This window comes from Paralichthys olivaceus, chromosome 17, assembly GCF_024713975.1.
Source record: "Paralichthys olivaceus isolate ysfri-2021 chromosome 17, ASM2471397v2, whole genome shotgun sequence".
Lineage (NCBI taxonomy): Eukaryota > Metazoa > Chordata > Actinopteri > Pleuronectiformes > Paralichthyidae > Paralichthys > Paralichthys olivaceus.
Window position 1 is genome coordinate 3,005,385 of NC_091109.1, and position 288,358 is coordinate 3,293,742.

Here is a 288,358-nt window from a genome sequence, read left to right on the forward strand (position 1 = left end):
TTTCACTGCTTTGGGTTTTCAGTTTTACATATGTTTAAAACCAGAACAAACCCGGCACCATTCCAGCACCAGAACACAGACAATGTCAGCAAGTCACTGGAGAACACTGTGTGCCATTTAACTATTTCCCTCAGGAAGTGGTGGAGACCAAAACAGAGCTTTAGAGGAGAGTGAATATTGAACACAAACTCGATTTAATACTTAGGTTTCTCTACATCTGATGGATGCATGAACAGGCAACTGTTTACAAAGTTCACCATATTAACGTAAATGTTATATTTATACTTCAGCTTTGTTTTGACCACCTCTGTCCACTGCCCCTAAGTGGTCAAAAGTTGCCATGTCATCATGTAAATAGACTACAAGTGGTTCTCTCATAATCGGACTTAAATATTATTAGATCGTGTTCGTATTCACCCTGAACTGAGACAAAGTCTTTTCCCTTGTTCTTTATCTATAATGAGCCAAACTCAAGTTCTGTGCCTTGAGGCCTTTTCAGACAGAAAGTGATTTGCTGACCGGTGGGTTCAATGCAAAATGTTCTGAGTTTTCTGTTTGCACATTTGTGCGACTGTTAAAACACACCTGACGTGCCGACTTGACTCAGAACTGTTTTCCACAATACCGTCTTCTGAACTTCAATGAGAAGTTTGACATTTTTGAAAACAAGCTTGTTCGCTTTCTTGCTGAGAGCTAGATGAGTAAAATGATGCTAATCTGATGTGAGCGTGTTGAGTATTGAACTAGAACCAGCATTCGATTGGCTCAGAAACACTGGAAACTCTGCTTCTGAGGAGACGACAGCTAAGTAACATGTGACACATCTGCACACAAAGAGAAATATAGAAACACATGGTGGTTTTACATGGATCTGTGTGCTTTAACTATGTCTTATACACAGTGGCTGGGAGCAATGACCTTATCCATGCCTAAGGTCGCCCGGCAACTAGCAGACTCCATTCGCTGCTCTCCTTGACCCCGAATCAGCACAGTTCCACATCGCGAGGCAACAACTGAACCAAGATTCAAAAACATTATTATCTCCTCACAAGACAAATGCATGCTGCACATCGTACAATATGTCATCTGGCATGTGACGGGGAACATGCTGTATTTACACGAGTCACGTCTGCAGACTCTGCACCTCTGTCGTCTTTACACGTGTCTGAGCCTTTTTATTCAAATGTAAAGAGTTTACAGCAGCATAATGTCAACGTCGGAGTGCAGCTGCAGCTTTTTGGAGATTAAGTCATCCTCAGAGGCGCTAGTTTTTTTAAGATCTTGTGCAGTGACACCAGCAGTCAGTCATGGTCTAGCACGTCCTATTAAAGTAATTCTCGCCAAGGTGAAATAATTTCCAGATTAGAAAACGTCTCCAAAAATTTGTTCACTGCAGATATTTCACTCGACGAGCGCTATGTGTTTTGTTGATTGTTCCACACCTCGTCAGGCTGGAGGGATTGAACTGTTTAATTTGTTTCACCTCGCGGCAGCTGGTATTATGTGTCTCTGTCATTCACACAGTTCTAATTTATTCAGCGATGCGTCTTTCCCAGTGATGTCAATGCTCAGGCTTTCCAGAGGCCCTGATAGGTGTCTCTCTCTCTCTTTGTATCTCTCTAGCATTATGAAAAGTGTGGAAGCACTGAAGGAAGGACGTGACAGATCTTTGTATAATTACTGGTTCACAAGGAGGAATCTGGAAAATGCTGGCATGCGTCATTAGCTGCAGATATATAGAATATTTTTACTAATTTATGCCTCTTCAAAAATCTAATCAGCCACAGCACATCACTGAATGTCGGAGGTAAAACAAAGCATTGTATGTCAGACCATGTACATGAAAAATGCATGTGACAGCTACTGAGGTTCCTCTAAAGGTTCTGTTTTCGCAGTTTTAACGAAGTAAATCAAATCCAGTTCTCCACATGTATCACTCGGCCTCTCTCAAATCATTTAGCGGAGTAACAAATGTATAGTGTCGATACATTCAGCAGTTTTATTTCATCAAGAGTATTAGCTTTGCAGAGTTTTACAACTCTGCTGGGAAAGATCGTAAATAGGTGTGCGACTTTCTGGCACTGTCGCCGAGAGCAGCCCACGACACCATGGACGCCGGTTGCATGGCTTTAGGAATAGATAGTGGGGACCTTGGTCACCCACAGAGTCCATACATTATGTCTGGACAACACAGATGCACGTGCACATACTGACACAAGGGTTTTTGTGATGTGCTACATTCCAAGCTATCTAATTTAAATCCATCAAGCTAATTAGCACGCAAAGGATCCAAATACTGAGAGGTTCTTACAATATTTGGACAATTATAAATACATAAAGCGCCATCTGCTCGACACTGCCAGGCGACTGGTGGCAGCTGAGATGGAGCAAAAATTTTGCCAATTACCTACTTAGTTCTGAGTTTTCGTCATATGGATTTATAGCCTGCTGCAAAAGACTTGATTTATGTCAGTTCAACTGTGGGAATAACAGCCTCCAGCTTCAGACAGCTGAAATAAGTGCGTGTTATTTCTAGTGGATACTTTATGTATTCAGACAGAATACACACCTCCAATGTTGACCTGTTTATTTAACTGTGGGAATGTATTGTAAATAGACAGCGGGGCGCTCTTTGTGCTTATTAACCATTTCTCTTATAAATAATGAATTAGATGAGTGAGGCAGCAGCGTTTTATATATCAGGAAAATACAATGGAAAAAAGGAGTAGTGTTTTGGTAAAATGATAATTGAGCCGCAGTTGCTCCACAGAAAGTGTGATGACCTGAATTTTATTTAGATCTCCGGTTATGACATGTGTGGTGAAAAATTTGAAAAAAGCAAAACTTGAATCTGCCACTTATTCTGTATATGCAACAACATTTAAAGCTTGGTAGGAAATCGCTCAGCGGTTTTTGTGTCTCCCTCCTGCTGACAAATACACAAAGTAGTAATTATGATGCAATCCTGTTGAAAAACCAACCAAACAAACACACAGGGGTGAAACCATCATTTTCTCAGCGAAGTAAACAAACCAACAAATAAACAAACAGACGCAGCTGCCGATGAAGAAACATGGAGCGTTCATTCAAATCTCCGTCAGCAGGGGGCAGTATGCCGCACAATGACGCAGCTCTGCAACAAGCGAGGAAGAACTGCGTCCAGGTGAACGCGCACCTGTCACGTGCTCACGTTATGGACTCCAAACAATTCTCCCGACAGGAAGTGGCTGCAGCTCGTTTAATGGATCCTGAGCGGCAAAAATGAACCTGCACGTTTCTTCAGTGGATGTTTCAAGAAGGAAACTGACACGAGAGGAACCTGGAGCTGTTTCACTGGAGTCTGCAGCGCCACCATGGACAACAGTAAGTGGAAGTCACTGTTTGCCGAAGCTGTGTGTTGTGTTTGGGGACGCGCTGCGTAATAAACACGGATGGTTGAATGGAGCTGCAGCCTATTTGCCCTGTTGCATATATTAGATAATGTGAAACTGTGCTGTCTGGAGCCTGAGCCATCTGTGACCTCCCCTGTTCCCGTGGAGGTGTTGGATGAATGACACCGTGTAAAGTCTCCAGATGGATGTTTGCATTGTGATCAGCGAGTCTTTGTTTCTGCAGGATCAACCCCCTGCCTCACCTGTTGGGTTTGAGTAGTGATTTTAGGTCATTGCAGCGGAAAAAGACAGATGTGCTTTATTATTTTTCTTCGATTGTAGTTTAACTTCAGGTCCGTCTTGGATGTGACACGGTTGACGCCGGGCTTTGGTGGAGTCACCTGGGATGTGACATCAGTGTGGAGGTTGAAGGAGTTCACTTGTCCACCTCTTTGTTATTTTCAATATCCGCTGGTGGCAGAGCGACTTTATCAGTGCAGAATGAAAAAATATAGATTCTCTGAGGCACCCGGGAGGTCGAGGATTCTGTATTGAAGAAAGGAACAAGGATAGTTTGACCACGATGAGGGCAGTAAAGCAACAACGCTGTGTCAAAGTACAGTAGAGTCAACAGTTCTGACAGGAGAGGCTGCTTTTAGCTTTTTAATTAAGGCTGGGCAATATGGCTGAAAAATTATATCATGATAAATGTCATATTATTATTTCCTTTTTAAATTCAGAGACTGTTTTTTGCTTAGGAATGAGAGTTGTGGTTTTTGTCTCACATCAATGTTACACCTCCTCACTGTGTTTACACAATGCCTTATATGGATAGATATTGATATTTATGATATTTGCTGTTCTATTATTGACCAGCCCTATTCTAAATAGATGAAAACATCTACATGCATCACCTGTGTAACACACTGAATTTGTTTTTGCATGATCTCTCTCATCAAACCTTCAAATAGTAAGTGCAGGTCATTGTATAGCATCTATTTCAGGTCATTGTTACGTTGCACATGTTTTGTTGACCCGGCCGTCACATTGACCTCGCTTGTGGCTGATGAGCTGAAACCTGCAAAGCCTTTTATTAGACCCACTACTCAGTGGGTCACTCTCACAATGTTGCATTGTGTGTTTATTGCATGGTTGGATGAATGAGATTGTCCGGGCTTCTGCGTCTTTACAGGAAGAGCTTGGACTAAATTCATGTTTTTCTTTTGCATACGTTGTGTTGCTGCCATTTTAAATGCTTTTGAATTTGTCTCGGTGGATGGTTGTTGTTGATCTCGGTTGATGCCCAGCCATGTGTAACATATTTTGTATTCTGCTGCAGCCCTTGTTTGCATTATGCTCCTAATATGCAGTATGTTTGTTTTGTATTGGCTGTGGACTGGGCCATTATTTGTGAACCCTCTGTTGCCTGTGGGGCTGTAAACTGCAAATCGTGTTATTAGACTCACTGTATGTTACATTGTTTTATGAAGGATTTAAGTGTGTCAAACAAAATACATTTTATAGGTAATGTGAATTATTGCTGAGGAAATAAAATATTGTTAGACTTTGGATGTGAATTTGTAAAAATAATATTATTATTACTATATTTATTTATGTGTAAATCTGAGTTTCAGTACGTATGGTACTTACCCAGCTGCTGCCTTCACCTCACCTCACTCTAGCTTTATAGTCTCAGCATTATCTCACCTTTATTCTTTGTATTTACTGTGGGAACAGATAATACGTTGGAGGAGTGACTAGAGACACCAGGAGACGTGTCTCTGTACACTGATATAAATCTTCTTTTGCATTTAGAGCATTCTTTAAAGTCTTTTAGGGTATTTTGACGCCTGGAAATCTGGACCATGGTCCAAACCAAATTTGCATGTCTTTATCACATTGTATAAATGTGATCTGATGGGTTTTGGTCTCAAATTGGAATTGAGGGAGCGCACTAAAGATTTACTTAGTACTTCATCACCTACGTGGGCTGTGTCTACCTGTACTTGACATTGATTGGCTTGTAGAGGGGCGTGTGTCTGGTGTTGTCAGTTTATGTTATTCGCTAACTGTCAGTTTGAATTGAGAAAATGAAAGAATCAGTTTGCTGAAACATCTTTATGGTTTTACTGCCAGCAAAATGAACGTCCTCGTTGTTCAAGCATTATCTCGCGCTCTGAGGCACCTGTCACACCTTGTTATTTTGGTTAGGACTGAACAGAAAAGTCTGAACTTCTAGACCAAACAAGGTAGATGTGAAAGCTCTTTAGTATTTCACTGCAAACTTCCCTTTTGCCTGACTCCCACAATGACGACTAGAACATGAGGATGAGTGCCACCTGATATTTTGAAACAATGTAGACGGTGCCAAAATGTCCACGATGGGCCAAACACAGACAAACTGGTTCCAAATGGATTTTTATTTTTGTTTTGTTGAAGAGGTGCCAAAAGCAGACAGCACCACTATTTGGGGATTTCAGGCACGAACACTGTATGTACTGAGAGGTGCATGAATACCAAAGTACACAACTCTGCTACCAGGACCACTTGGTGAGTGTGAGCCAAGTCTTGGTCCATATGCTAACTTATGACGCCCCACAACACTTGACTTGCCTCACTCTAAATATAAGATGTCCCAGAGGCAAGAGTAAGAGGACAAATACATTTTCTGTAAACTAGATTTGAATTGAATTCAACATCCTCTCCATCCTTCACTAGGTATTGCCTTAATTTGTCTCTGTAATTGTATTTGTTTATAAAACTGAAGGCAGCATGGATTATTTAGCCTTTGTGATGTTTTTTCTTCTTCCAAGGTTAAATCGTAGACTTTGGGTTGTAGCAGGTGGAAGTTGGAGGGGGATCTTTTATGAGCGGACGTCAATCAACAAGACACCTGGCAGTTCATTAGTCAACGGCTCTTTCAGTTCTGCCTAAATTTGCATCAACAACTTGAGAGCTCTCCTTTCAACGCGCCCCCCTTGCCGCTCTGCTTGCAAATGTTCACGCTCACCTTCCCACAAGCCTTTGAAAACCTAAGTCTACATGTCCTTGTCCAAATGAATTGGAGTTCTAAGTTTGCATGTGAATTTTGTCGCCGGTGGACTTTCGCTTTCCTTGGGTTTAACCTCTTAAACCCTGTCAGACCCACCGGGGAGAGTGGGGGTCTGGTTATCATTAAAATGCATGTTGCGATGACAGGCACTGTTCAAACCCACAGAAGTGTACTTTAAATTCTAGCCACGACACAAACATTTCCAAAGACACCAAATATGTCAGGCTGCATTACAGGGAAATGGGTATATGACGATGTGCAAAAGGCATCTTGAGTTGAAATGTCACTCGGTGTGAGCATCATGTAGCTTCAGTAAAAATGTGGGAGAGGATTCAGGAATACTCAAACCCACATGGTGTGAAATAACATTAGTTTTTTGTTTTTTACTCTAAAGTCACTTAATGGTGAATTTAAAAGTCAGGGTTTAGGTGCACTTGCATTGTACATTAAACATATGCACAGCTCTTTACTGAAGTTCTCCCTGAATAGCCTGAGTGGAATCTGAGTCAGTCCTTATATTCATATAGATTAATTAGGACATTAGCTGGAGTTACAGTAGCTACATTAACCGTGGCCTTTTTGTTAAAGAACACGGTTTATTGAATATCCATGAAGGTGCAAACAGCCCACAGAAAAACATGCATTCATTTTTTTACAAAACCACTATCTGAAGCTGATCGAAGCTAAACATATCTTAATGCATGAGCTAAAAAAAACCCTAAATGCTGCATCATTAATCTCAAGCCATAAATTTATTCTAAGAATATTGATTATATATGGGCATGCACCTTGAAGCTTGTGCTCTTAAGACATCATAGATGTGGTTTTTTTATTTTTTATTTATTTACTCTCCAGTGCTGTTTAACCAAATTTAGATTTTATATTTCCTCCCCTTGTTTCTGGACAGGAAAAGAAAAACATGATGCATTGCTAAACTTTAAAGTGGAAACTTTCAATTACTGGCTGCTCAGAAAACCACATCTCTTCACAGCTCAAACATTTTAACAGCCGTGTGTGTGTGTGTGTGTGTGTGTGTGTGTGTGTGTGTGTGTGTGTGTGTGTGTGTGTGTGTGTGTGTGTGTGTGTGTGTGTGTGTGTGCGCGTGTGCGTGTGCGTGTGCATAACAAATCAGACCACCACAGCCACACTTTTGGGCAAAGTGACTGTATTGTTTTTCCAGGGGAAAATAATTATTAGGGTTTTCCCCTGCAGATTGTTTTGGAAGGACAGCTCATTATTGGATCAGCTGCTCCAGGACAGTGGAGTCACAGAGCTCGTCTCTCTGATTAATGCAGTGTTTCCCCTTTAATTACCTCGACTATGAAATCCCACCACATTCTAGTCTGTTTCAAAATCCAAACTTTTTTTCACAATTTTATCAAAGATTTTTTTTACTGTTGTTTCATTGTAGAGCTGTTAAATGTGAAGCTCTGTTAGCGCACCTGTCTCTCACTCTTCTTTCTTTCTTTCTCAGTGACCGGTAAAAACATCCATAGAGTTTTTACTGCCCTCTGCAGGCAAGTAGAAGTCGGCATTACAACAGTAGATACTGCTTTCACTGTGCGTGTTTCCGTGACAACCAGCAGAGCATACAATTATACACACAATACAATGTGTTGCAAGATAAAAAAAAAAAGGATTATATGTTGTTTTGCCACCATAATAACAATATTAGCTGTATTCATGGGCCTATCTACTGTGCGGTATATCACTATAGCTATATATATATATATATACTGTAGCACTATATATGTTATATCAGTGCTAAATCTTAGAGGATAATATTGATCAATATCTGTATTTACATTTGCTGATATGTACAATAAGAAGACTTGAATCTGACAGGGTAAACAATACTCAAAACATTTCAAATAATGTCTGTTTCATTTTAAAACGTTTCATTGTATTATTTTAGTACTATATATTCGGTGTTATTTGTAATGAAGTTTACTGTCAAACTGTTAAATATTAAACCTCAGTAATATTTATTTATCGATAATGACATCTTAGGAATCAATGCCAATAAATATATATATATTCGTAGACACATTGGTGCTCTCTAATTTACTCCCTAATATTAGTATTGGCATTGTCTGTCCAAAATCAATTTTAGTCTGGCTCTGCTCTATATTCTATATATTCTATTCATTGATATAAAATTAATTCATATACCTGCAGATAGACTTACAGCAGAATTCCTCAGTGTAAAGGTGCTATCGATTTCATAAAGCAGAGAATTAAATATTTTGTGTATTGTAAGTTAAAGCCGTATTATATCCACTGCAGTGGATCCAGTCTCATTTCTCCAGTCCTCAAGGAAACCCCTGGGATTATGATATTAAAGTTACGAGTATTAAATGTTGCAGCTAAGATAAGCTAAATTGTGGGAATTTAAAAGTTTGAATACACTTTCTATGATAACATGACCTTTTTTTCCCCTTTTTTATTAATTTCATAATCCTGCATAGAGTAGACCCGATTAGTTAATCAGACTGCTATTCAGCTTCAGCCATCTGAAGTGTGTCCTCTTGACAAGCTGACCTTTGTGTAACACTTGAAAATGGCAGTTGTTTCACAACTGTTTTCAGAACATACATAAGTGTGAAAAGCTCTTGAGTGAAAGAAGTGTTGAATAAAAAACTGTGTTATGTTTGAGATATTGGGATTGTTTCTCCACACACATTTCATTGGTGACGGGGTTTAAAGCAGAGAGTTCACTGGCGAGTTACGCTGTATTTATAAGGACATTTTGAGTGTTGTTCATTTCTCTGGCTTGTATTCACCCGCTGCTTCTAACCTTTTTAAAATTTTACACCTTGTAGGAGGCAGACACACACACACACACACACACACACACACACACACACACACACACACACACACAGAAGCTTGCACATTAACTGATTAATTGATGTTAAAGTGATGCCTCTGTCTTGGAAAATTTACACCCTCTCATGTGCATTTGGTCGCTTTGTGAGTTCGCGAGCTGATACTGACAGATGCTGCGTTGACGAGACAGCTGCCAGCACTCAATCCAGAAAGTGGGTCAAGTCCTTGTGACATCCATGACAAGTCCCTGTAGTGAGGGCTGTGCCACTGTCCCCCCTGGCTCTGTGACATACGCACAGTATGTTTCACCTGTGCTCCCTGAAGGCCTGTATGAGAGGACCATAAGAGCCTCGCAGATCCTCGGTTCGGATGTTGGCGCTCGTGGACAGTAGAGGAGGCTTTCTCTTGTAATTAGGCTCCCTGGCATCCAGGGGCAGATAACTTGCGTCTGCCGTTTAGGGATGAAGACGACTGCGCCTCCCCCCCCCCATCCTTGCTGCATTATTAAAGGTGAGAGGACACATTGCAGAGTGTCTCTACCATTCTCTTTGTACTGCTTCCCCTTAACCTGCTAGTACCCCCTCCCCACACACACACACACACACACACACACACACACACACACACACACACACACACTCTCACACTACACCACCCACCCCGGCCCTCCTCGACATCCCACCACCGCATGTGTCCTCTGTGAAATGGAAATGCCGCACCATTAAAAACCGTCAAACCTGCAGCAGATCACTGCCGCACTTATGCTAATGTAGACACAGGGAAATATCACACAAGAAGAAAAAGGGAAGAGGAAAGTTTGAGACGGAAGCAAATCGGATGAAAAAATGACCAGTTTCACTTGAGGATGAAAGAATAGTGCCTCTAATTGGAAATTAATACCATGTGTAGTTAGGAAGGATTCACAATTGTGCGGGAGTTGGGGATGTGTTTAATGTGACAGAGGATGCACTAGAGAGGACGAGAGGGAGAGAGACAACAGCAAACCTGGATTACAGATAATTAGGCGCGCAGTTTGCCTCTGCATCCAACAGCATGCGACATTTGGAGACGGCCACAATGTTGTGCTTAGCGAGCACGCAGGCGTGATTTACAGCTGGTGATACATTTTTATGTTTTCATTTATTTTAAGTTTTCAGGCTAATGTTTATTAAAGCCGCTTCAGTGCAGCGTAGTAAAACATAAAATGTAGCCGCGGCTGCCGGGAAGTAGGCCCTACAATCACTTAACAATTACAATCTAACAAGACTTCAGTGTACAAGTGATGCATAAAATTACAGCAGAAAATAAGGGTCCTCTCACTAATTAGTTTGGCTGCGTTTTTTGGCGGCCCAGGAATCGGCCTCCGTGTCACCGCAGGAGAGTGACAGTAATGATAAACCGTAATCAAATCTGCTCCCCCGAGAGTCCGCCTCATTCCTCGCTGCACATCGTGGGGAGATGGGAGGAAAATTAAGTGTCCCTTTGATCCATGCAGCAGAATACCGAGCATGTAGAAAATTAAAAAGAGAGGCCTGCTGCACCTGCCGGGAGAATCGCTGCCAAACAATACGGTTTTTGTTTTTTCTCAACACTCTGAGGTGCTGGATTGTCAGTGCTCTTTGTTCATTTCTCTAATCGCAGCGGGCGTGTCCCTCATCAGTCTGGAGGGGGATTTATGTCCATTATCGGAAAGATCAATCTGTGTAACTATTTTTGTTCGGACACAACTTTCACACGTTTCATTTAAAACATTGGACAAAAAGCAGTCATGCATTTCTTTTCATTTAATTTGACTGTTTGACCATCAGTGTTTGTGCCAAACTTCCTCTGATTACAAATTCACTCAAATATGCAAAAGGCCGTGGTGGAATTTACATAATACCCTGCAGCTCTGAGATGGAGGGAGAAGCAACTTAAGAGCAGAATTTTACTCTCAGCACTTTACGAGTGCAAACATTTGTGCACCCCCCTTGCAAAGGCAGGACATCCTGATCAAATGTGTACTTTATCTTAGGGGTTGCCTCGGTATTGTGCTCATAAGATTAAGAGATTGCTGTTCGGTGTGTGAAAAATTGTCATGTCAAGCTGGGTGTGGTTTTTCTTCAGGTGAACGTATGTGGACGTTCATGTCTTTTGTTGCTGCATGTGATGATGATGATGATGATGATGATGAAGCAGTGGTGAAGATAATGATAACAATAACAGCTGTTGGTTCCCAGATGCATAATTCTGTGCACTTTAATTAAATTCATGCCATGGCTGCAGAGAATATTCATTTCAGATCTGATCATCATGTTTGTTCACTTTTACAGATACCTCTAATTAAAGGCTAATCACTGTTTCCAATTGAATTAGCAGGGTTTGAACAGGCGGGTGCAAGTTCTTTAATAATTCAACATGCAATGTAGAATCATAATCATTCGTCCCAATTCAGGGGCTGCCTCCGTCATCTTCCAGAGGATGCAGTCTACGAAGGAGGCGGCTTTCGTGGGCTGCGTACAAAGGCCAAACAGAAAAGCTAGATTAGCTACATGGTTGAATTGAAAGCCTTATACATATATTTAAAGTGTAAGCATTGATCATCATCGCTTGCTGGTGGCATTATCTTATTAGATGCTGTAAAAACAGGGATGAAACATCATGATTGACAGCTCAGACGCTATTCGTCGAGCGGATCCAGTTCGTGATCATTCAGCCTCATTTTTGTACAGCAAGAGGAAGTGGAGACACGTCGTCCATCTTTATTTACAGTCTACGTGTAGAATATACAATGTGGCCTGTCGAGATGTGAGTTTACTTAAAAGTACATTTTCAACAAACAAACATTAAACAAACTGTGAATATTATAATTCAATGCATGAAATAATCAGGGTATTTGGTAAACATGATATAACTCGGAGGACGGCTGAATCCCTCAACGTCGTGAGCAGCCAAAGTTGAAAATTTGTGTCGGCGTGAATTATGAAGCTCCTCTGATACCAACTGTACGATACATGCTCACGTTCTGCCGACTTTGAACAGTTTACTTCCTAACTAGACTACTGAGTGATAACATTGTTAAGTATCATGTCCCAGGGTTGACAAGAGGTTAAAGCCTTTAAGGGGAACAAATTACTCAGGGATTCGTGTGTGGCCTGGCCATATTACACATTACTAGGCTGGAAACAAATGTAACACTGCACACGAGAGCCATTGAGGCAGAGTTTTAATTATTGTCAGTGTCAGACTTGAGGGTAGCCTCCACTCAGGGAGGCAAAAAATAGAAAGGGAATTAGCCCCTTTTCACTATCCTTGACAGCTAATTACATATAAAATGGCTAACACCGCAAAACAAAAGCAGCCAGACAATTACACTGGGGTGCAGCTTGAGCTGAGCTCTAAAGACTGTAACACGGATGCTTAAACTTTGATTCTGATGAGGAGTTTACTCTGGGATCTAGCAGGGATTCTGAATGCAGGAGACATCATCTGAATGTTTGCATAATTCTTTTTGAGATCAGTATAAACCTGTGCAGTCTGGCAGCAAATGGGGTGTACACTCAGTTTAGACTTGGCCTTGCATCCTGATGCAGCCTTGGGCAAATATCAAAGCATGTGCTTGTGAAAAGTCAAAAAAGGGATGAATGACTATGAACACTGCTTTATTTGGTCTTTTTCTAAATCAACGATGACTTCATCTGTTTGCCACGTTGCTAACTTCACTCTGAAGAGGTGTGACGACTTCAAGGCGTCGCGAATGAATGATCCCGCCCTGTGCGTCCCGTTCTGGTGTTTTCAATTAATCATTTTCGATATGGTTTAATCAATCTAATCAGGGGTCAGTTACTTTTTCCCTCTGCTCCTGCCCTGGATCTTGGCAGGCTGCTGGCTGAATGGGAGCCGGTTTGAAAGGGGATGAAGGGCTTTGTGGTTGTCAGGGCTGCAGCTTTGTATCCTTTCCCAGCCTGGCACAGCCTCCGTTCTCTCATGTGCTTCAAGTCAAAAGCCACCTCGCCAGCCAGAGACGGGAAGGGCGAGGGCAGAGACACGGAGGGAATCATCCATGCCCAGTTTGGACATTGGGACACTGAGACTATCTTGGGCCTTTTCCTGGACTCTCAAACATTGTGTAAAGATGGATATCGGATTGTTGGATTGCTGTTGTGGGCTGTTTGCAATATGATAACTACCGGTGTCTAATCTACCCATATGTGTTTGCATGTAGCAGCTGTATTCGTGTGTGTGTCAGCGATCTCAGACCAGCTGTATCACCACACCGCTCGTCCGGGCTCTCGTCGCTTGATGTTGGCATAAACAAGCAGGAGCTGGTCCGCGACATCCTCACTTGACAGCTGAACAAAAGGATACACAAAGCGTATGTCAGCCTCGGCGACAGACAGTCGCACACACACCCAACGTGCCGGCTGAATCAATTTTACTCCGCGACAGGAGTTTTCCATAAGCGTCGGCTGTCAGATGGATGGCCTCGCATCATAACATATCCAGCCGACTAATTTCACACTGTTTCAAGACTTGTCACATTCTGGATCTTAAGTTATCAGAGAAAGAAACTGAGCGGAAAGCCTCCTCCTGACGTTCTGCGCCTGCCATGAAGACTTTGAAGACTTATAATGTGAAACACACTCAGAAAACACAATCATGCGTTTGGCCTAAGTTGGTCTGAGTAAAGCCACCCAGCTGTTTACTTAAGCCACATTGCCGCCGTGTAACAGTGACACGGATGCACGATTGAGACCAATGAACAGAAATCACATGGACTGAAAGAGTTGGACTGGCAGTTCATCTGTGGAAACTTGTTTTAAAAGCTATGAAGCATGTTTTGTTTGTGCCTCAGTTCTCTTGCAGAACAATTTACACTTGGACTTAAAAATAGGCAGATTTCACAGACTTTCCCATCATTTTCTATATTGTTTTTAAATTGTATATGATTGGTTGTATTTGTGTTATCTTTTTATGTCCCTGCACTAACAATAACCAGTGTCCAGAGGCCTTATGTGTTTTGGTTATCCGCCTGTCAGTCCGTCCCATTGTTGTGAACACAATGTCTTAACGACTAAAGGGAATATATTAAAATGGGGTTCAGGCGTTTACTTGCACTCATGAATAAACTGGTTAGACTTACTAGTCTAAGGTCAGAGGTCAAAGTCATGGTGACCCAACAAATTCTTTTTTTGCCCTGTCAACATGTTTTCTTGGAAATGCTTTGAGAATCTTTTCAAATTCAGCAAAAAAGATCAAGAACAAAAAATGTATGTGTGATACTGCAATGATGGTGCAGGGAGATAATTCTAGATTTTTATAGTCGATTTAAAAAAGGTTTATGGTTTACTATAAAATATCAAGCCTCGATTATATTTCTTTGTTCAAGAGTTTTATTTCAACATCTTTGGAATCATAGCTGTATTTTTAAAAATGTATATATCAACCAATATATTGGTATTAGAAATTTTTATTCAAAGATATTGGAAACACCATCTTCCCCCCAAAATCAATATTGGTCGAGCTCTCCATGGAACCTGTGACAGCACTTGTAATAAACAGGGGATTATCATTCAGGGAACCTGGACCTCTTGCTGTTGCTAAGGAACCTAGACAATGTCTCCTTCTCTTGGGTTAAAACTGGTGAGACACAGTTACCATGCTGCATCGAGCAATAATGATTGACATCAGTTCCTCATCGCTAACCTAACCTTCCTGTATTCGAGTGAGAAACGGGACAAAGACATAATCATAAAGTTTGTTCAAGTGCCTCCATCCTTCGCCAAATTTTTTTTTTTGAGTCTTCTGGGCTCTATGTAATATTGTAATATAGTTAATGCACAGAGTGAATGTTTCTAACTGATGCAAAGCAGCAATATTATAATGCTTGAAAGCATTGGCAGTGATTGAGGCACAGTAAAGCACTGCTAAAATGTGTTCGGCTGATAGACGTTTAGGGGCCCATTAATTTGAGAAGAAGTAGTTGTGGAGGTGGGAAAATGAATTACACTAAAAGCCCTTTAAAAGTGCGGCTCTATGTGACGTCCAGGAAAAGCAGAATAGTCTCTCTTCTCATGTCTCCCGGGAGAACTCGCACCATACTGGTAACAATACAAGAGAATGCAGTCCAAACACGCAACCCTGTTTTTCCATGAGGTTCGGAGCCGAGATGTCTTGTTACATTAGCATCTGGATGAACGAGCACAACAGGCGATGGGGCTCAAATATCAATCAATGGCAATGTATTCACGGCTGTGCTAAACTTAGTCCGCTCATTTGAAATGTTTCTCCTGGAGAGTGCAGTGCTGTTTCACCGCTGAAAGATTTATGAATGGTAATTATTTAATAGTTGTCACTGTATCCAAAAACATAAACAATCCACACTTTGACCTTTGACTTCTTTGAAATATGTTCAGTGAATAGTCCTTGGCATGATCCGAAGATTGAGACCATAAACCGTTTCTAAATAAAATAACTCAAGAGTGACATCAGCACTGAGTCAGAAGGAATATAAACAATAAGAAGACATCTAATAACTCATGCTACGGAGCGGTTTATGTTTCCAGTAAAGCCTGAACTTGTTGAATCTTTGAAAAAAATACATATTTTTCCATCGTAACAAGAACTGACTGTGCAAGAGCCTCTCTGCTGTTTCTGTGGGAATAAATGTGTTTGGCAGTTCAATACAAGACTCGAATTGTACCTCTTATAAGTAAGTGGGTCAATAAGGTTATTGCAGCATCTTTAGTTGCATCCTGAGTATCAGACCCCGGTTGCTGCGGATGCACTGGCTCCGTCTTAATGGTTTGCGCTCTACAAAGAGATCCTCATTCCGGTGAGTTTATAGGAAAAGATTATCATCCTGGGGAGATGACGCTCAGTAGGTGAGCGGCGGTTGTGTGTGTAGCCAGGTATAACTGATGAGGTTCAATATACATGCTGCCCTCCTGCTGAGTTCACAGGGCTCTGCTCCAGTTTCAGGGTTGCAGCAGCGAGATATGCACCACAACAGCCGCACATACTTACTTCCCCCATAAATCTGTGGGTGTAAGCTAATGGGGGAGCGTAGGCAGCAGACCTTAAATAGAGGTAACTAATTCCTCTGTTGCACTCGGCCTACAACTCTGCTGAGACATTTATAACAGGACGCGGCTGCCAATACCTGAAGAAACAAATGTATTGCTTGTCTTTTGGTCGCCATTTAGCAGGATTAAAGCCCTAAGCCATTATTAGTTTACAGTGTAATATATTAAACTGGACCCCCTTTACGAGAGAGACTCTTGGGCCGAATCAGAAAATACTGCGTACTGGGGCCTTGAGGAATAACTCTTCATTTTTAATATTGTCCATATTTTCAATAATGGAGCGATGCTCGCGAGCTAGTTCAGGCAGCCAACTCGAGCTGCGCTGCTCCAATCACGTGACTTCACTCTCCACCACCATCTATAATACACACCCACCCTATTAGGCGGTCTATTTAAGCAGAGAAAATTTCCCATCAATCCCTTTGCTCGCCCCTGCTGCTGCTGTATCAGTATTGCTGCCAGTTGCTTCAGCCCCTTTACCGCCCCAGCATCCACCTGTAGGCTCTGACAGGGTGTTATAAATATTTGCTCATCACTCCCATGTAATCATGTCTGGGGGAATGATGTTCTACTGTTGCAATAAACATTTGTAAACGCGAGTTGTCTGACTGAAATATACAAAAGCTCGGAGAGTGAAGCCAGTGCAGAAGTATTGACTTCACTTGCTATAATAAGAAGTCCATGAGAAAATCACTTCTCACTTATATGACTTTAACATCAATAAACTGTTTCCTGAGGAGTTTATGTTCTAAATATCTGGTTTCAAGTCTTCCATACAGCATCATGTAAGAGAGTTAAATAAAAGATAAGGCACAGTATGCATTTGGGCGTGGATGCTGTGTGATTGACAGCTAGTACTGTCCAATGGGTGCAGGTTGTAGGTGTAGGAGGACGTGCCGTGAGTCAGCTGATTGGTTGTGCACATGTGGGACCTCGCTTCTGGATTGTGGGAGGAGGTGGAGATGCATTGTTCGTTAATAAATACAATCTAAGGGTTAGACAGGTATACCAAGCGCTAATGTTGATAAATAATATAAATAAAATGTAATTTTTATTTATACAGCACCTTTCATGCATAAAATGCAGCTCAAATATAATATTAATCATAAGCAATAATCATTCTCATTAGCGATGCTATTCAGTCGCAGTTTCTCATTTTTACTTGGTGCTGAGTGTTGCTGTCGCTAGTTAAAATAAGTCTCGGGCTGATGGTGGTTCGCTGTATTTGCTTAAACTATTTAACTTGATGACCAGTTAAAAATAAACTCGGCTGTTGTCAGTTTGTGTCCCTTTCTCTCTCTCTCTCTCTCTCTCTCTCACACATCAGAGATAGTTTGTGAAAGATAAACCACCACTCTGAAAAACCTTTGTGCAACTGTTAATCAACTGCAGTTCCAAAAAATGTGAGAATTGGAAAAGTGAGACATAGCGCAGAGATTGCGTTGTCCAAAGCAAACCGTCCCTTATATGAGACGAATTAGATAAACAGACATATTTTATGTTTTTCCACCTTGAAGAGTAAAGATCGTTAAAATAAGGATCAACATTATGACTGTCACTGACAATAGCACATAGTCTATCATCTCCTCCATATTGTGCAGTAGTTCAAGGTGATTTTTTATGACTGACTGTGTAAAGTTTTCAAAATTTCCCCAGCTTTGTAATTTGCCTCTAAATGTATTCTTATTGACAAAGTTTTGTCTGGATCATCGCTGCAGGTCGCAGAAAGCCCCAAAGCCCATAAGCTTTGGGAAGGAAAAGCCAAAAAGAGATGAGCTAATTGGGCAAAGTTTACTTCAGACGGCTCAAGTGAAGTTTTGTATTCATCAGCCATAGCTGGGAGATGAAAATGTTTATCCAGCTATACCCATATGGAGCAAACCTTTTTTCTATTCTTTAGCCGTCTTCTTACATTTTGAATTCTTGAGAGTTTTAGATCCACATTCCTTTGCAGACCGTGAACCATTACTCCTTGCTAGGGGACTTAAAGTGAGCAAGTCTATATAAATAAGTGTAGCCCAAGGCAGGAGCATACCTATTTGCCACGGCTTGCTTTCTGCATCCCAGGGTACCTCCCTATCTCAGGTCCCCCTCATGCATCATCTCTGGCATTTCTAGTCAAAGCATGCAAAACTATATTTTTGCATATTGTGCCAAGGTCACTCTTATTTCAGATCAATGCAAGTTCAGCCTTTTTAACTTTTTGGATTTACTAACAGTGATTTATTTATTAATTGGTTATTAAGAGAGGGTTTATGGAATAGCAGATTGTGGTCAGTTACATTTGTTCATGCAATGATATAGCACTAAGACTTCATTTCATTTCCTTCAACCCACTCAATGAAAATGCCCATAATTTACATTTTACCTGATTTCTGACATTTCAAAAGTGCAATTCAGATTCACTTGACAGTTGGATGAAAACAGTAATAGAGTTTCCAACAGAGGGCAACATGCAACTTACTGGCTGCTAGAAAGAACATTTAAACCTGTAACAAGTGGAGAAAGGGGGAACAGGCATAAAAATGCATGTACATTTTATGATAAGTTGTTAAGCTTCAGCCTAAGACAGATGAATACTTCTCACAGCTTTGAGCAAGATGGAAAAATGAAACATCAAAGCCCTGTAGGACTTCACCAAATGTTATTACTAAAGACTCGATACTGATGCGAGTGAAATACGTCGTGAACTCAAAGGCAAACTCAGAGTGTCCTGAAGAAATGAGGTTCCACGACAACTCGGAGGAGTCAATTAATCGGCGGGCCTTAGTTCAGGCAGAATGATGAGGTAGGGTTAAGTCCGCTGGGCCGGTAATTAAAAACAAGCAAAGCTCATCCCTCGTCTTTGCAACACAGTTGTAGTTTAGATGGATGCTTGTGCTTGCCAACGCGTGCACGTACGCTCAGGTACATTCACACACACGCAAACAAACACATACACGCATAGAAAATTGAATTCTCATTAGATTACACTGTGGATAGAGTGCTGTTGCACGGCTGTGCAAAGCTTCCCAAAGCAATAGAATTATCCTCACTAGCAGCAGCAGCTCAGAGATGCACTGTGTGGGACGTTAAAAGCATAACTCAGTCTTGCAAAATCTATACGATTATCCCAATCAAAGAGGTGATGGAGAGCCAAGCTGCTGTTGGCTAATCAACTCCATTAGTGCCCAACATTAATTCAGTCGCTGTGCAAAACACAGCAACATGACATTGAGAAAGTAATTATCAGCGAGACAATAATTTGGTTAATAAAGATCCCATTAACTATCATTATGCGACTTTGCTGATTCTTTTATCTTGAGGCGAGCAGGAAGGAAAGAAGACAGATGCCCTAAGTGCTGACAAAGGCCTTATTTCATTCTCTTTGTTGGAGGGAAGAGACTGTTTCAAAGATAGGCCTGGTTTCTCAGCCCTTTATAATGTATCAGTTGTGTTCATTTTCTTCCTGAGTGATAAGGCTTGGAGAAGGACACTGGAAGAATGGCTCACCTCTTCCTCTTCACCTCAATTTACCTTGTCCTCTACAAACCCTGCCTCAGACCGCCAGTGCTTTGATTTGCATTTATGCAGCTAAATAATGAAAGTGGGTGGTGTAGTACATCAGCAGAAAGCCTAAATTGCGTTTAGGCAGGTGGGCCGAAATGCATCCAGGCATTATAATATGCTTGGTTACACAAAATGCAAGCACAGTGCATTCAGTCATATAATGGAGTAAATGAGTGCTTAAAGGCACCATGCAGAGTATCCTGACCACCCTCAGTGCTGTGGAGCAATGTTATGATGTTTTTGTACCACTCAGATACTTAATGCACAAGGACACAGATATATGCACAGAAGCATGTCACTGTCTCGGATGCTGTCATCTTGTGCATTTCGAGCCAAAGTCTGCAGAGTAGTGATCAGGGGATTGAGCTATGGTGTCGAGATCTCGCTGATGCAGGCACTCGACCAATCACAAGTCAGTCTCAGCAGACAATCACGATGTTATCGGCATGAAATTAATGTATAGTCTTTGGTTTCAAACTTTACATGTCTACGGTTTGTTGAGGTAACGTGCCAAGACTTGTGTCAAAGCACCAGCGAAGAGGCGAAGAATCGGGCGACCCCTGGCTAACATACGTGGATGTTTCAGTATGATCAAAAAAGTGCCTCTGCAAATGTTTAATGAAGAATGAAATGCATTCCCTCAAGAGGGTTTGGTGTGAAGCAGAGAACATAAACTAAACTAAAGTAAAAAATAACAGAGCGGGTTTACAAGAAAACTCCACAGGGTCTTTCTAAATGCCAAAAATCCATTTGTCTTTAGGGGCTTTAGGCTCGTGGATCTCTTCATCAGGGACTGGCTCCGCTGATGATGCAATAAGAAAGTATAATGCTTAGGTATAAACACTGATGCTGTTTTGCATATATGTGGTAGAATGATGAAGGCAAGTTGAAAGATTTTTTGACTTCATTTGTTATTCCCTCCTTTCTTTCATCTCTCCACAAGACAAAACAGATTCCATTAGAAAACTTCAGCATAAGCCCGTCCCGCTCAGTCTGAGGAAGACCTCCATCAGTCTTACCTCTCAGGATTTAGGTGTTTGGTTGGTTTTGTGCAAGTGAAACATTGGAGTTAAACCTGTGCAATATACCATCTGACTTTTAAATTATGTTTTTCAAAGCTCCATTGTGGCCCAACTTATTGAGCAGGAGAGATGGGTCACACAGTATATGTTTATTTATCGATTTCTTCCTCTCCTGTAGCAATATAAATTTATTTGTGCAGCAACAACTTTATAGAGGGATTTACAACCCAATCATAGACCAGCATGCAGCGGTGAAAACGGGCTGTGGAGTACAGTAACACAGCAGGTTAAGCTGTGGGCAACTGAAACACAGTGAAGTAAAATAGATTAAAATTGCATTTATAAGGTAAGAAGACACAGGTCTGGAAACATGGTATTACAAAGGTATCGTGATGAATTATTAAAGACCTTGATCTCCGATGCTCTACTCTCAGCATGGAGACATAACAACTATTGTGGATATTTAGCAAATAAACAAAGTTTTACCTCTGAGTTTGGGCCTTTCATCCACACAAATGAAGAAATTTTACGCCATTAAAATGGAGATTTTTACAAACATCTTCCAAAGTGCAGATTTTCCAAAACTCCCTTCTGTTCATGGAAAACACACCTTTTCAGAAAATATGACATCACTTGCTTTGTGTGGTGAGCATGCACCAGAAACATTAATACTACATAACAGTTTCTCTATGTTTGCTTGGCACGGTTTGGTCCAATTCCAAGTTTGCAGCTAATTATAGTATCACTGCTTTTAACAAATTTTAAAATCAGGTAACTGATAAAGTGTCTCTTTATTTGTCCAAGGAGAAAATCATTGCAAGTATATTTAAAAATGACCCCCCCACCTCCTCCACAAACTGGCACCACCATACACAAAAAAATATGCACTCCCACATGCACACAGACCTAGGATAATCCAATTTCCTGTGTCTTCATGGATGAAGGAGAAGAATCAAAGGTACAGTTCCCCACTGGCTCCGCAAGATCGAAATGCATAGAGAGATAGAAAGAGCGCGGTGATGGAATGGGGGGAGTATTATTCTCACAGTTCCGGGAAAGACACTTCATCTGAGCATCATCTGTGGTTTTCCCCTGGGGGCTATAACTGGTTGGCTAACAACAATAACAACACATCTCTCAGGAAGGGAAAGCCAGTGCCTACAGAAACCATTGTCTCACTACACACCAGCCGTCTTCACCGTGTAACTAGAAGGTGCAGTGTGTCGTGTCACACAGCTGTTTCCTTTGTTCTGTCATGTGAGACGGGAGAAAGGTCAGCGTGTTGTAACTGAATAGATGTGATACTTTCCTAAATAAATACTCTGACGTAGTTTAGTGCTGAAACAATAAGTCGCGGAATTGATTAGTAATTTGACGGTGAGGATGTCTCTGAGCTCCAGAAAATGGTAACGAGCCTTATTCAGGTTTCTGATTTTAATTGATGTTAACTGACTTAACAATTAAAGTGGTTCTTGAATACTTAAGAAAACAATAAACAATTAAAAAATCTATTAATTATCAGTCGAATCTACATTTTGGTTACTGCTTGTGCCGATCTATGATTGACGACCCTCCACAATATGCTGACACTCAAGTAGAAAGTAACTTACATCAGCAACCTACACCGACGATGTCACGGCACTAAATTCAACTTGTATTGGTTTATTAATAAGAAATGCAGCAACGTGATTTACATGTTTGTACGGACTAACAAAGCCACTAGTGTGTGACGAGCGATGAGCAATTTACTGCCGAGGTCGACCACATGAAGTAGATTAAATTTCAATAGAGGTCGGAGAGAAGATTTGTTTGGTGAATATTTTCTGTTTACTAGAAATTTAATGTGTTTTTGGGGCCGATGAAAAGAGGCAGAAAATTCATTCTGTACCAACAAGGTAACATTTCAGATTTGAAACAGACAAAGTTTGAACGGTTGTGAGAAATAAAAACACGTCACTCAGTTGTCCTAATGATTGTGGTGCTTCTTGTGTTTATTGGTGGTCAGCAAAACAGTTAGAGGTGAATTACTGCCACCTAATGGACTGGAGTCACCGCCCATATTTACACATATTTTGTTAAATGAAAGTTGTGTGAAAATATTTTTTTTTAACTGAGGGCGCCACCAAAGGGAAGCCAAAGCATCTTGGTCACCATCTTGTGTCTGGCTCCTCCGTGTTAGTGGATGGGACATGGACCAAACTAATAAGTCAAAGTACACGTCAATTAAATTGTTCTGAAAGATGGCGTGTTGGTCGTTTTAGGTAGTTGTTATCACATGGATGTAGCTTATGTTCAAGAGCAACATTTTTTCCAGAAAGCTAAATTGAATTAGTTATTTGATGTTATAAAATTGTGGTCAAATGACATGATTGACAGCTGAGACTGACCTCGCCACCATTACCACGCTCAAAATGTGTTTGAAAAACCAAAGGCAGCGTTTGCTGGGATATTTTTTCTTAGATAATGTATTTATATACAGTCTATGGTCTTATTATGGTTAACTTGGGTCAAGTGTAACAACCAATTTATCTAATCTGTGAATTCATCATAATCGAGTGTCCACAGTTAAGAATTGTAGCTTTGATGGTCTCCGCTGACCCTCTTCTGGCTTTTTATCCGTACAGCGGGAAGTTTCAGTGATGTGGCAGAGCCGCTGACCTAGTTTAAGTTAAAGATCTCAATGTTGTTAAAAACCCTGGGGGGCTGCCTTCCTGCCTCCTAGCTGATGTCTCTCTCACATGGCAGAGCTGTTGCCTCTCAGCAAGAAGGACCTGAGATCAATACCTTGATGACATCTTGCTGTGTTTGCATATGTATCTGTTCTCTAGTTTCTTCCCACAGCAACGTCATGCAACTCGGTTGGATCGGAGTAATTTTTTATATTTATGTAAGTCCTTGATTGCACCTTTAGAACCAAAGAAGTATTTCCTACGGTGCCTTCTTTTCACAAGTCAGGTGCCAATGATTTACTCTGATATCCTCAAACAGAGAGAGATCAACTTATTGCAACTAATATAACTTTATTGTTCCTTTCACGGGTCTCTCCATGTTGATTTACTGTGTCTGTGTTGTGTCTGAAAAAAGCTAAGTTTCACAGCTGTGAGGGGATCTGTGTGGAGCAGTCGATTTAAAATTGCCACTGAGCGGAAGAGTGCAATTGATGTCAAGGCTGCTCAGAAATGAGTTTTCGTGGCTTTTCTGATTGAAAAGACGTGGAGCCATTGTGACTGGAGGCGAAGTGAAGCCAGGAAAGGACCCATTATCGAGTGCTCCCCACGCCAAAGCAAAGCCGTTCAGCTTCAGAATGAACTTCCTCTCCACTCTCCCACTTGTCTATATGCTGCCCCCCTTGCATAGAGGGTAAAGCAACAAGACTTGACGCTGCTCAGTCCCTCATCTGCCTTTTTTGGGGGGCCAGAGTGGGTCAGGGCATCTGCTTTCCAGAGGTGTCCTCGCTGAAGACAGCCAATTAAAATGCTCCCCTGCATCATCCATGGGGATCAGGATGAGGCACCAGCGCGCACCTGTCAATATTTGCTGTTGTAACAAAATACATCATTCATTGCCATCTGCTCTACAGCATCACGCGTAGGGGCGCTGCTGCTGCAAAATTAATAGCACTTCAAATGCTCCTTTGCTAATGGGCCTAATCAATTAATCAGCCCTTCGCAATCTGGAGGCACCATTAACCAGTGTATGGATCCCTGATGCTGTCAAAAGATATGAGTTTGCTCCATGTGCTGTAACCAACTACAAGTGAATGAGTGTTGCGCCATTTAAAGTGATATTGCTTTATTAACGATATAAATATATATAAAAATAAATAAATGTGTAGCCGTAAAGCATTTGTAGATTCATTGCTGCAGTTGATCTTTTTTCACAGCAGCCATTTTGTCATGAAATAGCAGGTAAACATACTGTAGATTTTACCAGTCACTTAAAATGTCCAATATATAACGTCAGCCTCTAGGGGTCTCTCAATCAAAACGATTACAAAAGACGTAGTTTGATGTCATTGCAGATGAAAATCTAATGGATGCAACTCAGATGCAAATCAAAGATGAGGTAATGTATTAAAGTTGTCTTTGCAGTACGCAGCAAAAGGTAATGAATAATCGTTAGTCATTAGAATTGATGAATATAAACAATGGAAGAAAAAAAACTGCAGATTGGCTAGCAACGTCTTTTTCCTTCATCATACTTCATTTGCTCTGGATGTCTAAGCAGAAATGGGCAAAGAGTTCTATTTACTTTTATGAAGAATTGTTGCACATCATATCTTTTAACAAGGATCTGTATCTAAATAGAACAGATCCTTCATTGATGTCATTAGTAACCTCTGTGGTGAGGATTTCTTGTCAGATTTGCTGCTGTGAGAAAAAGCTCTGTGGTTGTCATCAGCATCTTACACATGCAATACAAGTGGAAAGCAAGCAGTCAGAAATATTGCATGACCGGCCTGAAGCTCGGGCTCACAGGCTGGATGTGATCGTGCATTTTGATGTTTTGTTTCTTAGCCCTCTTCAGCAGCAACCATCCTTGAGTCTGTGTTTTTTTTTTCGTCCACAAATGTCTTGCCTGCACCAGCACCTTTGGGCCCGCTCCTTTCTCCTCATTCAAACAATCCCAAGCAAGAGAAGATGGAGACGTGAAATGATGTTTGACAAACATCCTTCTCAGGGGGCAGCTCATTCCGATTTCAGGACCTCAGGCACCTGGAGCAAAAGAGGGTCTATTTCAAAGCTGAACTCTGCATTGGAATTTCACGCACACCTTTTTATTCTAGCATGTAGGACAAACAGTCTGGGGGATTAGTATGAATATCTGAGTGTGTGTCGTGTTAGTAGTGATGGTGGGTGGTGTACTTGTGAATACAAAACTGTCATTTTATCCGTGCACTCTCGAACCATCAGCAGTATGATCACGCATCAAAGTGGCTGCTGTGTCTGACTGCATAATCACCGGTGCAAATCTCACTCCCGTTCAGCCCCGAGTTATCAGACAGGATATTGTTTTAACCCTTTGTTGTGAGGCGCTGGGCGAGGATGCAGAGGCTTCATGACCAGCCGGTTGATACAACTGTATTTGGGCTCTGCCCACATGCCAATAACCTTGTGCATGTTTGAATTGTGGAGTTGGGACTTGAACACACATGCATTCACACAGCATGAGTCTAACATAGGAAAATTAAGCAATTCCCATGGCATAACTTGCACGACATGGATTTTGCATTTGAACATCCCACAGGTCACGTGCAGGCAATAGGCGTAGTTAACTCAATGCGTTGACTTAGCGTGACATGCTGGACTTACTAACAGCATGTTTGTTAGAAATTCTTTCTGACTTTCGCCACCGCTGTGGAATGTCACCACATCACGTGACCTTAAAACCTTGCAGGACCAAGGAGGCTGTCTGAGTCAGACGCTGCAGATGTTCACCTGTGACTGCACCAACTGGGAAGCACCTGTGTGATGACAGAAGTTTGCCTTAATTGGCTGGAGGCTTCACTGACATGCAGGACATGTGGTTTGTCCTATGGTTATCTCTCCCAGAGGGGATGCAATTTATTTCAAATGTTTTATTCCTGGCAGCTCTTTTCTACATATGGGCACCATACTTTTTCTGTTTCTCAGTCGGGTTAAGGTAGGATGGTGGAAAATAAGTAATGCTCTTTTATTTGTAAGTGAAATAATGATTATCTTTTCAGTACTTTCAGTTTGGCTGATATATTTATGGGATGTGAGATCATAAATGATATGAGACCTTTAGTTCAGAGATGAAACAACAATATTAAAAGATATAACTTCATGTAACTTTGAAAAAATAATTAAGGTAGAAAATAGGGAAAAGGATCCCAAACCTTGCAGAAAACACACCGGACACACACACTCACCCATATCTCTCTCATCTACCTTTAGCTCGCTATAGTAATGCTGTACCTCTCGCATAAACACATTTGTGCAGAAAAACGCAGCTGGGTCTCTAACATTTCACACACGGCTTAGTTCACATGTGTGACCATTCAGATATTCCTGTACCACTTATGGCGCTCTCTCACATGCCCACACAGAGACACGCGCTCCCCTCGCCAGGTTATCCATCCCAGGAATAGCATTCAACATCTGGCGGACAGGGCTTTGTCTCCTGCTACATCTCCTGGGTTGCCCTTTACCGGACCCCGGCACATCCTGATGGATCACCTGCTGGCCGGGATGGATGGTGCCTCAGCTCCCTCCTGCACCTTCCATGCCATTTCATCCTCACTGTGGCGCTAATCTGTCATTTTCATAAGCCATTTGTTACTTCGCTTGGCCTGCTGTGCGCTTTACATATATGCAGGTGTTTGCATATGCCCACACAAGTGATTTCCCTGACCCCCCCGCTCGCAGGTTCAGTGGCTGCCACCCCAACGTGCACCCAGGGGACCTGCTCTCTCCTGTAGCGATTTGTCTCATCTTTTGCCATTCTCATATCATATCATAACAGAGTGGCTCTGGTTTTGCAAGGTTTCGCTTTCAAACGAGTTTCCTGCCCTCTGCTCTTCTCCCTCCTCCTTATGAAAGAAATTAAGAGGTAGATAAAAAGGTGAAAATTAGTATTGTTCTGTCGCGCAGTGAGGAGAAAATATACTTGTAGAAACTGCAATTTTTATTTTCTATTTCTGAACAGTGTTACCCATAAGATAACACTCATTTAGATAATCCAAAAGGTGCTGTATCATGTGAGAACTATATAATGCCAAGCCTTGTGTCACTTCCCTGAAAACTGTGACATGCTATTCTCAAAGCACATTGTTGCAAATACATATTTTAATGCTTTCTAAATCGTTTTGCAGTTGTATTGACTGGAACGGACGACATGAAAACCTAAAAAAAGAGCAGATTTCTGAAATAAAATCCCCTTCGTGTTCAGCTTTTTCCAGCTCTCCTCTGATGCTGCAGAAGTGAGTGCTTGTAAGGCAGAAAGGCAGGATACCATGGCCAGAGGGGAACCTGTCCATCAGTCAAAAGCCTCCACTCTGAACCAGGGGACCTCCAGCATCACACCGAGCTCTGCAACACAAACACGTGTTTAGCCCCACAGCTGTGCAGAGAGGAAGCTAAATAGAAAATCAAGGAAACGGTAAACAAAGTTGAGCCGATCTGTGTCAAACAAAAACCACTTGCCCGGGGAAAGACAGCAAGGAGGCAAGGAGCTGTCTCGCTCCTCGGCCTTGAGTGCTAACACATGGAATAGATTGGTTGCCTCGTCCTGTCCGCGTGTTCCCAGGCTGTTTCCATGCAGTAGCACATTACTGAGGGTTCCTGGATGTGATTTTAAGCGTGGGCCTCTTTATCCACTGGAACCTCGGAGAGATGTGAAGCTAAACTGCCCTGGAGGTGCCCGTGAAAAACATGCAGTTGTGTTTACACAAAAGTTCCACAGCTTTTCTCATTTTATGGTTCATGTCGGTCAGCAAGCCCTGTTTCATCCACTTTTGTTATGGTAGCGAGCCTCCAGGCAACGTCCCGGCCACTTATTGGAAGCAGTGGTGGTATAGATTGTCAGAGCACCGAGGTGGTTTGCTTGCGGTGTTTCAAGCTTCTAAATCACACCTCCATTGCTTGTGAGAGGATGGAGGTGGGAGTGTGCTTCCTCCTGCTCAGGTTTTATCAAAGCAGAGGACTGTGTGTTCCGCGGCCTCTCTCAGCAGTCTCTGGCAGTGCGGTACAAATCAGCAGTACACACAGCATTAATCAACAGCCTGGGAGGTCAGCTAAGCATACCTGTCCCCTCACACATCCTTCTGGCGAGTCCTTGAAAATCCAGGCCGCGGCAATCAATCACGGATAATTCCCGCACGAAGCTCAGATGATAAGCCACTTTTGGTCGTGTGGAGGAAAAAGTTTGCAACTGAGTCTCAGACAGGTTTCTTTTGAGCTCTGTCAGCCCCTCACTCCTGCATCGGTACCAGAGAAGAGTCTGAGAGCAGCGGGACCAAAGGTCAAGGAGCAGGGGCTGTTGGAGCTGTTCCAACTCCCATGGAGGGTTTTTCTGCCATTGTTTGACGGTGTAATTAAGCTGTCTGGCTGTATGTTGGACAATGATATGTAAATTATACAGTGACATATCTCAGTTAGAGCTTGTATAATGTATAATGTATGTCTCCACCTCCTCAACACTTTCAGGGTATAATCGGGCCTCACAGTTACGATATAAAATCTTCGACTATGCTCAGGAAACTGTACGGATGAGTTTTGATTGACATCCTGAAACACTCGACATCACACTTTATCTTAAAATTTGGCACTTACACCATAAAATTGCTGCAGTCATAGTGAGTCATTAATTAAATGGGATGTTAAAGACATATTGGAGGAGAGCAGTGTGGAAGCTTAAATGCAGTTTTTCTTAAATATTCAGTTAGATTTTTATCAGCTTCTCTTTCCTTCCCACCTGGAGCAATTCTTCCTTTTTTGATTCTTGATCTCGTGGCCAGATGTTATCACCGGTCTTATCACAGAATTGCACAGCACTTAAGGACAAGAACCAGAGGACACTACCTCATGATAGAAAAAAATGTGGGTGGGTGAAGGAAACAGTTTGTCTCCTTCTTGTTTTAGCACCAAACAAAATGTATCCAAAGGGAGATGAGTACTAGCACCCATGACATTGCTTTTGTGGAAGTGTTTAATATATTGTATCTCATCAAAGTACATCTTATCTGCTCCTTTGCTAAAATATGCTGATTAATGTAATGACTTGCATGCAGCTTTGGGGACAAAGACTATTGAATATCTGCGCTTTATCTCCGTCTTTATTCCAGATCAATTTTCTTGGCTGCTGAATCCTCGAACCGAATTTTGTACCAGCTTTTTTTGAGCTGTCATACTAGAGATGTTCCGATACCGTTTATCCTGATACCGATACCGAGACATTGCATATCGGCTGCTATGAGGAAAAGAAAAAGTAAAACTAATATCAGCTGCTTTAGACATGGAATTAGATCGTACATAGATTTACATACTTGCAGATTCCTGATCCGGTATTTTCAGCGGTATCGGAGGTATTTCCGATACTGGTACCGCAACATCTCTACTTCATACCCTTTCTTGTACCACACCGCTGAATGTATGACTTCAAATGGGGAAAATCAGCCCTGAAACATTATTCTTGTTCTCTTGCGGTAAGATTGTGAAGATGCTTTCCTCCCTTTTCCACAGTTGTTTCCAGTTGTGTGGGGGGATTTGTCGAGTTTGAGGAACAGCTGCATAAACTAAAACAGCAAATTTCCGTTTCCCACTGGAAAAAACCCAGTGGGCGAACAGCCTCAGCTGGAGCCTGGTCTCCTGTCTCACATCACAGAACAACGTCACACTTTTAAAGGCATCAAAAACCGGAATGCAGCCGTGACTGACAGGTGCAAGCTTCCTATCTCCGGGACCACCGAGAGGAGGAAAAAAAAAATGGATGAAATAAAAGCAGATTTCAGCGATTTGAATCTCACTGCTCTGGCTTGTTGGCTGGGGTGGTGGGATTGGATATCGACAACACAATTGGATGAGGCTTGGGCTTCTGCATCAGTGATGTGCTGGATACATCTCTCCCCTTTTCCAATGGCGATGTAGGCGGAGGAAATGGAGAATGCGGTGCTCTACTGCGTTCAGTCATTAATCAGTGTGCTGACCCGCTTATCCTCCACCTCCCACCACTCCTTCAACAGTTTCTCTCAACACTGGCCAGGCATCTAATGCAGATTCAACACATCATACACCCCCTTGGGCTATGACTGATGAGCCGAAATCCTCAGCTTTAACCTAGAGCTGTTGACGTGGACGAGAAGGAGGCGAGGGGAGAGAGGGAGAGAGGCGGTTTCTAGCTGTGATCGTTCATCTGTCCTAGGTATAAGCCTGATGAGGCCGACACCGATGCTGCCACTGCTTAGGTGGTGGTGGTGCTGCTGCTGGACTGATGGGCTCAGCCTAATGTATTCTTACAGGATGCAAGTTTGATGAAGACCAAATGTATAGACCTCACACGGAGCACGATAACACAGATTAGTTTGCCAAAGTGGCGTTCGCCAGAGTGGGGGAATGAAGAAGCTAGGGAATAAGAATGGAGAGGGAAAAAAAACATGGCATCCCTACAAAAATAGCTCTTTCTCTCACATCATCCGTATTTCACAGCTCCTTCCCGAGCAGCTGCTTTGATGGATCATTTTGTCTCCCTAATAGCAGCTCCAAATCCCTGGATGCTCTCCATTTATGTTCTGAGGGAGACTATAACAATTTAGCTGAATCCATCTAAAAGATTAGCACAGGAGCAGAGGAGAAAGTCTAAGCTTTACCCAAGAGGGAATCAACTTGTACTTTATTTAGGTTTTTTTCCTCTGCCTCTGCCTCTAATTTTTTTTCAAGTCGATGCTTTGTCAATATTAACTATAGCTGCAGCTTGCCTCTTGATTTTTGAAGGAGTCTGGTATAAATGATGCAGTCCTCCAAGCTTGCAGAGGCCTTTTAATCATGCATGAGTGGTGGATAAGTGATGGAAGCTGCTGTGCCCTGCCACTCTCTTTTTCTCCCTGTTGGGTTTCTATTCTAACTGCGGGGAAAAGGCTGCGAGAGATTTTCTATCACACCCGCTGCTTGATCGCAAATATCAAGAGTGGAGCAGAAAGCAAGTGGTGTTTTGAACAGTAGTTTCTGCCAAACGCAGTAGATATATTTACAGTTTCAGAGACACATCAGCCAGAGTAGATCATATGCGATCGCTTCTGTCTGTCAATCAGTGGCCGCCTCAAGTCTCTGTTTGCGCTGCACGTTTAATTAAAGGTTGATGACATGATAGATCCCACTTTCACAACATGACAGGTTAACATTTAAAGCTGCCACATACATAATTATAGAGCAATTATTAGACATGGCTTAATATCAGATTTCAAAAATAAATGTATAAAACATTCCTGATGAATCTATCCATCCTTAACATCGCCTCAAACGTCTTGATCATAGCAAACACATTCTTATTCAGCTGCACGTGAATTATTATCAGATTACCATGCAAATAGCAGATAGACCAAACATGTTCGTTCTGGACCCTGTAGAATGGTCCAGATGAGTGTGACCTTATTTGGCTTCAGGTAATCAGAAAAAGTTGTTTACATGGCAGCACCTGATTCTTATTTTCTTCATCGGGTTAATATCAGAATATTGGTGTCCATGTTAATTTAGTCAGTGACTAAAATCTGTCTTGTAAGAGTTAAATTAAATTATACTCGTATATTGCCATTTTTTCAGCTGTGAAACCTCATCACAAAATGACAACTCAGAGGTTAACCTCTGTTTATTGTTGCAGCTCATACCGTCCATGTTTTTCTGCATGTTCTTTATTATCTAGAAAGTGTTCACCCTCCTCTTCCCAATTTAAAATTATATCGTCTCTTGGTGCAGATTCTTTGATCTTAAAAGCCAGGAACGATTAAAATAGGCTCCAAGTTCAGCTTTTCTCTGTCAGCATCAGAGTCAGCATGTTGCAGGTCTCTCTCCTGGACAGCCCGCAACACTTATGTCTCAACTACGTGGACCAGACCCTTAACAGAGATCTGCTGAGACGACTAAAAGGCACCTGAGTCCTGCTGATCTCGCTTTCTCACAGAACCATAAAAATAAAAGATGCAGCATGCATATCAAATATACAACAATATCTTTACAGAGTATTTGTGTCGTACCGTCAGTTCCTGTGAAAGAGAACATGAAAATTTGAGGGAAACACTGAAGGCTACATTTTTGGGGGATATTTTTTTATGAACACACAAACATCTGCGCATCTCTGTGCAAAAACATTTTAAATAGTTCTGGCCCATAGACTCTATGAAGACGCCTCTACACTCCTTCCCACTATCCAGAAATCAGGCCAATATATATTCCGAATGTAAAAGCTGCCTTCTTGTGCCGAAGTCATTTGGACCCAGAGTGTGGGCAGAAGTGATCAGGGGGTTGCAGTCGTTGTAGCAGGGTCCTGTTTTTATAATATCAAATAAGTAATTATATAAAAATTTACTGGAAAAATGTAAAACTTGAACATTCATCAGTGCAAATGTGCTAATTGGTTTTGAGTTTCAATTAGTTTTTGGCTCTCTTGCTTCATTCGTTTTATTCAAAATAACAACTCTGTTTGAGTTTCGTGTGAGTGTCAAACCAAAGCTGACAGTTTCACAATATCAGTGTTAGGTCAAATTAACTTTCATTAAAAAAACAGCAAAGTTCTTTTAAAATGGTATACATTTTCAACCAGCTGATTCACTCAGGTTTGGCCTCTGTTTGGTTTTTGATCCCAGGATACGGTTTGTGTTTGTAGTCATGTAAACATACACATACTCGATACAGAATCTCTTTGCCCTTAAAATATTCAAATAACACCTGGTACAGAAGTGCAAGAGTCTCTCTTTTTTTCTTTCACTTCACACCATCCCCTGACAACAGCTTTGGGTGTTGAAGAACATCACAGCTTGGCTGCGTGGGCGGGTGGAGACACAGGACATTGTCGTGCCTCTCAGAGAGGAGCCTTTTGTGTGGGACACCACATCGTCACATTTTATTGTGGTTTGAAATGACAGGTCAACACCAGCAGGGAAATCTTTCATGCAAAGCGACATCCTGTGCAATGCCAGGAACACCTGATGGACTGAAATTGCAAAGAGAACCAGGAGGCAGAACCCATCACAGAATTCCTGTGTCCAGGGAATAGATTCCAAGTATAAACACCACACACAGTCAGATAACAGGAACCTTTGCTTGGATTCAAAATGATTGACAGCATCAATGGATATGGCAAAGTATAACAATAACCACACAGTTCTTTAATCATCATTATTTTTGCTATAGAAATAAATAAATGCAATGGTTTCTGTGCCTTCGAGACAACAATGCTGAAAATTTGTTTTTATACTTTGTAAATCATTGTACCTGTGCTTGGACAGAGAATTGGTTTCTGGAAACTGTTAAATGTGCAACTGAAAATTCTCCTTGTTAAATATCCTTGTCAAATTACCTCCTCCGGAGACACCCAAGGCACAGAGGTGTAAATTATGCATTTCTTATTGTCTCTTAAACCTCAGAGTTTTCTTTTGTGTGGCAAATTACACAATGTTCCACACGTAAATGAGTAAATACATGTAAAATAGCCCAGATGTATAACATACGGTGATACATATTCTATTTAAGAGGCTATATTTGTAGTCTGCCGTAGGTTCCATGCCCAGATTTGATGCACCTAAAACATAAAAATGAAATGCTCACAAAAATAATATTTTCTCACTTTCCTCCTGTGATATCCAGCCAGCAGACAGTTTTGGTTGTGTGTGTTGAGTTGTGAGGTGTCTGTTCCCTGAGAGTTCTGCTCCACACCTCAATGAAGGTGAAAGGAAGTCGGTTTGTGCTGCTGAAAGGACTAAAAATGATATTTCAAGGAAAAGAATGTCAACAGCACTGTGTTCTTCCAGAAACAATGCTCTGGGCGATTCTGTCTGACTTCTTCTTCAGGAGACAGTTCCCAATGAGAAATTGTTTACAGCAAAGTCTGCGGATTATCCAGAGCAAGCAGGACCCTATTCTGCAGAAGCTTTTCAAATGTCATTTCTAATGCTTTGAGTGGCACAAACAAAATTCAATTCCCCCACCCATTCTACTTAGGCAGCAGCTTAAATCACAAAGTTGTATGTCTGTAAAATGTCTATATTGCCACGAGCCTCTTTGTTGGATAGAAATACAGCAATATTCTTTTTTTATCCTTCAAAAGAAGCATCAAAGACTCGATGAGCAACATAATTTCTCTTCCTGAGCTCTTCCGGGAATACAAGAAAACAAAAGCCAAGCCGATTCAGATGTTCACCCAGTGCAATGACACAAACAAAGCAGGAAGCAAGGGTCACGGGGCCAAATCCCCAGTTTGAAGTCCCAGGTCCTTTTATTCAGTGAGGGACTGCCTTCTCTGCTCCCACAACCTCTTTCAAATAAGGCCATCACCGTGGTAATGCAGGAAAACTGCCAAAACTTGAAGGGGATGGTGGGATGCAGCCTGGCCACATGATTGAGGTCAATGCAAAAGGTCAGCAAGCCATTTCAGAGCAAAGTTCCTGTTACCTTTGGCAAACAATTCTTCAGTCCCTCGGCTACCAATCAAACTGGTTTGTGAGCCTTTTGCTTCCCTCAAAAGTATTTCAGGCTCGTTCAGCGTCAGGCACCTTTAATTAGAGTAGGCGGACTTGCAATATTGACGTGTCCATCACATTTCCCCTTCCTGTTCTTCTATAGGTGTACGTTTTGAAACCTTAGAGACTGAGATTCCCTGGGCCCCGCTCTTGGAAATGGCAGGTTTAAAGACTAAGCGTGTGTTCAGCTGGCCCTCAGTGTTTGAGTGGCCTCATGGGATAGTGACGATATATCTGTGGTTGCAGTTATTAAAAAGCTGGCATTTAAAAATTGACACAGGGTCTTGCCAGTGGTAAGGCCTTGAGCACCTGGCTAGTTATTCGAGCGTGAGATACACTCCCCTGTCTGTCGGCTGAGTGAGTGGGAGCTCGGTGTATAATACGGGAGCAGGAAAAACTTGTTGTAAATATTTCATGGCAATAGGTCAGCAGGATGTTAATGTTGTTTTTCTTTAGTGCGCTGCCCCCCCTGGTGAGGGTTAGTCCGTGACAGATTAAATGTGCTTCATACAGTCACAGTCATGATGCACACCAGTACTACTACGTATTAAATTCTGATGAGACCTCAGTGCAGTGGCTGTTTTGAGTACTGGAACAGACCCGAAGGAAATGTGCATACATATACAGCGTGTCACAGCACTTATACAACAACTGTTTATTAAACATCTGCTAAAGTATGCAAATAAGTATTATGAAGCCCTAGCCTAAGGTCCCATCAGAATGTAATATTCTGAATATAATATTCTGATGAGATCTCTGTGTTCTGGTTGGTTTGAACATCATGACGGACCCGAAGGAACTCTGGAAACACTTAGAGCATGTCATTGCTACGATACTTTATTAAAAATCTACTCAAGCATGCAAGTCAGTGTTATCAGGGCCCCACGATTCCAAAGCTGCTAGTACCGTTTTCATTCTACTTTATCAACGTTTTAATTTGGCTCATTTATAAAATTATTTCGTACTTGTTTGGCCTCAGCAGCTCGACCATGCATCGGTGACACGTAAAGCACATTAATTTGATTGTCACCTCTTGATTATTTGAGTGTGATTGTGGAATGAGGATGGAGGAATTTAAAAAAAAAAAACATTTCATGGAAGGAAACAAGCTTTCAATGTCCAAACCCTTTAATTTTCCGCTTCATTAAGAGCTGCAGTGCTGGTGCGACGAGCCCAAGGCCAGAGGCCGCTGGAGGCAGAGGCAGACCCGTTAATAGCCTGTTTACAACCAGACTCGGGCAGCGTCTGGAGCAAATGGAAGGACCGAGCTTGTTAACAATTTAATGGCTGCAGTGACTGATTTAAGGATTTGCATACACACAAAGGTCATATTTGTTAGGTTCTTCACTGGGCAAGACTTAAACCCACATTCACAGAGGTTTATGATCCGCGCTGATCATTTTCAGGGATGGGTGCTTGTAATGAAGCATAATTGGAAACTGCTTCGCTCCTTTGTGGCCACTTGAAAGGTCAGAAATTAGTGTTCAGTACAGCAAACAAAGACAAGTGTGGTGCCAGTGTTTTACATCACTGCCAAAACTAATCAATTTGTGCATGCTCTAAAATGAAACCACATACAAATCAGGGAATGGCATGGGAATTATTCGACCGTTGTTCGAGAGAGACTCACTCATTCAGTCTTATGGTATGCTCGCTTTACCAGACAGAGTTTGCACCGCACGTCATTTCATCAGAGCTCCATTCACAGTTTTTGACAGCTGTAGTAGTCTCCACCTTGTCATGTTTCTCCTGTTTATACAATAGCTTCTACGATCACATCTCCACATGTTTTACCTTCCTCCGCTCGTATCATGTTCTCCTTAGGTATTTAACGGCTTTTAGGTGCATTGAAGGTAACGATTTCCTCACTCAAGAAAGAGTTACTTTTTTAATACTTAAGATTTATTCAATTGGTTTTGTTTTTGAAAAAAAACAATACAGTACAGCCACAACCAAGGCCATCTATAAACTTAGATCAATATGGTCTAACAGACTCTACACAAAAGGTAGCGTGCACTGTAAGAGGAAGGCAAATGACATTTTAAACTGTGAAAACGGGGAGGGATGTCACCAGCCTTCATTAAGTTTTTAACATTTAGTCCATTCACTATAAATGGTCGTTAATAATGTCTGACTTTAATTTCTAACCATCTGATTCCAGCCAGATATCATCAGCAAGATGTTAATCAATGAACAATTTGAAAAGCCCCTCTGCAGTAGCAGCTGATGATTGTCTTTTTTGGGGAGGGGGGGATTTTATCGACAGTTTTTTACATCGAGTGGAGCTGCAGTATTATCTCATTGCTTTTCAACTCACAGTCCAGGAACGACAGTATAGAAATGTCAATTGACTCCAACTACAGAATAGGAATCTTGTCAGTTAGTTTTCATATAAAGGAAAAGCATGACCTTTTTTAATGTAGATAGTGGACGTACAAAGACCTGATTCTCCATTTTAAGCAAATCCAGAGAACGTGTCATTCTTCAGGTGTCCCTGATTTCTTCAAACCAGCTTCCTTATCTCTCCTCCTCTCCTTTGTGTTCTGCAAAAAAGGAATGGAGATGGTGACATTATGATTTAAGAGTAGCCTGTGTTTTAGCACCTTAGTGACTTTTGACAGCTCTTTCCTTCTCCCTTTTCCTCCTTTTTTTTCTAACTTTAGCCAGAGTCTGTCAGACCATGTAATACATGCAAGGTTACACGTCTGGACAAGGACTACAGGCATACAAAGTAAGTGGACCTTGACTGAAACAAGTGCGAAGTTGCAGCAGAATGGGAAAACCGGAGCGGCAGCTTGGCCAAGGCTGCCGGTGCTGTGATGTGAATTTATGTCCAGCGAACGTGTGGAATGAACCCGCAGACCATAAACAAAGGTGGAAGAGCCGCTGAGTACTAATATGCTTTGACATCCGATTACATACCTGACCCAGGGCACAACTGGACCAGTGGAGGTGTTTGAAGGGTGGGTACACATGCTGCATCGCTTTGCCAGCAACTGCTTCCCCTTCTTTGTCATTCCTGTCCTGTTCTTTTTCTGTTTCCCTCATCTGCCTCCGTATTGTGAATTAAATAGGCCAGCTGCTAACACAGCTCTCGGATGACCGGCAAGAAGAGCAGGTCACCTACACATCCACGCTTTTGGCCTTTTTGTGATGTGCTGGTGTTTGCTCATTTTGTTGCTTCCGAATGGCTGCACGCCTCCACCAACGCAATTCTGCATTGAAAGTCCTTCCAAGCCACTGGTCATGACAGGCTTTCCCTGGACTCTTTCTGCTGCCGGGGGCCTGTGACCCTAATATCCCCACAGACCGCCATGTGTAACTGGGGGCAAGGGCGAGTGTGTTGGCTGCTGGTGGGGAATCTTTTGACTGTTGGTTATAGATGGGCGTTCTTGATGGTGGTGGAAGATAGAAGACATAATAAGACATCTATTAATTTCATGATAAAGCTTGGAGAAAAAAAAGTGATATGAAAAATGTATGGGAGAGTTTAGAGTTATCGTTGGGATAGAAATCATGGAATTGCCAAGAGGTGCGCTGGTGCATTGTGAACTCGGGAAATGGTGCAGAGATATGAAGCAGCTGTACCCTTGGCCCTTGAACCGATCACGCACCGGTGCTCTGTCTGCTGTCTGTCTGCTGCTCTTCTGCCTCCTGTTGGCGCCGTGTGAGGCTGTGGAATCCCATAGGAAAGAAATCCTGACCTCCCCCCAGCTGGCTCGCCTTCCCATGGCCTACTGTCACCAGTCCCATGCACAGCAGCATTGCCATCTGGAGCGTTCTCCCTCCCACTCTTTATTGTTTTTCTCTCGCGTGTCTCACACAGATACCGTCTCTTTGTTTATTGCACACACACACACACACACACACTCATAAGGGTGTGCAGAATGCAGTGACTACTAAGTCTAAACCACAGCGGCAGCAGGTTTTCACTGATGCACACCCAAACAACTGGAAGGCAAGCTCATTTGTTTTTGTCAGGAGATGAAAGCCCTACGTGTGATAGTATAAAATCCGTGCACAGGACAGTACATATTAATAATACATGTTTATTCTGTTTGATATTCTTTTCATGTGCTCAAAGAAATCATCAGGCAGTGGAATCATTTCTGGAGCAGGCTGCGAGGACAACGGCCTTTTACAAGCCAACGGACATTTATTTGGATTCAGCTGAGCCAAGAAAACAAAGCTCGATGTAAATAAAACACAACCATCCTCCTGTCTCTTGTAGGACATCGCTACACATTTCTATTAGCATAGTAAAGGTCATTGTGGCTGCTTTTCATAATTCCCTCATCTCTGTGCTGTGCCTCACTTGTGTTAAGTAGATCTGGACATGTATTTATGCTATAGGGCATTTGCATTCAGTCCAAGGTGAGCCGCAGTCTTTGTCATATTTGACATTTAATTTAGTGTCCTGGATTTTCATATTATGCTTACATTGTCTAATAAAGTGACATCCATAACTCAGAGAAAGATTCAGTGCATAATACCTCACGCACCTGATTGACTCATATCACCTCCATCAGCTGGGAGCCAATATGAAAGCGGTGAATAATCCACTTGCGTTTACATATCAGTCTCTTCATACAGCTTGTCACTTCGTCTATTGACTGCATGATTGAAATTCCAATAATTGCCAATCCCTCAGTGCTGGCTCCAATTTTCAACTGGGCCAGTCCCTTGAACAGGGCGACGACTGCATGACTAGTATGCTAGCTATTGTTGTGCCGGGGGTTTCATCAGGATTCAATAGCCTGCATCTCCAGTGTGTGAGCGATGGTGGGACGCGACAGGAGGGACAAGTGGAGGAAAGAATAATTACTGGCCCTGTTTCCTCCCCAAGTCATTCACGCACCAGCAGGCCCAACAAAAAGGACTGTCCCCCTGCATTGTTATTATGAAATGAAAAATGGGCCACAGATCAGTACAGTGACAGCCCGCTCGCTGTATTTACCTGTCATTTGTCTCTTTTTGGACAGGAGTGGACACGGCACAGTTTGAGGCAGTGCTCGCCCACTGATGATATCCATTGCTGAGCCCCTGCTTTGTGTTGCAGATGGATCTGCAGCACTCTAGGTGTTGTGTGTAATCTAGCCACATGTACGTTGTCAGACAAGTAGAGGAACACGGTGTATTTCAGATGTAATATGTCTGAATGCAGGGCTAATTAAAAAGTGAACAGGCACTTGGCAAGCATTGATTGTTTGTGTACCTGCACATGGAGGATAAGGACGAGACCATTCAACTGCAAGGATACCCGGTATTAATTAGCGGCTGGAAGCAAAGGCCACGTTTTAACATGGAGAAAATGAATTGGCATGTATTGTCACTTCTTCCCCTGCACTTCTGTTTCCTGATCAGCTGGATCCCTGCATGTCTGCTGATATTGGCTGTAAATACCGATGGAATCTTTAGAAGGAAGCTTAATTCGTCACACGTGTCAATACACATCAATACAACTCTTTTAAATGGTAATGATGCTTTGTCTATTATTTACAACCTTTACTTTACAGTTCATGTTCACCCATTCATGCAGCACTCTTGATTTGTCTCTGAGTCACACATTCAGATTTTGCGATTTAGTGTCTCGTCCAAGAAACCAGGAATCGAACCATCGACCTTCATTGTAGTGGACGATCACTTCCTCCTCCTGCCATAGCCGCCCCTGATAAGAGTCCTCCTTTTTGCTAGCATTTAAAAATGGTTAGGTTAAGCCATTTCTGTGTTTACCAGGTCAATTTGTATCAGCTGTCAGGTGTATGAGGACTAATGGAGGGATCACGCTGGGTTTATTCATGAGCTTAGAAATACGTGATTCTATCTGGCTCCAGGATAGTTCTGAGTTACTGAGGTTAAAGGGTTTCAGCATCAACTGGAGTTAAGTGGCCATTAAACAAACATTCTTTCATAAAATAACACAACCTTGACATTAATTGGTATTCATAGCATTGAAATTGTGAGTGGACTCCTCCGGTGAGGCAGAGTCTTGAAGTCACCAGTAAAGTTTAAGCAATAAAAGATTATATGACTAATATTATTTATCCTTTATGCTGGGATGCTGCGTTTCAATTTGTTTACTTCCATAGTCGCACTTTTATTGAGTTGAGTAAATGTGTTAGCACCGACAAGTTTTACAGAAGAAAGTCAAAAGTGTCTCACCTTCACCGGTCGCCATTTGGGCCACGTAGCTGAAAGGGAGGGACCAGCAAAGTATTTTTAAATTTGTGAAAATGGTGGCTAAGATGAGAGGATGCATCGTTGGCCTCATAATTTCCATGTAGCATGACACCACCCTGTCTGACTTTATGCTCTAAACCGGTGTGTATATTGTGTACATGTGAGAAGCAATGACTGTCACTGATTTTTGAGTCTAATAATTGAAATAAACTTTCAAATATTGTACATAGGTTTTCCTGAATACTCACAGTCTGTGTTTATCCTCCCTTATAAAGCTGCCTCCACTTTACGTACCCACAGAGAGACCTTTAAAAAATAACAGTCCAATTTTTTAGTAAAAAATGATAACCTGTAAAAGTTCCTGTGGAACATTTCGTCAGAAAGACAGTTATGTGTAAAATTCAGCCACAATATAAGTCAGTCAAATGGCTGTGGTGACTAGAGAAATAATGGGCTTCTGCAGATTTGACATTCTTTCATTTTTGAGAGGTTGTTATCTGCAGCGTCAGTGTTTCATTGACTGTGTGGCTGCCAATACAATAACAAATGGGGTTTGCTACTTGGGCTGAAGGAATATAACAATCTACATTGATATCATTATGCCACAAATCAAAATCTTTATAGCAGCATTTTTTCAGCGCTTGAATGACTCCAACCAAGACAAAACAAGGCAGTCATGCCTAAAAGAGGAACTACTTCTGTTTGGTTTTGAAATGTCTGGCACAGAGCAGATGACTGTATTTTGCCAAGTATACTGTTGACTGGTCCCCACATCAGACCAGAACACAGCTGACCTGTTTACTACTGACCGATTATTCCAAACAAATCTTAAACCCAGATTCTGCAAGAGACTGTTCATGACCCATCACATGCAGACAGAGACGTAACTGCTGCTGATGCAACATCTGCAAAGACATGGCTGACATTTACATGGTGGAGAAAAGATATGAGTAACAATATACGTATATATTGTTATGAATTTACCTGTATAGGGATCTGAGATTTTTGTCACGTTACAAAGCCTTATTTTCTATGCCAGTATCTACGTACACTATAACCTGCATCTGTCTGCAGAACGTTTGCTGTCAGAGGAGATCGGTCCGTGGTCACACACAGAATGACACACTGCAGTTATTTTCTAGCACTGGTGGGAATTCTGAAAAAGTGCTAAATGCACTGAAAGGAAAGTCAATTTACTCCAGCAATTTGCAGAGACGGATCATGCCAGTACACCTACGTGGCGTTGACTTTGATGTCACCACACGTGCAATGATCTCTGTGCTTGTCATTTGAGGTTTCTGGCTCGCTCCCCTTTACCTTCTCTGTCAATACACACCCCACATGCATCGCTGGCATGCTTTCCCGCAGACAGCCCCTCAAAACACAATCATTAAAAAATAAATACATAATGCCGATGGCAGTGAAGCAGGTGGGAGTGGTAGCGCTGTGAGCCTCCAGACTGACTCAGACTGACTCATACTTCTGCCCACTGACTGAATGCATTTACTCAAAACCACCGCAGACTTTATGGATTCCTTGCATTGATTTTCTTATTTTAAGACTTAATGAACTGTAAAGAAAAAACGAGAAATAATTCCCCTCATCTCGTAGACCATAGCTTTTTCTACGTGGGTCACATTAATAAGTTATTTTTCCATGCATAATTGAGAGCTTTATGATTTCATTAATGGATTGGGTGACTTCACAGAACGCTGTAGACATGATATACAGACGCGCTCTTCCCTTACGAGTGAAGTCAGCATTATGATCGTGTTTTTTTCTGTGTATTTGCTTGTTTAATGGCCAAAAAACCCAATTTTGAACTCTTGAACTCTGTTTGCTTTGGAAGTTTTAAATGTATGCTTTCTGAAATACATCTACTACTCAGTGAAATTGTTTTTATTTATGGATTTTATAATTTTATAGATTTATTACTCTTACATTTACCATCTCGAGGCCTGTTTGGGAGCTGTTCAGGGGCTTTTGAACATGATCCTCACCTGCAGACAAAGATGTTATGGAATAGGGGATGTTGACATTTCCATTGTTTTTGAGCACTACAATTGCTTCTCGCTGATCATGAACATCACCTGATGCTAAACTAACCTGGATTAGAAGTGCCCAACAAAAGGCTGCTGCACTTTAGGGAGATGGCTAAGCTTTTACTTGCAGTGGATTTGCTAAGCTTGTTGTGGATTTGTGATATGACTGTTTCCTTTGACATATCCGGTACTTGGATTTCAGGGGGTCAAATTATTAGATTTAAATCCCCGTGTCAGCACTGGTCACCTTAGACGAGAAGCATGGCACACAAAACAAAAAAATATTTCCTGAGAATAAGAGCGTATCGGTGAATTTCAAACAGCTCCTTCCTGTTTGGAATTGATTCTTTTGTGGCCCATGTCCCATCCTTCCACCAACTTTTGTGACAATCCGATTTGTAGTTTTTGTAAAATCCTGCAGACAGACAAACAAACGAGGGGCGAAAACATGTCGAATTGCTTTGTCAACTGCTGTCTCCTTGGAAATAAAGAAGTGGTCCTGGTTGGATGTAGGTGTTCTGTTCCAGATAAGAGCAAGTACCAGGTATTGGCTGAACGTTGTATACATTGTATTTAGTAGTAGTTCATTAAAATGTTCACATTATGGTGAATCTGAAAGGTTTGCACTTAAATAATGAGAAAACTTTTCAGTTGTTATTAATTATTTGACAGAGTAATGTGGAAAGCAGTTTGTTGGGTGGGATTACAGATGTCAGGCACTAGGCTGTTTTAAAAAAAGAAGAACAGATCGTAACAAAGTGAGTCATTCATTAACAGATGAATAGTTGGTTTGTTCCTGTGGTTTGAAATAAACATCCCTTCTGGACATTCACAATACAAGCCAAATCGACTCGTGATTAACTCTGTTCATCCGCTCTCTGGCAGCGTCACTGGGTTTATTCTTGATTTGCTCAAGCTGGGTCGAAAAATACAAATATTTCTTTTAGTCATACTAAAGTGTTTACCGTGAGTCCATTTTTGTGCTTTGAATGATTGATGTCGTTCAATCTGAAAAGTGGACGAACAGTTGTTTGAGCATTTTATCTCAGCACATATTTAAAGTTTCTCTCTGAGAACAGTGGCCTCAGCGAGGCCTAATTATTGTATTCTGAACTGTGCAGCACAGACAGCCACAGGTTCACTTCTGGTGTTTATGCAGGGCCCTCTAAATGATTCTGTTCTGCTCTGCTGCACTCTTTAATGAAAGTGTAAATGCTTTTCGAATGGTGGAATCAGCTGAGTTGGGCAGATTAGCACTTCCTTTTCCACAGCCTTGATGTTTAATTACCACAAGTTAGTTGTTTTCTTACTCATCTGCTACTTTTTTTTTCTTGCTTCAACTTTTAGACGGCTCACATTTAGCCCAGGACTCGAGTAATGGTGTGTTTGGGTGGGGTGAGGGGAAACGAGGGGGGTCTGCCTGGCTTCTGTCTGCACAGACAGGAGAGGTGTTGACGTGGTTTGGGGGCAGCAAATCATTTTAAAAGTGCAGACATCACGAATGAAAATCCTCTGCAAAAAAACAGCTGGAGTCAGATTCTTAGTGTCTCTATCTCTTTGTCTCGGCTCTCATCACCTCACTCCCATTTTTCCCTCAGACAGTATATAAATATGTCTGGATTACCTCCCACTATCTAGAAATGAAACCAAAAATCTTGGTTATGAACGGTGCCATCTTGCAAAAGTCTGTGCAGTAGTGATCAGAGGATGGAGCCATGGTAGTGATAACAGTGCTTGACCGATCACAAAGTGACGTTTCACCCTGTTTTTATATGTCAATTGACCATCAAAGTGAATAAAACTATGCTCTGAACACGAATGCAGTAAAAGTACATTTATTAACATTTGTTTAAAACAATACTTATCAGAAACATGAACATCAGTGTGATAAGAACTCCCTAAAAACCATCTTTGAAAATAATTTATTCAACGTGTACTTACATTTTTTTAATTGGCCCATGTCCCATCTAATAACATGGAGGAGGTAGGTAGGTACTGCTGCCAGTCACAAGGGGGTGGGTGAAATGCTTCCGCTTCACTCGTCATGTCCATTTTCATATGGAGTCTATGGTCTTACCCATCATGCACCCTTCCCATCCACTCGCATCAACACACACACACACACACACACACACACACACACACACACACACACACACACACACACACACACACACACTCAGTTGGTCTCCTATACTTTTCTCCTGCAACATCACATTCTGGCTCATCACTCCACCCACCCGGTGAGGTATGTTTAGGTCACTGGTTGGATTTGACCTGTGTTTAGCATTTAAATCACACCAGGCTTGCCTTGTGATCTCATTACCAGGCCACCTGACTGTATTTGATGTAGAGCCCGGGCATTAATAAAGATCCATCAAGGGTTTAGGGAGGCGGGGGAAGATGAGGCTCGTCCTGCAGCCCAGGTAATTTACTGCAGCAGAACAAGATGGAGAGGCTGTGTTATTATAGACTTGATCGCTTGGCAAGACTGCCTGTAATTGATCTGAGCTCTGCAGAAATGCTCGGCGGCGATGAAGGGTGTGGTTGTGGAGGAAGAGTTCGATGCAGAATGTAATACATACTGTACAACAGTGAGACGGATCTATAGTTTGAAAACAGAGAGTGCAGGGAGAAGAGGGTTAGACAAGCGAGCATTGATTAAAAAGTCTTCACCGTGCCGCACATTTAGAAAATTATACAAGGGAGAACGTTTTCTCGCAAGTTTGGCACCTGATCAAACCGGCTCATCCAAAGCATCACTCTAATGGAAATACTGGATTTAGTAGTTTTTCTACTGCAGCAGAAGAAAATGAACAAACTATCAAAACAGTTATCCCTCAGCATTTATCTCTCGCCTTTTCCCCGGATCCCAAATGCCATCCCTGTGCGAAGATGAACATCGTAAATTGATACTTTAACCTCATCACCACGAATGGCGATTTTATATTCTACTGTTAAAAGGTTACAAGTCACTATGGGACATAAAAAGCTTCCAATTAAGGGAAAATATGTTTTAAAATAACTATATTATAGCTAATAAAATCTCATTATGGCCCTCTCAGTGAAACCCCCAGGCCCCCTTAGTAATTATGAATCACATTTCCTTGTTTTGATCACTGTTGGTGCACGTGATCAGTGAAATACAACCCAGGTCACCTCTGTCCCAGTGACGTAATTTCTGCTGTTTCAACACTGATCAGACATGAAAACAAAGACAAACTGACAAATATATGATCCACTCAACAGAATTTGCCCACAAATATTACCCCGTCTCTTTCTATTTAACCTCAGTGCATGTTACAAGGCACCGTAACCTATTTTTATCATTCTCATCAGGAAAATGTGGAATGAACACATCTACTCCATCCCTCAAACCACCAGGGTAACAGATGTTGTTCAACAAAGGCACAGATGAATACTAACCCTGAAGAGCCTTGTGCAAAATTACACCTCCAGACCGCAGCCCCTCTCATGCACAATGTTCTTTAAGCATTATCTCCACAAGAGAGGATGGAGAGCGAATGAATCCTCCCTCATCATTTACCAAAACATTGTTTATCGTCTTCATTGAAAAGGGCAAAAATCTCCAAAGCCTGAGGTTGATATCAGAGCGGTGGCGCGGTGTGAGTACAAATCTGGCCACGCTGTCCTTTCTCTCGACATCTGCAACAAGGCACTATTGATCGCCGTGCCCGAGAGAGTCAAACCCGCAACAAATAGAAAACCGTCCAGAGGCTCGTCTGAGCTACTCTTAATAATTTCGGGCTGTCTTCATCATGGCTGCTTACAGCGGGGCCTTTCGGGTACACCACAATCAATCAGACACTGTGGCAGTGTGCTTATTATCTGCCAATAGAGGGTCCAAGAGTTATTCCTGGTGCAGTGGAATACAATGAGGTCATTTGATATCTAGGGGAAGACTTGTGTGTGTATATATGTGTGTGTGGTTTGGTACATATATCTTTGTGAGGACCATTTGGAGCCTATAACCTAGGAAGTGAGGACATTTTGTCCAGTCATTATTTTCTGACCGACATTTAAAGGACTGTTTTAGGGTTAAGACTTGGTTTTAGGTTCAGGTATTTAGTATTTAAAGTTAAGGTAAGGGGCTAGGCAATGCATGATGACAATGCGTGTTCTCACTAAGATAAAAGTACAAACGTGTGTGTGTGTGTGAGAATAAAAATAATGCTCAACCAAAACAGAAGAGGGTTAGACCTTGCAGTCTGCAAGCTGTTGGCAGTGTTCTGGAAACGTGGAACCCTTCCTGCGTGAATCACAGTATTTGGACACAGCGAGCAGCAGCGTTCGGCCGTGATGTGGCAGCAATGTCGCTTTGTGTTTGTCAGCGCAGTTAAAAATGTTTTTGGAAATAAACAGACATGTCTTTTCGCATCAAGTTGCGGCTTTGTCCTTAAATTCACCCCAAACCCCAACTTTTCTTGGTCCACTGGTCCTGCTGGATGTCTGGTGAGGGTGCAAGGAACAGGGTGACATCTAGGTCAGCGCTGGTGACTCAGACCTGTGGCAAGAACACAGGGAGTTGGGGAGGAGGAGGTGAAAAACACAAAAAACATTCTCTGAGCACACAGGCGCTACCACCGTTCTTCAACAAATCCAAATACTAGGCATGAATGTTCTGGGACTAAGGATGAAACACAGCGATGACACATGCCGTAATGTCGACTCTATTTAATCTAGACGATTGGCTTCATACGGGGCCCGTCTGAGGCTGCTGTAGAGAAATCAAACATAACCATTGAATTATTTAATCATTGTTTTTATTGAAAAGGCGGCAGCTTTTTACAGATTCAATTCCATTCCCAGTGGCCTTCCATTATAGTCTGTGTTGACTTCAATTGACAATGAGTCTCACAAGTTACAGTAAGAACAATGTTTTGTCTTATTGTTGCAGAAAATTCATTAGTTATGGGTTTTCTGTTCATCCGCTTCCCTCCTCAGATTGATTATTCTATGACACTCTCCATTAAAGCCCCATTAGCTGCCATTATGCCCCGGCTATGTTCATTGCCAACAATAACACTGAACCAGAATGCAATCGGAAAAGAGCACAGGATGCAGAGCATAGTTTGACAGCTACAGGATTGTTCATCATTAGCCGACATTGTCTGCGCGACACTGGAATATGTCATTCGCTAAAAGGGCCGTGGTACGTCCTTCCCACTCGAATGGCTTTACATGACAGAGGACACTTCTCTCACATTCCTACAGGCTTCTCTTATCAGCGCTGTCAGTCGTGGGGGGAGAAGAACAAAGGCGGACTCACTAATGACAAAAGACGCCATTCATTTAGTTTAAGTGCAAAACATCCATCCTAAATATCCTCTCCCACACCGAGGGCTTTGATTAAGAGATTCAGTGGAATCGCTTTAAAAAGGAGAGTGTCAAGAGGAGAAATATAGGCCGTTTCCCGCAGTGCCTGCAATCCTTCTCTCTCTCATTCCCCAGCTGTATGATAGATTAGCAAAAAAGGTGGATGGATGGTCATTACTCGAAGCAAAAAAAAAAAGAAAAAACTGAAAACAGTTTCTAAAGTTACCAAAGTTGCTAATGATTGTGTGAACCTGCCTATTAGCTGCAGAAGAGGCCACCACTCATACTCTGTGTACATGAATAATTAAGAGAAAAATAATGAAAATTGCCATCGATACCATCCAGGAGATGGGCCTTCAACACATCATGCATTAAAATACAACAACATGATGTGTTGAAGAGGTACTTGTTTTCTCTCGTCTTTATTTTTCTGATGTCCCATTTACACCTCTGCAAACACTTGAACAACAATTTACGGGTCTCTGTCACAATGGAACCTGGATGCTGGTGCGCTCTGTCTTTATTGCAGCTTCAGTTTTGTTTCATTATCCAGAAGACATCATAATTTCAGACGACGTTAAGAATAATAGCAATTAGTGTTTTAAAATCTAGTTGAATTTCTGTCACATCTTCGATAATGTTTACATTGCATCTTAATTTCTAAACTAATCTAAGTCTGCAGTAGAGCACAGCATGTGTTTCCTCATCACACTACTCCAGTCCAGAAGTGTTAAATGAATTCAGTCTTATTTCTACATAGATTAAATGTGAGTAACTGTTCAGGGAGAACAAGTTAAAGTAAATAAAATGGCATAATTCATCTTGCATGCATATCATTGTGTGCAAGTTTATAAAGCTCAAGCCTGCAGCAGACTGATGATAAATAAATAATCTGAGCAGATGTTGTGTGAGTGGTGAATAAATCTGCGATAGCCACAGGTTTCTGGTTGAGTAAGACACAACATGTGATGTGTCTGTGGGTTACTTTGTGTTTATGGGTGGGTTGAGCGCCATCTAGATGGCTCCCGCATCATGTAATCGTGCCACGTGCGTGTCAGTGTTAAATATGCATTTACAATATATTCTGGGAGAATAAATGGGGAATAACAATGTGGAAGTAATTACATGGTGGGTGGCTCCCTCTCAGCATCTGTCATTTCAATCACCCTGTTGAAATATCCTCGTGTCTGTTTCGTTTTTCATGCTGAGCAGAGACTGAGAATTTTAATTTGCATTGTGTCCCGGTCCAGGCGCTTGCGCTCATCGACAATAAGACTGGACTCAGGAAATATGCATAGAAATTAGAGACTATGAGTCCCTTATGATCGAGCATTAATAAGATTCTGAATGAATTTCTCAGTGCAAATGGCAGCAAGTCACTCAGGGAATGGGCTCAGTATAGATATTGACTCAGATCAAAGTGAAATGACAGAGCAAAGATGACAAGCGGAGCTGCCGGAAGAGTGGACAGTGGGATTATACGGGGAAATTAAAGTAACTTCTTATCACTGCTCACGTCCATTGTGGACACAAATGCGGCCGTGTGTCACTCTGGTGTCCGAACTCACAAAGATTCAAGCCGCAGTGAGGTCACGCTTCAAGTAGCTCCACACAAGGAGTAGAGGAAAACTCTGAACTCATTAAAATAATGTCTAACTGCAAATTGTAATAAGCGTTTAGCGTGCTGATTACATGCAATTAGCATGAGAGTGGCATAAGATCTCCATTTACTTTTACAAAGGTTTAAGTGGAGACAATACGTGTTTGATTAGTGCTCTGAGATGATGGAGAGTTTTTTATGCACCATTATGAACCATAAAGGTCTTCCTCTAGCAGATCATCATGAATCTCTGATGGACATTCAGTACTTAAACTAATTGTGTTTCTCTGCGGTGAATGAGATCGAGCCATTTATGTGAAGTGTGTCTGTGGTGCAGCTGAGCACAGGCGAGCCGATAGTGTAACCTGGTGAATTTATCGACGTGGGATACTGACGTCTGCGTTTCCAACGTCGTTGCTACATGGAGAAACTTCAGCGTAAGGCTCATGATTGTAAACAGGCTTTGAATCGTAGGGCACAGCTTCAGATGGTGCAACGATTTTAACCAATTTCTCCTTCTGACTTTTTGATATTCATGTTCCACATGCACGGCTCCTCTTTTGAAAATAATTGATCACTGCTGGCTAAATTATGGCCGCATGCTGTTTAGCACTTTTATTCAGCTCAATGTGAAATGCTCTTTTATGGTTTAACTACGGCGTTTACCTCCATAAACACACTAATCATACACTCTAAGTCTCTGACGTCAGCCAACTAATATCCTAAGCATCTTGGCCGCAGTGTTTTGTTTTCAATTTAATGCTGATGGAAATGTATGAAATGAGAATTAAGATTTCTTGCAGTGAAAGATTCATGTTTCGAGTTTAAGATGCATCAATCATTCACAGGGCTGGACTGGGTTAAACTGGTCTTGAACCTGCTGGGGTTCAAGATGAATATCAATGCGTGAACCACGTCCTTCTGATTTCATCCTTTTATGTTTCTCAGCTACTAATAACCTCACACATTTACATAATTTATCAATGAGTATTTAACAGAATATCACTGACCATAAGTTACTACAAACTTTTTTTTTTCTTTCTCACAACCAAGATGTGACTTTGCAAAAACTCTGATATTCAACAACCATATCACACAACCCACTGGCATCTCTATTAGCAGCCGCTCAGCAGGCTCAGTGGAGCCCTGGCACTCGGTGCCGCTTTTTCTAGGACCCGGACAGTGATGCCAAACTGACTTAATTACACCACAACTGGCTGCTGACGCCCTAAACTGCTCTCCACTTCTTCTCTTTCATTTTCATCCACTTGAATCTGTGCCTCCTGCTCCTTCCAGCCATCGAAGCACTGGCAGCCTTTTTCTGTTTTAAGGCTACATCAAGGGATATTATTGATGTTAACAATACATCAAATGACTCCCTGTAATGTAAAAAGGTTCTTTGCTATTATTGCTGATTCCACTGAGAATAAGCAGTCAGCAGCTTTCCTCCTGCGTGTTCTTGCGTACGTCACTGACACAGTTTATAATGAAAGGAGAACAATGCAATCACATTCTAATACAAACAATTCTATTCTCACACATATAAGTGCCTGAACACATACAGAGGGAAAAACATGAGACATCTGACACTGGCAGAAAATAACACCTACACTAATGATCACATTGGTAACAGAGTGGAACACCATGTAACTGTGCACAGTGCACTTCAGCACACTTGTACTCTCTGCAGTGGTGCCTCAGTGGTTTGAGCTGTGGGCTGATGACATGAATGAGAGTGAAGTGTTCATCTCTTTGGTTAATTGAGGTTATAAAGTGTGTGTATTCTTTATATTTAGAATGCATTATTAGGGAGCTTGAATAAAAGGTAGAGAGAGAGGTGTGAGACACATCAGCACACATCTAATACTAGAGTAAACTCATAATAATGTGATATTTTATACAGTCAGTACTCATTTTATAATATAAAATATCCTATAAATATACTTGAGTATAGTTGTACTATGGATTGTGTGTGAAGTGTATCACAACTTTATACTTTTATAGATTAGGACCATAGAATGTTTATAAAAATTGACAAAGTTTTTCAAAAAAGAAAAGAAAAAAAGCCAAAATATCCCAAATGTGAATCTTGCGCTCGCTGACATCATTTGGAGTCTGCGCAGTACAGCAATCATAGAGAGGAGCTGCAATATCGACCAATCATGGATCACTCTCAAATGTCAATTATGACTTTTCATCAGTTTTTTCATTGCATCAAATAACTAATTAAAAGTAAGAAGAACTATGCTTAAAATCAAGACATTTACTTTTTTACTTTAACTTTTTAGTTTGGACCATGTGCCATCCACAAACATGGAGGAGGACCCATACCTATACTTTATATACAGTCTATTGTTTAGACTTCATTTCTATCATCTATCAATCAAATGACTGCGATCTGGGATTTTTGGTTTGGTGTTGCTACAACGATGTCACTCAAAGCAAGAAACAAAATCATATGAGCAGAGAGATCATTGAAATTATTTCATTGGCTGTTAAAAGTCAAAACGAGGAAATAACATTGACACTTTTTTTCCCCAGATAAGTTTTTCTGGCCTGGGGTTTTGTTTGATAAAACCCCAATTATCTGCCTGTCTCTGTTTCTTGCCCCCATCAGACTTTGTTTGAACATTCACATATTCTTTCAGGAAAAAATGTCCGGAAAGTAAAATATTACCAGTGTAATAGGAGCGATTGCCCAATCATTGTGTTACATGTTGAAACAGACAGAGACAGAGATGGTGAGCAGTCACAGGGGAAATTAGCGAGAGTGTATGTGTTTGTGCATAACTCTGTGTTGTTTTTTGTGTGTCGTGTCAATGACTGAGTGAGTTAACTTGACTAAGAATACAGTTAACACGCTCAGCTGAACCCTAAATACACTCAGGGCCGCGATAAGCAAAGTCACGGGCCATTGACTTTATATGCAGAAAATGAAATCTACATTTAAATCCGACAAGTTGAAAGGTAGCAGTAATCCGACTTGCTGTGTCTATGTAATTGAACAACAGACAGTAGCGCATCTGCTTGCAGAGATATCACAAGATTCCCATATTTAAATTTTTTATCCCTTGCTTTGCACTATGGAATTAATGAGGGAAATTAGGATGTTGCTTGAGGCGGTAAACAAAGAATTACACATCAGAGCCATACAGAGTGTCTGTAAAATGTTGTCAAACCTCTTCTGAGAAAACCGTCGACACAAATTCACTTTGCTTCATCCAAACACTCACACTGTGTGATGCCAAGGCACTATCAGCTTGAATATCATAATTTAGTATTACTATTAATAATATCATTTATTTTCATGTATTATGAAGGAAAATGTCCTCTGGCCAAGGACTGAATGGCATATTAGAATCCAAGGTGTTCTTCTCCTTGCTAAGGCAGTGACCATACTCCCAGAGATTTCTTCATTTCATTTTAAAATAGGGGTGCACCCATCCAATACTGTTATTGGACCATAGACTAAATATAAAGATGAGAGAAGCATCTTCACTTCCTCTTACTATTCAGAAATGAAGCCAAATAGCCCGGATGTGATCACATCTTAAGCGGACGACGTCATTTGGAGACTTTGCAGTATTTAGCAGAGGTATAGAGCCGCAGAATTCAAGTTCCGCCAACATGCTCATCATGCATCTCCATCATACTAGAGCAGTGATGACCTCCATGCAGAAAAGTTCACAAGCAGGGCTCCAAACTGCTGCAGTGATTATACAAAGAAGCTATTTTTGTACTCAGAACTGGCCAAAGCTCATTTATCAGTATCAAGACTGAAAAAGTCGGACCAGTGCATCTCTAATTTAAAGGGGTCGGTTTGAAAGCCATAACATTAAGGTCATTTAGCACAAAAGTGTTCTCCACTTTTGCCCGTAGGTAGAGCTTAGGAGTGATTAGCTTCTCCACTGGCCTCGGGGTGAATTCCACCTGAGCTTACTCTCCTGTGTCTCTCCCCATCACCATCTCAGTTGGCTGATATCACCAGGGGTTCTTTAATTTCTTATAGCTCTGAACAACCAGGGATACTTGGTCAGTGTGGAGCGAATTTAACGAGCAGAAAGTTATATCTGTGGCTTGACTTTTAACTGGCTAATCACATTTGTGTGCTTCTTGCTTTTTATGCCAATGTATTTTATTAATGATGTTCAGAAGTTGGTTTTTGCGATGAATGGAAAACTGACAGCAGCCATGCAAAACCCATCCATCCATTTTCCTTTGCTTATTTCAGATCGTTCACTGAGGCAGCAAAGCAGAGTGTTCCAGGTGACCCTCTCCTCAGCAACGCTTTCCAGCTCTTCTTGAGGGGATCATGAGGCCTCACCTGTCCAGATTGGATGTGTAGTACCTGGGTCTACCTCTGGGTGTCCAGTTGGGTGTGTGAGATCCCCAACCACGTCATCTATCCCCTCTCAAAGTGAAGAAGCAGCAGTTCTACTCCTCACCTCATCTTTCACGGTGAGCACAGCCACTCAACGGTGAAAACAAATTCTGGCTGCTTGTATTTACGATCTTTAAATGTCACGAAAATGGAAAAAAAATAAGCATCTAAGCTGAAATGCAGGAATGTTCTATTATCAAAGATATACATGAATCCTTCTTTCTCACTTTGAGCTTCTGCAAACTATAGCCCACATATGAAGATTTCTCCTGTATAGCAGTGAATACATGACAGTATTTTTTTTTGATGATTACCTGCTCTGTGATCACTTAGTAAGCCTTGTCTAATTTCCTCATTATCTACCTTGTGAGTACAACAGATTTTAAATGACTGATGATGCATTTCACTGCCACAAAACATTCAAAGATTAGACAGAAGCAGCAGATTTATGGCTTGTTGGTTCCCTGGAGTATTTGGCTAATCAAATGTACATAATTTTTCTCCCTCCTACCAGTCAGTGGAAAATTGTGCGAAACAAAGGTCTTATTTCTCAGTACTTGATTTCAGCTCTGACTGTGAATAGCTTCTTTGGGAAAGAGTTGGATTCTGCCCCAATGTTCCCGGGCTTTCATCTGCGAAAATTTGACTTGAGGGACTCATTTCATCCACAGGCTCCACTGTTTCCTCTATCTATATTCTCGACTGACTGGAGTCTTTTTTTGTCCTGGCTGGGAATGAGAGAGCTCTGGCGGAGGTGGCCGCAGGGCTTCTTGATTGATTAGAATTCTTCAGAGGGAAAAGAGCTGAGTAGTTCTGAGGCTTGGAGTTTGTGTGAAATGCGAGGTGACACAGGGCACTAGGTTACAGCCAAAAATGCACACATTGAAGATGTTGTTTACTGCAACAAGCACAAAGTGTGCAGATTTAGGTTTGTGTCGAGGGAAGCGTTTCACAGAAATGCACAGGGGATCTTTTGCAGGTGTCTGTGCAGGTGCTTTTGAATCCAATGACCAGTGCATTCTTATACTGAGCCTTGGGACAGTCTGACATTAAACTATACACTCAGAGCCGGCAAGAGCTTAATATAAACACTGCTGACCCATTATTTTCTTCAGTCTAAGGAATATATATAAATAAATTAATATTTTCTGGGCCACATAGGTTTTCTTTGAATAAATCGGGGACAGACGTGTTCCAAATGATCCCAGCTCCATGAAAGCATGAATCCTTGCTAGTAAAATTGGAAAGTGCACGCAGCTCAGATGGGCTGAATAACCTCTGCAGATGCTGGTTGGAGAAAGCAAACACAAAATACCAAATATGATGAAATGGAGCCATTGACGGCACAGAGCATCAGACCTTGGCTTTTTTTGTGGGACTGGAACGTGATATGTCATTGAGAATCCATAGTCCCATCACTCTATGCAAACGGCGGAGAGCAACCTGTGTGTTTCATAATAGTACATTTAATCTCAATTACAAATATCAAGTAAGAGTGAAATACGACAACCTGAGGTACCTTAAGACTGTATGTAAAGATGGACGACATGACTGCTCCCGAAAAGTGAAGCCAAGCCACCGAATGACTTGCATCATGGCGGCACCCATATACTGAAATTTTAGCGTATTTTTACAATGGGAGAAAGTTAAGAAGTGTCGTCCTTCTGTATATGCTACGGTTTAGTAAGTAAGGATTAAGAAATCTAGGCAGTCAGGAATGCCAGTCAGCTAGTTTCATCCCAATCCAACAAACAGGTTGATCCCAGAGGCAATAATCTGTATCTAAAGGCATTAGCCCAGTGTGGACATTGTGGGGCCAAAGGGTGAAATCCTTGACTACATAAACTGCGACAGCGATTGCGACCGTGTTTACCGATGCTTCTGTGAGCCACCGTTTAAAAGGGTTCACTTAGGGGTGTAGCAGCTGCTCAAACACTTGCTGTTGGTGGTTGGACAAATGACATCATGCCAAATAATGAGGGGGAGCCACTGTACAGGAGAATCCATAGCTAATTAGAGCAGCTGGCTTTTAAGCCCGACAGTTTGACGAGGACATCAAGGAAGCATGTGCGCCGTGCGTCGATACTGTTTATGTTGCTCCCTCTCGCGCAGCGCTCAGCAGTATTGGATGGGTTTCATTGCCTATAAAACAGACTGAGTGGACAATGAATGAACGCCACATTGCGGTGAGGGTTGTCAGCTTCACCTTATCTGTGGCCAAAATGATTTAGGTAAAAGCAACTCACTGTAAAAGATTTCATAGCTGTAACTTCTGCCTCTTACTGAGGAATAATATCAGTATCAGACACCACTTGTCGGGCCTGTCTTTAATTTACTTTCCTCCCCATTTAAGTTGTCATGTAAAGGAATAACCATCGTTACTCCTCCTGATTAAAAAGCATTATTTATTAGCGTCAGCTGGAGTGATGGATGCAGCTGCTGTTAAGTTACAGTGTGCGTCATTATTTTAAGGAATCATTTAATTGGATCTCGCTCTTATAACACTTGTCAATATGTATGTAATGAGCCGCTAACGCGCTCCCTGTAAAATCGCACTGATCAATGCTGACACATTCTCCGCGCTGCTCTGATTAACCTGCAGAGACGGGCTTCACTGCGAACACACCTGAGCATCCCCAGCACGCACAGGTTTTGGGTTTGATTGCTTTAATATGTTTCGAACACTGTCAAATCTTTCTTGAAAGGTCTCAGAACTGTTTTACTGGCCTGTTGCCTGGAGTCAAATTCAGAGGCTGTATAAACCCTACAGTCTACTCGATGAAAAATTAATATTTTCTCACCGGGTCTCTCGCTCTCTCTTCTTCGGCAGCATCGTGCTCATTAACCCCCTCTCATTCTACTCAGCCACGTCCTGTTCGCTGTGTGGTTGCACTTCTCATACAGAAGTATTAATTCTATCTTTGATTAACGATCAGTGTTGTTGTACATTTCAGTTAATTTGGATTAAGCTGGAGACGTACGGAGTGCTCCTGTTCCCAGAATGTTATGTACACCTTAAAAACAGCAGAGATGAAATAGGGAGGAGTTTTGATTAAAAATAATAACTAATGACTAGGTGAAGATGCTGCCTCTAAATGCTTATGAGAAGAAGTGAGAAGTGAGAGGTAAAATCTGTATCATTTCTATATTCCTGTTGTTTGATGTCACTACTTAATTGCAAATATCTTCATTTTCCACAGCGGCACCAGTCACACTGTCTAGATGAGTGTTTTTGCATAACAGAGAGCTCTGGTTGAGATTTTACATGGAATAAAATCAGCATTTAATCATGTTTGAAAGGTTTGTAGCAGCAGGAACACATATGAGCACTTTTGTAAAAAAAATAGAGAGGAATGAAAAAGCAAGCATTAGTGCAAGTGGACCAACCTGGAGCTAATGAGGCTTTTATCTGTGAATGGAATATCTTCCACAGCCTTCCACATCATGGCCAATTCTGTCTGTTGTGCCAGTACATCAGTCTGTTTTTTTTTGTTTTTTTTTTCATGGCCAACAGAGTCAAAAGCTTTGAGCGACGCTGCTGAGAACACAGGCCACAGTGCAAAGAGCTCAAGTCCATCTGCTTCATTTTTCCAGTTGCACACACTAAAGTGGGTTTTCCTTCTCCCTCGTTGGTCTGAGATCCGTAACTATCGATTCTGGCAGCCAGGCAGCTCCCGTAATTAAAAAAAACTTTCTATGTAGAAGATGGTAAACACTGCTCAAAGCCAACTGTTGCAGGGCTCCTCAGCCTTAATGAGATTTCAGTGGAAAAGCGAAGCGACCCGGAGAATCAATAGTTTCTCTCGCTTTCTCTCTCAAATGCTTTTGATGATCTTCTCAGAGGCCCTGATCAGTTTGGGCTGATGAAACTCAATACTTGTTCACGCCCACTCAGATGATGTTTAAGTCTTAGAAAAGGATCAAAAGCCGTAACTTAGTTATAATGCATTATGTAACCGTAGCACTGTTGGGGAACTTTCTATTTTTCTATCACAGTGAAATCCTTCATTTTCAGTCCCTCTATTGGATGGAGATGTAGACAGGATCCGTCTGTGGAGGCTATAGATAAATGCGTCTCCCAGCAGGTGCTTGACAGTGTGGGTGTCACCTCATTAAAGCTTCAGTCTTTATTAACATCTTGTTTTATTCTGCAGTGTTCTGTCTGAGGGAGGGGCGGAATCAATAAAGCATTTACTTCATTTTCCACTTTGCAGCCGCTAATCTGCACACGACTCCCTCAGTTTTAACCTCAAAACCGAACTGTGCCGTTTGCATTCAGGAGGATGTTGTGAAATCAGCGATGAAAAGCACGTTGTCGTTTTCAGGCACATGGATATTTGGCTAAGAAACGATATGGAGGGAAAGGAAGGTGATATGCTGTCTATCCGTTTGCTATCTGTATTACCATCCAGAGCTTACTCTCACCGTAATTTTCTGATCACACTTTTGTCGTCTACCTGCACGGCTGCCATTAGCTCTGCAGGGAGCTCCACATGCACGATAAACAGATCAGTAGTGGAAAACTCAGAATAAAAAGGGTTCTGGACCATTAGCGCTCTCAAGCCTACCCTCTAATAAAGATTGTGACTGTGGGATTGCTTTTCATTATTTCCCCCTCCTTTGTGCGTCAGCTGCATTTCTTTAACAAGGTGATGAACATTTAATCTAAAGTGTCTGTATTTGATTAGCATCTTTACATATCTCGACAACAATGAAAGCAAAACTCACTCATTTTCACGTGTGAGACATAATTTCCCAGAGGTTAATAATGCAGCAGACAGTGATCAACAGAATTACTGTTCTTTTAATTCACACAGCTTAAAATGATTTTCAACCTCACATCCATTATTTACAGCGGAGCACGTGGGGATTTCTGTCTTTTTTCGACAGAAGGATTGAAAGAGTGAGACGTCGCATATTCCTTTCATGCTAAGCCTAAACATGCACAATACATCGAGCAGTATCTGCCTCATTTAATGCCACACACTGCTGAAAGTTGAGGCTGCGTAACCGAGAGGTGCGCAGCACTTTGTTTGTGTGTGTTATGATTATAATTATAGCGTGTGATGTGTTTCTTTTAGTTTAATCCCACTTAGAGCGTCGTGCGATGTATTACCTGCTTTTCAACGCCGCGCATTAATAAGGCACGTGTTGGAACAGTGCTACACCCTAATAAAAACTGTCTGTGTCATTGAAATCTGCTGTAAACAGATGCTGAGAGGGTTTTATTTCCAGTAATTTACTGTAACGTTAATTTCAAGTTAGAACGAAAGCTGAAGAAAAAAACAAAAAACAAAACATCGGTTTGCTTTAGCCAAGTCACAATGATTTGATAAGCCAAGACAGACCATAATTAACATCTCTATAACATATCTATCAATAATGTTTCAAGTAGCAGTAAGCATGATGTGAATCAGATATGTTATTGACATATGGTATAGAAATGAAAGTAATAAAGAAAATGTTCAATAAGCCTTTTCAGTTATCTTCCACTGTAGACTGTGTTTACATAGACGCTGCGTCACTACTATCCCCCTGTACAAAAACGAAACTAATATTGGATACGGATGCTGCCGTCTTTTGCTTTTGGAGCCAGAGTCTTTGCAGTATTGATTGTGGTGTGGAGCCGTGGTATCCAGGGCCTGTCGATACAGGCCCTCGTCCAATCGTGAGTCGGTCTCTGCTGTCAATCATAATGTTTCACCGTTTCTAAACAAACTTACTTAAAAAATGAACCTTTGACCAAACCTCAGTGTGAAAAAATAACAGAAACCATCTTTGAGGAAAATGTATTTAATGTGGCTATGGGTGGGGTTTATGGCATATACTGCATCCAGCCACCAGGGGGCGATCAAGATGATGATTCGGCTTCACACTGTTATATTTCAGACTGACCTTTATATGCTCCGCTCCTGTACTTGTTGCCGACTCTGCCCCTCAGCCCCCTGCTTCCATCTTAAACTCTTCTCATCTGTCTTTCCTCAGCTGTCCACTAGATGTCCTCAGACTTTGATCGTAGAATGTTGCGTTGTCCTTTCCTTGCTTTACATGTCATCTGTCTTCCTTGCTGTCTGCGTGCGGGTCCTCCTGCTTGCGCTTCGTACAGCTGTTTTGATGTTGTCATTATTGCTTCGTACATCTGCTGCGACATTATCATCATCATCATATAAGCATCTAGGGAAACTGAAAAGTAATTGTGTGTAATATGGAAGAGGTGGAAATGTTAAAATGTGCTACAATAATACAGTACAGCCAGTAAACCATTTACCTTATTAATTATTTTTGTTTTACTCAGGTGCATGTTTGACATTGTGGTCGCAATTTCTTTTCACTAACATAACCCAAACATAATTCAGAAATATGCTAGTGAGCTCCATCAAGTTGCACTTATGATTTTTTTTTTTAGGATAATCTCCTGCTCGACACACACTCAGACATATGAGCACGGGCTAAACGAGCATCACTTGGTGCGTGGTGAGAGTTTCATTAGCAACGAGTGAGTGTAATAAATTCTAAGTTTGATGCAAAGAAGTGCTTCACTCGCAGCTTTGCCAAAAACATATGAAAATCGAGCACAGGGATTTACCACAGAGGTCTACTTGACACTGGGCGAGCCAGTGACAGTTAATATAGAAAGGTGGAGAGAGAGAGAGAGAGAGAGGGGAGGGAGCATAATTTGAGACTGATGGAGTGACGGATCTGAATTTGGCCAAGCACCTTTTTTCTGTGTGAAAGTGTGATCCTTTCAAAGATCCCAGCTGCAGCTGCATTATGACTTCATCTGAATCAGAATCGGATGAAAACCCTAATTACCTTTTAACTCACATAATTCTGACACCACGCTGGTGCTTCACTTCTTCTCCTAATGTAGGAGATAATGTAGATTCTAATGATAGCTTGTGGCACATGCATGTACATCATGCCCTCCGTGCTGTCGTTATCCTTTTATTAGCTCCTCTACGCTGCGCTTCGGGCAAGATAAAGCCATTTTTGCATTTTGCTCCATATTTTCTACTGTGGCTTTTTAAGACCCAACTTCAGTCTTCAATCTGCCAGGTGAAAGTGAGGTATTTGTTTTTGGCCGCTAATCTTCATAAGAGGCAATTATTATTCCACAAATGTGTTTATCCATTTGAAACAGCATTTCCTAATTCACAATTTGAAGTGCTGCTTAAAAAAGTGACTGTGCACGGAAGACGACAAACTAATCACTGTCTTTCCACTGTAGCTGAAAACTGTTGTATTGATTTTTCCGGCGTGAAAACAGTTCCTCTGCAGGATTTTCAGAGCGCTGAGGCCTGGAAGAGACGGAGGCAGCGGTGGAGGGAGTCTCCTTGGTATCTTGTTGAGAAGCCTTGTTCCACACATCCTTGACCTTTTTTTCTTCCAGAGCCAAAGTTTCTAGAGTGCTCTCTATCGGATAATTACTCCAGGTTTTAACAGAGGTCCTGCAGCTCATGCCGTCAATACATTAATGGCTACTGGATGATGGAACAGGTGTTATTTTCTCTGCACCCAGCATGGCATATGTACGACATTATATCATTCTAACCAGGTGGCGATATTTGCAATTGTATTGCACCTAATTAGTAATGGATTATTGTGTGTTGCGGAGGGAGGGGGTGATCTAAGGGCTGATTGCATCATCGGGTCGAGCTTGCGAGCGAATCGATGCATCGACATCAGGACTCTTGTGTCATCAGTCACCCATCCCATCTCATCACACTATTTATTCAACCGCAGTAAACAATAACAACCTTCATGCTAGCCTGAGTGTCTTCTTCTAATTACTCGAGCGTATAGCGCTGAGGTATAGGCGCCTCAGAGTGTTTGCACTTGCTCTCCCAGAGGAGCAGAGAGAGATGCTCCTGCGCAGGTACTGTACATGCATCCTCACATAGCAGATAATGGGCTCATATGCATAATACTGACAAGGGGGTGAGATTGTAGTCGTACTGATCGCTGACAGCGTGTTTTGCTCCATTAAGTAGAAGCCTGGATTCAGTGGAAATTAGTCGCTGCTTCTCGTTAAAAGGGCTTGGAGGGCTGATGATATTCAGATTTCCTTTTTCTGTTTTATTAATGTAAAAATGTAAGAATTAATTCAACACTACTGTTAATTCAACATTACTAATTTTCAAAATGATTCATGTTGTTTTTGTTTTACACACAAAGTCAGTGTGAAAACATTTTTGTCTCATTCAAATTAAGGTCGTATTTAAGGCCATCAAGAGCTGAATTGATTCATACTTGGATTTATAAAGATGACATTTGGTCCATAGATTACACCGGCCTGAGCAGACAACATAGCCATTATGGTGACTGTGAGGTATCAAACATGGAACACTGCATCATTACATTGGAAAGGTGAGATTAATACAGACAGTGAGATAGTTTAATGGGTACAGTAGTTTTCCCAAAGGGAGCACATGTGACATAATGTCAAGCAAGTGACATATGAAGACCAATTACGGGGCCTGTACTGCCTGAAACTAACAGTGTTGCACCTCGCAGTGCTTCCCTAATTCTGGTGCAAAAAAATCTGCTGCTATTAATATTCCACTTCCTGCTGAACCGCAAAGGACATCACTGCCTCAAATTGACAGAGGCACACAAAGGCCAGTAATCAAAAGCCCTTATACTGTAATGAGGTAGAAATATTAAACAGTACATCCTTGCCTTTGATCCATGGTACCACCTTTGGGCATGATAATAAGCTGGATGCTAATGTGTGAAGAGCTAACAATAGAGACTAACCGCTCTGGGTAGGGGCTGAATGCTGAATATGAATTTAAGATCTGGTTACACTCACTTGTTGCAGAGCATCCAGTCAGATCTGGGCGACAAGCTAGAGGAGGCAGTCAAAGTGCTGTGACAGTTAGGGACCCCGTGAGTGATTTTACTGATGTGCCGTCTACCGTCGGGGAAGAAAAATAAAAAGAATCATCAAGCCAACAAGGAACTATGAGTAATGAAATGCGCTAGCTCAACTGGGTAAATACACAAACTCAGAGCTGAATCTTGACATACAGGAACAACACTACTAATGAACCAAAGGAAATAATTTGGCTACATGAAAATATCAAAAGACGCCGTTGTCAGCATCCATCGTCTTCTCACCACTCTGAGCACAACAAAACAACAACAAATCATTTGCCACTGTACTGAAAAAGCAAATCGTTTGAAAACAGGGCTGTTTGTTAAGTTTACCAGGTACACATTTCAGTGTTAGGGATTAAAGCCTTTAAATATAAAGCATAATGCAGCAGAGTAAGACAGCCTTGTACTCATTTACATTGATATTCAATGCAATTTGCTGCTAGGATAGAAGGGTAACTGGGCCAACACTGGTTTTCAGTCAAGTGCTTAATCCAGGGGGTATTGCCCAATAAATGTAAAATAATAAAAGGTATTTTTTGCTCTCTGCTACTCATCCGCCATGCTGCTAGCTCATGCTGAACATTTTTCAAACATGTCATATATAGATAGATTCTGTGATATAATTTTGGCCACAAAGCAAAGCCATCCAGTGGGAAATCATTCTGTTGATTTCTATAGGTAGCATAGATCCATGAGTGTAAATATCTTAAAGTGTTACGTTCTTTACGATTCACTTGAAAACTAGATTGTGATTCTTCCAAGATCAATTAAGAGATAAAAATGATCAGATCCTCAACCCCCTATTCAGGATTGTCTGTAAATGGTAATGGCTGAAAGCTGGTGAGTGTGTACAACCTTCAGCTCTTATGGCAGTGTCAGCCATTTGCTGCAACATGGATTAGGCACATCAAGGTCGACTGGGAGCTCTTCAACATCTCTACTTCCAATGTTGCCTTTAGGGTATTAACGTACCTTTGTCTCTCTTCCTGCCTTTGCCTCCTCTGATCCACCCCTGGCTTGGGACCACCACCAGTACAGAGGCTGCTATTCTACACTGTAATCTCTGGTTACTGTGAAATCTCCACCAGACTTCAGGAAGGATCTCTATCCCAGCCTGGGAGCTACAACTAAGCTACCGGTTTACTTTACTCCCTCTGTTTCCTGGTTTGATTTTACTCTGAGTTCTAACGATTCGCCCTGGAAATGGATTCAGTGCTTTAACAGCAGACTGGTGTAGGGGGTTTCACTCCTGTCATTTATGACTTTGGAGCCACATCTTTTCATTCAAACAGTGCCTATATTTCCTGGTAGTTAATTTCCTTCTATTACAAATTCAATGCAAGCAAAAACTGTACAAACTTTAAATCACCTTACCCTTGCGTTTACTCAGTGGTAGAACTGGCATGATTCTGGTGGTAAAACATTGGTTCACAATCCTTTAAAGGTTGTCTGCTCTGTTACAAAAGTTGTCTGTTGCTTTTCTGACAATACCCAAAGGTATTCTTTTCATGTTACTCTAGTGCACCATCTTTTTCTCTGGCTCTGTCACCTTTCTGCAGAGGTTGAGTTTGAGCTGTGGTCTCTGCTCTCGAGAGAAATCCTCACAGTTACAGGGTTAGTTCAGGACAGGAACTGATATTTATTTGCAAATATTATAGTGGGGATACGTCCCAGTAATCTCTTGATTTACCATCAATAATCATCGTCAGTTATCCGTTCAAAGCCTTCCATCAGGATTTTCCCCCTGATGTTGGGGTTATGCAAATCTCATCAGCCATGAAAATAACTAATTATTTCTCAAAAGCCAAAACACACAAAAAAAGAAAGACATGTAACAACTCAAACTAGATTAGTGTCACTGCGCAATTAAGTGCACACTCACATTCTGACCCTTTAATTAGGTTGTCCACGGACTTTGTCCACTGTTAAGAATAATTGTTATTCCGCGGCTTGCTTCAGCTTTCAGCCAACAAAGAGCTATTATAAGACTTACTTTGATGCTGTCATGTGACCATTGTTTGGAGGCCTTTGTAGGTTAATGGTAGGATAATCAGGAGTATTTGATCTTGGCTGAGTTGCAGCTGGTATTAGTCTTCCCTCTGCAGTAGTCTGGTGTGTTTTTCCACTGAGGATTTAGCGTAGCTGCTGGTGTATTATCTAGGTCTATGCTCAGAATTTAAAGGCTTTAAGGGATCAACAACATGCGACAATTATGTTCGATGTCTTCCCGTTTAGAATCAATGTTCATTGTTGCGAATAGCCACTGGTATGAAAAATTAACAGTCTTGAATAAAGCCATTGATTTTTTTTTTTTCCCCTGAGATTTATATTATTTTCTATGAGGGCTCTGTCACACGAAACGGGCCTCAAAAGTGAAGCTGACGCTAGCTTGACTGATCAAACGCTTTATGCTGTTTCACCTTGCCTCATGTTTTAAAAGTTGTATTATAACAAACACCAAAGTGAACCAGCTGCCTGCTGACACGCACATATGCTTTGTGGCTGCATGTGAGGAGATAATTGCTCCGTCGTCTGAATTCTAAATCAGACAATAGAAAACAGGACACAAATATCCCAGCTACCCTTTTTCAAACCCTTGGTAGTCCACCTCAGTTTCTGTGAAAGGGTTTTTGTCAAATGCCTGGAACATGTCTGGAAAAATACTTGTATTTGGGCTGCCACTGTAAGAACAGCACAAGACGAAAAAAGCTTTGGTGCCATTTCTGGTTGGCTGTAGTTTACCCATAATAAATAACAGTATATTATTATTTATTTATTTTTGAATTTTTACAATGATCAATATGCGATTTGCGACTCATGCATTCATGTTCACATTTTAGCTAATACATTCTTAATTCTACTTCTGCATATTTGGTTGTATTTGGGTTTTCTTTGAATTTAGAATTATTCATGATGATGCGTATTGTTGAATTGTAAAATATTGAGCCTTAATTATGTAAATTTAACATTAGGGTTCGATAAAATTCATGAGCTGATATATTTTAAAAGAATTTCATTCCCTAATATCGTGTCATAATTCAAATTCACTGGTGTTTAATTTTATTGTTCCCCTCTTCTTCTCACTGTAGTGGCTGTTTTTCGACACAGTTTCTTCAGGAGAAACGAATCATTCAGTCTGACACTCGTCCTTGTGGTATATTGTCATGCTGTCACTTCCGTCCCTCATTTATTCAGAAGGTTTTAATACAGCAAAACATTTATTTTGACATGCCCACAATCTATTTTTCCAAATGCCCCAAAAAATTAAAAAAAAAAAATGCAATGATAAGACCTTTAGTGTTGGATTTCACCTTTATTTTCCCTGGTTGAAAAACATTCGAGATAATGTATTCCCTCCCCTTTGCCTTAAAAAAAGAGAATCTTATGCAGCTTGCACGAAACCGAATGTTGTTGCTTGAGTCAGTCCTGGTGTGCTACTCACCATCTCAATTACCCATCGTGATCTTGCATGTGCTCTGTTGACAAACACTGCAAAACATTTTAATGAGGTTTTAACAAGTCCTCTCATGCGATTCCCATTATTCTGCAGCAGAAGTTAAATATTCATGTGAAACTGTAGAAATGTTTTTCTTTTTTGGGAAAATAGGATTCTTCTTCTTTTTCTTCCTACAGGGAATACGTAATTAAAGATGGGTTTTTGTTGTTGAGACCGGCTACCTGTGTTCATTCAGCTTTAATCATCTCCAATGATGAGGAATATTGTGAAATATTTATGGAGTAATGATACTATCAATGGAATTTCAATTCTTTTTTCCATCAAGGTCTTTCTCTGCCTCGCTGTGATCGTTGCTGCTCAAATGATGAATCTAAGCAACAGTGTAAACATTTGTCAGTACAATAGTTTTTCTGTAGCTTGGTCATTTCCATGCACTGAAAACATGGTTCTAACATCGAAACCGTTTCCCAGTTCGTTCCCGTCGGGTCATTTTTATTCACGCAGCGTTCTACGTCTAAATCTGTTCCTGTCAGATGAATAGAATGAAATATAGCAGGGCTGCAGGTGTTGTGATTATAATTATCAACATTTGCTGTGAAATGTGTCTGTGTTCTCTCAAGTCATTTTCTGCTTCTGCTCTGTGTCAAGAAGCTTTAACGAGAATAATTATAAGTCTTCAAACAATTTAACATCTTGGATACTAAAATTAGGCCGTAGCATGGCCTAATTCTTGGATATAGATTAGTAAATATGTGGCAGCTTCATTGTCAGTACTATCAGATACTTCTACTGTGGATGTTTACTTCTGCAGTTGTATTCCTGTGACTGCAGCTTTTGCCAAAATTAAGTAGAAGTAAACAACCACTTACATCAGAGGTGGACCGATTTATTGATATGAGCCTTTGGCAGACATATTGGAGTTCATGTTTGCCAGCATTAAACTTTGTACAAAATAAACAATGCAGAAAAGTTAACATTTTAAATAAATGTATTTCGTTTTTTTCGAAGTTCTTTGTATTTGGTTGCTTGTTTTTTTTCCTATTTGTGCTTAACAACAAAGTTTATGGTGAAAACAAAAAATCCTGCTTCACTTCCATTTTTTTCAAAAAGGTTTGATAATGACTTGGGAATCATTGCCAACTTATTTTGATAAATGTCGGCCAGTATATTGGTAACATATTTGTATTTTTCGGAATCGCTCCACAGTAATTAATATCAGATAGGCTGTAATTTACATAATTTAAATTTGAAAGGACCTATCTGAGATCATGATACAAAACAACATTAGCAATTCTAGCACAATTATGTGTTGCTGTAGAAGAGCAAAACCAGCAAGTGTCATGCCCTCAAATAGAAGATGTCAGGGTTGAGACTCGTGTACCTGCTCATCTATAGAATGTTCAAGTTTTTCTTTATCACAGTGTTTATTTTCCTCTTCACTGTTGCATTCTTGCAAAACTCGTCTTTCTCCCAGCTATTGTGTCTTCAGTCTGCAGAGAGTGGTGCGTCTTTCATCGGGCCTGAGGGAAGGATTTTATGAGTAATGACAGAGGGAGACGGAACAGGTGGCGAGTGAAGGAAACATTGACGAGATGTTCTACGTCGAGGTTTGTCATGTTTATGCCTGTATCAACTCAAGTGTGTCTTTGCGATCCACTCCTTATTATCAGTAACCATGTGTTATATAATCACACACTGCGCAGCACATAAACGTCAGCACACAGATGTATACTCTGTATAAAAATGACCCTCTGGGCATTTGAAGTGTCAGATTGTCATCATCAACTTAGTAAGGCATCATCAAAAGTGACATAAATCACATGTATAAGTTAAATTGTAAATATGTAGATCCCACTGTTTTATTGTTGTAAGATGATTTCAAATGGAATATTACAATATATATATACTAAATATCCCCAAAATATCTTAAATGAAGTAAATAGTCGATATAGTATAATATATATCCTAGATTTAATTTACATTGTGTATGGTGGGACTTAGACTATGTGTACAATAGTTTTGTATAAAAGATGTATTGATACCTATACCAGCATCAGAAATGCGTCTGATACTGGGTCTGCCATTGGCAAGTATGCAAATCTATGCAACGATCTGATACCAGGTCTTTATACTACAAGTTTCTCCCAGATAAGACTGAAAAGTATTGAGTTAGATAATTAAGCAAAATTTCTATGACATTCTTTCTCAATACATTTCTGTTTTTCAAACGGATTAACCTGAGCCGGGCCGTACAACGCTAATAGCAATCATCACTTCCCCACAGGGTTCAGTAGCATACAGCTGTTAAAATAGGTTTTTATTAACGCACTAGTATCAGATTGGTGTTGATATCAGTCGATACACAAAGTGCAGGTATCAGAAGCTGTTTCTGGGAGGAAAAATTATCGGAACATCTCTAGTAGTTCTTATCAGTTCTTGGTAGTATGTCTGCAGTTTTCGTCTTGTTGTCTTTTTAAAGAGACTTTAAGGACAGATAAATGTTCAGCCTCCAGATGGGCATGTGAAGAAATACCAAAACCTATACACACAGCTTAAAATATCATTTTCACCAACACAAAGAATTCACATTTCCTATTTTGAATTGAGAAATGTACAGTAGCGATGAATGTTTCTCTCTGTTCAGGGCGAGACGTGACATATCACAATCATTTTTAGTAGAGTAGAAATGTTCTCACCAATACAAAGAGGCCTTGTCACACATTTAACCTTGCATTTCCCCAGCTCTCGAGAAGAAATGAAAGTTGTTGTGAGCCGTTTGAAACACCCTTTTACAAGTTTGTTGAGCCATTTCCACCAGAAGCGAGTCTGGGAGTAAGAAGAGTTCCATACATCATTGTGCCGAGGCATTACTGTGGGTAATGAAGTGTGAACTAGGAGCAGCACTCCGTTTTGTCATAAAGAGTGGGAGGGAGCTCACTGTAGCACGAGGAGATTGTAGACAGTCTTCAGGCGATCACAGCCAAGTGCCTCAAATTACAGTTGGCAGTTAAATAAAAAAATGAACTCTGTTGTTTTATAGGGGCGGGCGGTCGGACGAGTTTACATCGTGATCAATCCTGCGGACGTCCGTGATCTCATTCCCGAGCAAATTGAAGAGAATGTGACATTTTATGACATTTAGACTCAATCTAAATGCTTCTATTAAAAGACACATCCGCTACATTTCCCCTGTAAGTCGAAGGCTACATGACCTGTGTCTGTGGTCGATTTCCTCAACATGACCTTGGAGATAAAAAGGGGCGAAATGAGTGAGAGATGAATTCGTATCGGTTATTTTTGGCTTCATTTCTCGATAGAAAAGGAGGAAGTGGAGATGTGTCATCCATCTTTATATGCAGTCCACGGTTGATTGTAGTATTATTGATTCGATTTTTACACGTGTCATTCCACAATTGATCATCTCTAGATCGATGAAATGAATAGTTTTAATTATTCTCAGCTACCTACATTGGTTCTGCAAACCAATGCTGTTTTTCTAATTTACAATAGAGCAGTAGATTTTGGATGTAATGCACCCAAAGTTGGCTGTCAAACAAAAAACCCTATGCCAAAGCAGACAGAAAGAAAAGTAGAGGGAAGAAAAGATGGATGAAAACCGAGGGGCAACAAAAGAAGCCAAGACAACAAAAACTAAAAACTGGCTTTGTGAATTTATCAGGACGTACATGAAGCATGTGGCTCAAATGTGCATCGAGCTTTCTCTCCACTGAAGAGTCAAAGTTAGCAGCAGATTGATGAGGAGACACACGTTCCCAACATATATGCATAAAACAAACGCAAATGTTTCACTTCCATTCCACATTTTCTTTCACTGTTTGCAGGTTTGACTGATATTCACTTAATCGCTCTTCTTCTGCAGTGGTTTAATGGCACCTGATTTTTGCATTTTCTTTTGTGGCTCCAAACAAAATGAATAGTGACATTTTGTAACGTCATTATTTATTGAATGGCTTTTTCTTCTATTTAAGGCAGTGTGTATATGGTAGATTGAAAATACTGCATATGCATATTAGAAGAGCAGAATGTACACAGTGATCATGTAAATATGATGGCTATATGCAAGCAGAACAAAAGCATGGAACATACTTTTTAGTAGTAAATCGAACATAGCTTACTGATAGAAAATCGCCCACCTCTTTCTGCTGTACGCTTTGATATCGCTCCTTTGTTTCGCTCCTTCTCCATGTACCTTATTTAGCAGCTAGCCATTTCCTGTAAATTCAGTAAAACCCCAAGAACAACAACAACACAGTAAAACCTGCAGCCTGAAGCAAGCCGCCTGATGGAAACATTCACAGGCTCGCACTTGTTTCTAGGCCGGCACACATGATTTTACGGCATGATTTATTGTCCGCACAGACAAGACTGCCCCAGGATATCAGAGGAAAGTGCACTACATTAACAAAGCGGAGCCTCTGCTTAAAGCAGCTGCTTATGTAGTCGTCAGATTGGATTCAGGGATCAGTGACAAAGGGGGAGTTATATTTAGTGACGTGTATTATGATGGATGAATGCTGTGGAACATTTTTGAGCATCAAACATTTTGTGATATTGTATAAAAAGACTCTTTGTTGTTTATTGAATTTTGACACACAGGCTTCTACTGAGGACTGTTTAAAAAAAGTGAAAAACATCTCACACATATAAAGTAGCTTGAATAAACTGTCGATAGGTGATGCAGGTAGAACTGGAACTGCAGGTTTGCCGTTGGGTAATATTGGCAACGTCATTTCAAGCACTTTTCATCATTATGAAAATACATCCTTTCATCCTGTTTTTTTGTTATGGAGCTGCTCATCTTATTTTGCCCACAGTAAACTACAGAAGGGTTGGGTGATTGGAAGGATGTGCTATCGACAGTTTCTGTTTTTATTAGATGTGCTAAGGATCTTTGTTTTTTTTACTCCTGTTTGTTTGTTTCTTTTTTTCTCAGTAGGATTACTCAGAAAACTAGTGAACAGATTTCCATGAAACTTGGAAGAAAGGCGGGATCTGGCCAAAGAAAAGACCCATTAAAAGAAACTTTTCTTGTTTGCTAATTTAAGGATCTGCCTCCTTAAGAATTCCGCTCAGTAAGTAATTAACCGGTGAAGCATAATTCATGCTCTTACAGGAACTTGGAGGAGTTGAACCATACACCTGGCAGCTTGGGCAGGCATTATGGGTCAGGGCCCACCATGGATGACGATCAATCCCTAAACTTGCACTCGGACTAGAAACTAACACTGCAGCAAAGTCATTACAAGAGTTTACTCGGCTCACTGAACAGGAAGTAAAGGACAATTAAGCCCTCTTTAGTGTTTTGTGTCAGATCAATTAGCGTCGAAAAGCAACGTCAATCCATCATATTTGACAATTAGTCTAAAATCTATATATGACGATGTGCACCCTGATTATTTAATAGCATATGTTTTCTCCACCTGTTCATTTGGAAGCTGGAGGCGTCATCCATCTAACTCCTTTTTTCAAATATTGTTGGACAGCTGTCAAGCCTGTCGTTATAGTGTTATCAGTGCTTATTCCCCTGCATGAATATATTTATAATTACTAGTTGTTGATTATATCGTCGAAACCTAAACTATAGTTAAATGTAAAACACAACAAGTAAGATATTGTAAATCTCTATTCTGTTAAATCCATAAACATAAGGACAAATAATAGATAGATTGGACAAATAACTTATGTTGATTCAATAGTGATCCTACGATAGAGATTCTGCAATCGTATGAATTGGCTTTGGCACTCTGTTTATAAACTATATGGATTCCATTATGTTGTATTTGTGTTGTGCTGAGCTTGCGGCACTAACATTGAGCGGAAATCTTCGGAGAGCACCGCTCAGCCGCTCGTCATTCGGCTCTCAGAGAAAATGGCTTGCTTTAGGAGAATTCCTCCTGATTAACCCGTGCACTTAACCTGTCTTTTGCTTTCTTTTGTTACAGGAACACGCTTCACTTTTTAATAAATTTGACCTCTTTCTGGAGAATAACATGTTTTTCCTGCTAAACCTTGCAAGGGAGCACATCATCCAGTTGAAGGCAGCTTTTCTTTCCTGTTCCATTAAATACAGCGAAATTCTCTGCTTGTCATATTCCTCATTGATGAACATGACTGTGCAGTGTGTCACTTGCTCATGTAAAAAATACATGATTTATTAATATTGGAGTGAAAATTGATTTAAATTTTTGCAATTACATTTTTAATCTTGCAGCCTATTAGATCCCGTGTGGAAAGTTTCTCAGCGCAGCTTGAGCGTGTCATTATGAACAGTCATTTTCTCTCTTCTCAGAGAATCTGTTGAACTCACCGTCTGCAACATTGTTCCAGCGGGTCCAGAATTTATTGGTTCCTTCAGCAGTGATAATTGCAATTTGCAATTTAGTTGAAAGAAACAAAACATACTGGCCAAGGGGAGTTTATTAATATATTGTTTGTGGTTCAGCACAGGGCAGGTCATTTGTTTTTATCAAGCGGCTTGGCTTGAGTATTCACTGCATTACAGTGTATTAATATTTGAAGGCGATGTTGTTGCCCATTTTAATCAGCAAGAATTTTTGATGATTCAAACTACCAGCTGTCGTTTACATGGTAAAGCCCACAGAGGTAGATAGATAGATTTTAAATGGAAATGACTTTTGTATTCTGCTACTATGATGAAATACATCAGCAGTAGCAAAAAGTTTGGTAGTAAGGTAGTAAGGTACAAACATTATAATATTATTAGAAAAGAGATCAGCATACAAAAAGGGCTGTGACTAATTGAGGTTACTGGCCTCTTGCACTTTTGGTGTCATTTGGAGCCAGAGCCGTGATCGTGGTGCGGAGCTGTGGTATTGACATTACGTCGATACAAGGGGGTCAACCAGTTGCAAATGAGTCTCAGCTTTCAATCTCATTTTTTTTTAAAAAACATCTGAGGGAAAAATGTAGTTAAAGATAAAACACGTAATAACTCTTCATTAAAATATCTAAAAAAACGACCAGACCTGTGTTATATATTTTGTTGACTTGTACTTACAACATCCAAAATGTTTACAATGTCATCCAACTAGGTCTTTTGTTACTGTTTTGATTGAGAGACCCCCTAGTTTGGTCTATGTCATATCCAATAACATGGAGGAGGTGGGGTTTATGGCCTATACTGCAGCCAGCCACTAGGGGTGGCTTGTCATGTCATCCATCTTCATGTACAGTTTATAAGTTGAACTTAATGAAGGTTGTTCCATGTTGTAGCAGCGGATTAGACATAGCCTTCAGCTGTCTCTCTATACAGCTCCACATATGAATTCAATAGATGTTCCGGGATTTCTGATGTTCATAATCACTTATTGTGGAGTATAGAACACACTGTTGATAATAGTGAAAGCCTGGAATCGAGTGGTAGAAGGTCAGAGTTTTGAATGCATCATCAACACGGGACACAATGAGAACTCACGGTTGCTATCGATTTGTTTATCCTCTCAAAGTTTGCTGTATTTCAGATACTTTTTGTGTGTGTGTGTGTTTGGCCGGGCTCAAATGCACAAGTCAGGGTTTACTGTAACAGCTGACGCAGCAGCCATGCAACTTGAGTGGTACACAACAGGAAATCAATCTGATATATAGAGAAAACAAATAACTTGTGTCAGGATAGAAAAGAATAGACTGGATGTGTCTTAATGTGACTGTGTGGAAAGTGTCAATATTTCTGTGTATTTACACAGTATAAATGAGCAGCATGTGCAAATGCATATACAATGCAGAGGAACCGTAGTATTAGTAGTAGTAGTAGTATTGACTGTATATAAAGATGCATGACAGATCCCTTAATTGAAGCCAAGTAATCTAGATTGCCCCCTGGTGGCTTGCTACGGTATAGGTCATAAACCCTGCCTCCTCCATTTCACTGGATATGGTGCAAATTCATTTTCCTCACATATCATTTCTGTAGCTCTGATTTCACGGATTCCAGACTCTGGCTCAAAAGATTACAAAACCGCAAGATGGTGGCACCCGAGAGGGAGATGTATATATCATATTTATATACTATAGTGCTAGTGGTAAACATAGTAATATAGTATGCAAAATGTCTGTTAGTATTATGGAAAAACAACAAATATTTATGAAACTGACTGAGTGGAAAGTTTCTTTGTATTATCTGTGCGCCTCTTGCTTTAGTTCTTTTGCTCACTGCATCGTCCCTTTTCAATCGCTCACAACTAAAAAAACGAGATGATAGAGAGGGGAAAAAAATGTCCTCTCCTGGCTGCATCTGTAATTATAATCAAAGACAACCGTGGTGTGAACACGTTGCGTCCTTGTGCGGGGGGGTTAGCTTCCAAATTCAGACGAAACAATCAGCGCACCAAACGGCTTGATTTGCCGGGTGACGGACTGACGTACTTGAAATGAATAACCTTAACCAACTTTAACTCAACATCTTTATGCCCCTCCAGGCACTCATATCATATCAACCTTCTCACTGCCACTGTCTGAATACATTCTGTTACTACAGTGTTTTCCATGTTGTTTTAAGGGTTTGTAAAGCAATGGTCACCCTGTGCCAAGACACTAGATTCATGCTCTGACAAAGACCCATTGTAATGATGCTATTCGTATTCTGTTGATGTGATTTCTGGCTGTGTTGTTAACTTACTGTTTTACTCTCTGTCCATTTCTGGCCTCGTTTCGTGTTAATGAATCAAGGTGGGTGCGAGGCATCAGAAAGTTACCACAGGGAATTATATGCCCTGAGCCATCAGTAAGGCAGATAGAGAATCCTATGAAATATTATATGGGGGTATTTATAGTGCGTATGTTGAATCTATATAACCTTTTGAAAACGCATAGCGTTTTATTCATGTCCTTTTCTTTTTTTATTCTTTAGATCCGGAGAAGATGGATAAAAAATAAAAAAAACAGACATGCAACATTTAGATGTTTTAATAACATGTTTTACATTTAAAAGTGTATATTTGTTGTTGGTTTGAGTTTAGTGATGCCAACTGGGACTAGATGTGTGATTCCTGTCAGGAGCGTGAGGAAGTAATGATATCTTCTTCCTCACCGAGTTGTTTATATCTCAGAGGGGCTAATTACAATAGTGGAAGTGTGAGGCTGTCAATTGAAGCCAGATCTCACCAACAGTCTCAAGTCCTGACTTCCCTCTGAAGGAAAGAGTCCACACTCAAATATTGTATAAGTGAGATCTAATGTTTCATAGCAGTTTTCATTTGTTAGAAGCGCCGGAATATCCACATGAAAACTGTTGAGGTTTTCTCTGGATATTTTATCACATCAAAGCAGATTCGTTCGAAATATAAATTCCATGAACATCAGAGCTGAATAATTTTCTCAGGAGGGATGATGAAGTGCTTATGTTATGTATATGAACACACCGACAGGTAAATATCAACGTGTGAACAGAATTTAGCATTCTGTGATAACCAGCTCAGGCCAGGGGCTGTCAGAGCAGACAGTGCATCATAATCTTGTTCCATCTGGCATAACGAGGATCCAATCTCTTGGTGCTTAGCATACCCCCCCACCGCTGTCAACGTTTGAGCCATTTCGCTGACTGACTCCAAACATTCCATTTTAGTGGGGCTGTCTCCACACGTCACCCCAGACATCCGTACAAAGAAAGCCATCCACACCAATCAGGTGGCTGCAGGTTGAAAAGACGAATGGTGTTCTTCTGGAGAAAGAGAAAGTGCAATCGAATATCTACGGCATCCGTAAGTTGCACAACCCTGATAGCCTTGCACATAGCTCTATTGCCTCTGCCCCTTTGGGAAAGCAGACCATTTTTCTTGTTGGCCACAGAGTGGGAGCCGAGCGGGAGGCAGCAGAAGCCAGATTGGCAATATTTATCTTGGTCTGAGGAGGGACCGAACACAAACATTCAGGGTAATTTTAACCTCTGGAAAGGCGGCGAGGAGGGAGGGGCGCGAGGATCGCATCAATATCAAAGGCATTTCATTACCGTTCGTCTGGCTCGCTTCTCCAAGTGGACACCTAATAAAAAAGAATATTAGCGGGGATGAGGAGGGGGAGACACACGGAATTGTAATGTTGCAATATAATTATGATGATGTATTTATTGAGGCAGGTTGCTTTTTAGGTAACTCCACAGTATATATGGCTGCAATAGATCAGAGAAAGTTTCAGCAGAGTTGGAGCCTCTTTTTGCAACATTCACATATACTAATTTATAAGAGAGGGCTTTTGGAACAGGGGCCTGTTGGGAAATGTTTACCATTCCCCAGTTGCCAATCAATAAAAAATCTCAGAGCCTATTAGCCTCCTTGAACTATTTAACACCATGTGGCCCCGATTACTCAGACCAGTCGATGATGTTTGTCACTTTAATGCGATTAGCACCGTTTTCTATTAAGTCCAGCACAGATCTCTATCTGTGGCTGTAGGGGTCAGTGGTCGGCAGCTTCCCTGCACTTAACCAACCCTTGGAAGGCTAATCCCCCTGTTGCCTCTGCAGGGTCAGAGTCGGGTTTAGTATTAAGTGTCTCTCAAATCACTGCATTTTGTTCCATTATTGGTTTTCTTGTTCATTACTTTTACCTCATCTTTTACCTACCTCCTCTGTACATTGTCAGTTTTATATTCCATTTTCTCAATCAGTAATATGTGTCTGAAAAAAAGCGACAAGATTTAAGTCTAACTCTTTAACTCTCACTTTAACCATAAACTTTATCATAAAAAAACAAACTATAAATAAAAAGAAAACACAAGTACAACCGAATTATAGAACTTGAATTAAGATAACAGCCATTATAATATTTTTCAGGGGGCGGCAGCTGCAGCTCAGGGTGTAGAGAGGGTCGTCCAGTAACCTAGGTTGCAGAAGTGGTTTGATCCCCGTCTCGTCCAGTCCACATGCTGAAGTGTTCTTGTGCAAAATACTGAACCCCAAAATTCCCCCCCGACAGCTGTGCCCTCTGTGTATGAATGGTGTGTGAATGTGGCCACTGAAAGAGTCTTGTACAACACAAATACACACATGTTTAATTTAAAAGGTTTTATGTCGACAAACATAAATGTGAAAGTCTCCGATCAGCCGTGTTTTTATCAGCAAACAGATAAATTGGTCAGGTTATTGTATAGAACCTGACCAATTTATCTGTTTGCTGATAAAAACACGGCTGATAATTTATATATACTTTTTTTTTTATTAGTTTTATTTCGTTTTGGCTGCTTGACAAAAGTAAAGCCCAATATTTTCTGTCCCTTTAGCTCTGTTTTCTTTCCTCCAAATTCCTGAGAAAAATATTTGACTTTTTAACTTTCTAGATGCTTTTAAATGCCCACTCACTCGTTGGTAACCTTGTTTTTCAGTTTTGTTTATGCTGGGCAGGTAGCATTTAGCATGTCGTGGAGGGAAAACCCAAACATGATAAAGAAAAGGCTAAAAAGCTCTGCATCACTGAGGGAAACTGGAGAGTTTGCCCCTTTGGTATTATAAAAATGTTGATAATGCAGCTTTAAATATTAATAAAAACGTTCCAGTTCTTTTATGAGACTGGCTGTGAACCCTGACCACCATATCCTGGCTGTGCACTGGAATGTCAGACTGTAGGGCCCAGTGCACTGTTTAAGAGCTCCCTTTATTTAGGAGAGGAAAAATTTCTCTGAATAACTCTGGAGTGACACGAATGAAATCCCCGACGGCAGAGACGACACATCTTTCACCTGGGGAGATTACATCTGGCCTGCCGCTGTACGTGTTTTCATTATCTTGCAAAACATCTTCATCTGGGACTCCCCCCCCCCCATAAGAAGCGCTGCACCAGTTGGAAATAAATCATAATAAATGTAAATACTTATTTGTTCTGCATTCTAAATGTACGTCGGTTGTCGTCTCGCTGGTGTTTGTTCTCTTATTGAGAAAGATTTTTATGTTTTGTGGAGACTGTATTGTTACACTCACACTGTAATTTACCCGTGTGATCGAGTGTGACCACAAAGGTATTGATGACTTCCTCAGCTTGGTCAGCCGGGTGTAGAGGTGGGTGATTTCAGACGCCACCGCTGCCGCTCTCCTGCAGACAGAAGATCATTAGGTCGAATAGAGATGAAGTGCACGATTCAACTGAACAAAATTCAAATATTGATTCCCCCCCTTTATTATAGTCTATGGGGGGGTTGCATGGAGAGAAAAAAAAAACTGTATGATGTAAAATTATATTGAGAAGTGGGAGGAAGTGGATTTCAGGAAGATATCAATTAGTGCATCTCGCTGGCTTTGCAATGCTTGGTGGATTTGTGATGAAACGTTGAATGAAGGTGCATTTCTGTCGGCAAGCAATTATTAATACATGGACGAGGATTCAATGCAAGCGGTTATATGCACTAATTAATTGCCACTTCTGTAAGGCTTGAACCATTTAAAGGCTGACGTGCTGAATTCAAATTCTAAGTTTCAAGCTGTAATTATGCAGAAATATGTCATTTTCATGTCATGTGGAGATTGCTGCCCGTCACATACCCGTAAATATAGTTTTTGAGTTGAGCCCGTATGTGCGGTTGTATTTTTCACTTCCTCCACTGAATCTAGCCGTGCACCAGTTGAGCTTTCCACTTTTACCCATTCCCACATTATAGATAATACTAATTTTCTTTTCACCTTCCAGCCGTCACAGCCAGAATGCTATTAAATACTTTCTCCCTTCCCATTCTTCTTTTTCTACTCGGTCGGGCCCATAGGCCAAGATGTACGCTTGTCACTTTACTCTGAAAAACACATTAATATTCGGCACGCAAAGTGTCCTTTCTACTGTACGTGAATGAAAATGTACTACATGCGCCTCCTGCATAGTCTGTTTTTACCAGGGAAGACAGGCAACAGTTGCTCGGAATGAAATGTCCTTTTGTGTTAAGGCACAAGAATGGACCTGAATGTTAGAGCAGATACACGTAAACAAATAGCTGCCAGTTAAGCCTCAAGCCTCTGAAATATTTTAAAGACATGAAATGATACACTATGTCCCTCATTGCTCGTCCTCTCCTCCATCTCGTGTCTTGCCGACGTGAGTTGCAGCAAACAAAGTTTTTCTGTCTCACACATGTTTCCACGTATTACGCAGTAAAAGACACATGACACGGGTGTGCGGCGTTACGAGCGTGTAATGATCTGACGTGACTGTTTGTCGGAGAAGGAAATGGGGAGGAAATGAGAAAAATAATTTGACAGGGGCCCTTGTTGCACTGCTTCACTTTTTATAATTGGCTGTGTATTTTTGAGCCCGAAATGGTTTGAAATGAGTTTTCTCCACAGAGTTGTGGGATGTATTTCCCATTTTAATCCTGTCAAAAAAAGACAAACAAAAAAATAAATAACTGATGGCACCATGAGATCTTAATGGGACAAACAGAAGCAGTTTTGATTTTACAAAAGGTTTACATGAAATTTATATACATTTTTGTCTATGGGCTTTCACATTATCCCGTTGCTCAGGCACAAAACAAAGCTCTGAATAATAGATCTTTCTGTCACTAAAAGTTAAAGTTACAGTAGCCTGACTGGTTTCAACCAGTTTCAATGTCCTTTAACATCATATAAACAGTCTTATCAGCACTATTTTACACCTAAGTGCTTTCAGACAGGCAGCTACACTCCGCCAGCTGAGAAAAAGTGCAAAAGCAATTTACAGATAGAGCCAGAACTTTGGACAGAGGAAGGCGAGTCTTTGTAATTTTCAATTACACCTTTTTGCTGATGTGCCTTATCACAGCGCGGTCGACATTATGCCTTCAGTGTCTTTGGGATCGATTTTTTTCCTTTTTTTTTTTTGGAGCGTCTCTCGGCCCTGTAGGATCAGATCGTCCCACACTTGCCGAGGCAGGATGCAAGTTTAGTTCTATAGTGAAGCAATTAATGAGATTTTGGTCCAGAATTGATCTGTATGCTGGAAAAAGAAGTCCTTAGACAACAGAAACAAAACTTTCTTCTCTGATACTGAATTGTAGATGAGTTGTTATGTCCATGTGCAGAATGTTAGGACCAAGCGGGTGTATTTGACAAAGCCTTTGACAGCAGCCTCAAAAGAGTCATGGGACTTTTTAGTTTCAGCAAGGGAGTGAACTCAAAAAAACAAAATTAGAGCAATGTCATAAAGCAGTGTCACCAGTGTTTATCTCTCCTGTTTCTTTTACTGCCCTGTTTCTCTTACCCTCCTCCCTACAAACTGCTCTGCTGTCAGTGAGGTACTATGCTGACAATAAGCCTGAGCCACCGGTGAGAATGCTGAGCAGACAGAGGTGCACAGATAATGCATTTTTGATGCCCGCGATGGCTTACCATTTCCTTGCTGCAGGAGTAGTGTGACTGTACGAGGAGGTACCCTGTGAGTTTTCCAGGTTTAGCTTCTGAATAAGTGTTAAGTGTCACATTAAAATGGATGTCCAAATCAGCAGGGAGAGGCAGAATCTCCTGCTAGGGCCCGGTCTCTCCTTTCAACCCCACTTATCTGCACTATCTCTGAGGAAAGTTCTCAGAGGGAAGCACAGTTTGAAGTCCTTGTGCCTTGCCCTTGAAGGCTCGAACCTTTTCCCCTGGACGTGTAATCAAAAAGTCTGCTGCCATCACTATGTCCATGTCATCTCTCTGCTTTTTGTACACGGTCGGCTGTGTGCCATTCCGGAACATGCAGCGTCCGCATTGTGAGTCAGTGGAACCTATATTTCCTAAGGTGGTGTCATAAAAGACTGTGGCCTCTTCACAGTTATAAATAATCACAGAACAGATGTGATCCAGGTAGTGAAAGCATTATAATAGCAATACAGCTCGTTTTCCCACCACCTACAGATGTTTCCATATGCGACCACACTCATGTAGTTTGCGACTCTCGCCTTCAATAGCAGCCCACTCAGATCCTCGGGGGCGAGTCCCTGTCATTCAGGCATTGAGCGGACATTATTGAGGAAGGTAATTGGCAGAGAGCTTCATCTCTGGAGGTTTCCCCAGGCTTCAGCGCAGCAATCTGTCAGAGGACTGTGGGACTGCGCCATTAATCTGTGTGGGGATAAGCGAGAGGAGAAATGTGCCGGTGTCGGCACAGGCTTTTACCCCCCCCACCAACCGCACCACCCCACAGAAAAATCCTTACCTTATCAAACTGCCCACTCTAATCTACACGTAGCATCTTCGTGGACGTGGCAGAACACAAAAAGATGATAACGTGCTCAAGCCTAATGGTCTTTCCTTCTAAGTAGATCCAGATAAAGTAAAGATGAAAAGTATAAGCACGCAGAAATGTTTTTTTAGAGTTTTCTATTATATTCATTCGGTTTTGTTGGATGTGTGCTTTAATAAGTTAGCATGTTAAGAAGCAATGCGCCCTCCACTGTGTCTCATGGTATAATGAATAGGTTTGGATTAGGGTTGCCACAGTAGTTGTAGGTGTCACACAGTCTCAGGCAAATACTAATCACATAACCTTAAAGCTTTCTGATTCATTTTGGTCTATCAGCTGTACTATCCACGTTCATCAAATTAAAAAAAATAAAAATAGTACTTATTAATAATAGAGTCTTATCACATGATGAGAGGAGAGTTGACAAACAAAAGTTATGAGGATTTGGTTTTAAAGGAAAAAAAAACATTATGGATGTTTAAAATGTCCACCGGCTCACCAACAGATGGATTAATATGTTCTTGAGTTCTTGTTAAGGTCGCTCTCATGCAGCAGATTTTTTTATCACTTAACCTCATCCAGGTGTTTAAGTCGACTAACCCTAAAAACACAAAAAAGATGAACTGCCCTCAGTCTAATAAACCGTCCACCCCTGGCAGCTTGTGGTCACAGCGTGGTTTTCACACGCCCAGCAGTGATGTAGTGTGTCCCTGTAATACCTGTTGAGTGCACAGCAGCTCACACCTGACCGCACCCAGCTGTGATGATGTGTGTGATCAGAGAGTCTTATTCTTTTCAGCTAGTAGAAGCCAAAGCAGCTTTCTCCTCCTTCCAGAATTTACTGTGAAGACACATGTTTTCTTGTCTGGCGACGGTGTTGCATTATGGCTTTTTTAAAGAAGTTCACTGTCACATCAAGGAAAATGTCCCCTCTGTGTATAAACACACCACAGAGCACAGTGTATAGCATTGGATTCATTCAACTAAATAGGATGAAGCAAATCATCAGTAGGGCGCTGGACATGCAATGAGAGGGAGTTAACACAGAGATCACAGTAGGAAATGGACCATGTGCTGTACAATCGTTTATTTCTTTATCTAAATGTATCTTAATCTGTACAGTACAAACCACAGTATTCCTCCTAGATACTAGGATACCTGGAAGTGTTGAAAAATACAATATCTCACAATGTTAAAGAAGGTGGAAAAAAAAAAACTTGCATACGCAGACAAAAACATAACCTCTTAAGAATTACATAAATTTTTCAGATTTCACTTTCACTTATTTTACCTGCAAAGTTGAAAAACAAGAAAAAAAACAAGAAGAAGAACAAGAAAAGAATAAATCCTTGCCCTCTACATCTAATCCCATCTGTCATACTGATTCACTCTTGCTCAGGCCAGGACAGATTGTGCAGGAACATTGTTTTGCAAGTCAATAGGATAGTAATTGTGTGTGGTAAGTAGGTATCATCTTAGTGGAGGTCAGGGTAGGGAAATCATTCTGTGGCTGTTTGACTTTATGTTTGGCTCAGGGGGGACGGGTGCCACAGAATGCAAAGTGGTCTCTTTTTGCAGACTGATGGTGGGAAGATTGTAGCAGATGCCCGATCCCTCCCTTTAAGGTTACTTCTAAATTTTTTATCCTCCCTTTCTCCTGCTGGGGGATTTAAAAGTAAAGGAAACGATTCAAGAAAAGTCTTACTCAACATTTCTTCGTCTACCATCTTTTTTTCATTTTACTTCTTTTTAAAGAATCAAATCTCTGATTTGTTCCTGAAATAGCAGTGTGGTTTGCTCAGGCTTTAATCAGGCTGCCGATCTCAGTCTGTCTCATGCTTTGGACACAAGTGACTGTGAAGTACAAAGATAACCCTCTGGGCTTTGAGACGATCTGTCAAAATGACCCAAGAGATCAAACGAGGAGCGGCAGACATTTGTAATAAACAAAGTTCAGATGTATGAACTTCAAAATGCGTGACACGAATCAAACGGTGGGAGCTGATTGGAAAAGTTTGATCTGGAGTAATTTCCATTTCCACTGGTTTTATATGGAGATTGTTGGAACAGATTACTTCCACCAGAGAACATTATTTCTTTAGAAAAGTCTGAACAGTGGAATAAGAACATAGTGTTTAACATATGAATTTTGCACTTCTATCTCAGCATTCAGAATCTGTCTTTGACTTTTTAAGAGTGACCCTTATAAGCAGCCCGTGAGGGGATGATGAGCAGATTCACATTTGGCCCCGGGGCTATTGATGAATACAGATGTGATTTTTCTGACAGCAATGATGGATATTCTGACAGGTCCTATTCCTGCTGCCTTTGCTGATGAATTTTCAATCAAGGAAGGAAAAAAAAAAAAAAATCCAAGAGGCTGGAGTATATGTTTATATATTTTGGGGCGGGGGGGGGTTGGACCGAGTGGGCACGTCTATTCATGTTTGTCCTTGTGAATTAATGTGAGACGGGGCCCCATGTGACACACTGGTTTAGGGCAGTGAAAGCAGCGCAAAACAATGAGCCTGGGCGTAGTGAATCATCTAAAAAGCAGCTGCCGTGCTGTTTGCCTTTTAAGATTAGATCATGCTGTCATTACTGTCTTATTCCAGTAAAAACAAGTTTAGAAATATGATTCCTTACTCCGTGGACTACAGCATGAGTCAGATGTGGAGCCCCAGTGTGCAGCACTGAAATGTCTGCTTTAAGTATTCAAGTCAAAGCCATCAAATCCCTGCTGCTGTAAGCCAAAGTCCTATCAGTCATGCCAGTGCTTTTATTAGTATAAAAAAAACCTTGTATTTCAGAGCACAGCCTGTTGATGTCTTGTTTACAAAGACAGACATTACATTTGACCTTGAGCCCTGCGTCTGCTTAATTGCTGCCTCTGCAAAACAATTTGAAAAACACTAAAGGCTCGTAGAAGACCGCATCAATGGCAGGCCTGGCAACTGGGTTACAGCTTTGTGTACACCAACATTCTAGGTTATTTTCAGAAACCATGGCCATTGTTAGTGCCCTGCTCAGAAACTACAGCATAATAATTGGGTTTTAGTTTCAGAATAGGTTTGGCAGTTCCATCAATGTTATATACCAGCAAATAATGTGGTTCACTGAGAGTTTGATTGAATTTCATGAGATCAAGACGAGTATCTAAATGAATATCTTGATCTAATGCAAAACCGCAATTATGCTTCACTTCTTTTGATCAAATTGTTGTGTCAGAGGATTTTTCACTCCCTTAAAAAGGAAAAAAACGCTCTTCGCCTAAAGGACTGAAAACAAACCCTGATCACTCTGCACAGAACATCAATAACTGGAATGTATCAAGGGCTCGCTGCTGGAATGTTGGAATTGGGTTCTGCTAAATGCGACTTATTTATGTGAAGTGGTAGAAAGGTGTTCTCCTCTGCCCCGGCTTGACTGGCAGTCGGCTTGAATGATCGCTCCAATGCATCACTCCAAAGGGAATTTCTCATTGACCTGAGCACTGCAAGATGTGCTAATTAAGTGCGAGAGCGGCTTAATCCCCAGAGATGCATCTCCGCTTTAAGATTTCTTACTCTCACATCACATGGAAACTAAATTGTGCGAAAACACTAAGAAAATAGAAACATGTAAAACAGAGGCAGCTAAAACGTTCCATCACAGTTTCCTGTGGTGATGATGGGTATGACTAATTGGATTAGAGAATCTGTAATCATACTGGCCACTGGGCAAAAACCCCAGGTTTATCTTCATTCTGCGTGACGCAGCACCTGTGCCACATATACCGTGTCAGATTAATCATACTCGTCTGCATGAGCGTGACCACATTCTCCCTCTCTTTTCTGACGTTCATTGCACATACAAAGACGGAGTTGTGAAGTCGCTCATCTTATGGAACACTGCACACCTATTGTAGAGACACGTGCTGAGGAATTAAAGCGTTTGTGGGAAAACAAGGTGATGGGGTTATAATGTGCCACAGCGCTGAGGAAAACACGTTTGAATGCAGAAAGCGGATTTTTAGATGTGTTTGGCGGAGACTGTGCAATCATTGCTTTTCTTTTTCACAGGCTTTATGATTCACAGTTAGCGGTAATCCATATTCTGTGCTGCACATAATTAGACATCACAACCAACAACTCATGCTCTATTACTCTGTGTGTTTAACATGCAACACAGTGGTAGAGGAGGCGACAGGGGTTTTAGCGAGTTGCAGCACCACCGCAGTTAAAAGTAAATATCTAGATCGTTTCCTTGAAGGGATTTCTTAGACTACTCGCAGCTTGCTACTTCAGAGGTGTTTGAAAAAGGGACGAGCGCACAGTCTTGTTATAATGACACAGTTTTTGGGGAAATCAGGGCCTTGGAGGGAAAAAGTGAAAGAGAATCTTATTTCATCTCTTCTGCGATTTAGACGTTGACAGATTTGTCAGTGAATTGTTCTAATGCTGGTACATCATTCCAAAGGGAATTGCTGCACATAATTTAGTGCCGTGGGTTTTGGTTCTCCAGAAAACACTGCAACATTAAACATTGTTTTCTATCAGTTCCTCCCACGTCCAAGTAGAATATGTTGCAGTGATAGTTTCTTCTCACACTTGATATTTGTTTCTGTTTTTTAAACCTGTCGATCTATGTGTTCCCCTACAAAACAGTAAATGCACAAACAACATCCACCTTTCAAATCTACAAAGACTTTGTGTTTCATTTTAATTTTGTGAAAAAAAAAAAAATGCTTTGGCACATTAGGGCCATTCCCAAATCTACTTTCACGAGTTTAATGATGGAGAAAAAGATTTGTCTGCCAGGTGCACGATTCAAAAAGGTTGTACTTACGTCTCTTAATTAATCAAGAGTCGGTTTCGGGTGAAACAGGCAATAAAACAGAGTGCAGCCTCCTCTTCCCTCAAAACGCCAGGTGGACTGTTCACCTTGGCAGCGCTGTTATGATCACAGTCTGGTAGTCGGAGAGAACACTTCCCTGCAGAGGAAACACTTCCCTGCAGAGGAAACTTATCATGTGAGCAGACCACCTGCGTGTGTGTGTGTAACATGCATTGTGCACACACCTATGCAGGCACAAAGCAATGCATCCTAAATGACGATGCCTCCCCTGATTTTTACACAAACACGCCCATGAGCATGAGGGGGCTCAAAGGCTTTTTGCTTTTCAAACAGCGAAAACGTTGACTACATCTCAACAGCTAAGACCCATGGGTCAATCTCAGCGCCATCTAGTGCCCGGTGTAAGAAAGGCCCCTATGTGTTGCATCCTCAAATGTTTTGTTGTAAAATATCACTTTAAATATCACAATATCACTTTAAACCTGATAAATGTGCATTCATATCTTAGTTTTGTCTGCTGTGGACACTATTTCATCAGCTTGTTTGGCCTTGAGGAAGTCAAACAATGTAGCCAGAGACATTTTTGTGCAGTTTTTTTTTTCCTGCAGGGATTGAAAGGCCTTCGATCTAATAATCTCTCCGTGCTCTCCGGCGCTGATGTTGATCATTGGTGCTTTTAATAATGCACATAGTACAACTGTGGCTTTTCAGCGCCCCTGCCCCAAAGTAAACCTCGACATCATCAAGTCTGTGGCCCCCAGCAAGTTTCATATCACAAAGAAAGGAAATCCATATATTTAATATTCTCTAAAAACAAATCTGAATTTATTTTGTTTATTACCATAAACTTTAGACTTGAAACATTCTTAATGCACACATACTTTATGTTGACATGGTTCTGGTAATTAGTAATTGTTTGAAAGTGCTAATGGTAAAGCTGACAAAACTCTCACCATTGTAAAATTACAACTGAGAAGGTAAAATAAGAAAACATTCTGCTGGTGAGTCATGTCTTTTTTACATTTCTGCAAATAGATCCAGGGAAGACATTAATATTTTTCAAAACATGAATGATTTGTTGTGTCATAACTTACGATCCCCAGTGAATTGTTCACCGTCTTTTGAAATGTAAAAACATCATAGATTAATTTGTTCTCTCAATTAACCAAACAAAATAATCTTTTTTTTCTCAGATTTTCAGAAATAGCTGTCAAGTCATTTATATGCTTGAACGATTGATATGGTTCCTCTTAAGAACTGCGTTCGGATCCACACTCTGAACACGTCATTGTTCAGATCAGAGAGGAACAATACACAGCTAAAACATTGTCACTGATATAATATCAGTATATTTCTATCTAGCATTTAGTTTCAGTTGATTGTTGCTTTCACATCCTCCACATTTGTTCCGGAGTCTACAGGTGAGTCACAGTGATCAGAGCAAAGACAAAACCAAGTCAGTGTTCAAGGTTGAAAAACATTGTTTATTTATTTATTTTAATTATGACAAACTATGATGTTCACAAGAAGAGAAATTTGAATATGTTTCATTTATAAAACAGGAAACATGTTATTTCTTGCCTCATCATTGGCCAGAGCAAATAATATTCAGTTTAAAAATGAATCTGAACATTTGCCCACTTTCCTTTTTCACCGTAGACCTACTCACTAGTGGAAGTGATGTGGATGGACATGACGCGCTGTGACAGAATACTCAAAGGTCATGCATGCCCCTGTATATCATCATTTATTCTTGGCTACTATAAGTCATCATTTGGCCTCAGTGATTAAAGTTGCAGAAAACCAGATGTATTAAAAGATTGCAGATATCTCTCCCTTCTTGGTCCTCATTTGAGATTTCAAAGCCGGAGCGTTTCTGCAGGAGCAGCAGCTGTGTGTTAATCTCAAGCCCACACAGTCCAAAGAGAAGCCTTTCAAAGCCTTGCTCGGTCTCTCTGCCATCATCATTACTGAAGCTGCAAATGGCCCTGGTATTGAATGGGTACTGCAAGGCAGGGGGTGTCGGTGAGGCTGCAAAGGGAATACACGGTTTTGGTGAGAGTGGTTTTGATGTGGAGGAATTTTAAATGTTTCACACGACCTTTGAAAAACCTTTTGACTCTCACACGTTTCTCTCATCTTGCATGAAGGCAGGTTTCTACTGCATTCTGCTTTGATTGAAACCTGCTGTCAATCCAATGTCTGTAGAACATTTTTGTGATTTCTTAACTGTCACACTTACATTATAATACAAAGTACGTACACCTGTTAACATCCTCCAAATTATACTTCCTGTAAGGGTTACCTCAACTGTTTTACTCCATGATGATGGATTTCATCTCCTCTGTTTGGTAGTGTCACGAACAGTGTCACTGCATTTCTGCAATTAGCCCCCTCTCTTCTTTCAGAGCTCTCCAATGACGCAAAGTCAAAACGATGGTGTGTTTGTCCTCGCAGTCGCTTTCTTTCTTTTTTAGACTGTCATCCTTCTTTTGTTTAATTCGCAGCATCATTAACTTTTTCTGGAGGCTACTAGTACCATCGCCATGGTTGCTTTCTTCTTTATCTTTGTCAAACTCTGTGCAGGTCGACATACAACGCATCGCTCCTGTGTGAGTACAGGAACATTACCACAGACACAGTTTAAAACCTCTGCGGCATTACAAAACACAGGGATTTACCTGCCACTGAAATTCTTAATCAGCATTGCATGAACCCATTAGGAAAAGGGCTTGAATGTAATGGATGTTCATTTATATCTAGAAGTCGAGCACTTCAGCTTTAACCCAAGAAAATGGGATTGGGATTGATTGATTAACATCTTCTTTTTTGGGACAGAAAATACATTTAAAGAGGACATGGGTCATTGGCCTCTGGCATTTGTCATCGTGGTTCTTCTAGAACTTCAGAAAGCTAGACCTACTTAAACATCTTGCCCAGAGCTGAGGAGATGAAGAAAAGAGGGTTGTCTAAAAATAGGGAGGCTCCAGGTTATTGGAAGGAGGTTTCATATCTCAGTGGATCCAAGGTCTGTTTCCCCTTTCCGGCCTGAGATGTACAGACTGAGGGGCCAGGGGTTATTTTACTGACAGAGACCCAGCCCTGCAGGGATCAATGGACTTGAAGGGATTATTTTTCCACTGCCTCTGGAACGATCTTCATGATTCCTTTGTTTAGGCCAAAACTGGTAATTGTGTGAATATCACATCAGTAAATCATTCCTGATTTCAAGCAGAAGTTTTGTCCCTAAGATTTATGAAGCCCTCTGCACAGAATCAGCCTCTTTTTATTAAATCACTGCTGGCTAAAGATTCATTATTGTGAGAATTAGCTTTCATGAAGGGAAACGCAGCCAATTTGTTTGCTTTCTTAAAACATGTCTCTCCTGGAGGCAAAGACGCTCCCCCCATGGTGATGATGGATCGCCCACAAGTCTGTCTGTCCATCCATCCATTAATCTGTCCAAATATGTATTTAAATCCTTTGTGAATTGCTACCGTGCGCTTTTGCAAACCTATTTTTGCTCCGTATAATCCTCAGTGGTACTCGGCCAGATCTTCAGGGAGGACTCCTAACATGCTCGATGTGCTGTAATATTGCCTTGATCTCCCAGGATCATCTCAGCATTACAAATAAAATACAAAATTCATATTTGCAAGCATCTGAAGGCATGACTCTCAATTCACTAGACAATGAACAGGCAGAAAACATTTACTTTGCATCTACGTGGTTATTTCCAGAGCGAGCATTTGCATACCGACAATCATTTGCATGTCTTTATATAACAGAGCGTCTGTGATGTGAGTACTTGCCCTCAACCTGATGCTTTCTGGACAAATACTAATGCGATGCCACATACGCCTCCAGCATGTGAGACGGGAGCGGTGGCAAACTGATGGTAATTTCTTGCAGTACAACCTTTCAAACACCCACCTCACTCTCCGATGCTTTCTCTCCTGCTCCTTCCTGGTGCCCTTGTGATTAATGTGTCTTACTCTCCACATGCTGCCCTTAAGACAAGAGCAGCTTACTGCTTCTCTTACCTTGCCAAAGGTCCCCAAAATGACACAGGCAAATAGGATTAGAGCTCGGATTTGGGGGAGAGGGTGTTTTTGTGCATGTGTGCGGGCACAGAAGAAACATCCATGAAGTAGTTTGTTTTTTGGCCAATTTATGTCAGAAGAGAAGAAAGGTGCAGCAGCTTGGGTGGGCTGATGGCTTGGCAGTCACGTTGTTGTGAAAAACAAGACTGGAGGGGGTGAGATAGGGATTCAAGGGGGTGAATCATTGCAATCTGCCACAACGGTCTATGTGCCCAAAGCTGAAATCTCTGCCTAGGTTCTGCCTTAATGAAGCCTGTTGGCGCTAAGGATTATTAGTCAAATGCCAAAAGACATCGTGTGCTCCACTGCAGGACTGCACTGTCCTCTGCCTGGTTTTTCATTATAAACTTTTACTCCTTTTGTTGTCATTTGTGCTATTTATGACGTGACAATGCTCAACAGATGCTTTTTTATGTGATGCCTTTGATATCCTTTCTTTTGATGCAGACACATTTGAGTGTTAACCATTTGTCAAAAATGTAATTGCACATTGGCTTGCTAGTCTGTGAGTCAATTCATAAATTACATGCACATAGTTGACAGTTAATTATGTATACCAGCCTAAAACTAATGAAGTCTAATACAGCTGCACCTTCATGAGGATTAAAATGCTAATGTGTTTAATTTTGTCATTATGGAGCCTTCAGTTTGTTGCACTGTTGACTTGTATTGCATAGACGGGTGTTTCTATTATTTTACAGAAACATTTCATGTCTTTGTTACTTTGTTTACATTTAATCTATTTAGTTTTGGTTTCATATTGTTGAGGGAGCTAGCTAAATACTTTTTATGCATATATATATGTACTGTCTTCATACGATCGGTGTGAAAATGAATTAACTGGTTCATTTTGTTAATTTCATTGTCACCTTTCAGGTTTTACTACCAGCAACACCAACTTCATCTGCAGCACTTGAACAACATGAACATGCTCATTGTTCAAACGTATTGCTGGAGGCGAAGACTGCGAGCAGTCCTGTGAACCTGGGCGACTCCGTGTCAGGAGAGAACGGTAAGCCTACCGCTTCTTTTTCTTCATTTGTGTAATGTTGTCTCAACTTCCTGCGATTGGTCTGAAAGTCTGAATGACCCAAAGAAGTGTTTTCACAAAGTAAACAATTAAACCATGGATACATTTGATTTGAGACCAAATATTATGGCTAGACACTTTCCAGTGTGTAAGATTTAGGTGAAAGGTCTATTGAAAAGATCTATAGATATATAATAATGTTTTCACTAATGTGTTTCATTGTACAAATTGTTGTTTTCTTAATCCTGAATGAGCTCCTACTATTTCAATACTTTATATTTACATCTATGGAGGCCGCCATGGACAAACTAAACACCTCTTGAGTTTTTATAACAACTGGTTTAGAAGGGGAGGGTGAGGGTATTCTGCTGCAACATACAACTTAACCACTAGATCTCACTAAGGCCTACACACCTTTAATTTTCAGCTACATTAATAATCCTAATGTGTACCTTTAAAACTATCAACCATGAACAAAAATATAGTACAAAGAACTTAAATGGAAAAAAACATATGTAGTACATTTCCACTTTAAGTTGATTTTCATCAATGTATTTCATCCTTCCTTCAATAGACTCTGTCTCATTAACGGCGACAAGTCAGTCAATCCATTTTCACGTTGTTGTTTTTTTCACCCGTTGATTCTATCAGCCTCTCCATCCATGGCAACCACTGGTTTTATTTGCAAGAAAGCAACCTTGGAGAAATTGTTGCCCACAGGGAGAGTTTTCAGCCTGTGCCACTTCTCGCCTCATCACCCGCTCTATTCCCCCAGACAAAAGTAACAACTCTGAGACAGTGCAAGGCCAAGAGCACAGATGTTAAGCAATCTGAGTCTCACTAAAATCTGTCCCTGGTTTCAGCTGCAAATGGAAGGAAATCGTGAAGAATTCTTTTTGCTGCCAGTAAAAACTCCCTGTCATATCAAGGGTGAATCCTTTCGCCGTGACTGGAACAGCGGTTAAATATCTGTTTGATCACTCTCTGGATGTCGTTCTGACAGTATTATTCACCACATCTTACAAATGGCTATCACCATTTTCCCTTTTTTCCTGTTACAGCAGATGATGGTTTTGTTAGAGTATGATGAAAGTAGAAGATTGGAAATTTGTGGCGAATAAAAAGACGAATCCCTGTAGAAATGTCAGACTTCATTGCATCAGACGGGATTGAAGCTGTCTTCTTAACCACCTTTCCAACCACCTGCCACAGAATGCCAATTGAGTTGATGCAGGCACACACTGAACCCTGCTGCCAGTCAGACGTCTAAAGGCTAATTTAGACTGAATCTCTGTCCATCTGTGTCGGCTCAGTCCCTGTTTGCTTTGGAGAAACACAACCCAGGAATAGGTAGCTTTCGTCTAGTTTGCGTTATTTCTAAAAAATGTGTGTTGTGTTCTTTGGTATATTTTCTCCGTCATGATTCTGCTAAAAGAGATGACTAAACTGGAGCCATTTTCGGCGCCTTTCTAATCCTCTTACGCTCCATCTTTGACCACTTATCTTTGTTCTTCTTAAGACTACACAGCCTAATTACATATCACCAATAGACATTCAGCCAGATGGAACTTACATGTTCGGCCGTATGTGATGTAACAAAATGTTCAGTGCAACTGCTGGTGCTGAGGCTAATCCTATCAAATCAGGATATGTGACACAATTCCAGGTCTTAACACAACAACATACAGCATGCTGATACAGATTCCTTCACAGCAACATAGAGCTGAACTGAACTAAATGATACATGTTGCTCTCAATCAAAACAATAACTTAAGACCTAGTTTGATGGTGTTGTGAAGCAGTGTGGAATCATGGGAGTTATTGTCTTCTACCTGACGCAACTCAAGCGCAATTCATATATTTACAGATGAGGTCATGTATTTATGTTTTATTCACGTTACGCGTTATAATATAGATCTAGTTGTTTTTAGAAAAGAATTGTTACATATCATATCTTTAATCCCTGTTGCTTTGATTTTATTTCAGAGGCATATTTCAGAAATTATACTAATAATCTACAAACTAAATATTTATCTACTCCATTTTTTTCTCTCTTGTAAAGCAATACAACTTACATAAAAATAACATTGTAACAACTGAGCATGAGTTAAGCCATAAACCAAGAAAATATGAAATCTGTTGTACCTTTGCGAGCTGTTGTATTTCTGCACAGTGACCTTCCCTCCTGATATGAAATACAGTTACATTTGCCCACCAGACAGTAGAATTTTTTTTCTGTCTGCCATATCCTCTCATAAGGACATATCTGAGGCTACAAATACTGTGTTATTGCCCAAACACATCAGGGAGGAAGTCTGCATAGAAGCTGCCTCTGTAACGCTGCCAAGTTCTTCTACCGTCGCCATGGGAATGCTATATCTTTGCTGTCGAGGAGTGTAGTCATAAACGAGCAGGTCTCTGTCCATAACTTTCCTCTCATTGTTTATCATGCCTTTCCTGACCACAGTCACAATCTCTAGATCCCTGAGAGGGGACGCTATATTTCAGGAATGACAAACTGTTCAGGGGCGTTTGGCAGCAGTTGCTCTCACCTGTGGCCTGTACCGTCGCGCCATGAATCAAGTAAGTCAGCGAAGCTATCACGTATAGTAAAGGTCAAACTTTATCCCCACAATCACAAATTAGATTTACTCTGACAATGTTAGGGCAGGATTGGTAATCCTCTGGGGACCTCGGGACATTAAGGGGACATAGGCCAGCACCCCACATACTGTAGATTGATGGTGGACTAAGTCTAGGACAACATTCTGCCTTCAGTGACCACTTAATAGAAAATACTGATTTTCTGTATTACATTTATTTTTATTGTAAATTTGGCAGAAATGGAGAATTCTGTCAATTTAATACTAATCATGTGTTGATCCTGCCCCCTCCTGGGTTTAGGACTAATCCCACCCTGACTGAGGACCAATCAAAGGATGTCATTCACATTCAAACAAATACCGTACTGGTACCTGGAATTTTTGTAGGGTTAGGGTTACGGTACTTTACTTTTGTTTCTAGGTGTGAAACCTGCATTTGCTGTTGTTGTTCTGTTATTGATGTCACTATGGCATGGCTTACAAACTAAATACTGAAACATTTTCAGATTCCAGTCACTAGTAAAACTGTAATAGACTGAAAAAAAAAAAATATTGCAGTATTTAAAAAGAATAGACCAATAATAGAATAAACCATCAGAACTTTCTTTGAATTGCATAAATATGAAAATATTTTTTTACAATTGAATGCTAAGTGGAAACAATGCTTGGAATGAAGGTTTTAATCTCCATCAAATATACTGTACATAGTGTGTAGACATGCATGGTAAACGGAAGTACTGAAGGGATGTAATAATGTGCACATATTACAAGATTGAGTGAGCAGTTAGGGATGAATCTACTCTAAAGTTCACATTGACAACTCTTGTGTTCAGTTTTAGTGTTTTTGTTCTTTACATTAAATCATTGTGGTGAGTTAAGGTACTTTAGGTAGCGAGTAATTGAGAAATCAATAAAAAAAAGCAGAGAAACACAAGATGCAAGCATTCTCTAACCATTTAGAGTTTTTCACTGTAGATTCATTGTTAAAGAACGGAGACGTTTATTTGACTACACTTGGCGAGGAGGAATCTGTCATTTCAACCTGTTGTGGTTGCCTCTTCGGGGTTTCTGTTGTAAGCTTGACTACATATTAAGTTACCGTATTTAAATACCTGATCTTACCCTGTGAGAGAAGGATAATCAGCCGTCCTGCTCCTTCCAAGCTGTAATTATGCTGAATAACAGTATATTTGCTGTATTAGCCGAGCTCACCTGGAAAGTATCCCTCTAACTGCTCTATTAGTATGTGTGACATCAGCCCCCACAAAAGCCAGTTCTGTCAGTGAGAGAAGTTATCTTATAAATGACTCTGCACTGGATGGAAATGTGCTTTTAATTATTTCATTATTGTTACACGTTATGCAAATGAATCATTTCTGGTTCATTGATGATTACTTGTACGTGTTGTCTGGTGTGAGTCAAAAACCACACTCTTAAGTTCAGTGTTCAGGTCGTCTGTGGGTTTTCTGCCTCTGCACATTAATAGAGCAGAGAGAGGCAGCGGTGCTACTGTCAAACATCTTCCCTACTCACATTTGCCACCATTGCTGAGTTAAAGAAAGCCAGAGGACCAATGATGTTTTGCAATTTCCCCTTCGTACAGAGAGATAATTAGTGGAAGAATTTGATTCATTAGCCTATGGAGAGAGTCGTACCTTCCTCCCCGAGCGGACGGCCCCTCCACTTCAAAGGGAGCTCGAGCCGTTTGATCCACGACCAGGAAGGAGACGGGTATATCAGCACAGAGTACCGCTGTGATTACCGTGCACTTCATGGCTTAGCCTCTGCCTCTGGACACCAGCGCGGCAAGATGGATGGTGATCGTCAGCCACGTTAGAAAGATAATGTGCCCTGATTCCGAGAGGATTTGGCCCCTGAACTCGCTGTCGAGATTAACTCCTCGTAACATACTGTGATGTCCACCTCGGGTTTTTACAACTTCTAGCATCTTTTCATTTCTTTATTTCTTGCATCCCTCCTCCACATGTGGTTTACTTTACAGTTCAGTGACCTCAACACTGATGCAGTCATACTCCAAAAGAACAACGTGTGCGCACAAACATGCACTTTCCTTTTTTCTCTGTCTGTCTTCCGAGGACGAGAGACAAGGTGATATTCCATTCACTTGGAGGCTTTGGATCTCTCAATATACCAGTCACCTTCAATTCTAGGCTGATTCGAGGCTGATGCTAACTTTTTTTTTTACTTGCTCTGTCTTATCGTCTCTTCTTTAAAAACCTCCCTACCATTCCCACACAGATAGATGCACTGCTTTGGGGCGGAGAGAATTCCAATTAATTTAGAGGTCGTTTGTTTAGTCCTCCTCATCAGATCAATTTTATGCAGGAGGGAAACAGGGAAAATCGTTACGCAGCTTAAAAGAAACCTAAGTGAATTACAGTAATTATTTAATGCTTGGTCTTGATCAAGCTAAGTGTCTGTACAGGCTCTTATTTATTTTCTTAATAGCCCCTTCATCTCTCAGGGTCCCTCTGTGGACTGATAAAAGAAACATTCATGAACTGAGGATGTATCCCACTGCAGGAACAGACGCTACTGTTTCTTCAAATTTAACTTGGAGACGTCTCAACCTCGAGGTGAGCCGTAAAGTGGACCCTCATTTCCTAAACCGATATAGAACATCTCCACACAGGCCCTCTGGAGCTCAGCCATTGTGACCATCAGGTTCTTGGCCACCTCTGTTCCCAAGGCCCTTCTCCCCCTGATTGCTCAGATTGGTCAGGCAGCCAGCTTTAGGAGTCCTGGTTGTTCCAAACTTCCTCCTTTAAGAAGTATGAAGGCCACTGTGCCCTTGGGAACATTCAATAAGCACCAGAGTTATTTCTGTATCCTTTCCTGGATCTGAACTCTGCAGACAGCTCATTCCACCTCATGGTTTGGTTTTTGCTATGATACGCATTGTCAGCTGTGACCCCTCATGGAGACAGGTGGTGTGTGCCTTTAGACATCATGTCAAAATCAGTTCAACTTCCCACAGGTGGACTCAAATCAAGGTGTAGAAACATCTCAAAGATAATCGAGAGAAATAAGAGGCAACTGAGATAATGTCACATGAACAGATAAGAATAATGTGATGATTCAGTTTTTCAGATTTCTAAAGTTCTGTTTTCACTTTCTCATCAATCAATCAATCAATCAATCAAATTGTATTTGTATAGCCCATATTCAAACTACCAAAATGTGCTATTGGGTGTAGAATAATAAAGGGGATCATTTTTATTTGAGCATTAGGCTGCAGCATAACAACATGTGAAAAGTTTGAAGGCACTTGAATACTTCCTGACAATATTCATTGACACTACATGTTGCACTAGCAGCAGCATCTCACACAATAACAAATGTTTTGCCAGCCACAGCTCCTCCTTCCTTCATGTTTTCAGCAAGGTGACTTGCTGAAAACATGACTTGTTCAGAGTGTGTAAACACAACATGACTTGACCCGAGCCTGTCGGTACCTGACAGACGAGGTTCTGACAAAAATCTTGAAATTGATGTTCGGGCTCGGGTCGTATGTGGTCACGATAAATATGTATTTTTGTCTGTAATCATGGAAAACAAACAACATGTGTCAGGGAGAAAGTAACATAAACTCAGAGCCTGTTGGGCTCAGGTCGGGAGTGACACGTCTCCTCTCTGGCTTGGACGGGTCTGGACTAAAAATGCAGCCCAGACTGCACTCTATTGCAAAACCTGATAAATGCCTCTTCTGAACACATAACCAGAAGAGAGCCAACACAAGGACAATCCAGCAAGCTTCTCTCCAGACTGGTTAAATGGATCCCTCTCATCCATGGGTTGCTGTTCCTGTTCCTGTGTGAACCTCTGTGTAAGACTTGTGTTTTTAATACCTATTTTGGGACTCACTCCTTCAGCCTGAGCACAGCACACACTCAACAGGCCTGCCAGCTACTTAGCCGTACCTTGCTGTGAGCAGCCCATCGCTACAAAGGTTGTTAATCCAGGTGTTTCTGGATTAACAACAATGTGGTGGGCAGGAAAACAAAAACAGGCAAAAAACAGCGTGTTATGTTTATGCTACTGCCCACTGGAGCTGGAGCCATCTTGCAAATGTGGGGAGGGACAATGGTCTCACAGGAAGTGACACATGCATGTACATATCTATCCATGAAGCTATGATCACAGCACACACATAATTCTCTGCTCCAATCTATTTTTAAATAGAAAGTAGTGTTGCCTGCCACATTAAATTTTAAAATCTTGTATTTATACCCTTTAATACACTGTTGACAGTAATCTTTGACATATACAGACTGCTGCAGTCACATCTACAATAAGCACGGAGCTGTGTGGTTTGTGAAATACAAAGATAACAAGGGTGAAGGTTAATATGGTTTTAGCTGCACTGCTTAACCAGATATAGTTTTGTTTTGGCCCAAAATGAAATTACATCCTTCCAGCTGCACTTTCACTTCAAGCGATTTTATTTTGTGTTGTTGTGGCTTCCGAAGTTAAAAAGTGGTGGAAATTCTCTGTCAACACCTCTTGCACAATGCACAGAGCTTGACACTTTTCTGAGAACAACAAAGTACTCCAGCACAAAGAGGCAATGGGGAGGTCAGTTAATGATTTTTTGAGTCATAACCACAGGAAAAAATAAAATCTGATTCTTTAAAAGGGCACCGTGTGGGCCAGAGTTTTATATTCTTTACCTGGGTCTGGAGAAAGAAAGGAAACAAGACATTTGACAAAGAAATCAGTCTGAACAGATGAAGAAATATCTACCAGCACATTTGGCTGACTGAATAGAGCTGAATTAAATTCTCCTATGAATTCATTGCACAATCAGCTCCTCTGCTTTTTATATGAAGATGGGCGGCATGTGGCTGGCTACAGTTTGGTTCACAAACCCTGCATCCTCCATATATGTAGATGGGACATGGACATGGAAGTGGTTGTTATCACACTGATGTCCAAGTGTTCATTTTTACTCTAAGTTTGATTTTAATTTGTTATTTGATGATTGATAGCTGAGACTGACACACGATCGTTTGAGCATGTGTAACTGCAGGACATCGCTACAGTGAGGCTCTTCTCCAATTCACTACAGTCCAGACTCGGGCTCCAAATATGCAAGATGGCAGCGTTCGTATATATCGGGATATTTTGGCTTCATGTGTGGAATGTGTGAGGGAATGGAGACAAGTCGTCCATCTTTATATACGGTCTTTTGGTTTTACGTGGATTCAATGGAAGGAACAACATTTTATACTGGAGTGAAGTTTGTACGGTGGTAGCAAGCGTGCATGCTTGTATTTGCACAGTAGAGGCACTAAAACAATATCTACTCTGCTGATGAAATAAATCGTGAATCACAGATGACGTGAAAACTTGTTCATGGCCGTGTCATTTAAAAAAGTGTGAGTATGCAGCGGAGCCAATTGGGTTAATACTTCTGAAGGAAACTTTTTTCCACTTATATTGTAATTTCAGTTTAACTGTGTCCTCTGAGGTCAGTGAATCTCTGTCTGACAGTGCCTTGGGAAGGTAAACTTAATTTACTGCTATATCTTCTTCCACTACTAAGGCGCAGCATATCCAATAGTGAACCTCCTAAACATAATCAATTATCTGAGCTCCAATGGCAGAGAATGCAGGATGCTGATAAGACTTTGTAGACTTTTTTTTTTTTCTAATGAAGAGAGAAAAGACGATTTGGTTCAATACCCTGGGGGGAGTTTTTTCCTCTCCTGGTAAAAGAGAATTATTCATTGCATCCTCTAAGGGAAAAGTCGATCATTCCCAATAAGTCGCTGGATTGTTGTCCCTTTTTCGGTTGTGCTGAGTAGGACCCTGGGCAATGTCGATTTTATGTCATATGCTTTGCTTTGCTTTTTCTTAAAGGCACGGTTGTTAGGATGACAGTGAAGTGACTTTGACTCGGTGGTATTATATACACAACTGACACTCTGTAGTATTTATCAAGGTGCAGTGAGACTGTCATTTCAAGCAAAGCCTGAAATCAGCATCGCCTCCGCGCTCGGTGTCAGCCTCCTCCCTCAGAGTCATCTCTTCTGTCTCTGCGATGCTGCACTTGCCACAATAAAACACACCATTCATCAATAGCCAGGTACCGTGGGTGTAGATGTGTGACGGCGTCCTCACTGTATGATTACTTTCACTACGCCTCCTCGGCTGTAATATTTTAGAACTCACGATTCTGTTGAAAACATTTATTTTGCCCCTGGGTTAAGTTTATGAGAGGCCGGCTCCCTAATGCATTCTATTGATCATTTCATCCAGCTGATTTGCATGTGAAGAGGAGCCGCGGAGCAACGTGCAGCGCTGCACACAGATAAAGAATGACACATCCCTGAAGATCATCTGTATTGATTTTTGTCCAGTTTTTTTCTTTTCCTTTTTCTTTTGCCAAGCCTTGATGACAACCTCGGGCTCTTCTTGACAAATGCTACATGCAGGGCTCTGCAAACAAATGAAAACAATGGATTAGCCTCTTCTGCCTTTTAATTCTTAACAGTGAAATGATTCAAAGTCATGCTGACCTTTTACAAGCGGCATCTGTGGGGAAATAGAATTTATGTTCCGTGGCTCAGGCTGTATGCCAACACACTCGCTGCTGTTTTTGTACCATTAAACAAGAGTTATGTCACACTTCCCATTTAATCACAGGCTTTTTCAGGGGTCTGTGCTGAATCGGAGTGCTCAGCCAATGACTCACTGTGAGGGGCCCATTTGACAGATTACACCTGCAGTCACACTTAAAGGTAATGTTAGCACCTCTGCAGAGGTGGAGGAGTGCCCAACAATTTCATTAAATGTTTTCAATTGACCTTCACGGCAAATGAGCATTCGGGTTCCGAATAGTCAACATAGTTCTTAATGCCCCTGCGGAAGCCACAACTTTCAAAATTCCTGTAACAAATCTATTAGCCATTACTTCCATCAAAGTGATGTTTGCCGCCGTTGTATTGAGTTCAACCTCTCCTCTTATGGAAGTCAAATTTTATATCCTTTAATTACTTAAGCAGGGTGTTTTCTCAAGGGTACACACCAGCAGCTCTGAGGGCAAAGTTGTCACGGCTCGGTGGTGCTGGAAGCTCCATGCCGTCGCCCAGGAGAGTCTCCAAGTCGCCTATAGACAGTGGAGTGACAAAGTGTGGAGCCGAAACCTGTTTAACACTTCATCATCGCCATCATAGACATTTAAAAGAAGTGAGCCAACTGCTCCACGCACAGGGAGGGAGAAAGACTCCAGGCAAGGTTGATCACATCTGTGAAATTAGAAATACTTTAGGCCCAAACGGCCACCAAGTGTGTTTGCTTTTGTAATTATCTGCAGCCACTCACCCCCCCTCTCCCCCTGATTTTTTCCCCCAGAATATTGCTGCATGCTGCACCTGTGCTGAATACACACAACCAGAATTTGTCAAAGTCAAATAGATTTCTTTTTGGTCGAATCTCAATGCAATGAAAAGACCAACAAACTCTATTTCATGCACTGTTAGATTTAAGGAGTATTTTAAGCCATCCAGGAAGATATACCTTAATGGTGTTAGGTTTGGGTGTGTACCACCCCAATAGTATTTAACTGGCTGAATCAGTTCCTGATAACATTCTGGTTCAATAACAGCAAATGTCCTGTTGAATCAGTCAAAGAAAGTCACCTCAGACGATCTCTTAAACTTCTATACAGGAATTTATATTTCTATGTGGCTGTTATATTTATATTTTCTATTTAATGGCTTTATTGCTGCAAGGTTACTACCATCAAAAGGTTCCATACAAGTATGTGCATGTGTTTTAGCCTTGCCGAATTTTAAACATCTGAGCCTTTTTCCACTCTTCACCTCTGAAATTCAGATTTCTCTCTAAAGCAGAGAGTTCCTAACCTTATTTTAGATAATAAATGTACTATATGCACATACTGCCCTGACTAGTTTTACTCAACCAAGGATATGACCCAGCTGGCAAACTGAATGTCCCATTTAGTAATGGGAATTGAATAGCAAATGCTTTCCACCTGGCACAGAGTCTGCCTTTGTGAGTGTGTCTCTACATGTGTATGTGCAAACTGTACATTCATGATTTTCTGCTGCATGTATGTGAGCCAGGTGGGTGAAGATGATAAGAGGTTTGGAGGGTTAAAAGAAAAAAAATAAGACAGGAAGTAGTGTGGGTATTGACCCACATTCCCTGTGTGTGTGGAAGTACAGAGGGTGCATGCAGGCGGAGATAGAGTTTCTGCTCAGGCCACATGGGGTGAGGGATGAAGACTAGCATAGAGGAAGTTTAACAATCGCAATCCAGCAAAGCTTCTGCCCTGGAAAGTATAAATTTAGAGGCCTTTGCTTTGAAATCTAGTTCAGCTCTGTCTGTGAACCCGCTCCCTCAGAACAGTTTTTTTATTTGCAGTCCAATCCGCGGGTCCCGCACCCTTTTTTGTAAGAGTTGCTTCATCATGTTAGGCTTCGCTGGAAGGCGATGGTTCTTAATGGTTCTTAAGGGAGACGACTTGCAAAGAACTGCTTCTGTCGCAGGGGAACTGGGAAATAGTTGGAAGTGGAATTGTCGAAGAAATTCTTTTGATATCTGTTTTAAAATCAGATGCATTGCTTAATAGCTAATTTGAAGTATTGTGATATTTTGGACTTTCAGGTGGTTGTCTGTACGTGTGGTTGTGAGAGTGTGTAAACACAACATGAAATAAAGCCGGGGCTGTTTGACATTATTGAACACTTACCAATTAGGATTCTCAGAGAACCTCGCCACAGGCCTCATGGAGCGTTAGTTGAGAACTACTCAATATAGGGAAAAACGAAAATGAATTACTTTTGTGAGCTTTCATAGTGTGTTAGTGCACATGGCAGCTTCTTTTGCTCCATGATTAGGGATCTCGAGGATATTTAGGAAGGCCCGGTTAAATATACAGCCGAGGAGACGTTCTCATACCTTACTTAACCAAGTGTGAAATAGCTTTGGCTAAGTAAGGGGACAACCATTAATACTGATAAAAGTGGGACTAGGTGCTCTCAAGGTGGAATGTGAATTCTCACTAAGAAAGTGATTTATGTCACCTTCAACTGCATGAGGTTAAAAAGAAAAAAGAAAAAAAAAGGGCTGACACCCTGAATAGAATATTTTCCTAAGCACACACACACACATGTACGTGTATGCACATATTCACTTCCTGGACTTACAAGGTTGCAGTACTTTAAGTTACAGTTGTGATTATGGCAGAACTTTTCTAATTCTGCGTTGTGAAGTTTAAATCACAGTATGTATATTTTCTGTTGAAGAAAAAATCATTTTAATGCAGCATTTGCTATCGTCTATAGGAGCCAAGGTTTTGTCACCTGTGATGCTTTGTGTACTCCTCCTCTGCTTTATGATTCAGGCTTCGTCACGGTGTAATAAAATTGTGCTTGGAACATATCCCCCAAAATAATGAAAGTCGTAAGTATGAAAAGAGGAAAAAATATTGTTGTTGGACCAAGTTGCAAACAATTATTTCTCGTATGATTCATTTGTGCGGCTTTGGTCTCCTTTCTTTGGTAATGAATGTAAAGAAACTCAAGAACCACACACTGTTTGTCACTATTTGATCAACAATGTTTCATTGTTCAGAAACTTAATTTCCTAACATCAAATTCTTCATTGTTTAAATTGTACCTGATTAAAGAGGCCCTGCAGTGTTCACATTCGATTTTTATTTACAACAGAGCCTACAGCCAGAGAACAACAGGGGCTGTTGGCACCACAGCCGAGCTTGGAAGCGATGCAGGATTTGGTGGTTGGTATAGATTTGTCTAAAATCCTGACTTGATTCCAAAAAAGAACTTGATGATTGTCCGACTTCAGCTCTGACAAAGTTACTGCACAAACAACGTCGTTCGAATCCGATCATGATAAATCCTCTGCAATCCGTCACTGTCAAATGACCATCTGTTTAGATACTTGTGTGAGGTAGTTAAAATGGTCTCTCTCTTCATTTTTCAAGTCCACTTTCAGAATTCCTCCCTGGCGTCATTATCAGAACATGAGATTCTGATTCTGCATAGAGAACACGTCCAGGGTTTGTCACCTTCATAACTGGCCAAATCAGTGTGCGGTACATGCCTCTAGATATGCTTTATTAGCCTAATCAGGTCTCTAGAGGAAAGACCCCCAGTATAAGACCCTTCTCAAGTAGTTGATAAGGTCCTTGGTTGAAATCAGGGATGTAGCAGTGTAGCATGCCAACAATGTAACTGTGGGGGAAAAGGATGGTGAGCACCATATGTCTTTCTGAAAGGGTTATAGGTTCATGAAAGCTAAACAAGTAATTCACTGATCACCTAAAATATTGGAACTAGCACCTGTTTTGATACGACATGAAAAACATTTTTTTGTATATATTGTTTTTTTTATATATCCAGGGTATATCCCACGTCTCGCCCAATGTCAGCTATAAAACAATTTTGAAACCAAAACTTAAACCACAATACGATCTCATCTTGCAACGCAGTTCTGTATAACTGTATAAAAAAATGGAGAACGTGACTGCTCCCCAAAAGTGAAGCAAATCACCCCTGCTGGTTAGCTGCAATATTAGTCATAAACCCCACCTCCTCCATGTTAGTTGGTTTGACATGGACCAAACTAAAACAAAAATATTCTATTCTCAAAGATGGTTTTCTGTTATTTTAATTTGTTCTTATCAATCTGCTGTACTTGAACATACTGCAGATACACATCATGATTGACAGCTGGGACTGACTCATGATTGGCAGAGTGCGTGTATCAGCAGCACCTATATACTGCAGCTCCATCCCCGAGTGCAGACTCTTGCTCCAAATGACGTCTTGGGCACAAGATGTCAGCGTCAGTATCCCATTTTTTTTGGCTTGATTTTGGGATAGTGGGAGGAGGTGGAGTCTGTCTGAAAAAAAAGAACTCTTGAACTCTCATTGCTTTACTAATATCACACAACTTATATGTCATTTGGCAATTAACAGCATAGCACATGCAAATAAAGAATTATTTTAACAAGCTGTATATTTTATCATTATGCATTGTTTACAATTGCACAACTGCATGTTGCATGTCATGTGACTATTTTTGTCCAATCCTGACACTATTCGCTGTGTGTATGTTTGCACTTAACTTCCGGTGTATATGAAAGTGCAATCAGCGCTGCTGAGGGTTTTTTTGTGCAGACCTTTGCTGAGCTCAATATGTACTCAAGGTTCCAGCAAGACTCTGTACAATAGCTCTGCAGAAACACTCCAACATCCACAACAAGAGCTGGTGCAATCTCGATATACTGGTTCACCTTCACATGTTGTAGCACAAATAGGAAAGACCAGCATGTCATTTAATGTGTGAAGTAGGATCTGATCAGACTTATAGGATACTACCACTCTCACAGCATAACATGTTCTTTCACACATACACTCTTATGTAAATTTGCCTCGAGAAACAGTTTGAATAACAGAAATGTAAACATAGTTCAACATTGTTCACCTTGCTTGCCAAGACCTGCAGGGAAGTCTTTGATGTTCTAAATCCTCTGGTGCACGGAGAGTGATGCACTTTATGTTTCTGGCAGAAGCAAAAATTATAATCACCATAAACTGTGAGACATTAACCCAATGTGAAGTCCCAAGCTAATGCAAATGGTGTCCCACAAAACAACAAAACGCAATTAACACGATATGTCCAGCTAAGCACTCCGAATTAATGGATGCCAACATAAATTTTGCCTCCTTTACCCTCCCCTTAGCACTAGATGGTACAGAAGGGCACAATGGCAGAGCCCTTCTTTAATGTACGGTACAAAGAAAGTAAACCTTATGCTGAGCCTGCAAATTAAATAAAACGCTTCTTTCTAGCTGCAGTAGATCAAATACCTCTAAACAACCTCCAATTTTTTCTGACTGTCTGCCCTCTCTGTAGCTAAATCAGAGAATATCATATTAAATTGCGAAGCTCACTAAATTCCAGGAGCATGCCTATATTCCAGAAAAGCTGTTGTGGCTAATGCTTATCAAGTCCACACAGGGACGGCAGAATCCAGCACCGTGGACTGTGTTTTATGCAACGTCCGGGCAAAAGGTTACGGGCAAATCAAGAGCATCACTGCAGGAGGGAGCACTTAAGTAGCCCGAGTCTTTGTCCAACACTCCGTGGCCTTCACAGACTTTAGAATGTCAATCTCTGAATGCAAGTACACTTCACATGTTTTCAGCTGCTGAGGTTTACAAGAATAAATTCAACAGTGTCCAACACTAATTTGTATATTTTGTTTATTTTGAATAAAGGGGTCACAGAGCTTCTTTATAATATATAAAGAATATGAATATTATTAATATAAAGATAGTTAATATTACTATGATATTAATATAGACTGTTGTATCATTGCAGGCCACAGTGAAAGCGTTTGTGCTGTCAGTGTTTTTTTAGAACTTTGTTCCATATCATTAATCCAGTCTGCGACCATTCTTTGAGACAAATGGACACTTGAGAAAAATGTTATTATTTATTTTGGTGCCAGCAGCTGCAGTGGCAAGAACTCCTTTACAAATTCTCCTCCACTATTTTATATTAGTTTCTTTTACCACAGAAAAAATAGCTGTCGTGATTTTTGTTTGTGTTATTATGAATTGCCTGAGATCTTTGTTCTACGAACCCAGAGGCTGGAGGTTCCCAACTCCTGGTGTAGAGGATTCTTAATCTTAGTATTCTCTGAATAAAAATCATTTTACTTTGCTCTGAAACGTTATTAAGCTTGTATCTGCTCCTCTCTCTTGTGTGGCCTTATATCGGTGCATGCGCCCAGGCATTGTCATTGTGTTTATCCGCAGTTTTCCAGTGATGTCCCCTGGACAGGAACTCTGCTCCATGACGTCGATAGCCCCTGGCTCAGAATGGCCCCATGTCTCTGCTGCCGTGCCTGTTCGCTGGCCGCCTGCTGGCTTGTGCCTTTTCTCGCCATACGCAGCTGTCTCATTCGCCTCCTAGCAACAGCTAGTCATGGCCCCAGCTGCTTTATACATACTCTGACAGAGGCAGACAGACACACTCACATGTACATTAACACAACAGGTGTACTGGTATACACCCACATGTTGACACTCACAAGTATAGAAATGAATACACACAGTAGAATCCAGTCAATTGCTAATGTTTCTGTTTATATTCAAATCAAACCTCCCAGCGTCTTTGACAGATGCCCTCAACAAAACAAAACGGTAAGCCGTTATTAGCCGTAGTGGAGATATCACAGCTCTGCATTCACATGTGTGGCAGGTGGATGTGAACGGTCGACCCAGAAAACCTCACACTGTCCCGCTGTGATCGAAACGCCTCCACAGTGATTAAACTACACAGACCCAAACCTTTATTTACTTGAATCCCACACATGGTCAGCCAGTCCATTCGTGTGTTGGTGCGGTGGGCTGGGATACGCAGGGCTTGCAATTTATGGTGTTGATAATTGACAGATTTGACCACCACAGCAGCTTTTCCCGCCTTATCAGGATGTATTTTCCGTGTGCTGTCTTCCCATTTTTTCCCCCCATTCTGCAGTCTCATATTGACTAAATGTATTTGAGTCTGACGAGCATCAATAGCAATGGAGGATACAAAAAAATATGTCAGGAGCGGAGATAGGGCCTCACTGTAAAGTGTTGCAGTAACAGCAGGAAGGATAGAAGTTATATAAAGATGTTCCGATATAATTTGCCCTTCTCGATACCCCTACCTGGACTTTGCATATTGGCTGATTCTGAATTAATTCTGAATACCAATGTTATACCAGTGCATTTGAAAAAAGTGTATATTACTTTAACAACCAAATGCTCTTTATCTTAAGAGTCATAACTGAAAAATAAGACACATAAATAAATCCAGGAACATCTCTAATGAAGATACTTCTCAGTTGAATTATATATATTAAAAGATAATTTCAGATACACTCAAGTCTTTGCCTGAGCAGTGTTTTAACTGTTACTCTCAATATTGCCATTTCGTATAGCAGCTAGTGGAGCTTTTGGACCAAGATAAATAATGTGCCCATTCTTTATTTTGCACAACAAAAGAAAAATAGCCTCCAGACCATTTTATCAGATGAGAGATGTTTAAGCACAAAGAGGCCAAATAATTATTCCTTTATGAAAGCCTTGCCAACACTGGCATTTGTCTTTGTCTGCAGAACAAAAACGAGAGAGAGCTAAATTATTTTTGCTTCAATTACTGAAAACCTCATTTAGCTGATTACTGAGGTAGAATGAGTCAATACTGAAAGCACACTTGGCTCCAATACCTGCCAGGATGTGACTGAGCAATCTGAAAGACATATGCAACTTGGAAGTGACAGTGTAGAGTTGCATTTAATGAGCATTGAGTCCTACCGGTCCACTTGATGTACTGCTGGTAGAAAAGAATAATTTAGCCTGTTGTTGATCGGTGCCAAATGGATGAGTCTCATCAAAATGTCATCAAATGCACCATGTCACTCCTGGACAAACAAATCAATCATTAGTGACTATTATGACAAGCTGAGGCCTTGCAGTGAAGAGAGGAAACATGGAAACAGAACTGCTAGGTTCACAGTATAACTACAACAATACTTAACTCTTTTGCTTTTATATGTGAAATGTTTCATTTTCAAATCGTTTCATTAATTTAATAAACTGTTTTTAATTTTTAAGATTTAAATGTACAATATGTCACTTCAGCCGGGGCTCTCAATCGAAACAATTCAACATTTTAATTAACCTAACCTGTATAACACATAGGAAAGCAGTCACGTGTAGTGCATATAGGCTCAAAAGGATAAATAGAATTGAAGGCTTAAACAAACTTGCAAAACCCTCTTCATAGACAAGTGCACATACATAAGAATATAAACTTAACGTGTGTGAAGGCTACCCCTTTCTCTATGTAACTCCAGAGGAATTTCAAGTAGAGGACTTACTGCTACCGCTTCCTCAGCCGCTCTGATTAATCTCTGCCTCTCCACTGATGGTTCCTCATCCTCCTTCCAATAAGACTGGTCTCGTCCAAGCCACAAGGGAGAGGACGCTATTGTGACTGGCTTCAGTTTTGTTAAACATTTGGAATTGAATCCATCCCAATTGAGTTCTCTCCGCAGCCTTTATATTTCACTCACAGAGAGCCGGTGTCGCCGACCTGTGGCTGGCAGCTGAATACAGCCAACTCAGAACTAAGGCCAGTTTTGTGTAGTGCAGATATTAATTTGTGCAGCGATAGAGCCTGAGTTCAGTTTGTATTCATGTTAGCGCTGGTAAATTGGCCAAACTCAACTCAATGTGCTGTGAGGCACAATGCATGTGCTTTATATTTGTTTTATCCAGGATACGGAAAATAGGTCAGCTGTTACCATGTAATGATGCATACAAACATAGTGAAGTAACTTTTCGTGAAACATTGTTAAATTGTTAAATAACTGGAACTTCATAATTCCCCCTCACAATATACAAACATGGAGACATAATGTAGTTTTCTTTAGATGCTGAGAGTATGATATACTGTGACTTTTACTATTCATTTTCTGCAGAATGATGTCTTGTTGACCACTGAAGTCAGTCCGTTGTCATAATGATTTTTCCACCATGCTGTCCCCTCACAAACACGATGCTTGTCCCCTGCGGTGTGTGATGCTATAGCAATCAACCAACCAGTGGGTCAGATAGACACCAATCAGCCATGGTCTCCATCTCACGCAGCACGACTGCCTGCATCAGAGATGGCCGGCACCACCCACAAGGTGCCATCTGCTCTACATTTCACATCAGACTGCTTTTACTTCAGGGACTTTTCTGAGGAGTCGGCGCTGCATTCGAATTGTAAGATCTATTGCTTTAGTGTTATTATATAGTGTCGTTTAGGCTATAGACTTGTTTTGTTCCTCAAAACAAATGTGCATTGATATGTCTCTGATTTTTCTAGCTCAGTTTAGATTCAATGATGGACACTTCTGATCGACCCATGTGGCCTAACTAAATAGGGAAGTGGCTTTGGTGTCATCTTAACTGAGTTGGAATAAAAAATACTATGGATTCATACTGATCCATCCTACTTATTAAATGTGAGATACTTATACAAAAAGAGCTGACATCATTCAGCATCGTTTTCTTATTGTAACCTCCCCCCCCCCTTCTTATGTAAAGTGTCCTAAATAATTTCCTGTAATAGCCACTGTAGTTCTTGGGGGGGGGAAATAAATGGGAGTAAATACTGCTTTTAGTGGGAACTACTTTCATCTGCAGATAAAGACAGATATGGTGGCAGCAGGACAAGGTATGTAGACCTAAATCAAATCACATTATTGTCAAGAGGATGAAGGAATTTGCAAAGGTTTGGCTCAGTAATGTGTTTTAATCATTTTATAATAGATAGATGTCTGTGGCATAGAGGAATTAGCCTTCACTTACACAGGCAATAGTTTCCTGCTGGATCATTAAATCGATGGTTTATAGCTTTTAACTCAGATATGTTGACATTAAGAAAATCTAAGGTGGAATCTAATTGCCTCACCTTTAATTCAGCGAGCAACGCACATTTGGTCAAAGCTTGGAGTTAAATGTTTAATTGGAGGGTTGGACGCAGGCTGAGGAGGAGACACCACTCTTTTCAGAAGTGCTCTTCAGAATGTGCTCATTTTATTTCTTTATTCTGCTTCGTACTGACATAAACTGCCTGTTTCTCTTTTTGGATCCAGTAAAGAGCTCAAATGATCAAATGATCTAACAAACTTTAAAGATTGTGTCCATCTGTATTGACCTGAGGAAAGTTTTTTTGGAAATGGGTTTGTATATTCACAATCAAAGTTATTAGTTTTCTTGTCTCTATGGTACACCCTGGGGGGTTGGGCTCATTAGGAGGTAGCTTATGGAGAAAACATTTCAAAACAAAGCTGCATTTCCTCCTACAGTCTGTAAACGGCTTCAGATGAGACGTGTGTGTGTGTGTGTGTGTGTGTGTGTGTGTGTGTGTGTGTGTGTGTGTGTGTGTGTGTGTGTGTGTGTGTGTGTGTGTGTGTGTGTGTGTGTGTGTGCACGTCCCTTTTTTCTTTCTCTTTGTAACTGCAGCCTCGACACAATATACATTACAGCGACAATCATTATCATCTTTGTCGCTCTGACTGAGGATTTTGTGGCATAAACCAGATCCAATCAGCATACAGAAACAATAGTAACATTGTCTGCCGCACACCATTGTTCTGAAAATGATTCCTCGCCAAAGCTACGGCAGCGGAGGAATACCTCAGTCTGCTGGAGGCCTTGACACAGGAACCCGTAGATCCATCATGCCATATCTTTGTCTAAGGGTGCTTTGTTACATTTTAGGGGCCTGCTCTCGGGTGAAGATAAATGCTGTAAACACTCCTTTATGAATGAATAAATCCCCCCCCCCCACGCCGACACCGCTCCATGGCCCACCGTTAATAAACTGATTCACGGCGTAATCCACTCTCTGAAGCGTTCAGAGCCCCTTTTTATACCCCCTATTTATGTTTGCTGTTATTTCAGAGAGTCAGCTGAAAGGAACCACAAGAGGAAGATGATAAATCACATTTCCCCAGCTTTAATTCATGGAGGTGAACAGGGTGTTATATGACCAAATCCTATCCCAGCAAACGACACTGGTGAGGAGCAGCGGAGGGGAAACCTGCGTGTGGAGTCCGAGTCGAGGAGGCACAGCATTTTTCTCAATAACCTGCGAGCGGGGAAAAGTGAGCGAGTTCATTACGAGGCTCATTGACAGTAACCATGACAGGAAGGAAAAAGTTAGTCCAGAAGCAGAGAGTAGAGAGAACCTCTTTCATCATTGTTATCCAAATACTGGAAATACTGACAGAATCGTCATAATCTTCAGTTAGTTCCTGCACAAATATCTCCAATTTGCCAGAAAAATGACAGCTCTTTAGATCTCTAAAGGCAAATGTATTCCCCATCCGTCCAGCTTCTACTTTAGAGGTTTTGAGGGGCTGGTTACAGTCAGAGATGTTTATTGTGACATATTTGCATGTCCAGAAGAAGCACAGCTTTATGCCGTAGACTCTTGCCATTTATTCAAAGAAACATAGTAGTCATACCAGAAACCCCGCAGCAGCTCTACTTCCATGTGTGAACAACAAACGCACCCGGGACGCTGCAGATCAGCAACACAGCCGTCACGCCCCGCACCTGAATCCTGACGCTCTTATTCCTCAATTCAAAAAGGAGGCTTTAGTTTGGTCAGCATCCTTAGTGGGAGGTACGGTAACTGCAGCTGAATGTAAATGCCTCCTGTGGTTAATTCGTTTTTTTTTATTTCAATTAATATTAATACATCCTACTCCCCATACAAAAACACAAAATACATACCAACTGCTCTTTCAGGGTGAGTGGAACAGGTGAGTCCAAGCTGAGCGGCTGCTGCTCACAGTGTGATTTGATATGCAAATAAAGTTGACCCGTGGCCCAGGTCTGACGGAGCGGCCATCTGTTAGCAAGCCACAGAGAGGCTGGTGGACGAGACCTCCGACAGTAATCCCCCTGCCTACAGCCCTCTAAAAATAACCCACCTTCCACGTTTGTTGTTCTATTTATGCAGCAGGAATAATAAATATTTTTTTCACATTGGATTTTATGTTGTTGTTTTATATTTTCAGTTAACGCAGACAGGTTGCGATAGACATATCCTGGAAGCACATTCAGTAATAAACATGTATTTATTAGGGTTTAGATTCACTCTCTGCCAACACTTAATATATGTATGAGCTGCAGTGTATGGCCCCACTGCATAACCTGAATTTGACTGGAGGTTGATTCAAATGTTTGATGGATGAAAGTTAAATTCAGGATGTAGTAGCACACTGCTGTTGTTTATCAGGGAAAAAAGGGAATAAAAGCATGTTATTGACCTTTATAAACGCTGGCAGAGAACAGTCAGCCAACAAGAATTAGTGATTCATTATAATCATTACTCCCACCATCATTAGTGTAGAAGGCCTCATTATTATAGACTGTATATAAAGACGGGCATCTTCCTCCCACTGTTCAGAAATGAAGCCAAAATATCCTGGATACAACAAAATGTGCTATCTCATGGCGATGGCTTCATTTAGTGCCAGAGTCTGGGTAATAGCGATCGGGGATGGAGCCGGGCTGTTGTGGTCTCACGACCAATAGCGAGACAGTCTCAAAATATGAACACTTGAACATACATCAGTTTGGTAAGACATGAAGAAATACCATTTAGCTTCACTCATAGGGAACAGTTATGTCGTCCATCGTTACTTCCCCACTATGGTTTTGATGAAAAGTGAAAATCTGTGGACTCACTGAAAAGTGCGTGTGGAATATTTTCACAAATAGTAGGATGATGTGTTTTTCATGAAAAACTGGGGCGCTGGCCCTGAAGTCGGGTCTGTAATGAACCACTGTGCTGCAGCATTTCAATAGAAAATGCCCTCAGATGTGCAGCATGCACCTGATATAAGATCCGACAGGTTGTTGGAGAGCAGAATCTGAACAAGTCAATCCGAACAAAAGTGTGTTGAAACCTTGACCTCAGCCTGGAGTTGTAGCGGGATCAGCAATTCTGGTTGCAAAATAATTTGGCTGGAGAAGAAGCAGGTAGGAGTAGTTCAGGAAAGTCATAGTTTACAACAGTGTGAATGCTACATTATCAAAAAGATATTGCGAAGTCTAGAAACGTGAGCAAGAGCACTTCTTAATATTGGTTTGGGTTTTGTGATATAGGCCAACTGGTGATGGGTGGATGAGTCAAGCGAACGCGTCAGAGCCGATCTGTGTATCTCTAACTGGCAGGGTGCACGCAGGCAGGAAGGTTAGTGACAGATGGGTTCAAACAAAATTATTGATCTGGTTTTTAACAGTCCTGCATGAGACACAGACACCAGCTTATTTTTCCTTTCAGACAAGAGGATTTCAATAAACAACTTACAAGCCCCACCTTTAAACACAAAGTACCCCAGTCAACTGGTTGATGATTTGAAGTGTATATGCGAAGAGCTGCAGCGCAACAGTTGGACGCAATCATAAAAACCTGGAAGCTGAAGAACAGTAATTATGGTGAAGAACAAACTCGGATTGGATATTGATATTGATATTGATTAGAGACTGGACGCTGCAGCTGGGCACAATCAGGCTAATGAGCGATTCCATTACCGCCGCTGATTGTCCACGTCTCAGAACGCAAGCGGAGCCACCTCGGTGGAAATGAGAGCTCAGCCATGTCTCACCGTGCAGCCGTCTACCTGAAACCGTAGATTTCTGAGGAGAGGATTGAAGTATCGAGTGAGCTTTTGTTAAAACGTGCCCTCAGAGCTGCCACAGGCCAAAACATTTGAAGAGACATCAGTGTTGAATTGGACCCAGTGGCAGGACAGTCCACCGGGGAGCCCAGAGACATTCCCCAGTGGCCTCAGGTCTATTTTGGCCTGCCCTGAATTGTCAGTCTGCTCAGCGATGACATACTGTAACAAACAGGAAGGAGGTGACAGACTTCTTGCATCAGGCGCCGCTCTTACCTCACCTGTACATGACAGCTCGCAGGCATGAGTGTCAACACTGCTGTGCTGCTGCTGCATCCACCCCTTTCCTCAGATATTGTTAATGAATAATAATGATTATCATCAATCAGCGTTTTTAAACATAAAGAGTTTTATTCAGAAAGCAGCAACATTTTTTTGCTTAGCGAGGGAGAGCACTGGACAACCACTGCGATGTCAACAAGTCAAGACACATATTGACATGAGGTCATTATAACTCGGGGTGCCCTGGGATGGAGTCAAATTCCCAGCTTGAACTGATTCAGTTCACCCCTGATTGGACCCAATATTACATTTCACTGACCAAGTCAAAACAGGCAGCTTCACTGTAGTTTGTTCTCTGGAGGTTAAGATTAATTTTATTAATTTCATGCAGCAACGGGATGAAACTTCATGTTTAGTCCTTCGTGTTGTTTTTCTGGAAGTTTTAAAAACTGGTAGCAACACAAATGACTGTTTATTATGTAGGGAGAGTAATTGTGCGCCTTGCCTCTCAAATTCACAGCAGAAGTGAAAGCACAGCAAACACTCACTCCACCACATCTGTCCAAAGCACACAGTAACTTGATATGAGCTCTAAGTTGCAAAAAGACCGAAAATTAAATATGTTCCATCTATTCTGCTACCAAAGGAAAACCTTATGCCCCTCGTTTCCACATTGTGAAAGGCAGATATAATGATTTCCTATTTGAGATGCGCATTTCTGTTTTTTTTTTGTTTTTTTTTTTCCCTCCGCTCTCTAGTGGAATGTTGATTCTTGGGGAGCAGAAAGGCAGTGTGCGGTGCTGGGGCCTTATTAAAAATCAGCTCTGTGTTTGGTATCAAATACAGAGACAAAAATTACAAAAACAACCCACTATGTTAGATTGTCTGGCTGAATGGTAAATATCAGGTGAATAATTAGCTTTCCCTGTCGCTGTTTCCCTCTTTTGTAATGTAAAGTGGTTGAGCACCTCTGAGAGAAGGGTACTGTGTTGCTTCTGTAAACATCTTTTCTTCTATTGCTCGCATCCCTGGGACATCCGGTATCTCAGCGGCATGAAAAGCAAACAGCGTCGTCAGTAAATCCAATTATGGGAGAGGTTCGATCAGCTGATCCTGGCCTCGTTGAATAGCCTAGGCGTCTCTTTCCGGGAATAGAGGCAATGTGCCTGTGGATGATTACAGTCTCATTAATATTATAAAACTCGACAAACCTTAAATAAAAACACATGCATGTAGGAAATAGAGAGTAAAGAACTGAAATACTAAATAAACATGTACATCATCAAGTTAGTATTTACATGCATATATCATCACAACATTAAACTTGCTCAAGTACAATATACAATATGTACTACGTGTGTGTGTCCCATTATATACATGTATTCATAGGTTATTACATCACCCGATTCTAAGTTGAGTTTCTTTGTCAGGAAATTATATAATATATCTGTTGTTTAATTACAATTTCACAATTATGTTTCCATTAGTTTATATGGGAGATTTTTTCTTTTTTTTTTTTAGACACGATTGAAGTTTTCTAAAAAATCATGATGTTTGTGGTGACGTAACAGAATGAGGTGAATACTGACATCTCCAGCTCATTTGTCACTGACATTGAATGGATGATAGCTGCAGTCCACTCTTCCGACAGTTCATAAACGTTAGTGATTGCTTTGTGCTTCTGTTGATAGACCAATCCATAGAAACATGTCGGTATAGTCATTGAACCTTCTGCTTCAACCAAGGATTTCTCTCCAAACACAAATGTCCCTACATCAACCAATCCGTTCAAGTATCCTACTTTTTTAAGCGTCTTTGCAACATTAACTGTTTATATAATCGCAAAATCTCAACCATTGAATTCGTACAAAATAGTACAACACAGAAATTATTATATAATTTGGCTTAAACCTGCTGTAAGTGCTGCATCTATACTCAAACTCAAGACTTACAGTATTTAATGTCCTGTTAAATTCATCCGTCAATGTCAAAGTCATCAGCGACTTCCTCAGATGTTTAAGAAAGCGAACCCACAGATGTCAGAGCAATATGTGACGGTGCACGATTTCCATGTTCTTTGAAATGTCAGTGACGGGACTCACTTCATGTGCGTTGGCAGGAGCAGGTGCAATTATTAGGAAAGTAGCTCTTAGTTAGAAGAAATTGTTATTGGTTGTCATAGAATTTTGAATGGTATTAGGTATTAAACATTATGGGATAACCTGGTATCAGGGACCAATAACCAAGAAAATATTTTGTAGATATCAAAAAGAAATGAAAGTTTTTTCTTAAATGGACTGCAATTCATACATTTACTCTCTTTTAGACATTGCACTGTATTGTGTTCAGTTAAATACCATTTAAAAGCACCACATCACAATATTGTGTTGCATCAGTAGTTACATGTTTGTATTATATAACTCTGGTGCTGTTTCCAGATGCAGACAAGCTTTATTGTACTTCACAGGAGAGCTCGTATGTAGATCGTGAGCAGATCCTTTCTTCTTCCACAAATCTTGGACTCATCCGTCCTTAAAACTTTACATGTTCCTTAACAAATGTATGCTCACTCCATCTCTGCCCTGTGGAGGTTGATGGGGATGCCACTGAATGTTGTAGTTCCTGGTGTTGTTGTTATTGGGGTTTCCTCCACAGCTCTCACTGTGTTTCCATCATCCTCTGCTGTCAATGACTCAGTGCACTAGTTTCTGTCTCCTTCAGAATATTCCAAATAGTTGTACTGGCGATGGCCTGTGTTTGTGCAATGGCTCTGATTGATTTCTCTTCTTTTGTCGGCTTCAGAAGGACTTTGTTTTTTTTTTGCTCCCATTGACATCTCTGTGCTCTTCGTGTCGGTTTATCCGTTTTAACAAATGCAGTCTTCACTGGTGGAACCCAAGGCTAAAACCAAGAGAGGCCATTCAGAGCTCATGAATAAACAATCCACGAAAAACAGAACACTGGGGCAATAATAACTCTTTTGGCTATTAAGTACTTGAACTCATCTTAATGTAGATACAAAGAAATAAAAGCAGAAATTCCAAAACTCTAGTCTCACATTCATTTTAGATTCAAATACCTTCAATCTACGACACAAACAACTCGCTCTTGTCATTCAAATAGTTTTCAGCTGAGTTCTGTTTTGAGTGGAGTTTGTATCTGCATCATTCATTGAAGACTGTAACCTCTTGTTTCATTGCAATGTATCTATAGTTTTATCTAGATAGTTTTAGTTTTGAAAGATTATTTCCTCAGCCATAGTTCATGAAATGAGTAATGGGTGTCTGTGTGTAGTTGGCAGGGCGTGTTGTGTATCGTTTCTCAGCAGGCGGCTTTGCTTCTTGGCCACCTTTGAGTTCTGCTTTGTTTTAATGATCAGAGTGAGTTTAGGGTTTTTAGTTTTTTCCGGTAAAGTTAAAACGTTAATGAGTCTGGTGCTTTGATCCATTTGTCAGTGGGAACCATTGACAACAATAAATCTGAGTTCAAAATTGATTTTTTTTTTTTTAACGATTCTTCCAATGAAAGTGAGTGGGAGTTTGGTCCCATGTGAGAGTAGAATCCCAAATATTATCAGATAGTGTTAGTACAGTTGATCTGTCTCAGTTTGTTTTGTAGTAAGAAACAGTGGAGAAGTTGTTAGTAATGTTGAAAATGTATTGACGTGAAAGTGTTGAATGAATCCTCTGCATGAAGACTGATCTTATGTTGTATATTGGATCTTTCAATCATATTGTTTGCAGTAAGTGGTTTGATAAAAATGATGACTGGGGCATCTTTGTATGATGAAGTGTGAAACTTTGAGCTGACCATATTTGTGATTATCATTTTTGTTGTGGTGGAGGTAGCTATAGTTTCTGCAGTAAAGAAATATCTACAGAATTCAACCAGAAGTACATGTAGTCCAAGTTATTCATTATGTGGCATTTTATTCTGGGCTGTATTGAATTCCTCAGAGGTTAAGGGTTGCTCTCACTCCTGGCTTTTCTGGTGAGTGTGCTTCTTTAGAAAGGCAGTCATGTCTGAATGCTTGGGCTTGTTGCTTTCTGAAAGACATTATTGATATTTCTCTTCTTTGTGTCATAGCAGATTTGTCAGACATATTTGAGCCGTTCAGTTCATTTTATATTTATTGACTGGGATCATTACTGTAATAGTTTCACACTAGAGAGGCACTTCAGCATTAATGATAGTGTGAATTATTATATATTTAGACCAAAATAGGTATTTAATTGTAATTGTTCTTGTACTATTAATAATCTTTTTTTTATTAATAACTAATTTTAATGTCAGGCAGGAGAATATGTAATGTGAGCACACACTGCATGTATGGTAGAGACTGAGATCTCATAATAAAGATATATACCAGGACATATGTCACTGCTTGTTGACAGAATGGTGAGGAAGAAGGAGGTAGAATTTCCAACTGAACTCAACAAAACAAATTGCAATGTCCATCTTTCTTGAAACTGTCAGTGTTCATCATCCTCCTTCCTTTTCTATTTGAAAAAATATATCTATGAGAAATAAAGGGCATCCGTGGGCACCTTTGACCTTTGCCAGTATTTTGCAGGACATAAAATAGAGTCCTGTTTTTAAATTGTTTACATTATATTGTATTTTTGATCTGGTGCAGACCAGAGAAAGGGGATGTGCAGCCAGAAATAGCCTGGTGGTGTGCAGTTTGAGGTCCATGCTCTAAATGCATTCATAGTCTGTGTAGTGCATGTTTCTGTAGTAGGTAGGCAGTGCTGTGGTTATAAAATGAAGATGGCCGCAGCTCTTTCTCCTCTAGTCTTTTTAATGTTATATTTCCTGTGAAGGCCAACAACTTGAAGGCTCATCTCATTTACCTTTGTGGTATCACTTCACTTGACCTTGCATAATAGATGTCTGTGTAATTCATTATTGCTGAAAAGCCCACTCACTGGATTTTAATGTGTTTTTTAAAATTATTTTCTTTATTCAAGGATTTATCAGCAGACTGAGGTTCATGTTTAGGACTCTTCAGGCAGCTGTGTCTTCTTCCTGTTTTCTTTCTTTAATAACTCCCACTAATCTGTGTGTGTGTGTGTGTGTGTGTGTGTGTGTGTGTGTGTGTGTGTTCACATGCACCTTATATTCTCTTCATTAGCTGCAAAACGGATGTAATTGCAAAATCTCAATTACAACAATAGCAACATGGGCCTCACGTCGGCAATACGCTGTCAACACACAATAACAAGTTTATCATGGCACTTATATCCTTGACGGCAATAGAAAACTAGTAAATTTCACTGTGAAGTCTTGTCATCTTGATAGCTTTTGTACTCGTGCATTTCTCTTTTTTTTGCCTCCTCTGGCTGTGATTAATTGCTCCTGCAGCCGGCACTGACATCAGCGTTTATTGGAGGGAGGGTTGAGGATATGGGATGCCTGTATTTCAGGTCCTCCGTCTCGTTTGCTTTTTTTATTTTATTTTATTTTACCTCTGTCCTGCTTATTCCCCACTTTGCTGTGATTAGCCAGAGGAAACACACAGAGGCAGCATGTAATGGGAATGTGGGAGATATGCCACTACAAGCTACAGCCTGCAGGGGTGGAGGAGAGGTGATGCCTCAATTTATGGTCCACCTCCCACATTTTTCTTAACTTCCACCTGCTGCCTTTCTGCCACTACCGACGCTGTTGTCGCCTACGCAAGTTGTCATTGCAGTTTTCCTAACACGTATAAAAAGTATATGTTGAGTGCATTATGTATTAGCAGCCCAACTGTTTTCCACTTCCCAGCATTCAGGATTCTCATGTCTGTGACACTGACCTCATCTTTCCTGACAGGGAGGTGGGAAATCAAATCGGCTCTATGTGCACACAACAGACTGAGCGTCGGGTCGACTGTTAATAATTCATCTCTCCCACATGTGGGACTTCATCCGAGACAACGAAAAGGTGTCTTAGGTGTGTGAATAGGTTTTATTCTCGGTTGAATTAATTCTCCTTGTGCATTGTCCTGTCGTACGGTTCTTGAGAGGGGCTCGGGAGATGAGCTCTCTAAAATGCTTTGAGAATTCAATGTGCTTTAACATTGAGAAACTAAGATGATGTCTTCAGACACCACCTGCTACAGCGAGTTACCTGATGGTTTAATAGATAAGACCTCAGTTCTCCCTCATCGACACCCACTTTTCAATGCACTTGAGCAGTCACTGCACTCATTTCTGTAGAACATAATAAGGACAATAACAACAACGATAATAAATAAGAAATGCAGCTAACAACTGTTTCCATGAGCAATTCACCTGTCAACTAGATTTAAGAAAAGCATGCACCCCCACCAAGGCCTGACAGTCAAGCTGCACCACATTGCACACACTGATAGATTTCAGTTCCCTTAAATATGCCTTGTTCTTTTTTATATCTAGAGTCATGCATTATGCATTATATTAATAAAAAACAATGTTAAAGAAAGAGATAAAAGATCCTGGATCTGCCCCCTGATCCGCACCAAAATTGAACAGGTTCCTCCCTGCCCCATACAGCTTCCTTTCACCACCTTTCTTTGTAATCTGCAAACTGTTGTTTTTACGTAATCCTGCAAACAAACAGATGCTGATAAAAACACGTCTTCCTTGGCGGAGCAAATTATATTTCCAGGAATTGATCATTTAGCCCTTGAAATGTCAGAAAAATATGAATTTAAGGCCATAACAATTTCCACAAAGTCAAACTAACATAGTTAGAGCTGAAACAATTGATTTCTTAATGAACAAGAACTTAAAAATGTTTCTATAAATAAATGAAAAAAATTGTCTGCTTGTGGATTTCTCATTTTTCTTTTTCCTTTAAGATCGTAAAGTTTCATAATTGTAGTCTGGTTTTAGAAGTCGTTATTTGGCTCTTGAAATTACTTTGGAGCATTTTCTAAACAAATTATGACATTTCTAGACAAAATTATTAATCGATCAAAGGGGAAATTCTTCAGCAGACAAATCAATAATGTAAATAATTGTTACCTGCAGCCAACGACTTGTTTTGAGGAACAGTCCAAACACTCAATGAAGAATGATGTTAAACAAGACTAAATTCAGAAACCTTTATACCTCATAAAAACACATTATCTGTTAATGTCTATAATAGATCAATTATTTCATTTTATCATTCCTGCTCATCACATGCCTGAGGCTCACGTTTAGTTTTTTTCTATTCACAGTGCAGATGATGTGTGTCAGTTCAATAATGTGAGAGCAAAGTGCTCGTGCTGCCGTCATTCATCAGACACAAAGAGCAGGATGAGAGTCAATTCTCTTTCGTCACCTAATGTCGTCTCTCGGGACGACGACTTTGGCAGATAAGCGTCCTCGTCCTCTGGAGACACGGGACCCACCTTGAGAACAAAAATCCCTCACGTTCTATTATACCTCTGCCACCCAGACAACACCTAGAGTCCCCGCTGGCACTGACATCCATCATATCTCCCCGGACACCAACGCAGAGAAGATAAACCAAAGCCTCCTCCATGACCATTCATCTCTTCTTCCACCTGCTCAGTCTCCTCTCATCAGGTGGGACGGACTGAATCACAATTATGTCTGACAACACTTCCACAACTTATTCCCTCTGTGTGCCGCTAAAACCAAAAAACATCGTCACCGTTGTGTTCAAAGCTTAAAGGCGACACATGATTCAAGTTTATGACAAAAGAAATGGGCCATTCAATTTGTTTATGAAAGGAGGACAGGGAGTAAAAGCACACGATTCTGATTCATGCTTTTGTCAGAGACATCGCTGATTCCCAAACTGTCGCTGCAGTTCCTTATGAAAACATTTACTTATACTTTGCAGATGAAGCTCATTTCTGATCATGTATTCAGAGGGATGCAGCAGGCACACCGTGCACTGCTGTTTACCACCACCACCACCAACAGCACCGCCACCCCCCACACCGACCCGCTTTCAAGCCCCAGTGGCATTCTTTCTATTCAGCTGATGAAAGAGATTGCTTGGGTCTTGCACTAATGAATTGCCATTATTATTAAATGATGTTTGTAAATTATGACCCAGTTTGCTCCCGATGAATGGTGCAGCAACTCAAAACCCACATCGTCAATTAGGAGCTCACAGCCAGTGCAGGCAGTTTGTGTGTGTGTGTGTGTGTGTGTGTGTGTGTGTGTGTGTGTGTGTGAGTGTGTGAGTGTGTGAGTGTGTGTGTGTGTGTGTGTGTGTGTGTGAGAGAGATGGAGAGAGTTAAACTGTTTTTTTGCATGCAGGTTGGAGCTTATTCCATTTGCAGCTCACCGGCGCTGCCTTGTGGTGCTCAGATGAACATCCCTTATTTTGACCTCTTTAAATACATTTTAGTAAGAATACATTTAAATATCAAACATTATAATTTTATTGACATTAGAAATCTCTGTTTCATGTTGGCCTTGAGAGAGAAAGTCAATAAAACATCTGGTTGTACGTGGGAAATAATAGATGTTTTATTCTAATTTCACAGAAATCAAATGTCATGAGAATATTTTCTTGGCCAATGTATCTCCAGGCAAAGATCAACACATTTAAAGTACGTGCCTGCATATCTAATGGTGGCTCCTTCATTAGGGCTGATTTGGTGTCCCGTCCTCAGCCACAAGGGGGAAGAAGAGGGGAACAGATGCAAACACAGAGCTTCTCATCTCCATGATCAAATATTTCTTTTCCATTTGAAATTCTGCTTTGTTGTTAATGATGTTGACGACAACTTCTATCAACTTTTGATAATTCTGATGGCTGAGCATTTGACAAATGCAAATGAGCAAATGTTATTTTTCCTATTTGAAACCTCTCCCTGCAGTGTTTTTTAATTTTGCTGCGTACGAATCGGAGGGATTTCATGCTTGTAACGGGGTCGTCCTCGCAGTGACACCTCGTGGATGCTGGCGGGCACATGAAACAAATTTACACTCAACCGTATCCAAACTTTGAAATGCATCCAGTCGGTATCTGTTTCTTTTAGTTGGTATTAAAGATGAGAACACCCCCCCCCCCCCCCCCCCCCCACAAACACACACACACACACAAACACATAGTTCCAGTTGACATTTTAATGTGTCTAAAGTACACATACAGTTCAGCTTGTCCCTCCCTCAGCTTGGACAGCTGCGTTGACAAATGAGTCAAGGGTCAATCTGGTGTGATCTCACAACTTCACTGCATGGTCAGACCCCTGCTCACATTGCTGCTCCATACAGCCCCTGCAGGTCACTCGGGTCCTCTGACCAGGATTTACGGGTTGTGCCGAAAACCGAAGGTGATCGTGCTTTCGAAGTTTTGACCAGAACTCTTCTTAAAGACATTTTCTGAAAAGAATCTTTAATGCTGAAAACAAGATTTAAAAAAAACATCTGAATGAATTTCCTCCAAACTCGGCCTATGGGTCAGGGAAGAACAGCCTCTGGATCGAGTGCAGATCCAGGAATTTTTCTTTTTTTCTTTAACATTGCGAGAGACATTTTCAGAAATAATTCATGGATCAGGCACATTTTAAGGACTGAGCACTTCAGTTGGGTGCGGCTTGATAGAATTTAGGGGACAGTTAGGCCTTAGCAGATGTTTGCACACTTCTGAGTGCAAGTCTAGTTTTCCGGATGCATTTGGAATGACATCTTAATGCAGCATGTCTATAACTGAAGAAGACAAAATGAACAACTCAACAGGTCTTGTGTTAATACACTGTGGATTTTATTTCGTATCAGTACCAGTATATTATTACATTATTACTATAGAGCCCTTTGTGTCCACAGAATAGGCCGTTGCTCTTCCATCAGGCCGTGTGACATTTTCAATCCGAGAAAATGTATTTTTACATGAGTTAAAAAAAAGTTTTAATTGCCATGTGCATCTTCTGTACATTTCAACAGCAGACCTCCTGGGAGTGCAGGTTTTCAGATTGGCGTCATATTTCACTGAGCAGATGTCTCTCCCACACAGAGGCTGTAGCGTCTTTCTGAATTTATGTCTGTTCACAGAGCTCTCTCCATTATATCTTTTTTTTTCTTTAATTTTCTCACCACCGTGGAATTTATCCAGCTTTATCAGCGCTGAGTCACAGGATCAATTCCGGGGAAGTCGTCTTTCGCTGGAATCTTTTGGCTTCTCTGTGAATACATATCTCACTCAATCCTCTCAGTGCATTTCACTGTTGGTGCTGATTTTTACTAACACATTCACATTCTCCCCCAAAGTATTTCATCAGATCCCAGTAATAATAATAATACCATTCAATTTGGCTTTTAGCTTTAAGTTTCATCCGTGTCGGGAGAAAAACTCACTTAATGCCTGTTTTTTGTGGCACTACCCTGCAATTTGACACGGCTGGATTACATCGCATATCAGGAAAAATACCCAAATCACACCACCAATTTAGGACTGTTATTATTTTCGTTACTGCCTAAAGTAAAATGATATCATCTCAGCACCTGGTTTTTGTGTGGATCCCTGTGTGTTACAGGTTTGAACCCAGGCTGTCTTCATTATAGATGAATTTCACAGCTCTGTCCCTTCCAGACATCCTGCAGCAGCGGTTAGTGCGGGAGGGTCACATTCCTGACCCACTGAGGCGAAAAGGAAATGATGTCACCTTTCCCAGACTACCATGACTCATTAGTTTCAGACCACGCTTTAATGTTGCCCCACATTTAAAACCCTTGCCATTTCCGTGTCTTGGCAGTGCCACTGTAAGTCTATGAGGAAAAGCACCTGGGCCATTACATTTCTCTCTCAGCACCCATTTCCATGTTGTTTTTTTTCGTGCATGAAAAACAAGCCAAGGTTTTGATCGTGCCCGTCTGGGTTACAGACTACAAACGGAATTATTTTTCTTATGAAGCACATTTTAATGCCTTGTTAGCGAGCTGTAAATTCTTTACTCCATGTGATGCGTTCCTGTCTGCAGCAGCGGTGAGCACGGAACATATTTAGAGCAATATACAGGATTGATGATTTCGATTTTGGCACAGGAGATGGTCCTCAATGTTTTTCTCTCCATCACGGCTCACTTGAGAGTCATTTCGGATCATTTTCGCTAATGTATGTGTAATTTCCTGGAGAAATCTCTGGATATTTGCGTTGCGAGTCCTCGACTCTGGGGACTCTTTTACAGTGCTCAGGTTAAATAATATGAATATGAAAAAGAAAGCCTTATGAATATCTGTAAAATGTTTTTTCCATTTTCATGCTGTACAGTGTAAAACTAGTTTAGTCACAGCAGCAAATTACCAAACCTACACATGCAGCAGTAATTATATTCCTTCAAGTGCAAAGGTAGAAAGTTCAGTCTCCAAATCTGCACATGGGTGGGACAGATGTATAAACATAATTGGGTGTGTAAATTAATTGACTTCCCGTGCAGGTGAAAATTAAACTAAAATTTTGTGTAAGTGCGCACGTAGGCAAACATACGCCAACCTCTGACTGACCACAGGTATTTCAGCCCACTGACTAAATCAAATGAGTGCAGTGTGTAAGTATGTGAGTGGGTGTAATGAAGTTTTGCCTGTCTGCAGCAGCTTATTGCAGATTTATCTTCCTCTGCATCTGCATGGTATTGAATTTGATACAGTACACGCAAATTATATCTATCATTCTATCATTCTATCTATCTATCATTCTATCATTCTATCTATCTTATTTACTCGATGTGAGATCCGTTTTTTAAATCTCACAATCAGGACTCCAGTTTAAATTTATGTAAAAGTTTTAAAGAATATTTGCAGTAAAATGTAATCAATCAGTGTTAATACAGGAAATGTTTTCCCTCCATGGAGAGGTAATCTCATCATTCTTTCAGTGCACTGTTTATCAGCAGTATCATGAAAGGCATTTTACTCTGCAGAACCATCTGAACCTAATGGAGTGAAGTGCATAGGAAAAGCCTTTCGATGTGTTTTCAACATATATGACTGAGGTCAGGGAGGCTTGTGTCTAAATATTTATTAAAGGAGTTTGTGGTTAGTTTTTAGATTCCGGATCATCTTTCAGTTCACGTCTGGGTTGATCATCTGCGGCTCTGTCAGAAAAAAAGGGGCCTCGCCGGGAGAGATGAGCTTCCCATTTATGATGTACACTACTCCAGCTGTTTTATGAGTATTCACACGCACGCCAGCATTAGGACAAGCAATGAATTATGGGGCTGTCTCAAAAGACTGCACATGTGTTTGCTTCCTGATTCATAACAGGTGGAGACCCACAGCTGAAGTAAATGTAAGACAGGCTAAGATTTTTATGAAACTGTTATTAAGTTTGAAAAGCTTGTACCAGGCTCTATACTTTGTGTCTCTGGCATCTCTGTCATTAATGTTGCCTCAGTACAATGAAGTATTTGAAGTATTTCTTGATCACATCCTTGGCTTGAGACTGTAGTACTTCACTGTACAACGCAGCTGTAGCCAACCATCTTGTAGGGTGATCCCTCTTTAGAGTTGGCTGCAAGGCCACAGAGATGGACCTGATGCTTTTCCAAAGCCTGGGAGGCCTCACACTTATCAGAGTAAGGCCATCGTGGTCAAGTAGGAGTTAAAACCAAGCATTTCCCACAAAGGCTGAAAAGAGGAGCTGCAGCATTCGACAGTCTGAGGAAAGAGATGGTTTCTGAACATTAGAACACCTTTAAGTAGAAATCCAAATAACAATAATGAGCCTGAATATGATATATTCAACATATCTCCTTAAGCCCTCAGTATTTCATGCCTTGTGTCTGCAAACTGTGTGAGGCTCAGAACAAAGAGGTGTAGCTAAATGCTAAGTTCCAGCTTGTGTTTGGGCGATTGCCTTAAAAGGGAAAGCTAGGTTAGAGCGATCAGAGGTTAGGAGCTCTATATGTGAGGCTGTGCAAGAGGAGATATATGTGCTTAAGTGGGAACATGTGCGTCTGCACTAAGCATGATTTCTGCAATAAATCAGAGATATTGTGGATGTTTTCCACATGAAGGAGCTCACTGGCTTCTCCCATGCCTCATAGCAGAAGATATTAAACGTGCGTGCTATTTTTAACATTGTCAATCATGGGTCTGAAAATGGTGGAGAGGGAAGAAGAAGCAGATGCAGGAAAAGATGAGAAAGGCCTTGACCTTGCAAACCCAACTGAGGCTTTGTGTTCCCAGGAAGTGTAAGTTTAAGTGTGTCTGATTTCCACTTAGTCTCTGACCTCTGTGTGCTTGTGGTGGTTTTGGGGGAGGATGATAGGGCGTGGTTGAGGATGGGGGTGGATCTCCCGTGTGTGGTCCATGCATGGCCACCACTTGAGCCTGGCGCTGTGCTCTGCACTTGTTTCTCGCCCAAACCTCGACCTTCAGTGGCTAAATGTATTCCTCTATCTCGAGAGGACCCTCTGCTGAGTCCAGGTTCACTCTGTAATTTTATTAAACCAATTCTAATATTACACAGAGCAGCAGCTGACAGATATAATAGAAACGTTCCGAACGCCACAGCCAATATGAAATTACTAACATAGATGTACCCATTATGTAAAAGCCCTTGAGTTAAAGTTTTTTTTTCTGTAAACAATACATTGCACAGGAGTCAGCCCTTTGAAGTGAGTCATTCTCCAAACAGGATACCTCTACTCATCTTTATGTAAATTCCTAGGTGAAAAGAAAAAGGCTTTCCCACATGTACAATGTGTATATGCATGATGTGTGCCTCTCCTGGAAACCCGCCCACCCCTCCTGAAATCTTATATTAAAGTATTACATGGTTAGTTTCACTTGACTCACATCATAAATGATCTCATCCCAAGTTGTGAAAGTCAAAACAAAATGAGGATTATGGCAGCGTGCCCAGACGGCGGCAGGATGCCACAACACAGCTATACAGACCACAACGTCCAGTGTGGAGGATTCGCTTTAAAAAAATCCCTCTCTTGTGGTCGTTCTTTTAAGTCAGAGCCAAAGAGCCAATTAGAAGGATTAGGGTGGATCACCACTGGTTTTGTCTTGATGAGCTGTGGTCACCAGATTGCCAGTTTGCTGTTGTGTCGCTTCTGGCTCCTCAGAGGGCAACAGGTTCGCGTGGAGGACTCGCAACAAACACGCCTCCACAGAGGGACTCTTGGCGTTGGGTATCTGAGAGGACTTGAAGAAGTGCTAAGTACAAATCCAACAAGAGCCACATGACTGGAACATGCAATTATATCGCAGTGTTGGATAGACAGGCAGTGAGAGAACGCTCTTTATGGCATGAGGTCCAGAGCAGTGGTGGGAATACTCGCATATAACAAACGCTTGTTGAACCCTGTTGCTTTTCTCTGTGCATAAATACACAGGTAGACACTAGGATGAAATGATGGATGAATGTGGTTGATGTATTTCTTGGTCTTGGATGAGCCTGGGAAACAGTGTTTTCAAAACCTTCACAGATTATCACAAAACTTGGTTGAAGGATGCAGTCTGGGTCAGGGAAGAACCCGCTAAATGTGGGTGTCTAGCCTAGATCCAGAATTTCTTTTAATTTTCTGTAACGCAAGATCTTTCAACATTTTCACCACCTCCCCGGGGAATAATGCATTGAGCTTGACAAAACAAAATAAGACACATTAAAGGAACTAATATCTATAAACGTGTGCAATTTGGTTCAACTTGAAAAAAGCTAACACCTAAAAAAAATACACATTATACACCAAAAAAGAATAGAAGTAGAAATATAAGTCTTGATTCAGGGCAATAAAGTCTCTGAGACACTACGGTTGGTATAAGGGACTAAAGATGACATCATACTTCTAGCATGTAGAATATTTTAGTCTCAACTTCCGTTATTAGTGTTTACATTTCTGGTGTTGCTTTAGTTCAAACGTGGATATATTTACATGCTCAGTAAACTCACTGTCCCCAGACACCATTTTTCCCTTGTGTCATGGACATGGTGAACGTGGGTGGTCACTTCCAATGTCGTGCCAAAGATCACAAACCAACTCCGGTGAAAGTGGCAAGGGAGTTGATGATGTGTTAACAAAACCGACACAGTTTATTGACAGACCTCAACAAACTTTGCAGGAAGTAGCTTCATCTGACATCTTGGTTCTTTCACTGCCTGTCTCAAAGACACATCGATGTGTTTCGTCACTTTCTTTCAGCATTTTTCAACATCACATCTCCCTGATTTCAAATCTCAGTCTCAACATATATGAGGAACGTGCTTAAATAAACTCTCACTGTCTGAGAGCAGAAAATCTATAAATCTTTTCTTGGCTGACACGGAGGTTGAGGATGTAGTTCCTTGAGGAAACAAGCACGATCAATGTGATTGCTCCAATAAGAACATCACGCCGAGCAGTATATTTCATTTGACACACCAACCTATCATGAAACACTCCACTCAGAGTTTCTGCTTTGCTCGCAGGTGTGTGATTAACTTCTGTGCACCCGTGTATTTGCTCTTCATTACATCTGCGCGCTCGCTTGTCACATGGAATATTAATGATTAATGTTGCAAGCAGAACTTCTCCTGTCTGAGATATTCTTGCCTGACTTCTCACCTCACAGTGTAAAAATGGCACAGACAGGGTGTACCCACATGGGGGCTCTGGGGGTCTGAACACCGTCCTGCTTTCTCCTCTTTGCCTGCATTGACCCAAGACACGTGGCCTCCACGTAAACGAGGGTGCACACACAAAGACGCACACCCTAGACAGCAAAATACCCCCCACTCCCTTTCTTTCATCCACATCTCAACTTGCAAAGTGCCGATTGAGGGAGCAAAACCAGACTAAACACACTGAAGGATCATTCAGAAGACCCTGAAAATAGCTCCTAAAAGACATGTTGTGTGACTTATATTTTGCTCAGCTAACTATACACGGAGCCTCTGTGGCTTCTGACGACCCCCCCGTCCTCCACCCATGCACGTCCTCCTCCTCGCTTTTGTCTTTTTCCATAAATCAATATCTGTCTGGGAGTGTGGGGCTGCTGATTGTTTTTACAGAGCGTTTCTGTGTAATTTGGCTAAATGGCACTTGCGCCTAGTTTACTCTGGGATGGTAAACAGTCTGGCTGGCAAAAAGGGAGTGTGCCGATCATTTCAAAAGTATACAATCAGCCGTAATTGCTGTTGTGGACTGTGGATGTATTTGATTACTTACCTGAATGACGGGCGTGATGGCAGCCTTGAAATAATAAGTGGTATTTTCTTTGAATTACACAATATGGATCATTTTCAATGTGTCATGTTTTACCTGACATGTCTGGATCCATTTTTATGTCGCCTATAATCACAGGACGCCTGATATACGAGAGATTCCCAACATAAAAATGATCAAGGACTTTGCGCACATAAATTCCCATGGTCTTTTTTTAAGAGCCCAATAAAAGTATAAAAAAAAATTTTTTTACAATGTGTGAGAGTCGCTGCTGTTGCCAGAGTCAGTGGGTTTAAGTTGTTAAAATTAAACAAGTGAAATCTCCTTTATTCAGCTGCTGCGGGACGTGAACTCACCTCATGATTATGTAAGTACGCAGGTTTTTAACAACAAGCGTGGCTCTGAGTCAACATGGATAATGTAACGTGATGTAACTGCCACTGGAACCAATGAATCATTTCTTGTTCTCTTGCACTATTGCAAATGCAAAGATGATGAAGTAGCACCAGAATGTTCCTCATGTGCAAATACGCATAAAGAACTAAAGTTCTTTTTTATTTATCTACAGTAACACTGACATTGATTGCTTTAAACAACGGTTTCTATTTTATTCTTTGGTTAGAATTAAAAGAGACCTCATACCTCAGCCTTCCCGTTTTTCAAAGAATGTGAAACATGGTGCTGATGCTCGAGCTGCCAAGTAATAAATTACAGAGAGGGGGGTCACACTGGTTTCAAACTTTCAGACCTTCTTGCATTTAATGTGGCTTTGTCACACACACACAGTTACTAGAATACTTTGGTCCATTTGCAAGAAATGTGAACACAAGTAGAAAAACACAACTTGAACACATGTTCCCACCGAGACGCACACACATGCGCTGATATGCATATATGCATTGAACATTTCCTCTCTGTTCACACGTTCTATTCCAGTACTTTTCCACTAATCTCTGACTGTCAGTTGCACTGTGCATGAACCCAGATACCTCTACTCCTTGCATGTACTGCAATAACTCCTGGACTCATGCCCCCAAGGGGTAAATTTGAAAATGTTACAGTAGGAAGTGAATGGGCCTGAAACTGCTCCTGCACTGTCCTCCTTCAAACCATCAGCACCAGACAGCACATATGCCCACACATACACTGGCCTCAGGCACTCACATTCTTGGATCATTGCAAACACTTTATTTAAATCCCGTGTTTAGTCAGGACCCCAGTGTGTGCTACTGTAATGTCTAAATGGCTGCCTGTTACTGGGCACCCTGCAGTTTGTGGCACACTCGAATCTACTTCGGTAGAGGATCATGTTACACATCGTTAGAGCTGCTGACCCCAAGCATGAGTATCCACTGTGTTATAGAGGAGCTGTGTGGCCTCGGAATTCACTGTAAAAAAAAAACCACATTCTCTCCTAGGTTAAATCTTTCGTAACTATAAGATAGAAAGGAATATAAAACAAGATCGCACATCAAATATTCACTTTGCTTTATTCTTCATCCAACTCTAGAAGTAAATCAGACTTGAAACATTTTCGTCCATCACTGCTGTTTGATAAAAATCATTCCTGTGAGAACCTGTGAGGAATGCAGCTTTTCCTGCGCGCCTGGCAGGAATCAATGTCACCTTTCATGGGGCGGACCGAGGGAAATGATGGCCACAAAGGCCTCTTTCAGCAGTGTGTTGACCCAAATCTCCTCCATCTCTCCCCCTCTCATAGCAGCTCCTCAGACATTCAGCTTTCACCTAGACTTTACAGGGAGCAGAAACGCGTGCCTGTAGTCAGGGAGTCCGCCCTGCAGGGGGTTGTCTCTCCAGAGGCTGTGCGTGTTAAAGGTAATGAGGTGATGTTTCATAAATGAACTGATCTGAACTGATCAGTATTGTGGTTTCTACATGTGGAGGCGTGTAACTGCTACAAATAAATCACCGTTCTCTTGTATATCTGGTTGTAGAAAGTTATATATATTAATCATCAGGTTCTTTTCTTTCTGCAAATTCCAGGCAGTACTCCTCCCCCATCATCAGTCATCAGTCGATCTGTAAAAACTCCTCTAAAGTTGCATGTGCATGTTTACACTGGGGTCCTCATGTAAACTGAACTGCATTTGCACTGATTTACATCACATCACCACACCCCAAACACCGCTCCCTCAGCCCTGTGCAGAGCTGAACTCCCAAAACACGCCTGATTGTTTGTACATGTGATGTGTTCACGGCAGAACAACTTGACAGACTTGGAAGATGCACCGGTAACAGAGATAACACGATGGATATCTCTCCGTAGTTGAGCTTAATCCCATCCAGACTTTGCTTTGCTTCTGCCAGAATCTGCACAGGCGGATAAATGTCTTCTTCCTTTTGAGTTGAGCATGAGAAGGTGCAGAAAAGGCTGGTGTGAGCTGTAAATGTGAAGTATCAGAGCTTGAAAAAATGAGGGAACACATTAAATTTCTTATAAAGAATTTTATTAAAATTTGACAATAAGTTAAACAACTTAATTTTCCGAGTCCCAAAATCCATTCACACACATCTTTGCAGAGGAATATTGCAGAAAAATATTTTCAAATGAATGTTGCCAATCTCCAAAACAAGAACGAAGCCTTTCAAGTAAAACAGAAAATGAAACTTCATTCAAACGGAATTCATATTGAATTCTGCTGCTTTGTTGTCGATTTTTAATTTTCTGATGTGCAAAATTACAAAAATATATTTATTTTTTACTGGGCACAAGTTATTTTACTAAAATCACACATCTGGATTGTTTTAGGATGGAAAAGAACTTACACCCCGAAAATAAATGATTTAAATTTAAAAGCAGAAACATGGGATTGTTGATAAGCACCAGTAGAAATGTGTAATTTTACAGTATAAATGCATTCAGTGACATCTTACCTGAAACGCAAATAGATACACAACAACCTCATGCTAGCATAGTACAGCAAGCAGAGGCACCAGTGTGTGTGACCCGGAAATCATGACAAGCTACAGCACCAGTAAAGTTTTTGATTTAAATGCTTTAAATGGGAATGGAAGCGCTGCAGCCTGCTAGCATCATTTTTCTTACTTGTGTATCTTATGTGTGAATTGCTTTTGTCACCTCCCTTTTCCACTCTACACTCTGTTTGACAGAGATTTTCTTTTTAAATGCAACCATTAACTCTTTTAAAGCTGTTGCTTTAAAAGAAAAGAATTGCATCTGCAAAACATCTGGGGCACAAAAAAAACAAAAAAAAAACAGAACAAACATGACAGAAAAAGAAGCAAAGCAAAGGTCAGCGGAGTAATTTACAGCATGATCGGATAGTTCAAGGGTCGATGAAGGACACTGCGATGTAGCGGGTGCCGTTGGTGGTGGGCAGGCCTTCGTGCAGATGAGTCAAGCGTCCTGGGTGCATGAAGCTCCAGCCTTTTCTGGGTGAATCTATGGAGCAGTTATACCTATGGAAACGGCAGCCGCCTCCCTAAAAAGGAAATGAGAATGTGAGGGACAGTTGTAGATGGATTGATATTTGTGGAATGAGTCACTGGGTCCGGGAACATTGAGATTAAACCAGTCTTGACAATATCCAGATGTCATTCCGCTCTAATATCAGAATGACTCATCCTCCATTGCACCTTCTTTTTTTTTTTTTACCTGAAAGTCTGTGTCTTTGTTGTTGAGGGCGATGTTGATGGTGAAGGTGGAGGAGTCGTGGTGGGGCCTCAAGTACGCTTGTCTCTCAGGCGTGTATTTTACCACAAAATTCATTATGGCGTAACCCTGCAATCACGGCAAATGAATACATCAAGTTAGCCGTGAACATTTTGATATATCTATGTGAAAGCTGTCAGCTGCTGTTAAAGCTCACATTTCATCAGAGAATGTCAAAGACGTGTAAAAACACATCCCAGAGAAATAAGCTAAGTTCATTTGTGCTGTTTCAGTTTTTGGGTGAATAGTGGTGGAGCTCGTTCTTTCTCTTCCCTTCATTTCTCCCTGTGGTCACACTAACCTTTGTGTAGTAGCCAGAGAAAACTTTTAACGTGACGGGTGAAATGAACTCTCGGATGAAGTGTAGCCACTCTTTATCGAAGCCGATTTGCTTCATGTGAATGTCGTCCGTCGGCACCGTCTCGTAGCCTCCGGTGATCCGCTTGTCCTGAGGGAAAGGAGAGAAAATAAAGCAAAACACTGCAGTGTGATTAACGACAGAACAAATGACCCACCGTCCTCTTTGTGTGTTACCGCGGTTTTTAGTGTGGTGATGATGATGATGACGCGTCTGTGTGCATGTTTTTGTCCGCAAAACCGCAAGCTGCGATGTTGTTGTCCTGCGTCAGGCTTAATGACCCATCCATCCCAGCGTTTTCTCCAAACAGATTTAGTCCAAGCATTTCTACGCATTTAGTCTCCCAGGCAAACTTTTCGGCACATTAATGACCAATTTCAGACCACATAAAACCGGCTGCATGACTTAAACACCACACAACGTCATAATGTTTTATTCCATTATGTTGTGTTAATGTTGGACATGGAGAAGACGGTGTTAAAATTAAAAGCACATGTGTTTACAAAGACATGGATCATCAGTTGTGTGTCTGTGTGTGAGACGGTGTGTGTCCTAATAAACACATAAAATAAAAATCTCATCTTAAGAACAGGCCATTTGCTGCTCAGCACATCTGGCTCACACGAGGGCGAGGGAGGGGGCCTCGGAGATAACGACTGACAAAGGAAATGTTTGGGACAATAAAGTTTACAGAGCAACGTTTTGTACTTTCATCTTTTTAATTAAAACACACATTGAACAAAATGTTTTAAATACAAATAGACTTCGAAGGCTTCTGCTCTACTCTGATTAGCATTTAATTCAGACACATGGTGGGAGTATTATACGAAGTGAATATATTACAGTGAATGTCTTCTGAAGGTTTGAAAATGTTCAGAGCCACTTCAACGTAAACCGTAATTCAGGGGTGGCTGGTTTGAGATACAAACGACGGCTGGATTGACTGTGGTGGAAAATCGATGTGTAGAAGTTATTCTTTTTTGAAGTAAGAACTAAAGTATTTAGCAAAACAACTACTCTCAGGAGTACAATTTATTTAAACTACATGTAACAGAGTAAATGTAACGCGTTGCTACCCACGTCTGCCACTATGTGTCTCCACGGTGTTGACTGCAGCTCTACTGACCTCATGTTTGCCCCCAGACCAGGAACCGTACTGCTCCATCTCCTCCACTATTTCATCACAGGCCTTCACTGAGAACACTGGGAACCAGAACACATCTGGACAGGGCTGTAAACATGCAGAAAGAGACCTCTGAGACTAGACTTCACTAACACCTTCACCTTCAGCTGCACTGAATAATGGGATACCCAGATACTGCATGTTAAAAGCAGATGTTGGTACTTCAGCACGACATTATGTCATTGCTCTTTTGTCTACTGTATGTCAAACACACAAAAATACAAACCTCCTCCAAGAAGTTTTCAGTGAATATTCGAGTGTAGTTTTTGTGGATGTATTTTTCCTTCCAGTCCTGGAAATAGAAAGAATTTCAGATTAGTGGCCTGTTTTTTGGACTCCTTATTGACCCGCATACCTCACAGAGCTAATCCTCTCTCCTGCAAGGCACGTCCCAGCGTGCCAATACAGTAACTCACCCGGCCTTATCAGTCAGGGGTGTTATCACACTGAAGTCATTAAGTCAAAACTATCTCACATCTCTAATCCTTCCATTATGGCTAATAACCTTTACAGGTATTTTTTTATGATTGAAGAATAATGAGCGATCATAATGACTTACCACAGGGTTTTCAAATATCTGCCACAAGTCACTGTTGTAATGAGAAGTGTTATAATTGGCTGTGGAAATGAGCCTCCCGAAGTCGTGACGGTTTGTTATGTACATGAAGACTCCCTGCAGCAAACAGGGAAAAACATCAAGTCACTTTCACAGATTTTATGGAGGCAAACAATCTCAGTAAAGTCTCACAAGAAGCATTTATAACATCCAGAACGACATAACCATAACACATGCAGATCTACAGTGCATAAGAGCACTGTAGGTTATAATTATGGTAAATGTTTATGACTCTTTAAAGGTTAGCACTGGTATAAAATAGGAACAAAAAAAACCTTGTGGCAAACTACTTAAAAGCTTCATTTGCACAAAAATTCAAATCAAGTCTGATTCCAGTGTGTTTAAACAAACTGGAATCAACTGATAATCTTAGAGAGAACCAAAAACAGAGACAGGTGCCATATAAATAATCTAAGATTATTTATGGGTGGGGCGGTGAGGTGAGAGGATTGGGAGAATGGGAACAGAGGGGGTGGGGGTGCTGGGCAGGTTGGGATAAAGCAAGTCCAGGAATGATATTCCCTCTACGTTGAAGCATTGGGGGAGGGCGCTGTGTTGGGGAGGCTGTGGACTCTGTCAGACTAGGCTTCGTTAATGATAAAAGCTGATGAATCAGGGATGGTTCTGCAACCTCCCGATGTACGTTTCCAAATGGAATGTGAAAGCTGAGGTTTGGAGCACATGATTTGCAAGACTGAGAAGAACTTTGTTGGAGCCTAGTCTGAAATCAGTCAGTGTGTTTAGAGGTTGCAGGTGGTTACATGTGTTTGCCGTGGGGTTTGGATGTTCTCTGTAAAGCATCAGGACAGGGGACTTGCATGTGGACTCCTCTTTCTCCTTCTTCATCTCCTCTTGGAAGTGATAATAAAAATCTGGACAGAGCTCAGGTCTTTCTTTCACTTTACCTTAGACAAGTCTGCTCTGTCTCATCACAAGAAAAAAGGTCAACATCGATTTCCAAAGAGCTGCCAGTCAACATTTTTATATATGGACACGAGGCAGCAACGTGGACAGCAACTTAGACTCAACGTTTTTTGATGAAAAATCTAGTCATTTTTTAAGAAAAAAATGACTCAGTGCCAACCCATTGGAAATGAATGTTTCACAAAGCATAATAATTAAAAACAAGTGGAAACCTTTGGGGGCCTGAGCATATGGAATGATTCCGGAGAAGGGGAGTCTTTTTCTCTGTGACTGGTCTAAAATAAAGGAGAAGCATCGTGTAAATAGGATAACATGAATCAATGTTTCAGAATAAGAGACATGGTGACAGTAGAAATATAAATACGTCACATACATAGCAACTCAGGAGGAGGGGGAACACGCCTGCATGAAACAAAGGAGCAAGATTCCCTCTGAAGCTGATGTTTTCTGTGGGTTAACACGGGAGGAATGCATGCTGGGAAAAGGGTCAATCAATCCAAAAGTACCCGGGGTTTGGATCAGGCAGGGTAGTCGTTTCGAGCGGAGCACAGGTGACATGTCGGTGAGGTTAAGCGTTAGCGGCATACACATTTTTAAAGCTTCAGAAACCATTAGAAAAGGAAAACATATTCAGTAACACACAAGGTGGGTTTTTATCGGCTATAGCATTGTCTGTGGTCTTATGACAATGAGGGCAAAAGAAAGTGAAGAATGATGGGATATAAGTGGAGCAAGGAACCTTTACACACCATAGAGGAACCATAAACAGGGAAGGATCATGCCTTGATGACAGACAAAGACATTTTAGTCCGCTCATACTTGCCAAGCTTTCATCTTTAGTTTCCTTTGAGCTGTTCAATTTTGTCAGGGTTAAGATTCATTGCATTTATTAACTACTAGTGCTAATAATATTTTCTATATATAAGTACATACGTTAACATTCTGGTATAAATGTCCTTAAAAGTAGCTATGTCCTCACACAGACAGGTTTTAAACAAGTGTTAAAGACTTCTTGACTGAAATACAGCATATTCACATTAGTTAGGGACATGAATCCCTAAAGATTGAAACCGGGCCTTCTTACCAGTTCTCTGGCATTTCTACACAAAGCCATATCTGGGTCCAGTTTCTCCAGAACAAAGTAGTTCCTCTCTTTCATTTCGTTCCTCAAGACTTGGCCCTTGACCAGGTAAATGTGTGCCATGTAAGGAATGTTCCACACGCCCCTAGAAACAACAAGACATACAGAGAGGAAGAGCTCACTTTGCAGCAGCCAACCACTGAAACGCTGGAAGAGATTTTGCATTGCAGTTGACATGTCATCCGTGACTACAGGTGTGCTGTAGGAGCTGTTGGTTAACTGCTGAAATACTGTATATGGTACATGTGGTAAAAGACATTTTAATGGCTCCACTGAGGAACTTGTGTTTTCGCCCTTGTCCTTTGGTTTGTATGTCAGCAGGACTACGTTCAAACTACTGAATGCATTTCCATGAAACTTGGTTGAAGGATGAAACATGGGCCAAGAAAAGATCCATTATATTTTTGCATGGATTAAAGAATGTCTTATCATTTTCTTCGACATTTTGAGATGAGGCGTTTGTTTTTTAAATTTGTACTTATTTCCCAGGGAATGATTCATGGATCCTGAGTGAAATAATTGGTCATATTTAGGGAACTGACATCTATGACTGTGTCAATTTGATGCTAATCCAAATAGAAATAAGGATCCAGCAGATTTAAATGTGGTTTCATAGGGTTTTAGTGGTTACTGCTATAACAGTTTCAAATACAATCCTGTAAATACCATCAATTTGTAGCTGAGATCATTTGAATTCAGTCAGGAATCAACAGTTTTAGAGCTATTGTTTTGAACCACGTCCAAATGAACATAACAGTTTTTACCAGTTTCTCTCATTTTACGATGGACAGTCCCATCACACTCTCTCACCACAAACCTCCACTGTCCTGGAAATTCAAACTATTCCCGGATCCCACCTCCCTTCACCTCCTTCACCCCTTTCTAACTAGTAGTGTAGGAGTTGCTAATGCAGCGTCAGAAACCTGATCCCTTACTGTCGTCCTCCCTGCACGTCCACGGGTGATTAAACCTGGGTTTCCACTGCGGTGGGTGGATGTTTATTCCTCTACGCCATCTGGCCGCTACTTCAACTTATTTTCAAACCCGTAAAAAAAAGTGAGTCTGTCAGAGAGGAGAAGGGAATTTGACTTCTGTTTTTCTCATGCCTCAGACTTTAATGAGTCTGCAAATGTGTAATGAGCATCTTACGTGTCTTGTTGATTATGGCTTTACATGGGCACCAGTGGTTTCAGCACAATATTTTCAGTCATAAACAATATATACATGGTGTGTGAACCATAACAATGCAAAGCCATAGCTATGTGTGCCACTTACATGCGTTTTCTCTGCACAATGTCGACATAGTCTTCGGAGCGAGCGTAATAACCATCGAGACTCAAGGCTCCCCAGAAGTTGGACCACAGCTTGCCGTGACGAGTGACAAGGGGACCAATTATTTTTCTGTAGGGAAGCAGGAGACATAGCGGAGAGATGGTAATTCTGTCAAAGCAGATAAAACTCAGTGACATCTCGCAGACGGTCAACCAACTAATGCACCGAGTGCCTCGCTGGTAAGGCTGTGCGTCCTGCATCATGAAGATGAGCCTCTCACTGGAAAGATACACTCGCAGCCAAGTCAGTAACAGTTCCTAGAAGTGTGTAATGTAAACCAGACCTGTACGTAATGCTGGACTGGATTGCGTTTTGCAGCAGGCTTTTTTTTTCGGTTTCTTTGAATTTGCATGAGATACTCTAACACTGGATTTTTCCACTCCTTTTCTTCTCGTCCCACAAACCACAATGAAAGGAATTTTTTTTTATTATATTAGAAACTAGGCAGGCTTTAAGAAAATGGAGCATGCGTAGATATGGACTAAGCTATGCTAAGGCTAAAATGTCTAGAATAAGATAAATTGGCATTTTAGTTGCACAGGTTCTGTGCCAGTAGAAAACTCTCATGCTGTCTTTAAATATCCTAGAAAGACTTTTGCTTTGCATGCTTCCAACAGGTCACAATACATTCCCACAGCCACAATGACATCTCGTTTGTGGGAAGCTTTCTTCACAGTCTTGAGCTGCAGAAGGAAAAAAGCTTTGCATGTTTGTTTTTTGTATAATGCAAAGTGGCATTTCGGGTAAGTGCAATGGACTCCTTCACTGTTTCCATGTGGTCAGGCAAAAACAGGAAGCCAGAGCCTCTTATTTTTAAACTTTCATTCACTCGGCTGTAATGTTCCTGTGGTTTTGCCAAAGGAGGCATAAATTCAATGCTTCAATGATCACAGCGGCTACCAAGGAGGTCTGCTGAACGTGTGGCTCATGTCCCGGTTACTGTGTGTTTACCTGTTTTGCTCAATGAGGAGCTTCAGTGTCTGTCTGTTGGTGAGCATGACATCAGAATCTATGCTGAAGTAGTAGTCACATGTAGCATCCTTACGGCAAACATCCCTGATAAAAAAAACAAAAACACAGACATGGCAGAGAAAGTAGTGATTGTTCCTTCCAGCCCTGGTTACAGTCATTGAAATACTTGGAAGTAATCCCCACCACAAGTTGAAATTTATCAGCTCCTAAGTATAAGATGTCACTTTTAATTGTAGAGTCAGACTCTCACTGACTGTCTTTGAGCCTCCAGTGGATAATATGATTGTAGGAAGATTAGAGGCTTCTCATAAACCTTAGACTTCTTCATTATAGGGATGTCCTGACCAGTGCTTTTGATCGGAACACTGAGTTGAGGCCTCAGATTGAAATATCACTGTGACAACAGACTGTTATTCAACACTGAGAAATGACAGGAGGGTCCCTGTGGGTGGAAACAGCACCTGTGATGCTGCTGCAAAGTAAATCACATCCACACTTCCCTACAGTCCAGATGAAGATTTTATCAAAAAGTCAAGAGAGCAAAATCTTGAGCTGACAAAAGACAATAGCTCTGCTGATATTATTTGCTGGCTGATATGAGCCATTCTCTGACATAACAATACCAGCATTAATATTAGCCTATATGAAAACTTGTATTTTACACAATAAACAATGCAGAGAAGATGTGAATATGATGTTATCAAGTCGCATTAATATTTCTCTGACAAAAGGGTTTGAAAATGGTCTAGTTTATTTTTTCCATATTTCTGAACGTCCTCTCAAAGCTTGTGGATACAGATGAAGCAGACACACGGAGCACCACTACCGGAAATCGTGAGAGCGGCAGTGTAGCCGATAGCTCAAGGGACTCGAGGAAGACATTTCAACAATAGAGGATCCTTTTGATGAGAGACTTTGCGAGTTGGTAAGAAACTATAGGAAGTAGGACATTACAGCTTCTTTTGCTCCTTTCTACAGAGGTGCATCACCATAACCTCATTTAAACGCTGCACTGCCCTCTAGACCCATGGAACTTTGAGGGCCACATATTTTGTACATAATGGCAGCAAACGTGAGCCTTTTGAAATAATTGTGAATATTTTCATATTTATATATGTCGGCCAAAATGTAAGCATCAGCAACAGCCCCCAAAAATCCATGGAGGTCGAGCTTTAATTAACACGGTTAAATATTTATGCTTCTGGAACAGGTTTCTTAAATAGAAACCATGAAGAAGCTCTGAAAAAACATCCAGCAGGCACCTTTTCTAAAGGCTATAATTAATCTGTGCCAACACTGCCGTAACATGGCTCGATCAATTTTGTTCTTCAAACCACAGGTTCTGAGAGATGACAGATTTAGAGAAGCGGCGTGCTTACATGGCCATGTTCCTGGCCTCTCCTTGGCTCAGATTTTCTTCTGGTCCCACAACCTTAAAGCTGCTGAACACATTCCGGTTCTCTTCCCAGAACTTCTGGATGTGCTTCTCGTGGTAAACCTCCTGAGGAGGCAGCCAATGGATAATGGATTAGGAGTCAAATACAAAAGGGTCATGTTAGATAGAGATGTTGGAAATTAAGAGCAGCTGGAGACTGACATTGTTGTGGACAAAAAGGTTGATTTTGTCATTCGGATAATCCAGGGTCAGCAGCCGCTGGAAGAACTCGGGAAGAAATGGAGTCGGCTGCTCAATGAACACGCCAACCAACACATTTGGATATTCCTGTTTAGATTAGAGGAGAGACAAATTAGAACTATTTTAAACAACAGGTCGCAGTAAGGGAACACTGTTTAGGATAAATCATGGATGATTTTGACATTTCACACCAGGCATAAACATAGTGATGTTGCTACAAATGGTGTCCATGACCACATTCTCTTTTCTTGAATACCACCTAATAGCATTTAATTTACAGATGTGACTCTTGTGTGTGTTCTCTGCAGTGTTCTGTCTTACAAATATACTGTATATACAAATATACATAAAAGTGTACATGTGTACTTGAAATGTTTGCACATCCCTTGCTTGTGCAGACAAGGACTCCTGATCTAATAAATCCCCACTAGTTACAAACATGAAAATCTAACACATAAATATACTGCTTTGCAGGATCTCTAATCCACACTGCCACGTGTAACTCTATAAAGAACAGCACAAGTACACAATTATTGCTCAGACAGTTGGGCCTAAGATGACATACATAAAATGATGCAAGAGACACAGAGACGAGAGGAGGAAACATTTTCCCATGACACTCCACTCCAGCCCACACAGCTCAGTCTGGACTCTTGATCCTCTTGACCAGTTCACAGAAAAGGTCTGGGCCAGGCTTCAAAAGGGATCCGAGCAGAACCATCTAATTTGTAAGTTCCGCAACGACTGTATTTCAGGCACATGAAGGGACAACTCATGCATCCAGCCAGTTGGAGCTGAAGTTGTGACAGAAAGACAGCAGACAGCCAGCAAAGGAAAAGGGAGTGGCAGAAAAGGACAGGGAGAAGCAACTAAAAGCTGGAAGCAACACCTATAACACAAGAGACAAATGTACAGTATACAGCAAAGTGGTCTGGCTGGCAGAGAAGCAGTTCTGGTGGTGTAGCACAGTGTCTATATAGGACCTAAACTCAGTCCTACAACCAAAGTACATAAAAAATCAAATGGGTAGTTACCCGCAAGAAAGGACACTATGTCCTTTCCACATGGCCTGATCTTTCAGAAGTCTCTGACCCAAACACAGAGTAGCACAGTGGAATGAAATGCCCACTAAGTTGTCTATTATTGCAAAGCAGTGTTTTCTTTGAATTCATTATGGAAGGTCACTGAGAGCAGCCTGCACAGAGATGTCTTTCTTGTACCTGGGTTTGTCTTGAATCAGCTCCAGTTAAACTATTGAGCCACATCTATTTTGGGAGTTTACAGGAATACAGAAAATCCCATTTTGTTGCACTTTTGAACAGGATTAGAGCAAAGTTATTTGCAGAAGGAGAGTGGATACAAACAAGATATATAAAATACAATATATTGACTGTAATTGTGTGTACATTTCAGTAATCCTCCCCAAAAGAGAAAAGTACATTTGTAAAACAGTAAAACATTTTTGACAGATGCAGCCACACAGCCAGAGTTATTTCCTAGTTCCTACCATTCCTGCTCTCTATACATTGCCGTGGCTGAACTTTGTGACAAATTTTCAGCAAAACCACCACAACTTATTATTATGGATATAACCCATACTGAGAAGCCCACTAAAGGCAAGGCTGGTCGACAGCGACACCCTTTTAAGTGAGCCCTTCCGAAAACCTCAGAAGCCATATCCTGCACCACAGCAGTGCAGTGCTCCTGCTTCTGCTCCAAGTAGTTTCCCTGGCACTTACGCTCTTTTAAAAGGGTCCAAAAGGACCAGTGGGTGCATGACCTATTATTGTTGGAACGGGAGTGTGTGGAGCACCAATGCTTATCTGTTGAAATAGGACTGGCTGGGTACCTCTCCTGCTGTCTAGACTGTCATTGATAGATGGATTGCTCATGCTAGAAAACCAGGCTGTGTATCATCCTTTCCTATACAGGGAGGAGGCTGAAGACAAACTTTCCACAGTGGCTATTTAAAAATTGACTCAAGTGGACAGCAAATAGAAATGGAATGGGATAATTTGTGGGACTTACTTTTAACTGAGACAGGTCCATAACATCGTCGTCACAGTGGCTACACCCATGTTCATAGTTCCATGTGTTGGGGACATAATTGGCTAAGGAGTTCAAGTAGATCTGTAAAGGAAAGAATTCAACGCAGGTGAACAACTGGTTACAGAAGATTAATAGCAACATAAGCAAAAAATCCATGACTCCTCTGTTTTACACCAAAAGCAATGTGTTTGAAATATCCCAACCTGGAAAACAACTTTGGATATTCAGATATACTGGAGGAATAGGAAATGACTGAAAAGAAACACTTCAAACTAAAGACCACAGGGTGAAGAATATCTATCCCACTGAAATTGTGACCTGACAATCTGTTTCTGGACTAAAAGAAAGGTTGTTTTTAGTGATAAAAGTGATTTTTACATGAGTCTGCAAGCCTCATATCTTCAATCCACTTTGAGGAGTTTCAGAGCTGAGGGGCATTGACAACAAAAGCCTGGTCATCTTTAGTCAGAAGCTGTGATTTATTACAGCCAGGGGAGCCCTGTCTGAGGATCTGAGGCTGCACTCTGGCTCACATGGAACAGAAACTTCACAATAGTGCTTTGAAGGTGATTAGTAAGATCCTGATTAACTGGAAGAGTCACGGCTCTGTTTCGTAAGAAGTGGGTAAACTGCTGCATGCTTCAGACGAGGGAACACAGCCGTTGACAGACAGCTATCTTAGTGTGCATAAATGTTATAAATTCTCTGGGGACATATAATTTCCATTGCGCTACTGTTTATGAGTCATTCATCACAGACATTAAAGAGTGATCATGTACATGTCGCCAGATTGAACTTGGCTTGTGGACCGGAAAATAATATCAACTAATGGTAATATATCCATCTAGCAGGCTCTAGCATTAGTGATCTACCATTTCGAGCTTCTTCTCCAGATGCTGAGGCCTCTGGGAAGAGTGACTCAACACTGTGGTGGGTTTGATTCCTTACCAAGGAAGACCAGAGACAGGCAGCTGGTGGTGGAGCGAGACGTGTGAAGAGTTAGGGGAAGGAAAAAGACCAGAGAAGAAAAATTGTACGGACATCCTGCTTTTCAGCTTGCAGAGCCCGTCACTCAAATGTACATGGAATGATGGTGAGGAGAAAATGTACTTTGCATGATAATGTAGTTTTTGGCCAGAGGTTCTTCTCCACTGAATAAGGAGCTGGCTTTAAGGATCAGGGTCTTGCAGGTATCACATGAACAGAATGCATATTTCCTGAGTGTATGTGAACTTAGACACTGAAATGCAATCTTTGGTGCTGAGTGTTAGTTGGATAAAAATCTAAAAGGCATTTGAAAGTCATCAGCAAATGAAAAAAAGAGTTTAATAATTCAACCCAAAGCTAGATGAGCTGTCCTAGATGCAGAGGATTAACTTAGAAGTATATGCTGTGCCATGAGTTGAATATATTATTACATGTGCGGGAGGTCATTATTCCTTACTTACTTTGGTGTTTCCGTTTCCATGGACAACCACCGGCAGAGAGTCGTACACTGTGTTTCTGACTCTCACTCGGTCTGTTCCAAACTTGAGAAGCACTTCATCTGCCAGAAGGAGGAACATGAGACATTTAAGGCTAGGTTATGAAAACTGACTTCCCACATGGTCAAGAGCGGCAAAGCTTTATAATTTGCCCGGTAAGTTGCCAAGTTCTCTGAAAATATGCTGTCTTTCATAGGAGTGTTGGAGTGAATAGGGGAGCATGATATAGGTTTAAGTTCACTTTAAGAGACAGTAGAAAACTGGGGTTGTAAATAATATTTTTTGGAATGTTTGACAAATATTATACAGGTAATCAGGCAAGCGAATCATAGAATACATTTTTTAAAAAGGAATTTCTCACCAACTGCCCCGTTCAGGTTCTGGAAAATCTGGCACTTGTGGTCCAAAGTCATATTGAGTGTTTGCTGAAAAACATGAACATAGAGACAGATGTTAAGCTTTTCCAGATACAAGCTGTGTCTCAATTTGCAGGCTGCATTTTAAGACTAATTGTCTCACAGCAGCGAAATGATGTCCCATTTTAAAGGCTCCTCCAGATGTGGCCGACTAATGTGTCCTTCCATCCCAGAGAAATGAAAGCTGTGGATCTATCCCATGATTCATTGACTAACATTTTCAAAAAGGTAATGGTGCCGGCAAATAACAAGATGTCTGATACTGGAGTATCAGGCTTCAACTCAACCAAACGGCAAATTTAAACATTAAAAAACCAAGGGCAGTAAAACTTGTCTGGACCGTCTAATTGCGGTTTGACCTTTAAGGTGTACGCAGCCATGTGGATCATGGAGGAGGCCACTGAATTAGGACACAGCTACAGTATGTTTACTAGGGATCTATTATTTTTTCAATATGAGTGTTGGCGTTGACACAAGATACTTACTCTTTGTAAGGGATCCACGTATATTTTTGTGTAGAAGAGCTGGTCGTCATCGTTGTCATGGAGTTCCCACTGTGAAACTATTCTGTTTATGTACGGAGCATAGCCGATTATACCTGCAAGTAATAAACAGTATGAATCACACATGTAGCTGTAATTATAGGCTGAGAGTTGTTAATGTCCTATAGCTGGCAGGCTCTTGGTGATAATTACACTCTATCTGCAGGCGCCATAGTCTAAAGATTTCACCCTAGGAAGCTGAAATGCTTTACACAATGTGTGATTTTTGGCCAGAATCCAGAGCATGCAAGAAATGTGCAGGGACTTTCCCTTCCCACAGTTTGTAGTAGTAATAGTAATCGTTAAATGAAGGCCGGTCTGAAAGCTTTAATCTATACATCATCACTGTCCTGCAGTACGTTTCTTGCTGAGCTTCTGAAACAGTAAACATCTCACACCCTGCTAAATGTATATTCGCATGGCAACCTCTCCTCTTGTTTTTCCTGTCGTCTCCTCGTTTTCCTTCTCTCGCTTAAGGTCACTGACCACAGACGGAGATTGCAGGGTTTGGCTATGTCGCTGGTCTATGCCATTTTGCATCCCGTCATTAAAAACAAAAAAAAAAAGCCTCAGACACTGTAAACAAGTCGATGGACAAACATGATATAATCTAAATGGCAGCAGCGCAAGAAAAGTTTAAAGCAAATCACAACATTTCATGTGATTCGTATTGTCAGCAGCTTGTCCACATAATGATGGCTATAAAAACAACAGATCACAGAAAACCCTGGGAAGTGAATTTCTTTCTGTCCCAATGCCTGTGGGAAAAAGTCACTGTTTTGCACTGCTCCCTAGTTTCAGGTTATTAGTCTGAACCCCTTAAATGAACGCACAACCCCAGTGTATCTTGATTCTATCTCCAACTCACTCGACTCTGTGACAAAGCAGTGAGTCTCCAGATGCTCTAAACATTCCCCGATGGTCACTTGAGAAGTATCCATAGGAGCAGAAAGAAAACCTACAATTTTATAGGAACTGCGGCACATTCGGGGGGCCAAGACAAATCCACAAGTCATGTCAATGACAATGAATGCTAAAAACAGTCTCTGATCAGCCTGAGACAGCTAGGCTCCAATATGGGAGGTCAGACCAGGCTGATGACCACAGGGAAGGCAGTAATTCAGTGTCCTGAAGAACGGGCAAAGATGCAGCTGGTCCTGTCATTTGAGGATATACTCATCCTTTGTTAAAACCTTGACTCGTAAAGATGATATACCCAACATTGCAAAAAAATCAGGCACATTCTGTATCGAAAAGATGCAGAAAAACAAGTTAAAAGACTCCAGCTGATCCAGAATATAGCAGATCCTTGTAGGAATTCAAAATGCTCAACAATCCCTTAATAATCAGGCGCAATCATATCATACAGACCTAATAGTAACCTATCACCCCACTGGAACACTGCGCTCCCAGTATGCAGGCTTATTCGAGGTTTCTTCCCGCGAAAAGTTTTTCCTTTCCACTTCGCCAAAAGCCTTGCTCATGGGGGAATGTTGGGCCTCTGTAAATAATATTCTAAAGAGTACCGACCAGCCCTGCTCTTTATTCAAAGATGCCCCAGTGATAACTGCTGTTATGAATTGGAGCTATATAAATAAAATGAGGTTACTTGAAGTCATGCTGACATTATGCTTTGGAACAGCTTTACATGTGAAGTAGATATATCTAGGAGGAAAAAGGAGGATGATCACTAAAACAATACATCTAGAGTGAAAAATGTTTGCAGTTAGTTTTGTTCTGTCAGCTCATGTCCACTGGGAGAGGAAGTACCTCTGGGAGGCCGGGTTACAGGTTAAATGTACTTCCACCTCACAGCAAGAGATAATAATACAAGTCTGGAGGTTACATATTCAAAAACTAACACTGGTCTGTCTCACCACCACTCTTTAGTCACAATAAGGGTAACTGGTGTTTAGCCCGCCCCCTGAATTCCTGCTCGGCCTGCAAGTCTTTAAGGTTTGACAGCTGTTGGTAGAAGATGTAAACCAACATACACACAGGGAGGTGATGGATTTACAACAAGATTAACAATAATATACCTCAAAGTAAAGTCTGTGGCAACCACACTTTTCTCAATTAGACCATTATTAGAGTCCAGAAGGGTTTGGGTTAAAATTTGGGTGAAAAGTGTGGCTTCATTTAGACCAATTGAGATAAACACATTCTAAAGTATGCAACGTAGTTGAGGGTCACTTTTGTCAGGGAGCAGACCTTCAACATTCCAGTATTTCGATCATATTTAGAATTTGTGAAACCCACCTCCAGAGTTGAGGTAGCGTTTCCCACTGCGGACCAAGGGGTACTTGTCAGCAAGTCTCTTATCTGGCCATATCAGTCCCTCTGCAGCAAATAGCACTTTGTGATTGGCCTGCTGGAACTTCCTGAGAATCTCCTCTGGTCCTCCGGCAAAGATTAGATCATAGCTAAAAGGGAGGAGTCAAAACGAAATGCGGTTATTATTTAGTTTTAATCCTTTATGGGTAGTGTGACAGTTTTACTAACTTTATCTCAGAAACACAACCTCAGTCTTTGACTTGCTTAAGACAGAGATAGAGAGATAGAGATCTAAATGTAAACAGTGGACATTCTTCAGTAGGTGAGCGTCTGCAGGCATTCCTGGACTGCACCATCAGGGATTTCTAAAAAGGTTCCTGCTGTGCCAGACATGAATCCACAAAGACACACACCGTGTTGATGCATGCACGACCCATATAGTCCTGTGACAGACTGAGGGAAAACGTGGCCGTCCATTTACACAGGCCATGTGGTGACTTGTTAAAAAGCATGCAATCATTGAAAGGGCAGATATTTCTGGGAAGTGGAAAATCGTCACGTTTCTTTTATTACTTTCTGGGTTGAAATCATTGTAGTAAAAGAGCCGAGTCATGCTGGTAACAGGAATCACCGACTACAACACTGTCTCCTAGAAGTGACGTTTATTCTGCTCTAGTGTCTGCGTTCTTGTGTTTCACATTTTAACAGACTTACATTCATTCACACTACATCTTTACAATCGAACAGCTTTTAACACCTCATTTTCTCTGTTTTTCCTCTTAAATCCAACTCCCTCCCTTTCCCGACTGATTTCTCGGACTTTGGCCTCTCGTCTGGTCTCTCCTCCAGGTGTCTCACTCACTGTCTCGAGACGGGCTGAGTAGCGTTATGGGAGATGATTTACATCACATGCGATCGGTCCGTAAGTTTTCTGGGCCGCAAACCCAGAGCAATAAAAGCTAGAAATGCTGCACAAGTTAAAAATAAGTTGCTCTGTCAAGTTTAAATAATTCTGAATGAGATATAGGATATAATGCTGAGTCCGAATGGGACGGGGTCTGGGTCTGGACCACTGTCCGCCTACAAGTGACCTTGGATAAATACACACACTAGTTTACATAAGGCTTCACACAATCTGAGCCTCCTCAGTTAAACATGTCATGAGAAGAACGGAAGTCTAACAAACATCCAACATTGGCTCTGCTGTGTCCACATGTGGACGACACATGTTCATACAAGAACCCACAGTCGCTTGTTAACTCATCAATCATAGTTACTGCTCCAGTAAAAAAAAAAAAAAAAAAAGGACATGCAATCCATATAGAACATTGATGAAAGAGTTTAAAAACTTAATTACCAGACAATAAAGACCAAACTGGCCTGGGAGCAAATTGGCTTGTTTTACACTTTCTCACTTATTAAGTGTGGAGTTTTTTTCCCTTTTTTTATTCAAGAGTGCGGTCTTTTTTTTTTGTAAGCATAATTCCTTCATTTCCCTTTCAGATTCTGCAATGTTTCCCCTCAAACCCTCTCTCTCACAAATACCCTCTGCTCTCACACACACTGTGTGGTGACAGTCAGGGTCTGGGTCTGGATGGCTGGGCATGTGTGTAATCCTTTGGCACTTTTCCCGTTCATAAACTCTGAAATGCAGACACCATAGAGACACATCGACATCCATTCAGTTGTTTGTTACCTAGCAACAGTATTGGTGTCATTATGTATCAGACAGTACTAATCTGCAGAAATCAGATCAGTATTGTGAGGAGACGGACTCAAACTGAAGCACAGGGCATTTGTGCAGGAATAGTTTATCGCAAGTGAGTGCAGACAAACAGCTCTGAGCTAAATCAGAGCATTTTATACAGAACACGACTTTTGGTTTTTCGAGCATCACTGTACACTCAAGTAGAAACCATTTAATTAAGACTTAACTCAAGAGTTAATTGGTGTTTTAAATCAATAGCGGGCAGGACAGAAGCCAGTGTAGAGTCTAAAGCTGCACCGACACTGCAAACACAGTTTTTTTTTTCTCTTCATTTTGGGGATTCAGCACATGCTCAGAAGTTCAGTAACATATTTCAGTTATCAGAAGGGTTGAGGTGTTACAATACACACGATTGTCTCATTATCTCCTGTGAAGTGTAGATCTTATTTATTACACTAACATCACTTCCACTAAAAGATAAAAATAATACAATCCTGTTTCAGGGGTGTGCCAACTTTACAGGGCAATTATAGGTGAAGCTCTTCATGTGACATGCTACAGTAAGCATCATCATCTGCTGCTCTATTTGAGGAACTATGACCTGTTATTATTCTAAATCACTCTCATTACCTCAGTCGAACTTTCCATTGGCCTTGACAACTCATAATTCAGCTACCTGCAAGTGAGCATTACTCTCCACGTATATTTGCTGATGCTCTGTAATGATACCTCTGCATGAACGAGTGGAGGAAGCAAAGCAATTATTACAGGCTGCCATTGTGAATGAGTTTCACTTTAAATACATAGACCTGTGCTGCAATTTGAGTTTTTTGCATTTACATTGTGATGGAAAAATATTTAATATTTCAAATAAGTAAAAAATAATCTTTGGGTAGAAGCTGAACATCTTTGAGAGAGAGAAGATGAAAACCACATCAAGCAAGAGGAGAAAATGAGAAAAAATCTGATTTAGTGTATGCATTATATTTGTTGGCTGCAGAAATGATGGTTATTGAATATAAATACTAATTCAGTCAGATAAACAAGGATTAATTTATGCTTTGAGAAGCATATTTGATCTTTATGCTGCAGAGATGTTCTCAACTTTGTGAATTTGTATCAATAAAACAGTAAGATTATGAAGAAAATGCAGTAGAAAGAAAGGATCAAGATACAAAGTTAAATAAAACAAATATCTTTGGTTATCAACGTACCTGTCCACGGACAGGACAACAAGATCCTCCTGGTCAGCGAGAGCCTCCATGGCCTCCTTCAGTAGTCTGACTTTTTGCCCTCCACCAATAGAACGACCCACATCTCCGCCCTTCCATGCCTCTCCCATTCCCAACACCTGAGACACAAAACATGATGGACAAATGCTTTTCACTCATTTTTCAATCTTAGTTATTAATTCTGCTTTTTTCCCAGGACCTTTTCCCGAATTAAGTGGGAAAATGGGTCAAAGAAATCTTCTCTAGACAAAGGGTCTGTTATGTTATCCGGTCCACTGACTCATTATTTTTACTCTGGTGTGTAAAAGCTGCCAGAACAAACTTGTCATTGGTTTGTAACATGACCATGAATCAAACACGCAGCTGATGCGCGAGAGGAAAATGTGAAGGTTGGAGTTTGCAATAACCTCATGGGTCCAAATTACCTGAGGTGCTGAGGAAACACCTGAGTTGTTGGGGTTTGCAAGTGTGTGTCTGCAGGAGGTGGAATAAAAACTGGAGCAGAAAGATCTGAGGAAATGTGAGCAGGGCATGAACTCGGCGCTCCACGCCACAAAAAGCAATGTTTTTTTTATTTTACTATTGGTTTTCCACCACAGAGAGGAATTCTGCACCCACACTCAGCAGCGTCACCGTAAAGTCATTTTTTGCAGCTTGCCGCACTTCACTGTTTCCTTTAATGGGCCTAATCAATCTTGTGAATTGTTTTTTTAAGAAGAAAACATTTGGCTGCTGCGTGTGTGTGTAGCATTGTGCACTGGGACAAACCTCTCCTTTAGAAAAGGAGAAGAGGATCCTTACCTTCACAGTGTAGTTGAAATAGTTTGCGGACTGCATAAAGCGGAGGAAGCCATCTGTTTCCTGTGTCGCTACGGTTAAGACAAGCAATTTTTCTGAAAAAGAAAGGAGAGCACATTTCCGCAGCTGATTACAGGGATTTGGGAATATCCTCTTTCAGCAGAAAACTTGTGACCTCTTTAGTTGTGAATTCAGCTTCATACATCACATGAAAATACATATTTTAGATTATTTAGATTTAAACCTCAGTGAAGCGAGTTCCATGTAAACCTCAGACCTATGTCAACAAACTGGTAACTGTTTGGTTTGGCCTTCTGAGGTATAGAACCATAGTTTTAATTGGATTCAAAAACAGAGGCATATATTTTAAACCTGGACTCCATGGTTTCTATATCTTCCTGGGTTAAAGGAACTCCCGAAAACCTCCCGGACATTTCCAGTGGTCATGAGTGTTGAAAGTCTGAGGTTTCAGGAAGGGTTAGACCAAATACAAATTAGCACCGAAGCGTCATGTGAAGCTCGAGAGGCAAGTTTTCACTTCTTCTGTCGTGAGGATGGAGCTTTGATCAGAGCGGCTGAAATCTGTTGATGTGGGCCAAGGAGGGAAGTAGTTTCAAGATCTGGTTCGTAAAACACTATTATTACATGTGGGTGGGGAGGGGGCACTAATTCATCCCCAGCTGTGAACAGATTATTTTAAAATGTGCTAAATGTTGTTATGTGTTAGTATTTTCGACATGCAGACACTTTAATATAACTTCAAAAGTTACTTGAAGACTACTCTTGCTTTTCATGTTTGTAGAGCCGATGTGTCTTTCTGTTTAATATGCAGCACTATGTTCCAATAAAGCGCTTGTAAATGATTTACTATTCTCCACTGGCGAGTAGAAGCGTGAGAGGAGACATTGGGGCTGTGTAAAGGCCTCGAAAAGAGCTAATCCAAAGAGCACTCTGCCCCAGGACACAGCTCAAGAGCTGACGTTACATCTTTTAGAATAAAAAAGATGAACACATATTTATTAGATCATTTTCTGGCAGTTTTTTATGAGCCTGGAGCGTGTGGATTATTTGTGTTGTTGACTCCACAGCAGATCTCACCATGTACGAAACAAATGAAGTGTCTAAAATGTGACGATTTGACACTTTGTTTCAGTAAAAACACATAGACTGTATGTAACGACTCCCAGAAACGAGGCCAAAGCATCTTCATCTGGCTACAATATAGATCATATCCCCCGTCTCCTCCATGTTAGCAGATGGGACATGAGCTAAACTAAAAAAAAATCTAAAATGTCAGAAAAGAAATTTCACAAAGATGGTTTCTCTCTGTTCAAATTTTTGAACACAGAGTTTTCGAGTAAGTGTTTTGCTAAGTTTAATTAGTTAAAGGGGCGGGACTTCAATTCCACTACTCCAATCCCCCGATTGCCACGGCACAGACTCTGGCTCCGAAAGACGACATCGATGCAACATGGCAGCCGCTCGTGTTCGGGATATTTTAGTGGGAGGAAGTGAAGACGTCCGTTTTTATATACAGTCTATAAGTATAACCCACCTCACTCCCACTGGTCATGCAAAGCCTCTGTGGCGCCCATGAAAGGGAAAGTTATGACACATGAAAGAGAACAAATATGTTGACATAGTGTCTGAATCTATACCAGACTGTCTGTGTGGATGTTAAAAAGTTGGACATAAAATCAAGTTACGCTGTATTTGTATTATCTTACATTGGAGAAATGAATGATATATAGGAGCCTTTTCATTTCAACCAAAATCATCGACCTCCCACTCACTCATCTGCACTCAAGTACATTACAAGCAGCTCTTTTCCAGCTTTTCCTATCATTGTGACTTAGCCATGCTCTCATCCCAGTCTAGCCTGTGGCCCTGTCACGGCTCTAATAGCCATTCCAGCACTGCTGTGAACAGACGTTCTTTTTACAGGTTGGAAAAAGTCCCCCCCCGTCCGCCTCTAACTTCTCAGCTTCAGATGGCACATGTCCTATTTTGTGTGAATACTTTCTTTTCTTTCTTTTCTCTTTCTGTCCCTATTGCCACCTTGGGTCTCTGGAAAGGTCTCTGGTCAGAGTTAGAACAACGTTTCAAATTATCATGGTGCGGAGGGACGGAAAGCCTGCTTTGTGCCACAGGTGTGTCCCTGTTCTTGTACTTGGCTTGAAGACAGGGGATGATGGAGCATAGTGCTGGGAGCGGACGATGTCCCGTACATCTGCGAAATACATTTTCCATGCAGGTTATTTTAATGCTTACATGAGAGTGTTACATGCCCCCTATTTCCCGACAACAGCATGTTGTAGAACTTCCTACTGCTAAACATAAATAAGTGTTTTTGGCCTGAGAGAGGACAGTTTAAAAGTCAGTGCTCAGCTTGAATCCGTGACATAAAAACTGCAAATCAATACTGAACTCTTTGTGTAGTCTTGACTCGGAGCTTAACTTCAACAGCCACATAAAGATATTTATGGCATTAGCCGACTATCACGTGTAAAATTAAAATCTGTCTGAATCACACACAGAAAAACGAAGTCATGTTTATCGTCAGCAGGAAAGACTATTACAACTGTGTGTTTAGTGAAAAATCAGCTGCAGCTCATCCAGAACGCTGCGGCCAAGAGTCCACAACAACATCAAGAAACTAAAACACAACACACCAGTTCTTTCACTGCACTGGCTTCCTGTGTGTAAAAGAATGGAGTTTAAAATCACTATACTTGTCATCTCAGATTTACTGGTATGCTGTAAAGCATCCAGACCGTTCAGGTCACCTGGGAAAGGTTTACTCAGCGTTCCCAGAATCAAAAGCAAACCACTTTTTACTCCCCCACCTGTGAAACAAGCTCAAATGACCTACTTTTATATGCACTTTTAATATATTACCAATGCATTTGTAAATTACTTTGAATCAGCTTGTGTCCAAATGATGCAATAGTACTGGGAGTAAACTTGACTTCTAACTAGGTTCAAAACATAGACTGTCTAAAAAGGACGACACATCTCCATCGCCAAAATATTGTGGATATGAATGCTGCCATCTTGCTCCTATGACGTCATTTGTAGCCTGAATGTGCACAGTAGCAAAAAAAGTGAACTTCGACTTTTTAGAGAAGGCGTCTAAAGTACATTTAGCCTCCAGGGGCCGATTGGCTTCACTTTTGGGGAGTTGTCATGTCGTCCAGCTTTGGATACAGTCTATGGTCTTGTGTTCTTTATGTCCTCAGGGAACTCCTGCTTCCTCCCACAGCCCGAAGGCATGCAGGTTTGTGAGTGTGAATGGATGTTTGTCTCGATGATGGACAGGCGACCTGTACCCTGCCTCTCGCCCAATGTCAGTTGGTTCCAGTCACCCCGCGGCGCTCATAGGTGGATGGGTAGCGTTTCAGTGGCGTCTCTGTGGAAAGTATTCTGGTGCAGAGTATTTTGTGCTGGGATCTCTTAGCGTGAGATTTTTTGCCTCACATAATGTTGTGCTTACATCCAGGAAACATGTTTTGTCTTTCATCTGTGCAATCAACTAAACACACTTCACTTTTTTCTTCCCGTAAAATCCATCACCAACAGCTTTGTTTGTTTCTGTGCCATTTAAAGAACGGTGAGCTGTGTTTTAATTATCTAAACTATGCTTTGCCTTCACTGTAATATTAATTATGCAAATCACAAACACAGACTTGCTTGTGATTCCAGAGAAATAGCCTGACACCAAACATCTGTGATCCCTCTGTGACTTTGCTTCGACATCATAGACCCACACACTTTCCTCTTGCCACATGAGTGCATCCCAACAAGCGGCTCAGGGATAAGTACAGCCTGGGGATGCAAACTTCCTCAGATTTCCATTTTTGTTTTACTACTTTACAAGTGTTACATTAACACTTGTGCAAGTCTCTTTCATGATCGTTCTTAACCCAATTTCTAGTGGAAAAAGATCCATTAGAATTCACAGCGGCCTCATGTGAACAATGAGGCTGGAGACCTTGGCTGGGTCTCACTACATTGTCACCAAATACAGCACAAAGTGCCAAGGGAGTAATTATGATGTGTTGATTCACTGCCAAGCGGAGGCCATTTATCTCTGTCTCTCTCCATCACTTTTGTGTTACATTAAACTGCAGGTTGACAATAACCTTCTTCAACTGCAGTTTTTGATTGGGCTTTCCATCACTTCCTGGAAATTTCAGTTTGGCACACTGTTGTCCGACAGATTGATTAAATGCACATCTTACAATGGATGACAGGCTAAAAGGGACTGGCCTCACACTCTTTACGTGTAAAGGTGCCAATTTTTACACAAAACAAAAAACCTGGCAAATTAATTTACCCATATTTCATCCACACTTCTTTACACAGCTAAAATTAACAATTTAAAAGTTATTAAAAAAGTTTTCACCATCTCGAAGCTGTGCACTTTCAGATGCTGCATAAAATGCTGCATAAAAGTTGATTTTACAATGTGGTGTAATAAAGGGGATGAGGTTTCTTTCAACAACACTCTCTCAGGTCTCAAGTGAAAAAGGAAAACTAATCTCAAATATATTTCTAGTCTTTAAAAGCTGATTTTCAGTCTCTATTGAAATATATAGCATGTGAACCAAATGCTGCCCGAGAGGTTCAGAAGAGCATTAAAAAAACTAAACCACATCGTGGTTTGGAAAAAGTCAAGCGCCACTATATAGTATTACTTATAACTAGGCAAACTTATATAACACATCAGTACTTTAAGCCCATAACCTCAAACATAGTGATGGTAAACCCTTCTCTATATAAAGTAGAGCCCAGCCAATATGGATTCTTTCAGATACCGAATTGTCAGTCACTAATGAAAATACGATTTGGGAATAATTTGCAAGATGTCACAATAAAACCCTCAAAACAAAGAAATTGAGGCTTGTTATTTTTGGTTTAACTATAAAATGTATTATAAATGACTACAAATAAAAAGAAAACACAAATATATAGAACCAAAGATATTGTCCCGTCTGAGCCAATGATTCATTGAATGCGCTGTATAGAATTTGCTTTTAGTTCAAACTGCACACACAAATCAAGTTGAACCACATTCAATGATTATATCTAATAATTCACTCATCCGCGCCAGCAAATGTGTCTCAGCGGATTTCTTTTTGCCTATAATTACCTCTGCCACAGATGGTATTCCCCTTTGGTAGAGATGCTCTCTTGTGCCATTCTACTTTAATAATAGTGACAGAACTCTTGTGCAAGTTTCATGCAACATGCAGGCCCAGCGTTATTTTCTTGTTTGAATTGTTTTTGTACTCATTCTGGTTCCAGAGGGAAAAAAACAGGCCAGACGAGAATGAGCCAGGGTTTTAATGAAATGAGATGCAGGCTGCTTTTTTGTCCAGATTAATCCTACGGAGAGAAAATAGTTTGAAGACAACAAGACAACACATTATCTGTCTAAACACAAATTCTAGACACCAGATGTCCAGTTCTCTTGAAGTGTTTTTTATATAAACAGCATAATTACAGAAATACTAAAGAAAAGCTGAGAGACGCTCAAAAGGAGAAGCTTCTAGACAGCCTCGATTTTAGAGGATACGTGTGTAGTCAGAGTAAATACACTATGTTCTCCTGTCAGTACTGTATGAACAGCCCACAGGGGGGAGAGGAATGTAGCCTTGTACAGTGCCACCGTTACTCTTCTCCAAGAATGGGCTTGGACGCCGAGTGGTCTTTCCCTCTGACGCTCTCCCTCTGTACCACATGTGGATCAGCCGTCTAGGTAAACGTTCACACTAAGATGAGCAAAAGTCTGACTCACTGGCTGGGGCCGAGCTTAAGTAAGCATTTCTTGCGGAACGGAAAGAGGCATCATGGGAATGTGCCCTGGCCTTGAACGTAAGGATAACAGGATCTGTGCTCTTTTGGCGAGACATTCCTGGACAGCGGACACAAAGGCCCCGCTCTATTTTAGTCATTCAAGTAAATAAACTTTTTTTACCTGTAAGTCTCATAAAAAGAGCGAAAGAAAGAAAAGTGAGGGGTCCGAGGGAAGTGCAGGTTGTTAAGTCATTGGCCGACATTGCTTCATTCTGCAGTTATTTGATTGAGGCTGCATTTGATCTCAAAGTATAGCAAGAAACAATCAGGAACAAAAAGGAAAAAGAAACGCCTACGACCACAAGTGACCTCATTCAGACTTTCACTTAAGGATTGCACATTGTGAGGCTCTGCTTGGGAGAATTCAACTCTACATTGACCTTTAACTCAAGGTTTCCTGTGTGTTTCTTCCCTGCACACAAAATAATGAAACGAGACATCAGGATCAGAGTATACAGCGAGTGGGAAGACATTTTTAAAATGTGCTGTGTTTAACAGCATCCCAGGCGTTTACTTTTCATTTCAACACTGACTCAAACTGCCAGATTGTGCAAATGAAACTTCTTGTGTTGCTGAAACGAACTCAAACTGTTCCCAATAACAACTTTCTCTAAAAGTGATCTTCTCCAGCCGTGTTGCATATGAAGAGATTTATGGGACAGAACAAGATCTGATCAGGATACTGCTGATGTGTCATGTAGGATTAGCCAAAGTCATTTTTGTAGGATTTAAACAAGTTGTTTGAGTTTAGGTAAGTTGCTTAAGTTAGTAAAAATAATGGTGGCAGCCTGATCCATGAATGAAAGGTGATAGCACCAAAGCAGTATTGTCTCATTTAGACAGCAAAGGGAATGTCAAATCCTTTTTCAGTAAGTCGCTGTGTTGGCAAATACAGACCCACAATTCATATGTGAGAGAGCGGACAGGCGAAGTCGGAGCGAAAACTGAGCTCATCTCTGTCCACTGGGACGTGTAGACATTCCTCAGTGTTGTTCAGAGGGCAATTGTCATGTTCTCGTATGTTGTAAAGGTTATTATAGCTACTTATAGTGAAGCTTATAAGAGCAAAAATTTACTACATTGAGGAACTGTTTAAGTCATGTATATATTCATATAATATATGCATATACACTTATATTGGTCTATCTGCGGCAGAAGAAACAGTTGACGTAACTCTCACCTTGTGTTTTCTGTCGTTTGGTGCTGAGCAGGTTGTGAACCGTGGGTTTCACAGTGAAAGTTTCTGTAAAGCTCTGTGAAGCCGCAGGAAACTGCAGATTGAAGTGATGTTTCTTTGTGGATTCATCATTTTGTGAGACCCCTTTCACATTGTCACGTTGTTTTCACACTGTGGTTTGATGCCGCTTATAGCTGGTTATGCTTGAGAAGAATGTGTTGTCCAACCACGATGGAAATAAAATGTGTTTACATCTGTTCTGAGTAACCACGGTGGAGGGTGGGGCTAAAAGCCAGCTGCCATACAGGGTTTGATATCTTTATAAAATATGGTGATGACGGCACACGAGTTCAAAGTCAAAACCCTGATTTCATTGTCACTTACATAGATCTGCTTCGTGCATGGATTTGACTGCTGGAACATCTGTGTAGTTTGTGAGTATGGCTCATATAAGAGGGATAAACAGACGCAAATGTCACGTTACATTTCTCTGACTGTTCAGTCCTCACGTACAGTATCTACCATCCCTTCATTTCTCAGCCCTCAGCTGTAACAGACACGTATACTACATAACCTACAGTAACTGTTGTAGTTATTCCAGCGATAGAATACATCAGACTTTTAATTTAACCACAAGCAGCGTCAGTATAGAAGTAGCATTGGTGATATCTAAAAGACAGGCACACTTCACATGCATATGTTCATTTTCAGCTACAGCAACAAATACAATTGTCCTTACCAAGGTGAATACTCCGTGAGGATTTAATGAGCCTTAGGCCACGAATTTAAACGTCTTTATTAAAAATGAAAACAATTTACGTTCAGACAAGCGTTTTAGCTGCAAAAACCCCTGAAAATGCATCACAAAACCATTTACAAACTAAACCAAGGCCAGCACTGTTTCCACGTCTACATTTCAGGGGTTTTAAACCTCCAGAGAAGTATATGGATGCCAAGTGTAAGTATAGCAAAAGTGAAAACTGTGGACGTTGCGTTGGTAACCAGATTCAAGCGATGGATACACAAAGGACTAGAAAACCAAATAGCTCAGAGATTAGCTGGCTGGACATCTTTGTAGCTGCCCACCACGAAGATAAAGTAGAAATCCCCATAATTGATAAAACATACCAGGGCTGTGTAGTGCATGTGTTAAACCACAGGCCCTTCAGCCTTAGGATGTGGCATCATGTCACCAGCACTGAGCCAGGAAACAATTTAGCAGTCTAGTCACACGTCACTTTAAATTAAGAATAGTGTAATTACTTTATCCAAAAAAAACATGGTAATGTAGAAAAAACACATTAATTGCATCTGGTTTGTGTTATAAGTTTTCTTGTCGGGTTGTGATTAAAGTTTGCACAGTCGTTTCCTCAGCCTGGCCACTGTCTGTGTTTTAGTGTTGTGCATTAAAGCATTCACTAACAGGAACACACAACTGGTTTATTTCAACAAAGCACAATTAAGAGATTTGTTTGCAACAGTGTGCTTTGATGAAATGACTCAGATTGAAAAAACCAGAACACACTATTATGATATGAGCTATTGTGTTTTGATCATATTTCTTGCAGAGGTGATCTGAATCAAGCATATTCATGTGCAGCCACGTGCTGTTTCCGGAAACTGCTCCTGTTTCTACCTGGGGAGTGAATTGAAACCGCTTTTTAAAGATTAGGCACTGAGCTGCTCCCTTAAGAGCATTGTCTGGAATCTGCATGTTCCTCCCAACTGGCTAATTTGTTTGTGATGGAGGAAGTAGAAATATAAAGAAAGAGTTTATTCAGGTAAAGTAAGTAAAACATTTGAGACTAGATTAAAACTGTTTTTTCAAATTTAAAGTATTAAAAGTAAAAGTACATAATTTTGGCTGAGTGTTGGCCTCTTCCAAATCAGTTTCTTCTTCACCAGTGATGCTGCTGCTGCAGGAGGCGGGGTCTAAAGTAACCTGCCTGCTCTGATTGGACCAATTCCTTTGTCTTTATGAATTACTGACTAACTATTTGAACATATAATATAATGCATTATAAAAGTAAGTAAAGATATTTGCTGATATATGTTGTGGAATAAAATCTATTCAGGTTCAAATACATGAAAAATGTACAGTAATTAAGTGAAAGTACTTTGTTACACCCCACGTCTTGTTTCGAAAGCCTTTGGTGATTAATGCGTTTACAGCTACTCGTGATAGCAGCTCAAAACGAGCTGGACAAACATTAGGAATGTTGAACTTTCTGACCTATCAGCTATATCAATATGAGTTTCAGCCAAAATAGCTTTTAAAGATCAGCAGGTGCTCAACCCTCTTCCAGACACTCATTTAGACAACTTCTAGGTTAGGATCATAATCCTGACAAGGCCACCGCTGAAATATGATCTGCTTTCAGAACATGTAATTGTTGCATCATGGGAATTCTGGATATCCTGATGTTGTTATCAGATTCACGGTTGGCAGAAAATACTTCAGACAGCAAAGCAAAAAAAAAAAAGCAGACAACACAACGCATCTGGCTGAAACCGAGGCACAGCACCAACCTTGTGGGGATAAAGTGACAATGTTCTGAGGCGTGATTACAGGCTCTCCCTGCCAACAGGGTTTGTTAGTTTGTTAGTTTGTTACACTGGAATTACAGGCAATAGAGGACGCTATTATCCAGTATATAAGGCCCAGGCAATCTAAGGTGGAGTTTCCTTTTCTTCTCTATAAAACGCTGCCTGCTGACTTGTCAGCGATGTCTGGGAAAGGTCTAATCGAAAGACACCAATTCCACAGGACAGACCACATCATCATGGTGTTTGTCCCAGTCTCCTGTAAACATTTACTCAGAATTATGCCCCAGTTACTGTCAGGAATACAAGTGTTTTCAACAAATGAATAATGTCCACATTTTATGACTCTGTGAAATGTTGCTGCTATAAAAAAGAGCAGTGAACACTTCGAGGCCTGTTTTAGATCAACTTTTACAGTTTTCAGATCTTGATATCTTCATGTTCAGCAGATCTAGAATGGAACTGATTACGACACATTCCTCCACCAAGGACCAACAGTCCCAATAAATACAATTATAAGCACTCATAGATATCAGTCCTCAAAATATACGTGATATGTCAAGATCCCTGAATTGGGAAATTGGAGAAAATGGCGAAAAAAGGTCCCTATCTCACAATTTCTAATGATCCATGTCACATCCTTCTGTTAAGTTTTGGAAACGCGAAACATCTTACTCAATGAACCTGACGCTTGTCCTTTTTCACTTATCGGCACACCGATATTATAAAAAATACACATGAGCTATGTAGCTGGTAGACACACACAAAAAGAACTGCACATTAAATCCACTATAGACTCACACAGTCAGTCAGAAGCCAGTGAAAGGCTCCTTTCAGAGGGCTGGACCGTCTGCCTCCACACCACCCAACTTTTGTAACTTTCCAAGACGGACAAACCAACAGCCACGTCTGCTGTTCACTGTGCACAGCCACTGACCAGGTGCTTGGAGGTGAGAAACCATGTGTTACATGTCATGTAAATGGTTTCTGTAGATCTCATATCTGTGTCGCACTAACCACTGTTTGTGCTAAGTAATACCCTGTCACTATGATGACCAACATCTTGCCCCACCCAGAAGTGGAGTGAGTCTAGGAACAACTTGTTCTTCTTGACCTGGCGGATGACAGATAATCTGATGTCTTTCTAAAGACACACACTCAGGCCTTATAGCAGCTGTATGAGACGCACAGCGATTATGACTTGCTTCTTGTTTCACAACAACACGATATGTTATTCTGAGTTTTCTCTGGAAAAAAAATTAAAAAGATGGAAAATGTCTCATGGACTTTGATATTCCACGTGGCCCACACATCTTATAGGAGGTGTTGTGCATGAGTGTGTCTGAGGTCAGGACCCTGATCGATCTGCAAACAGCACAACTTGTGGATTTCATTCTTTGAATCATTATGAGCCAGTTATGAAACATGAACGTATGGCTCATGTTTAGATCAGAAGAAGAAACTACAGAACTTCTGCATTTTCTTCTGAAACGTGTAATTGCCTTATGCAATGCCTTCTGGACCTTGATCTTGTCTGTTTGGCAAATTTCATTCAACTTTTGCAATGAGGAGAAATGCTCAAGTCTAATTTTAAGTACTTTTGTGATAAACCTCTCCGTAAACGTGGCACCTGATAAAATCCCAGTGAATGCAGCTGCAGTTGAGCAACAAAACTGAATATGTTCATTGAATTCAGTCTGCATGGTCACATAAAGTGGGAACGTTTCCATTTACCGTTTTTGTCCAAATCCTTTTTTTGTGAGGTTTTGTATTTGCTGCCTTACAAGAATTCAGACTTCGGTAACATCCGAGGTTCCCCGGTGATACGATCCTTCCAAGTAGTCGGAAGCGTCTCACAGGCAAACATTTTAACCCTCGTAAAAGTTTAAAGTGGCTGCTGTGTGAAGGACACCCAGCGAGTCCAGACCAGAGGACAATACAGGAGCCTGTGTGCAGAGACTGGGGCAGCAGCTGTGCACTGATGGCACACAACAAAGTACATGACAGAAGCAGATTTCCACACAGTTGAATAAAAAAAGCATTTGTTTACACTCGCACTGCAGTTTTTTTTACTAGATGTACTGTGACTGTGATAAGGGCTGTGTTTAACTAAAATGATTTCAGGGCAATTAAGAGCCATTCAGCCACAGCAACATGTTAACAGGGGAAAGTTTTTCACACAAGTCAATAAAAGTGTTAGCACAAACCTACACATGTGCACTTTATCCTATAGCTGTGAGCAGAGGTAAGAGCCGGTTGCGCTTGGCTCTGCTCCACGAACATTAAATTCTAACAGGTTAACGACTCCTCGCTGGGTTTTTACGCACGTAATTGCTTGTTTGAAATAAGAAACAAATACTAATGGATTTCTTGCGCATCCTGATGTTGAGTAAATCATCTCTTGTGACTGACTGTTGTGGCTTTTATTGGACGCTCAAAGCAAAAAGGGGGCGAACAAGCGAAAGTACGCGACTGGAGTTTGAGTTGTTTCCAACGGGCTGACATGTGTTTGTAACTGTGCGCAGCGTAACATGAAATAAAAACAGGATTGTGACAAACCGCAGACGGTTCTTTTGTTTAGGGGAACCATCACGTAATTTTACGCGCTGGCACGTCGAGTGTGCAAATCTGCAACTACTGTACATGATGTAAATGATAACACCCCCCCCCCCCCAAAAAAAAATGTTTTTTTTTACTTCCACTCTTGGCTCAGCAGCTCGGAGATAAAACGCACCAAAGCGTGATGTCGCTTGGTGCGTAATGGCAGAAAGGCTGCTCTGTTTGAAACCAGACTGACAACAATAGAAGGGAGAAAGTTTTTTTTCTACCTTTAGGAATAGGCGCTGGAGTCTGAGGTGAGTCGGTGGAGGAGAGAGAAATTGCAAACTTCATCCAGCATGAAAACACAAAGCAAAACGTGAGGTACTCCATGGCTGCTGTCGTGGTGCGTGTTCCCGGACACAGAGCCCCTGGCTGGGTCACCGACTGGACTGTTGCCTCTCAGACCCACAGCAGCGGTTAGGACCAACCCTGGAGGGTCGTAATGTAGCCGGTGGCTCTCGCGATAATAAAAGTAATACAGGGAAAGTGGAGGGGGGCGTAAGATCCTCACGTTTTGTTAGTGGAGAGTTTTCTTGAGGCTGCTCTCTCTGTGTGCCGCTGCAGGCTCTGGTCCTATAAATACTGCAATTCAGAGACATTAGAGCGCAACAGGCGGGGTTGCTTAATTGCAACTGCAGCCACTTGAGCTCTTGGTGGAGTCACAGCCCACGAGGAGAGAGACTGAGAGGAGGAGGGAACACAGCACGAGGAGTAACAGAGTAACGCACTGTGTGTTTACTCATGTAGGCTACGTGCGTGTTGGTGCATTTTGGAAAACGCCACATCAACACACATCACAGTTTATAGTTATGACATGTCATGGAGACCTGGCTTGTTGTTGGGCCAATCAGAAAAGAGGTGCGGTGATGACATTGATGTCACACACTCCAATTTCTTCTGTGAGAAGTGGATTTTATGACGAAAATCTTTTTTCTTAAAATTAAAGAGGTCATTGTGTTATAGATGTGGCAGTTTCTCCACTGACTTCAGGCTGACGTGCTAAAACATTTATGTGAAAGCTGCCTTGGGTGTGGATGGTTTGTGTTTTTGGTGTTAAATGTGTAGGTTGTCAGTTCTAGACCCACAAAGCCTGCTCCACAGGGGCAGCCATCCATCATTTACCACAACTCTGGCAGTGATTGAACCCTTCATATAGTCCACACGTGCACACACACACACTCATGCAAACACACACAATTTGTTTTTGCACAAAATTTAAAGTTTTAGATGGAATCTTTTTTTGTGTGTGTCACTTTTGTTCATTCTTTACTCGCCTGTAGAGTTCTTGCATGGATAGGATATAGTGTCGATTTGTTTTCCACATGATGATCACTACATCAGGTTTAATTAACAAGCCTAAAATGACTTTATCAAAGATCTGGCGCGCGGAACGCCGAGAAGTTGGGAGGCCGAGGCTTAGTGACTGTGAAATTGTCTATATAGCAATTGTGTTACTTTTCACGTCGAGGGTCTGCGAAGGTCAGCGTGATGCAAATTTCTGCTTGTGCTGATTCTGGTTCCCACTTTGCATTAGCTAAAAAACAAACATGGACGCTGAATTTAAAGAGAGGCAGCGTGAGAAAGTTCTTCTTCGCTTTGCAAACAAATGAGAAAATGTAAATAAAATTCAGCTCAGCTTCAGTTCATCTTGAAGAGAACAACAGCAGACAAACTCTACTTTGCATGGAAGTGATTTGATTTGTAGAAATGTGCTCATGCTATATAGAAGCTGATATTCTTGAATGCACCCTTCCAGGAATATATTACACAATCAACTATGCCTCTGTGGTCCATGATGGAGTATAACTGAGGATAAAGGTGAATATATTGTTGCGTGCATGTAAAACTACACAGGCTACAGGTTGTGTATGTTCTGCAGTCCTGCATCAGATGTGTGTCACTCCCGGCTCACACTCAGAGGTTTGGTCCGTTCTTTGACATTTTTAGGAGGTGTTAGTGAAGGGTCTGATAGATAACAGTGTTCACTCCTGACACATGAATGTTATGTACAAAAGTGTGGTTAAGCACAGCTGTATTTCACCCCCACTGACCCACCTGTTGGCTGTTAAATGTCCCTCCTGCTGGCCCCCTCCCACTGAGCAACAGCTCCTGTCTAACAGCAGTGCACTCCTAAGTGTGAGAGGTGGAGTAAAACTACAAAATCACACCTTAAAACTAGCTTTCAATGTATAGGGCTTTATTCATTATTTAAAAATTGTTCAGTTAACATACAGATGTTCCCTTGTCCCTGTTTTAATGATGTGTATGAGGCGATCTAGCATGAATATGTCTCTATACTGGCAGTGGGAGAAGTATTCAGATCCCCTCCTAAAGTTAACCACAATGTAAAACTACTCTCTTGCAGTAAAGCCTTGCATTTATTAACAGAAAAATGTACGTGAATTAAATTGAATTTTTTTTAATTTACTTCTCCTTGGGTCTATGTAAAACTGTGTAGTAAAACCCGAAAGAAGGGGAAAGAATACAATTAATCAAATACAGTAAAAACCACTAATAACAACAAGAATAAAATGTACCCAGTTTTAATGGGGCCATAAATAATTTATACAAACCTTTGATGAAAGGTAAATGAATCATATCATCAGCTACAGGAATCATATATTGATGTCAATACTAATATTATGCAGTAAGAAGTCCGGCCTATTTATAAATTAAAAAATAAATGAGTAATGATTCCTAACCTGTAGTAATCACTGCAGATGTCTTCAAAACAGCTTATATCTGCAGTGCTGCAAGTATTTAATTCATTGTGAGAAGAGTAAATGTAGAGTGCAGCAGATAACCCTCCTCTTCCTGATGACAGTACGTGTGTGTGAAACAGTCAAGCTGCAGATGTCAGAGCTGCTCACCTACAGCTGTGTTCTCATACACACACACACACACACACACACATACATGAGTGAGAAATGATGAGGAAAACAGAAACCAGGCATTAAATCCAACTTCCATTTAGCCTCAGATTGTATCTGTATCAGTTGACCTTGAAAACAAAGCTACTTCTCATTTGCGTCTCTCATGAATTATTAGGAGGAACAGACCTTCCCCCTCTGGCTCAATCCATCCTGGCGAACACTTTGTGTGGCACTTTGTGACTGCTGCCAACGCCCAGACTGTTTAACTAAATGACATCACCAGGCTCGTGGTTTTAAATGCAGGAGTAGAGGCTCTACTTTTTTTTTTTTTTGCAAGATAAATTGCTTCTCTCCACTGGGGCCCTGTTAACCTTGAGAATGTAGAGCCGTGCCAGAAAACTCAACACAGACAAGCTGACTTGGGCATCAAACATTCTTTCTTGCTGTAATTCAGCATGCAACACTAAAGTGAGCACATTATTAGTCTCTACTGTAACTGTGTCTCCAATCAAAACACTCACCCCAACTAAGAGCATTCTCCCCATTGTTAAACCGTGAAGACAAACACAAATCAAGTTAGAAAGGGACCAACTTCCCCCAGCTGGAAAATATAAGTGTTTGTGGTAAAGGACCTCATGTTGCATCTTGGCAGCGAGTCGCAGGGAGTGTGCTGCGTCTCGCTTCAGTTCACTGGCTCGAATCTGAACACCCTCCAAATATTTAGATAAACTAGAGAAACGTTCTCTGGGTTTGATTACACTCAGACAAAAATGTCCAGAAGTTATATGAGCGGCTTAATCAGAGTCTCATACTGGGATATGGGGCTATTTGGTTTATTCCTACATCGTTTTAAATTGTGATTCTTGGTGTAGTCGACTCGTTTCGTGATTATGCAGCATGTGGCACCGATGATGTGGGTTAAAATGACATTTAATCACACAGCAATGGTCAGAAAGAGCAAACAGAAGCTGGAAGTGCACATCTGCATGGCCAGCCACACATGCACACAAGTATCAGCGGATGTTGGCAGACCTTGAACCAACAGCAAACCGTTTACCAAACCTTCACAGAGACTGTTGGAAACCTTCCTACAGCTCAGGTGGCTTGTTCTTACCCTTGCTTGTTTTTAATTTAGCTTAATTTCCGAGCCAAATAAAACCACACAAGCCTCCACTGTATTCAGCATCAGTGAAAGACTAAACAGTGTTGCAGCTTCCTGACAACAGCAGACCAGCGTCTATTTTTGGCACAGTTGTGGAGACAGTGGATTTGCAGGAGCTGTCTCAATTTAATCAAGCTGAAAGAACAGAAACAGATGATTCTTTAGTGAGACTGCAAAGGAGATGCCCAATATTACTACGCAAAGCTAGGAATTCTTATGAGGAAAGAGAAGGAATGAAAATAACGACACATGGGAAAGTAAAGAGGAAATTGTTCCTCCATTTATCCACTGATTTTACTCCTTACCACCAATGTTTTTGGGAATATAATCTAAAAACAATGTGTCGTCTCTTTCAGTTGTGTCCCTCCAGAGCTTCAGGCAATATTGAAACCAAAATCACAGAACTGTCAGCGGTTGAGCCCCACCTTGGATATCTTCACTCTATTTTTGACATAACCCTCTATTGGTGGCACGGCCGGATGGTTTTGCAATTGCACGGGTGAGTCACAAATCCTGAGGTCGTGGTCCCCTCAACCGTGCTGGATAACCCACAATTGCGCAACGATTGTAAAAGAATGGGTTTTTATTTTTAACTCAAAGCTTTGATCCTTCTTCAGGAAGTTTAATTAGATCGATGGAAAGGGCGCTCGTTTCCTTCACGTAGCTCATCTTTCCATGAGAAGTCGCGACGACATCATCCCCTGGACCACTTCTGTCTACGCCAGCTTCTCTTATGAGGCCGCGGGGCATCCGTTGGTGTGGTCCAGGGGTTGTCATCAACAGCCCATTTAATCTTAGACCAAAGAGCTTTAACAAGCACAGCAGACTACATTTTTAATGTCACCCCAGTGTCTGGCTGCAGAAGGGGAAAGGGTTTAGACGAGAATTAATTCACTTTGTTCACAGGCGGTCTTTCATCTATTGTTTCATACTGAGCTAACTACAAAGACCTGAGCAGCAAGTTACTGTAAATGCTGAAGGAATTTTGAAGATTTTTCAGACCTGTGCGATTTTGGGCCCCTGTAAATTTGCATCTCCACTGATTAGACCAGGGTTATTTGAGCAGTGTGTCTTGAAAATTACCCATAATGAGCTTTTTTCTTGGCCTTTCATTTGAATGTCATCATTAAGCGGCCATGGTAAAACCACAAGGCTCCAAAAATGTACTAGACGTAGGTTGAGGAGGCGTCTACCTTAAATGAATCCTGTCCTTCCAGTGCCATTTGCTGAAGTAATATGATTATACACAACTTATTTAAATTGCAGGATGTTATTTTGAGTGAACTTAAATACCTGCGAAGGAGTTTGTGCTTTCACCCCTGTTTTTCAGTTGTTTGGTCGGTGAGGTTGTTGTTTGGTTGTTTTGTTTGACATAATTACGCAAAAACTACTGAATAGATTTTGACGAAACTTGAAGAAGGATGAGGCTTGGGCTTGGAAAGAATCCATTAAGAACCATTGCTTTCTTAAGCAAGGGCTTTTTTTACATTTCAACAATTTATCATGGATCTTGATGAAAAAAAAGGGACTACATCTTGATCTAGTGGATTTAAAAGGGTTTCATAAGGGGGCCGTTGGGCTTTGGAGGATGTATACGCTCCACTGAGAGCCTTTCTAGTTATTAGCTGTATATCCCTTTACAGATAATGATGTGAGGGGGACGTCTTTCTAGTGCTGCACAGTGACAGGGAGGAGACTTTGATACAGCTGACTGAGACTGGGTCCGTTTGTCCCACGTATTGTTGGCAGTTGCTGCTAAATGGTTGCAGCTGCTGCAGGTTTTGGTTAGATTTTAGTTAAATATTGTAAAAAAAGTCGATCCCTCCTGTGATAGAGTTGCTGAACTGGACCACATATTGTATGAAAACAAAGGAAATACTTAAACTCATTGTTTTCTCATTCTATTCTGTGGAAAATTTAATCTGATTAGCAGTATATTTTTTGCAAGACACGTTTCCCAAAGCAAATACATTCTGCCTCTTGTTTTAGGAGACAGTGTTGGTGAGGTCTCAACTGTCTCCGGTCTCTGCCCTCTTTGATTTGTTCTGAGCTAAGCCAGAGTTAAAGCAAATAAACACCCTCCTCCGTTTTATATTACATCTGCTGTCTGTCCCCCAGTCGTATGTGTGGTGTTTTCCCTGGCTACGTTTGCACAGATGTTGCTGCAGCCATTTGTTTATCACACAGATACCAGAAATTCCAGTATGTTGTTGGGAGACAGCAGTGGCCACTCTAACAATGAGCTCACTGCGCTCCATTCCCTTCTCAGTGTGGGACCCGCCAACAGATACAGTTGCTTCTGTGCCATGTTGGACAGAAACAGGGTTGAAACACAGGTCACACTCCCAGGAACCACGTCTGCTTCAATCACAGAATCAAGGTTAAAGTTGTTAATGCTGTTTGTTTGCGTCCCCTGACTTCAAAGTAACTTGTGAAATTAATCGTGTCATTTTTAAAGACGCGGCACGACAGAGAGTGATCACACAGTTACGAGCTGCACAACTTTAATATGATTCTAATTATAAGGGGGTAGTCTATGAAATGGGGTGTTGCACAAAACAGAATCCCACATTCTGTAGACGGGAGAAACAAAACATCTGTGTTTTTCCCAGAGTGGGACATCGCAGCCAGCAAATCATCGCAGCAATGACAGCAGCTGCATCACTGTGTGGCCTCATGCGTTTAATTCATCAAACACTCATAGGAGGAGTTTTGCTCCTTAACATTTGATCTGGCAAAGCAGTAAATTTGTGTTGTCTTAGGAAGTCTCAGTGGTCCATTTCGCAAGGAATTTGTAGGAAATGCTGAATCTTAATCTTTGTTAATCACAGCTGTTCTTGTACAGTTGGATGAAAAATTAATTAAGCAAAAGGCTTTCAAAAGTAAGAGTTGACTGTTTTCGTCAAGAATTTAAATTAACATCATGCCAGAGAACAGAAATCATTGAAGTGGTGGTCACGATGTTGAAGAATTAGCAGTTTTACATTGTTGTAATTTGTGTTTTTATGTAGTTTAGTGAAATTAGAATGTAATTCTTCTAACGAAGCTGTACAGTCTTCATCAATTAGCTCAATCAATCAATTACACTTTATTTATAAAGCCCATCTTCACAAAATTGTGTGTTTGTTTGTGTTTTTAAGTCAAAAATCTGTGAAGAGATTTTAATGACATTTGGTGGTTAGCCATGTATCAACCTCATGCTGGTGCTTGAGGAAAAGTCCAGTGATGGCCAGAGTCTGTCAGATTCATCCTCTGGGGACCATGAGCACACTGCTATTCTGTTTTTCTGTCATGCTAATGTTTTCATGAAAACAAATCATGTCTTCCTACTCATGTCATCTCTGGCTGCACAATGCTCACATTGTTTTCCAACCACAGCTCATTTAGCTATAGGACTCAGGGCTGTACTTGCCTCATATGTTCCAGACGAACTATGCCAGGGAACGTGTGTAAACCAACACTTAAACAAAAACCTTCGTCCTTACCATGACTCATGGGAATTCATAGAAGTGTTATGATGTATTATAAAGTCAGAGATAGAACGAGGTGTTTTTATGAAAGGTTAAATGAAACAGACGTATGGCCTCAAATCTTTCGTAATAGAAGAGTGGCCATTCAACACAGACGTTTCGATCTTCTGTCAATTAAAAATGAAAAGACTCTATTATCCCAGAGTTGTAACAGTTTGAGAAAAAATACAGTTTGAGCTGAGACAGTAAGAATGGAAGCATGACCTTCGTCTATAGTCGACCCCAGAGTAGCTCTTTTCATTGTTGTGTGATTAAAATGGGATTTCAGCTTCAGACACTGAAGGATAACCACTTCAGGTTAATGGCTCATTTGAAAACGGTGAAAATTAAATATTCTAATTTCCGTTTTTCATAGAATCATTTAATCTACGTTCGACGTCAATTACTTTGTACAGCAGAATTTTTTCCAACGTTCAGATTTCACTTGAACAGTTTATGGAGGCTGCGTTAAAACAAGATGAAGGTGGCTGTAACAGTGGCAAGTTAACTCCACTAATTAACAAGCAAGGTTCAGTGGTTTTACATTAACTTTTACAAGGTCTGACCATTGCAACACTGGAGGGAGGACTCAAGGCCAGATTTAAAAAAAAATCTTATTGTCAGGCTCAGTGGGTTTTGGAGCCTAATGGATCTGATGATTAACTAAACAAAAAAACACACAAAACAACAACACACATCACACTTGTGTTTTATTGAAGCTCAGCTCACAGAGTTAGTTTGCATTCATTGCATGACTAAATGACGACAGGGTTCATTAGTTCACAGTATTAGTGCAAAAGTAGAAGAATAAGTACTTTAACTGTTAAATATACAACTAACTAGAAATAGCTTAGTTCCCTTTGTATCACATTCTGACTTGAATATTTGGCTTTTAAACACAATCAAAGAGCCTTTAGAGGATCCAGTACCAGCTTCTAGTGGTAATGCTTTCCACCAAAAATAATGTTAATGGCAAGAATGTAATTATATTTTTTACATAAATTAATACTTTCTCAACAACTTAAGCCATAAAAACAGAGCAATCTGCAAAAACAACATCCATCTTAAGCACTTGATCACATAGTGTGTCTTGAAATGCTGCTTTTAAAAGGTAAATCCACTTATGGTAATTTTACAAACAAGTGTCATTGTACTGAAGGCAGAAAAACAACACTGTTGACACAAGGAAATATGAGTCTGCCAATGGAAAAATCTCCCAGCTGGCTGTTTATGATACTTATTACAAAAATAAAAAGCCTTTTAAGCTTTTATGACTTAATACCTGTTGAAATGACTTTAGGTGGGTGTTTGTAACAGTTTTCCAGATGCATACATATGACTCATGCTGCTACACAGGAACATTAATGTTGATGTAGCACATAGCTAATGTCTTTGCTGCAATACTTTCCTAATCAGACTGATTGCCTCATCCAATCAACTTTATAATGCTGCAAGATGCTCAGCCTCATCAGCTGTTTTTTCTGAGCTTTGAATGTGAAACTGTTCCACATGTAATGTAACAGTGAAATAGATTTAAAAATCCAGGATGCACCAGGATATATTTGCAAAATATGACATATAACATTGATATTTATATAATTTAATGTAAAAAAAAAAACCTCCTCCAAAGTACTTAAACACTCATGTGTATGAGTCCCAGAGCCAGCAGTAAGTAGCATGTAGCCAACACTATTTTGCAGTAACATGCAGTTCAACCTGAGTTTGTCCCAAAAAATATACAATGTCATCACACTCTAGTATTTGATTTAAAAGTTAAGTTTGTTCTTTCGGGCATTATTCTTAAATGAAAAGCTGGCTCCCTCTAGTGGACAAGACCGGGACAGTATAATAAACTGTCAGAGTCAATGCTGCATAATTGTTATGGCATCGAAAATCAACTTAATTCCTATGATAGTTCATGTTTCTGTGAACACACACAAGTGCACTCATAAGCACACAGACACGAAAAGCGGCGTGCACCTCACACACTGAAGTTGACAAATAACACAAAATATAAATCAATAAATAAGATCTACAAACTAATGCAGCACACAAGTCCTGCAGGTCTCATAATATAACAACAAGCTTAGTGATCTCTATAAAGTAACATCTTGACTATTGATCTGTCCAAAGCACACGAGTCTGACGCCCTTTGCATCCAAACTATGAGGAAACCAAATCCTTCCTTCACAAACTCTTCATTTAAGTGATTCTGGTTATTATTATTTAATTTTAAAGTTTTGCACTCAGGGCCCAGTATCATGTATTTCAACCTGAGCAGCAAAGACTAAAACAACCACCCAGGCTTCACTGTTCATGCAAAATGAAAACTCGTGGATACCTTTTAGTACTTTCTCTACACCATCCGTTGGACCTGTTGTTCTGTTTCAGGGCTTTCGGTACTGATCATCATGGCTTTATGGCCTTGTTCTTCCAGTAATGTTAAATGCTTTCTCGGAAATCCTGCTTGGCTCCTAGTTAGTCGCCTCAAAGAACATGAAATCCTGTGAAGCGAAACAAAAAAGAAGAAAGTGTAAATAGAAAAGCAAAACATTAAAATGTCAATAATGCCTTATTGCAGTAAAATACATCAGCCAAGGTGATGAAATAATTCATGGGTACATCACTGCTAAAATAACATCCTTGGAGTTTAGCATTTTTGCTTCAATACATGTTTCTTGTCTGTTTGTGTGTTAGCAGGATTACGCAAAAAAGGCGGGGCATGACCCTGGGAAGAACCCCTTCAATTTGGATGTGGATCTGGATCAGAGGTCAGATCCAGGACTTTTTTTTCACTTTCTTTAACATTGTATTTTTCAAAATTTTCGTTTCATAACATTTTACATTTTCAGTGTCGTTGCGACTGTTATAACCACAATCAGGGCAACTTTTAATTTGCTATGAGAGAATCCTTGAAAAAAGAAATGTAATTTACAGGCAATGATGTTTTCTCTATTGACGATGGAGTTGTGTTAAGATGCCTAACATCGCACTTACGATGAGGAAACATGCGCCGATCATCACAGCCTTCATCCTCACGTCCAGGTCCATGGGGAACTGGATGCCAAAGTTGTCTGAGTCTGTGAACATTTCCCGCAGAAGTCCCGTCCACTGTTTACTGATCTTCCCAATTTTACTGACTTCATCCATGGTCAGAATCTGAGGACGAGACAAACAGCCAACATGTGTTGTGTTAAGATAAATATCAGTCTTATTAATTTCACTGGCGGGAGATCATGTCTGATTCACAATCTCATCCAAGGTTTTTATGCCTGTTGCCACAGTAACCACAGTAATGACTTCTAATCTGCTAAGGAACGGGGATGGGTGATATCATGGCTCAGTTAGCTCCTCCTCTGGTAAAAGGTCTGTATCGTTGACCCAAATCCATGTCACAGCTCAGTCTAATAAAAGCAGCTGAGCCATGGAACAATGGCCACACTGTACCACACAGGAGCGTGCCCCCGCTTTGTGGCTTCGTCCAAGCTACAGTGCACTTTGATTGGAAACACATTTCCTGCTTCAGAGCACAAGGAGGATCCAGTAGGAGAAAAAAAAAACACCCTCAGAGGGCAAGAATGTTACCGTGTCATGTTATGTTTTCACCAATTTAATGGTTTTCTTGTGTTTTGAGAAACCCACCTCAAAGTCAACATCTGGCAGGCAGCTCCATCCACAGAAGGGCCCATGGATCTTCAGCACAGGCTCGCAGTGTTCGTCCGTGACCAGGAATTTAGGGGAGAACGGATGCCACTGTTGTACAACGTACCCCACTGTATTACCAGGGGGAGACTGCACCTCCAGCTGAGTGAGGGATTGTGGGAGAACAGGGTGTGATTAGTAGTCAGGAACTGTTTGAAAAATACTCGTAAATTTGAAGCTTGAACAATAACATTAACTGCGAACTCTGTTATTTCACAGACGGATCATGTTTAAAAAGAACAGGCTCCACTCACCTCTTGCAAACAGCAAGGGAAGAAGCAAGACATGCACTTAAGTGGTCTGGTGATGGTGATGACCTCCTGTCCGTAATTGTCGAGGATGTGGATGGTGAAGGAGCGCATGGGGCCGCAGCACTGTCGACTCAGGCAGTCGTTCTCCTCGACGGCGTAGAACACGTTCTGACCCATGGCGTTACGGACTTCATACTTGTTGTTGCTCTCGAAACCGACAAGGGCTGTGTGAGGATGAACGACACGTACAAAGGTGTCATTGGAAACGGCACAGAACAAACCCAGAAGCAGTGATATTTTTTTTATTTGCAATGTTGTACCTTCAATAACTTCAACTTTCTGTTTGATAAGCAGCTGGTCCACCTAGAAAACCAGAGAACACAACTTAAATCTGCAGCAACAACAACAAGAGCAGGGTGAGCACAAAGCTAACCCTGCCAAGAACTGAGAGGGGGCCCCTGAGAACGGTTGAATATATTAGTCCACAGCAACGACAAGTGTGAGAACCCCCCTCAAATTCTGTGATCGGCTTCGTTCAGTTTCAGGCTTTGAAATTTTAGAGGTTTGGTTTAAGAGGTTTGTGTGTAAATGATGTATTTGAGATGGTAGTGAAGTTTAGTACTTAAACTTAACTACTTTACTATTATTTATGTGGATGTGTATATTGTTGACAATGAAAGATTTAAGATTTTAAGATTAGAAAAATGTGGTTTGATGTCACATGTTTATTTTAGGTTGGTTTGGCTCCAAGGGTCCAAAGTCCCTTGAAAAGCCTCTGTAACTAATACTAGTGCTGCAGATCATTGGTTTTGGACAAATTTTGTCTCGTGTTTTTATCTTTGCTACTATAATATCTCTTACTGGAATATGTGTCATGTTAGCTCAACAGAGATTTATGTCCCTGTGGTGTAAGGTTAAAAGAAAATTGCTTTATTTCTGATCTGAAAGAAATTATTTTCTCACTAAAAATGTCCATAAATACACTGGACATTTTGGGTTTAAATGTTCTTTCCTCCTGCTGTGCACTGGACTCTTTGTAAACAGGAAACCCATCTATAGCAGCAACCACTATCCCACAACAGTGTGACAGTGAGCCAGTGTGCACAATATCAGGACCAAACACTGAAGCAGCTACAATAGAATGCAGATATTTGGTTTTTCATTTGAAGAGGATGCTGAAACCTGCTGTGGTGTATTTGTTCAAGTATAAATATAGAACTAGGGAACAGAATGAAATGTAAAAAATACTATATGTACCAGGGGAGGGATTGTAAACACTAGAGAGTGAACTGTGCAAAATACAGCTCTAGAAGAGGTGGGTGAGGTTGTTCCAAATGAACAGGTGACATAACATTAAACATGTGTCAGATAGAAATGAAGACACTTACCTGGGTCAGGTATTCTAGTCCTGGGGGACAGCCTGGTATCCCCGGGCTGGGCACAGCATACATTTCCATTGTTATCAGACCTGCAGGCAGAGCTATCGATAAATGGGAGGATTCAATCGGAGATATGGCGCCACCTTGTGTTTGTACAGGTGAGAGTCATAAACAAATCGACGGGTCATCGTTTCAACGTGTTTTTCTCTTTGTCTGTGTAGAACCCAGTTATTTGAACGGTGTGGAGCAACATCATCCATCTCTACTACACCGACAGTGTTTTTATTGTTTTAGATTGATAAATGGTGGGTGTTATGGAGCAGCTCCACAGGCTGGGGGCGCGGCTGCAGACCCTCCATGGTGGGTGACACATTAATCTTGACTGGATCTGGAAGTGACGGACTTGTGACGGGAACGCATCACCATGAGAAATCCTCTTACTCAGTGTGTCTGTGTGTTTGCACATAAACAACAGACATAAAGCATCTGTACACACATCACAACGTGTCTGTGAACATGTAGGTCAGATCACTGCAAATCTATGCGACTAGTTATGCCAAACGTAGACGACTCATCCGTGCGTAAAAAGAGCGCACGTCGAGGAACGATGTGATACAATTATCCTCAGGACACGTCCACCTCCGCCACTCATGTCTCATAAATACATAATGTTTACTGTCATTAATATTAACCATGATAAACATAGCTGTAATATTAGAATGAGAAATACTCACCGATATTTCACCTGCTACTTAAAATAGAAACAGGCCACTCTGGAACCGGGACTAAAGAATAAAGCTCTAAACCCATTGGTCTGCGTCATCGGACTTCCCATGTCCCTGCGCCAATCACAAGCAGGAGTGTAGAACAGAGCACAACAGAAGGGGCTGTGATCAACTAGAGCAGAATAGAATAGATCTCTTAATCAATAATGTGCATAAAGAAACAGTCTGGATCACAGAAAGAAAACACACAGCTCTGTTCATTTCACAGCACTTGACTTTCTCATCAATACGATTGTTTTAAGAGTTTTAAGAATGTGTGTAATTGTTTTTTTATTCATCGTCTAGATGTCACCATGGATACAGACAAGCTGAATGAAAAAGGTGTTATTATCTCACACAGAGCGGAGCATGATCATAAAAACAATGTTTGTGATGATGTATCTCATTTTCAATTTTCTATCGATTACCACAACCTCACTCCACTGCTCTGATAAAAAAAAAAACGAAGCTACAATTTTCACCCTGAGACTATTTTTAAGAATATTTATAAAGATATTGCTGTTGTGTCTTTATTTATTTACCCAAAGACCTTGAATTAGATTATCACATCAAACTGATACTTTGACACACTAACCAGATCTGATGGCTTTAAATCTTGGTCAGTCTTGGGTTTTGTCAGAATTTGAATATTACAATGAAATGGATTGTACTCTGAGCTGGTTTCATCTCCCAAACATCAACGTATTGCAGGTTATGAGCATTTGAACATGTGTTGGAAATGAACATATGGCATTTGATATAGGACATTGTCTTGCTTGAAACCAGGTTATAAGCTGCAGTGTAATTATAAAGTACTGAATGTAGGTCATAGGGTACTCAACAGAACACAATATACATCTTACAATATAATTTGTATTTATTATTCTTTTATTCTCACACTTTACACTGTATATATTAGTTTTCATTGTAATTACTACTATCCTGACACTTAAGTATTATTATCATTACACTTAAGTATTGCATGTTTCTTGTTATTACTTACTGATGTCTATCTTTGACTCTTGCTGCTATAATATTGCCAATGTCCCCATGATGGGACAAATAAAGGATTATCTTATCTAATCTTTCATCTTTGACTTCTCAATTTGGCCAAGTCAAAAAAACAACAACTAAGAAAACATGAAATCCAAATTCAAACTACCATGATTGTGAAGTTAAATACAAAAAAATGGTGAATGGGTTTCAGTTGCTGTTGGAACTAAATGATATCAGATAGATGGAAGACCACTGCGTCCCTCTATAATATATGTCAGAGAGATAAAAATCACACCAATAAACATTTACAATATGCTTGATGCATGTGGAATGAGTGGAGAATTAATGATATGCTCCAAACGTAGCATGTCTCTTCTATTAATCTGTATTTAGATTGTCAGATGTCGAGCAATGATTGTGTGTCTTCGCCTGGATTCTATCAAATTACATGTTATGAGAGAAACCATCAATGCAGCGGTGGAGTAATTCTTCAAAGCTGTAATCACAACGCCGTACTGCACGTCACTCAGCCGCAAATAGACAAGCAATGGAGGCACAGAGATAAAAGTTCTCCGGATACGATTGTGAATTAACTCAGCAAATTCAGGATATTTAAAAATGGCTACTTTGGATCCAGGTCGTATGAGAAGGTGTGAAGTGTGGTTTTACTTTGGAAAAAGATAACAAGATAAAGGTATGAATTGAAGAGTGAGTTTTCTGCAGGAGGCAGAAGTCACAGAAGCTTTCAGAATGTGTCACTTGTCCTAAGACGGACATTTCTGAGGTTTTAGCACAGGAGAAAAAAGTTGTGAATCAGTTAACAGACGTATTGTTTAGTCACTGTCACTAATATTTCTATCATGAATTTTTTTTTAACCATTATTTCGGTCTTGAATCTTGTCCTCTTCTAGATGTATGGTACCTCATTCATCCTGAGATATTAGTTTTCAGTAACACTTTATATTAGGGAACACACAAAGTGAACATATCCAAGCACTTGATTGTAATTCATGTACAACAACTTCCTTTCTTACCATCAATAAGCAGCACCATTAGCTCAACACTGCTCTCCAGTGGATTTAAAGTATAATAACTGGCCCATAAAGTTCAAGTGCACATCAACTGTGTGTCTCCTTTATATTCTTTGTTATATTTCTGTCCTCAATCTTGAAACAGCAAAATGTTGAGTACTGACTAAAACAAATGCTTGGAAACGAGTCAGTGTTCTTATTGTGTTTCGTACTGTACGAAAAACATGTTTATGTTAAAGGTCATTTTTCCACACGCTGTTTATGTTTTAAACCTTTTCACTTGATTTTCATTATGTCATTACGTGTATTTTTCTCTGATGTGCAGCTGAGTTTCGCAGGGAGGACTGCAGCTTTCTGGAAAACAAGCGTGGGTTTGGGCAGAAGGCAGAATGGAAGCTTAGTCGGTCAGACGCCCACGCAGCCCTCACCCTCAGAGGATGACGCCACGGTTTCAGAACATCACTCTGAGCTCCATCAACTCACCAGTCAGTGAACTGTCTCCATGTGAGTTACATAAGTGTACATCTCTATTCACAAGTTGATTATGATTAATGCTGGAAATTTCCTACATGGATATCCACATGTTCCTCCAGCAGTGACTCCTGTGTTGTTTCCCAGCCTCTCAGAGCAAGGACTCATCCTTTGAGGTCCTGACCGAGGAGAGCAGGAAGATGGCCTGGACAAACCCAGGTCTCCAGCCACAAGATCCACAAAGAGTGAGTAAAGAGGCATGTAGTTGGCTGCAGTAACAACTAGAATGGCACTCAGTGTTGCGCATACCTCCACCAAGGCCCGACGACCCCCTTAAATTAATTTAAGCGGCCCCAAATTGCAGACACCAAAATATACTATCCCCTAAATGTGCGAGATTTGTTCTTTTATCAAGGTCTATATGAGGAAGTTAATGCAAGGCAAATAGGCGTCATGCAGCTGCACCAGCTTCTCATCTGCATTGTTTTTTGAAAATAGTAACATACTGAAATGTATTTTTGAGGACGTCCACAGTTTTGTCATTGCTAATTGAAAACATCCTCCATTGTTCCACATGTTCTGGTAAACGTGCAGGGCTGTGATGGCCTATTGCATTTTTGTAGAGGTGCAGAACAAAGACAGTGATTTTGTAAAGAAATGTTCACATAGATTAGAAGAATTAAGCCATTTTCCATGTCTTACTTCTCCATTATTCCTCTGTGTCATTTGACTGTTTGACTCTTCATTCCAGGCTCATCACTGAAAACGTTTTCCAAAGAGCTGAAGGAGTTCCAGAGATGCATGGTATACCCTTTCACTTTACTTACCTGTTCACCATCTCTCCTTCTGCTCCTCCTTGACTTTAACTCTGGACGACGTGTGTTTTTCAGGCCTTGTCGTCATATTTGATGCTGGCAGATGGTAAAACTGTGGCCTGCTCTTCACGAGACAACAATGTGTATGTACAATTTCGTGTGTGCATTTGACGCAGGTATGTAAAAAGACTTTTCTGACTTCAAAATGTTTCTGTCCCCAAGTTAGTTCTACTCTTCTATTATGATTAAAAAGTCATAGGTTACTATGTCGTCCAAAATATGATAAAAAAAGTCATAGGTTACTATGTCGTCCATAATATGATAAAAAAAAGTCATAGGTTAGCATGTCGTCCAAAATATGATAAAAAGAGTAGTAGGTTAGTATGGCGTCCAAATTATGATTAAAAAGTCATAGGTTACTATGTCGTCCAAAATATGATAAAAAAAAAGTCATAGGTTACTATGTCGTCCAAAATATGATAATAAAAAGAAGTCATAGGTTACTATGTCGTCTGAAATATGATAAAAAAAAGTCATAGGTTACTATGTCGTCCAAAATATGATAAAAAGAGTAGCAGTTTAGTATGGCGTCCAAATTATGATTAAAAAGTCATAGGTTACTATGTCGTCCAAAATATGATTAAAAAAAAGTCATAGGTTACTATGTCGTCCAAAATATGATAAAAAAAAGTCATAGGTTAGTATGTCGTCCAGAATATGATAAAAAAAAGTCATAGGTTAGTATGTCGTCTGAAATATGATTAAAAAGTCATAGGTTACTATGTCGTCTGAAATATGATTAAAAAAAGTCATAGGTTAGTATGTCGTCCAAAATATGATAAAAGGGTCATAGGTTAGTATATCGTCCAAAATATGATAAAAGGGTCATAGGTTACTATGTCGTCTGAAATATGATTTTAAAAAAAGTCATAGGTTACTATGTCGTCCAAATTATGATTAAAAAGTCATAGGTTACTATGTCGTCTGAAATATGATTTTAAAAAAAGTCATAGGTTACTATGTCGTCCAAATTATGATTAAAAAGTCATAGGTTACTATGTCGTCCAAAATATGATAAAAAAAAAGTCATAGGTTACTATGTCGTCCAAAATATGATTTAAAAAAAAGTCATAGGTTACTATGTCGTCTGAAATATGATAAAAAAAAGTCATAGGTTACTATGTCGTCCAAAATATGATAAAAAAAAGTCATAGGTTACTATGTTGTCCAAAATATGATAAAAAAAAGTCATGGGTTAGTATGTCGTCTGAAATATGATAAAAAAGTCATAGGTTACTATGTCGTCCAAAATATGATAAAAAAAGTCATAGGTTACTATGTCGTCCATAATATGACAAAAAAAGTCATAGGTTAGTATGTCGTCCAAAATATGATAAAAAAAAAGTCATATGTTAGTTAGTATGTCGTCCAAAATATGATAAAAAGAGTAGTAGGTTACTATGTCGTCCAAAATATGATAAAAAAAAAGTCATAGGTTACTATGTCGTCCAAAATATGATTTAAAAAAAGTCATAGGTTACTATGTCGTCCATAATATGATTAAAAAAAGTCATAGGTTACTATGTCGTCCATAATATGATAAAAAAAAAGTCATAGGTTAGTATGTTGTCCAAAATATGATAAAAAAAAGTCATAGGTTACAATGTCGTCCAAAATATGATAAAAAAAAGTCATGGGTTAGTATGTCGTCCAAAATATGATAAAAAAAAAAAAAAGTCATAGGTTAGTATGTTATCTGAAATATGATAAAAAAATAATAAGTTAGTATGACGTCCAAAATATGATAAAAAAAAGTCATAGGTTACTATGTTTTCCAAAATATGATAAAAAAAAGTCATAGGTTACTATGTCGTCCAAAATATGATAAAAAAAAGTCATAGGTTAGTATGTCGTCCAGAATATGATAAAAAAAAGTCATAGGTTAGTATGTCGTCTGAAATATGATTAAAAAGTCATAGGTTACTATGTCGTCTGAAATATGATAAAAAAAAGTCATAGGTTAGTATGTCGTCCAAAATATGATAAAAGGGTCATAGGTTAATATATCGTCCAAAATATGATAAAAGGGTCATAGGTTACTATGTCGTCTGAAATATGATTTTAAAAAAAGTCATAGGTTACTTTGTCGTCCAAATTATGATTAAAAAGTCATAGGTTACTATGTCGTCCAAAATATGATAAAAAAAAATTCATAGGTTACTATGTCGTCCAAAATATGATTTAAAAAAAAGTCATAGGTTACTATGTCGTCTGAAATATGATAAAAAAAAGTCATAGGTTACTATGTCGTCCAAAATATGATAAAAAAAAAGTCATAGGTTACTATGTTGTCCAAAATATGATAAAAAAAAGTCATGGGTTAGTATGTCGTCTGAAATATGATAAAAAAGTCATAGGTTACTATGTCGTCCAAAATATGATAAAAAAAAGTCATAGGTTACTATGTCGTCCATAATATGACAAAAAAAGTCATAGGTTAGTATGTTGTCCAAAATATGATAAAAAAAAGTCATATGTTACTTAGTATGTCGTCCAAAATATGATAAAAAGAGTAGTAGGTTAGTATGGCGTCCAAATTATGATTAAAAAGTCATAGGTTAGTATGTCGTCCATAATATGACAAAAAAAGTCATAGGTTACTATGTCTTCCAAAATATGATTAAAAAAAAGTCATAGGTTACTATGTCGTCCATAATATGATAAAAAAAAAGTCATAGGTTACTATGTCGTCCATAGTATGATAAAAAAAAAAGTCATAGGTTAGTATGTTGTCCAAAATATGATAAAAAAAAGTCATAGGTTACTATGTCGTCCAAAATATGATCAAAAAAAGTCATGGGTTAGTATGTCGTCCAAAATATGATAAAAAAAAAAAAGTCATAGGTTAGTATGTTATCTGAAATATGATAAAAAAATAATAAGTTAGTATGACGTCCAAAATATGATAAAAAAAAAGTCATAGGTTAGTATGTCGTCTGAAATATGATTAAAAAGTCATAGGTTACTATGTCGTCTGAAATCTGATAAAAAAAAGTCATAGGTTAGTATGTCGTCCAAAATATGATAAAAAAGTCATAGGTTAGTATAACGTCCAAAATCGCTTAAAAAAGTCATAGGTTACTATGTCGTCCAAAATATGATAAAAGGGTCATAGGTTACTATGTCGTCTGAAATATGATTAAAAAAAAGTCATAGGTTACTATGTCGTCCAAAATATGATTAAAAAAAAAGTCATAGGTTACTATGTCGTCTGAAATATGATAAAAAAAAATCATAGGTTACTATGTCGTCCAAAATATGATAAAAAAGTCATAGGTTAGTATGTCGTCCAAAATATGATAAAAAAGTCATAGGTTACTATGTCGTCCGATATATGATAAAAAAGTCATATGTCGTCCAAAATATGATAAAAAAGTCATAGGTTAGTATGTCATCCAAAATATGATAAAAAAAGTCATAGGTTAGTATGTCGTCCAAAATCGCTTAAAAAAATCATAGGTTAGTATGTCGTCTGAAATATGATAAAAAAAAGTCATAGGTTACTATGTCGTCCAAAATATGATTAAAAAAAGTCATAGGTTACTATGTCGTCCAAAATATGATAAAAAAATAATAAGTTAGTATGTCGTCCAAAATATGATAAAAAAAAGTCATAGGTTAGTATGTCGTCCAAAATATGATAAAATAGTCATAGGTTAGTATAACGTCCAAAATCGCTTAAAAAAGTCAAAGGTTACTATGTCGTCCAAAATATGATAAAAAAATAATAAGTTAGTATGTCGTCCAAAATATGATAAAAAAAAGTCATAGGTTACTATGTCGTCCAAAATATGATTAAAAAAAAGTCATAGGTTAGTATGATGCCGATATATGATAAAAAAGTCATAGGTTAGTATGTCGTCCAAAATATGATAAAAAAGTCATAGGTTACTATGTCGTCCGATATATGATAAAAAAGTCATAGGTTAGTATGTCGTCCAAAATCGCTTAAAAAAATCACAGGTTAGTATGTCGTCCGAAATATGATAAAAAAGTCATAGGTTACTATGTCGTCCAAAATATGATAAAAAAAAGTCATAGGTTAGTATGTCGTCCAAAATATGATAAAAAAAAGTCATAGGTTAGTATGTTGTCTGAAATATGATTAAAAAGTCATAGGTTACTATGTCGTCTGAAATATGATTAAAAAGTCATAGGTTACTATGTCGTCTGAAATATGATAAAAAAAAGTCATAGGTTAGTATGTCGTCCAAAATATGATAAAAAAGTCATAGGTTACTATGTCGTCCAAAATATGATAAAAAAAAGTCATAGGTTACTATGTCGTCCAAAATATGATAAAAAAGTCATAGGTTACTATGTCGTCAAAAATATGATAAAAAAGTCATAGGTTAGTATGTCGTCCAAAATATGATAGAAAAGTCATAGGTTAGTATGTCGTCCGAAATATGATAAAAAAGTCATAGGTTACTATGTCGTCAGAAATATGATTAAAAAAAAGTCATAGGTTACTATGTTGTCCAAAATATGATAAAAAAAAGTCATGGGTTAGTATGTCGTCTGAAATATGATTAAAAAGTCATAGGTTACTATGTCGTCCAAAATATGATAAAAAAGTCATAGGTTAGTATGTCATCCAAAATATGATAAAAAAGTCATAGGTTAGTATGTCATCCAAAATATGATAAAAAAAGTCATAGGTTACTATGTCGTCCGATATATGATAAAAAAAAGTCATATGTCGTCCAAAATATGATAAAAAAGTCATAGGTTAGTATGTCGTCCAAAATATGATAAAAAAGTCATAGGTTACTATGTCGTCCGATATATGATAAAAAAGTCATATGTCGTCCAAAATATGATAAAAAAGTCATAGGTTAGTATGTCATCCAAAATATGATTAAAAAAAGTCATAGGTTAGTATGTCGTCCAAAATCGCTTAAAAAAATCATAGGTTAGTATGTCGTCTGAAATATGATAAAAAAAAGTCATAGGTTACTATGTCGTCCAAAATATGATTAAAAAAAGTCATAGGTTACTATGTCGTCCAAAATATGATAAAAAAATAATAAGTTAGTATGTCGTCCAAAATATGATAAAAAAAAGTCATAGGTTAGTATGTCGTCTGAAATATGATTAAAAAGTCATAGGTTACTATGTCGTCTGAAATATGATTAAAAAAAGTCATAGGTTACTATGTCGTCCAAAATATGATTAAAAAAAGTCATAGGTTACTATGTCGTCCAAAATATGATAAAAAAATAATAAGTTAGTATGTCGTCCAAAATATGATAAAAAAAAGTCATAGGTTAGTATGTCGTCTGAAATATGATTAAAAAGTCATAGGTTACTATGTCGTCTGAAATATGATAAAAAAAAAGTCATAGGTTACTATGTCGTCCAAAATATGATTAAAAAAAAGTCATAGGTTAGTATGATGCCGATATATGATAAAAAAGTCATAGGTTAGTATGTCGTCCAAAATATGATAAAAAAGTCATAGGTTACTATGTCGTCCGATATATGATAAAAAAGTCATAGGTTAGTATGTCGTCCAAAATCGCTTAAAAAAATCACAGGTTAGTATGTCGTCCGAAATATGATAAAAAAGTCATAGGTTACTATGTCGTCCAAAATATGATAAAAAAAAGTCATAGGTTAGTATGTCGTCCAAAATATGATAAAAAAAAGTCATAGGTTAGTATGTTGTCTGAAATATGATTAAAAAGTCATAGGTTACTATGTCGTCCAAAATATGATAAAAAAGTCATAGGTTAGTATGTCATCCAAAATATGATAAAAAAAGTCATAGGTTACTATGTCGTCCGATATATGATAAAAAAAAGTCATATGTCGTCCAAAATATGATAAAAAAGTCATAGGTTAGTATGTCGTCCAAAATATGATAAAAAAGTCATAGGTTACTATGTCGTCCGATATATGATAAAAAAGTCATATGTCGTCCAAAATATGATAAAAAAGTCATAGGTTAGTATGTCATCCAAAATATGATTAAAAAAAGTCATAGGTTAGTATGTCGTCCAAAATCGCTTAAAAAAATCATAGGTTAGTATGTCGTCTGAAATATGATAAAAAAAAGTCATAGGTTACTATGTCGTCCAAAATATGATTAAAAAAAGTCATAGGTTACTATGTCGTCCAAAATATGATAAAAAAATAATAAGTTAGTATGTCGTCCAAAATATGATAAAAAAAAGTCATAGGTTAGTATGTCGTCTGAAATATGATTAAAAAGTCATAGGTTACTATGTCGTCTGAAATATGATTAAAAAAAGTCATAGGTTACTATGTCGTCCAAAATATGATTAAAAAAAGTCATAGGTTACTATGTCGTCCAAAATATGATAAAAAAATAATAAGTTAGTATGTCGTCCAAAATATGATAAAAAAAAGTCATAGGTTAGTATGTCGTCTGAAATATGATTAAAAAGTCATAGGTTACTATGTCGTCTGAAATATGATAAAAAAAAAGTCATAGGTTACTATGTCGTCCAAAATATGATTAAAAAAAAGTCATAGGTTAGTATGATGCCGATATATGATAAAAAAGTCATAGGTTAGTATGTCGTCCAAAATATGATAAAAAAGTCATAGGTTACTATGTCGTCCGATATATGATAAAAAAGTCATAGGTTAGTATGTCGTCCAAAATCGCTTAAAAAAATCACAGGTTAGTATGTCGTCCGAAATATGATAAAAAAGTCATAGGTTACTATGTCGTCCAAAATATGATAAAAAAAAGTCATAGGTTAGTATGTCGTCCAAAATATGATAAAAAAAAGTCATAGGTTAGTATGTTGTCTGAAATATGATTAAAAAGTCATAGGTTAGCATGTCGTCCAAAATATGATAAAAAAGTCATAGGTTACTATGTCGTCCAAAATATGATAAAAAAAAGTCATAGGTTACTATGTCGTCCAAAGTATGATAAAAAAAAGTCATAGGTTAGTATGATGCCGATATATGATAAAAAAGTCATAGGTTAGTATGTCGTCCAAAATATGATAAAAAAGTCATAGGTTACTATGTCGTCAAAAATATGATAAAAAAGTCATAGGTTACTATGTCGTCCAAAATATGATAGAAAAGTCATAGGTTAGTATGTCGTCCGAAATATGATAAAAAAAAGTCATATGTCGTCCAAAATATGATAAAAAAGTCATAGGTTAGTATGTCGTCCAAAATATGATAAAAAAGTCATAGGTTAGTATGTCGTCTGAAATATGATAAAAAAGTCATAGGTTAGTATGTCGTCCAAAATATGATAAAAAAGTCATAGGTTAGTATGTCGTCCAAAATATGATAAAAAAGTCATAGGTTAGTATGTCGTCTGAAATATGATAAAAAAGTCATAGGTTAGTATGTCGTCCAAAATATGATAAAAAAGTCATAGGTTAGTATGTCGTCCAAAATCAGAATCAGAATCAGAATCAGAATTATTTTATTTGCCAAGTATGTTTGCACATACAGGAAATTGCCTTGATAAAAAAAAAAAATATGATAAAAAAGTCATAGGTTACTATGTCGTCCAAAATATGATAGAAAAGTCATAGGTTAGTATGTCGTCCGAAATATGATAAAAAAGTCATAGGTGGTATGTCGTCCAAAATCGCTTATGTCGTCCGAAATATGATAAAAAAGTCATAGGTTAGTATGTCGTCCGAAATATGATAAAAAAGTCATAGGTTACTATGTCGTCCAAAATATGATAAAAAAGTCATAGGTTACTATGTCGTCCGAAATATGATAAAAAAGTCATAGGTTAGTATGTCGTCCGAAATATGATAAAAAAGTCATAGGTTAGTATGTCGTCCAAAATACGATTAAAAAAAAGTCATAGGTTACTATGTCGTCCAAAATATGATAAAAAAGTCATAGGTTACTATGTCGTCCGAAATATGATAAAAAAAAGTCATAGGTTACCTTGTCGTCCGAAATATGATAAAAAAAGTCATAGGTTACTATGTCGTCTGAAATATGATAAAAAAGTCATAGGTTGTTAGTATGTCGTCTGAAATATGATAAAAAAAGTCATAGGTTAGTATGTCGTCCAAAATCACCTCAAAAAGTCATAGGTTAGTATGTCGTCTGAAATATGATAAAAAAGTCATAGGTTAGTATGTCGTCCAAAATCACCTAAAAAAGTCATAGGTTAGTATGTCGTCCAAAATATGATAAAAAAGTCATAGGTTAGTATGTCGTCCAAAATCACCTCAAAAAGTCATAGGTTAGTATGTCGTCCAAAATCACCTAAAAAAGTCATAGGTTAGTATGTCGTCTGAAATATGATAAAAAAGTCATAGGTTAGTATGTCGTCCAAAATCACCTAAAAAAGTCATAGGTTAGTATGTCGTCTGAAATATGATAAAAAAAGTCATAGGTTAGTATGTCGTCCAAAATCACCTCAAAAAGTCATAGGTTAGTATGTCGTCCAAAATCACCTCAAAAAGTCATAGGTTAGTATGTCGTCCAAAATATGATAAAAAAGTCATAGGTTAGTATGTCGTCCAAAATATGATAAAAAAGTCATAGGTTAGTATGTCGTCCAAAATCACCTCAAAAAGTCATAGGTTAGTATGTCGTCCAAAATATGATAAAAAAGTCATAGGTTAGTATGTCGTCCAAAATCACCTCAAAAAGTCATAGGTTACTATGTCGTCCAAAATATGATAAAAAAGTCATAGGTTACTATGTCGTCCAAAATATGATAAAAAAGTCATAGGTTAGCATGTCGTCCGAAGTATGATAAAAAAGTCATAGGTTACTATGTCGTCCGAAATATGATAAAAAAGTCATAGGTTAGCATGTCGTCCGAAATATGATAAAAAAAGTCATAGGTTAGTATGTCGTCCAAAATCTATTAAAAAAATCATAGGTTAGTATGTCGTCTGAAATATGATAAAAAAGTCATAGGTTGTTAGTATGTCGTCCGAAATATCATTAAAAAGTCATAGGTTAGCATGTCGTCCAAAATCACTTAAAAAAGTCATAGGTTAGTATGTCGTCCAAAATCACCTCAAAAAGTCATAGGTTAGTATGTCGTCCAAAATCTATTAAAAAAATCATAGGTTAGTATGTCGTCCAAAATATGATAAAAAAGTCATAGGTTACTATGTCGTCTGAAATATGATAAAAAAGTCATAGGTTGTTAGTATGTCGTCCAAAATATGATAAAAAAGTCATAGGTTACTATGTCGTCCAAAATCGATTAAAAAAATCATAGGTTAGTATGTCGTCCAAAATATGATAAAAAAGTCATAGGTTACTATGTCGTCCGAAATATGATAAAAAAGTCATAGGTTAGCATGTCGTCCGAAATATGATAAAAAAGTCATAGGTTAGTATGTCGTCCAAAATCTATTAAAAAAATCATAGGTTAGTATGTCGTCCAAAATATGATAAAAAAATCATAGGTTAGTATGTCGTCCAAAATATGATAAAAAAGTCATATTTCAGTATGTCATCTGAAATATGAAATATGATAAAAAAAAGTCATAGGTTGTTAGTATGTCGTCCAAAATATCATTAAAAAGTCATAGGTTAGCATGTCGTCCAAAATCACCTAAAAAAGTCATAGGTTAGTATGTCGTCCAAAATCACCTCAAAAAGTCATAGGTTAGTATGTCGTCTGAAATATGATAAAAAAGTCATAGGTTAGTATGTCGTCCGAAATATGATAAAAAAGTCATAGGTTAGTATGTCGTCCGAAATATGATAAAAAAGTCATAGGTTAGTATGTCGTCCAAAATCACCTCAAAAAGTCATAGGTTAGCATGTCGTCCAAAATCACCTAAAAAAGTCATAGGTTAGTATGTCGTCCAAAATCACCTCAAAAAGTCATAGGTTAGTATGTCGTCTGAAATATGATAAAAATGTCATAGGTTACTATGTCGTCCAAAATCACCTCAAAAAGTCATAGGTTAGCATGTCGTCCAAAATCACCTCAAAAAGTCATAGGTTAGTATGTCGTCTGAAATATGATAAAAAAGTCATAGGTTAGTATGTCGTCCAAAATATGATAAAAAAGTCATAGGTTAGTATGTCGTCCAAAATATGATAAAAAAGTCATAGGTTACTATGTCGTCCGAAATATGATAAAAAAGTCATAGGTTAGCATGTCGTCCGAAATATGATAAAAAAGTCATAGGTTAGTATGTCGTCCAAAATCACCTCAAAAAGTCATAGGTTAGCATGTCGTCCAAAATCACCTCAAAAAGTCATAGGTTAGTTAGTATGTCGTCCAAAATATGATAAAAAAGTCATAGGTTAGCATGTCGTCTGAAATATGATAAAAATGTCATAGGTTACTATGGCGTCCAAAATAACCTCAAAAAGTCATAGGTTAGCATGTCGTCCAAAATCACCTCAAAAAGTCATAGGTTAGTATGTCGTCTGAAATATGATAAAAAAGTCATAGGTTAGTATGTCGTCCAAAATATGATAAAAAAGTCATAGGTTAGTATGTCGTCCAAAATATGATAAAAAAGTCATAGGTTAGTATGTCGTCCAAAATATGATAAAAAAGTCATAGGTTACTATGTCGTCCGAAATATGATAAAAAAGTCATAGGTTAGCATGTCGTCCGAAATATGATAAAAAAGTCATAGGTTAGTATGTCGTCCAAAATCACCTCAAAAAGTCATAGGTTAGCATGTCGTCCAAAATCACCTCAAAAAGTCATAGGTTAGTATGTCGTCCAAAATCACCTTAAAAAGTCATAGGTTAGTATGTCGTCTGAAATATGATAAAAAAGTCATAGGTTAGTATGTCGTCCAAAATATGATAAAAAAGTCATAGGTTACTATGTCGTCCGAAATATGATAAAAAAGTCATAGGTAAGCATGTCGTCCGAAATATGATAAAAAAGTCATAGGTTAGTATGTCGTCCGAAATATGATAAAAAAGTCATAGGTTAGTATGTCGTCCAAAATCACCTCAAAAAGTCATAGGTTAGCATGTCGTCCAAAATATGATAAAAAAGTCATAGGTTAGTATGTCGTCTGAAATATGATAAAAAAAGTCATAGGTTAGTATGTCGTCTGAAATATGATAAAAAAGTCATAGGTTACTATGTCGTCCAAAATCACCTCAAAAAGTCATAGGTTAGCATGTCGTCCAAAATCACCTCAAAAAGTCATAGGTTAGTATGTCGTCTGAAATATGATAAAAAAGTCATAGGTTAGTATGTCGTCCGAAATATGATAAAAAAGTCATAGGTTACTATGTCGTCCAAAATATGATAAAAAAGTCATAGGTTAGTATGTCGTCCAAAATATGATAAAAAAGTCATAGGTTACTATGTCGTCCGAAATATGATAAAAAAGTCATAGGTTAGCATGTCGTCCGAAATATGATAAAAAAGTCATAGGTTAGTATGTCGTCCAAAATCACCTCAAAAAGTCATAGGTTAGCATGTCGTCCAAAATCACCTCAAAAAGTCATAGGTTAGTATGTCGTCCAAAATATGATAAAAAAGTCATAGGTTAGTATGTCGTCCAAAATATGATAAAAAAGTCATAGGTTAGTATGTCGTCCAAAATATGATAAAAAAGTCATAGGTTAGTATGTCGTCCAAAATATGATAAAAAAGTCATAGGTTACTATGTCGTCCGAAATATGATAAAAAAGTCATAGGTTAGCATGTCGTCCGAAATATGATAAAAAAGTCATAGGTTAGTATGTCGTCCAAAATCACCTCAAAAAGTCATAGGTTAGCATGTCGTCCAAAATATGATAAAAAAGTCATAGGTTAGTATGTCGTCTGAAATATGATAAAAAAAGTCATAGGTTAGTATGTCGTCTGAAATATGATAAAAAAGTCATAGGTTACTATGTCGTCCAAAATCACCTCAAAAAGTCATAGGTTAGCATGTCGTCCAAAATCACCTCAAAAAGTCATAGGTTAGTATGTCGTCTGAAATATGATAAAAAAGTCATAGGTTAGTATGTCGTCTGAAATATGATAAAAAAGTCATAGGTTAGTATGTCGTCCGAAATATGATAAAAAAGTCATAGGTTAGTATGTCGTCCAAAATATTATAAAAAAGTCATAGGTTACTATGTCGTCCAAAATCACCTCAAAAAGTCATAGGTTAGCATGTCGTCCGAAATATGATAAAAAAGTCATAGGTTAGTATGTCGTCCAAAATCACCTCAAAAAGTCATAGGTTAGCATGTCGTCCAAAATCACCTCAAAAAGTCATAGGTTAGTATGTCGACGTAAATATTATAAAAAAGTCATAGGTTCTAATTGTCTCTAATATCTCTATTATCTCTATTAGCTCTAATATCTCTAATATCTCTAATTATCTCTAATTATCTCAAATATCTCTATCATGTCTAATATGTCTAATTATCTCTAATATCTCTCATGTCTCTATTATCTCTATTATCTCTATTAGCTCTAATATCTCTAATTATCTCTAATATCTCTAATTATCTCTAATATCTCTATCATGTCTAATATGTCTAATTATCTCTAATATCTCAAATTATCTCTAATATCTCTAATTATCTCTATTATCTCTATTATCTCTAATTCTTTAAATATCTCTACTATCTCTAATATCTCTAATATCTCTAATTATCTCTAATTATCTCTAATAATCTCTAATATCTCTATCATCTCTAATATGTCTAATTATCTCTATTATCTCTATTATCTCTATTATCTCTAATATCTTTATTATCTCTATTATCTCTATTAGCTCTAATATCTCTAATATCTCTAATATCTCTATTATCTCTAATTCCTTAAATATCTCTAATATCTCTAATTATCTCTAATATCTCTTTTATCTCTAATTCTATAAATATCTCTATTATCTCTATTATCTCTAATTCTATAAATATCTCTAATATCTCTAATATCTCTAATTTTCTAATTATCTCTAATATCTCTATTATCTCTAATATCTCTAATATCTCTAATTATCTCTATTATCTCTATTATCTCTAATTCCTTAAATATCTCTAATATCTCTAATATCTCTATTATCTCTAATTTTCTAATTATCTCTATTATCTCTAATATCTCTAATATCTCTATTATCTCTAATATCTCTAATATCTCTAATTCCTTAAATATCTCTAATATCTCTAATTTTCTAATTATCTCTAATATCTCTATTATCTCTAATATCTCTATTATCTCTATTATCTCTATTATCTCTAATTCCTTAAATATCTCTAATATCTCTATTATCTCTAATTTTCTAATTATCTCTATTATCTCTATTATCTCTAATATCTCTAATATCTCTATTATCTCTAATATCTCTAATATCTCTAATTCCTTAAATATCTCTAATATCTCTAATATCTCTAAATATCTCTAATATCTCTAATATCTCTATTATCTCTAATTTTCTAAATATCTCTAATATCTCTAAATATCTCTAATATCTCTATTATCTCTAATTATCTCTATTATCTCTAATTTTCTAAATATCTCTAATATCGCTATCTCTAATTATCTCTAATATCTCTATTATCTCTAATATCTCTATTATCTCTAATTTTCTAATTATCTCTAATATCTCTAATATCTCTAATATCTCTAATATCTCTATTATCTCTAATTTTCTAATTATCTCTAATATCTCTAATATCTCTAATAAGGAATTAGAGATATTAGAGATATTTAAGGAATTAGAGATATTAGAGATATTAGAGATAATAGAGATAATTAGAAAATTAGAGATAATAGAGATAATTAGAGATAATAGAGATATTAGAGATATTTAGAAAATTAGAGATAATAGAGATATTAGAGATATTAGAGATAATTAGAGATATTAGAGATAATATAGATATTAGAGATAATAGAGATAATTAGAGATATTAGAGATAATTAGAGATAATAGAGATAATAGAGATATTAGAGATAATTAGAGATATTAGAGATAATAGAGATATTTAAGGAATTAGAGATAATAGAGATAATAGAGATATTAGAGATAATGAGAGATATTAGAGATAATAGAGATATTTAAGGAATTAGAGATAATAGAGATATTAGAGATATTTAAAGAATTAGAGATAATAGAGATAATAGAGATAATAGAGATATTAGAGATAATTAGACATATTAGACATATTAGAGATATAAGAGATATTAGAGATAATAGAGATAATTAGAGATATTAGAGATAATTAGAGATAATAGAGATATTAGAGATAATTAGAGATATTAGAGATAATAGAGATATTTAAGGAATTAGAGATAATAGAGATAATAGAGATAATAGAGATAATTAGAGATATTAGAGATAATAGAGATATTTAAGGAATTAGAGATAATAGAGATATTAGAGATATTTAAAGAATTAGAGATAATAGAGATAATAGAGATAATAGAGATAATTAGAGATAATTAGAGATATTAGAGATAATTAGACATATTAGACATGATAGAGATATTAGAGATCATTAGAGATAATAGAGATATTAGAGATATTTAAAGAATTAGAGATAATAGAGATATTAGAGATATTTAGAAAATTAGAGATAATAGATATATTAGAGATATTAGAGATAATAGAGATATTTAAGGAATTAGAGATAATAGAGATATTAGAGATATTAGAGATATTTAAAGAATTAGAGATAATAGAGATAATAAAGATATTAGAGATAATAGAGATAATAGAGATACTTAGAGATATTAGAGATAATTAGAGATATTAGAGATAATTAGAGATAATTAGACATATTAGAGATGATAGAGATATTAGAGATAATTAGAGATATTAGAGATAATTAGAGATATTAGAGATAGTAGAGATATTTAAAGAATTAGAGATAATAGAGATAATAGAGATAATTAGAGATATTAGAGATAATTTGAGATATTAGAGATAATTAGACATATTAGACATGATAGAAATATTAGAGATAATTAGAGATATTAGAGATAATTAGAGATATTAGAGATAATAGAGATAATAGAGACATTAGAGATATTAGAGATATTAGAGATATTAGAGCTAATAGAGATAATAGAGATATTAGAGACAATTAGAACCTATGACTTTTTTATCATATTTCAGACGACATACTAACCTATGACTTTTTGAGGTGATTTTGGACGACATACTAACCTATGACTTTTTTATCATATTTCGGACGACATACATGACTTTTTTATCATATTTTGGACGACATAGTAACCTATGACTTTTTTATCATATTTCGGACGACATACTAACCTATGACTTTTTTATCATATTTCGGACGACATAGTAACCTATGACTTTTTTATCATATTTCAGACGACATACTAACCTATGACTTTTTGAGGTGATTTTGGACGACATACTAACCTATGACTTTTTGAGGTGATTTCGGACGACATACTAACCTATGACTTTTTTATCATATTTCGGACGACATAGTAACCTATGACTTTTTTATCATATTTTGGACGACATACTAACCTATGACTTTTTTATCATATTTTGGACGCCATACTAACCTATGACTTTTTTATCATATTTCGGACGACATACTAACCTATGACTTTTTTATCATATTTCAGACGACATACTAACCTATGACTTTTTGAGGTGATTTTGGAGGACATGCTAACCTATGACTTTTTGAGGTGATTTTGGACGACATACTAACCTATGACTTTTTTATCATATTTCGGACGACATACTAACCTATGACTTTTTTATCATATTTCAGACGACATACTAACCTATGACTTTTTGAGGTGATTTTGGACGACATGCTAACCTATGACTTTTTGAGGTGATTTTGGACGACATGCTAACCTATGACTTTTTGAGGTGATTTTGGACGACATACTAATCTATGACTTTTTTATCATATTTCGGACGACATGCTAACCTATGACTTTTTTATCATATTTTGGACGACATACTAACCTATGACTTTTTTATCATATTTTGGACGACATACTAACCTATGACTTTTTTATCATATTTCGGACGACATACTAACCTATGACTTTTTTATCATATTTCAGACGACATACTAACCTATGACTTTTTGAGGTGATTTTGGACGACATGCTAACCTATGACTTTTTGAGGTGATTTTGGACGACATGCTAACCTATGACTTTTTGAGGTGATTTTGGACGACATACTAATCTATGACTTTTTTATCATATTTCGGACGACATGCTAACCTATGACTTTTTTATCATATTTTGGACGACATACTAACCTATGACTTTTTTATCATATTTCAGACGACATACTAACCTATGACTTTTTGAGGTGATTTTGGACGACATGCTAACCTATGACGTTTTGAGGTGATTTTGGACGACATGCTAACCTATGACTTTTTGAGGTGATTTTGGACGACATACTAACCTATGACTTTTTTAGGTGATTTTGGACGACATGCTAACCTATGACTTTTTGAGGTGATTTTGGACGACATACTAACCTATGACTTTTTTATCATATTTCGGACGATATGCTAACCTTTGACTTTTTTATCATATTTCGGACGACATAGTAACCTATGACTTTTTTATCATATTTTGGACGACATACTAACCTATGACTTTTTGAGGTGATTTTGGACGACATACTAACTAACCTATGACTTTTTTATCATATTTTGGACGACATACTAACCTATGACTTTTTTATCATATTTCGGACGACATGCTAACCTATGACTTTTTTATCATATTTTGGACGACATACTAACCTGTGACTTTTTTATCATATTTTGGACGAGATACTAACCTATGACTTTTTGAGGTGATTTTGGACGACATACTAACCTATGATTTTTTTAATCGATTTTGGACGACATAGTAACCTATAACTTTTTTATCATATTTCGGACGACATGCTAACCTATGACTTTTTTATCATATTTTGGACGACATACTAACCTATGACTTTTTTATCATATTTCAGACGACATACTAACCTATGACTTTTTTATCATATTTCAGACGACATACTAACCTATGACTTTTTTAGGTGATTTTGGACGACATGCTAACCTATGACTTTTTGAGGTGATTTTGGACGACATACTAACCTATGACTTTTTTATCATATTTTGGACGACATACTAACCTATGATTTTTTTAATCGATTTTGGACGACATAGTAACCTATGACTTTTTTATCATATTTCGGACGACATAGTAACCTATGACTTTTTAATGATATTTTGGACGACATACTAACAACCTATGACTTTTTTATCAAATTTCAGACGACATAGTAACCTATGACTTTTTTATCATATTTTGGACGACATGCTAACCTATGACTTTTTTATCATATTTTGGACGACATACTAACCTATGACTTTTTGAGGTGATTTTGGACGACATACTAACCTATGACTTTTTTATCATATTTTGGACGACATACTGACCTATGACTTTTTTATCATATTTTGGACGACATACTAACCTATGACTTTTTGAGGTGATTTTGGACGACATACTAACCTATGACTTTTTTAGGTGATTTTGGACGACATACTAACCTATGATTTTTTTAATCGATTTTGGACGACATAGTAACCTATGACTTTTTTATCATATTTCGGACGACATGGTAACCTATGACTTTTTTATCATATTTCGGACGACATACTAACCTATGACTTTTTTATCATATTTCGGACGACATAGTAACCTATGACTTTTTTATCATATTTTGGACGACATACTAACCTATGACTTTTTGAGGTGATTTTGGACGACATGCTAACCTATGACTTTTTTATCATATTTTGGACGACATACTAACCTGTGACTTTTTTATCATATTTTGGACGACATACTAACCTATGACTTTTTGAGGTGATTTTGGACGACATAATTAACCTATGACTTTTTTATCATATTTTGGACGACATACTAACCTATGACTTTTTGAGGTGATTTTGGACGACATGCTAACCTATGACTTTTTTATCATATTTTGGACGACATACTAACCTATGATTTTTTTAATCGATTTTGGACGACATAGTAACCTATGACTTTTTTATCATATTTCGGACGACATAGTAACCTATGACTTTTTAATGATATTTTGGACGACATACTAACAACCTATGACTTTTTTATCATATTTTGGACGACATACTAACCTATGACTTTTTTATCATATTTCGGACGACATACTAACCTATGACTTTTTTAGGTGATTTTGGACGACATGCTAACCTATGACTTTTTTATCATATTTTGGACGACATACTAACCTATGACTTTTTTATCATATTTCGGACGACATAGTAACCTATGACTTTTTTATCATATTTCAGACGACATACTAACCTATGACTTTTTGAGGTGATTTTGGACGACATGCTAACCTATGACTTTTTGAGGTGATTTTGGACGACATGCTAACCTATGACTTTTTGAGGTGATTTTGGACGACATGCTAACCTATGACTTTTTGAGGTGATTTTGGACGACATACTAACCTATGACTTTTTTATCATATTTCGGACGACATGCTAACCTATGACTTTTTTATCATATTTCGGACGACATAGTAACCTATGACTTTTTTATCATATTTTGGACGACATACTAACCTATGACTTTTTTATCATATTTTGGACGACATACTAACCTATGACTTTTTTATCATATTTTGGACGACATACTAACCTATGACTTTTTGAGGTGATTTTGGACGACATACTAACCTATGACTCTTTTATCATATTTTGGACGACATTCTAACCTATGATTTTTTATCATATTTTGGACGACATACTAACCTATGACTTTTTTATCATATTTTGGACGACATACTAACCTATGAATTTTTGAGGTGATTTTGGACGACATACTAACCTATGACTTTTTTATCATATTTTGGACGACATACTAACCTATGACTTTTTTATCATATTTTGGACGACATACTAACCTATGACTTTTTTATCATATTTCGGACGACATACTAACCTATGACTTTTTTATCATATTTCAGACGACATACTAACCTATGACTTTTTGAGGTGATTTTGGACGACATACTAACCTATGACTTTTTTAGGTGATTTTGGACGACATGCTAACCTATGACTTTTTGAGGTGATTTTGGACGACATACTAACCTATGACTTTTTTATCATATTTCGGACGACATGCTAACCTATGACTTTTTTATCATATTTTGGACGACATACTAACCTATGACTTTTTTATCATATTTTGGACGACATACTAACCTATGACTTTTTTATCATATTTCGGACGACATACTAACCTATGACTTTTTTATCATATTTCAGACGACATACTAACCTATGACTTTTTTATCATATTTCAGACGACATACTAACCTATGACTTTTTTATCATATTTCAGACGACATACTAACCTATGACCTTTTGAGGTGATTTTGGACGACATGCTAACCTATGACTTTTTGAGGTGATTTTGGACGACATACTAACCTATGACTTTTTTATCATATTTCGGACGACATGCTAACCTATGACTTTTTTATCATATTTTGGACGACATACTAACCTATGACTTTTTTATCATATTTTGGACGACATACTAACCTATGACTTTTTTATCATATTTCGGACGACATACTAACCTATGACTTTTTTATCATATTTCAGACGACATAGTAACCTATGACTTTTTTATCATATTTCGGACGACATAGTAACCTATGACTTTTTTATCATATTTTGGACGACATACTAACCTATGACTTTTTTAGGTGATTTTGGACGACATGCTAACCTATGACTTTTTGAGGTGATTTTGGACGACATACTAACCTATGACTTTTTTATCATATTTCAGACGACATACTAACCTATGACTTTTTTATCATATTTTGGACGACATACTAACCTATGACTTTTTGAGATGATTTCGGACGACATGCTAACCTATGACTTTTTGAGGTGATTTTGGACGACATACTAACCTATGACTTTTTTATCGTATTTCAGACGACATACTAACCTATGACTTTTTTATCATATTTCAGACGACATACTAACCTATGACTTTTTGAGGTGATTTTGGACGACATTCTAACCTATGATTTTTTATCATATTTTGGACGACATACTAACCTATGACTTTTTTATCATATTTTGGACGACATACTAACCTATGACTTTTTGAGGTGATTTTGGACGACATGCTAACCTATGACTTTTTGAGGTGATTTTGGACGACATACTAACTAACCTATGACTTTTTTATCATATTTCAGACGACATACTAACCTATGACTTTTTTTTATCATATTTTGGACGACATACTAACCTATGACTTTTTGAGGTGATTTTGGACGACATGCTAACCTATGACTTTTTTTATCATATTTCAGACGACATAGTAACCTATGACTTTTTTATCATATTTCAGACGACATACTAACCTATGACTTTTTTATCATATTTTGGACGACATACTAACCTATGACTTTTTTATCTTATTTTGGACGACATGCTAACCTATGACTTTTTGAGGTGATTTTTGATGACATACTATAACCTATGACTTTTTTTATCATATTTTGGACGACATACTAACCTATGACTTTTTGAGGTGATTTTGGACGACATGCTAACCTATGACTTTTTATCATATTTCAGACGACATAGTAACCTATGACTTTTTTATCATATTTCAGACGACATACTAACCTATGACTTTTTTATCATATTTTGGACGACATACTAACCTATGACTTTTTTATCATATTTCAGACGACATACTAACCTATGACTTTTTAAGGTGATTTTGGACGACATACTAACCTATGACTTTTTTATCATATTTTGGACGACATGATAACCTATGACTTTTTGAGGTGATTTTGGACGACATGCTAACCTATGACTTTTTGAGGTGATTTTGGACGACATAGTAACCTATGACTTTTTTATCATATTTCAGACGACATACTAACCTATGACTTTTTTATCATATTTTGGACGACATACTAACCTATGACTTTTTTATCATATTTCAGACGACATACTAACCTATGACTTTTTTATCATATTTTGGACGACATACTAACCTATGACTTTTTGAGGTGATTTTGGACGACATACTAACTAACCTATGACTTTTTTATCATATTTTGGACGACATGCTAACCTATGACTTTTTGAGGTGATTTTGGACGACATGCTAACCTATGACTTTTTGAGGTGATTTTGGACGACATACTAACCTATGACTTTTTGAGGTGATTTTGGACGACATACTAACCTATGACTTTTTTTTATCATATTTTGGACGACATACTAACCTATGACTTTTTGAGGTGATTTTGGACGACATACTAACCTATGACTTTTTTTTATCATATTTCAGACGACATACTAACCTATGACTTTTTGAGGTGATTTTGGACGACATGCTAAGCTATGACTTTTTTATCATATTTCAGACGACATACTAACCTATGACTTTTTTATCATATTTTGGACGACATACTAACCTATGACTTTTTTATCATATTTTGGACGACATACTAACCTATGACTTTTTGAGGTGATTTTGGACGACATACTAACCTATGACTTTTTTAGGTGATTTTGGACGACATACTAACCTTTGACTTTTTTATCATATTTCAGACGACATACTAACCTATGACTTTTTTATCATATTTCAGACGACATACTAACCTATGACTTTTTTATCATATTTTGGACGACATACTAACCTATGACTTTTTTATTATATTTTGGACGACATACTAACCTATGACTTTTTTTATCATATTTCAGACGACATACTAACCTATGACTTTTTTATCATATTTCAGACGACATACTAACCTATGACTTTTTGAGGTGATTTTGGACGACATGCTAACCTATGACTTTTTTATCATATTTCAGACGACATACTAACCTATGACTTTTTTATCATATTTTGGACGACATACTAACCTATGACTTTTTTATCATATTTTGGACGACATACTAACCTATGACTTTTTGAGGTGATTTTGGACGACATACTAACTAACCTATGACTTTTTTATCATATTTTGGACGACATGCTAACCTATGACTTTTTGAGGTGATTTTGGACGACATGCTAACCTATGACTTTTTGAGGTGATTTTGGACGACATACTAACCTATGACTTTTTGAGGTGATTTTGGACGACATACTAACCTATGACTTTTTTTATCATATTTTGGACGACATACTAACCTATGACTTTTTGAGGTGATTTTGGACGACATACTAACCTATGACTTTTTTTTATCATATTTCAGACGACATACTAACCTATGACTTTTTGAGGTGATTTTGGACGACATGCTAAGCTATGACTTTTTTATCATATTTCAGACGACATACTAACCTATGACTTTTTTATCATATTTTGGACGACATACTAACCTATGACTTTTTTATCATATTTTGGACGACATACTAACCTATGACTTTTTGAGGTGATTTTGGACGACATACTAACCTATGACTTTTTTAGGTGATTTTGGACGACATACTAACCTTTGACTTTTTTATCATATTTCAGACGACATACTAACCTATGACTTTTTTATCATATTTCAGACGACATACTAACCTATGACTTTTTTATCATATTTTGGACGACATACTAACCTATGACTTTTTTATTATATTTTGGACGACATACTAACCTATGACTTTTTTTATCATATTTCAGACGACATACTAACCTATGACTTTTTTATCATATTTCAGACGACATACTAACCTATGACTTTTTGAGGTGATTTTGGACGACATGCTAACCTATGACTTTTTGAGGTGATTTTGGACGACATGCTAACCTATGACTTTTTAAGCGATTTTGGACGACATACTAACCTATGACTTTTTTATCATATATCGGACGACATAGTAACCTATGACTTTTTTATCATATTTTGGATGACATACTAACCTATGACTTTTTTATCATATTTCGGACGACATACTAACCTATGACTTTTTGAGGTGATTTTGGACGACATACTAACCTATGACTTTTTTATCATATTTTGGACGACATGATAACCTATGACTTTTTGAGGTGATTTTGGACGACATACTAACCTATGACTTTTTTAGGTGATTTTGGACGACATGCTAACCTATGACTTTTTGAGGTGATTTTGGACGACATACTAACAACCTGACTTTTTTTTATCATATTTCAGACGACATACTAACCTATGACTTTTTTTTATCATATTTTGGACGACATACTAACCTATGACTTTTTTTCACGATACCTTGGACGACATACTAACCTATGACTTTTTTTATGATACTTTGGACGACATAGTAACCTATGACTTTTTTTATGATACTTTGGACGACATAGTAACCTATGACTTTTTTATCATATTTCGGACGACATACTAACCTATGACTTTTTTTTATCATATTTTGGACGACATAGTAACCTATGACTTTTTTTCACGATACCTTGGACGACATAGTAACCTATGACTTTTTTTATGATACTTTGGACGACATAGTAACCTATGACTTTTTTATCATATTTTGGACGACATACTAACCTATGACTTTTTTTATGATACTTTTTATGATACTTTTTTTATCATATTTTGGACGACATATCATAAAGAAGACATTTGTAAACTAGCTTTGTGTTTTAAGTGTGCTGTTCTGTAACATTGGGGAATAATCCATAGATCTCTCGGTGCATTCCATGTCTTTAAAGTTTGGTGCAAATCTGACGAAACAAGACTTTTTTTTATCATATATTGGACGACATACTAACCTATGACTTTTTTATCATATTTCGGACGACATACTAACATATGACTTTTTTTATGATACTTTGGACGATATACTAACCTATGACTTTTTTATCATATTTTGGACGACATAGTAACCTATGACTTTTTTTTATCATATATTGGACGACATACTAACCGATGACTTTTTTATCATATTTTGGACGACATACTAACCGATGACTTTTTTATCATATTTTGGACGACATACTAACCTACAACTCTTTTAGGTGATTTTGGCCTGCCATACAGGATGAGGTAGAACTAACTTGGGGACAGAAACATTTTGAAGTAAGAAAAATCTTTTTACATACCTGCGTCAAATGCACACACGAAATTGTACATACACATTGTTGTCTCGTGAAGAGCAGGCCACAGTTTTACCATCTGCCAGCATCAAATATGACGACAAGGCCTGAAAAACACACGTCGTCCAGAGTTAAAGTCAAGGAGGAGCAGAAGGAGAGATGGTGAACAGGTAAGTAAAGTGAAAGGGTATACCATGCATCTCTGGAACTCCTTCAGCTCTTTGGAAAACGTTTTCAGTGATGAGCCTGGAATGAAGAGTCAAACAGTCAAATGACACAGAGGAATAATGGAGAAGTAAGACATGGAAAATGGCTTAATTCTTCTAATCTATGTGAACATTTCTTTACAAAATCACTGTCTTTGTTCTGCACCTCTACAAAAATGCAATAGGCCATCACAGCCCTGCACGTTTACCAGAACATGTGGAACAATGGAGGATGTTTTCAATTAGCAATGACAAAACTGTGGACGTCCTCAAAAATACATTTCAGTATGTTACTATTTTCAAAAAACAATGCAGATGAGAAGCTGGTGCAGCTGCATGACGCCTATTTGCCTTGCATTAACTTCCTCATATAGACCTTGATAAAAGAACAAATCTCGCACATTTAGGGGATAGTATATTTTGGTGTCTGCAATTTGGGGCCGCTTAAATTAATTTAAGGGGGTCGTCGGGCCTTGGTGGAGGTATGCGCAACACTGAGTGCCATTCTAGTTGTTACTGCAGCCAACTACATGCCTCTTTACTCACTCTTTGTGGATCTTGTGGCTGGAGACCTGGGTTTGTCCAGGCCATCTTCCTGCTCTCCTCGGTCAGGACCTCAAAGGATGAGTCCTTGCTCTGAGAGGCTGGGAAACAACACAGGAGTCACTGCTGGAGGAACATGTGGATATCCATGTAGGAAATTTCCAGCATTAATCATAATCAACTTGTGAATAGAGATGTACACTTATGTAACTCACATGGAGACAGTTCACTGACTGGTGAGTTGATGGAGCTCAGAGTGATGTTCTGAAACCGTGGCGTCATCCTCTGAGGGTGAGGGCTGCGTGGGCGTCTGACCGACTAAGCTTCCATTCTGCCTTCTGCCCAAACCCACGCTTGTTTTCCAGAAAGCTGCAGTCCTCCCTGCGAAACTCAGCTGCACATCAGAGAAAAATACACGTAATGACATAATGAAAATCAAGTGAAAAGGTTTAAAACATAAACAGCGTGTGGAAAAATGACCTTTAACATAAACATGTTTTTCGTAAAGTACGAAACACAATAAGAACACTGACTCGTTTCCAAGCATTTGTTTTGGTCAGTACTCAACATTTTGCTGTTTCAAGATTGAGGACAGAAATATAACAAAGAATATAAAGGAGACACACAGTTGATGTGCACTTGAACTTTATGGGCCGGTTATTATACTTTAAATCCACTGGAGAGCAGTGTTGAGCTAATGGTGCCTTCTGGCCATTACTAAGACTAATGCAGAATTTGCCTTTTCATTGTAAAACAGAACAGTCACAAATAGACTCACAAAGATGCACACAATACACACTTACACACACACTACTCTGTTACAAATGACGTGACGTTGCTGGGCTGAGTCTCCTTATTTGCGAATACAAATCACCTGATTTCCTCAAGCGCTACTGATTTCTCAGAGAAACACTAATGAGAACAAATGATGACTCGCGTGCATATCTGCTGACACTTCAGGCCCAGACGACTAAAACATGTTCTAATTGATTCATGTTACAGCCATTTCTTATGGTGACCTGAAATAGCAGAGAATATGCGGCGTAAACAATCACTTGTTCTCTTCTTCACAAACAAACGGATGTTTTAAGCCTCAACATCTGTTTTGCATATATTTTCCATTCGTGACAGATCCCGATTTTTACATTTTTGAGCATGTGTGGTTAAATTTAAACCCACTATGAAACACGTGACATAAATGGAGCCACTAGTAGCATCAAGGGCCCGTTTTATTATCCCGAACGTCCAACGAAAACACTGAAACTTATGTTCTTCATCAGTGAGATCAAAACAAAGTAATGAAATGGCTTTGAAATTGTGGCGATCTCCGCTCCCATCTGAATAAACACAGCGGACAGTCGGGGGGTCTTTGAGAGCCAGTCAGATTGTCTTTCTGACTCCAAGAGCCCAGTTACTCCCATCAGGGGTTTGGATGTGTGTGAGTGTGTTTTTGTGTGCGCGCACCAATTGTCCCTGCTCTCGGCATTCCTACCTGTTTTACCATTTTTCTGTGTGTTTTCTTTTGTGCGTGAAGGTGGTGCTCTTTACCCGCGTGGGTAATCTTTCGTGCACTCCTAACGAGGTTGTCATATCCGCCGCATAATGAGGAGCCTAAAGATGAATGTGAAAACGCCTCCATTACCCCGCTTTCATCCTCTTGTTCATTAGGTTAGCATAAGGTTACAATACATTACTCCGGTCCCAATGTTCCACACGTACACAATCGCACACATTCATGCACATAATATCACCTGGATAAACTTAACCTCTGAATGAACCTCGACATAACCCTGATCCTCAGCATATATCTGACTTCTTTTTATAGATACATACAAGACAAGGTTTTACATGACAATGTGTCTGTAATTCACCCTCTGAAAATCTATTGTGCACGTTTTCATCATCTGCGGACATCCAAATTTGCCCGGTTCGCCCGCTTTTGTTATTCTGTTCCTGTCTCCTCACCTCTGCCCGTCCCTCACCTCCCTCCCCTCCCCTTTCACTCCCATCCCTGCACCCCTGTCAAGTGCTTTGTTTGCTGTGACTTTCCATGCGGTTATCTGAGCGGAGACAGTGTGCCTCACCCTGGCACAGGACCTCAGTTTCCACGGCAGCTTTATAATTGTTTTGGACGCCTTCCAGACGCCACTGGATGCCGAGGCGTTATTGATGTCAAAAGAAACATGTATGAAACGAGGAGACGTGGAGGCGTCCATATGGTTGCGCACACAGCCTCATGCGAAGCCATTTAACTGTTTTTCAATGGGAGTTTTGTGATACCGCTGAATAGATCCCACATGGGTCAAATGATATTTCATAATTTTGATCTTTCTGCGTTACAAAGGAATAATAGCACGCAATGCAAGCCACTGAGCTGTGCGATATTTCCTCTATTAATGCCATTAAGCCCTTGTCACAGTGTGCACAGTATGGTGACCTTACTGAATACAATATGTCCATCATAATGATTTTTTTTGGTAATATGAATAGTTAAAATGAATTGAAAATAAAAGTCTGCTGCACCAGAAGCTTCTCCAGTAAAGTACATTGCTGTCATTCACTTCAAGCAGCCTTTGTTTTGACAGGAGAGACGTTATGAGATATCTCAGCGCTCGTCACCATAACCATATTGTGGCCGCCCCATCCTGCATCACTACCCACCAGCCCCCTCACGAACACACACAGCACCTCTGAGCCTTGAGCTGTGGCCACATTAACCACAACGCCGCAACACTCATTAAAATAACATATAGTGTCAACAGAAAGCGTGGCCCCAAGTGGATAAACCCAAACTGCCTCACTCACAAATCCACAGACGAGACGAGAAATCTCCGAGTGGCACGTTCGCCTCCTTGTTAAACTTATTCAACTCTTCCAGCTTCGTTTTATATCATAGGATATAATGTGATACAAACAAACTGGAATAAGGTCCTGACTGATCTTTTTTTTCCTCTTCTCCCCTGATCTCCAGCCTCCCCCTCCCTCTGCTTAATTTATGACCTGTGAGGAGGAACCCAGGGAGTGAGAAGTGAGTGAGACTGGTGTGAAAGCCCTGAATAGAGCAGGGGCAACAGGCCCTCCAAATAACACAAAAGAGGCACCACAGCTGTTTGGAGGCAAAACAAGCCTTCAGGAGGCACTGTCTTCTGCTCCGAGCCCCCAGACTGGCACTCACGCTGACTCTGTGAGCTGGCTTGTTACATGAACACTGAAACGCAATCATCACTTCAGATTTGTGGGTTGGAAAAACATTCCCAGATGAAGTCCATGTGAAATCTAAAGTTTTAAAGAAAACAAGTGAAATCACGAACGTTTCCCTTGAATGAATTCCATAGTTTTTGTAAGAATATTTATCGCATGCCCTCGACTGGTCCCTGAGAAGAGGATGTTTCAAACTGTGTGTTTGATCTTGATATGATGTTAGCAACCAAACAAGAGGAGAAAAAGAGGACTGGATGCAAATGAGGTGGAAAAGGGGGATGAGACCTGCTCTGTTCCACGGTGAGTAGCCAAGAGGAAGAAAAGAAAAACAGCACAACAGCCGATCACCTTCAGAGAGGACTGAATCATTTGAGGGCCCCGCTGAGCTGCGGTAAAGTGTCACCAGCCTTCGTGAGCTCGCTCGCTGTCAAGTGCCGGTTACCAACTGTCAACCGCGGCTAAAAATGATTTCAGAATCCAGGGTTAGAAGTTCAGCGCAGTGTGTTCTTCCCCCAGACTGAGGGAAAAACGTTGTCACTGTTGCTTGGCCCGTAATAATTTATTCCCCCCTGTACAAAACTCTCTCCGCTCCCCCACTCCTACGTCTGCCTCTTTGGTTTTCCACTCACGGCCATTAGCTGTAGCCACATGCAGGACACGTGTGAGCCCTCAGAATGATGGCAACTTTTCGTATAACTTAATTGCAGCCCATATTCACCATCGTGACCGTGTCAGAGGAGACACGACTGTAAAACTGTTTCCTGCTAAAGCGACTTCTCCAGTATTATCTTACACATGTTATGGACTCTTCAGTCTCTGGAAACACTAACCTAGCATAGAATAGAAGATTTGGCAAGTTGAGGTCATGTCCAGAGACTTTTTGGACGTCAAATTTACAAGGTACAAAATAGCTGAGAAAAAGAAGTCTCTGTCTCTCAGTATCTGGAGCCATCTGCGGACCACGATCCATCCCCAAACACAGGGGATCACAAAGGTGTTATTTTTCAAAGCTGCCCCTGTCCACCTCCTGCCGAGTATGTGCGGCTGTGGTTCAAGGGAAGGTGGGAAACTTCTGAGGCCCTGTTCCACTCGTAGCCCTCCCTCCCCTCCCTGTCGTCTGCCTCCTCGGGAGCAGCCCTTTGAGGGTGTCATAACAGCGGCCTGTATAACATGGGTTACTGCTGGCTGTGGTTGGTCACAGTTGATGAAGCCTTTAAAGACGCAGCCCGGTGTCATGGTTTATGTTAAAAAAAGAGAAAATTGTGAAGAGCAACCAGACGATTACAGACATGCAGCACCCGGGACGACTCTGGGGCAGAGCCGGGCCTGCATTTTGACCTGCGATGGGTAGAGGGTGCTCCAAGTCCATGTTTGAGGAGAATGTTGTTCAGTGCGTTGCAATCCTACACTACCGCCTTCTTCTTCCCCACCCCCACAAAAAAAAAATGAAATGACCCCTCTCCATTTTAGTTTGGTGCTTCCATGAGTTGCCTTCACAAAATGAGTCCTCCATGTTTTGTGCAACACAACGGTCTCCATTTCACTCACAAAAACAAAAAAAACAATCCTTGAAGACTTTGACATGTGCTGTAAAGGGACAAAGCTGCAGAACATGCAGCTGTTGTGGTGCCATCCTGATGTCTTTGGGGTGGGGGGTGGGGTGAGTGTACACAAGGTAAAATGGGACAAAAAGCCGCGGCGGTAATAGTGCTAGAGGTTTCGCAGCACCTGGTGTTCACCTCTTCCTCCGCAGAGTCCCTGTGGACACGGTGCACCACTGGCACACTGTAAAATTTGACTGTGGAAAACACCGTCATGCTGTGACTGATAAAGAGAAAAACTGTTTTTATCTTCAAAACAATATTTCAGTTTTTATATGTTCGCCTCCAAAACCCTTGTAGATTTATGACAAACACTAAAAAGTCTAATCCATGTTTCTCTTTCTTTTTAGGAAAAATATATTCATTAGGTAAATTGGCACAAGACACATTAAATATTTAGGCGATTGGCAATTATAGATATTACAATTTCAGCTTTTGTTAGTTTTGTATTTATCTAGATTGTAATTTCAGAGTAAATTAATTTTAGATAAATCAATTGTTATTTTATTCTGAAGTGATTTTGCAAAGGATAACATAGAGAGAGATCTTAATTATGTTATACCAATTTACACTGATATTGCAGTTTTCCAATGCAAATCCAGAGTGATTTGAAAATCATTGTCTCACAGTAACTGTTTATTTTTAATTAATTGCAAAATTTCTCCAGGTGGTACTTTTTATTTTAGGTATATTTATACTATTATTATAAAAAAACATACCTTGGATTTGGGATGCATTATCATTTATAAATTTGTCTTTATAATTTAATTTCCCATATCTGTGCAGTAAAGAAGCTTATGTAGATGAATGTGCTGCAGACAGTGTGTCAGTATTGAATATTAAATGAGAAACAACTCCACATGTATATAGTGAGTGTGCTGCAGGGAGTGTGTTGAACCTGGCCTGAGCCAGACAGATGCAGCGCGGAAGCCACCTTGGCCTGTGTGAGTCAGTATCGGTGCAAAGTGCAAAGGTCAGCGTGGTTCAGGACTTCTCCTCAGGTCGTGCTACGTGAGCTGCAGCATGTGGACGACGAGCTCGGAGTGGACCAGAGGAGGCTCAGCACCGCACAACGCTCCACTGTTCTTTGTGTTGTGCTTCGATCTCCCTCTCTCTCTTTTTGTCCTGCAAACACACACACACACACACGCACGCACACACACACGGACGCACACTGAAGAGTTCTCTCCACACAGTTGGAAAGACAGGGGTCACTGACTGGATGCTCCCAGCTGAGTACTTCAGTGCAGCCCTTCACTGAAGCAACCATACACACTTGCACGCATACACGCATACACACACAGACACAGACACACACACACACACACACACACACACTGTGTTAATGTCTTTTTCCACGCAGGCACAAAGCTTTGGCCGTGTTGTCGTCTGCATTTCTCTCTGAAACTCAAGCATTAGCTGAATGTTTTTGTCATTCATGTTATAATCAGTAACAATTTGTTTGACAAAAACACTGTCAGACACCTGACTGTTGCTATAGGAACCACAATCTTGATTGTAAAATCATTTTTAGTTATAGCCCTTAAAACAAATGTCTTTTTGGTTGTATTTTCCAATGATTTGATTTTATTTGGGACATTTTAGTGTCAGAAAAAACTAATTATGTTCTTCTTTGTCAATAACAAGATACATTTATAAGTAAAAGTAAAGTGATTCTCAACGTCCACTATCATTGTTGCTCTGGCGCAGGTGCTGCAGGATTTCTCAGGAGTCTCAACCAGCAAACTACTGAGATGTAATCCTGGAGCAAAGCAGCCGTCAGCCTGGAATCTCACTTTGCAACCCACGTAAAAAGAGTTGTTTCTTTTAAAGATGCTTTTTATATTTATTTTACAATAACGCGATTAGTAATGGTTCAGGGAAATTGAACCCATGCAAGATATTTGAAAACAAGGTTTGCGTACAGTGAATGGATATTTCATTAGTCTTACAAGGGATGTCCTGCAGTGATTAGCTGGAAAGCCCATAAAGCTACTGAGTTTCTACTGCGAGGCAAGTTTTTCACATTATCGTAACTTGTAATAACTTGTAATAGAAATAAAAACAAACTGAATCCACAAAAAAGAATGGATGGGGGGTGATTAAATGATACATGGGCAATAGATTTTACTTTCACAGAACTTCTTTTTTTAAACTGCTGAACCCTGTGCGGCGGATGATTGAATCGACAACCTCTCAATGCTGCTCTGAATTAATCACCAGCATAATGCTGTGGTATCGATCTAAAACACAAAGTAATCCAGTAGCCGTTAATCATTCGTGTCAAAATCAGAGAAACATAACCCAGCCAGGCGGTGCAGGAGGAGGGGATGGAGGGTACAGAGGAAGTGGAATTCACAAGGAACAGGGAGGTTGATCCCTCCGCCGCTTTGACGTCAGGCATCCATCTACTGGTGTTATTCCTTAATCTGATTCACTTGGCTGCTCAGCAGACCGGCGTTGCCTGTTGGAAAGGTTTCATGTGCGTGATGGATGCTATTGTCAGAAATGCCAAGGTCAATATGCGATGCAGCGGCAAAAAAAAAAAGGACTTTCTTATTTCCAAAGTGCTTCCCATGTATCATCATCTCTGCAATCTGACCTTGCTTCTCTCTGTAATAACATTCAGAGGGAGGACAACTGCTGGGTGCAGGCTCATGGGCTGGCGTTGATCTTTAAAACGGGTCACGGCGCCGCGGAGGAGAGGCCCGTGTCACTCATGGCAGTATGCAGGCGAATTACTTACAGTGAGACAGATTTGGAAATGGAGTTGCATTGTCTGGCGTGGAAAGCCGGGGGGACAATTATGTCTTGATTTGAGCATCCTGACAGAGGGGCCGCGGCGTGAATGCATGTTTTTTTTTCTGTTCAACAGCAATTAGCTGATACAGAGGCGCATCATCAAATCATCATGTAAACAGATTTAGAGGAGTGGAACGCCGATTTTGGCAAACGACAAACAGCGGAGGAAAACTTGATGCACAAACAGATGAGACAATCGGTCCAACAGTTTGTCAGTTTGAGCGACAGCGTCAACCTCAGTCACTTCTGCATCACAATTCATGATTTATCGAATCTCATCACCATTAAAACGTTATCTCGGCTCTGGCAGTTATTAATACCACATGAGGCAAACTTCGGAAAATGGGATTTTCTTGTCAACATGTCCTGATGCAGAAACTACGTGGGCCGATCAAGTTAAAGACCCCCCCCCCCCACCTGCTGCAGGAGTGTGTAAAATTAGTCTGAATGGAATAATAATTTGTGTCTGATCAGGTTTTCCGACACAAGAAAGTAAAATTACCTACCATTCCTTCTCTTTTGTTAAAAAAGCCAGAATTCATGAATATTCCAATATTCTTCACTTCAAAAGTTAAACACATTTACTTCACTGAGAACTCTCTGCACGGTAGAGGCTTGGAGTTTCCACGTCTCCCTGGTTGTGATGTCATAAAATCCTGTTAAAGGTGCTAAACTTTCCCTCTCAGATTAATGTGAAACCGGAGATCTCCACTTCTGCACATACATCATTTACATTCTGCACAGCGAAGGTCAATCATACAAGTGAAATAGGCAAAACACATTTTTCGACTCAAGGGGCACTTTAAGCTTTATTATATTCATTTTGCTACAGCGCTAATTTTCACTTAGTGTTCGGCTAATAGCTTAATTACTGGTGTAGCTTTAATGAGAATGTCTGATGGAGAGAAAAACAAGACATGTTGAGTTATATCAAGGCTCTGATCACCCAACAAGGTGGACATCACACCATCAACCACCCCCCACCCATCATTTTTTATTTTTAATTCAAGGAAATGCTAACCCTATCGGTCTCTCCCCACTGTGCCCTCATCTCCGACTGTCCACTGATTCACCGCTGCCACAGGGGACACTGACCTCCTCAGCCACCTGGGGACGACCCCCCACATGCATGGTTAAATATGCTCACAGGAAGGAAGCGGCGAGGAGGAAATCATGTGGTTACGGCCCTGCCTGCTGACGCCACTCTGTCCAGCTTCTTTGTTTTCTACGGCCAGGGAATAAGAAATACCCCAAGTCTTTGAAAATGACTTCAATTAACCATAATGTTAATCACTATTGCTCAGAACAAAAGTCAAGCTGAGAAATCCCTTGATGGAAATTGTTATAATTGCCCTAACAGTGGGGATGAATATTTCTCCCTGCTTAATTACATGTGACTTAATATTTAAATATACCATTTGTGGGTTTTAAAGTATCTTAATCACAGCCATTAATTTTAAATATCTAGCATTTGGAGTGGCGGGGGAGCAGACAAACACCTTTTACAGTGCGACTGGTTACATGTGGCAGGTAACGTTTGCAGAATGTCAGGTATGTATTATGCACGAGGTGCCGCTGACAGGGCCTGTGTGCCTCGACAAGAACAGGTAATTGTGCTTCCCGCGTGCGGTGGGAGGTCGGGAGCAATCTGCTGCACACGAGCTGGAGTCAAGTCTCGTGGCTCTGACCCATCCGTTGAAAACAACGGCACCGTTCAGACAAAACTCAAACTGAATATTTATCGCTGGTATGAAATTAGAAAGGTTGTGGGAATGTGCTGCACTTCACTACAAAATATATTTTCTTTTTTGTTTGTCATTACTTCTAAATGTGCAGGATTCAGCGCTTAAACAATTATGTTAAGTCGTGTCGGCCGGGAAATTTATCACCGACAGTTGTGGTAATCGCCTAATTAAGTCAGTCATTTATTAAGCATGAATGCTAAACTGCTGGTTACAGCTTTTTCATTGTGAGAATTAATGTTTTGAATCATTGTAAATGTCAAATCATTTGTTGCTGAACAACAAAATCAATTCAAAGAGTTCAGGGGATTTTGGGATAAATTAAAGCCGGTGAATTGACTAATTGAAAAAAATTATCTATATATATATGTTGACTTGCAGCCCTTTTGGGATTCACTGTGACCAGGAAGATGATATTTTCTCCAAAAAATGAGTGCTGCGCCAGTCATTAAAATGTTCATCCCCCCCTCTCCTCTCACTGTGGTCATTTAGGAGCTCTGCATGTGTCGTGGCTTCTCGAGGATCAGGGGTGGCAACCCTGGCGTCCTGGCCCGCAGCCAACAGTGACTCTCCCAATCTGGCCACCTAAATCACCGCCTCATCTAATTGGCCAAATCTCCCGCTGTTATCAGACCCCCGTCGCTGCGTGGCAAAGGCCTTCTGAGGAATCAGACAATGTTTGCAAACTATTAATGTTGTGTTTGGCCGGCGTTCGGAGACACTCCCAACAGTTGGGAACGTTCAGGTTAAAAGGTCGAGGGAAGAAAAAAAAACTAAGATCAATATTCAGTAGAATGTTATTCCTCCATGTTGCGTTTGATTTTTCGGCTGCAGTGAGAGTAAGTTTCCAGTTGCAGAGCAATTACTGCAATATACACAAATCAACCCGACACTGGGATGCAAAATTTCCACCATGCTGTCACTTATCGAGAGCTGACAGTAAGCTGAAATGCTGCGGGGCTAACAAACACATGCAGATACGTGGAGACGCACACATTTCAACAGACAACGGCGCAGCACACAAGTTAAGTTAAGCAGGCCTCAGAGTCACGCAGTGTGAGTGAAAAACAGAGTGGGAGTGAGCGAGCAGCTGCAGGAGCCATGGGGTGGGTTGGGCCTTACGGCGAGCAGCGAGGGGCTGGGGGAGGCTTAGAGGGGGCTGGAGGAGGCTGGGGGGAGACCCAGAGCTTGGGGCCGCCTGTTTAATTGGAGCTCATTTACACAGCAGTGGAGCAGGAGACACCTGAAGGGCCTTCCCTGCCTTATCAGCTAAATGGCTCCCGCTCCCCACCCTCCACAAGTCGGATCTCCTCTTGTTTATCCACTTGATTCTCCCTCAGAAGATCATTTCTCCGTCTGATACTTTTGCTTTTTTCTCCACTTTTAGGTCAGTTAATACACTTTGCAATAAAAGTGCATACAGTTTAAAGATACTCCAAATTTAAAATGATGCATGCATTTAATACATCATGCTGCTGTAACATTGTGTTGATACGAGCTAAACCATCCTGTAGCTTTGCAAAGAAGGTAGAGGATGGTGAAGGTGGAAAACAGGAGGGGGCTGTGAGGGAGGAGTGTGATGAGGAGGAAGAGGAGGAGGAGGAAGAGGAGCCAAAAGAAGGAACAACTTACTGTAATCATAGTCATGTTCAATCAGACACCTGCTATTAAGTTGATAAATACACTTTTCCCAGTGTGAGTCAGGATGCACTGAGTACCCCGAAGGCACTGTGCTGCTCTTTAACTACCTACTCTGCCCGGCTCCTTCACTCAACCACCGACTCCCTCCCCATTAACTCACATTTCACCCAGTCTCACAAGATGTCCCCGAAACTCCATTCCTCACAGGGCTTGGCATGATGGACTAAATGGGGTCCTCGATAGTTGGGACCGAGAACAGATTTGGTGAGTGGTCTTTCTGGCTTTTGGGGGAGTGAAAGGGTTTGGGAGTTGGGGACGTTTTAGGTCCATTAGTAAGTAACTATTTTGTACTTTTTTCCCTTCTTGCTTACGGTAATAAGAAAAAATGGGAGCATGAGTGTGTCTTTGTGTGTGTGTGTGGACAGGGCGCACAGACAAAGCTCCCAGCCTCCTTAATCTCTTGTCTCGCCTTTTCAGCTCCCGTCGGTCCCCACATGCTGGTGATGGGGCCGAGAGGATGCCTCCCGCCGAGAATCTTACTCAGCACGTTGTCATGGCCGCCACAACACCTGATAAACATTAAGTACAGGCTGTGATACCTAAGTGTTATTATTGTTGTTTATTCATTTTATGTCCCCTCAGTGTTTTTACAGTCTCCGCAGCTTGTCGGCAGCTGTCGTTCCGGAAGATAAGGAAGTGATGCGGGGGTGCCTGCGTGTTGTTTGGATCACTTTTCTTCTGGAGGAGAAAAAGTATTTATTTTAGCTCAGATTCTGGATTTAAGTGTGCTATGGGATTTAATTAGCCAGAGTTATCCAGATAACGTCTTATTCCTGCTTTGAAAGTCAGGCAACTAAACTACTGCTATTCTAGGGACTGTAGAAAAAGAACAGGGCTGTTGAGGGGAGTGATTTTTCACTGAACTCTCCTCTGGGGGTGGAGAAAAAAACCTTCTTCCTAAAACACGTCAAAATAATATGCCAGTGTTAAAGTGGTACAACTTGTGTAACTGAGTTTAAGCTTTAACCGAGCGTTGCTGCCCCCTACACATTAGGTCTCGTCCTACTGTTGATCATTTTAAATCTAATCTAAAAAACTATCCTTTTTAATCTTGCTTTTAATTTGGCATGAATATATCGTATGATTATGATAACATCTCTCCTTTTTCTTTCTCATTTGATTTGATCTTTTATCTCCTGCTCTGTTTTTACTTTTATTTTTAACCATCCGATTGTTATTTTTCATTTACTTTGGCTCAACTTCTGTTGTTTTTAACATGCAATATTAATAAACCTGACTTTACTCGACTTGACTAATACGTAAGCTTATGCGTCACCAATGTATATATATATTATCAAAACCCTGACACAGAGACAGAACTGTAAGAAGACTACAATAACAAAAGATAGAAATCACACCATCCTCCTTCTTTTCTGACTTACTCTTCTCTCTAATCACTTTGTACATGTTCTCTTTTCCTCTCTACAAAATATCTTTTGAACATCTTTGGTCCTTCTGGTTGTTATTACACCCCCCAGGTGGCTGCCTCCGGCATGATCACAGGCCATAAGGGATGTGGAGACACTGCTGCGAACAAGAGTCTATCTGATCAATAATAAGAGCGTTCAGCGTTTAAGCCTCTAATTCTCATGTTTGGAAAAGTTAAGTTGCACAAATTCATCTTTCTTCCTGAATAAATCAACTAATAACTCTCCAATCATCTGCAACAATATTGTGCTTGGGCTCCACTTGCATCAATATTATGAATGTTTCTAAAGAATGGACAAAACTAATTTCTGAAAGCTGCTAAAAGCCAGATTTCCCCGATGTTACCGAAATCAAAACTTGCTTTGAAACATGAATATCCTGTGTAGATTGTCCCTGAAAAATATTTTCCTTACGTTCCTTTGAGCCTGAAAAGAAAACTCATAACTCTGCGGTCAAAGTTCAAAAGCATCCGAGACTCCAGCACATGAAAAAATAAAGACGTAGTTTCCCTCTTTAAAATCACACGTCACAGATAGGGGCCGAAAACTGAGCTGAGAAGAGGGGAGTGAAGGGGGGTCTCTATCTATCTATCTATCTATCTATCTACCCATCCATCATCCATCCCTCATTCTTTCCTTCCTTCCTTCTGTCTGTCCATCTATCTATCTATCTATATTTCCATCTATCAATCTATCTATATATCCTTCCATCTATCCATCCATCATGTGTAGTGAGGGTGCAGAACACAGTAAACATGCGAGCGGGTGAGAGCAGAGCCTCTATATCACAGTATGAATGAACGACCTCACGTTGACCCAACCAGGGGAGGAAAACACATGTTCTGCTGGTCTTGGCTAGCTGGCTACCTGCAGAGAGGGTTGGGAATTCCTCCAGCAGGAGGGATGGGGAGATGGAGGGATGGAAGAGGTGGAGAAGGAAGAGGAGGAGGAGGAGGAGGAGGAAGAGAGTCTGTCTCCATGTGTCCACTCAGCCCTGACGTTAACTCAGAAAGGATGTTGCCTTATTGTTCTTCTTTTGTCAGACGTGGCTGGCGTCTTGTTGAAAGGGTTTAATAATTGAAGGCGTATAAAAGTTAGTGAAGAACTGAGAGTGAGGGGGGCAGAGCATGTGGGCTGAATGGAAGTTTGGTGATTATTAATAGTGCATTGAAGTTGTTATAGGATCAATGTGCGGGTGTTAACCTCTGCTACGACTGCAGACTAATAGACATTTAACGTGATGTTATAAAGCAGCTTTCCTCTCTCAGACCCGGCTCACGCTGCAGATCCTCTGTTTCCTGCTATGAGCTCAGCGAGCTCTGTGGCTACCTATTGTTTTTTTATTACGTGTAAAGCATTTTTCCACTTTCTAAATCTACGGGGGAATGTGAACTCTTTGTCCAACATCGCCTCAACTCACAATCAGCCTCTATACTTTCTCCACCCGTGTTCCATGAAACGCAGCTCTGGATTTCATTAGCGCTGCGCCTGTGTGTGTGTGTGTGTGTTTCAACGAGTGTGTGCACATGTGTTTGTGTGTATGCATGCATGCTTTCATGAATGCAAAATGGAGTCACTTGAAAACCTTTGTGTGCAAATGCAAGCCTGTAATTTGTTGCATGCTCGTGTATACATGTGTGTTTACAGTTGTGATGTATGTGCACATGCGGCTATGACAGATTACTTTTTGTAACATGTGCACGTTTGCGTTGGTGAACATTTTGCACACGTGGCGAGTCGCTGTCTGCACCACCACCAGAGGCCATGTACTGCAGCTACCCGGCTGTGTTTCAGTGTCACACTGTTACACACTGTGGAGAAGGGGCCTCGGCCTCATGTCCAGACAAGGAGCAGCAGAATGTAGTAAAGGCGGAATGTGGCAGCGGAGGTATGAATGGCTACGGGAGGGTGTGGTCACTGGATAAAGAGACTGATTCCTGTTACTGGGCTGTGGGATGAAGGGTGGAAAAGGGGTTGGTAAGGGGGCTGCTGGAGGCGATTCCACATCGCCCCTTTATTTACTTTGACCCCGGGTCCGCGGGAGGCCCGGGGAGGGCACATGCCAAACTCCCCAGGCGGGCAGAGCTGTCCTGCCCTCTCTCTCACCTCGCTGCCCGCCCCTCTGTCTCCAGTTAGATATATGTGTGGTGATGATACTTCTCTTCTCTTGTCTTACATATGTGGGTTTAGACAGTTGGTCTTAGTTGAAATAAGGTTTTGTTAATGCTGTTTGATTTAGAATCTGAGTCATTGAAATGTTATTTTACACTTTCACGCTGTACTATTCACACTATTCCATGTACTGGTAATATGCAGTATTATTCCCAGTTAGAAAATGTTATCCTGTAAAAGTAACACATAATTTGCAAGTTAAAGTGATATTGCAAATGTTACCCGAAATAAATATGGTGCATGTTATTTGAGGATGCGATTTTATAAATGGGTAGAACTAATTGTTAAATTATGCATGGGCCTCATCAATCCCTTCCTTAATAAACTTACAATTAGAAGCAGGAGTGGAGGACGACAGAGGAAAAAAGGAGGGGGGGGGCAGTGGCTCTTAAGATGTTAATTATTCAAATGAGACAAAGTGTACCTGCCTGATGTCAATGTCATCACAGTAGTAATTATTACCACGGTAACGCTGTCGCCATGGTGAATCGGAGTGTGATTTATTAGTTAAAGCAATTAGGTGTTGTGATTAGAGATGCAAACATAATTTCAAATTTAAAGCCATTTTTCACTTTTATAGGACGTTTTAATTTCTCAGCACACATTCCTCCTCAGCGACCTTTGACACCAGCCTGCACCGTCATGGCAGAGTTCAAATATTTCAATGAATGTTTCTTGGTTTAATGTTTCCATTAGTGGTTCAAGGGTAAAGAAAAGCTTTTTCAAACTTCAGGGAGGAAATCAAATCAGAAACATGCCAACATGTCCGACGTCACAGACTGATTTCTCAGTAGCGAGGTCTTGTTTAGCGAGGCCACGGTTAATTGATTGTCAAATCGTGTCACAGTGTAGTGGGTAACTGGGATGACTCCGGGGCAAACGTGTCCTCATGAACACGTTGCCCTCCTGCCCGGTGAGCTCAGCGGAGTCGGTCGCAGCACAGTGGTGGCGCTGAAAATGTCACCCCAAGATGACAGTCATATTCCATTACAGCCATCGCTCAATATCTTCATGCAGGGCAAATTACAACGTTTTAACGGAGCATAATGTCACAAAGGAAAAGCCATATGGAAATAAAATGAACTAGATTTATCGTAGCGAGGGCTTCATCAGCTCTTAAATTGTATTTTACAAGTGGATTTGATGGTTAATCGTGATTTCACAGTCGCATTCAAGCTTTAGAAAGAGTAAAGTTCTAAAAAATGAAGACAAAAACCTTTGAAAACAGACATGTTTTGTGTTGAAGGGAACATGCTGTGACACATTGAATGACCAATTACTCTACTGTAAACCGATTTGCCATTGAAAGCTGAAGCCAGTGACAAAATCCATCCAATTCCAGTGGTTGTAAGTATCCTGAATGTATTGGACTTCTATGGGGACTCGAATGAAGCTGCTGGGCATCCGGCGAATTTCAGCTCCATCTTGTTTTCTCGCCGAAAGGCTCCGGCGTGGGCCTGTGGTTGCCAGGCGCCTCCTGAGGTGACTCTATCAGAGCCAGTCAAGCCTGAAATCAATCACTCACACCCATCAAAGACTGCCCTGCACCGCCATTGTGACTGAGCCATCTGGGCCTCAGCAAACTGTCCACATTTATCTCTATGAACTATATGTGGCTCTGTGTGCATGCCTTCCCCTGTGTATATTATACAGTCTATTTGTGTGTTTATATACTAAGTGCAGATGAGCTGAGAGAAACAGGATGAAATTAATAAATCATCCTGCATTACTTCCTCAAACATGAGCATCAGCAGTTGTGGATGCAGGAGGAAGCGGCGACAGCTCTTTGCATCCATCATGCAAGCATGCTTTTTTTTTTATTACACCTGTTCACTACACGCCTCTCCTGCATGGCATCATCTGCTTGAACCAGTTTCCCTGTGTGGAGGCCTTTCTCCTTTGGCCCCTCTTTGGTCCGTCTCCCTGGTCTCCAGTCCGTCCTCTCAGTGCTGAGTGCTAACTGCCCAGCACTGGCAGGCGGAGTGGAGTGGAGCGGCGCTGAGTGAGTGTATGCATGTGAGTGTGTGTGTGTGTGTGTGTGTGTGTGTGTGTGTGGCAGCTGCCATTGGAGGGCAGTAGAGCACCGGCACATCCATCTCTATCAAAGTGGGGGCCCCCCCTCACCCCAGAGGGTGCCCGAGTGTAAAGCAGTACTTAGAGGGATGTTGGAGCACAGAGACAGGCTGGGGAAAATGTGGACAGGTCAGGCCAACATTGGACTCCAGTGGCTCGATGGACTCGGAGCAGTGTGTGCCCTCACAGCTTCACATGGAGACACACTGACTGGATCAAGTACACGGAGACAGGAAGCCTAATTGGAAACAGGAAAGACAACTGTCACAATTATGGCTGAATTCAAATGATAAAAATAAGATTATTAATTGCAATATTAATGTATAATTCAATCTGGAATATGCCTTTAATGTAATATTATCATCCTGACGGCTCAAATTTACTGAATACAGAAGTATGCACGAGACTGCAAATTATAAAAATAATGCACTGCACATTCCTTCAACAGAGTAAAACCTATGAGGCGTTTACTGGCCTGTTGTGAAACATGATTATTTTCAAAAACTCTTATATTTTAAAGGTAATTCCTCCCAATCATAAAGTTATGCTCTTTGTCCTTTAAACTGATAAGGCCATCATTTTGACAGGAGGACATCTAAGGTCAAAACTCTTCATCCAGGACCAGCCTTTTTGAAAAAGACTTATTCGTCTTTTCCCTTTTTGTCTGGACATACACCCTCTAATCCCTTATTCAATAACAGTTCAATACTGTGACGATCTGGTGCCGATATCCATCAGCTTCACTCGTCACACGTATTATTCAAATCCCCTCATATGCATTTGGCCAATAATCTACTTTCATGTAAAATGAGCATTAAAGCCTATTTAATACTGTACAGACACAGTGTCAGGTGACGACTCCTGATTTCAGATTGAAAGTCATGTTTCCAATGATAATCTATCACCTCTGTATAAAGACAAATTAAACTCAAATTTCCAACACTAATTTAAAAAAGTCAAGAGATATTTAAAAGTGAAGACCTTCTGAAGATGAATACTATTGACACACTCAGCGTAGTGAATAAAAGATCATTTCAAATAAAATATGTAAATGATTCCCAGATTATTTTTCATATCTAGTCAAAATAAATTGCAAGAATTCCATTCATGTTTCTTGCAAAAACAATTTTACATAATTTTTTTCATGCAAATAATTCAGTCATGATTTTCTGAATCAGTTGAAACCAGGATCAATAATCTCTCTGCTTTTTACTTTTAATGTTTATGCTTATCTTTAATATTTTAAACACCTCTCTTTATTTTATATTTTACAAATCTAACAACGCCACTGTTTGAATTATTCACAAATGTCACCTACTGCATTTCTGCAATAAATTAATTGATTAAAACAAAGTTACCTTGGACTCGGTAATAAAAAATAATAGTTAGGAGTAAAGACACGCAGAGCCATGTGAAAGAAATTAACTAGCAGCAGCACGTTGTCCGACATTTAAGTAGCTCTCAGTTCACTTTAAAACACACCAGCCCGGAAACTTTCTCAGGAAGAAAACACATGTTCCTTGTTTTCTGCTTTTACATTAACGTCCATGTTTTCTCCATTCCACTTAGACAGGGAACTGGGATTCCCCGGGTCCCGAGTGCAATGTCCCAGACCTCGACCGGCTCTTTTATGTAAACAGAAGCTCCTCGCTGTGAAGGGGTCCCATAGTTAAGAATTCCACTTAGAGGGAGCACGTTGAACTCTGCCGCGATACGGGCAGATTCATGTTCTCGCTCTGCGCTTTAAAGCTACTTCATGTTCAAGCTCTAAATGTGGCCTCAATACCCTGTTGGCTGAGAATAAGTACAATAAACAATTCAAGTTAAGTCACAAACTTGTTTGCTTACAATTGTACTTGTGGATTTTTTTTATTATGTTCGAACCTGCATTTATTCTATGTTGATAAAATTATTTTCTGAAGACTTGGTCGATATTTATTTTGCTGCTCTTTGGTTTGAAGGATCCAGAAGATAAACTCGGTGAGATTACTCTGCTGCTGAGCTGTGTGAGGAAATAATAGGAACAACAGTGAGAAGTGCTTTCTAATGTCACATCTTTCATTTCTGCCTTTTCAAATATTATTACATGGGAATTGTGCATTAATTCAAAACGAACAATTAATTTACTTAATTTGCCAATCATGAATTTTAATTCCAGAATTCAAACTGTTCAGTATTAAGTTCTGTAGAAATATTAAACTAATTCTATCCCTTGTTGTTTTAATTGTAGAAGTGACTCTCCTCTTTGTCAGGATGTGGCGTTTTGATAGCGTCGCAACATGCAGCAGGAAACTGAACTTTGCACAATGACGGCAGCGTTTTCCAAACACTGTTACCATGTTTACCAGTGCCGGAGGGCGAAAGAGGACCTTTTATTTCCCTCCTGCTAATTGTTTGATTTCCTGTTGCCGCTGGAGAGCTCTGGCGAACGGTAGGGGAAGAGAGAAGGCCCAGGTTGGCGCACAGGAGCTCGCTCGCTCTCACTTCATTTGTCTCAAACACTGCAATGGCTCCAGGCTATAGCCTCTCTCTCTCTGGAGCTTTGTAGAAATACCAAACAGTGACATCTGACGTTGTCTGTCTACAGTTCCTTTTTTTTTTTGTCATCACTGTGTTTTCCTTTTTCTTTTTTTTTTATACCCTCCGCCATCTCAAGCTGTTACTGACGCCCTTGCAGTGCCTGTCATGGTTTGTTCTGCAGCCCTCACTTCACTAATAAGGAAAGGATGTAACACTGATGCTTCCATGCTCATCATACGAGACACCGTGAAATGCTGAATCGTAAATCATCGCTTTTTAAAGCGCAGATTTTAGAGGGAGGGTCCCCGCGTGTTTATATTGTGTATATCTGGAACTTGTCATCGGTTCGTTTGCATAGAGATATGATCCTCTCATCCCACACTGATCCCAGTTCTTACTCCAGCAGGTGGTGGGCTTTAAAAGTTCTTGTTTGTAAGCTGCCGTGGGAGAGATGACACATTTACGACGAGCGGCGCAGGCCAAACAGCCTGGACACAGCCGGCCAGGGAAGATTCCCTGCTCGAGGCGCGCAGTGCATTGTGGGCTTCCTTCTGAGGGGCTCGAACACCACATAGGGCGCTGGACTCACCTACCACTGTTTAATCACAGAGGGCCATTATCATGTAAATGTATGTTAATCAGGACACAGGGAGATTGTTTTAATCGGATTGCAGGTTTTTGTTTTGTTTTCTTCTGCCTTCAGAACTCGGGAATGCACCGGGAACAAAAAGTGCCGTTGTCAGGTGGCAGTAAGCCAGTAATTCCTCTCGCAGCTTTTTGACGTTAGCACAATCCCACCGACAGACAGATTCTCTGCGGGGACCTCCACGGTGATTGGGCTTCTGTGCAATCTCACCCCTGAACCTGGGCACTGTCCTTTTGAATTAACTTTAAGAGAGGCTGCATAGCTGGGCTGCTGGAGCTCTCAGATCTGAAACGGAGCCATAAAAAAGCTGTAAAAAAAAGAAAAAAATCTAAACGATATAGAAGACTAAATAAGGAATGTTTCCATGAAAGAAGTACAAGGCAAGTTCAAAGGACAGAAAAAGTGAGAACGTAACTTTTAAAGTCACTTCTGAGATAAACAGCTGTAGTTTTACAGACAATAAAATAAGCACAGGATGAATTGAATGTTTACCTTCTGCTTATCGACCTGAACGTGTTCTCACATTACATTGTAATTCCCTAAGAACATAGATATAAGTAAATCGCAATCATGTTATATAAATGTCTTGAAATTGCATTACGCCATTCATTTCATGTGATTGTGATGTGGAAAACGACAGCGGCTGCGAGTGACTGACTTGTGCCACATCGCCTTGGGTTTTGTGTGACGGATGCCCCTGCCAGTGCCAGTGCATTTCTGCCTGCCAGCGGGCCTTTAATCCCTCCTAATGGGGGTTGTCATCTCACTGCTAATTTAAATGCTCCAACCACGGTGCTCCCCCACCTGGCTACGATAATCCCAGTGCGAAGGGCCCCCTACCCCACTGCTAGCCGCCTCGTTTCAGGGCCCGGGGGCCCAGGGGCCTCACCACCCTCCTACACAACAACAGCATCTTTCAATCATCTCTCCCTGATTGTATTAATCTTATCTGTGTTTAATTACATTTTTTAAGATTATTGCTGTATGCCATCTTTGCACACTGTGGGGGCCGCAGAGGGCTGCTCATTTCAAATGCATTTTCATTTGGGCACAAATCCCCATCAAAGACTGCCAGAAATTATAGAGGAGCCATTCGTTCATGGTTGGGGGAGTTCGTAAACTTGAGCCTATAACCTGAAGTTATACAGGCTATAGTTCTACATCACATTGTGTTTGAAAATTACAATGTCTGCAAGATTACCAATTAGCAGTTATCTTTTATAGATATTAAAATGAATATACATTAAGGTCCATTGGTAGAAAAAAAATTCACATCATAACAGTAGAAATACAACACTGTAAAAATACTCTGTTGCATTAAGTTTTATTTGTATGTACTTTTATTATAGAACGTGAATGTATTTCTGGACACACAGCCACCTTCTTTGTCTCTATATATTTTCATTAATTTTGTTTAACTCCATATTCTATTTGGTTGTTAATAATAACAAAATGTCTTATTTTAATGAGTTCATGATAAAATAATCAGTAACCAACTTTCAACTAAATCAAAAAACAGTAGTATATGTAGCTATGTTCTATATTAAGACCTTTGTTGAGTATAATTTCTTAATTTAGTGCTTTATTTCTATTCCTGTGACAACTCGAACCTTCTTTTCCCACAAACCGATCATAAAACATTCAGTCTTTATGGACTTGTGTTTTTCAGGTGTGCACCGCCTCATTAAAAATTCAGAACTTCCCCTTGTACCGACAGTAAGTAATTTTGTTTGTGTCACTGTGCATTATTTACAAAGACACTGGTGGAAGGGGAGAGTAGCTGCAGGAGAAAGGAATATTGCAATGTTGGTCGGTTTGGTTAAGCCGAGGATAAAGAAGAGGAGGATTCTGGGAGGATGCTCCAGCAGGTCCAGATTAACGTTAACCTGGTGACTAACAGGTGCCTCTGCACCGACATCATCGTGATTTCCCAACTCATGAAGCTGCGGTCGTTGAGAGTGATTGCAATCAGAAATACTGCTTTTCCTTTTTTTCCAAACAAGAAAACAATCAGCCATCTGGTCAGATGAGGACTTTTTGTTTGATTGCAAACTCCACGCTCGTTTTCTTGGCACTGACCCACTGCGCTCAATAACTATACAGAGCAATTACAGAGGGTCTTGACACAGAAACTGCACAAATGCACCATCACTGGATGGAAATAGATGAATTAAGTGTTTCTATAAATAACTGCTGTGAATGTGCTTTGGAAAGAAACTGCTGTTTCTCCGTCCGTCCTGCTGAACAAACGCATTACAACACCGCTTCACTTTTATCGATAAAATGCACCATAACAAAAATTGTTGGTGTTGAATATTTACACACAGTCAGGAAGAAATCTTTCTGCAGCTCAGATCAGCAGCGGCATAAATCTATGACTGTAGCGCTTGTAGCAATCAGCAGGACCTTGTGTACCACGTTAGCAAGGAATACTGGGGTGACAGCAGGCACACTCAGAGCCTGTTGATCTGTTTTTTTCCCGTACACATTTCATGGACTGACCTGAAGTCGAATCGCGTTGTTTCCATGCTAAGGTGCGGGTTAAATGCTCTTGTCAGTGCAGCCTGGCGAGGACAGAGGGGCGTTTGTGTAGTGGCTCCTCCTGAACCCGAGATACCCGGCTAACCGCCCAGCAGGGGGGGGTGGAGCTGATTATTAAAACATTTTTCTTTTTGAAAGATTTGACGTTCAAAGGTGCAGCACCTGAAAGGAGGTGACACCATCACATTGGATTACGTGCACGTTATTGTTAACGCTTCGAGTGGTGCTGCAAAGTAAACGCGATGGCAGGCTCGGCTCATTTGAATAATTTGCAGCGTGTGAAGACAGATATGGATTTTGGGGCCGATGGAGTGTGGTGCTCCAAAAGGGACAAAGAGATGAGAATGAAAATGATCGTCTGACTTCAAACATTTAATCAGAGACGAGAAAACCTATGATTTCAGACGTATTTGATCCGTGTGTGTCTCTTTTCTTGTTGAGTGGCTGTGCAATCCAAACCAAAACACCTCACTGAGGCCGAGCTCCGGAATTAATGAGGAAAATGAACGTGTAACAACGTCTTCTATAGATTTCATGACTCTGGAAGCCCACAGGCGCCGGAGCGTCTTTGCAGCCAGTCGCAGATCAGATCACTTCTGAAGCTCCATTACAGCCATTCAGCCCTGACACTGGAAGAGGAGCCTCAGTCCAAGTGTGACACTGGAAGAGGAACCCTGTAATGACTCCCCTTCAACAAAGCATCACTGATAAAAGGATTAACTAATTAAATTAGCAGAGTAAAGTACTTTATAACTGTTAATTATGTGGTTCCCTCGGCTGCTCTGGGCCACTAGCACCCTTTGTCTGAAAGGCCCTTGTCTGTCCTAATTGACCTCTGGGGAGCTTTTGGTGTGTGTGTGTGTGTGTGGGTGTGTGTGTGTGTGTGTGTGTGTGTGTGTGTGTGTGCATTGGAGGGTGCCTTACACAATCAAATGACAAGTATAAACAAACTGACAATTTACTTTGGTGTGAAGTGACACTGAGGCACTGAACGCGGGGACACTTGCTCAAATGACCTTGAATGTGCCACCAGAGAATAGTGCCTCTCTCTGGATCGGGCCCCTCAGAAGCCTCAGTTTCTCTGAGAGGGCCCCACTATCTTTTCCATCGTGACACCCTGCAGTCAGAGTTAAAAGTGATTCCCTGGTTTTGGAGACATAAAAGTAATTTTTTTACATTTTCTATTTTTCAAATCCAATTCACCCAAAACTTTAAATTGCAGTCACAGTTTAATATTTGTGGAGGCGTGTAGAGAAAATATATCTATCTGTTGCTTGAGCCATGATGCCAATGTGCAGTATAGTGTTTTATAAAACAACATTGAAAGTTTGTTCTTTCCAACTTTTCGTGCCACCACAAGAAGGCAGAAGACTCTTTTGTCCTCAATGGTGTCTCCTCCAACGCGTGGCCAATCGCATTATTAATCTCTATGGCTGCGGTCCAAAGGTTGATATATGTGACCTGGTCTCTCATCCATTCCCCCCGGAGCCAGCTCCCAGTCAATCTTTTTAACCCCTTCTCCTCTTCCAATGGGCGCAGCCACCAAAGTCCTAATGACGCCCTTGACAAGTGATCCATCAGTTGGCAATTACAACATCTGTCGCCATGACAAAGCTGCCCGCAAAGATGGCTCCGGCGCTTTCTCTCTCTCTTTTGGTGCAACTCTTCCTCCCCTGTGATTATGTCTGGGGTTCGGGGAGAGATGCAGAGTTGGTGGGGTCATGTGGGTGGAGGTGGGGGGGTTGGCCATTTTGTGCAGTAGAAAGGGGCCGCCCCACAACACAGACAGACATGTTGACAGCAAACACAAACATAGCAAAACAAATGGTTCACGCCTACCTCTTTAGATTTCCATTCAAATGCACTCCACAACTCTGTGAAAGTGCTCTATCTTCTATAGAGGGAAGAACCTACCAGCTGCCATCGTCTCTCCTCACTATAAAGAGGACCTTTCACTCGGGAACAATGAGAGGGCTTCTCTTTTCTCTGGGCCCAGAGTCTCTGCCGCACCATGTTTAATTTCAATGGCCATAGATCAATGCAGAACAACGCTCCAGAAGTGATAGGGCTCATCTGAATCAGCCAACGAGACTTTCGTTAACATCAGCAAGCGCGAATTCAGAAAGGTGATTCAGCAATAACCTACAATTGCCCTTGTAACTTGCAGCATTTAACCAGCAGGTAACTCATTCCAAACACCTCCACACCGTCCAGAGCCCCCTAATCTGTGGAGGTGTGTGTGTGGAGGGGAATAAATCCTGTTTCAGGTGGATACATTTGCAGATGATGCCTTTCATGCTGTCTTTTCTGTGGCTCAGTGGGAGGAAGGTGTGGGACTTTGCCTTGCTTTTCTTTCACCACTTTAAGTGGAGCACGGGATAGATGGCATGACATCACGGGCCAAGCCGGCAGCACAATGCAAAGGTCATGCTGCCCATTGATCTAGGGGGCCCCTGATAGAAACCCCCTGTATTATGGGTCCGCGCACGCGGGGTCTTACACACACTGAGCCATAGAAACGGACCACAAATGGAGCCTTGTTGTCTCCCCATTCAGGGCCTGCAATCAGCGGATTTACACTTTGATGTGGAGCTGAGGAATAAAGCCCTTTCGAGCACTGACCTTTATCGGCTGACGGATTAAAATCCATAGCTCTCTCTCTCTTTTTCTCTCTCTCTCTCCTAACTACATATCTAAGTTACAGTCTAGCTCGCTCGCCACAGATGCTGAGCGTTTCTAAAGCCAGCCCCTTTCTTTCCCTTTATTCTCCTCTCTGCTCTCACCCTGACTTTTGTGTCGAACATGGAACGAGATTTTTTTTGTCAGGAAATGACTGGCTGGATGTTGGTTGACGGGTTTTATTCATGAACCAGTGAACAAACAAAAGAAGTAACACTCACAGCCAAAGCTTACTGCCTGACTCGGTGTCAGAGCTCTTTCAATGATAATCCGTTCCAACAAATGCAAAGAAAAACGATGATTCAACAGGAGATTAGGAGAAAAATACGCCATTTTTTTTACAACACTGCACTGACGCAATTGTTTTCTTCTACCTACATCACATATCATCCATAGCTGTTTTAAGACATGAACTCAAAATCAAAACTTTGCCTTTCACATATGAAGAGCACAGCAGGAGGTTGTCGGGGTCAGATGTGTTCACTATAGCAAAATGACATAATACCCCTGTAGAAACTATGTGTTTTTGTTTACAGCACATTAACAACAGTGTCGTCCTTCATCACTAAAAGCTCTCAAATCTCTTTGTGCCTCCAAGTTGAAAGTTTTGTTCTCTTTTTCAGATATTTGTATTCTCTTTGGGGTTTTTTCAGTTTTGTGTCTGTCACATGTTAAAAACGTCATCAACACGTCGCTTTGTAATTTTCCCGCTGCGTTCTCACATGGTCTCTATCTGACATAGTATCTGAAAATGTCCAGAGCAACTGACTTGGACATTTGTGTTCTCACAAATTTCAGTAAAATGTCCGGAGGGAGTCTGAAAGCTGTTAAATACCAATGATCACTTTTCCCAAATTTGACAAAAGTATACTTCACTGTGTCTTAGGTAATGTAACTTAAAAACAAAAGAGAATTTTATAATAAAAGTGCATCTACTGTACGGAAGGATCCTCATTGTTTACATTAATGGATCTGAAAATGTTTTTTCTAGCTATTGTGGCGACTCGCACAAGTTCAGTTGTCTCTTTCTGGCATTTTGTGCCTTACAGATATACAGTAATGGGCCTTGAGACTTTGTATGGAACAGTTTCCTTCATTCTCACTGTGGAACAAACACAATCACACCGCTTCCATTTTATGCTTCCGAATGCACAGTTTCCCATCTATTGTTTTTAAAACCATCCCTGATGCCCACTTGGACATTTCTCTGTCTGCTGTTCTCCCAGCGGTGCCAGCTTGAACCAAATTAACAGAAACAGATTGTACCTCCTCTCGGTCCACTATCGGGGCCAACTGATTTTGATAGCCCCATTCTGCTTGGTCAGAAACACGCCACGGTCTGCTGTAATCCGCTAAAGAACACTTAACAACCAAGTAATGTCACGATTCACCAGCGGCCGGTGCGCTGTGACGCACTTTAAAAATCTCGCAGCCATATCCACTTAATTCAGCTAGTGCTTCAGGAAGCCCCACCTGAGAATTGTGACACTGCCTGCAAAGAGTCAACCATCAGCATTAGAGAGCATTACCACTGTGCAACAAAAAAAAACATTCAGGCTATTTCCCACTAGAAGATTCCAGCCTACAAGCCGTTCCCAGAGCTCTTCTGAGTGCAATGAGAATTTCAGTCTGTTTACTGCTGGCGTTAAAGGCCCACATCACCAATTTGAAGGGTGATACGCAACTTGTGTTGGAGCAATTACTGTTCTGTTACTGTGAGCCTTTGTTAGGGAGTCGTTAATTTGTTAGCTAAACAATCATGGCTTAAGCACTAACTGGGAGTTTAAAAGGATTAGAGCCGTATAGATCACGGACGCGTCCTTTGTTTTCAGCTCGCGGCTCGTGAAAAGGTCTCGGAGCAAAACAATTACATCACACCGCAACAAGGTCCTGAGTGTAAAACAATGACAAGAGAATTGTGCCTTCGGGCAGAAAACACTTTGCACTCTGGAGATGGAGAATTGAGTCGGGGGTGGGGGTGCGGGAGTGGGAGGGGGCATTTTCTGGTTGACGAGCATGAGGTACACGGTCCGTTCAGACAAATGGGGAGAAACAACAAGGTACACAGAGAGACAGCTGCAACAAAAAGAAAAAAAAAAAACAGTTCCATGAAATATTAATGGGATATATTTACTGACAAGCTACTGTAACCAGCAACTCTCATCGGGCTCTTCAGGGAGAGAAAGAGAGAGAAAGAGAAAGAGAGAGAGAGAGAGAGAGAGAGAGAGAGAGAGAGAAAGAAAGAGAGAGCGAGCTTGTTTTGACTGACAACCGCTAGGTGCAGAGGTACATGCACATGACACGCACTGACACAGAAACACACTCATACATGCACTTGTGAAATTATGACTGGGGCCAGGACGACCCCTCCGAAACCTCCAGAGCACAGAGAGCAGTGTGTGTGTGTGTATTCTGAGAAGTGCATGACAAAAGAATGTGTGTTGTTGTGTCGTGCATCGGTGACGGTGAAAAACTCCCGTTCACTGGTTTATCCGTTAACATGGCAGGAAGAATTATGTAAGCGTGAGATAAGACTCCTGTATTCGCTCACGCACACACTAACACACTCCGCCATCTCTCTGAGCCCCGCTCCCCAAAATCGCACTCTGACCCAGTAACTCCAAACTTTGCTTACCTAATTTCTGCAGCATATTTCTTTGCCACAGGAGGTGGTTATGACAAATTAGAAGTCTACAAATGTTCTGATGGTGTAGAGGCTCCAGCTGTCACTAGGGAGATGGTGATCAGGTTTCCAAGCTGCATGGTCTCTTGGCGCCACAAAGAGTTCCATATGGTCATCCAAATGCTGCACCTAAATCTGCTCCCAATCTCCACCCCGGAGCTGAGCACTTCTACTGAATTAGTCACGAGGCTTCTGAGCATATGAAGTACAAGACAACAACAATCATGTGTCCTCCATGAAAAAAAAAAAAAGGCGCAATAGTAGATGAAAAAAGGAACATTTAGCTTATGCTCGTGTTTGGTCAATTCATTTTTAGTTGTATATATATATATATATATATATATATACCTCGACATACACAAGATATTATAGAGTAATACAACAGTTCCCACAATTAGCAAGTTCTTTGTGAAAGTGGGTAGAAAAAAAAAATCCTTTTAACCGGAGGAATGCGTCTCCAGAAACAGCGGCCATGAGAAGGTTATGTGTTACTGTATTTAAGCCCATCAGACTGGCTGTTATTGTCAATAATAAAAGAAAAACTAATATTAAACAGTAATGTCAACCACTACAGCCTCAGTTGATAACGATAATAATAGTTTCAGGAAGTAACAGATCTGGATCCTGCAGCTCTGGAGTCTCAATCTCTAGTTTTGAGTCTTTTTCAACACAACATGATGCTCGTTTTATAAATTATGGTCATATTGCGTTAGGGCCTGGAGACCATGTGACTTCTGGTTTGCAAAAAACAATATGGCGCTGGCCAACATTGGCTAACTCATAGCAAGTCCACAAACAGATGGGGGAAATGATGTGGTTTTGTTCTTGATTGTAATAATAGATGAGCTCGTTAAGATACGATGGAGAAGGACTATGTTATTATATTCTGGATTTCGCCAGTGACAGTGACATTTCTAGTCTCGCAGTCCATAGTTGGACTTCTCTTCTTCATATAAGAGTGTCTGTGGAGGCAGGATATGGAGATGATTATGGGAAAGGAACCAGAGCTGTACCAGACCTGTCAACAGAACTCGTGCTCCTCTCATGGCTGAGCAGTGAAGAGCAGGGGATTGGTGATCTATAATTAACCAGTGGGTCGGCGTTGATGTCATTGACACAGCGTGGAGGTAGAAGGTGGCAGTGCCAAGGCACCTGTTGTTGTGGAGTGTGGCATCTGATATCATTACCTACCCAGCCGGAGCGCCAATGTCCCCGCTGGGTCACGAACTGTCCAAGCTACCGACCACGTTCACCTTTCACTCGCTCTCTCTCTCACACTCTCTCACACTCACACACACACACACTGTCATCATGTCCTCCTTTACATAACTAACTCTGACGGCCCTGACACCTGGAGGGTAGAGATCCACAGAGACTTTCAATTACTGTTAATGATATTTTGATGGGAGCTGGTTAACTCGTGCATTTGGTCAGTATACAGCTGAATCAATATTTGATGGCGGATGAAATCTTGAACAGAATGTGGGTTTACAGCCGGAGGGGTTTAAAGGAACTGTCCCAACATTTTCGTTATGTTTGCAACCAGAACTACAGTCTGGAGAATGTTGTGTCTCGTGAACGTTGGTTTAAAGACTGAAATCAGAAGGAAACTGTCGATGAAGCTCCATCGTAAGTGACGCTGGATTCACCACGAGCAAGTTGGGGGAGTTGATGATGCTTCTAATGCACGACAGTCAATGAATTAAATAAACAAAAAGAAATCAAATATGTCCCGGTGAAAAACCAGTGACACACACAGAGGAAGATGTCAAGAGAGTTCGTGGACACTAGTTTGTTGTCAAGGAAATCACGCTGTTGTGAACACCTCTGTGCAAAAAGCCTCCTGCTGCGTTGTGCCTGTGTGAGAAACAAAACTGTGGGTAAACTCTGAAGCCAATCATTAATCCAGGTTAACTGAATCTGGATTACACCTAATTGATTGATTTTGTCACCATCCTCATTGTAAAACACTGGGGAGAGGTCAGGGGTTATTCAGTTAGTGGGTTTGGTCGTTTCTGATGAGCAGAAGAGAAAATATGAGAGGGAGCAAGAACGTCTACTCACAGAAGCATGAAAAATGAATCGAACTTTTACAGTGAGACAATGTGACCGTTCCGGCTTAATGCTGTTTATTAGTGTAGCAGCTTTCCCAAGCAGATCAGAATGACTACGCCCTCGACACAGACGGGGATTTCACAGCCCAAACTGATTTTCAGGCCGGCAGAGGACACGCAGACTGACACACACACACACACGAACCCACAAAGACAGGGAGACCAACACGCAGAGAAAAGACAGACAAACACAGAAAGACACACACAACAAAGACGCACACACAGAACAGGCAGAAGACACACGAACGCATATAACACACAGAGAGACAAAGAACAATCATGCACACACATAGGACAGAGACACACACAATGGATGGACAGAAACACACGCGTACAACAGTCACAGATGCACACAGAGGACGAAGACACATGCTCTCTCTCTCACACACACGCGCGCGCACGCACGCACGCACGCACGCGCACACACACACACACACACACACACACACACACACACACACACACACACACACACACACACACACACACACACACACACACAAATACAGTGGTCATTTGTTAAAGTATTTTAAAGTAACTGTTTTCATTATATTCTCAGGATTTATAATTATTCAATCTCTGACGCTGCGACTATAAGTCAAGGATTTCTGCAGACGCTGCTAAGTGTCTGCAACTAAGAGTCACTTCTTAATAACTTCATATGTTTTACTCTTCTGTGAATCATTACCGTGGATGCATACATCAATAAATTAACAGACGTACTTTAAAAAAAAAAAGACAAAAATCTTAGAAATATCTTTTCATTTCAATATACACAAAGCCCTGGGCAAGCAAATCCCATAATGTAATGTGCTTTTTTTAATGAATCAGTAGCTCCCTAGATGTGCAATAAAGACACAGCAGTGCTCTACATTATTGATTCAGTTTCATAACAACCCAGAGTGTCTTTATTCACTGCAATCGGCGGTGCAGGAATCTCACACACTTATTTAAAAAATCATTGCACCAATTAGTGAAGTTGGAGCCTCTGGTTCCGCTTTAATAAGTCCTGCGAGATCTGATTTATAATAACTGCAGTATTGTGCTCACGGTGGTGGTGTCTTATTGCTAATTTGAAATCATTTACTATATTACTGAACATTCAGGAGGTATGTCACATATCACTAGTATGTACACAGACGGTCGTGCAGGTAAGTGTGTGCACAAGGGCAGGAAAATACACAAAGGAAGATCCGTCTTGTTGGGTCAGATCTCTGGGTTTAATCATTAATGCTGGTTTTTGCCAACTGCCACGGTCGCTACAGGAAGTGCATTGGTTTTCTGTCAGGAATCTGTCTGCATAAACAAAAACCTCATGGCTCTGCTCAGGTTGTCATATCTCGTGAAATATTGAGAACATTGTTTTTTTGTGTCAAATAAACAGTAGAGATAACTTTTTAATGAACTTTCTGCAGCGTTGCGTTCAGTCTCTCTCGGCTGTTATCTGGCGCTTGTGGTATTTCTTCAGGGAGCCGCTTGCCTTTTCATTAATGTCCCTCAGAGTTAAAGCCCGGCGTCCTCTGGGATCGCGTGTCATTGGCTGACAAGGTTGAGGGATTTGAGTGAATTTCCCTGCAATAATGGAAATATCCCGAGCCCCTGGGACAAACAGACAGGAGACCGGCAGGAAATATCTTAATCTGCATTGACCCTTTGTTGGCACAGCCTCATACCCTTAGAGAGAGGTGTACGTGCACCCAGCACTTGCGTACATGCACACCTCCACACACACAGTATAGAGTACATCTGGATCAGGTTGCAGTGACCGTAGGCCCCTGAGTGTGCAGCCACAGTGGCAGTGCGTGGGTGAGAGCCAGGGTCCCATGCACCATGGTGGGGGCTCTCCATCACTCTGGCTCCTGGCCTGACAGGCCCTGGCTCTGGGGCCTGTCAAGGTCTGGCCGGGTGCACTCAAACTGTGCACTGCTGAAGAAGGGATTCTGTATCCTTCTAATGGATTACTCACCCACATCACCTGTCTGAGTGGATTCTGTTGACCGACAGACACACGACCACATGCAGATGTACTCATGCGCTCCCATGCACGCTCAAATCTGTATACAAACTTTCAGGAAAGCCCAAATTTTGAATCATACTAAAATTATTCCTTTAAGCACAATCTACTCTGCATCGTCAGTGTTTTCTTTGTAAAATATGACAAACATTCCTCACTTAAAAAAACACAAACACCCAAACAGCCTTTTCTTTAGAGTGGATCGCTTGTAAAGGGCTTTTCTCTTCTAACTAAAAAGGTCACATCCATGCCTCCATCATTTACTCTTAATTCAGACAGAGAGAGAGAGGCTGGTGTCACGCTGCTGGACACCTGCGGACCCCGGCCAGGGCTGAGGCCCTAATCAGGCTAATACATATGTGTCACATCCAGTGACCTACCGGCTCTGTTCATAATAAAGGTCGCTCAGTGAGAAATACTCTGTCCCCCCAGGTCCTCCTTAATGGGGAGCCACTGTAGCTTTTATTACCAAGTGCACACGAGTGACTTGGATACTTACAAGTATGTAAACTGCACACACATCTTGCACACAGACACAATTTACTAACTACCTACAGGTTTGAAAATAACAACAACAAAACTTTCATGATATTACAACATTTTGCTCAATTTAAATCAAATTCAGCCTCTGATCTCTACTCTACATGCAAGAAAGAAACATTTGAGTTTACTTAGATGATGACATTTTTATTAAGCCTACTTTACAAAATGAAGTAGAGAAAACAACATCACAAATAAAGTGACTGTCTGATTTTTACTCAATGTATATAAGTGTAATCTGATTTTAGTCCATTTAATAAGTGATTTGAGGACATGTCATGATCAATTTTATAAAACTTTAATATCTATGCTGAGGAGGTTATGTGTTTGTCCATGCTTTGTTTGTTTTAGCAGGGTTACACAAAAACATCTTGACAGATTACCACAAAACTCTGTGGATGGACGTGGCATGGGTCAGGAAAGAACTTAATACATTTTTGCAAAACTTTTTGTTTGTTTATGTTGCTGTTTTCAGTAAAGTATAGTACACGTATATAGGTACACACTTTAAACAGTAATGGGACACCTGAATTTTACAGACAGACCAATTAACCTCAATAACCAGCAGATTAAATAACTATAATCATGAGTTTCAGCCCTGAAAATAAAAGATAAGTAGGAAATGTGTTCAGTATTTACTCCCCTTCAGTCGCACCAGATTCTTCAAAGCCTATTATGTCGAGGTTAATAACAACATATCCCTTTTCCCCCCAGACAGATACTGTACATCATTTTCAGAAAACGGTGAAATGCAATTGCCAGGAAATAATAGCAAAAGAGGTCAGCTATTGATCCAGTACTGAAGGGGACCTTAGGGGCATGTTAAGAAGGGCTATTGTTGCTTGTCAATGATCCCTTTATGGCCTTGGACTCGACAGGTCTGCTGCTATAAATCAAGGTTAAACTAGTCCTCTAATAGCAAATCAATGACGGTCAATAGATATTATCATGTGATTATAATTCAGTCGAGTAAAACATTAGTCAAAACTTAAATAGTCCCTCTAGTCGCCGGTCCTGCAGGAGAAAGCCGGGTCTCTGTGAGGTTTATGTATTGATGCAGACTGTTTTCGGAGTATCTGCAAAATGGCAACGTCCTCCATTAGTTTAACGGAGAAGGTTGCAGAGATTTCAGAGAACAATGCAGAAGTTATATTGAGATAACCTTTACACAAGAGCAGATATTTCACCTGCATTAAGATTTCCCCCCGAAGAGTAACCTACTTGTTATTTAGCTCTAAGCCTCCTCTGTCAATGTGCCTCCACCTATTTGAAAGCAGCATCAGTCAGAAGTGTCCGCCACGCTACTAAATGGGGCGCGGGGAGAAATCTATCTAACGATAACCTTTGCAGCACTGATATTTATGATAAAGACCATTACGCATGTGTGAGTTGCTTGGCGCTGGGGCTTTAAGGCTAACAACAGTCGTGAGGCGAGCTGCTATCCGTGGCTTCACGTGGATGTCTGGTGTCACTGGTCTGTGATGCAACACAGGTACAGAACAGGACGGAAATGTCATCACTTGGGGAATTTTCAGAGGTTGTGACACAAAATCTCACCTCTATAACTCTGGTTATGTAAGCGCAGAGGATTAAAGGAACAAGACGTGTTGTTTCTCGATCCCTTTCTCTTAAGAATTGATATCTTTGATGCATATGGCCTCCTCTGCTCCACTCATCACAGGCAGCACACTCGCCTTTCTGTCAAGGACGGTGTGTTTTCTCTATGTAGCTAAGCAGAGGAAGATGTGAGGAAAGGTCAGGAAGCTGTGCCCACATTTCAAACCTTTAATTTGAACTTGCAGCAGTTAGTCTGGATAGAAATATCTCACAACTTTCACTTTTCTCTATCAATCTAATTTAATCTGTGCTAAAATGTAATCTACATTCATTCAAATGATGTATATACAGTATATAATCAGCTGAATTTCATGGTAATTGCATTCACTAGACAAACCACACATTATTAAATACATCTAGAATGCAGTGTCTTAGGTTGTGCGTCTCAATGCTAATGTGCAAAAACGTCGACTACAAAACAAATCAAATTCAAAAGTGTCCTATCAGTTGCATCAACACAGCAGCGGGAAGCCCCCTGTCTTTTATTTTGCATATTCATATGATTACTCTTCCAGCGTTCATGTCAGTGCCGTTGTGCTTTGATTCCACATGATAAAAGGCGGTCTCATTTCATTCTTGTACCTTTCTAGTCCAAACCTAGACACTCTGATTTGGTAAAATGTAATTCTAATTTATCATTTTTCTGCCTGAGGCAAAACTCTCTCAGGCCTGGGGCTGTTTGAAAAGCAGTCGGACACAAAGACAGACCCTGGGAACTTTGCCCATGCAGTCAATCAGTCAGACACCCCAGAGTGCCCAGACCCGAACAGCTTGTTTTTTGTCCACAGATATCAAACAACTTCTCCTCTCCCGTTATAATAAAAACATGTAAATAGGAGTGAGTTGTTTCTGTCTCTCTTTTTCTTTTTTTACTGGAGATGGTTGGTGGATGGGCAGTGTCTCTGTGGTCAGGGGCCGGGCAGCAGAGCGGACATCAAACAGCGGCAGAGGTCTGTGACGGTGAATGCAGCTGGTGTCTGAGACTGTGCTGGACAGAGCTACAGGCAGAGCCTCAGCTGCCCCACAATAAAGACACACAGGGGAAGGCTTCGCCTTCAAAGGCTAAACAAATACACTCTCAGCCATACACAGACGAACATACACACTCATGAACACACAGGCAAACAAGCACATGAACACAAACAACAATACCCCCTGAAAATTATTTTCTCCACCAAAATATCATGCAGTTTTTTTGCGGACAAATCATGAAATCGTGCTGCGTTTCTTTCTCTTTATTTTTCCTAATATCTTGTAGAAAGGCTCTGTCTCTCGATTTTTCTAAATAACACTGCCTCTTTGAAATTCCTCATATATGATGACAGATACTTATTTAGCCTATGTATTGTAAAGTAGATTCAAAAGAGGGGTCTTGAAATGTGGGCTGCAGGGGGCCCCATGCAGGGAGATTCTGGAGGGTCACTAGAAAAATGACATCTCATTCAATTCACTGGAAATTATTCAATGCAGAATTGTGACATGTATATATTTAATAATGAATCAAATTTATACAATCTGATGTTCTTAAAAATACTTTTAAAAATAAAATAAACACACAATCAAAAATAATTTCATTTATCAGGATTTTGGGCCAAAATGGATCTGTTTGCAATTTACATGTTGAAAAATAATCCTGACACACTAACTCTGTGGCTATAAAATAGTGGCAATGTTTTTTTGTTATTTTAATATTGTTTTCATCCAGAGGGAAAAGAGAGAAAAACTGTGAAGGACAAAGAGTGAAATCCTGATGGCATGCTGTGGACAGCTTCATGTCTGATGTGGTCCTGGCTTCACAGTGGGAATCTGCGTCTGTGCTGTTGACAGCTCCTCCCTCAAGTCCACTCGGGAAAGTGTCTCAAAGGCTCTGAGCCTCATACAGAAATAACACTGACTACTTTTAACATTTATCCAAAATAAATGATGTCTTATTTGACTTTGATGAATAAAAATAAAAAAAGTGCTGTTTACGTATCGCTTGGTAATTTTTTAGCAAATTAAACAATTGTTTTCTCCTTATTAATAATGCATCTGTTCATAACCCTTCATAATCATATTTAAAAACATCGTCTCTAAGGACAGATTTCCAGTTTTCATGCCTCTCAGTTCCACTTTCAGCCTGTAGAGGGCATGCCTGAACAGCAATCTGGGCCAGCTCGGTGGGGAGTCCACAGACACACAATATCCCCACAGGAGAAAAGCACAGGGCAACTTTCATCTGTCTATAAAAGGAGGAAATGGTTTTGTTAGATAGAGGAATACTAATACTCCAATATAGGGAAAATGAAGGTGGGAGCTGTGCTGATTGACTCAAGTTTTACAACATTTCTCAGAGACTTGAGAAATGAAATTTGATTTGATTTAAACCAAAGAAATATTACTTAAATCACAGAAGGCAACTTTGTGCGGTCGCCTTGCATAAGAGGACGTCTGCGTAGCTTTATTAAGAGCAGGAGATCGTTAAATCGACCAATGGAAACACACTTTTGTCAAAATACCAGGTCTTAACTTTCACTCAGAGGGAATTTAAATCACTCATTAGAGTAGCGTCCTCTTCTCTCTCTTTAAACGGCTTCGCAGTCCTGAATAAAACATGACTTATCTATTGCGATCACGTTAGTCGAGCCATTATTCATTTAACCATTTATTTATTACGCCATTCGTCTACATAAATATTTAAGTATGTCTTGGCATCTTTATGGACTGCTTGCTCTGCTGCTCAATTACAAGGCGCACTGTCCTACCACGGCCATATGCCTTCTATCTGGCGACACTATATCTCCACAATTTATGGATGCCAACTCAGTGCAATATCATTCTGTTGGGTTTTATGTACGTCTATGCAAGTATTAATCTGAGCCTAATGACTGGCAACAATATGTTCAAGCCTGTGTCCCCCAATAGGGCCACTATTATATACGTATAATATGGCATCAAATAAATTGAGATGTCTTTTTCTGTCATTGTATGGATTAAATGGGAAGCTGGATTTGAATCGTGGTTTATTACTCACACACCATATATTCACACCATATATTATAAGCCCTTACAAGTTTTCACTTCCCCTTCCGCAACAAAAGCTCCCGCTCGTTTGGCGAGGGGAGCATGGAAGCATGCAGAACCGAGGGGGACGCGAGGAACCGTAAACGCCCACCATGGGTCCTGCTTCAAAGTGATGAACAGCAACAAAAGCAGCACTGGTTGTCTGCTGAGAGACAAAAAGAGCATTTGACCACCTGGGTGCACATCATTTTCTCATGCCGTTTCTCAAGCATGACTATCAGGAAATGTCCCCTTTAACATTACATGCGGCTAACTCAACCCAATTCGCAAGTCACATATGCTGTGGCCTCTCTGAGAAACCTCTCAGCACCACGGTGTCACCTCAGAGCCCAGTGACACTTTCACATGTCACTTCTCCTGCCGGGTCGCCACCAACCACCACAGCTATTTGAACAGTTCAGGTTCCCATTATTGCATGAAAACTGAGGAGAGAAGCCACAGTGACTTCATGAGGTGGCAGAGGGAGTGTTGACAGCACAACTCCCTGTAATCAGGACTAGATTCCTTACCCTTCCATCTCATTCATCCTCATATCCTTATATCAAAGAGTCTGAATTCTAGAAAAATCTGGTTTTAAATCTTCTCTTTCTATTCCAGCCTCGTGGTCCCAAAGAAGAAAAAGGCAAAATTATCTCAAGAAGCCGTTTACAGTTTGAGTTCTGATTTTAATTCTGCAAATCAACGGAAAATCAAAACTCCAAGTGGGACATTTGTCCATCACAGTCAATGGCACTTCAACTATTGTCATGTCCTTTCTCTTTTTCCATTTATTTCCCAAAAATCACAGAATATCGAGCACACCTGCAGATCTTCCAGTGTAAGGTTGTGTTATCAATTCAGTATAATCCAATTATCAACCAATAATCTCCATTGTGGGAACAGCAAGTTGTGTTTAGTAAAACCTGTAAACCTAAAAACACAAGTAATGAGGAGTTTTTGCAGAATCCTTCTGACAAACAAATGGACAGGGGTGAAAACATAACCTCTCTGGAAGAGGAAATAGAAACAATCCTGTACCCATACACATACATGAACAAGGTCATGGAGTATTCATATTTAATCTTTGTGATCCACCAGGCTACAGTATTTCTGACTTATCCGTCACTGGAGGAGATATATTTTTTAATCTTGAATCCGAATCCACTGTCCACACACTGCAGCCTGTGTCAGCTCAGCTGCAACACATACTTAGGTAGTGTTGCATTAGGCACTTCTGAGTTCAGTAAAAACACACACCTCCTCCATTACTTTGTAAACATAACCCCGCTCTATCTGTTTGAGTCAGTGACCACTGGCATCCCGCTGGCTCAGCTTGGCCTGCAAAGTTTGCCTGGCGCATGGGTGACATGTCTGGCATGCCACTGCTGGCTCTTTTTGATTCGTCGGAGAGTGCGTGACTGGCAGGCCGTGTTCCCTGCGCCTCCGTCCACTGAAACAGCCGTCACTCCGAGAGGATGTTTTCAATCCCCCAGACCTGTACCCCTGGCCGCTCAGAGAGAGGGTCAAGTTGGGCCCATCAGTCACTGACCAAAGGGCGGGGCCTAGCAGCTGGTGGCCATCAGTGGCTGTTGAGATGTTCAGGCGTCCCGGCACTATCACACGTCAGTGTTGTATAGTTACTTTTCATATGGTGAGCTCAACAGTAAACAGAAAATTAAGTTTACATTACAGGGAGGCAAAGAAGTTAAAGTTAAAATAAGCACTTGATGATAAATGAATCACAATCCATTATTATAATGTTTAAGAGTATTCAGTGTATATATATATAAGACGTCACACTTTGATGTAGACTATATAAATACTTGCACATTTGACCTGACGTGAAGAATGCACCACACGCAGGTCATACGTTAGAGTTCTGACACATTCAGCTGAACGTCACGACTTCAAAAGAAGAAAACCCACGAGGCGCTAATCTGCGTGTTTACCCAAGTTTGGGTCAGTGTTTTCAGGTGCGTACACACCTTTACATGCCCTTCTTTCGCCACTCACACACACACACACACACACACACACACACATCATTTAGACCCAAACCTAGACCTACACTGACGCACACACTTTCACTGGTGTTGTTTTAACAGGGGGGGGAAGCAGCAATGGTCTGGAACAGGTCTGTTTTTTAGTGCGGGTCAAACTTTGGCCAGGCCTGAAGGCAGCAGCCATCCGATCCCTCCCGGGGTGCCTCTGGTGTGGGACCCGTTTGAACCTCCACCTGCTGAGAGGACTTCACTTTAGATACATTGTTCAGGCCTGTCTGAACGCTGCAGAGGGGAGGCGGGGCGTTACGTTAAAATCAACACCCCAGGATCAGTCCACTCTTTGTACTGGGCTTTGAGGGTGACCTCCATTCTCGGACCACGTAAAGTGAAGATGGAGTGCAGCAGCTCATGTGGTCACACACATGGCCCGAGGAGCACGGCGTAAGATTTTCTTGTTTTTAAACTGACACCATTTGGACGACGATTGTAGTTATTCAACGGGTTACTGCAGAGTCAGCATAACACAGGACTGGGTAATATGATGATATATAACATGAGACAATCAACCGTGAAGAGATTTTACGATTCAGAATATACCAAGAACGGCCTCTCCATCACTGACGCATATGTGATACTCATCTTGATGTATCGCTAATGATCCAATACATTAAAGATACATATGAAACAACTGCTAATGCAATACAATCCACCCTCATTATGATGCAGTGTGAACAACAGCAAACCCTGGACCTCGATTTAATCAGTCCCTCTCTCCTGTTACACTTTGAGAACTCCACACATTAAACAGTGTAAGGAAGCTCAGGATTGACGATGAAGTATCGTGCATTGTGCTGTAACTCCTGCCAGCAGATGGATGTGCTTTACACTTTCAGCAGGTCGGCTGACACATCACTGAGCAGAGAGCTGCCTTGCTGCTTCTATACTTTGTAGCGGGTATGGCACATTTTTGCAAATTACATGAATTGTCAAATCATCCATCTGTCTTGGAAAATCTACAGCGTCACCAAACATTTGTTTTGTACCAAATTGGCGGGGGTGCCTTCCTCCATAATAATCTCTGAAGAGCCTGGACGAACCCCCCCCTCCCCAACACTTTTTATATCAGGGCAATACTGTTGTGAACTTTTATACTGCTGCACTGGGAAACTCACCATCTCTATTTCATACCACGGCAGCCATCCCTAACAAAAAAAAAAAGATGTAGCATGTAATTCATAAAGTATGTAGGATTTAAGGGATCTACTGGCAGAAATGTTATATAACATACATACTGATATTTTCAGATTTTCATTAGTGAATAGCTGAAACTAGAGTGGGCCTTTACCTTTTTGTTTTGTGCAACTAAATGCGACTCACAGAAACTTTAAACGTACTTCTGAGACCACCAATGTAGCCTCAACTAGACTGTATGTTCATTCACTGTCCATGATGCCTTTTTTAAATCCACAAACTTGGCCAACAGCCTTACTTCAATCCACAATTTTAAATAACTACACTTTTTACTTTTCAAAAGTTTGGTGTAATGGTTCTCCTTCCAGTGTGGCTAAAATGGCTACCAAAACCTTTGTTTACTCAGAGGCCAATGGGGCATACGATGGTTCATCTGCCGGGAAATACACACGTGTTTATTTATATATTTAAATGTTCCTAAAAGTCATGCAACAGAGTGCACTGTTGACTAGATATATATATTCAAGTGCTACTCCTGGCTGCACGTTCAGGTTCCTCTGTGTGGTTTTCTGCCTGTGCACTGTACTTGTCGGAAGGGGCAGGATGAGAAGTCATCCATCTCTAGCTAACAGCCACCAGTCTGGCCCCATGCTGGAGCCCCAGAGAGAGGAAGCGATCGCTCACAGCACAGGAGCACATTCCCCTTCAACACAGGGGGGACATGGCCATTTAACCCATCAAAGCCCGGTCTACTTTTCTTTGCTATCATGTGTAACTGTGTGCACCAGCGTCTGCCATAGTGTATGTTTCTGTCATTACACGTGCACATGTTTGTGTGCTTATGTTAATGTGTGCACAGTCATTATTACCCTGTTACAGTCCTTCCTTTTTGCGTTGGTGGGCCCCTCACTATACCGCGCCTGCCGGTAAGTAGTTAAATAGCAATCCGAGGGTCCCACCACATATGGAGCCGCACAGCACATCCTTCACATCTTCCTACCTCGACCCCCTATCCCCCATCTCTCCTTGATCCTCCATATATAATTCCTAGAGCACCCGCCCCCTGTCTCTGTCCGACTGGCACAACGATAGCATCCCTGGACACACGGAGACTTGCAGCATAACCAGCCTGAAGAATTGACACTCCCAGTGTTTCTCCACACGTTTTCTAATGGCACTGTGAGCCCCCCGCCACTGTTGGGATGGAAGGTGTTTAGCACCTCACTGTTTTTACTTTGACAGAGGAGGGACACCAGCACTCCCCTGGCTATATAGGCCTATACCACATCCACTGTTATCATTTCCACTGTGGGTACGCTTCCTCCCACTGAATCAAAGGTATTTATGTGGGTGGCAGTTTACCTTGGCTAGCTGTGCTAGTCCTGTAAGCTCTCGGCTGGTTTGAGGTTTGAGGGAGATAAAAACTCTCTGGACAATGCAAGCGTAGGTGACACCAAGGTGAAAGGCTCAATTTGTATGTGGGGTAATGCCTTAGACAGACAGATGCGTGGCAGAGAGATAATGGTTGACCATGCACCATTACAGAAATAGAACTGTCCATGAAGAATGAGATGACAATGAAGGGAACACTGGAAATGAGAGAGGTCTTGCGTGGTGAATACATATGTGCCGAAGCTATTCTGTGAGAAAGACGAAAAACTGAACGGATAGTTAGGTCAAGAAATGAAAGAAAATGGAGTCAATAAAGGTTAGGCAGAATGACTTTTAAACAATAAAATTGACGACCCTTGTCTGGGGAGGTAAAGTGTGGATGTTGTGAGCCATGACCAAAAGCTATTGTTGACTAACCTCAACGGAGTGCGTTATCTTTGACCCCTGCGGCTAGAAATGGAAAAAGGGAGAGAAGGGATGAAGAAAATATGAATTGCAGACAAACGTGTGGCGGTATGACGATGGAAGAAAAAGAAATGAGTCTTTACACATTCAGAGTCAATTGTCTAAATGATCGCACAGTAGCAAGTATCTTCAGGTAATATATTTGTATTCATAAAGAAAGTGCAGCAACACTTTTTTTCCCGTCGTTATGGGCAGTGGTCTCCGTGACAGAACAGCATTCTGGGAGAAGACAGACTGCAAAGGTCATAATTATTTGCGGCCATGCTGCTCCTCGCGTAACAGATGGAGACAACCTGAGTCAACATTTTTCAATTAAAAAAGAGAACACAAACAAACAGAAGGGAAGAGAAAACACACACTCACACGTGCACACAAAGACGTACACACGCGCCGGAAAAACGGAAATGACCTTGAAGACCTGATACCTCATTAAAAGTGATGCTCCGAGCCTGCAAACAGGCTAATTAGACAAATCCTGCTCACACTTCGCAGTAGTACACATGGTGGGGGGTGCACGGGAGCGCATCATGTTTGTGTGCTGGTTAAATGTTGTAAGAAAGCTTGTTTTTGTCAGATCTCAGTGCAAATATCTGAAGTCAATTAGGTCTGTTAAACAGGAGGGCAAAGTGATACAGACATACACTGAATTAACATATGCACATGAGCATATGGACGCATTAAGTTTTGGATATGGATGGACGACAGCCTCACTCACTGAAATTACAGCAATTCTAGCTCCATATGAGGCGAGGATTGAAATCACATTGAAAATTAATTATGTTTCCATGTCATTTCACACAAAGTTCATGTTTAAAAAAGTTGACTTTGTTTATTTATTTTCTTGAACCTTCTTGAGCTAATGATAGAAATCTGCTAGCTAGCTAATCATAACTTATCATAAACATTTGGTGGTCAGAATCATTTCAAATTTTCTAGCAGGTTTGTTTTCAAGTACCCTGCAAAATAGATGTTGAATATACACTTACATATGCAGTAGATGCACTTGATGGCGACAGGCTGCATGTCTGTGGGGGAAAAGTCCTCACTAGGTTATGATCCACCAGAAATTAAATAATATTTTGTTCTTGTATCTTTAAAATAACTATTAATTTTGGATTTAAAGACCTTTTGTCTTCACGGAGACATGCACAAGAAAAAATTTCATCGTATAACTTGAATAAAACTAGAAAATGATAATACGTTCCTGAGTAGAATATGAAAAATAGACAAATATGCATCTAAATTTCATTAATAACAAATATCATATCATTTTGTGATTTGAGCGGACTAACCCTACAACAGTAAAGCAATATCAGTAACTTTTTTTTTGTGATTGACAGCAGCATCCTGGTAAACATCATCCCAAGCTGACAGCCCCAGAGAACTTAGCCAGAGTGTGACAGCCATCACAGACCTGCATCCACACATGAAAAGGCTTTGTGTCGAGAAGCCCTTCTACTGAGACAGAAGAGGACATGTTGTTCTCAGTTAGAAACAGCCATTCAGAGTGAGAGAGAGAGAGAACGTGTGTGTGTGTGTGTGTGTGTGTGTGTGTGTGTGTGTGTGTGTGTGTGTGTGTGTGTGTGTGTGTGTTCTCACAGCGACAGGACAAGGAGTGCTGATTTAGACATAGCCAACCCAAACACAGATGCCCCAGTCCTTCCTTCCTGTGGGTAACAGAAGGAGACACAATGTGTTCAAGAGGCCGGAGCTGACAAAGGGATTAATCCGACGACAACAAATGCTGCAATCTCTGGCATACGTCTCGCCGGAAAAATACATATCATATGGTCGCAGCAGCACTGACGCGTGCAAACATGCACAGAAAGCCAGACAAAAAAAAAGAAAAGGAAGAAAGTCAAGATTTTCTTTTTAAAAAGGAGTAACTCAGTACTTTTTCTGCCCTGAATGTATGAGTGTCACATATGTTAGCACCAACATTACCTTCAGAAAACCCATTCTTTCAGCCCTGGGAATGAATCTGCTGCAGCGCTCTTTTTTTTATTGACATATAGCATCTCCCACTGGTAATCTGTCAATCTCACTATTATCTCTTGCTTTCTCGCCATTCTTGGTTCTCACATCTCTCTCTCTCTCTTCCTGTGTCTGTCTTTTTCCCCTCACACCCCGTCCGAATGATGTTTTGGGAAGGGGGGGGGTTCTGATATGAACCTGCAAACATCTGCCAGCGATACAGTGGGAGGAACAGACAAGAGAGAGAGAAAGAGAGAGAGAGAGAGTGAGATGAGGTTGAGTTCATGTGAACCACCCATGGCGCCGGACTGTTACGGCCATCAGTAAATCTACCGTCTCACTGCTATCAAAGGTACACTCTCTGCCTCTGTGTCCGTTTTTATGCGTGTGTGTGTTTGAGTCCACGTTTCTCTGTGCATGTCCTCGTCAGTCTATGTGCGTATGTGTGTGTGTTTTCTCCTCAAATAACATAATCCCATAAGGGGTGGAAGAGACGTTTTTTTTTTTTTTTTTTTGGAGGATAAGGGGAGAAAAGAGAGGAAAAAATGATGGCAGCGAGGAGAGAAAAGGCGATGAAGGGAGGGTGGGCGCACTGTAGAGCCGGAGAAAAGCATTAGTAGTTCCAGCCAGCTGCCAAATGATGCCCTTGATTGCCTCTCTTCTTGTGCAGAAACAGAAGGTGTGAGGGGTGATTAGGCCTGAGCTCGATCCCTGATGAACAGATGTTAATAACAAAGCCCATGTTCATTGTGGTTAATAGCCAAGCGCGCCAGGGCTGGCTGCTGAGGCTAGGGGAAAATCTGCCTCCATAGCTCTTCTCCTCTCCTCTCCCTTCATGGGAGAGAGATAGGCTCCCTCTACTAATGTTTTGGCTGTACACTAACGTAATGAGCATGGTATTTGCAAGAAAAGGTAATGATAATCAGTCACGGGGGCGGCAAAGAAAAAAAAGAAAACACGAGCAAATGATGGTGCGTCGCATTCAGGAGATAGAGGAGCTCAGGGTTTGTGCGGTTAACTTTTAGTTGATGATAGGCTTCTGATGGTATCAGAGATAGAGGGGCGATAATAAAGCCGAGCTGCAGAGCTCAGATCACTGTTGCTTCATGTTTGATCCTATTGTCTTCAGGCCGTAATGACAATGACTGTGAAGTGCAGAGACACTGGTGTGATTTAATTTCATCAAAGCTGAAATTAGAGATGAAACGGTGTGAAAATTATTTTTGGGACCAAATTTGTCTCAGTTACCTGAATCATCGCTGTGTTGTTAAAATGTGCCGAAAAAAGGAACTAAATAATATATTTACTATATTTACTGTAAAAATGATGACAATATTCTAACACTAACCCTGACAACTCGTCACGTCAAGTGCAACAACCAACAAAACGCTCCGTTTGCAGTACACTACAATATACACCATCCGTTATATTCACCTATTATCTGTATGTGCAGTTTCATCCAATATGTGCAATAATTCTCATGTTTACATCTTATTTATCTCTTTATTCTATTGCATTCAATATCCAAATGTCTGATTGTTCCATATTTGTCTATTTATTATTTTACTGATTATTATTTCCATTTTCTACTTCAGATAGCTTGGTAATTTAGTTCTCCTCTGCACTTGTCTTGTGTGATTTCTGAATGACTAAAGTGAATCTTGAACATCAGAGTCAGGACAAAATATCCGCATCTGTTAAACGCACTCAGTTTGGCGACAGTGGAGCATTTGTTAGCTATGGCCAGAGCACTAGCCGGTCCTTCCGACATTTTATAACAACTTACAACAAATGCACGCTGCTTGCTGCTCCTTAATCTTGGAGACTTAAATATAATAACATAAAGATGAAATGGTAAAAGTAATCAGTGTGTTTTTTTACCATTATATACAGTGAAACTGGTTCATTATAGCTGAAATCATTCAGTGTTAATGAATACACTCAGCAGATGAAGCTAAATCTACCAGTGCTTACAAGCTATAATATTTTAGATATATAGTCTGCAAAGAAATAAATATAATGTGGTTACAGGTCAAAGAAGAAAGTTGTGGAGAAATACATCATCATCCCATCCTTTATTATGAAAGACACCACACCTCCTCCCTTTATAGATTATGAAGTTTACTTATAAAACATTCAAATGTAATGAATTATTGATGTGAAACAGATGCTGTAAATTGAATACTTTTACACCGTCTCTGTTCACTGGGAAAAAAAACTTGCTATTCGTTCCTAAGTATGTGTGTGCTGACACCAATTCTCTTTTCTCTCTGTGAACTCAGCATGGAGGGAGACTCATCTCACACTCAGATATCTCCGTGGGGGAATGGAAAGATGGCAGAGATGCATGCCGAGGCCACTCCTTTTATCCGGGCCACGGAGAGAGAAACATTGGCACTGTTGACGGGGGGAGAGAAATGTGACATTTGCTGCACCGTGATACCTCACATCTTCAAATTGATGCCTTGTCTGAAATAGACAGAAGGAGGTGTAATGAATGTGCTTTAGTGGCACAAAGACAGGGAACTCGGACTTCGTGGGCCGGCTGTTTGTGGTATTCAAAATGAGAAGAGTTGGAGAAAATGTGTGTTCATCTACTGTAGGGGGGGATAATAGTTCGGACGAGAGCATCCACTTTTTAAGAAGCACTCTTTGTGCTATTTTTGTCATTCAGAATACACTCAGAAGCATTTTCTGTGACTCTGCTTGAGTTTCCCTTTAAATGCAGCTAAAATTTGGACAAAGGATTAAAATGATTGTCGTTTTCCTCAGCAGTCACGCAGTCATCTCCGCAGCACAACTGAATCATTTGTTCCTTACGTGAAATCTCTCGCTGACAGGAAACCGTGTGACTGTGTGTGTGTGTGGCGCACAAACAGGCGCATGGGAGGTCATGGGAGTGCTGAGCTGACAATCAGGGGAGCAGCTGTCACTCACGGCCCCCGTCACCAGCCGCGCGGTGTCGCATCTTGTGACGACCACATGACTACAATGGCACTTTTCTGTTCTTTGACATGTACGTATCAGTTTGATGGACTGTCATCACAGGAACTTTCCGGTCTTTTATCCTGATGCACACATCCTCTGTAATCATCCTGTTTTCTTATGGGTTCAAGAACCACTCACTTCAAAAAGCCACATATGTATATATCTATACAAGTATGTCAACGTGTCACATTCACTGTATATATATGCATATTCATATATTTAAGCCTTTCCCCCACTTTCCTTTACTCTTTACTTTAATCTGTCAATTTTAACCATTAATCTCATGCTTTTATCCAACTACTGAGACATTTTGGCTCATTTGCAAACTATAAAATTTAAAATACCCTCAATCACGTCATGTGGTTGGGAATCAAAGCTGAATATTACTCCTGAGGCACAATAATTATTGTTGTAACAAAAATGCTTCATAATCTCTGATGACGTATATGACGTCCAGCTCTCTGACGTCTCGCGTTCATGACAAGTTCCAGTTCACACTTTGAAAACTGTTTTTGGCGATATCTATTGTTTTGGGCTGCAGAACAGGACAGTAACACACGCTCACACGGAGCCAGGCGCAGCCTCCTCAGGCACAGAAACAATACATTTGAATGACAAAATTCAGTGATATCCCCCTTTTGAAAAGAGAGAATTATATAGATGACAGCTCAGGTGTTTTCCTTTAAATTGAAAGAAGACAATGCTAGTTAAGGGTTATATTCCCAGCGGTATGCTTCCTCTCACAGGCGTCAAGCACCGCTGTTTAATGTACACTCATGCCCCATCTCCCTTCTCCTCCATTATTCCACTCCCCAAACCTCTGTCTCATGCACACTTTCCCCAGGCCCCATGCTGTCCTCCTCTATTTATTGAATACATCTTTTACTCTGCAACATTTTTCCACCTGAGCTGGCAGTTGCAACTTTTATGGGGGTGGTGCACACGGGGCCGTGGAGAGAAGAGGACCCTCGTATTTTCATCGCACGCATCATGCTCCAGCGAACGAGGGCCATCTCGGCTGAAATGAACTAACAGGGAAGATGACTTAGACTTTACCTTTTTTTCCCTTGTTCTCTTGTTTATATTATTTAAGGAGTGATAGCTGCACTCGTGATTGCCCCCACTTTACTTCATAAAAAAATAACAACAATTCAATAGAAGGCCACCAGCTGAGCGGAGACAGAATGGGGATTTAAAAAGGGTAAGTAAACAGCAACCTGATCAACAAAACAATCTATTATTCAATGCCATTTTTGGCAAGATCAGTTTTTACATGGCCCCAATTTATCAGGCAAGCCAAGCAGAAAAAAACACATAAACAAGCTCTCGCTGCGCTAAAATCACTGAGGCATCTTTGATGGTGTCAAGCCGCTTGTAACCTTCATCGCAACACCCAAAGTGAACCACTTACTGCCCATCAGGAATGTGTTCAACTGCTTCCAATACATGATATTAGCTCTTAGTTTCCCCGCACCCACGGTCAGAAGCATCACTCCGCCCACCGTACCTCGCCCTCTTACACGCGTGTATCACTTTGACAGGTGTGTGTGTATTTCTTTTTTTTTTCTCAATGCAACGTGTAAGTTCTGTCAGGTGCAGCTTTTCAAAGATGATGAAACCCTATCAGACACAGGTCAGAGCAGGACGAGTGTCGACGTGAAATTCACTCCATTAGACTGATGCCCGGCTTTGTATTCGAGGCAAAGGCGAAGCTTTCCAGCAGAATTACACCAGCTTTGTGTAAATAATCAAGGACTGACCTGTGGGGTTAAACCCCGTAATTGAAGTGATACTTCAAAGAGACGACTACCACCTTCTCTAGGCGGCAAAACGCTGCATGGAGCAGGCGAGGCAGACAGGGGGAGAGGGGGGTGGTCCTGCACACACACACACAGGCATGCATAGACACACACGTACACACACACACACACGGGCAGGAGAAAGAGGTAATGGGGTGCCCAGATTGGATGACACTGTGGGAGTGCCTATTCTGTCATACAAGTGCTTTCTCTGTCTCTGCCAAATTGCATCCCAGCCACAAATGAGTAAGTGAAATGAACGTGTGCTGCCTTCTCTATTTCCTGTCACGGGCACATGCAGTGTTGAACGTGCACAACCGAAGTCACGCAATGGACTGAAAGTAAGGGCTAAACTTTTATGCACATGTGAGTGTAAGACCAGTGTCTGGAGAAGGTGTTAGTGGGGTTTGAATCTAAAAATCTATGTGGAATCTACATTTTCTCTCGTCCTACAGTACTAACACAACCGTTTAACATTATTCATGACTATTTGTTTCCACTGACAAATGGGGTCACGTAGGTCACAGAGAAGCATCCATTCATCATTTCTACTATGAATATCATATCATTCATATGCCATGATCCAAAATAATGTGTCGGAGAAAACAAAAAATGTTTTTTTGCAAATATCTGTTTAAGCTTTAGCCTTAGAAAAGCCAACTGATTCAGAATATCATAAAAACCCCACTGACCCAGTAAAATCTTAGAGCTGAAAAAATTCTGACCCAGAAAAGTGAATCTGGAGAGGAATACATTTGCTTTCTTCCTATATAAACAGTATGTTTAATATATATAAACCCTGAACAATTAGCTTGAATTCAAACTTCCTTTTTCCTCTTATGAATGAATCAAAACCCATCTGTGCCAAAACAAAAATAAAAATCCCAACCGGCCCAGAAATATCAAGGGAGCGACAAAAACAACTGACCTGAAGAATCTAGAAGATAAATCTGCAGCGTAATAGATCTAAAAATAGAGGGAGTCTGCAAATGTCCCTGTTTCTGCTTCGCTGTAAAAGCCCCGATCAGAGAGAGAAAAAACCCAGTGACCCAGAAACATCTACAGAAATCTACAATGTAAAACATCCCTAACAATGAGGGAGTTTGCAAATTCCCCTCTTCCTGTTTTGACAGCATCCAAAAACCCTTTGACCCCGCAGCCATCCCCATGGCGACAGGGACCACATGCAGCCCCCCCTGATGCTGGGCCATTCGTACTGAACCAGTCTCGCTCTCGCCACAGCACATTGCCGCTGAACTGCCAGCACTGCACGCCGGCGAGCTCGGAGACACTTGCCCCACTGCAATTCAATTAGAGGCTGTAAACAAGTGACAAAGGCAAAGACAGACAGACGGGCGGCCATGACGGAAATTAATCAGTAGGGTGGTGGTGGGTAAGGAGCGGTCTTGTCTGTCAGGGTGGCGAGGAGTGACTGGCACTGCTGTAATCACTCATTTACAGTAGTGATCACCATAGTGCATTGCGGGCGACGGATGCCCAGGCTGTAGCAGCGTACGACCCACTATCTCCCTCGTCTCACCCGCCTCTCGGCCCCCCTCACGCACACCTCCAGCAAAGAGTAGCAACCAGCGGAGAGAGGCAGATTGATCCCTGGATTGTGCGTTGCTACGGGCCTCCTTCCCTCATTAATTCTGCTGATTCCACCAGATGGGAAACAAAATATTAATTTTATTCAGCCCTAGGCACATGGCTCTCTGTTAAGGTGTTCACTAAATCACCAGGGTTTCGTCGGGATGCTCTGATACTGCAGCCCGGCTGTAAAATTGCCGGGGCCGGTGGGTGGGACAAAGGTTCGAATTGTCATAAATGTAATTAATTGTATGGCGAGAATGATTAATTTATCAGAAATGGAGGAGCGGACGTGACGAGCCAGGACGCCTAGCCATGCCTTCAAAGTGGCAGTACATGCTCGTTTGAATTATGCAAATTAATTGACTCTTTCAATGTGGCATAAAATGCTAGTGCAACTACATTGCATGGTACATTAGTCTGTTCATCCAATAAAACTGCATTCTTTACAAGTGAATCCTTGACTCAGAGGGCTCTGGGATACAATTCATTTTCGGCACAGATGTGAGAGTCTGGCAGCATTTGGCAGAAGGTTTCAGGCGGAAAGTGAGAGGGGTGGGTGGGTCGGTGGGAGGAGTAGGGGGTCGGGGAGGGGACTCAGAGAAAGATGTACTGTGCGGATGTATGTGTATGAACGTTTGGCCGCTGACCCCACTGGAGCCACACTGGCACGAAACCCTTGCACATTCTGAGATGTAATGTTAATGGCTTCAGTGCACCGTGCTTTTCTTTTTTCTTTTTTTTTTTACTTTCCCTCCATCACCCCTTTTGTTTCAGAACGAGATGACAACTCAGTTTGTTGGTCACATCTAAAGAACCATGGATCATTGATTTCATTGCAATGTTGCAGCGCTGCCCTCCCACCCACCGAGCCATAGTGGAAACTGGCAGTGACGAGGCATGTGCTCAAATGCACACACACACGTGCAAACACAAACACAGGCCTCATTATAAGCACCGCTTTGCTACAGTCAAACTCCACCGAAGGGTGATGATTTTCCTGAAAGGCAGAAAATACACACAAATAGATCATGGAGTCTGTCAGTGAAATGAAAATAAGATAATCAGGAGCATATTTTCACACCATAAGAATAAAATCCTGACCAGGTTCATAGAGAAATTTCATCATCTATTGCATCAGTCGCACAGCATCCTTATTTCACCTACTACACCAGCACCATCCCTCTCTTTCAATTCTTATCTGCACCTTTAACTGCTTTACTGCAGAATAAATATCTTCATCTTCTTTGATGCTTCACCTGCCGTTCACTTAGCGGCGAGCTGGACGGAGAGGAGGAGGAGGAGGAGGACGAGGAGGAGGAGGAGGAGCGTTACCTCGCCACAGAATGAAAGCCCTGCTACACCACTCTTCCTCCACTGCCCTCCGCCTCCCGCACCCCTCTCCTCCGACAAAGCCACCTCCTCACCCCTCCAGCCGCTCTCCCCCACCCCCACTTTGATATACATGTGTCAAGGCAAAGTGACAAATAGCACATATTAATTAGGCACTAGGCCGGGCGAGATTGCTGTTATTAACGGTGGAAAAAGGGGTAAGGTTGGATTTAATTGCCTGTGACATCAAAGTCAAGTGACTGGTATTTCAAGCATCATTTAAAATGTTTGATATTGAGGCCATTGTGCTCACATAAAGAACATCTAAAAATATAAAGGAGACTGATGGGGAGGAAAATACCTACATGCTTTTGCTGCAGCTATCTCAGAGCTAATAACATCTCTCTGCTGATAAATTGACTAGATCCTGATGGAAAGTATATTGTGGTCGCCCCTGGCTGACTATCGCTCCCTCTCTCCGATTTGCCATCTCCTCTCACGTTCTTCATTCGCCTTTTATATCACTACGCTAAGACAGAGAGAGAAAGAGAGAGAGAGAGAGAGAGAGAGAGAGAGAGAGAGAGAGAGAGAGAGAGAGAAAATCATTTCAACATCAAGTACAGACGTGGAGTAAATTTGCTTGGTTGGTTTGCAAAGCAAATGTAATGGTGTTTTTATTACAGAGTGCATCTGCTAAAACTAAATGAAAAAAGACAAATGGGTGAATCTGTCGCCCTATTACTTTGTGAGAGCGTGTGAGTGCTAAATAATAAGAGCTTTTTGTGCAGGACGTGAAGATGAAGATGAGACTAAGCCTGAAGAACGAAAGATGAAAAATGCATTAAATGTATTAAACTTGTGGGACATCACATGCGGAACAGTGTTGTAGAAATAAAATCAAAACAGGTCAAAATCGTGGATTTAACAGTTTTTCCACGTTGAAAAAAGAGACTTCTATAATTGGCTGTGTGGCTGGGGCCCCTATCAGACTGTAGACAGTGCTTTTAGCTGTTAACTGTTGCCATGGCAATACTGTTCTCCTGTTGGGCGTTCTGCTAACCCTGAAATTAGTGCCGAGGTGTGGCGCCACCCCAAACTGCGCTGCGCTCCTTAGCCGAGTCTGCCTTGATTTGCTGTCCGCGGCAACCCAAAACCTGTTGAAAAGATAAGCCCCTGACGCCCCCTTGGAGGCAGTTGCCGGCGAGACGCCCCCGCACGCCGTGCGAGGCAGGTGAAAGTGATAAATAGCAGATATACTCCAATAATCAGGACCATAACCATCACCCACTGTAGCCCTTTTAAAGGTTGTAAAGCTTTCCTTGGATATGGGACAGTTCTAGATGCTTCTAACATCTGCATGTCACAGCCATTTCAATTTTACCATCAGGCCTGGGCTCTCTGAAACAAGTCCCACTGGGGTCCCTACAGCAGTCCATTCAGACCACTGCTGTCACGCTCCTGTCTACATTAATCTGAGGCCCTGCTTAGTGGAGAGCTTATAAAAGCCCAACGCTGGTCATTACAGGTCATGGTGGCCATGTTGAAAGCGCCACTTCCTCTTTATCTCCCCCCACTTTGGTCTCTCGTTTAGCAAGACGCAGCAACTTCATCCCACCTTGAATGGCCCGTTAATGCCAACGTCGTCAGTACCTCCGCTCTGCATGGGAATAACCAAACCCGGTAGATGGGTTTGATGCCATTTCTCGGCACTTGTGCGCGCAATAAGACACACCAGGTGCGCTCGGTCTCAAATTAGCCGATCAACAGGGAGGCGAAACTGGCATTCTGATGATCCCTGGGACCAGCATGGCACATCATTTAGAAAATGGCCTATTATTTTTGTGCGAGCATTAAAAATAATTTACGGTCTTTAAAGTCTTTGATTTCCCCAAAGACGTGCAAAATCAAATGTACAACAACTTGACATCGGGTTTATTTTGTTGGAGAAAAACAAACTAAAGGAAACACTGGAGAGGAAACACCTACGAGCGGAAAATTACGAAATTTGAATTGAATATTGCATGTGTTACTGGACGCTGCTACAATATAGCCAAACAATGCATAGGCTACACTTTAAATTGTACATCTACTGCAATATTGTTATAACATGTAAAATAAAAGAGCTTTTAAACTGTCTGCTTCAACTAAATCTACATACATGTTTCTCTACATGTATAAAGTACATAATATACAGGGTTAATTCCTGTACTTGTATTATGCCGACCAATATTAACCATAATATATGAGTAGCTCATCATCCATCATCCTCTGGCATCACATATTTACCTTGCGTGACAGTTTCTAAGGTAAAGTATAAAAATATTTATCACAATATGTTTGTTTCACATCTGTGGTTGTTGAATTTTGTGCACAATTCAATCCTTCATTCACTTTGTGTCTGCGATAGCACTCGTCTAACAGGTTTGCATCACGTTTCTGCTGCGGATGAGTTGGATCATAACTGTGATAATTACAATGAATAACTTTATTTAAAAAAGACAAAGATGCAGAGCGAGACAGTGAGAGAGGCTGGTTTGCCACAGTGCCGTCAGGGGCCACTTGGAAAGGTGAAGAAGGGCGAAATACATATTGATAAGATGTGGTGGTATAGGCCCCTGTAGTCCCTTTCCCAAGACAGGCCACAGACTGGAATTATAATGAGTGGGATTAACACTCCCTACCAGTGCTGCTTCCAACTCATCAGCCCCCCTCCCCTCCCCTCAAAACGCACGCACGTTGACGTACACACACATTTGTTCCCCACGAGCACTTCTACTCCACGATCTGCCCCGCGCGCAGGACAGGAAGCCAAGTGCCAGCGAGAAACATACTGACGTTAATTAACAACATCTGACACAGATGCCACGCTTGTACTTGCTCGAGAGGTGGTCCAGCACATTATTTCATTTTGGTTATTTCCTTTCATTTTTTTTCCCTCCCCTTTTTTCCTCCTTGCTTGATTCCCTCCTTAATCTCGTTGACACGCTGTCCTCTCTTTGCGTTGGGGATGCGAGCTCTGAACTGGCTCTGAATGCAATTAACTTTCCACTTGTCAGCCACTTTTGTTTCATTTTGAATAAGGCCTTTGTTATAATAATAAGGAAGCGATAAAATCTCGTGGCGTAGATACACGCGGTGATATTCACACTTTGCTTTGCTCTAATCTATTTGCTCTCCCCAACACCCCAAATATTGTGACACCAGACACAACACAGAGGCCCCCGAACTCTAGCTCCGTTGCCCCGTGCGCCACCCAGGAGCGCGTTCACAAAGAAGAGCCGCTTCACAACGCAGCTCGGGAGGCAAAAGTCAAGCTTTCAATCAAAGGTGGAGGAAGAAAAGGCCGTCAGATGTTTGGTAATTAGCCGCAGCATCGACTGCGCTGGAGTTACACCATGCCAACACAAAGAGTGTAAGTGACACATATGCTCAATCCTGTAACTGCACCACTAATCAGTCGACCTCAAACTAAAATAGACGTGTGACTTGCCAACTTGTCTGCAGGCGTGTTGATAAGTGGCACATATGTCAAACTATTATTTGTGATGCAACTCGGAGAGAGAGAACGAGCAAAGTGCTGCAGCCGCACACTCTACAGGAACAAAGAGCAGAGGTGAGGATGGGTAATAATCCCCTCGCTGTCTTGAGGGACCATTCACCCATCAGGGGCCCCTGCGTGCGTCCCTGCAGAAGACACGAGGAGATGTGGCATTTTCTAAACTGGCCCGACACTTTCTGCCTCCTCCACTGTTTCTCTTCGGTGGCGAGAATGACCCCGGACTCCCTCCTGACCTGCCTCCGGTAATGACCATCGTACATCATGTCTTAAGTGCCGCAGTCCTCGTCGGCTGATGTCGCTGGCCTGTCCGGCGCTCATTTCCATCTGACCCAGCGAGTCCTGGACTGGGGCCACGGCAGGGAAATTAAAAATGCATCGTGTGATTCATCTTCTGAATGACTCCCGGCTCATGAGGGGACCTGGCCACCGCGGATAAGTCGTCACAAAGGACCTTGATGGCTGCTCTACGTCTGTCCAGGTGTCAACCAGAGAGGCTTGGGTTTGATTTGTTTTACTAGCAAAAAAAAACCATATTATTGTCAAAGTAGACGTGATGAAAAGGTGTTCTGAGATGATTGTGATCTTTACTGACCCAAGACAGTGCAGGAGTTTGAATAATCAGCTCAAACCTCATAGAACACACGCAAGAGCAGCTTTGAATTCCCCCGTCAGTGATCGATGAGATTATATTTGATGAAATGTTGACAGTTTTAATTTCTCCGTGAGCTGCAGGATGAAAACACCTGTCAATATTATACCAGAGAAGTCCACAACCCAGAGGCTGGAGGGGTGGGGCCGCTCAAACGTTATGCTGCCGCCACCTGCTGGTAAGCAGCTTTTGAAGCCTCCCCCACCTCCTCCTCCTCCCCTCTCTTCCTCCCCCCTTTTCTGCCATTCAAACTCACCACCCCCTCCCCCCCCTCAGAGTAACCGACAGTAAAAGCCTCTCCTGCCTCATGCTTCACTTTACAAATCCCAAGGCCGGATAAGTGTTTATTTTTTCAGCCCGTAAAAAATATTTCCTTTCACCTTTTAAAAACCTCGTCTGCGCGTTTCCACATAATTCGAGTGGAAATAGGGGCCTGTGTAATTCTATCACGGGGCAGACAGGGTTGCAGATATGAAGGTCAGTGCAGACAAATGCTCAGTTTGCATGCAGGTTAATTATTCTATAAGGAAATGCATGGGACCTGGTGAGGAGGACATTGTCTCCTGCACAAAGACCAAGTGCTTTTCTCTAAATAAGATAAGATAATTCTTTATTAGTCCCACAATGGGGGGATTTACAATATTATAGCAGCAAGAGTCAAAATAAGCATCAGTAAGTATAATGTAACATTTTTCATCTTAAAGAAAAAAATATTTCCTTTCACCGTTTAAAAAACTTGTCTGCATGTCTCCACATAAGTAGATATAAGGGCCTGTGTATTTGTAGCCTGGGGGCACACAGGGCTGCAGATATGAAGGTCAGTGCAGACAAATGTTCAAGTTATGCAACGCTAATTATTCTATAATTCAACTGATGGCACCTGATGAGGGAGACACTTGCTCCTGCACAAAGGCCACTTGTTATTCCTGAAGAAAAATATTACCTATCAAACTTTTAAAAACAAATCATGCATGTGTCCACATACGTAGAATGTATGTGTAATTCTAGCCTGGGTGCACAAGTGAGCTATTGCAGATATGAAGGTCAGTGCAGACGAACGGTCAGTTAAGGATGGAGCAGATCTGCATGGCAGGGTTAATTATTCTATAAGGAGAGTGATGGCACCTGATGAGGACATTGTCTCCACATGTTTTTCCTTAAATCTCCCTGAAGTCAAATGTGCAGCAGGCCTGAGTCCAGCCACAGACAAAGCCACCTCTCAGCCATTCATCTTAAAACATGTAAAGGTGCCTCCACCACATTACTCTGTAAACACCGTCTTCTCAATCAAATGAAATAAATTCTAGTGCTTCTCACTAATGGTCACATCCAACACTGACCACGGGAGGTAAGTCTAACAAAATTAGTATGCAGAGGAACCTGCCCTCGCGAGGCCTATAATTTCCCCCTGCAAATGATTTGAGGATGAAACGAAAAAAGAAAAAAAACAGACAATGGCACTTTTGAGCGTGCATGTGCAGCATCCTCACGCTCAGGCTGCATTTAAATAACTTAACCCCACGACAGCAGGTGGGAGGTGGTGGAAATAAGGTAAAAATGCAGAGTGGCGAGACCCCGACTCTCTGCATCTTTGATATTTAGCTGATAGGCTTTGGCGTGACGCCCCGACGGTGCGAGCCGGGGACAAAAACAAGCGCCTCGGAGAGCGTCGGCCATAAGAAAAGGGCCCGCGCTGCTCCTGAGGGCCACATTATGTGCCGCGGGCCAGGCTGCCTGTGCCATGCTGTGACATCTTTCTCAGGAGTTAACTTAATTAAACCTATATCCGCCTCGCATTGTTTTGCCCAGACAGACTTCAACTTACACATAAAGGCCTTTGAGGAGGGAAACACTTTGCAGGGGAACAAGCCAACATTTTCAGCAGCAGCAGTAAAGTTATTATAATGATCATAATAATAATTATTATTATTTTAACTAACTCCATTAAAGTATATCGTTTGCAGGGCTGCACGGGGCCTACACGAGCTGCATGCTGCATTTATTCAGTCTATGAATGTTAATTGCACCGTTTCCGAATCATAAATACCGACATAAATCACCGGACTATACAATATTATGCTCCACTTTTTATGTCCCCTACGTGGTCTGCAGGAGCACATCCCCGTCCCCATAAATCACGTCCCTGCAGCCTCCACCACTGATGCTGTGCCCGCGCAATCTCCGCAGCTCCGAGACCGTTTCATGGTATTAATTTGAATGTACATAAAAGATGGAGCTGCGGGCCGCTTCACATGTTCGATGCCCGTGTTCAGTAATCAATCAGGATTTATAACGGAGCCCGCAACACGCGATATTAAAATCAGGCCTGGGTTCACGTGATTTCCCTGAGAAGTCACTGGAATAAAGGATGGAGGGGTTCGTTAGCACTGTAATAAAACAAGAGAGAGGGAAATTATAATTATTAATATTATTATTATTTTATTATTATTTTAAAACTATAATAATTATAATTCCCATCCTGGACATGTACTTTTAAATATCATAATTAAAAATTACTTGACTATTTATTTAATATTAAAGCATTTAACGAGTGGTCAAAAAATATTTAACAAGGGTTAAAACTGATTTGAACCTTCTGTTCTGTCATTTTCTTTTTAAATGTCTGACATGTTCAAAATTAGATCAGTTAAAATCCAAATACTCTCTCATGCTTAGCTTTTTGAATTTTAGTTTTTCCTATTTCTTTTAAATTTAATAATTTAACTCAATTAGTTATTAAAATTAATTTCACTTTCTAAATTTCGGGGTCATCGTTTATTAATTCTTCTTCACACCATGCTGTTTCTCACATACGAAGACACAATAGCTGTGCTTATAATGTAATTACAATTACAATTTTTAATGAATAAACATTTACATTTAATGTGCAAATTACCTAAAAAGAGAAAGCAGATTTTAAAGATGTCAATACAACAATTTACATCTATTTTAATTTCAAAACATTTTTTGATGCATTGTCACTTTAACATTTTCAGAGTTTAACCAAACTCCATTTAACTTTGAACTGTTTTTAAGTCCTCCTGCACACAACAGCAGTGAGTGGGCGCCTGAATCCTCCAGCCTGCAACGTCTCTCTATGTGTCTGTGTCATAACCTCCATCAGGGTTTCATATTTCCCTCTTCCCTCATCTGTCCCAGCATGGAGGCCTTAATATGCATGTCTCCGCACCGACAAGCTCTGACTAAATGGCCACATTTGCACATCTCCTTTTTTTTTTTTTTAAAGACTATATGTCCAATCCCCTTGCTCAGTTAATGCGAGTTAATTTCTTCTTCCAAAATAATACTTTGGCAAATCATTCTCACAAAGTGCTACATCATTTATTCTGAGGACTTCGGTGAACTTCTTTGAAAAATTAATGCCTTTAATTTTGGTTGATGGCAACATCAGTGCAGCTCTGTAAATTGCACTTTAATGAGATTTTGCTACAGGGGATAATCTGCAACTGACAGAAAAAACATCTTGAAAACATCTGTAGACCTATGATTTCACTCTGACGATGCTACCCCCCGTAAATCTCAGAGCGGAGGGATGAACAGAAAAATGGTCACAACTTTATGATCCAAACTGTTCAGAGTTGAATGGGATGTGAACTTGGGAGAGTTATTACTAGTTTGAATGTGTAAATAAGACGGGAAGCAAGAGGAGGAGAGGATTTCTCTCAATAAGATGATTAAAAGAAGGGGCTTAATGGAGCCTGAGGAAAGTGAAAATAATCATTATCGACTTCTGTCCACTATAAAATGCTTGAATAAGCATAACTGACAAATTGTAAAGTTTAAAAACATCAGACGCAGCAAGAAATGGTCTGCAAATTAAGTGCAGAATCATAAAAAGAACTAAAACACTCCAGTCTGATGTGGAAGTCAAAAGATTTCTAAAGAACAAGAGGCCAACTTTTACATCAGATGATTGAAATAGAAATTCCACGATGATATTCAACATTTGATCATAAACAAATCACATCGATCCAAATTGAGCCCATCTGAAGCTCTGCGGTGTAGATTGCCCTCCTCGGGGTGTCTGGACCGAGTCCCACGTCCCACTAACTCTTCCAAGGAGACAGATTTGGACGTCGCCCAGCAGAAGTATGAACCGGGTCATCTGCAGCCCCAGCTCAGCCAAAGTCCCCCAAATTAAAGCTGACACTTTCAATCTCGTCAACATGGTGTGTGTTTTTTTTTATGTGTTTTTCTCACACTGTCAGCTGATCTCTCTCCAGCACCATGATACTACGATAATCTCATTTCTTTTAAAGGTTTTTCTCTTTCTCTGCAGCTTTAACCCCACTGTTCTCCATTCAGAGGAGCGGCACAGAGAAATCTGCAAGCTTGAATGTGCCGCCCAAAACTTCCCACCTGGTCTGTATTTCCCTCAATCTGACTTTCATCCTCCGTCTATGTTTTGTCTGCCTCTTGCCTGCTCTTGTTGTCATGGAAACAATGGCTTGCTAGCTAGCTAATTTACAGAGCAGACAGCCTAAAATGCAAGGTGGGGATGTGGCGAGGAATGCTCGTAATGAACCTGACGCCGGATTGGAGGTAAGTGATGGAGTCCCACCCTGATCCGTCTGATCTCTGCTTTCTGAAATTCCTGACATTTACTGGCCCTTCCTTATTCAATCTGTAAAGGGTTTAATGTTTTCCACGTGCAACCTCATAACCCTGCAGAGGAAGAAGACAGGTTCCTGAATGTTTCATGGTGAGAATGTGTCTCCTATGGAAGCAGCTCTTCCACTCAGAGTCCCTGATAACAAAACATTTACACGCCCTATGTTTGCAATTTAAAAAAATACTCACTACAGGAGGCTGAGGGCAGATTTTAGGATTGTATTGAACAAAAAAAAAAAAAAAGAGGGTAACACTGCTTGGTTTCATGTGGGCGAGCAATCATGCCTTTCACTTCTGTTTTCATCAACTTCTTTTTTCCCCCAAGAGTGACACAATTAAATCAGCTCCAGTGATTGGTGCTGCGGCCAATGCCAAGTCGAGATCACGCTCCCAGCACGGTCCTGGGCCTTCTGCGGTTTGAGCAGACAACTCTTGTCTGGTCGGTGGCCGAGCCGCGCTGTCGGGATGGCAGCACCTGTCAGAGCCGGGCGCATCATGCCAGCGTCTCACTAGGAGCCCCTGAACCCAGAAAGAAATGACAGCCTTGTGGTGCATGAATGTGGCACGTCTCCTCACCGCAGACGCTCTGACCAAGATGCACTGAGCCCAGCCACACCAGTACAGTGTGTGTGTGTTTCTTTCTCCATCTCTCGCATGATTTCCCTGACTCGGGCTCCCCGGGGGTCAGTCATCTTGGTCATCAGCTCCACTCGCAGGTCAATTGTAGCAGCAAGTGGTCGGCCAAACAATGCAGAAAAAAAAGAGGGGGGGAGAAAAAAAAAAAAGTTATCGCCATGATCCACCACCGTGCTCGTGTCACTGGTGCATGAGGAGATCAGAGCAGAAATGTTGGACATAAACAAGTCGATGAGAGGTGGGAGAGATTTGTTGAAGCACTCACAACGGATGAGGAAGAGATATAACACGCTATATACTGTAGATTTGCATCAAGTGGGCCTTTGTGCATCTGAGTGAGTCTGACTTTTTTTCCCCAGCTGATCTCCAGCAGGGGAAACAGTCCTGCCGGGGCAAATTAACCAGAGAGCCTCTGCACACAGGCCCCGTACACTAATGAAGAGGCCCAGAGGATATTTGCAGGGTCACACAAAGAGGTGGTATAGATGCTGAATGAAAATTGGGCATTAAGTAAGATGCCATGGGTGGGCCAAACTACTGCAGGCCTCGCTTCCAGGGAACCATCACTGGGGATAGAAAAAAAAGGAATCACTGTTCTATCTTTTATTTATTAAATTACTTCTCAAGAAATGAGATGATTATTCACAGAGTATCTGCATGTTTAGAAGAGAAACTGTCATCATCCGTCTTATACCCTGCAGACCCACAAAAATAAAAATTAACATTTACTCTGGGCCACAGGACTTTTATTGGCTCCATACGCAGGCTGCAAACCCACAGGAAATTTCAATTTGGAGCCACTTAACTTCAACACGACTGCACTCATCTCCAACAATGAGCCGTTTATAGGTTTTAAGTATGGAGAGGGAATCCCAGAATGCAAGTGTCACAGCGCTGTGTACCAGTCGAGGCATCACTGCGAACGCCGGCGTCCGCTGATGTCTTACAACGCTGCTACTTGCAGAGGGAGTCCAACTGCTTCTCCCAATATGAGGTATAAGTGAATTAATAACGCTGGCCATACATTTACTGCCAAGTCCCACATGGAGATTCAGAAACCTGTGGTGTAATATTGCAGCTGAAGTTGATTTACTGTATCTGAGGATTATAATAATATTCAAATCCTCTTCATTTTCTCTCTATTTATCTATATAATAAATAGCTATATATCCGTTTAGGTACAATCTTGTTTACGGTTAAGTTTCTTACCACGAATGTGCTGCATAGCCATTTTCCAGTAGAGATACATTTTAATTGTTCATCTGATTTTACACCTCTGCTTCTTTGCTCAGCCGGAAAAAAGAAGCCGCAATTACAGAATCAAACTATTCGTTTCCTTGATGAATTCTTTTCCACCGCGTTGTTTGATAAATAAGGAAATATGTCAAAAGCCGGCACTATTTATAGTAATTAAAATGAAAAATACTGTCCCAATGTAAATCCTTAATTGGACTCCCAGAGAGATATTGAAAATTTGTCTTTAATAATAGGTGATGACTGGGGACAGAAAAACAAAGCGTGTTGAGATGTGGCTCTGGAAGCTCAATCAATCACAACATGGAAAACAAGCAATTTAGCATTAGCTCATTCAGGGAATCACCAGGCCCAGGTAATGCACTTTTAATCATCCTGCTTAAGCATCGCACAGTAAAACAACAGTAAAACAGAGACAACTCTCACACACTCTGGGAGGATAATGTTTCTCTGGGTGCTGCAAAATGTTCCAGAATAATGGGACTCAATTAATACTCAGCCCGTGAGAGGTCTGTCGTCCTGAATACACCTGTGTGGCATTTGCAGAGCCACAACAATGTGGTTATGAGCATTTCACACACAAATCAGTATCAGCATTAAGGTTTGCAGATGTGAAAACTTTTATTCTACAGAATAAACTATGCTGAAGAGATGTGCATTCATGATTCCAGAAGTCTCTGTGTCTGTATGTGGCTCGCACATCTCATGATCCTTTCATCTTATCGTCTTCACACTTGGCGTGTGTTGTTAAGGGCCCAAGGAAGTGCAGCGTGGAAGTTGGAGCGATTTGTACACGCGATACATTAGCGGCGGCTGCGACTCATCAGTGTCGGTGACGTTGACTCTCCAGCTCGAGTTTCATTGAACTCCAAATAAACAGCCCACTCTGAATAGACGTGTTCCGAACGGTCACTGCGGCAGTATTTATAATTCAGGTTCTATACATTTGGATGTTTTTGTGTTTTCTTTTTCAAGTTATTGGTTCAACTGTAAAACATCTTTATCAAAAACATTTGATAACAAAATCTTAGGAATCATTGCCAATATATATCGCCCATGTATCGTATTGCAAATCTTTTTACCGCCTAATATCGATATTAGCATCAGCCCCCAAAAATCCATATCAGTCAAACATTTGTGCTCTTTGCCACACAGTTAAAAAGCTGGCCACGTGACGATTGTAAATACCCAGAGTTCATTGCGTGTCAGTGAGTCCATAAACTGTGCCAGGGCAGCTCTTGACCAGGACCTTCTAAGCAGGGGTCGGTCGAATCATATGTATGAACTGACCTCACGTTCCAGCGCTTTGACGAGTGAGAGCTGTGCACTCGATAAAACAATCTCGTGTCAGAGATGAAAGTTTTCTGCTGTTTACTATTCTCTCATTAACAACGCTCCCAGCCATCTGTGAAGTGCCGAAAACACACCTGCCTCACCCTGGGCCCGTAATGGCTTTTCTCAATGTGTGTGTGGGTCTCTGACTATCTCAAGGAGAGAGGGCTGTTATAGACCTGTCATTCCGAGCTCATCAAGCAGACGCACAGCACCTTGTACTCCGCTCGCATAATTATGGATATTGTAAAGCATTGAAAATGATCAATTTAGCCGCCTCTGTTACCAGAGGAGTTATTAAGGCACTTTGTGTTGATTTCAATGTTCATAATGTGGAGAATTAAAGCACGCCCAACTGTGTCAATTTTGGAGTTGTGTTGCAGAGCGCGGACTTGTACAGCTTGAGGCAGAAGACGTGAGTGTGTTTGTGAGGAGTCGTTTTACGCAAAAGCCATTTTGTTTGAGCAGAAACCAGAATCTGTATTAAAAAAAAAATCTCCATTATTTGATGAGGAGGACAACAAAATTAAAACGAGCTCGGAAAGCCAGTGAGGAATATCTGAAAATAGATCTTCAATATTAACTGAATGATCCTCTGGGTGGGATCATTACAGAGGTGATGCAGTGGTTTGTTAGTGGATGATTCATTTCAAATGGGAGCTCTGAGCGATGTTGGCACCTTTGAAGTCTCTCACTTAAACCTGAAATGCCTGACAAAACAAGAGGCGCTGAACCACATCAGGTGCTGAGATGAATGAACACCAGCAAATGAACTTTGGCGAGACCCCGTTGGATCCTTTGAACTTGCTATCAGGTCTGTTTCTGGTCTGTCAGGGGTACGTGCAGCGCCGTGGTCACTCTGTGGTATGGTCATCAGGCTCCTGGCCCCTCCGCTCCTCTCTGCCAATGTATCTGTTTCCACATGGGACTGACGCAGGCCTGAGACGTACCCTGCTGAGGTCCTCTGAAACCAGAGACCCTTGAAGTGGACGTGTGCCTGTGTCAAGTCTGCTCCCAGAAACCCTTTCAGATGCGAGGGCTCCAAATGTGGCCTGCTGCATCGAGACATTTTGGACACAGCCTGGTCGGTTGGGTATATCCCTGCCCCCAATACCTTGGCCCTCTGCACAACACCACAACCTCTACCATGCTAACCACCAGCAGCCTCTTGCAGACCAGGGAGCAGACCACCCTGGGCTGGTCAGCAACCCCTGCTTACACCTGCCATAAAACTTAAAAGCTACAGTCTCATCCCCCAGCTTTGAAGTGTTCAAAGCATAGCTTAGTGACCTTTGATGCGACTTTGGCCGCAACACATGTTTTGCACCCATGTATAAACGCAGGCCTCTCAGCAGACAAGGCGGGATTGTTTACCTACATGTGCGAAACGTAAGGGCCAATGCATGGCAACCATGCATGGAGCCTCTATTCCCACACGTCAACTGCTCAACGGTGGGAAACAGACGTAAGTCGAAGCGGACGCTGCTTTGAGCCAACATTTTCACCTACCATGTGTTCAGCATTATTTAAAACCACTTTCTCTCTGTCCTCACATTATGAACCAGGCCACAGTCGCTCTAAGATGTAGATAGACGCAGCGGTCGGGTCACATCGCACATCCAGAGATAGAAGAAATAAAACACATTTGGTTATGTTGTCTTTTTTGATACCATCCAAAATATCTGAAGCTCAGACGGAGACAGCTGCCTGTCCAGTTCTTAACTTACTCTCCAGCTGGATACACATAGCTCGGAATGAGTTTCACCCTGATACACTGCACTTTATTCAGGCTCTAGCACGCTGCTTCTGTTTACACCATATAAACAGATCCACATAGGAAACGTCCTGCATTAAAAATCTAGTATAAGTAAAAGTATGAGAGTATTTTCTGTAAATTGACCCTAAAACATGAAATAAGTGTTTTTTATACCTATCATATGTTTTCACTGTCAAATTTAAATTTGTCAAGCTGTCAAATAAACACAGAGCAGTAAAAAGAATCTGTGGAGTAAATGCATAAAGTGGCTTCAAATGGAAATACTTGAGTATAGTACAACCACGGTATCTAACATTTGACAACGTTGAAATTTCTCACAAAATGATTGTGCTTAAACACTTGATAACTTTTTAAACTGTGGCTAGATTGAAATATATTGTTTTATTGGAACAGAAAGTCACGTCTCATATCAAAACTGTGTCCAACGGTACTGTACTACTTCATGTGCAATGTACTTGTATTTGCATTTTGTGCTACTTATATCTATTATATGATTTGAGGGAAAAATATTGTACTTTTAACTTGATATCTGCACAAGAGTTTACACAACCAATAAAAATGACATTTGATAAGCTTGTAAAACACAATTCATTCTGTTTGACTGACGTAACCCAAGTTTGTCACGAAGCCGTAGTTCAACCGAAACGGATTCAACATTGAAACAGGAAGTAACCACAATAAAGCTGTGAGACTTTTACTTGTTGACTATTGTCACATCATAGTACTGCTGCGTTTTCCTAATTAAAGAAAAATTCATGTAAATTGTTTCAAAATGAATTCCTCACTCCTGTGAAATGCAACACGCTTCGTTCTGAGTCCCATAATATATGGCTGTTGGTTTTTTGGAATCCAAACTCAAGTGTGATGAGTTACTGGTATCTGCTGGCATCTCAAACTTGTAACTCATAATCATGTTTACTGTGCACATGTCGGGGATCAGAGCTCTACACTGCGCCTCTTCCTCTCTTGCAGATAACACACCACCGCTCACTGTACATTATAAATAGCTGACTGTTTCACGAGGCATTAAATATTTGACAGAACGTAAGCTCATAATTACACGAGGCCTTGGCTGTGTATAAATGTCAAACAAAGCAGGCTGATATATAGGCAGCCGTGCAGTTTACATGCTTCACATGCTAGTGTCTGAATGACAAGACTCGAGATGATGTAATTACGACACGAGGGGCTTTATAAGAGCGTGCACCGTCACTGTGTGCACACTGAGCTAAAATAGTACACACTTGAGTCAGGAAGCAAAACACAGGGTCCCTTTTCATTCATATAATGTGTAGGACCTGATGTGTGTCACTAACAATTCAGCCTAATTACAGTTAACAGTGCTTGTGGATTAAGTTGAAACACAGCAGTGCTTCCTGATTTCTTCTTACTTCCTCATCACTCCCTCCACCAATCGGAGACCCGTCCGTGCTGATGTCAGTCGTGTCTCCGCTCAGTGGAGCCAGAGGAGCTGTCCTTTTGCTAACTATAGACCGAGAAATCCCGAGCGTGTTTCTTTTTGGCCTGAGGGTGACTGCGTGGCCCAGACAAATGTTGACGGGGATGAAACGGCCCGGCTGCGTGGTGTCTGCACTGTGACCTATGGAATGTGCCTTCAAAGAGGATTCTAACGCTGCGTGAATTTCTCAGAGGATCTCGGTCCTGTGGCACAATGTTAAACCAGCATTTACTCTCCTGGGTTTACCCTGCAATTTATAGCATGAGGCTCTGGTGTGGATGGTGTGATGTGAAATGCCATACCTGAGTTTGTGCTGCTTGCATAAACGGATCCAAAGTCCCTCCTGCGTCCCTGAACATCCCAGTTTGTGCCAGTCATCCTTCACGGAACCCAGTGCCTGAAAAGTATAGCAGACATTCTAACTATTTATTTGGGGAAATGTTGTAAACTTTCACACAGGCGATGCACGATGACGTTGTCACGGGACCAACATTTTGGAATCGGTACCAACATGTATTTCGATACTTTTCCAAATAAAAAGAGAACACAAAAAATGTCATTATTGACTTTATTTTAATAGAAAATCTTAGAACTATAACATTTTGCATCAGTAAATACAATAAAATAACACAAAGACAGGTTTCAATTTTTTCCAGAGCTACTTTTGTGGAGAGTGAAGGGGGCTGGCGTTGTTTGCTTTCAGTACTGAACTTGGTACCTGTCGTTCTCTGAACTCCTCGTGCAGGTCTGGGTGCTTTTCCTTCGAGTGTTTTGTCAAGTTGGAAGTGTTTCCACCCTTGGCCACACATGTTTTGTAACACCGTTTGCACAGTGGTGCATCGGTGTTCATGGCTTCACCGAGCTCATTTGTTTTCAAGCCGAAGTAATTCCACGGAGCACTTCGCGCACCTGGATTAACTACGAGTTGCGGCGTGGTGATGGCTGCAGCAGCTGCCATTCTCTCTCTGCTCCTGTCTCTCTCTCTCTTTCTCTCCTTTATCTCTCTCTGTCGCCAGACTCCTGCTCTGTTTGCTGCTCCACGCTGCTCGCCTGGTCGCTTCGTCTCAAATTGGTACGCGGTGACGTCACACGGCGACGTAAAAAAAAAAAGTACCGGTATTATCCAAGCTGTATAGTACCATTTTAAATGCATCAGTACCCCGGTACCAATTTAGTACCGGTATACCGAACAACCCTGACACATAAACTGTCATGTTATTTAGCCCAAAATACCTGGACATGGACAGTGTGTAAGACAGCCAGGCCATAACAGCAACATTAAAACAGTATGAGCCGGGAGCTGTCAAGTGTGGCTGTCAACACCTCTATTTCAGCAGACATGACGGGCCCTTTAAACCTTGATGGATATAAATCAGGAGGCTATTTTGAAACAACAGGGTCATATTCAATCCTTGTTGAAAGTGTGTGTGTGTGTCCACATAAACCCTGCCAGCATGGGACTCCCCCGAGGGCACACGCACGGGCCTCCGACTCCCATCTCTGCCAGGCAACACATTGGATATCTGATTCTTCTCATTGTGGCCAATAATCCCTCATTACTGTTAATTAAAATGGTTGGCCTTTAAACTCCTTTCCGCTGTTTTTGTTTAAGTGTGAGGAAGTGTTTTTCTGGGGAGTGGAGCTTTTATTCAATCCACAGAAATCTGACTCAGCAGGGAAAAAATAGAGGAAATGGAGGGAAAATATTAAATTTCATATCCAGGTCAGAAGATTTTGCCTTTAACAACAAAATAAAGGCAACTTTCATTTTTGATTAAAAGTGATGCATGTTGCACGACAGAAACCGGGGGACCCTGTGTGGGTTTCGGTGATACAAACGAGCATATGGCAAATGATGAAATAATAATAATGAATTGGTAACATAGCCTCAAATATACAATCAGTGTGTCTGCACCAGGCTAATCAGGGGAACAAATTCTTTTCTGCTTATTAAATTGTAAATAAACTGGCTTTAAGTGGCTTTATCCATCCCTAGTTAGGAAGGGAAATCAAGCACAACAACAAAACTTCCGCTCTTTCTCTAAATCTTCCGACCCTCTTTCAGAAATTTCCAGCCCCTTCATTCCTTTCACTCCATTGGGACTCTACGCAGAGCCTTTGTACTCCGCAGATCAGGCTGTGTCCACTACTCCCACTCCTTTCAATGGAGAGCAAGAGGACCGCTAAGGGCTGGAACGACAGTGTTACCCATGCAAGCAGAACATCCCTCTCTTTTTGTGCAGTGGGTTGGTGAGGGGGCAGTGGGAAGGATGCGGTCAGTCTGCTCGGGGATAATAGAGGGCTGGGCAGCTGCCTCCGCCACAACAAAGGGACTAGTCTCCTGTTAGTCCTGTTTACTTTAGTGTTGCCTCCGTGCCGCCTGCGTGTCAGGCAGAAGGCGTTTGGATAAAAATGTCCGCGGGCCTTAAAATTGAGACATTTCAGCCATCAGCTTCTCCGTGCACTGCGTGTCGGGTTTATTATAGCAGAGAAATAAATACTGCTCCAGGAAGTTTGACATGACTTTGTCTGTGTTCTGTTTTGATGGGGCTGTTTTAAAACGACGGGGTTTGTGCAAATAAAAAGACAAACCACCAAACAGCGAGTCAGAATCTGTGCGTAATTGCGCAGCATTGATATTTGACTGTGTATCCTTTTAAGGTGCGATTATGATGACGAGAATACATGAGCACCTCAGTATAGAACATGTAAATATTCATGGGTGTGTATTTGTAACAAAATTATTTGCTCTTGCTGTTTTGTGCCCTTGGAAAAACATGGATGAGAAAAAAACACACAAATAAATCACTGGAGACAAAGACATTTGGAAAGCCTGGCACAGCTGTAACTTTGATGCTAAAAAACTTTGCTGCAAAGTGCTTTGTGGGCTACTTTTACAGACACAACCCAACGCTTAAAGTCAGCATCGTCCATCTTTTCTTCGCGCAAAAAGCCTCCTTGAGCCGAGTCTTTGATGTCTTTGGTCCCCCCCTCCTGCTTTATCCTGCGCCGGATCTGTTATGAGCTAAAATTCTTTGGTTTTCCATAGAAACGCGTCTTTTCCGCGGGGATATTGATGTTTTTTTCCTCGCAGGGGTTATGATATGGTGAATCAGAATTTCAAAGCCCAGGGACAATACTTGCATTCACGCCTGTTTTCTTTGTCGGGTTTTGTCTCGTTGTTCAAACTCCTCATTTCTCAAATGAATACAAATATTGATTCTGCGAGTGTCTGAGCTCCAGTCACTTCGGATGCTTTTCAACTGTTAGAGAGTCTTTGTCGAAGCAGCAGGTTGCAGCGCAAAGACAAGTCTGTCTCACTCTTACATTCACACAAATGACTTTACGCACCTGTTACGCATTTTTTTAAATTCAGTTTTAGCCACATCACCTCTTGGCAAAGTTTGTGCATTCACTAAACACTGACCAAACATCTGCCTCTGGCGCGCACCGAGTTTGGAGACGTTTCAATCATTCACTTTTTGTTGGATCTGCAAAAATATGAACGTTTGACTCATTCGTGTCCAACCCATTCACACACCCCAGCCCATGGACCACAGATGCGCACTGGAAGAATACTGAGGAGAAACCGACATGGCCACAGTTACAAAAAAAAACAACCCTGAAATTCCTCCAGTTGGGGTATTAAATCGACACCCAGGCCTTTGTCAGCCTCTCCTCCCTCTCCTTTCTGCGGCCTGACATGTCTGATAGACCACGCTTTCTCTCCGCATTGTCGCCCTGTCACCTCAACAATGTTCATCTTCGGGACACCAATTTTAGAGGCTTTTGATCTGCGGACCGAGAGGAACAAAGTTATGGAGACGAGGAGATGATGTGGAGGAGGACTCTGTGTCTGACCCCTCCTTGTTCCAGTTTGGGGAAAGAAAAAAACCCCAGAAGGGCAAAATCATCAGTGCAGCTCCAACTACAATGAATACAGCATTTACAGTGACTCCACACAGTCAATCCTCATGAGAAACACCTACAATCATTTCTATGATGTGTTATTGTATCCTACATTTATTTCAACACAAGCATCCTGCAGCTACATGAGCAGGGGTTTGTCAACAAAGCAGGAGACACTGCAGTGTTATATATTTACTGTAGAGTCACGACACCAAGAAATTTAAACATATTCCTGACAGCTATCTCCACATTTTCCTCTTTTAAAGTTGAAATAAGAGACTGAAGCTTGTAATTATTGTGCAAAGAGTGAAAATGCTGCAGAGAAAGAGTGAGACTTGAACAGTCACTCTATTTTCAGGTCTCTCTGCAGACTATGATGAATTCCAAACATTTCCTTTGTGCACTGAAGGCAGCCACAGTCTAGGTTACATTTTAAATCTGCCCTCAACATTAATTATGATATTGTGTACGTCTCTGGAGAGCCTGAGCGTCATGTCACACAGTCAAATGGTTAATCCTTGTTTCACTCTCTTCACCTCTGAACAATACAGAAGTGAATATTGTGAAGGGAGTGATAGCTCCTCTTTGGGGTAACACCCCCCATACACTACTGAATGTGCTACAAGCTTAAGAAGAGCTCAGGTTGGTGTGTGGGTTTATTAGTGACTCTTTACTGGTGCCTTAATATTTTCAATTCACTTTTTGAATCCATGGAAGAAAATCAAGAAGTTGATTATGATGCCTTCTTATGACTTGATTTGTGAGGATGTTTTTGTGTGTAACTGTCTCTTCAGTGAATTTTGAATGATATCATATAGTTTTTTTCTGCTCTGTAAATGCTGTCAAACTGTGGCTGCGTCTTCTTTACTTCTGGTTATACTCTCTCTGATGAAGTCCAGTGTGCCACAACACATAGGTGTAATTGTTCAATCTTTGCAACACTAATAAAGTATTTTACATTTTCTCCACATCAAGAGTTGCTTGGTTTAAAATACGAGTTAAGATGACTTATTGGACCAAAAGTTGATTAAAACAGCAAAGTGTTTGTCTTTAAAGATGGAAAATAAAGCCATGATAATACTTGAATGTTTTCTGGGGTGTGGGGGACTGTATTTCTGTCTTTCTTAAACGTGTTTTTAATACAGATTTTATAATGGTGACCTTAAAAGATAGCCAGGGTCATTTGTCTGCATTCCCAAGAGTCCTATTCTCGCAGTGCACTACACTTCTTACAATTCCAAAAAATACAATAACATACTATGTCCTTAAATACCAGGATTATGTAAATATCTGCATATATGAGCAAAAACAATATAAAAAGGGTAAATACTGGCAATGACTCTCTGCAGTGTAATTATCATCATATCTGGAGTCGTTTCATGAAGCATTATGAGGAAGAAAATGGCCTCTACTGTCTGTCTGTGTGTGTGTGTGTGTGTGTGTTTGTCATCTCACACTCGTGATGAATGAACACGTCGCTGCTGCTCTATAGGCTGCAGCGCGTCCCTCCTGTCATAAACAGCAGCCGTTTACTGGGCTCCGCTTGTGTTTCTATCGCTCCCAAGTAACTTTCCCGCAGTTTACTGAGCAACTGCGGAGCCACTGCGTCCAGGCTGCGGCGCACAGAATGAAGACACCGAGGAAACTGACAGGAAGAGTGTTACAACGTGTCGAGAGCCTGCTGGAAAAAGAGAGAGAGAGAGAGAGGCTCAGAGCCGGTGTTCGCTGTTTCTGAAGACTCGTCCTGTGCTGAACTACGAGCATATTCCACATGTTGGCTGAGTTTACGCATGGACATTATTAGGTTTTAATCTTGTTATATGATAAAGTTTAAAAAGTCCAACCACTGAAATTTAAAACACGTGCACAGATTTGTCAACTGGATGATTGACACACTTTTCAAAACCAAAATAAATCAACGTTATAAAGTTTTTTACGTTTATAAATTAAACAAAAAAAAGACAAACAATGTTTGCCAACTATGTACAGGTAAGGGGGATAAATCAGCACCGGTTTACATTTAGTGGTGAATAAATCGATGGTTACGCATTTAAAGTGACTTCTGACAATATTACTCACTTGGAAAAAAATGCATTTTGTGGTAATTTAATTTTTGATATTTGAGTTTTTACAACTTCAGATATAATTTTCATTTCAAAGTGTTTTCGTTTTGAAATAATCTGTTTATTTTAAAGAAAACTGAATACATGTTGCATGTGTTTTTATTTACATTTTTCTTTTCTAATTTGCCACGTGCATGACCTCCACACTTTATCCACCTTAATAGAAATGACCACACCAGCGCTGCACCGCTGAGGTCAGTGTTTGTTTGCAGCCAATAATAAGAGCGCACAATGACAGAAACCTGGAGGAATCCCACCTCCGACAGCTCCACTGACCCGTGCGTCCATCCAGCAGAGACGTAGGTAGACCTGCGCGCTGACATGAGCGGTAACAAGTTCATCCCTCCCGCAATGTGGACGCTCATGCGCTCTTGGAGCTTCGCATGGGGTCCGAGCGTGCGTTTTAAAGGGTGTTTACAGACACAGGAGCGAGAAATTAATCACACATGGAAACAAGGATTTTAGTTTTCACTTTTTTTTCCTCTGTGCCAAAAAAAAGTTTCCAAACACCTTTACGCGCCACCGGCGTCCTCTCCCTCTCTCCCCGTCTGACTGCGAACACCCATCCGCTGAATGGGACGCGTCACGGCAGCGCATGTCCCCTCACAAAAGACAATTGTGATTTAGACAAACATTTGGGGTGGGGGTGGTGGCGGGACATAAAGGCAAAGGTCAAGTCCTCTTTCAGTTCAAGTGTGCTGCGATTCACCTACAACACAACGGGGACAAAGGAGTCGCACCGTCTCCGTGAAGGGGATGTGACTAACTGCAGGAGGAGCAGGAGGAGGAGGAGGAGGAAGATGCTGATTCTCTACCTGCTTCACAGGAAAATAAGAGGAAGAGCACTCTTCACAAATCAGCAGCAGATTCTTTGGTGCTCCGTGAAGGCAACACACCCACTCCTCACCCACCCCCACCCCCTCACCCTCACACACTTACAAGAAATAAAGGAAGAGAGAGGAAATCTACGTTAGGACACAAAATAAACAGATTATTATTATTCCAATCATCATACGCGGAAATATAGTGCGCATGATTTTCTACAATGGCCCGTGCGTATTTCCTTCCTCTTTTTTGGTGTTATTATTATTATTATTATCGCAACTCCAATTATTTCTAGAACAGAGGGATTAGACGAATAAGTAGTGTTAATTGCGCGGCAGGTATAACGAGCAGGTCTAATCCTTCTCCCCCCTCTTTGTATTGAGTTTCTGTGGCCTTAATGAGTGGCAGGTAGGGCTGCTTCCTGCTTTCTCACATGCTCAAATAGGCCTCTCACCGCTTGCAGTCCTGGACCCTGGCTGTGTACAGGAAACAATTGATTCCGAGCATAAAGTTAATTATGCCAAGAAATTAGACAGCCTTAACGCCGGGTAAGGACTCAGAGAGGCTGATTTCCTGACAGCTCTTAACACACTCATACACATACCACTCATGTTTTTTTCTTTTTACTATGGATTGTGCCATTATGTGAGGGGAAACGACACTTACCTTGTCTGCTGCTGCACTGGTTATTTTGGAAACCCTTCAATTGAATAAAAAAGCATTAAATACTCTCTTCTTTTGGTCATTTCTTAAATCCAGCATTAATGGAAGAATTTTGGAGAAAGCAATGGAGGAGGAGAAACAAATCCCTCTGGGCTTTTTGGGGCTGCTCTGGTCTGGGGAGTTTCCTAGGCTACACAAATCAGTATTATGAAGATAGAGCAGGCTCGAAGAATGTCGCAGTGGTCGACTTTGAAAAAAAAAAATCGTATTGAAACTTTTTCTTTTGATGAATTAACTCATGGACAGAGAGGATAAGCCTCGCGTAGCGTCGAGAGAAGGGGACAAATAAATCCTGCTTCGGACAGAATCAAGTGCCATAAAATAAAACGTATTATTATTATTATTTTTTTTTTTTTGAGAGTGTGTGAGTATACAAAGTTTTCAGGGACAGATAAAGACCCCTGACCTGTGCGTCTGGGAGCTACTCGCAGCCTGCGTATGGTTTTACGCGTCAAAGTGAAATTGCCAGCTGCTGAAAAGGCCTTTTTTATCATTCTTCTTTAATTCTATTACCGGACGTGGGACTCGCTTTGTTTCAATACAGTCGCATCAAGATGATTGACAAAGTAATAAACGCGTCATGCTGCTGCATCTGATTATGGCACGGTATTTGCATTGGACACTGAGGCGAGGGGGGGAATATGACAACCTTGACACGCTGGGGATTTTCTCTGTCAAATAATCACGTCTCAGAGGATCTATATTGTTGCAGCGACCAAAAAAACAACAACCTCCCATTCATTGCATTTCAAAGTGTTGTCTCATAAGTTCGTGTCTGTGGGTTTTTTAAGTGTGAAGCGTTGGGAAGGGTTAGAAAGAAAAAACACAATAATAACAACACTAACGAATTATTGATTGAATGAATGAATAAATAAATACTCGGCCTGACACTCTTCCATAATTAATATCTCCCCCTCCTCTTCCTCTCTTTTCTTCGTTGCACAGGTTCAGTCCAAGTGGCTCTTGACGTTTTAATCACACACACACTGCAAAAAAAGATCCATATTAACAATTCATGCATTAAAACTTATTTATTTTAAAGGAGGAAGTATAAAAAAAAACTATTTTTTTCTCCTCCTAGGCAAAATTATAAAACATTTTTGAGGCACTGGTAAATGCGTAAAACAAGTATTTATTTTACATTTTTTAAATATTTAAGATATTCTGAAGAGATTTTTTTGTGCAGTGTGCTCCTCTAAAATTCACTTTCGTATATATATTAATCTCAGTTAAAGTAATACTTTTATACAGGCTACTGGCATTATGGATGGAGGCCATTTATATCCCATGGCGTGCCCACCTCCTGCAGGTGATCCCGGTGTCGTAACGTGTCAGCGGTGGCCTGACATAAGTATAATAATAGTTAATAGAGCGTGATGGAGCGAATGGTATTAAACCTGACAAAGATGTGTCAGAAAGCAAGGAAAAGTCTATGTCTTCATTAGCTCCATCTCCAAGGACCGTCGAACATTTCATTAGTTTGTAATTTATGAATGTTTGACAAATACTAAAGAGTATGTAAATATGAGAGGGGGTAATGTGTTTTCCTGCGGGAGATGGCGAAATGACCCAAAGTCTTCTGGATCCTGCTACACTGATCACATGCATTATGTTTCTTCTCAAACTGTGTCTGTTTGGAACATATCTCCCCACATCTGACGTGTGAAATAGTGCAGATAAACCAATGATTCATAATGTCGAGAGCATTTGCATCTCCTCACACTCTGGGTTATTTTGATATATGATGATATACTGTCTCTTTTATCGAGTGGAGAAACGCACTTTCGCCATTATGGCTTTGGCTAAATCAGTAGGAGGGTTTTTTTATTCTAAAACGGTCCATTTGCTTGTGTGTGGACCCCTTCTTCTCAGATTTCACTTTATTTATATATTTTTATTCCTGCAGCACTTACTATCTCCACTTTTTCACTCCCCACTGTAAAATTGTCTTAAAAACTTGAGAGCTGAGGCCTCTGGAGCTTTAACATTTCGGATTTTTCTTTTTTCAAAGTACAGTTTGGTGCTTTTTTGTGCAGATTTCCACGGACCCTAACACACCTGTTCCCCATGACTGCTGCTGTGAGATCACGGAGAGGTCAGCAGAGGATGATCAATTCAAGTTATGATCCTCTGCTGAACGTCAGATCGACGCCATCGTCAAAGGGCAAGTCCCAGGATTCAGAATCATTTATTCTGCATGATGCATGGCCCACTTTCATGGATGTGGAGTTTAGGGCGCACGTGGAGCCAATACACGACATTACAAATAGTGCTCAGCCCCTAAACTTGGATGTTAAATCTGGCAATAATTTTTTTTCCTGCTTAATAAATGTCAGAAATAGAGATATCTGCAGACATGAGCAGAAAAGAATCCGTGCGCCATCAGGTTGGTGTTTATATTTTTTCTGCACGTTTCTAGTTCCCCATATGTTCCTCCCTCTCCTGAATAGACTCCAAAAATATTTAGATCCATGTGTTTGCTCACGTTGCAGCAACAAGTTCATCTGCGATATATAGGCTCCATGTATATAATCACTCCACTCGCACTGTAATAAAAGAAGTCATCAGAGCTCTCGTTAACTAGACCGTCTGCAGGCGAGGCTGCGACTTCAAGCGAGAGAAGGAGACCTCGGATCAAAAGAGGAGCCAAATGAGCGGGGTCGCTGATTCATTCATGCAGCTGCATTGAGACCAAGGCCAACAGGCGTATCATACACTGAAGGAGGGCTGCTATTCAGAGCGCAGGTGTGAACTATGTGGCACATTCCGCCATATAATGCGGAGGTTGTTAGAAAACCGTGTTCGGGCCTACATGGGTTACTAGGGGGCTGATTGGCATTGGAGGGCGAGCACTCATCCATGGAAGTAAAATAACTTAGTTTCCTGAAATCTGTGCATGACGGTAATCCTGAAGAAAGAGGAGGAGGGTCGCTCATTTTATTTCCAGGTTCTAGGATAGTGGGGTTCACATGTCACACACAAAAGCTACAGCAGGGGTGTCTCCTCTGTGCGCTCACTTTGTTTTAAAAAAAAAGTTGAATATAGTTAATTTAGCTTGAGAGACCAGAGGATATTATGTGAGATTAAAAATATTCAATATTCATGACAACCTCTATGGCTGCAGTTAAGTTGTGGGTGTGCGTAATTTGCCTTCTGACCTCCCTCTTTGCGCACGCCATGGAAGTCTAATAAACAAAGTGGAATGCTCCTTGAAGAGTAAAAATGCTGTAAGAAAATATAGATAATAAAGTGGTAAAGTGGTGAAATTCCTGTGTTAATCTGTAGACTGTAAAATAACGGATACAAAATGATCCATTCATGCTTGTGTTCAGTGTTTCCAGAGGTCTGCTCCTGCCTGTATATTGCACCTGTCCCCCCAGCCCCTCTCCTCTTTATCCTCAATGCCAATTTCGGCCACTTCATTCCTGATAATTATGACCTGGTTGGTGGTGGAGGTGCTGATGGTGGTGTCGGAGCGTGGGGTGAGCGTGGAGGAAAAGAAGGGGGAGGTGGGAGGTAGTGAAGGAGGGTGAGTGAGGCTTTTACTCCTAGACTGCTAATCCCCCTATTAAAAGGGCTTTGTTCAATAATGCCGGACAATTTCCGGAAGTAGGATTACCGCCTCCATTATTTTTTTTACAAAGAAATGATATTTCACACTCAAATGAGCCTCAGGATGCAGCGGTGGCGGCGGTGAGAGGCCGAGCAAAGAGCTGAAATGGATTCATTTTCTTTTTGTTGCACTTTGGCAGCTCAACCCTCCCCCTTTCTTCTCGCTTTCTTTAGTTTTAGGTTTTTTTTTCTTTAAACCATCTATTCTGTGATTAAAGTGAATATGTATTTCCTGCGCAAAACCGCCATCACTTTCCTTTTTGGGGCTTTTGGAGTGGACATGGCATCCGAGCAGTGCTGCTCAAGTGGAGGCGCTCTCCCTTTCTGCCCTCCTCCTCCTCTCTCTTTACGCACACGCACCCACACACACCTTTTCTTGATTCTTGACCCCACGGCTGATATCAGATCAGACGCTGTCACGTTGTCACTCAGCTGACGGCAGGGGGAGGCCCCGACGAGTGAACCCACCGGGATCGGTTGTTAAAAAGATCCCCTCTTACGCTCCTATAACTGCAGCCTGCGGTATCCAGTGTCTGCGCGCCGGGGATTGAACTTTTACAATCAAGCAAACAGTCGTCACATTTTATCTGCTGCGGTAAAAGCTCGCCTGTTCCCTCAGCACTTTATGTACTAAAGTCGTTGGATCCAACAAACCCCTCTAAGCCTGCTCGTGCCAGCTCGGTTTCTGACTGAAAACTGCGTGTTTATATTTGGTCAAAGTCATAAATTACTGTGCGTAAAGGTCACCAAGCTTCTGCAGCTCTGGAGCATTTTTTTCTTCCTCCAAATGAATTCACGACCACTTTTCTTTTACTTCCTGCCTGTGGTAGAGATCAAATTCAGAAATACTTTGGCTTAAAAAATGCAGTCTGCGCCATTCCTAATTGACGCACACTGCGGACCTTTCTGTTTTAACGCTCTCCCCCTCTCTCTTTTCTTTCTTCTTCTTCTAGCGAAACAACCCTTTAAGTGTTGCTTATCCTTCACTCTCAGCGCTGAATGGAAAATGTTTTTACGCGACTCAGTTAGTTCTTGTCCATTTTGACGGCTGGAACTAAAAGCTTTAGACGGCCCAATAGAGAGGAGCCCAACAAATCGGTGACAAAAGGCTTTCCGTGTCATCAACGTTGTTCAGACGACCCAGAAGAATCCCTCTGATATTAACTTCCACTTCAAAGACTCCCACTTTCAATTGAGATCCAACTATCTTGTTGTTTTCCTTCTTCCTTTCTTTCTTCCTTCCCCCCCTTTTACGCACAAGAGCTGGTGCCAAAAGAGGCATCATCATCTTCTTCTATTTGGCTGCTTTAGTGTTTATTCTTTGCTTTCAGCTGGGCCTCTTCTACAGAGCAAACTGTCATGCACTTAACCAAACTCTATAAACGCACGGAAAGAGTTGTAGCCTTGTTGTTTCCACCCACTTTCTGCCTCAGTCTGGGCCGGTGTGGAGTCAAATCACCGCTCAGCCGAAAGTTTTCCAAGTACAACAAAGCTCATAAGCTTTTCTTTAAAATGATTTGGGTTTGGATTAAAAGTTGCACATTGAATAAAATTTTAAACTGCTGAAAAAAATATCTGCATGTTTAAAGCTGAAATAATTAATGCACGCGTCTAATGCTGGAATGTGCACTAATCATTATATACAGCTTGGTTTCATAGGACATGTTTCATGTATTGAGGCTAAAATATGATTATGGTTAATTTTATCCATTGAGCAGCTCGGCCCTGTTGCAATGCGAGTCTATTATGGTGTGGGACAACTGCGTTTCAGGGGCTTCCCCTTTGATTGTCGTAAAGTAGGCCCGGAGCAAAAGAATATATTTTTCTTCTTTATACTGCCCTCGTCTCCAGTATAAAGGACATAGATTACCGTTTCCGACCCCATGGGAAGCAAATATTACATTCTTTAGAGCGCGCTTTTCAGTCCGCGGACTTGGCCCCATATCATTTGAGTTTGACTTGGCTATTGCTATAGAAATCTTAATTCACCATGAGGATTCACCGTCGTGAAAAAAAATGGCTCTTTGTGCGCAACGCTCTTTGAAGTCTGGATCAGAATATTGTTGCCTTTCATCAACCTCTGCCCACGTCTGCATCAAACCACAGCTCAGCAGAGAAAGTAAGACTTAACACAAACGGAGCACGATTTAAACACACACCCCTCATTTTTTTTTAAACCACGAAACATTTTCGAAAATAAAAAAAGTTTAAATGTTATATAAAATGACCTGTTACCGATTGTATTTCTTTGGATTGCAGCGGTTATATCTGCACCTGGAAAGTTGACTTGGACATATTTTTTTACTGGAGCTTTCCTGCGCGTAAAAAGAAGCAA

General features: G+C 40.7%; 2 protein-coding genes and 4 long non-coding RNA genes across 8 annotated transcripts; 3 read left to right on the forward strand and 3 right to left on the reverse strand.

Moving 5' to 3' along the window:
• Positions 1 to 3,156: 3,156 nt before the first annotated feature.
• Positions 3,157 to 178,912, forward strand: LOC109629773 (uncharacterized). The gene is made up of 6 exons (XR_002202738.2): positions 3,157 to 3,363; positions 54,466 to 54,692; positions 91,920 to 92,055; positions 176,096 to 176,166; positions 177,030 to 177,226; positions 177,317 to 178,912. It is a non-coding gene; the product is annotated as an uncharacterized lncRNA (long non-coding RNA).
• LOC138405331 (uncharacterized) lies at positions 63,225 to 65,812 on the forward strand. Its single transcript, XR_011239050.1, has 2 exons — positions 63,225 to 63,609; positions 64,529 to 65,812. It is a non-coding gene; the product is annotated as an uncharacterized lncRNA (long non-coding RNA).
• plod2 (procollagen-lysine, 2-oxoglutarate 5-dioxygenase 2) lies at positions 133,763 to 166,504 on the reverse strand. Of its 2 annotated transcripts, XM_020087665.2 has the most exons (20): positions 166,079 to 166,504; positions 153,674 to 153,765; positions 152,855 to 152,991; positions 149,918 to 150,081; positions 147,602 to 147,714; positions 147,062 to 147,125; positions 146,665 to 146,762; positions 145,196 to 145,297; positions 143,129 to 143,254; positions 142,911 to 143,032; positions 141,511 to 141,615; positions 140,503 to 140,628; positions 139,171 to 139,312; positions 138,299 to 138,361; positions 137,106 to 137,219; positions 136,773 to 136,838; positions 136,490 to 136,594; positions 135,307 to 135,453; positions 134,949 to 135,074; positions 133,763 to 134,775 (listed from the first exon to the last, which is right to left on the reverse strand). In XM_020087665.2, exons 1-20 carry the CDS (start codon positions 166,179 to 166,181, stop codon positions 134,620 to 134,622), a joined length of 2,271 nt encoding a protein of 756 aa, XP_019943224.1. In that variant the 5' UTR covers positions 166,182 to 166,504; the 3' UTR covers positions 133,763 to 134,619. The 2 variants fall into 2 exon arrangements, with proteins under 2 accessions (XP_019943224.1, XP_019943225.1); XM_020087666.2 differs by lacking the exon at positions 138,299 to 138,361.
• Positions 174,089 to 179,520, reverse strand: LOC109629772 (phospholipid scramblase 2). The gene is made up of 7 exons (XM_020087670.2): positions 179,462 to 179,520; positions 178,737 to 178,816; positions 177,669 to 177,711; positions 177,352 to 177,572; positions 177,038 to 177,199; positions 176,393 to 176,554; positions 174,089 to 175,899 (listed from the first exon to the last, which is right to left on the reverse strand). The coding sequence occupies exons 2-7, from the start codon at positions 178,803 to 178,805 to the stop codon at positions 175,870 to 175,872; spliced, it is 687 nt and encodes a 228-aa protein (XP_019943229.1). The 5' UTR covers positions 178,806 to 178,816; positions 179,462 to 179,520; the 3' UTR covers positions 174,089 to 175,869.
• A 3,817-nt stretch (positions 179,521 to 183,337) lies between these two features.
• LOC138405305 (uncharacterized) lies at positions 183,338 to 186,510 on the forward strand. The gene is made up of 2 exons (XR_011239022.1): positions 183,338 to 184,979; positions 185,021 to 186,510. It is a non-coding gene; the product is annotated as an uncharacterized lncRNA (long non-coding RNA).
• A 12,592-nt stretch (positions 186,511 to 199,102) lies between these two features.
• LOC138405312 (uncharacterized) lies at positions 199,103 to 280,940 on the reverse strand. Of its 2 annotated transcripts, none has more exons than XR_011239029.1 (4): positions 280,196 to 280,940; positions 275,134 to 275,228; positions 207,900 to 224,641; positions 199,103 to 207,785 (listed from the first exon to the last, which is right to left on the reverse strand). It is a non-coding gene; the product is annotated as an uncharacterized lncRNA (long non-coding RNA). The 2 variants fall into 2 exon arrangements; XR_011239028.1 differs by lacking the exon at positions 280,196 to 280,940 and adding an exon at positions 275,550 to 276,897.
• Positions 280,941 to 288,358: the final 7,418 nt, after the last annotated feature.

Coding starts and splice junctions, on each gene's coding strand:
- plod2 (XM_020087665.2), bottom strand. CDS start 166,181: ATGGAGTACCTCACGTTTTGCTTTGTGTTTTCATGCTGGATGAAGTTT. Junction 140,629..141,510: donor CTCCTCATTGAGCAAAACAG/GTAAACACACAG, acceptor GCTTCCCTACAG/AAAAATAATTGGTCCCCTTG. Junction 135,075..135,306: donor TCTCTGGCTACTACACAAAG/GTTAGTGTGACC, acceptor CCGTGATTGCAG/GGTTACGCCATAATGAATTT.
- LOC109629772 (XM_020087670.2), bottom strand. CDS start 178,805: ATGGAAATGTATGCTGTGCCCAGCCCGGGGATACCAGGCTGTCCCCCA. Junction 177,712..178,736: donor GACTAGAATACCTGACCCAG/GTAAGTGTCTTC, acceptor CTGGTTTTCTAG/GTGGACCAGCTGCTTATCAA. Junction 177,573..177,668: donor GAAAGTTGAAGTTATTGAAG/GTACAACATTGC, acceptor ATCCTCACACAG/CCCTTGTCGGTTTCGAGAGC.